Source organism: Netta rufina (assembly GCF_964035555.1).
Source record: "Netta rufina genome assembly, chromosome: 8".
In the NCBI taxonomy this organism is placed as follows: domain Eukaryota; kingdom Metazoa; phylum Chordata; class Aves; order Anseriformes; family Anatidae; genus Netta; species Netta rufina.
Window position 1 is genome coordinate 21,023,528 of NC_140131.1, and position 268,094 is coordinate 21,291,621.

General features: G+C 51.7%; 7 protein-coding genes across 7 annotated transcripts; 5 read left to right on the forward strand and 2 right to left on the reverse strand.

The window, feature by feature from the left end:
• Window positions 1-3,271: 3,271 nt before the first annotated feature.
• On the forward strand, window positions 3,272-11,210 carry QSOX1 (quiescin sulfhydryl oxidase 1; the record flags this gene model as incomplete). Its single annotated transcript, XM_084291408.1, has 12 exons — window positions 3,272-3,566; window positions 5,332-5,432; window positions 6,612-6,660; window positions 6,790-6,892; window positions 7,430-7,520; window positions 7,643-7,788; window positions 7,875-8,009; window positions 8,174-8,303; window positions 9,493-9,615; window positions 9,696-9,840; window positions 9,946-10,125; window positions 10,480-11,210. 12 exons carry the CDS (start codon window positions 3,272-3,274, stop codon window positions 11,208-11,210), a joined length of 2,229 nt encoding a protein of 742 aa, XP_084147534.1.
• Window positions 11,211-14,851: 3,641 nt separating this feature from the next.
• On the forward strand, window positions 14,852-23,869 carry LHX4 (LIM homeobox 4; the record flags this gene model as incomplete). The annotated part of the gene is made up of 6 exons (XM_084291419.1): window positions 14,852-15,091; window positions 19,974-20,145; window positions 22,427-22,629; window positions 22,778-22,932; window positions 23,210-23,381; window positions 23,472-23,869. Exons 1-6 carry the CDS (start codon window positions 15,016-15,018, stop codon window positions 23,867-23,869), a joined length of 1,176 nt encoding a protein of 391 aa, XP_084147545.1. The 5' UTR covers window positions 14,852-15,015.
• A 2,727-nt stretch (window positions 23,870-26,596) lies between these two features.
• On the reverse strand, window positions 26,597-100,571 carry ACBD6 (acyl-CoA binding domain containing 6). The gene is made up of 8 exons (XM_084291527.1): window positions 100,377-100,571; window positions 95,410-95,474; window positions 94,972-95,068; window positions 77,129-77,211; window positions 68,229-68,334; window positions 62,652-62,741; window positions 29,797-29,827; window positions 26,597-27,059 (listed from the first exon to the last, which is right to left on the reverse strand). The coding sequence occupies exons 1-8, from the start codon at window positions 100,560-100,562 to the stop codon at window positions 26,905-26,907; spliced, it is 813 nt and encodes a 270-aa protein (XP_084147653.1). The 5' UTR covers window positions 100,563-100,571; the 3' UTR covers window positions 26,597-26,904.
• Window positions 100,572-106,101: 5,530 nt separating this feature from the next.
• Window positions 106,102-202,150, forward strand: XPR1 (xenotropic and polytropic retrovirus receptor 1). Its single transcript, XM_084291530.1, has 15 exons — window positions 106,102-106,485; window positions 112,318-112,369; window positions 165,374-165,475; window positions 170,767-170,990; window positions 174,691-174,840; window positions 175,891-175,974; window positions 176,460-176,541; window positions 181,347-181,534; window positions 181,764-181,943; window positions 185,469-185,634; window positions 187,241-187,432; window positions 198,849-199,015; window positions 199,725-199,864; window positions 200,781-201,002; window positions 201,683-202,150. The coding sequence occupies exons 1-15, from the start codon at window positions 106,417-106,419 to the stop codon at window positions 201,741-201,743; spliced, it is 2,079 nt and encodes a 692-aa protein (XP_084147656.1). The 5' UTR covers window positions 106,102-106,416; the 3' UTR covers window positions 201,744-202,150.
• Window positions 202,151-206,706: 4,556 nt separating this feature from the next.
• Window positions 206,707-212,301, forward strand: KIAA1614. Its single transcript, XM_084291172.1, has 9 exons — window positions 206,707-207,280; window positions 207,725-207,788; window positions 208,808-208,954; window positions 209,370-210,475; window positions 210,552-210,636; window positions 210,782-210,971; window positions 211,273-211,388; window positions 211,474-211,658; window positions 211,759-212,301. The coding sequence occupies exons 1-9, from the start codon at window positions 206,764-206,766 to the stop codon at window positions 211,950-211,952; spliced, it is 2,604 nt and encodes an 867-aa protein (XP_084147298.1). The 5' UTR covers window positions 206,707-206,763; the 3' UTR covers window positions 211,953-212,301.
• A 637-nt stretch (window positions 212,302-212,938) lies between these two features.
• On the reverse strand, window positions 212,939-226,328 carry STX6 (syntaxin 6). Its single transcript, XM_084290797.1, has 8 exons — window positions 226,264-226,328; window positions 223,512-223,681; window positions 222,818-222,912; window positions 220,935-220,997; window positions 219,239-219,361; window positions 217,926-218,032; window positions 216,528-216,622; window positions 212,939-215,036 (listed from the first exon to the last, which is right to left on the reverse strand). Exons 1-8 carry the CDS (start codon window positions 226,296-226,298, stop codon window positions 214,960-214,962), a joined length of 765 nt encoding a protein of 254 aa, XP_084146923.1. The 5' UTR covers window positions 226,299-226,328; the 3' UTR covers window positions 212,939-214,959.
• Window positions 226,329-235,857: 9,529 nt separating this feature from the next.
• IER5 (immediate early response 5) lies at window positions 235,858-237,302 on the forward strand. The gene has a single exon (XM_084290819.1). The coding sequence runs from the start codon at window positions 235,953-235,955 to the stop codon at window positions 236,703-236,705; it is 753 nt and encodes a 250-aa protein (XP_084146945.1). The 5' UTR covers window positions 235,858-235,952; the 3' UTR covers window positions 236,706-237,302.
• The last annotated feature ends 30,792 nt before the right edge of the window (window positions 237,303-268,094 follow it).

Sequence of the window (268,094 nt, forward strand, 5' to 3'; positions counted from 1 at the left end):
GCAGTCCTGCTGCAGACACAACCTACGTGAACACATTCATCACATCCTGAGAATGCACCCCAGATTTTCTTGCGCGTCTGTTGTTATTACAGGCTGGCTGGGCTTGAAAGGTAGAAATCAACAACTGCTGGCTGCCGGTGGCAGCCCAGAGGGGCTCTGCTGGTCCTAGGGGCTCTGCTGAGCGAGCACCTCCGCAGCCCTGGCATCGGTCAGGGCTCGTGTCCACCCGTGTGTCATGGGGAATCGGGTGCCAGCTCCTCCGAGCGGCCTCCTGAATGCCAGGGCTGGGTGACGGCGCGGGCACCTGTCATGGTTGTGCCATGAGTCTCGCATCGGTCGCGTGTTTTTCTTGGAGTCAGTTCCTGGAATCCCAATTACGCAGGAACGTGTTCTTTAATTTTCAAGGAAGAAAGTCCGTTTTGGGATCTCCCCATCCCCGAAACTTCAAAACTAAAGGGAGGCGAGAAATTCCTGGGTTGTCTTACCCTGACGTTTTAAGCCATTGGTTTTCTGCAGCCAGATTCATGCAGACATTATAAATCTTTCCCCATTTTCCAAAACACCTTCAGTAATCCTTTTTTGGCAGTTCAAGACCTGAATACATAAAAACCCAAATAGTCTTTCTGTGTCTCCTCTAGCCCAGTACAAAGACGATCAGAGCAGCTCTTTGAGTCTGTGAAAACGATCCATTTTGGGTGCATGAAACGAGTTCTGCAGGGCTCCAATGATTTCATTGAGGTCTTAGTGGCCTTTGAGGATCGTAGCCCACATCTCATTGACTTCAAGGCAGTTCCTGTTGGCTGGGAAGGGAGATCTGAGAGCTGATGAGCTTAATGAACATGGCACCTGTGCAGCCTGGGAGCATCTGCAGGGATCCTTAGCCTCGTTACGTGGGAGTGGAGCACGTCTCTTCCCCAGGTTAAGGATGCTGAGCTGGGTGCTGAAGACATTTTGCCAAGCTCTACTAATGGAAATCAAGCACGTTCCCAACCACAGCACGAGAGCCTAAAGCTGGGCTCTGGGGCTGGTTGGGGGCTCCAAAGGGCAAGAGAAGTACCAGCAGCAGGTAGCACTTGGAGGGCATTCCCAAAGCCTCTCTGGCCTCCTACCAATTCTTCATTTTATTTTTAAAATTCATTTTACTTAATCTCAAATCCATCTTCAACAACAACAACAAAAAAAACCACCCCTGCTTTGCCTTCAGGGGCGATCTGCAAGGAAAATCCAGCTCTTCCCGGCTTGACGCAGAGATGAAAAGCCTGATCTGAAGAAAATAAATTAAAAAAAAAAAAAAAAAAAAAAAAGAGGCCATGGGGGCAAGCCCGTGCCTGGTGCCGCAGGGACGCGCCAGCCTGGCGGCAGGGGGTCGGCAGCGGCTCCCCGGAAGCAGGAGCATCCCCAGCCCGGGGCGGGTGAGCAAGGGCCTGGCTCACCCCAAAAGGAGCCGGAGCCCCAGGGTTCAGGCTCTCCCCTCGCTGCCTTGGGGCACGAGGGAGCTGCTTTTGCAGCTAAAAAAGGATTCGAGGAATTCGGGCTGCCTTGGGAGGGAGGGGCGAGCTGCATGGGGAGGATGCTGGCAATTAGGCTGGTGCCGAGCCTCTCCTTCGGCGTGATAACCCCATCATGGGGTTAGCCCTTAAATGATGAGCCCTTAAAACAAGGACTTTAGCCCAGGGTAAAATAACGGTGATGACATCCCTTCGCACTGAGGCTGTTGGGAACAGCTGCCCCGGACAGAAACCGGGCGGCTGCTGGCAGGATTTTTGTTTTTTAATCTCCTGCTGGCTGACAGCGAGCCGTGGCATCATTCCTGCGCCAGCCAGAGGCTGCTGCTCACATCAGCCGTGCAGGGGCCCCCTCCCTGTGCTGCGATAATCTCGTTGGGGTTTAATCACAGCTGCCTGGGCCGCGTTGTACCACCCTCTGCCCCCGTTCGCATCAGCTTGGACCCACACAGGGTGCGTGGGGGCACCCCTACTGCCCTCACATCCCGTGAGCTCTGTCCCCATCGCCTCCCCATTGCACCCTTGGGGACGTGCCCCACTCTGAGGCCCCTGTGCTCCCCTGCCAGGGCAAGGCTTGGCTCTCGCAGGCTTGTTTTTCTAGCATGGCAAGTCCTCCTAAAATACCTAGGTGGGGCCGGTCGCGGCTAATGGCCTTTCTGGGGCTGGAGCCAGCACCTGGCTCTGGGGAGCGATGGGCACCCCCCATCACGGGGCCCCTCGTCACGGCGGGGCGGGGAAGGCAGGAAGGTCTTCCTTTTGGAGACAGCACCTTTTAGGGTGGCTTTTGAGTGTTTTTTTTTTGGGGGGGGAGGCCGCGTCCAGCTCTGCCCCGGGGCGCTGTGCAACGGGCACCTTCCGGGTGCGTGCGTGAGCACCGGCACGGCCCCACCTGGGGCTGCAGGGCTGGGATTCCCTGCTTTTTTTGGGGCGGAGGAGCTGGATTTGGGGCCTTTGTGGTGTGTAACGTGGCCAGGCATCGCTCCCCGATGGCAGCCACCAGCCCTGTGCGCCCCTGGGTGTCCCCGCCACGTGTGGGGACAGCGCCGGGTGGGGGGGACACCCCTGCAGATGCCACCCAGCCGGCGTGGCCCTGGCTGACGTCAGGGTGTCCGAGCTGGGTGCTGCCGTCAGGCGGGCGGCTTCCCTCGAGGAATTTCCATAATGGCAGCGCCGCAGGTTTTGGGCCTGAATCAGCCGCATTTCGCCCCGTGTTGGTTTATCGGGATTTTACGCGGTGCGTCCGCGGGTGCTGCTGGCCTTTTGGGGAGGGTCTCCTGGGACACCCCCCTGCCTCCATAGGACAGTTTATGGGATGGGGGCTGCCTGGTGATGGGGTGGGGGTCCTGGGCAGGGGGACACACTGGGCACCTCTGCCACCCCCAGCAGGAGCTGCCTGTGGGGTAGCGGGGGGCTATTTAGGGGCGTGAGGTGCTGCAGGTCGGGACCCCCTCAGACTGCACAACCCCCAAAACACCGGGCTGCGGCTGAGCCCCAGGAGCTGGGATCTGTGCGTGTGGTGTGTGCGTGTGGCGTTTGGGTGGGGGGGTACCCAAACAGACCCCCCCCTCCCCAAAAAATACCTCCCCTCACGTGGGAGCAGCTCCCATCAGGGGGCGCTGCGACGGCAGCGGGGTGTGGAGGGGGGGGCTGAGCCCCGCCCCTCCGGTCCCGCCCGCCGGGGGCGGCCCCAAAAAGCCGGGCGGCCCCAAAAACCGGGCGGCCCTACAGTCGGGCGGCCCTACAGCCGGGCGGCGGCCGGGTGGGCGATGTGGCGGCGGCGGGCGCGGAGCGGTGGCGGTGGCCGCGGTGGTGGCGGTGGTGGCGGCCACCCGGGGGGCCGGTGGTGGCCCGCGGCGCTGGTGCTGGCCCTGGCGCTGCCCGCGGCTCGTCCCCGCGGGCTGTACTCGCCCAGCGACCCCCTGGAGCTGCTGGGGGCCACCACGGCCGAGGGCCGCATCCTGGGCTCCCCCAGCGCCTGGGCCGTCGAGTTCTTCGCCTCCTGGTGCGGCCACTGCGTCCACTTCGCCCCCACATGGCGGGCCCTGGCCGAGGACATCCGCGGTGAGTGCCCGCGGTCGCCCCCATAAATCCCCTAAATCCCCCCAACCCCCCTCGCCGGGACTTTTCGCCTCCCTCTGGGTCGGGGGGCGACGGGAGACCCCCCCGGGGGGAGCTGCGCCCCGGTTTTGTCACCCCAATTTGACCTCCGAGGGCAGGGAGCGAAGGGTGGGGGCAATAGGGTGAGCACCCCATCCCCTATGGGGGATCGCCGGGGATCCTGGTCCCTCTCTGCCACTGGGACCCCTGTCTTGCCCTGCTGCGGGATGCTGAGCGGACTGAAGCCCGGCTGGATTTTGGACACCGGGACGCTGCTGTGCCACGGATGCTCACCCCACGATGGGGTCTGACGGGGTCGGAAGCCGCCCCCGTGCGCTGCTGGCAGCGGGAAGGAGCCTGCGGGAAGGAGCCTGCACGCCGCCGTCCCCCCAGGTGGATTTTTGTAGGAACGGGCTCGACGGGCAGGACGCCGGCTGCGGGGCGCCGCGTGCCGATGAGTGCAGGAGCGTGCCTGGCCCCTGGCTGCCCCCGCGGCCCCGACGGCCCTTCCTGTCCCCACGTGGCACCGCCACCCTCGCGGCAGGGTGGCCTCAAGCTGGGCTGTTTATGAACCCAAAAGGAGCCATTTCGGAGGTTTTGGTCTCCATTTTGCTGGTTGAAACCTGTAGATCCTGCTGGTTGACGTGCCCATGGACCTTCCCTGGGGACACCGCTGGACAGAAGGGTCACGAACGTCATCTCCTTCCCCTGCCCATCTCTCACACTGGAGTATTGCCGGCATGTTTTTTGGGCCCGTTTCCCCTTGTTTTCCATCCATCCCATTGGTCTGGGGCAAGACAAGCCGGAGCCCAGCTCACCCGCCGTGCCCAGCCGTGGCTCAGCCGTCCCTCCCCAGTCCCGGCAGCATTTGGGGCCCCGCGCCCCATCCCGCTGAACCAGACGGGCGGGCGGCCGCGGGCAGAGCCGCCTGCACCCGGCCGGGGCAGGGTGTGCAGGGCTGGCGCCGCCTCGCCCGGCTCTGCCGTGGCTTTTGCCGCCCCAAAAAGTAGGGCACAAAACACCGGCCGGGTGAGCACACCCGGTGCTTAGGGCTCAAGGTGCTGTGGGGCCGTAACCAGCCCCCGAGACAAGTGTTTGGGGCCATGGGCAGCGTCCCTGCTTGGATGGGGACTGTCCCTGGGTGCTGCTGGCTGGGGATACTGAGGGATCCCAGCTGATCGGCTCCGAGTTCTGGTAGAAAAGGTGTGGGCAGGGCTCCAGCAGGACCGAAAATATGCATCGTGGGGTGGGTGTTTCTTTTTTTGAAGATTTTTCCAAGCAAGCATTGATTGGAATGAGTCCCCCGAGCTTTGGGAGGCAAGAAAAGAGGCCAAGGTGCTTAAGCTGTCCTCGCCGTGTGCCGGGGCTGTGGGAGGAGGTGGAGGTGGGAGATGGAGACGGGAGGGATGCGGGGGACGGGGCCAGGCGGCGTGGGGCGTCTGCAGCCCTGCTGCAGGCAGCGTTGGCGGCAGGAGGATTAGCTCTGCCTTGGCCCCGTGCCTGGCTCTGCGCAAGCTCTCCGTGGCCACCGTCACCACCAGGAGGGACAGGGAGAGGTTTTCCCATCGCTGAGGATTGGCACTAAGCAACAGAGCTGGCAGCTCGTGCTCCCCAAAAGCAGAACGTCCTCGAGGATGGCGACGCACGGGGATGTGCACGGGAGCTGCCCGAATTGTGGGGATGCTCCATGGGGCTTTGGCCGTGCTGACCCCATCCTCTGTTCCCGCAGAGTGGAGGCCGGCAGTGATCCTTGCGGCCATCGACTGCGCCGACGAGGCCAACCAGCAGGTGTGCGCCAGTTTTGGGATCACCGGCTTCCCCACGCTGAAGGTAAGGAGAGGGTGGGGAGAGGCCCCTTTACCAGTGCCCGCTTTTCACCCTGCTTTTCCCTGTGGCCCGCCTGCCCGCCCCTCTCTTGCTCAATGGGGCTGGCAGCACGACTGCACCAAAATATTCCCTTTGGGACTCTGCAGGCTGCTTCGCCCCGGGGCCGAGCAGCTGCCCCGGATGGGAACCTCTGCTGGCAGCAGCTGGCAGGGCACCATCCCTCCTCCTGGGCCCCTGCCCGGCCGCTGAGCTGTGTAAATACACTGGCTCTCGGCACTTCCCACTGTAAACAGAGCCCCGTCCAGCACCTGCAGGGCAGGCAGAGCTCCCCAGGCGCTCCCCGGCCAGCAGGATGCCCACCGGGCAAGCAGGGCGAGCTGCCATCTCCTTGAGAAGGAGAGGAGGGGAGAAGGGATGGGTTTTTAACTCCTTGTTGCGCTCGGAGCTGGGTGCCAGGGCGGCCCCGTCCTCCATCACTTAATTAAAGCAGGGTTAATTGCAGCTCGGTGAGCTGGAACCAGTCGAACGCCCTGTGTGTGCGTGCAGCCCGCGGGGCCGGCTGGGCTCCGGCAGGACGGTGCTGCAAAAATCAGACTTTTTGGAGCAGTGAAACCCCTCCCGGCTTCCCCCTTTGCTGGGAAAGTGAGCGGTGCTGGGGCTGTGGGGTCCAGCAGGCTGACGGACCTAGCGCAGGGTCAAGATTTGGGGTGCAGGAGCTGTGCCCAGCCCTGCCATGGGGTCTTACTGGGTGGAGGGCGTTGCTGCTGCGGCCCCGCACCCCCTCGTCCCCACCTCCCTGTCGGAGCCCAGCGCCTTCTGCAAACAGCTCCCAGCCCGGCCTGCAAAGCAAACACCTACGTGGCACAATCTGGTTCCACAGCTGCCTCGGGACGCGGGAGAGGGCACAACCCGGGCAGGGCAGGGGTCACAAACCCTTCTGGTCCCTTAGTGGAAGCTCGGGAGCAGCAGGCAGCGGTTTGTGGGGCCGGGGCAGTCCCGGCTGCACCCCTGGATCCCCTGGAGGTGTGCGCCGTGCCGCCTGGCAGTGCTCAGCATCCCTCCCCTCGGGGCGGGCGAGGCGCATCCGGAGCCGGGCAGCATCCGTCCCGGTGACGTCCCACGCGCGGGGATGCCCGGCGAGGCGGGGACACCTCGTGTTTATCTGTGCTGTGTTCCTTCCAGTTCTTCAGAGCTTTCACCAAGAAGGCAGAGGATGGGATAAGGATTGCTAGTGAGTATTCAGGGCCTTTTAGCCATGTTCTTTCTTTTTTTTTGGGGGGGTGCAGGGAATCAGGTCGCTGGTTGGCCCCTCAGGGAAGCCCCAGGGGACAGCTCAGCCCCGTGTCCTGTCCCCCCGCAGACCCCGCTGCCACCGTCACGGACCTGCGCCATGCCATCATCACCAACCTGGAGCAGAGCCTGGACACCTGGCCGCCCGCGTGCCCTCCGCTGGAGCCCGCGAGGTAGGGGCAGCAGGAAAAGGGGTTTTCCAGGGACGTCCTGAGCCAGAAGCGGTCAGCCAGCCCGCCTTATTTTATGTTATTTTACTTTTAATTCAGCCTGGCTGGAAAGAAAGCAAGGTGGTGCCTGTGGAGGGAGCATTTGGCTTTCTGCAAAGCGATGTTTGGGCCAAGGTCATGCTGCAGCTCTCCATGTCCTAGCCAAAAAAACAAAACACAACCCTTGTTCAAATTCATTGCTGTTCTGTTTTATTGTTTGTTTTTTTCCCCGTGGGTGAGCGCACAGCTCCCTCCTTCCCTGCCCACGCTTTGTTTTCTACCTCCTTAGTTGACCCTGCGGGCTTTCAGAGCCCGTGAACCGGAGCAGAAAACAGGGCTGGAAACCTCAGCAGGGAGGAACCGGGGCTGGAACCACATCAGCGTCCTGTCCCCGATCCCTGCGGACAGGGACCCGTTGACGTGGGAGGGCGAAGCCCCCTGCTGGTGCCGGTGGGGCCACCTGCAGGACCCCCCCAACACCACCACGCTCCTCTCTTGCAGCGCGGAGGAGGTTCACAGCTTCTTCCAGAGGAACGGCGAGCAGTACCTGGCGCTGATCTTCGAGAAGAGTGACTCCTTTGTGGGCAGAGAGGTGGGTGCAGCTGGCGTCGTCCCCGGTGCCTCCTCCTCCTCCTGGCACGCGTGTGGCCAGGGAGGGATGGGGATGCTCAGCACCTCCAAAAAAAAAAAATCCCTGCTGCCCTCCACTTGCAGGTGGCGCTGGACCTGCTGCAGTACGAGAACGTGGCGGTGAGGAGGGTGCTGAGCAGTGAGGAGGAGCTGGTGCAGAAGTTCGGCGTCACCACCTTCCCCTCCGCCTACCTGCTGCTCCGCAACGGCTCCTTCTCCCGCCTGCCCGTGTGAGTCGGGGGCTTCCCCAGCGCTCCCAGCAGCTGTTTTGGGGTGGGAGAGGGTGGGCTCACGGCTCCTCCCTCCCTCCCCGCAGGCACCTGGAGGCGCGCTCCTTCTACACCTACTACCTGCGGACGCTCTCCGGCGTCACGCGCGGCTCCTACCGGCTGAACGTCACCGCCAGCGCTCCCAACGAGACCCGCGCGGCGCAGCCGAGGCAGGCTGACCGGTCAGAGCCCTTCCTGGGCATTTTGGGGTGGCAGAGGGAGGGATGGGAAGAGCTGATGTGTCCGTGGGCGGACCGGGGGCTGGGACCGTGCCCTTTTGACCCCCCAAAATCGGACTGTGGGGGCGCAAAGCAGAGCGCCGACGGGCGTCGCGTTGTGCCCCCAGCTCCAAGGTGTACATGGCCGACCTGGAGTCCGCGCTGCACTACTCGCTGCGGGTGGAGGCCGGCCGGCCGGCCGCGCTGTCGGGAGCCCAGCTGGCTGCCTTCAAGTGCTACGTGGCCACGCTGGCCAAGGTGAGGAGCAGCCTGCATTCGGTTCGGGGTGAAAAGCAAACATGGGGGTGGTGGAGGGTTGGGACGCCAGCCCTGTGTCCCCATCCGTCGCTGCTCTGAAGCTGTGCCCTGTGGTTTGTGCCAGCCCCTGGTCGGTGAGAGCGGTGCTGGGGGTTTTATTTTCCTGCCCACACCTCTGTGTGTGGGTGCTCGTGTGGCTGGTGGTGCTGGATGGCTTCGGGTGCGAACGGAGGGGTGGGTGTCTGCGGGCTGAGCAGTCTGGGTGCCCGCAGAAGAGGCGCTGTCACCTGCAGCGGGTGGCAGCGGGTTTGCAGCTCCTGTTTGGGAGCTCAGCTCGGGGTCCTGCTCTCTGCTGGCTCCTTTGATAGCCTGGCAAAGGTGCTGCTGCTCTGCACAGTGCTGTGGAAGAGCCTGGCTTCAGGTCTCCTTGAAGAGGAGCTCCGAGCCAGCTGTTGCGGTGCCACCAAGCACTGCGTTTGGACCCGGATTTCTCCAGCAGATTTGAGCGAGCCCCTTCCCAGTCTGGGTTCTCTTAATCCCGTGGCACTGGGCAGATCCTGCTGTGCGTTTCCATCCCCGCCGTGTGCCAGGGCTTTCCCCAGGGACGCCGAGCCCGTGCTGTGCTGCCGTTCCCATGCTCATCCACGGGACGGAGCAGTGGCACCAGCATTGCTGCCAGCCCGGCTGAGCCTTAACTGTTGCATTCCCACGAGGAGCTGGAGGCAAGGAGCAGGGGGAACCGTGACGGGGAAGGAATGACAGCTGGGAAGCAAGGCATCAAGTGGTTAAAACCTCACGTGGAAGGAAGGAACAGCGCTTTGCAGCAGCAATGTTGGATGGTGGATGAATTCCTTGCAAATTTAGGGCTTGTGGTGTCGTTGGAGAGTCCAGGGAGAACAGTCTTGGCAAGGAAGGAGCAAAATGCTCCTTTTACTTCCAGCTGCTTCTCCTGTCTGCTGCTGTCTTTCTGGTGGCTGTGGCACGAGCCTGTCCCTCTGTCTGTCCATCCTCCTGCCACCAGCACTCACTCACGGGCTCCCCATCTCCCCGCCGTGCCCGCGGTTTGCGAGCGCTGCCGCTAATCGGCTTTGGCTGCCTCCCTGTCAGAGCAGCTTTCTGCCCTGCTCAGACGGCCGGGTGCTGGATCTCTGACTCTTTCCTCACCCGTTTTCCCCCCGTTTCATCGCAGTACTTCCCCGGGCGCCCCTGCGTGCAGAGCTACCTGCAGACCCTTGATGGCTGGCTGAGGAACTGGACGGAGCCCGAGCTGCCCCGCAGCGCCCTGAAGGAGGCGGTGAAGAACAACCAGGACGTAAGGCTCCCTCCTCCCCTTTCCCCGTCCTCCCCGTCTCGGTCTCCAGCCCCGTCAGGCCGTGTCCCTCTGTCCTGCAGGCCTCCCCCCCGGCCGTGCTCCCCACCAACGTCACCTGGGTGGGCTGCAGGGGCAGCGAGCCCCATTTCCGCGGCTACCCCTGCGGGCTCTGGACCGTCTTCCACCTGCTGACCGTCCAGGCTGCCCAGGGCGGCCCCGACAAAGGTAAGGGCGTCCCTCCACGGGCAGGGGAACGGGATGCTCTGTCCCAGGGGGAAACTGAGCGGTGGAGGCTCTGCGGGGTCCCCAATCGCTCTCTGTCCCCCCCAGAGCTGCCGCTGGAGGTGCTGGGCACCATGCGCTGCTACGTCAAGTACTTCTTCGGCTGCCAGGAGTGCGCCCAGCACTTCGAGGCCATGGCGGCCAAGTCCATGGACCAGGTGAAGGGCCGGGACGAGGCCGTCCTCTGGCTCTGGTCCCACCACAACGAGGTCAACGCACGCCTGGCGGGTAAGGGGGCTGAGGTGGGAAGAGGAGGGGTGGCAGGGTGGTACCCAGAGGTGTGGGGACTGAGCCGGGCTGGTTTCCCAAGGGGAAGGGATCCAGGACATAGGAGCATCCCTCTTCATGGTGGAGCTGGCCAACAGCTTCGCTAAGATGGGGTCCCATGGGGATGGGGACATCCTGTGTACCCCCCAGCTCAGAGGCTGGTAGCTGGTTGCATGGAGCCTCCCAAAACTGCCCCCAGAGCACCCATCCTCCCGAGATGTCCCTGTCCCCGTCCCCCTCTGCTCATTGCTCCGTGGTGTCGGTACCAGCACATGGGGGGCTGCAGAGGACCCCTCTCACCCGCTGCCCCTCCAGGTAGTGACACGGAGGACCCCCAGTTCCCCAAGCTGCAGTGGCCCCCGCCGGACATGTGTCCCCAGTGCCACAAGGAGGAGCGGGGCGTGCACGCCTGGGACGAGTTGGCCGTGCTGAGCTTCCTCAAAACCTTCTTCTCCCCGGGCAACATCGACCTGGACTACGCCGTCCCCGTCCCCCGGGCCGGGGAGGAGGCGGTGGTGGGCGCCAGGCTGGGCACGGCCAGCCCCCGGGAGAAGGAGGAGGAAGAGGAGAAGGAAAAGGAAGAGAAGGAGGCGGAGAAACCCGACGGGGAGGGCGAGACGGGGCGGCCGGGCTCCCCTGAGCTGCGTCGCCCCAGCATCGTGCGCAGGAACCCGCGGCTGCGGGAGGCGGGCGAGGACATCGTGGACCTGGACTCCTTCAGCGAGCAGCACTTCAAGAGCAAGGCGCTGCGGGCAGCCGGCCGGCGCCGGCGGCTCAGCAAGCGGGACACCATCCCTCTGCACCAGGACGCCGGCTGGGAGCGCCTGCGGGCTCCGGAGACCCGGGAGGAAGAGGAGGAGGAGGAAGGAGGAAGCTTGCGGAGGAGCCCCTGGCTGCGGGTGCTGGGCTTGGGCTTCTCCCGCTTGGACGTCAGCCTCTGCATCGCGCTCTACTTCCTCTCCTCCATGTGCCTCCTGGGCATGTACACGTTTTTTCGGCTCCGTACCCGTGCCCGCAAGGGTCGCCCCGGCTTCCCTGTGGCCTGAGAGCGAGCGGGGGGACGGGGCAGCCCCTGGGATTTGAGGGACCCCCCCCGCTGCCTCGCACCCAGGGAGAGGTTTTGCTGCCTCTCCCAGGGCGGCGGGTGGAGGGTGATTTTTGGGGGGCGGGGGGTGGGAATGGAGGTGTGGCAGCGTCCCTCCCCGTGCTGCGGGGATGCTGACGGTGGTTGGGGTCCCAGCCCCGTGCCAGGGGCAGCCCTGTGGGGTCACACCACTGCTGGGGCCGGGAGCGTTGGGATATGGGGCCACCCCCCACCCCCAGGCGCTGCGGGGCAGGGGGGGCACTTGTGGGTCTCACCCGCGTCTTGTGTCCACCCCACACCCCCTGCTGCTCGCTCTCTGCTTGTTTTAGTGGAATAAATTATTTTTTGCCGACGGCAGCCCCGCTGTCTCGGCTCATCCCTAAATTTTCCCCTGCTTTTTGCTGCTGTGTACCCCCCAGCTCCTGGTTTGTCCCCAAGGGGGGGACAGGCAAGCAGCCCGTGCAGCGGGGCACACGCGGGGAAACCAGCTGGGAATGAACCAGCCCCGGTGCCGAGCTGCGGCTTGGTGTGGGGCAGGGATGCGGGAGCATCCCCGGGGAGGGGGACCTGGCCCCGTTTCCCTCTGCCCTTTTATCCTTGTTAGGAATCATTAAGGAAAATGGTTGTTTTCTGGGGCCGGGGCCATCTGCTGCGCTGGCGCTGCCTAAATCCCCCCTGTAACAAATTCATTGGGATTACGCTGCCCTCCCTAATCCCGGCCCTGCCCCCCGCCTGGGGGATTTAAAAGGATTAGAGCCCAGCTGATAATAAACTTTATTAAGGGGTGGGGGACGTCAATCCGATTTGCAACCTTTTTCTTGCTGTCTTCACTTCGCCCAGGTGGGAGGAGAGGGCCGGCAGGACGGGGAGCCCTGGCTCCTGCAGCCCCAGCCTCCTGCCCTCGAAATAAATCGCCTGTCGCTGCTGCCTCCCTCTCCTTGATTTCCCTGGGGGGGCTCATCCCCAGCATCAATTCCCCCCACCCCATGCATCCCCGCCCCGGCCCAGCCTCGCCACCAGCTGCTCCCCTGCCCCCCCCCCCCCCCCGACCCCAAAACATGTGGTTGGCAAAATGGGATGGGGAGGGGGGGATACAGGGTGGTGATTTTTATTTTTTTGGGGGGTGGGGGTGTTTAGCTGCCCGGATTAGCATCCCCGGCAGGCGCTGCGGGGAGATTTGTGGGGCCGGGCAGCTGAAGCTGCCGTGCGTGCAGGAAAAAAAAAAAAAAAAGAAGAAAAAAAAGGAAAAAAAAAAAAAGAGAGTCCCGTAAATAGACTTTCTGTAATCCTGTTTGGTGCGGGCCCGAATCCCCTTTTTTGGGGGGGGGGCACGTGGAGGGGACCCCGTCCCGCAGCACTTTTGGGGCAGCGCCGCCTCGTGCCCCGCTCAGGGCTGGGCTGGGACATCCTGGGGACAAGGGGGGGTACCCCAAAGAGCCCCCCCCATGGGGCTCGCCCCTTCCCGAGCCCCCCCCCCCCAGCATTTCCCCGGCCCCACAGCTAATTACCTAAGTGGCCGCAGGCTGCGGGAGCCAGGCGCTATTCCCTAATAGAATTTGCCCTCAAGTGCAATTTAATTTTCCTCCAGGCCAGCCTGCCCCCCCCCCCCCCGGCTCGCCGCCCCCCAGCCGCTCCCTTTCTCCCCTCGGTCCTTTTTTTTTCCTTTTTCCTTTTCCCTTTCTCCCTCCTCGGCGTGGGCGAGAGCCTTGTGCCGGCACCCCCCCGCCGCCCCTGCTCGGGCCCTAAAATCACCGGGGAGGGGGGGGGGACACGGGACGCACACACACAGGGGGGGCGTTTAATGTCCGATAATTCCCAATTAAAATCACCGGCTCCCTGCCCGCCAGCCCCCGCTTTCTCCAGCCGCCGGTAAGTGCCCGAGCTCCGGGAGATGGGGATGGGATGATTTGGGGTGTGTGGGGGGGTGGCCAAGAATTGGGGGGGGGCCGTGCTGAGCCTGGTTTGGTCGCGCAGGGGGGCGCCGGGAGGCGGGCTGAGACCTGGCGAGCTCGGTGCAGGGGTGGCACAAATGGCACCGCCGGGGCAGGATGCGGCCCAGGGCGGGGGGGTGGCTTTGGGGGGGTTTTGGGGTCTTGGGGTGTCCCTGCTGCGGTTGGAAATGGGGAAACCCAGCTGAGCATCCCCCAAACTGCCCCGAAATGCAACCTGCTGGAATTCGGGATGGTCGCCCCCCGGCGGGCACCGCGCCAAAACTTCGCCCCGATTTAGCTTGGGGGAGAAAATAAACCCTGGGAGGGGGTGGGAGGGGGGGAATTCCCCCCCCAAAAAATCCTCGCTCATGGTTTGGGATGGGAAATACCTGGGCGATTCTCCCTGCGCCACCCTCTCCCCCCGAAGGCAAAACAAACCCCGCAGCCACCAAACCCCGCAAGGCGAGGAGCAGAGGGGCAGCAAGGGGCTGGGGGGGCAAAGACAAGGCGACACGGCACGGGGGGGCACAGGGACGGGGTGGGGGGCACAGGGAAGCCGCGGGCAGCCCGAGAGGAGGATGCTCGGGGTTTTTTTTAGGGGAAACTCGGCGCTGCGCTGCTCCCCGCGGCCGCTCGCCGTCGCGATGAGTGATATGGAGCGGGGCAGCGGGGTCTGCATCAATCCGGCACGGCAGAAAAATGAATGAAAATTGAATTCCCCGAGGAGAAGGGGGTTGGGGGGGAAGGGGGGGGGGAGCCGCGCTCCAGACAGAAAGATAAATCAGAGCCTGGAGGAGAGGAGGAGAGCGCGATGCCTGCCGACAGCCCTGGGGTAATTGGGGGACCGCTTCGGGAGGAGGAGGAGGAGGAGGAGGAGCAGGAGAGGTGCTGTCCATGCACGGCCACGCGTCCTGCCGGGGGACTTCTCCCCCAGACCCGCTGGGGACAGCAGCCGCGTCCCCGGGGTCGGCCCCGGCCGCAGGTGGTGGGGGCTGCAGGGGCCTGGGATGCGCTCAGCGCAGCGCAGAGCCGGGTTTTGGGGCCGGGAAGTTTGGGGTCAGGGCCGACACCCCCACGGCACGGCGGGGTTTGGGGTGGGGGCCGGGGGGGCCACGGCTGCGGTGAGCAAGGAGCCGGGGTCCGGCGGTGCCACCGGGCGCGGGGTGAACACCCAGCAGCGGCTGATGATTTTTCCCGAGGAAGCACCAGAATTGCTGCATTCCTCCCCTCCATCCTCCCGTGTTTTATTTTCGCCCCTTTTCCCTTTTTTTTCCCCCAATTCTTGGTGTCCCGCGGGCACCCGCAGCGCGGGTCCCTGCCCGCGTCCCGTTTGGCTGTGGGATCCCTCGTGGGAGCTCGTGAAGCAGAGCTCCCTGTCCCCTCTATCGCGATTCCCTTATATCGCGATCCCCTATATCGCGATCCCCTATATCGCGATCCCCTCTGTCGCGACACCCGCGCCACGCTCCGCAGCCGCCGGACCCCCGCACGCGGGGCGGGGCGCGCCCCGCAAGCCCCGCCCCTTCCCCGCAGGCCCCTCCCCCGAAGCCCACAAACCCCGCCCCTTCTCCGAGCTGGCCCCGCCCCCTAGGGCGCGGGGCGGGCGGGGATTGGCCCGCCCCGCCCCCGCCCCCCTGCGGGCGGTGACGTCAGGCGCGCTCCCCGCAGGGGAATGAATGGGAGGCGGGCGGCGCGGGCGGGCACAGCTGCGGCGCCGCGCCCGGGCCGCCACCGGCACCGGCACCGGCACGGGCACGGCTGGGCTCCGAGCGCCGGCCCCGGGGCTCCGCCGGCCCTGCCCTGCCCTCCCGTCCCCCCAACCCCCGGGCCAATAAAATGATGCAGAGCTCCGCGCTCGCTGCCGAAGGGGCTGTCAAGGGGCTGCCGGAGATCCTCGGCGTGCCGGTGCAACGTAAGGACGCGTTTCTCTTCTCCCCCGCTTCGCTCCCTGCCGCAGGGCACGGGGGGAGCCGGGAGGGCCCGGCCCCGACGGGGAGGTCGGCGCGGCGCGGTGGGGGGGTGCGGGGATGCTCGCGGTGCCCCCTTCCCGGCCCCTAGCGCACGACACCCCGCTTATGTCGTTTATCGCGACAGGCAAGCCGCGGCGGAGGGGAGAGCCCTGCAGCCGGGACGGGGAGGGCGGCGGTGATCCCGCTGCGGCTGCGGGTTCCCCCACACCAGGCGTATATTTTATATATTTATATATTTATATCTATATGTGTGTGTGTGCACATGGCCATACGTGCCGCACAGCCACAGGTAGCGCACCCAGCCGCACCCCCCCCGCCGCCGGGCTGCGGGCACAGCACCGCACGGGGACGGCCCGGCCCCGACGTGCTGCGGGAGAGCCCCGATTTTGGCCCCCCCCCCCCTTTCCACGGGGCCGGCCGGACCCTGCCCTGCCGGGGTGGTGGTGGAGAGCCGGCGGTGGGGGCGGTTTTGTTGCTGTTGTTGTTGATTTGATTATTTTTGTTATTATTATTATTTTTTTTTTCCGTCGTTTGCAAACGGTTCCGGAGAACCGGAGCGTCCCGGCGAGCCCAGGGAGGGGGAGCCCGTCGGGGGGAGCCGGGCGATGCTCTGCGGCCCCGGGGCCCCGGGAAAGTTGTGGGTTTTTTTGGGGGGGAGAGGGGGATTAAAGGGGACAACGGTGCGGGGACGAACGGGACCCGAGCCCCGGGGCCGTGCTGAGCGGGCGGCTCTGCCTGGGGGGCGGCTGCATTTTGGGGGGGTACAGCCGGCTGTGCCCCGTCTGTCTGTCTGTCTGTCCCTCTCTGCCGCCGGCCTTCGCCCTCATCTGCTCGCTGCTGCGCCCCCAAACCCTCTTTTCACCCCCCTCCACCCCCAAATCTCCTTCCCGTGCCCGCTGCACCCCCCCGAGTCCCCCCGGTCCCGGCCCGGCCGCCGTCACCCACCCGCAGCCGCTGTCCGTGCGCCACCGGTGCTGGTCCCGACGGCTCGGCTCACCCCCCCCCGCACCAGGTTTTGGGGCTGTTTCCCCGCTTTTGCCCCTTTTCGTTCCCATGGCCGGGCCCGGAGGCAATTACACGCCCCGTGTAACGGGTGGGGGGGTGGGACTCCCCCCGGGGCCGCGGGGCTCTGTCCCACGGCCGCATCCTGACCTCCCCCCGCAGCCAAATGACAGCTCCGGGGCAGAGCCGCGGAATCGGCGTTTATGGCCCCCAAATCTCGCTGCAGCAAGGGATAAACGAGGTGCCCGAAGGGAGATTCAGCCCCCAGCACGGCCCCTGTCCCCCTCCGGCCCCTCGGGGTGCCACCAGCCTTCCCCCCCCCCCACCACTGCCGCGGTAACCGTGAAGCGGGAATTAGCAGGGAAAAAATCAAACGAGATTTTGTTATTCGGATTTATTTAAGCACAGGAATTGGTGGCAGATAGATATCTATTTGCTATATAGCCGTGTCCATATATATATACACACACACACACACATATACGTGCCACCGGGTTCTCCCCGCCGCCTGGGGGGCCCAAGCCGTGCAATTAATTAATTAATTAATTGCCTGGTGCTGAGCCCTGCGAGCAGCCAGCGGGCCCCGTGGCACCGCGGTGTCGGGGCCCAATGCTGCCCAGGGATGTCTTCCCGGGGGCTAAGGGGCTGCCCCCGGGCGGGGAAATCCAGGAGAACACCCCCCACACACCCCCCGGCAGCCCCTGGGTGCTTCGTGCTAATTGCCGGCCGTGATTAACAGCGCTATTTATTAACGTCCTGCTGCAAGGCAGAGGCCGCGGGGTTGCGGGGAGCTCTTCCCGAAATGATAAAATAATATATATATATATTTTTTAAATCGCTTGCTATGGTTGCACCAGGTCTGTCCCCCCCCCATCGCTGTCACCGCCACCGTGGGCGGCTGGGGGGTGCTCGCGGGGCTGTGCCACGCGTGGGGCCGCTCCGTGTGCGCCCATCCCGGGGCGGGGGGATCCGGGGGGGGGTCCGCAGCGCCGTGTGGCTCCGGGCAGCCCGCGGGCAAGAGCCGCTCCTCGGCTCGGTTTTTGCTTGGCTTGGCTTTGTTTTGCTTTGCTTCGGCTTATTTTGTTTCGTTGCGTTTGATTTGTTTTTATTTTCTTTTGTTTAGTTGCGTTTTGTTTAGTTTGATGTCATTTTTTTTTTTTAATTTTTTTTTTTTTTTAGTTTTGCTTCATCTTATATTTTATTTTCGAATGTATATTTATTTATTTCCCCCCCCCTGGCAATTTGGGGGCAGGCATTGTGATACCGTTCGCGACTGTTTGCGTGTTGACGTGAAGCCGTGCCGCTGCCCTCGACAGCGAGAAACCTGTGAGCTCCCGAGCACCTCCACCTCCCCGCTCGGACAAATAAACACGCACATAAATCCCATTTCATAAAGCAGCACGTATGTTTATGAAATAAGTGAGATAATTCACTTTTCGGTGCCACCGACCCGGCCGCTCCGGGGCTGGGCATTGCAGTGTCGGGGTCTCTCTGGAGCAGGGTCCGGGTGGAATTGGGACCCCAAAATCTGGTGTTGGGCTGTGGCAGGGGTGAGCAAGGTGCAAAGGAGGGCAAGAAGTTGGGTGCAGTCCCAAAACAAGCGGGGAGAGGGACTGCGCAACCTGCGTGTGCGGGGTTTTATTCATCCTCGTGCTGTTAATGTGACACGGGCTTAAATGCCAGCAATAAATACGGCCCGAAGGCCACTGGGATTGTAACTTATCTGCCCTCGAGAATTATAAAATAAGCTGGCTTCACTTGACAGACTTGTCAGTAACCCCAAAGTAATTTTAAGTAATGTTGGTTTGGTTTAGGCTGTAATGATATAATTTCCTACTGTGCCCTTTTCCTTTCTTTTTCCCCATTTTTTTTTTTTTAACTTTTATTTTCTTTCTTTCTTTTCCACTTTGCTTTTACTCGCCTTTTCCCCTTTCTTCCCAATTTTCTTTTCCTTTATTTCTCCTTTTCATTTTTTTTCCTCTTTTCATTTCCTCCCCCCCTTTCCTTTTCCTGTATTTCCATTTCCTTTTCGTACCTTTTTCCCTTTTCTTTTCCTGTCTCTTTCCCTTTTCTTTTCCTTTATTTTTCATTTTATTTTCCTCTCTTTTCACCTTTTCACCTTTTCTTTTTCACCTTTTCCCTTTTTATTTTTCCCTTTTCTTTTCCTTTCCTTTTCTCTTTTATTTTCCTTTCTTTTTTCCCTTTTCTTTTCCTTTCTTTTTTATTTATTTTTTTATTTTCCTTTCTTTTTTTCCTTTTATATTCATTTCATTTTCCGTTTCTTTTCTTGTCTGCCCTTTTCTTTTTCTGTCTTTTCTACCTTTTTATTTTCATTTATTTTCATCTTTTTTCTTTTCTTTTCTTTTCTTTTCTGTTCTGTTCTGTTCTGTTCTGTTCTGTTCTTTTTCCATTTTGCTTTCCTTTCCTTTCTTTTCACCTTCTCATTTCCTTTCCTTTCTTCCTTTCTTTTCACTTTTTTTTCATTTTTTTCTTTTTTTTTTCTTTTAATTTTTCCTTTTTTTCCCTCTCTTTTGCCTTTTAATTCCTCTCATTTTGTCATTTCTGATCCTTTCCTTTCTTTTCCTTTTCCCTTCCCCTTTTTCCTTTTTTCTTTTTTCCTTCATTTTTCCTTTTTTTTCCTCATTTTTCTTTTTTCTTCTTCCTTTCCTTTCCTTTCCTTTCCTTTCCTTTCCTTTCCTTTCCTTTCCTTTCCTTTCCTTTCCTTTCCTTTCCTTTCCTTTCCTTTCCTTTCCTTTCCTTTCCTTTCCTTTCCTTTCCTTTCCTTTCCTTTCCTTTCCTTTCCTTTCCTTTCCTTTCCTTTCCTTTCCTTTCCTTTCCTTTTCCTTTCCTTTCCTTTCTTTCCTTTCCTTTCCTTTCCTTTCCTTTCCTTTCCTTTCCTTTCCTTTCCTTTCCTTTCCTTTTCCTTTCCTTTCCTTTCCTTTCCTTTCCTTTCCTTTCCTTTTCCTTTCCCTCTCCCCTTCCCCATCCCTCTCTGGGGTGCGCGGGGCGAAGGCGCTCGCCCGGCCGCTGCTCCGGGGGCAGCCGAGCGGCTCCTAATCCCACCCGGGATTTGTGGTGGCCAGAACAAAAATCCCCCCAGCAGCCCAGATATTTCCCGTGAGCTGCTCTGCTGGCACTGGCGGGAGGGAGGCAGAGCTGATGCCGGAGCATCTCCAGCTATGAGCGTGAGGGTTTTTTTTCCCCAAAAAATCAATCTTCTTTCATGCGTGCGTCTCAGCGTTCTGTGCATGGCTTTTACCGGGGCAATCTCCCGCAGACTTTTACAGCCCCCCTGTTTATTCCGAACTAGGGTCGGGTAGGAAGAGAGAGAAACACCCCGGCTCTCCAGATCTACGGGGAGCAGCCGGGGCTGCGGGCAGATGCTGTGTGTGAGGCACCGCACACGCATCCTCCTGCAGCAGGGGGGCTGCAGAGGAGGCCAGGGACGCGTTGGCCACCCGCAGGGTTACCCCAAGCCCTGCTGGAGCCCCCCCCCCCCCCTTGCTTCAGCCCCTTTCCAGCACCGGGGATCCGCAACATGCGGCTGGGAGCCGGCGGGCGAGCCTGCAGCCCCTGCAGGGGGGAAACCGGGCACGCACGGTCCTCGGGGTGAAGTGGGAGCAAGCAGGGGAGGAAGAGGCGTTTTTCCATGTGGGAACAAATTTTGGAAATCTATTCCTCGATGCCAAATGGGGAGGAGGCTTCAGTCCCTGCTCCCGGCGCGGCAAACAGGTGGCAGAGCGCAGGAAAGCGAGGGGGTGCACGCACGGAGCAGCCGGGGGGGGGCTGACGCTGCTTTTCTCTCCATCTCCCCCTCCCCAGAAATCCCCCAGTGCGCCGGCTGCAACCAGCACATCCTGGACAAGTTCATCCTGAAGGTGCTGGACCGGCACTGGCACAGCTCCTGCCTCAAGTGCGCCGACTGCCAGATGCAGCTGGCCGACCGCTGCTTCGCCCGCGCCGGCAGCGTCTACTGCAAGGAAGACTTCTTCAAGTGAGTACAGCGCCCCAAAAACCCCGCCAGCAAAGCAGGCAAGCACACACATATTAAAGCATCACGTCTCCAATTTTTTATTTATTTTTTGTATCCTTTTTTTTTTTTTTTTTTTAAAGCCCAAGTGCTTAGAAAAAGGAAATTTTGCCGCTTCCCGGCTGGCCCAGGCTGGGTGCTGTTTGTCAGGATTTAACCCTACAGACCCAGCTCCCCCTCACACTCCCTGCCCAGCTCCCTTTTTATATTTTGCAGCCCGAATTGATCTCGGCGGCCCCGTGGTGCTGGGAGCTAGAGGGCAGGAGCCACCCGTGCAAGGCGCAGCGCTGCCTGCTCCGGGGCTCTGCTGGTGCCGCTTCTCTCCCTTTGCTTTTATTTTTTTTTTCACATTTCCCCCCCATTTTTCTCCTCTTTTTTTTTTTTTTCCCTTGCCTTTTTTTTTTTTTTAAATTTTATTTAATTTTATTGCTTTTATTTTGCTCCTGGTGTGCAAAAACCTCATTTCATTTGTTGCTGCTTTGCAATTGGCCCCTGAGCCGCGTGATGCACCCTCCTTGGTGTTTTCCCCAGCTCCTGCAGGGAAGAAAAACCCATTTCCAGGGAAAAAGAAATGGACTCTTCAGCAAAGACCTCTTTATTCCATGATTGCTGGCAAAATCTGGGAGTTTTCCCCAGGGCTGGCAGCGGGTGTTGCACCAGGGCCGGGCACAGCAGGTACATTGGCGTTGGCTGCTGTGACGTGAGGCGGAGGGGAGGAGGGACGGATCCTGCTTCAGGTGGTGGAGCCGGGCCAACAAGGAGCTGCCACACCTCAGGGACAGGGGCTGCATCCCTGTCCCTGTCCCCTGCAAGCCCCAGGGGGGCCGTGCCGCGTGCCCCATCCTTCATCCCCGGCTAAACCGTGAAATAGTGATTACACGGCCATAATCCCCAGGCAGGACTTTCCCCAGTTTAGTGGCACAGAGGGCTTGGTGCGGGGCTTCCGTGCCCCTTGGGAAGCCAAAACCAGCATGGATAAACCCTGGTGCTGTGCAGATTCCCCTTCTCCTTGCTGCTGTGGCAGCCAAAAGTCACTGCGCAAAATGCCGCTGGGATTGCTCGGTGGGCAGGCGGCCGCCCCAGCCCTGGTGGTAGCGTTTCCCCCGCGACGCTCTCCAGACTATTAATCTCAAAGTCATTTAAATAGCTGCCCGAAAGGTGTGGGTAATCGATGTTAATTAGAGCCGGGAGCTCAGCGATGTTCTCAGATTAGGTCCTGCCTGGATTATTTCGCGCCGATCGATAGCTCCACGGCGGCCGCTCGCTTCACCTTTATTTCACCTGCCCCTGGACCCCGGCTCCGTGACCTGTGGGGCACGTGGGGATTTCAGACCAGCTTCTTTGGGGCTGCCAAAAAAGCCAGATTTTATTTTTTTTTTTAATTAATTTATTTTTTTCCCCCTATCACTGTTCCTTGCTGATGCAATGAGCGCGCCCTTCTGCAGGCTTGCTCTTGGGCACGGGGAAATGGGGTCTGTCTGTCCTGTCCGTCCCTCCCTCTGCCCCATCCTGCTGTCCTGCGGGTGCACATGGAGCGATGGCACCCTTTGCTGTGTGCCTGTGGCCCAGGGGGGCGAGATGCACGCTTGTTGCACACTCCTTGCACGCTCCATGCAAGCTCTGTCCCAGCTCTTTGCTCCTTGCACCGTTCTTGCATGCTCCTTGTGCACCTCTTGTGTGTTCCTTGCAACTCCACGCACCGTTCTTGCAGGCTCCTTGCACACGCCTTGCACGCTCCATGCACCATTCTTGCAGGCTGCTTGCACACCTCTTGCACACTCCTTGCACGCTCCGTGCACCATTCTTGCAGGCTCCTTGGAGACGTGCTGGGCCCCGCGCCCACCCCACGCTGGCGCGGCCGGTGCACCCAGCGTGCTGTCATTATGGTGTAAGAGCCCCATCATTCTGAATTAATCTGGGATTCATCATGCTAGCGGGGCGGTGTAATTAATTTATTTGGTATTAATGTGGATGAAATATGTACTGTCCTTGCAGGGGAAATCAGGCAGCCTATAAGCATTAGTTAAAAGAACCATTAAAATCAAACCTTCCTCGGATCCATTAGGCCGGTCTCTCATGCTGAAGAAGATAAAACCCCGGCGTGTGAAGTGTCATGCATAATTAGCTTGATTGCTGGTTTAAACTTTGCCCCCTCTCCCAGCATCCCCCCCCCAGCCCCTATTGCACCGGAGCCCACCCGTGCCCGTCCCTGGCCGGGGCTCAGGGCCACCGCTTGTCCTTGCAGGCGTTTCGGGACCAAATGCACGGCGTGCCAGCAGGGCATCCCCCCCACGCAGGTGGTGCGGAAAGCCCAGGACTTCGTCTACCACCTGCACTGCTTCGCCTGCATCATCTGCAGCCGGCAGCTGGCCACGGGCGACGAGTTCTACCTGATGGAGGACGGGAGGCTGGTGTGCAAGGAGGACTACGAGACCGCCAAGCAGAACGGTAAGCGCGGCCCTCACGGCACCTGGTGCCCGCCTCCAGCCTCAGCTTTGAGGATTTTCTGGTCCCGGAGCGGGTGGGCTTCGCTTTAGGCAGGGGCTGCTCCTCCAGGCACATTTCGGGGATGCTCACGCTGCTCGTTTGCTCCCAGATGACTCCGAGGCAGGGGCGAAGCGGCCCCGGACCACCATCACGGCCAAGCAGCTGGAGACGCTGAAGAACGCCTACAAAAACTCCCCCAAGCCCGCCCGGCACGTGCGGGAGCAGCTCTCCTCCGAGACGGGGCTGGACATGAGGGTGGTGCAGGTGAGCCCCGGGGCGACCCCCTGCCCCCAGGACGGGCTGGTCCCAGCAAGGGGGGTGCTGGGCTGCGGGGTGCTGGGTTGCATGGGTGCTGGGGTGCTGGGTGTCACGGATGTGCCATGCTGGGGTGTCAGACTGCGGGGTGCTCGGCCGCACGGGTGCCTGGAAGCTGTGGTGCAGAGCTGTGGGGTCCCGGTGTGCGGGGTTGGGCTGTTTGGGCGGTGCTGTGCTGGGTCAGGGGGTGCCGCGGTGCCACCCACGTCCCCGTTGCCTGCCCCAGGTGTGGTTCCAGAACCGGCGGGCCAAGGAGAAGCGGCTGAAGAAGGACGCGGGGCGGCACCGCTGGGGGCAGTTCTACAAGAGCGTCAAGCGGAGCCGCGGGGGCGGCAAGCTGGAGAAGGAGAGCTCGGCCGAGGACTGCGGCGTCAGCGACAGCGAGCTCAGCTTCCGCGGTGAGCGGGGCCAGGGGCGAGGGGCTGGGGGGGTCTGTGGGGTTTTCCATGCACTGACACCCCCTCTGCTCTCCCCCTTCTCCCCAGCAGAAGACCAGATCCTCTCCGAGCTCGGCCACACCAACAGGGTTTACGGCACGGTCGGGGACGTGGCAGGCGGACAGTTGATGAACGGGAACTTCTCCATGGACGGGACGGGACAATCGTACCAGGACTTGCGGGACGGCAGCCCCTACGGGCTCCCCCAGTCGCCGTCATCCATCTCGTCCCTGCCGTCCCACCCGCCCTTGCTCAACGGGCTGGACTACGCCATGGACAGTGGCCTGGGGCTGGTGGCACACGGGGCGCAGGGGGTGAGTCAGACGCTGCGCGCCATGGCCGGGGGGGGACCCACCTCCGACATCTCCACGGGGAGCAGCGTCGGGTACCCAGACTTTCCCACCAGCCCGGCCTCCTGGCTGGACGACATGGATCACCCCCCCTTCTAAACGCCGCTCGCCCCCCGCCCCGGCCCCCCTCGCAAACCCGCTCCCACCCCCTCCGCCAGCAGCCCGCAAACGCAGCACCGCCGGAGGCGCCCGCCGGGACGTGAGATGTTTCCAGGATCTCCCGTGGGAATCGGACACGGAGGGCTTTTTGGGGACACGGGGAGGGGGAACGGGGGCGTCCCCAGGGCATCGGTGATGTCCGGGGCTCGGCGGGGACGGGGTCGGATGCTTTTGGGTGTAAGCACAAGGGAGGTGAGGGTGGCACGGTGGGAAAGGGGGGCACTGGCCCTGCTCCAGCCTCGTCCCTCCCCGTGTTGGCGGAGAGCCACGTGCTCGGGCGGGATGGAGGCGGGAGGGGAGGACAATCAGGGAAGGCAAAGTCTATATTGCAGAAGGGTTTATTTTTGACCCCTCCCCGGGGGGTGATGCCGCTGGCTCCTGGCTCGGGTGGTGGCGGCGGGGTGGGAGCGGAGCTGTCGCCCTGCGGCTGCGGGGCCGTGATTTATCCCCGGGTGTGCAGGAGCGCTCGCAGTGCATCGCTGCGGGCTGTGCCTCGCGAGCACGGCACGGAGGAATTGCAACGGGGAAAAAAAAAATCTCGAGCCCGAGAGGCCCAAAATATCGGTCGTGGCCGGGATGCCCGGGGCTGGCACGGGGAGAGGAGATGCGGCCAAAGGCGGTGGGGAGCAGCGGGGTGAGGCGAGCCTGTTTGCTCCTGGGTATGGCAACAACTTCCCCAAAAAACAGAGGGGAAAAGGGCATTTTGCCAGCTGCATGGTGAGGAGCGAAGGGCACACGGGGGTGAGCCCCGGCCACACACCTCCTCCAGGTAGCAGGACCGAGTGTGGGTGCAGCCAGCGTGGGGGGGGGCCTTGGGGTGGTTTTGGCACCCTTGGGTGCACGCACACAGCGGGCTGAAGGCACTCGGTCCGATGGCTGAAACCCAGCTCAGCGCCTCGCAGCCCCGCTGCCGGGGCCTTTGGTGCCCCTGGGGTGTGCGGGCTGCTGCCAGAGCCCAGAAAGCAAAAGGGAGAAAAAAAATAAATAAATGAGTAAGAATTAAACATTCAGCCGAAGAAAGCACATCGCCAGGACGTGCCCTTGCCCCCCTGCTGGGTGTGTCAGTGCTGCACCCATGTGTCCCCCCCACCGTGCCCCCCTTTGGTGCTGCTCTGTGCCAAGCTCCCGGCCACTGGTGGGAGCCCTGGGATGGTGGGAGGGGGGACATCGGGGGGCAGACCCCTGCAGGGGGGTCCCCACTGGCAGTGCTTGTTTGCTGTCCACTCCCCCACACCATGACAAGGCCAAACGTCCCCCCCTCCCCTCGCTGTGTAAATTTTGTACAGTTCCAGAAAGTGAGAGTCTTGTTTCCTGGGGAAAAAAAAAAAAAAAAAAAAAAAGAGAAAATAAAAAAATAAAAATGAAATCAAAGAATAAAACCTTATTTATTGCCATGTCTTTGGGGAGACACAACATCCCCTCTCCTGCCCCCTGCCCCAAATTTTGGGCCCGGGGCGTTGCTTTGTACCCTGCCTCCTGCGCGATGGCATGAGCTGTGTACGGTCAGCCCGCCGCACCGAGGGCGCGCCGTGTAAAATAAACTCGGGACGCTCTTTAGCAGCCGCTGTCTCTGGGCTTTTCTTCCCCGCCCGGGGGGGGCAGTGGCTCAGCAGCCACCTGAAACCCTCCCCGGGATATTGGGTGGGCAATAATTCGGGTGAGGTTGAGCCTGGGGTCCCCAGGACTGGGATGGAGATGGGGTGGCTCTGGCTTGTCCCATGGAGGAGCCTTACCGACTTGGTGGCCACGTCCCGGCAGCTGGGATGGGTGATGCCAGTTTTGGCAGCTCGGCGCGGATCCGGCACACCTCACGCCAGCCGTGCTGCTTCGTGCAGGGTGAGAGGGCTCAGGGTGGGCACCTCCATCCCTGCCACTGCCCCCCAGGCACCCCAAAAACGCCCAAGGCGGGTGCAGGTGAGAGGCGCTGGGGGCGCTGAGCCCCGCCACGGGCACCGGTGTGTTGGCTTTATATATTTTAATCATTTTAACATTTAATGCTTCTCAATTAAAGTGATTTCCTGGAGTAGATGCCAAGCTTAGCCCGAATGCACATTAACCACTTTCTGTATCGGTAGTTAAAGGCACTGGGGGATTTAAGCAGCAATCCGCAAGGCTGTTGGGGAAAAGGTTTGGCTGAATAAAGCAGATTATAAACAATAATATATGTCTTTCTCTTCCCCCCCCACCGCCCCCTGCTTTTTTTTGGAAAGGCTCCAACCTCACAAACAGACCTAAAGTGCTATAAACATCTCCAGGGCTGCGCGCTGAGCCCCCAGATGTGCTCCCTGAAAGCCGGGGCCTCGTCGCTACCGCTTTCCACCCTGGGTTTAAGAGAGATTTTTTTATTGCCTGGTGCATCCGTCAAGCCCAGGGTCCCTCCGTGGTGTCGGTGGGCAGAAGGGCTGAGCTTCCCCGGTGAGGGCAGGGGGCTTGGAGCCCCCCGGCCAGAGGAGCAGCCCTGTGCCGTGCCAAGGCCGAGCCAGCACAGCAAACGCCATCAGTGTCAGCCAAAAAAAAACCCCAATCTGTGGGTTTTTTCCTGCTAGGTTGAAACCAGCAAAGAGGACGCATGAAGTGGCTCGAGTCCCCCGCTGTATTTCAGCCCTCTTTTCCCCGGGATGGGGGCACCCATCCCCACGGCGTCCCAACGAGGCGAACACGCGGAGGCACTGTCCCGACGCTGTGCTTGTTTTTATTTATAACACGTTGCTTGGACCCAGGAGAAAAAAAAATAAGAAAAATAAAAACAAACCGGGCCTCGCCCCAAAGGGAAGAGGCGAGCGGCCCAGCCAGGAGCGGCCTCGAAGACAGTAAAACAACAGCAGGGCCTTATCCGGGCCTCTCTACCCCAAAAACAGCGATAAATGCCCGAGCATGCACAGCCCTGCGCCCGTCCTGCCCGCGGGGGGCCAGCCTTCGAGCCCGAAAGCCCAGACCCCGTGCTCTGAAGCCTCGATGTCCTGGATGGGGCCGTGTTAGGGCCCGCCGGCGGCGTGCTGCCGCAGGGCCGAGCTGATGGCCTTACAGTCCGTCACCTCCTCCGGCAGGCAGCCCTCCTGGTCCCGCAGCCTGGGGTCGGCTCCCGACTTCAGCAGCAGCTCCACGATGTCCAAAAACTCGCAGGCGGCGGCTGCAGGGAGAAAGGGAAGGGTTAGGGGCTGGGTGGTGGTGACAGGCCCCGTTCGGCTCGGCGCGGTGGCTGGTGGCTTCCCCTGGGTGTCCCAGGGACATCGTGTTGAAAAAAGGGTATTGAAAAAAGCAGGAAACCTCAGCGCTGAAGAGCCCAGCCTGGCTAACACCAGCAAAAGTCCCAATTGCTCTATCTCCCCTTCCCACATGGGTCCTAGGGAAGCCAGCACCATCCCGGCCCCATCTGCCCTACACGACTGCGAAGGCGGCTTCCTGTCGGATTGGTGTCTCTTGGTTTTAATTATCTTTCATATAATTAATTTCATATATATATATATATATTAAATTTAATTATATAACTTTTACAACATAACCGACTAACTCTTTTTTTTTTTTTTTGCCATTAAATGTAGTAATTAAGAGTGTCTTTTGCATTACTCCGCAGTTTTTCTGTCCTGACCCAAAGGGACAAGCAGCAACGTTTAATTAAAATAAATTCAACCGGCGATTGGAGCTTGGATGGAAAAAGATAAAAAAAGGGGAAAGGGACGGGACTGATGATGAAGCAGGTGGCAGCGGGGACATGGGGGAGCCCGGACGGAGGGGCTGGGGAGGGAGCACCCGGGGGTGGCTGTGGAAAAGGGGCAGCCCAGGGATGCCAAGGCAGCGGCATCCGCGGTGCCCGTCCTCGTGCCCCGGGGGGGTGGATTTATGGCCCCCTGGGAACCCCTATTTGTCACGGGGCCGGAGCGGCAGCCCTGACACCAGCAAGGGTGAAGATGAATTTTCATTCAGCGCAGTTCGCCTTCCGACTCCATTAATCCTCAGGGTTCAGATGATGAATTTCTTTCTCTCTCTCTCCCCCCCCCTTTTTTTTTTTTTTTATTTATTTTCCCTCCAGCGTCCCCTCCCACTGCCCTGCCACGGCACAGACAGAGCCGAACAGATGGTGCTTTACAGGGAAGACAGAGCGCCCGTGAGGATAGAGAGCCTGCCCACCCCGCGGCCACGTGGCCGCGAGCGCTCGGAGAAGCCTTGATTTCCTCTGGGAGCGGCAGCGGCAATGATTTTTGTATTCCCTGTGGGCGGGTGGATGGATGGATGGAAGGAGGGAGGGATGGATGGATGGATGGATGGATGGATGGATGGATGGATGGATGGATGGATGGATGGATGGATTCGTGGGTGGGTGGGTGGCGAAGACCAGGAGGCCATTCAGTGGGAGGCCACACTCGTGCCCGGCTGGTCCCACAGGCCAGAGGAGCTTTTGGGAGGCAGCTGAGCACTGGCCCCCGCTTAACCTGCACTTAAACCCAGGGTCAGCGCCCTGATGGGTGGAAGGAGGCAGAATTTATAGCCTGGTGCATCCTGAGGTCCAACGCCAGCTGTAATCAGGAGAGCTGTCGCCACAAGGCCAGCTGTCAGGCCGCGCTCGCTCATAAAAAGGGATGGCTACACCCTAAAAGCAGCCGCTCCTGGGGCTTAACCCTTCCCAGAAAAGGCTCGAATAAAAGGGGAGGCCGCGTTCTGCTCTGGTGCCTGTGCTGCAATGAATGCCTCGGTTACGGAGCCCTTACTGAGCTGGCATCAGCTCTTTGTCGAGCCCCAGTTTCAGGCTGGTAGCACTTGAATCAGAGCAATTGTCTCATTTAATAGGGGTTCAAGATTTGGGTGATTTGTGGCCAGATCTGATACATGAGGGAACTAGGAAGGAAATCTCCTGCAGACCAGACCCATGGGCTTGAGACCCAGAGGCTTCCCTGCAGGTGACTCACAGGGATAACACTTGAGGGAAGATTGTCCTTTAACACTCACAACATTTCAAAAAAAAAAAAAGGAAAACCCATTATTTAGACACCAGAGCTGGCCAGGTGGATCAGAGAAACTACTTCTGAAATAACGTTAGTTAAAATAGTTAAGTTTTCATTAAACACCCAGCCCCAAATTTGGAACGAGCTGGGCAGAGAGCAAGGCACCGAAGTGCTGCTCTCCAGACACCGCAGCACCACGCAGCAGATTTTCTGCTTCAGTCAGAGGGATACAAATTTGAAAAATGAAGCCTCCTGCAGGAGAGATCACAGGGGGAACACTCCTGCATTACTGTAATTGCAGTCTTGGTTCAAGGGCCCGGGAATCTGGTAGTCTAGCTCCAGGTCCAAGTGCTGTGTCTCGGACCGATGGGCTACAAAGCAATTTTGCCATCCTGCTAATGTCCTTGTGGAGAGCTCAGCAAGAGAGAAGGAGGCACAAACACTTCAGAATGACAAGTAGGCTCTTAATTACACACTGACAGCCACTGAGAGGGAGTAAAAAATAATAACTGGGTATGTCTTAATTTTGGAAAAAATTATGATAGAGATTAAATCGATTTTTTTTTCTCTCCCCTGTACGTCAGCACTGCATGTGTCACTTTAGTCTCTCTACTTTTCTCATTTAGGGATAGAACAATCTTTCAATGAAAAGAACTGCTATAAAATCTTGTATCTAACCAGCACACAGTTGTAGGAGTGATGCAAGCTGGTTTGGCAGCAAAGAATCTGTTGTGCTCTCAGCTGGTACCAAACCAGCCTGTAACCAGGCCACTCGGAGGTTAGACCACATTCCTCATGGACATGGTCACCGGTTAAACAACCCCATCTTCCCTACTGATGTTCCTGCTGAAATTTGCTTTCTGTACGTAGCTCCAGCTGCAAATCCATCCTGTTAAAAGGGAACCACCAAGGCGAGGGGCAGCTTACCATAATGGAGCGCAGTCTGGCCTTCGCCGTCCTGGAAGAGAGACAGAGACTTGATTTGAGAGGTGTAGGCAATGCCGTGTGGCTAGAAGTAAATGCCAGCTTTCAATAAACGAGGTGAATCACAGCAGTACATTAATTGACCAGAGCAACAGTCCTGGACACCCAGCTACGTAGCGGCCAGGCTCTTACCCACCATCGGTCCATATTGATGGGCAACCAGCACCTAGCCGGGCATAACAACATGAGTATAATTCAGTTCATAAAAATGAAGGATTTCATTCCTGCAACCTTATGTTGGGACCCTCACTAATGCTGAAGCTTTGGTGGCAGCTACCTCTGTAGGTGCCCACTGAGAGTAAGGAAACAGGTAATGCACCTGGGTGCCTGTACGGCTCAAGATAGTGGACATAATGAAAAAAACAAACCAAACCAAACCAAAACAAAAAAAATCAACTCGGATTGAAGATACCAGCCCTTGGTGTGTCCTGCCCTGCTCTTCCTGCGTGTCCCGTCCCCAGACCCAGCAGCACAAAGCTGGCACTGCCCCGTGCCGCAGCCTCGTCCTGCCACGGGAGCAGGTGAAATGCCAGAAGGGAGGAATTACTGTCCCCTTTGCTTTCACTGCCCCACCGGGATTAGCCTCTAAGTCAGCTCCTTGCCTCCTTAATGTATTTGCATCTGTTTATGGAGACTTAAGTTTTTAATTACCATCATCTTTGGGATTAAGGTGCAAATTCGACAGCCCACCATGGATGCTGGAGCCGGCAAAAGGAGAAAAAAGGAGAGGAGAACAGGTAGAAACCACACAGAAAACTGCTGCTTGGAGATGTCTGGTTTCCAGGCTGGTTATTATCAATGACTTTAGCCATATCCAGCTGAGAAACTAGGGCCAACCCATGGTGTAGGGTGAGAGCTGCCGTGCCTTGCCCTGCGACTCTGCACCAAGGTGGCACAGGAGCAGCAGAGACAGCAGACACAGCAGGCATTTGCTGCCCAAGCATCTCTTTCACATCCTTTTGGGACAAAAGGTGGCGGGTGAGATTTTTCCTTCCCCCTGCCACCATGCCACTAACGATGCTCGGTGGCACCGTGGCGCAGGGACCCTATTTCTGCAGCTCTTACCCCGGCCCCCGTTGAGATGCCAAACTTTGGGAAGGGGCTATGCAAAGGGGGGGTCCACAGACCCCATCAATGGATGGCAGCTGCTAATTCCTCTGTGTTAATGAGGAATTGGCCCTGGTGCAGAGCCACAGAGCGGTTCGGAGCAGCGCTGGGGACGGCACGGACCGGAGCTGGGCTGGAGGAGGAGGAGAGGCGGCAGCAGCACGGGTGAATTATCGGAGAGGCAGGCTTTAAAATATGCAGGGTGTGCGCGGGCTGGGGGATGGGAGGTGAGCTCTGCTCTGCATCACCGCTCTCAAAATTTCAGCCAGCAACAGCGACAAAAAAATACCCGCAGGTGGATCGAATCGGAGAGGCACAACGGGACCCGGGCCCCCTGGCAGAAATCCCTGCCTGGAGGAAAGCTGTGCCTCCAACCTCCTTGCAAAATGCCGAGGGCTGGTCCAGAAATGCTCCAGACATTTGTTCCTCTTCCAGAGGCCTGCGCTGAACGCTGCTGCTTCAGCACTGCCACCATCGGGCTGCCTGACCGGCCTTTTTGCAGGTCCCAGCACACAAAATGCGTCTCTTCAATCCCGACACTGCTTTTAAAAAGAGCTATTAATCCCATGTTATGCAAACGCTGTTTACACTTTATTTACACCGTGTTTTTTTTTTCCCTTCTGAGCCTGACCGCTGGCCAAATGCCATTTGTTCCACTTCTCCGACGCGATGCTGTTCGCTTCTGTTTCCTCCGTGACAATTTTTAATCCAGGGAAATGGAAAAAGCTCCGGCGTGGTCCCTCGCTAAGGGCCTTGAAATGCCCTCCAGAGGCTGCTGACGGCAGCCCCTCGATGATTTGGGTTTCTGGAGCCCCCCGTGTGCTGCAGCTGGGCACCAGGCACGGCCGCGCTCATCCTTCAGGGTGCTGTGCCCACACCTGGGGACTAATCGGATGGGCCGTGAAAGTAAGTGTTAGGGCTATGGCTGGGGAAATTTCAGGAGATGAATGCCACCTCCCAGGCTCTGGAAATGTTTGTGTCAAATCGCGGTGCGCAGATGTGGTCTCAAGGTGAACTCCAGCTGGTCTTGGTGCAAAGGACACCACCCGAAGTGCAGCTGGAGCTGTTGATTTTTCTCCTTTGAAACCGACGGGGATATTTGTTGCTTTGGTTCATATAAAGCACCGAGTCAAAGGGGGTGTTTGTTGTGACTGTTTACTTCTTCTCGCTCCACTTTAGCTTTGGGGTTGGGGAAATGTAAATCACACGGCGCTGCGACTAGAGCAGAACCCAGAGCCCACTGATACCCACTGAAACCAACGGTGTTATAGCTCTGTAACATAAAAACCTGAATGTTTCCCTCGGTTATTTCCAAAGTGCAAGCATGGGAAGTTTGGTAATCGCAGTGCTGGCGTCCTTCTTTTCTGTATTAGGGCACAGGAAAGTTGGAAATGAGCTTTTATTCTAGCCCTGCGCTACATGGCAGGGCTGCGTGCCCCCAGCAAAACTCAGCTGTAGCCACAAAAAAAGCACGTGGCTGCTCCAGCAAAGCCTCACAACAGCACAGCACACTTCTGGCTAGCTTTAAAATATTAAAATTAGCTGCATCGCTGATGGTTACACGCGGGGATTCCCGTGCCAGGAGTAAGCGCTGCAGCTGGTGGCAGACCCGCAGCCACCACCGGTCTCGGGGAGGCAGAACGCCTCCGGGCACTGATCACCCACCAGGACAGACAGACAGAAAGGTGTCTGAGGCCGCTGCCGAGGCTGCTAAGAGGCCCAAGAGGCGTGAGGAGGCTGGTAAATACCCGGGCACTGAACGTGCTCTGGAGCACGAAGGACGGGCTCCTGCAGAGAACATCTCGAGCCAGGTTTGAGCCTGCAATGCCGCTGGTCTGCGCGTGTGGCCCCGTGACAGTGCACTCACTTGTAAGCGTTTGAGCCAACAACTTCTCCTTCTGATATGAAGACAGAGTATGCAAATAAAAGAATATTGCTTGTCTTGCAACAATTTCCTCTTTGGGAGCCGCTGCGTTATGCCCCGTAACAGCGGCTGGCGAGCCAAGAACTTCAAAAATAACAAACGTCCGTGTTTACCCAACCCATCGACACAAAGATGCTGTAAAACTACCGCTGCCTCCTACGTGCAAGGTCTGCGACAGATGTCACTCCGTGGAAATCCCGCTGGCAGTGGGTAACTTATAGGATAAGGGGATTGCGCGGCGCTCCTGAGAAATTTGGGCGAGAGAAACGAGAGAAGACGGAGCGAGCGCAGATGGACCGACTGTCTTATCCCTTAAGTGGTACTATGGCCACTGCACGCCAGTTTGGTCTTATAAGGGAGAGGATTACACCGGGGCTTCCATCCCCAGCTCGCTCCTTGGGGATTTCTGTTCCCTGGTGTACCTGACACAGGGTTTTGGAAGTACTGATGGGGAGGCAGCGGCACGGCACCATCTGCGCCGAGCCCTGCAGCTGTGTACATCACCTAACACAGTTCCCGCTGCCACGTGGAGATGTGCCACTGGCTGACTGCACTGTTTTCATACATACAGACATTTTTTAAATAGTGTTATATATACAGGGATCTTCCACACCCACCAAATCCTCACCCAGCTGCCTACAGAAACCCCTGTCCATGCAAGGGAGGCATGGACACCTCCTGGGGGACACCCCCTACACCTGCACCTTTCATGTAGGAGGGAAAACAAAGCCAGGCATGGCTCCACGTTGGGTTTTTCTTCTGCACAGAAGAGCAACAAATCCACACCAGTGTGCAGCCAGGGCAGCTGGTCCCTTCTCTTGCGGGTGAGCACTTTGGTTAGGAGATGCTCACCACGTGCCTCTGCTTACCCAAGGGCTTTGGTCCACGGTGATGAACCCAGGGCTGGGCAGACATCAGCAGAAAACACAAATAGTAACCTTTCCCTTCTGAAGGATGGCACGTGAAGGTATTCTTTTCCTCCGTTACCATTTTTTTTCTGTTCATCTGTGGGATGTTAACAGGTGCGTGCTCGTGCTCGTTCCTGTTCACGGGCTCCAAAGGTTGGCAGGGATCGCAGCAGATAAGAGCGATGAGGTGATAAGAGAGTTTAACAGCGTGGGGCCTGGGCAGCGTGGATGGGCCAGCGAAGATAAATATTTACACTACGTCTTTAGAAGGTGAGTGAATAAAAAGGGCTGGGATAATACAGACTCTGAACTACTGCTTAGGAGCTGTGAATATAAATCTCCGCAGCCGCACGACACAGACTCACTCAAGCCAGGGAGATGAAAAATCGCAAGAAAATACTTCCCTCTACTTTTAAAAACGGTTTTATTTCTCATTTATTTCCACTTTAGACTTCAACTTCCCAACAATTTACTTTAACCTCATCATCTTCTTTTTCTCTCCGAGATTTTATCCCCAGGATGACTGCGGGTGAGACTGCAGCCAAAAGCGCACCAGGATTCGTATGCTAATGCCCACCAGCACACGAAACCGAGCGACCTGGGCTGCTACAAGCAGCCTGAACTCCACCAGGCAACTCAGTGGATGGCCCAGCACAGCCTTTATTTTCATTTTTGTGCTTATTTTGCACACAGCAGCCTGGGTTTGGGCATGTACCATTAACACCTGCAAAGGCTCCAAGGACCAAGGACACAGGGCAACTTCCAGCAGAAGCAAAACCCAAATCCAGGCACCAGCCATGCACAGCTGTTATTTGGGGTCTGCAACAACCCAAGCTAACCCATGCGGGGCTTGGATATCCCGTAATGAGCTCCCCAATTAAATCTAGCAGGCAGGCAGGGTTGGCAGGTGCCCCTTGCTCCTGGTGCTGAGCTGCCCTTCTCCAGGAGCTCTCTCTCCTGCCCCTTTATACCCTTTCAAGGCAGATACCCGCCAGGCTGGAAGGTGCTAGACAGATCTTTATCATCACCTCTTGAGCCCTTCTCCAGAGCCTATCACCAGGCTATCACTGGGGCTATCTCCTAAGTGCCTCCTGGATAAATTAGATCTGCATAGAGAAGCAATTATTACATTTCCAATGGCACGGACCCTTACAGCACAGTCTGCTACTGAAAGGCAAAGGAAATTGCATTAGCTTTTGTTTGATTCACCATTATGATCGAGGGAAGAGGGATGCAGCAGCCCTTTAAAGCCGAGCAGCTGGGGATCCTTCTGTCTGGGAACCTCCCTACCCGTACCTGTGCCTTGAGGATACGCTCCTGGTTCATTCAGGTGCTCTGATTTGAAGGCAATCAAACCTACTGCTAAAGGCAGATCCCAGAAAGCTCAGAGAGCACCTGATGCCCAGGAACTCGCTCCCCATAGCAGCCTGCATCCGCTACTGCCCCCAAACCCAGCTGGCCCAGGAGTTCAGAGGGCCAGGGTCACGCTAATCCCTCACCGCCCCAGTTCCCGACGAGTGCTGCACCTCAATTTCCACGTGCAGTTTCAGTGGGCTTTATCACATCCCCTGCTGTCAGCACCCCGTGCTCGCACCTCGCTATCCCCCCGCAGCGTGGCTGTTTCACTGCAGAACAAATGCATTTCTGCACCTTGTGCACTGCTGCGACTCCTGGGCTGCCGGCCCGGGGCGCCTTCCTGCCCCGATTTGTGCACCTGAGCACCGCCGGGGGGGCTGTGTTTGTAGTGCCCCAAGGGATATTTGGTGCTCTTGGTTACTTCCAGCATCAGGCACCTTCCCGGTCATCGCAGAGGTGTGTTAGTGTAAGAAAAAACCTGGAAAATTTGGGCTTTGTCGTCCCACTGCAAGGATGGGGATTCAAACCTTGGAGGGAGCCGTGCCTTGAGTTGCAACAGGCAGCACAGTGCTGCAGCTGAGCCAGCCGTACAAAAGTACCTATATATGATCACAGGCTGCTAACAGGACAGCCAAAAGCTGCTCCCCCTCTCTCCTTTGTAGCCCTGTATTACGTGATGCTCAAATATCCCTTCTCCTGGCACTTCCCTGCCCCCCCGCGTAAAAGTTCGTCGCTCCCCATTCTGCTCGTGTGCTGCTTTATCACTTTAGCAGATACCTGGTTATTTAAGGGGCAGGATAAATGGGCTGAGACAGCTTTCCCATCCCCAACTCACTAGGGAACGCTTGGAAATTCCACCTGACACCGGGACCGCGCTCTGCTCTTAAACAATCTCCCGTCTGATCCGATTGTTCCCCAGTGGGGAGGCAGGCTGCGGCTCGCTCAAGAGTCATTGATTGGATTAACAGCCTAATTCCCAACAGATGAATAGAATACTGATGTCTTGTCAGCCCACATCATAGAAGGAAAACACAATCTGCTTCTACAGCCCCGAAATTTAACCCTTTGCTTCCTCCCCCCCCACCGCAGGGCACGGGGCTGAGCGCAAGGGTCTGGTGCTTCCAGCTGAAGACCTTGCCCGTGCAAATCCCCAAATCCCCAAATATGTATTAATTTTGGGGCAGCTTGAAGGAAAACTGAAGGTTTCCTGAGCCTGCCACTCGGCAGGCAGTGGGGCAGCGCAGGGAGCCAGGCGCATCTCCCCTCCTAATGGGGCCGCTGATGTGTTCTTAGCTCATGGAAAGGCCGTGATGAGAAATTAATTGATATTGGTCAAATGTTCACCACTGGAGAAGTAGGACCATGTGCATGTTAAAGAGTTCAGAAAAATTATGGGCTCCTTGGCTCTATCGGCATTTATTTCCTTGCTCGAGGTGCAAGGATAAATAAAATCATCTGATTTTAGGAAATGTCCTCAGAGTGACCTATTTTTTTCTCAGATCATCGGGGTCTGTAATGCTGTGGGGTCTGCTTCTTTCTAACAGCCACCTTTTATGTCTGTATTTACGAAACAAGCAGCCACATTTAAATACCATCACATCTCAGCAGCAATCCCAGCACACACACAGAAATAGGGCTATTGGCCTCAAGCCGGGACTGGGACCTGTATTAAGGGTTCTGCAGCATCTCTGACCCAATGTCGCTCACCACCACCGCTGGGTGTCCTGCCCCTCCTGCAGGGACTGGTGTGTGGAAATATTTGGATTTTCCAGCTCACGTGCAGAGTGCAAACCTTCCCTCCATCTCTCCCTAACTCTAACAAACCCAATAAGCCCAGCACTAACAGGGCAAATAGGAGAGAGCATCAAAGGATGGAGGCGCATCAAAGGATGGAGGCGCACGCCCTTTGGTTTTCTCCTCTGAGCGCTACCTGGGCGACTTTCCAGGCTTTGTCATTTGACAACACCAACATAAAAGACCGAAGGGACAAAGCAGGACTCCCTCTCCTTCCCTCTCCTGCTTGCCAGTGCCACGACCCTACCTCCCTACCTCCCCAGGCAGCAGCGTGCACTAAGGGCAGGGCTGCCCGAAGCGCAACAATTAGCGAGGGCTCACAAACAGCTCAATTAATGCAGTGTTATTTTAACGTCACCCTCATTATTAGCTCCTTTTACAGTCGGAAAGCTGAATGTTTCAGCTTCGTCGATTGTTCCAGCAGGGCAGTAAATAAATAACTAAGCAGCATGCCCCCAGCCCAGCCCTGTAATAGGGCCGCGCTGTGCGTTCCTGAATCCAGGTTATGGATGGGGACTGGGCCAGTTGTGCCCTGGAACCAGCAGACTGCGGGTTTTATAAATACATACAGAAATAATTAAAATCTAAGGGGTTTAGAAGGGTTAATCTCCTTTAAATAATCTCCGCCACAAAGCCTGTAAAGTCACCGCTGGCGCCGTGCCCGCGTGGGACCGGCTGTCGGCTATCGGGGCAGCACGTGTGGCCGGGAGCGGGGAGCTTAGCGGGCAGCAGGCACCGTCCTGAGCATGGCTCCCCCGTCCTGCAGCAGGGCTGGCGATGCCATGAGCAGGGTGAGATCCAGCACCCAGCACCAGCTCTGCCCCGCGAGAGAGAAGGATGCTCCATGGGGCTGCCGAAATTAGCGGGGTGGGCGCGAGCTGAGGGTGTTGCTGCTGCTGCTCTGTTTACCTGAGTCCTTTCCGACTTCGAGGCTTGTGTTTAAAAGAGTTCAGAAGGGCTCGGGACTTTGTAAATCACCGTTTTTCCTAGGAAGGACTGAACCCACAGCCGGGGGTGGCCAGGGAGGTGTTGCACCTTTAACCGGCAACTTTAATGGCACGGGAGCTGCCACCCTGCAGCTCTCCATGTCCTCTATGCTTAATGTGTCATTTTCAAAGCCAAGAGCTGGGTGGCTTTTAAGAGATAAAGAAATCCAAGAGAAAGCACAGAAATCATCCCTGCGTGGGCCAGAGCAGCACCAAACACAGGAGTTTGTTCAGCACAGGTGCCTGTGCAGATCCATCGAGTCTGCCCAGCTCAGGCAAAGCAGGGTGAGAAAGGCAGGGTGAGGCTGAGACACTGCAGGCGTGCAGGAGTGCAAGAGCAGCTGTGGGGCTGGAAACAAGGTTTCAGCCTCCTGAAGCCAGTTTCCACGACTGCAGGCACGGCTGCAATCCCACTGCACAGGAGGAGCTGCAAAACGCATTCCTGTACCCCTGCGTTGCAGCCAGGAGCAGTGCTGGGCACGGACCAGGCGTGGGGAGATGTGGACCAGGAGGACCAGAGGCACTGCTCGTGGTCTAAGGGATGTCTCAGTTCCTTTTTTTTTTTTTTTTTTTTTTGCTTTTAGACTGGTGAGGATAAAGAATCTGGAGACTCCGTTTTGGTCTCATAAACCTTCTCCAGCTTGCTGTGCAAAATCAAAACTTACCGCGTTCAGATGGTCTGAACCATGGGTTTGGCGTTATAAAACCCCACTAAATGAGCCCTGGATTTTACTAAATTATGCCCTGGGGAAGGCTGGGGTAAGTGGGCAGATGAATTACAGTGGCCCCCAGCCCAACAGGCATTTTTTTTCCACTCCTTTAGAGCAAACGTGGTACCAGGGAGCTGGCCCAGCCACCCCGAAGCACCTCAGGACAGCGCCGTGCCCCGCAGCCTCCAGACAAGCCCTTCCTCCCGAGCACGCCTGCTCCTTAAGCCCGACGGCTGCTCTCTGTGGCTAATCTGGAATTAGAGAGGGCGTTCGCGCACTCGCAGCCGTCTGCCAGAGGGGGAAGGCATCAGAGCCTGGATCCTGCCCCAAGTGGAGCACTGCCAGGGAGACGCTGCGGCCGGAGGCGACGTAAGAGGCTCCTGCCTCTTGACCTCCAAGGGCTGTGACATCTAAAGGCCTTTTCACAGCCTCTGTGAGCTGTGTCAGTAGCTAATTTATCATTTTTTTTATTTTATTTTATAAGGCCCTTTGTGCACGAAGCTGCTCTTTCGTTTTATCATCCAGCACAGCTCCGCGCTGCACTCCGAAAACTCCCCTCCCGGTTTACGATCTTTGGGACCAATTCCTGCTGGAAGAGCCGAGAAATAGGGAGGATAAAGGTTTATTAGTGCTGCTCACCCGCAGACAGTCGGCTTTCCAACCGGCTTTTAATCGAGTGCCAATACGGAAGGCAAAAAAAAAAAAAAGATAGGAAAAACATCTGGGGAAAAGTGCCTCGGGTCATCACACTGTCAGTAACCGGGATTTCTCGGAGGAACCACAGCGCCATTAAGATATAGCCAGACTAAATCTGGGCAGTTTGGTTTGTCATCACTTATTTAGCGAGATGCAGAACTGCTCTTCGCTTTAAAGGGCTCTTTCAGAGCGCGACAGCGGCGATCCTAATGCAATTCAGCAGGACCAGGAGGCGCACAGGGGAAACCGCGGCCGGCTTTCCGACAGCCAGATTTATGGCCGGGGATGCCCCGCTTTTTGAAGGCGATACCCCAGCCGTGGCAGGGATAACAGGCTGGCTGCTCACGGGGCGTGTGAGCACGGCAGGAGGTCAAGGTCCCCCTGAGCCACCCGGCCCGAGCCGAAGGCTGGGGCCGAAGTCACGGCGAGGGCTGAGCTTGGCGGCCTGGAAAATGCCGCTGGGAGCCTGCTGGGACCCCGACATCTGCCCCAGTGTGCAGAGCTGGGACCAGCCCAGTGCACGGGGTGGGCTGCTGCGGAGCAGATGGCACCCACCCGTGGTGGCCACCGAGCCGGGGCAGAGCTGAAGCGGTGACCCCGAGGCGAACAGCTCCGTACCTCCCGTTATCCACCCCCAGAGCCCCCCCAAATCTAAGTATTGACACATTAATCATCCCGAGCTGCAAATACAGCTTTCCACGGGGGGGGACCTGTATTTATTTTGAGCCAAAACACCGCTTAAAAAAAAACCGCAAAGATTTCATTCCTTCATCAGAAACGTTACCAGTTAACATCATTTTTATTTTTTTTTCCCCTCCCGAGAGCCAAAGCACCAAATTGAAGGAGCACGGCCCCTGCAGAGCAGCGTGGATGGCTGCGGTGAATCACAAAGTGGTGGCCGTGCCCCCTCCTGCACAGCTTGCCCCTAAGCAGGTTAAGGGCAGAGGAACGGATTGAGGAGTGCTGCCCGTGGGCTCTGAGCACTCTCACGGGGTGGGACGGGCACCTCCGCATCAGGACACTTCTCAAAGCCATCAGGCAGAGGGGTCAGCCTGTCGTGTGTGTGTTTTTTTTCAAAACTGCACGAGCTAATGCTTTAAGAGTGTCTTGATGGAATCAGGGAAATTGGATTGTCCCCCCATTTGCTGGCCTAAAACAAGCCTTTTTTTATTTATCCCATTAGAGGAACACAAGAGAAACCTTTTAAATGTCACTAAAATTTCCCCTGCATTGCAAAACCCAGTCGAAAGGGTTTTAATTTTCCCCGAGACCTCTTAAGTAATGCAGTGTGTCAAGGTTTAATACATCGTGTGCGGGGGATTGTCTGCTTCCCCAGGGCAAGTCTGTGGGGTCGGTCCTGTTTGCCGGACCCAGCCCCTGTTTGGGCTGAGCTCCTCAACCCACATCGGTTTAGGTCGGTTCTGGCCATGAAGGTGTGACAAAGAGCCCCGTTGGACCTTCCCCCGGGTCAGTGTGGGGTTCCCAAAAATGCAGCAGTGCCGGTCTCTCCCCGGTAATTTCCATCTGGGAGTTTGGGCGCTCTCGGTTTTGTGAGCGCCTGTAATTTATGGGCTTCACTTATTTATTTATGAGGACTAAAGAGACTTGGCAAGAGGCACTTAGGCACGCTGACACAAGGCTCCCAATTCCCCTGGAGTATTTAATATGACAGGCATCAGCTTAATACGAGGGATGGAGCCCAGAACTGACAACCCGAGGCACACAAAGCGCTCGCCTCCACGGTGTAAGAGAAACACCAAGGAGGATCTGGCAGCCCTGGGGCCTGGCACTGGTGCCACTGGTGCTGCTCCCAAGGGACCACAGCCACCTCTGCCCAGAAAAACTGGGGGTACTGCTGCTGAAATGTGATGTGGTTTGTGTGGCTTTGGGACCAGGCTGCATCTGTGGGATGAAGGAACCCACGTCGGAGCATTGGAGCTGAGACTTCAAGCAGCCTCCGGGCTACAGGGGACCGAGGGACCAGCAGCTGGTCCTGCCTACAAAATTTCTTCTTGCCTCCAGTTTTGGAGGTAGAGAAGGAACTGGAGGGCGATGGGCGTCCTGCTGGGGTCACGTCAGCCTCACCCTCTGCTCCCCAAACTCACACAGGCACACCGGGAGCGGGCAGAGCCGGGGGGAGTGATGAAGAGGAGGCAGCCCCTTGATGAGTAACGATAACACACCCCTGAGACTTAGACACTGCTGCCTGCTCTTCCCTTTAGGGCTGCATCATCTGCCGCATGTCAAAATTCTGCACGAAAATCAGAAAAAGGACGGTGGTGGTGGTGGTGGAGGGGGGTGAGATCCGAAGGGCTGCTCACCGGAGCAAGGGCTGCGCTAAAAGGATCAGGAGGTGCTGGGCCGAGGGGGTGGGGGAAATGGGATAAAGCAGTGGGTCTAATCAAATCAGCTGAAAAAGCTGCAGCCTCCCCGGGTTAACCTTGCCAATCAGTGCAGGAGAGGGAGCATGTCTGCGCACATTAACGCGGGAGCGCGTCCTTGAACCCACTGCCGGCTCCGTCCTCCCCCAGCAGGGCTGGTGCCCGGCACCCGGAGCCCAGCCCGGGCTCAGGACCCTCTTCCCCATGGTTAGAGGTGAGCTGGAGGGGTTAAACCAGCAAGAGTTGGTTTAAAAACCCCGCAAGGAGACAAAAGGAGAGAGCCTCCCGCTGTCAGCCACTGCCCGGCAGCTGGGAGATGCATTACCAAGCTCTGCTAATGAGGGAGGGCACAGAAGTCACTTTAAAATAAATATTCACTAGGAATTACACGGGTGAGCTAAAGGGATTATCCCGCTGCCTTAACAGGTCCATAAACCAAACGTGAAGTGGTCTGAAAGGAGCGTTTGCCTTCGTTTTGACCCAAATCGACCCTCCCGCTAACAGCCGCAGAAAGGCAGAGTTTGGAAACCGTGTGCCTGCTTTGAGGTGGCATTTTTGTGAATTCCCCCAGATTCTTGGTTTTCTGATAGAAAAACAGGACTGAGCTGCCGGGAGCCATGAGCCTGTGGGTGTTTCCAGCTGCCAGGCGTGGGGAAAAGCGTGCTCTGCGATCCCACAGCACATTTGTCCTGGCATTTCCAGGGCTGTACATTGCCAGCAGGCCTCCAAACGTGCCACGTGCCTTCCAGCTGGGGCGCACATCCCCGTGTGCCTGGAGCTACAGGAGGGGAATTAGCGAGGGGCACGGCTGTGTGTCTGCCCACAGCAAGGACTGGAGTGGGTCAGGAGGGCAGGACTGGAGGCATGCTCCTGAAACACCTGCATGGTCTGGGGGCGGCGATGGGTACAGTAAAACCTGCAGCCACACACGCCTGAATTATACCTAACTGCAAAGCATTGTTTCAGAACCAAAAAGAGGAATGATCAGAAGTGCACAGGTGAGGGTAACGGGATGCTCTGGGCTCCGCTGGCACAACACAAAAGGTGCATCTCCAGCCTGGATGGGATGTGCTGGATGCGTGCCCACCCCGCAGACATCTGCACGATTTTATTCTGGAGCCCTTAGCCTGTATACCTGAATCAGCCAGTGTGCACGTTTCTAAAGACAGCTATTTCTCTAAAACACTCTGAATTAATCTTTTAAGAACACCACAGGACTATGGGAATGGAAGGAACACAAACTCCTTTTAAATCCCACTGCTCCTGCACAGCCACGAGCAGGAAGGTAGGGCCCTCCCGGAGCAAGTTAGGAAGGTGAGAGATGCTCAGGCTGTTAAAGTACAAGAAACCTCCTACAGCAAGGGTCCTGAGCAAACCCCCGGAGCCCTCTGGGGGCTCCTGCATAACTTGGGGAACAGGAGAACCAAGCACAGTGGGAAGCTGGCAGAGAAAACAAAGTCCAGAAAAAAAAATCACTATTTAAAAAACTTGCTTTTATTGGTGGGAAGAAAAAAAAAAAAAAAAGGTTTGTAGCCTTTATGTTGTTTAAAGACTTCTTCCAGATGCTCAGAAGATTTTTGGTTAATTTTTGGATTAGAAATAGCCATGAAAGCCTAACTCAGCAAAGCCTAATTTCACAGGAGAAATCATTATTCCAATTCCTGGGAAGCCTGGGCAATAGGAGTGGAAGTGCTGCCTGCCACCCACTGAAGGCAGCGAGGGCAGAGTGCTTTAACAAGCTCATTTTAGACTCAAATACCAGGCAAATATTAACAGCAAATAAAGGCACAGCTTTATATACACACTCAGATGAAAAATCATTCCCCTAAATCAGATTTCTCCCCTCTGAAATACACTTTTATACACTTCCAAAGCTACATTAGGAAAAAAAATTAACAGATAAAACTCGGGACTTCCGTTTTTAAAGAAAATAAATCTTCCCCTCTCTTTTCCAATGATCAGTTTTCAAGTATTCATTGGATATTGTAAAAGAAAGATAAGGAATGTAAATTCTCACTGACTTTCACCCACAAACAGTGGCCTGAATCAATCCCATGCAGCATAACCACCTGGCACAAGCCTAGGAACATCACTCAGCCTGCTCTAACCCCAAGCCCTTGGGGCTGTACAACAGACACAGCTGCTATTTTCACTCCCTACCCCAGCCAGCAAGGTGTGATGTTGGCCACATTCAGGGAAACTCACCCTGTGGACACCAACTCCAAAGCACGGGCTGGCAACAGAAGCAGTTTCTCAATAGATAATTCAGAGCAGCAAACATGCTTACCCCCACCAACAGCATCTGAGGCCTCACAGAAGGATGAACCACCTTCAGTGCAGGATTTAAATAGGCAGCAATCACTTTCCCCGTGTATATTAACAGGGAACACCTGTGGGGGCTTGCTCTTGTTGGTTGCTTTGTGTGGCACTAAGGATGTGCATGTGAAAAGGGAGGCTGCTGGGCACAGCCAGGGCTGCTGAGCCCTGTTTCTCAGAGCCTGCAGGCTGTATTCAGCAGGGGTATCCAAATATCCAAAATATCCTTTACCTTCCAGAAAAGCTTCTCCAGAAACCTGTCAACCCACCCAGGGTAACTCACCCTGCTGTGCCTCCCAGTTACGCCACGCAGCCTCCCAGCACCTGGAGCAGGATGGAAATGGCAACTGGGGAGCTTCAGGTTGGACCAAACGAGCAGCCCTGCTTGGTGAGAGCACACGAAGCTGGTGTACAAGGCACCTCTGTACCCGTGCCAGTGTCTGAAGGCTGAATTTGGATGTGCAAATGTGCTGATTGCTGATTTCTTCGGGCTGATGTGGGCAGCAAGGTAAGGAATTGCCATGCCTCACCTGGGGGCAAGGGGATTTTGCTCAGGATGCGCAGATGTGGAAAAGAGTTGCTATGGAGAATGGGTTGCTGCGGACTTGGATCATCCATCTCCTTCAGGAAATCTTTCCTGTTGTTGATAGGACTTAAAAGTTTGAAACCCTCCTTTTATTACCCTGCAAACTGTGCCCCATGTCACCGTGACCCTGGGAAGGGAGAAGTCCCCAGGTCCCTGTGATCTCATGCAGCGGTAGCTGTCAGCAGAGCAACTGTGCAGCAGCATAAAATTCCAAGATAGACAGCTTCACTTGGTGGCTTTTCCCACCTTGAGTGCTCAGGAGACAATACCCTTCTCGGAGAAGAGGCACCGTGCTCCAGAGCGATGGTACATATTAATTTCTAAAAGAGGATTTTAATCATGCAACGTCCTCTGCAGTCGCACAGAATTTAATCTCATTGCTGACAGTGGGTGATGGGGGAGCATGTTAAGTGGAAAAGTTGTATTCAAGACCTCCTGGCAGATCTGTGCTACAGGCAGTCCCCTGGGAGGACGAGCACAGCCCAAAGTGGTCTCTCCCAGCCGACCACCCCTGGCCAAGAGCCCCTGATGCACTTCAGGCACTCGCACGGCAGCAATGCAGGCGTGTTCCCAAACTTCTGTGCAAGGTTCGAGCACACGTATTAATACAGTTAGCATTTATCGAGGCTTACTTTACAAATATTGATTTATTAATCTAGGCAAGACCCAGGGATATATGCACACAATGCTCCCATGTTACAGTTACAGAAACCGAGACACACGCAGAAGAAAAAACCTGACTGTCTGATTTACTCAAGGTCAAACACGGAGCACAGCCCACAGCCAGGATTAGTTTCAGGATGCTGAGCTCCCCACGCTCTGACTAGCAGGACGTGCTGTCCTTTTCCACGCTAGGTCTTCCCTCTCCTAATAAGATCTGCCCACACGTAAGCCTCCATTAGTGAGAATCTTGCCTTCCTTCGGTAATCTGGGGAGACAAAATAAGCAAGAGCCCAAACCTGAAAAGCACAAGGTGGGAACTGGAACTGTCCCAGCTGCCAGCTGGACACCCCACAAGTGGGTTAGCATCCTTGTGCACACCTCCTGTGTTATCTTCAGTCTTGTCCCACTTTTACCGAGCAGCTTTACAGGTCTTGTCCAATTAAACAAGTAAGCCTTAACGACGAGAAGGAATTGAAATAATGTGTTCTACCAGTTTTAATGGGGCTTTAGAGCTTGTAAGAAAAGTTGTACTTGGAATCGTGAAAAAAATCTTTTTTTTAGAACCTCCTACCAAATAAAACTATTGCTGTTTAGTGCTTGAAAGGCATACAATTATTTTTTTTCTGCTAAAATAAAAATACTTCAATAATATATTTGAAATCAGGTTGTCCAAAGTGATGGCTCAAGCAGAATACAACCCCATAAAATCACTGCAGTTAATGGAAAAGAACGTATGTTTTCAAGCAGCATACATCTGATGCCTGCTATCTGAAGAAAATCACCAGGTAAGTCACACGATAAACTCCTGTAACAACTCTTTTGAGGTATTAGAATAGCTTTGAACTATTTCTGGATAAAAATGAAGTAGGAGGCAATGGACCTACTAGGTCTTAAGAATGGTTAAGAGCAGAGGTGAAACCTAAGCTAATCTTCAGTCACTCCTTCATTTTGCTCCTAAAATCCCTGATTTTGTTAACAAAACTTGGGCAGGAAGGGTTTCTGACACATTCTGGTAGTAAACATCTCCTTTCCTAAATGTGCAATTCACAAACACAAACACAATTCTGTTTATTTTCCCCCTTCCAAAACCAAGCCCTGTCGCCATACTTCTGGTTAGATTTCAATTTATTTTTAAGGAGAATTTGAAAAGTGAAAAGGCTTTTCAATGAAATTCTAATTTCAATTCATATGCACCTAAAAATTAAGAGTGTGAATGAAGTAGGTTAAACTACTCTAAGTTAAATTAAATAAACACGCACAGGTATTGTGTATCTGGTTAGCAAGAGAACTGAATTTACCATGAAGGCTGTATCTAGTTGCAAATGAACATGTTTTAATGGTTGTTAACAAATGGGAATCAACCCTTCCTTGGAAAAATAACTGAGAACTGGATTTAAATTGATTATTAAATTAATGAAATCAATCGAACCTATCGGCATCTCCCATTAGAGTCCCTTTTAGACGCACAGCCGGTGCTGGCATGGTTTGTCCACGCAAGCAAAAACCAAAATTGCTGCGGCATCCAAGTGGCAGCACAGCACCTCCCGAATCCATCCCTCCTGAATCCATCCCTCCCAAACCACGCCAGACGCCGTGAGCCCTAATGCATGCACAGACCTCTCCCAGCCCGAGAGCATCCATTAGGACGCGGAGCCCACTAATGCGTCCTATTTTCCTGTATTAACCGAGCAAACGTCAAAAAGTGGGTCCCCGTAACAGCCTGACCCACTTCGAGAGTCCACTGAAGCCAAACTGACTTTTAGTTCTCCAGAAAAAAAATACAAATTGTGCTTAAATAGAAAGCAACCAGTTGCAGCACCGCAGGATTAGGTGGATGAACCCCTCAGCGGGCGCAATCAGCTTAGCGGCACCAAAGATCACAGCACGGTGAGCGCAGCTGTGACACTGAAGGGAAAGGTTTGCACCAGGCTGGAGTTTTTTCCTTTTATTTCCAGCCTTTTTCCCTCTTTTTCTCCCTCTCTCTGCAGTCACATCCCCACCGGCTCCGTTAGCGTGAGGGAATGAAGGAGGGAAATGGGGAGGGAGGAGCAGTTTACATCTGGGGGTCAGCACGCTTACACGGCGTCGTTAATTCAATTAAATGTCCAAATAAAGCGGGGCTAGGGGGTTTCCTGACTGACGTTAATTTTGACTTAATTCCCATTCTGCCTGCCGGTGCCTGACACACAGCGAGGTGACCTGCTGCGGGAGGGAGTGCTTCAATGTCCTCCTGCCCTCCCGGCAGCCTCCTCTTGCACCAAAACTAAGGGAGACAGAGAGGAAGGACTCGATTCTCCTGCTTGTACTGGCAAATTCATTGAATTATATTCATCCCTTTATCTATCCACCATTAACTATTCTGTTTCTGGGATTTGGGGCGTTGCTTCCCCCAGGAAACCTCCCTTAAAGTCCAGGTGAGTGCAGGAATGTCTCAAAGCAGGCGAGGATCAATGCAGGAGTTGTGGGAATCCCTTACCCGGAGGAAACTGCTGGATGGACATGGCAGAAGTAGGAGCTTCTTGGACAAACCATTCTTGCACAGCTGGCTAAGGAAGCTCATCTGATGTCCAGGCTGGAAAAACCCAAGCCTGTGCAGCTGCACTTTTGCACAAGAATTCCAGCAGAGAATTAATTTCTTCTCTTTTTACACAATAAAGACCTTTTTTAGTACTGCAAAGTCTTGAAGTCTTTAAACTAACCAATGCTCGAAGACCCAGGGTGCTTCCTAGAGCTACCACGTGCTCCTCTTCCTCAGCCAAGCCTTCCTTTGCTCTCTCCAAGATGCCAGCTCAACACCCCACTGCCGCTCATTCTCCCCAGCAGAATATCTGCGTTCAGCACTTCTGCGTGTACACAATTTGCAAAGTGCTAGGCAAAGAAGCACGCCCCGAAACGGCAAACCCACCAGGAACGTCAGGAGGACAGATTTGCACATGTCAAGTCCATCATCTCGGGATGCTTTCAAAGTTTTGCTTTTTTTTGTGGCTCTACAAAACACATCTCCGGGGCCATTATATGAATTAGTTGGAAAGGGGTGGGGGAGAAGGAGGAGCGCTTAAGAACAGCAATACACCCCTGTGAGGACATTGAGAAGCATCTGGCTCTGAGATATTAAGAAAAGGGAAAAAAAATTAATCATGCTGCCTGGGAAAAAAACCTGGCATCAGCACAGGCACCTTGTCATAAGGCAGATATTAATAATGCGAACCCCCAGGGAACGCGCCGCCAGCTGAAAGATCCGCTCCTTGGCGATCACAGCGCGGGCAGGTTTAACTGATGCCTTTTTGAGGCCGTTTGAATCTTGCTCTAAAACACTGCTTAGGATTTTTTTTTTTTTTTTTTTTTTTTCAACAAAACGAACCCTCAGTGCTCATGATTAAAGAATTACTGCCTTACTCTTTTCCAGGTACTGATGTGCATGAGGGAGGGCAACGCCGCACCTTGCTGCTCCCCAGCGCTATAACCAGGGCAGCAGCAATAACCAGAACTTTATTTTTTTTTTAGCAGCAATAACCAGAATTTTGCACAAAATTTGTTTAATGACCAAAACATAGCAAATTTCTCCTTTTTTTTTTTTTTTTTTTTTTTTATCTACCTTGTTGTTTCTCCAGAGCTGCAGAAATCGTTCTCGCCTAGTGCCTTGAAAGCAACCACAATAAAGAAACCACTGATCTGCTGGAAGAGTGTTGCTAAAAGCACACTGGACACCCAGGACACAACCTTACAGGTATTTGCTCACCTCCTGGACCATCCATGGCTATCTTACAGGTACTTGCTCACCTCCTGGACCATCCTTGACTAGCTACAGCTCCAGATTCACAGGATACACACACAATCAACTCATGGAAACACAGCAGCAGCTACAAAATAAAGGTCTCAAGGACGAAATGATTGAAAAGCACCGATTTGAATGCTTCTATGCTATTTGATGATGTAGGGGCTAACAAGCAGCCACATCAAGTAAGACAGGTTGCAGTTGACAGATCTAGATGGCAATTCCCCGGCTGGGGAATATCGCTGCGGCATCCGCAGGCTGGAAGCAGCCCACTCCAGCGTGTGAGTGGAAGATGACACCCCCGAGATAGCACCAGGTGCTGTCAGCAGCAGGGCATCGTCCCTCCAGGAACGCGGTGCCACCGTCAGTGCCACGATCTGCTCAGATCAGACTTAATTCTGCAGCCGGCTGGCTGGTTTCAAACCACCCTGTCCCGAGAGGGACCGTTTCCTGCATGGGGTACAGCTGTGATACATTCCTATGCAAATTAATCAATTTTCTCTTTCCCTCTATGAAAAGTCTCCCATTTCTTCCCCGTCACTGAATTTATCTCCCAATGGACGTGACAGAAAGCCACACTTGTAGGTTTATTTTTTTTTTAACCGATCTGGTTGCAGAAAGGGACGCGTTCAGCCCCGAGATGCACGCAGATAAAAGCCCCATTGATTTCAGCAGGGGATTCACGTGTTTGTCCTTCATCAGAAGTCCTTGGGAATGACACCTTGCCATCTTCTAAACCCCCAGAGGCAGAGTACCTCTGCCGTGCCCCTCTATGTCACTGCCTGGGGAAATGCTGAGCCACAATTCCTATTCCTGTGCTGATCTCTGGTTTGTTCTCCCTTATTTCCATTCCCTCAGCCTTTCCATTTGCACTACCTGTCGCTCTGCATCTGATGCCAAGAAGAACTTTTGGGGAAAGGGGCAGCCTTTGCTTCTTGCCTGATGCCTCAAGTGGCATTCATGCCAGCTTCAGCCATAAAAATCAGCTAGAAGAGCTCAGGGCAACACTGAGCCCGTTGCTCTCCATGTGCTGCTCTACCAGTGTGCCCTGCTCACATACAGACGTAGAGCAACTCAGCACAGCAGTGAAAACTTGCCTTTTTTGTAAATATTTTAAAAGCAAGATAAGTTTTTCTTTTTGATTCAAGTTGCGCTTTCCTTTTTCTGCCTGACAAAATCTAAGAGTTTCTGACCATGTAGTTGTTCCTAGGTAAATTCAGAGAGCTGTTTCGTGTCGTAATTTACCCGTGCACAAGAGGAACACCTGGCAAAAAGGAAAAAAAAAAAAAAGATAATCTAAAACAGGTCAAAATGAATGCTTCCCGTGGTACACTCCAGTTTGCATCTTCTTCAGTTTGAGACTTCTTCCCAAGCCACTGGGCTCCTGTGGCTTAGCAAGTTGCTTCCTACCAGCTGATGAGTGCAAGCTGACCACCTCCACGCTTCACTTTTCCATCCGAGAAGAAAAATTGATGAGCAGAAGTCACCAGAGCTCTGAGTTTTTCTGCTGCTGTGAAATATCCAGATCGAAACCGCCTTCACGGTCCGCATTAACCTCGTTACTTTGCAATTAGGACCGGAGGTGAGGGTGCCCGTGATCACCTCCTGTCGTACAAAACCCGAGCGCTCGGTTATCAAGCTATGAAAAATCGATCACCTGCAATTGCTGAGCCATAACTTTACAAACCTCTTCTGGGTTTGACCAGTGGAATTTAGACTGCAATGCTCAATTTCACACCACTTCGGAAGCCAAATTGCCGTGTAATCTGTGAGCATCGCTCGGAAATACCCTGACAATAGCATCGGGAATAGGGCATCGCGGAGAAGGCAACCGGGCAGCTTCTGCAGATCTGGCTTCAGACTCAGATGTCATTTGCACGGTGTGACTGTGATTAAAACTTGAAGTTAAAAAGAAAAAAAGGAAGTTAAAAAGGAAAAAAAAGAGTAAAATGAAATTTCCTACAGACAGGTGTCCCTGCCCCTGGCTGCCCAAGCACCTACCAGCCTTTTTCCGTAGCACGCTGCAGCCCAGTGCTTTCTGAAACGCTTCTCATCTTCCCTCCTTGCTGCAGAAAGTCAGCCACTTGCAGCTCCTTCCCTACTCTTTCCCGTTTTGTTCATTAATCACTATCTCGTTTTGAGGGCCCTGCTGAAAGGGTGACATTTCTCATCTGCTCACCGAGCCGGGGAAGGAAAATGGCTCCAGAGCTGGGGCTTTCCTCCTCTCCATCATCTCCTGCACACACCAAGCTCGTACAGGAACGTGCCCAGCCTCTCCCAGCAGCAGGGACGTGCAGTGATCTCTGGTGTGTAGCTGCATGGCAGGAGGAGAATCTGCTGGGGATAAGGCCACCTCCAACCACCTGGTCCATCGCCCTGCCACTGCTCACCTGGAGCTGGCTGGGATGCATACATGCTGTGAATCAGACCTCTGAAACCAGCCTGGATAAAAATAAAAATATATAAAATACATATAAAAATATATGTATAACTAAGGAAGGAAATATCGTAGGGGAAAAAAAATCAATTAAAAGAAATTTGCAAACCATCGTGTTAGAGCATCTCATTTAGAGCAGCCACTTTTTATTCGTAGGGCAAGTAATTGCAGTACTATCACAGCAGTTACACCCTGCACTGCAGAAGGTGACAACATTTTTAGGGGTATTTATTGTGAGCACACTAAATTCAGGACTGTACCCCGCAAATTAATTTTCAAGGGTGGCAAAAGTCAGCTGGCTGGAGCTGTTATTGCTAATAGCTAGAAAAGACCCACTTAATCACTTTGCATTTTTATTTGTGGAAGATAAAGAAACATTTCTTTCCCTAATAGTTCCATGCTTGTTTCATCTCATTTTGCCTGGGCTGCAAGATCTGTTTAATTTCATTTGATCGGTTTTCTCAGGGTCTTAGAACTACCATATTTTTATAATCTTGTTATATCCATGAGATAAAAAACAATTATTTGCCCCAGCATTTCCCAAATGGGAAACCAAGACAGAAAGAAATCAAGTGACTTGTTCAAGGTCACGCAGGATTTTGTAGCAAAACTGGAGAATTAGAAACCTGAACTCAATTCTTAATAAACCACGAGGGGAACTTCCTCGCTGAATCACCAGGGGTGCTGCAGGCTGGGACATCCAGCGCTACTTTTTTTTAATAACATGAACAACTGCTAATGACAAGCAGCAAACTATCTCCCCCTTCACTATAACAGGGAAAATGGCAGCTGCCAATGCAGTTTTGTTACTGATTTCTGCCATTTATAAAGTTTTTAATAGCCTCAGGAGTTTTGTTTTGCTCTGGTCCATGCTGGAACCAGGCAGCATCACCAGGGCAGCAGCAGTCTGGAGAGGGACAGCACCGACCTAGAGAGGAGGCTGTGGTGCTGCCTTGCAGTGAGGAAACCTCAACAGCAGTTATACACATGCACTGAACAGCTGCCTTGTTTGCTGTGCTCTGTCCATTTGTGCATTTGAAGCTAATGTCCTGCAGTGGAAAACAAGAAATGATTTCTGGAGGCAGCTTCAGAAAGGTGTGAGGGTGCACCTTCCACTTACGAACACTGAAATACCATCAAGGTAAGCCTGCAAGCTGACCAGCCAAGACATCTCACCTAGAGCGGAGGTGTAGAGACCTTTTGAACATTTTTGGCAAGTGGGACGCTAAGAGATGCTTTAGGCTGATGCAGTGCTCATGGGGAGGAGGGGGAACGTCAAAGAGCCACTGGCTGCATCCGAGCTGCGGTTTCCATCTCACTTCCAAGCGGTGTTGAAGTACATTGGCAGAACAACATCCATCAGAGATGGATCAAATGCTGACCACAGCAGGATTTGTCCTCTACAGAGGATACGAGCGGAACAGTTGAATCTGCATAAATACTGCATTAATAACAACCAGCCCGGGTGAAGATAGCATCTCGATATTGAGCACCAGGCAAACACCTACCTGCTAAGAGCTCAGAGAAGCTCCTGAGGTTGCTACTGCTGCTGAATACTCCAGAACCAGCAGGTAGGGCTGCGTGGACAGTACGGTGCCCAGGGCTCAGGCTAGGACCTGCTGGCTTCTTCCCCTGGGCCCAGGGCTGCAGTTGACTCTCAAAGTCACACCGTAGAGCCGTGGATAAGGACTGGGGGTCCCAGCCATCGCTGGCAGATACAAACCCATGTAGAGGGAACATTTTGGAGGTCAGAGCAGAGAGTGTCTGCATTTCTGAAGACCAGGTGAACCCACACCTGCCTCTGCTGGTTTCTCCACCACGACAGAGCTACCTTAGTGGTTATTTACGCTGCCCTCTTCCAACTTTCCTCTCTCATCTAATGTAAACGTGCTATAAATACAGGCTTGGCGTAAAGCCCATCAATCCACCGCTCAGCTCCCCCGGTCCTAAAGGCCTTTCTCTGGACACGCTGTGATTTAGCTCCAAGTTCCTGTAAGTCCGAGCAACTTCTTCCAACCTCCGTCAGCACTAATGTGACACGTGCCCTTGTGCTACTTCCGAGACACCCGTACCTTGAGAAGCCGAATCCAAATTTCGGCACGACTCACGTGGACATCGTTATGGGCGTCCTTCTTCTGCGGCTCCCACGAGCCCTGGAGGAGTTCCTCGGGGTTTTGGAGGGAGCACTGATGAAAGTCACCCTACCCTGGGCATGCCACAGGACTTTGCCCTCAACAAGACCAAGACCTCTGCCCAGTGTCAGATAATCCGTCACTATAAGCTACTTGTAACCAAGCCAGATATTTATTGCTATTGATCTGCCTGGTCCCAGCGAAAGACTTTTGTTCTCCCAACCCGGGACTTTGACCTCAATTAAGTTATGAATTTCAATCCGATAGACTGCTCCACTTACCCTGCTGCTCTCCCTGACTGGATTAATTAGAATTAGCTAGGCTGGGAGTCACCCCGAGCGCCTCATGGATCATGTTATTTTAATAATAAATAAAGAGACGGCAGCAGCATACAAGGAAGGATTCTGAAAGATTGTTCATCCAAAAGCATCATTCAGAACCTGCCAATACTAATTTCTCCGAGTTTGATTACCTCATTTACTTCTTTTTATTTCTATTCATTAATTGAGTTTTATCCCCCATTACTTCAGCTCCCCAAATGTGCCCTTCCTATAAAGGAACCAGACGCGCGCGTTGCCGTTCCAAAGTTTTATCGCTGCAGCTCATCAAAAGTAGAGTTAGCAGGAATGGAATAGTCATTAAGCATTTAATAATCTAATAGTGCTGAGAAAATATAGATATAATGGGTGGGGGGAGAGGAGAGGGACGAGGCAACCCTGTCTGGTGCCACGGCGCGTGCACGAAGGCCTCCTCACGGATGGTTACTTGGCTGGTGGACAAAACCGAGCGCCTTCAAGGAGGTAACATCCCACACTGGAGATAACGCATATATATCAATTAGGGTATTTTCTGACAGCACAATAATGCCTCTGCAATGAGACCAAACCGGGCTGAATACCGAAGAAATTTGATTGGCAAGGGGAAGTTTTTGAACTCGGGAGTCGAGGCCTGATGGCTACATTATCCTTATTACTTCTCCTTCTGTATAAAAGCAATTACATACTTGAAGATGTCGGCTTGCCCAGGACGGTACCGAAATGGATTGTCTCAGCCAGTCATGTCACAGACACACTACGGAGTTATTGACCCATAAATGAACACTTATTTGTCATGCTCATTTTAATGTTTAATTGGCTGGAACAGGAGGAACAGATTCAGACGATGGAAGTTTACCAATTTTTCAAAGGCTGGAACACAGCTTGCAGAAAGCCAGGTCCCGACCTGAGAAAACACAGCAGAAAGCCTCAGTGCACCTTCCACCCTCATCTAAGTTCAGGCCTTCATTTTATAAGAAACCTTTCTTAGGACAGGCTGATTTATTTCAGCCAAGCTGAGCCTTGTAGCAGGAGACAGAAGGCTCATTTAAACGCAGGATGTCTAAGCTGGGACAGCCAACCTGTCTGTTAAGTAAACCAGAAAGTTCCTGCAGTGTGGGATTTGCTGTTTTCCAGCAATGAAGCACTCACCTTGCGAGATGCAGAGGGAGAAAAGCCCCAGCCTTTGCTTCCCTGTGCAGGTGAGCACCGCTGAGCCCTCTGCTGCATCTCACCCCAAGGGCTCCCTGTCCACACAAATTTCCAAAAGCCTTCCAAATGCATCCTCTCAGAGGCTATTTAAATGCTCCTGCTGGAGAACAAGAGGGAAGGTCCTTGCACTGACTGGTAGCTGATTACAAAGGTAACGATTGAATAGGGATAAGGGATGAACTTGCACAATTGCTGGTGATCACTCCAAGGGCTCAGTGCGAGGGCTTGGGTTGTAAAGCAAACACGTAAGCAAACCGGGGGAGCAGGCTGAGAGTGAAGCATCCTCTGTTACATCTTCCAAAGCAGCATAAGCAAAGCTGACTGTAAAATGCTATGAAGAGATCTCAGAGTGACAGGACACTTAATAAACAGTTAATAAACAAAAAGGAGGCATTAGAAAAAAAGAGAAGAAGTAAAAAAACATCATTATGTTGCTTCATTAAGATTCACATTGCACTTACAGCAGGGGCATGGAGAAGAGCTACTCCCATGTCTGGAAGAAACCATGGAGGAACTAGAAATGATTCAAGGAGGTGCAAAGTTACTGAGCGGCTTCCAAACAGGGCAAATTAAACAGATTAATTTAGAATTAAACTTCTCAGTCTGACAAAGAAGTGATCAAGAAGGCTCAAGGAGGCTGATAAAGCCAAAAGCAGGACAGAAAAGGTAACCAGGGGAACAATTCCTGTTCCTCATTGCACCAGAACGATGGGCTACCACATGAAATCACTGTGGCACGTGCAAAGCAAATGCAGTTCAACCACAGAGCTCCCACCGGCATAAAAGGCTGGGACCCACATAGGGACGAGAGAAAATTATCAAAGGAAAATCCAGGAGCACAAAGATAACAGCAGGGGTTTAGGAAGCCTCTAAGCCACACGCTTTGGGTAAATATATAAAACTATCTCTATGCTTACCCTGTTCTGTTCCCTACGCATTTACTCCTCCTGCTGTGAGGGATGTGATACTGAGACTGAAAGAGTCCTGCATTGACAACTACAGTCACAGATGCAGAAATGAGATATAGAGGTTGAGAGGTGGAAACCTAAATTAGCTTTGCCATTTTAAGTGGCAGTTTGCCACTTATGACCCACGGAGTCAAGCAGCAGCTGTAAATTAGTAAAAATCTTATTTAAAATCTTTTAAAAAGAAAGCACAAAGCATTACTGTCCCAACATCCAAAGTTTGGGATAAAGTCAATCTTAATTAGGAAAACTAGGAAAAGTTCTTCACATCAAAGCCTGCAAATTCGACGTGCCCCAGTGATGTGCTCAGAATTTATTTATTTTTAACTTTAAACAAACTGGGAGAGATAACCAACAACAGCTGAATACAAAATGCCATTTGGGAAGTAAACCCAGACTCTCCCATGTTGAAAACTCCTCAGGGAGAAGACCAGTGGCAGGATTTAGTTCCTCCAAAGCAGGGAAAACTTCTTCAAGTTTTCTCTAGGAACCGTCTCCCCTGAGCAGAGTAGCTGGCTGCTTGGCAAAGGCTTTTCCCCTGGCACAGACGGTGATGCCTGGGATGTAGGAAATGAAGCAAGGCTGCAGACCATTCCTGTGGTGATGTGTTCACCTGCAAAACCAGCTCGGCTGCCACTGGTATCCTGTTTGTGCAGCTCACCAAATACCTTAATGAGGGGCTAAAGCATTTCCAACAATGACTTCAGAAATGGCAGGTGCTTATTTCGAAGACGACCCTGGGACAATGGGGCTTGGGACCATCCCAAGTCCTTGCAGGGAGGCAATTCAAGGTAAGGACATTTCCTGCATCTGCAAAGACATGTACAGACAGTAAGGAATAAAATACACGTTTCTCCTCTGCACCAGGACATGACAGGCAACGGAGTGCCACCTGCACCCATCTAAGAGCTACCTGCTGCTGGCCTGGCTCCTGGGAGCACGCAGACTGCAGCCACCAGGCTGCACAAAGCTGTGCTAATCAGGCACGGAAACAGGCACAAGGTGTCCTGATGCAGAGGGTGGTCACGCTTCCTGAGCCTGCCCGAGATAAAACTACGTGCCTGGTGGCAAACTGCATTCCTCCTGCACCAGCACTGGCCACGCAGAGTGCCTCCCTCTGCACAGCAGAGCCCTCAGGACAAGGTGATGCCCACAAACCACGCAATCCCACAGCAATTCCCTAAAATGTGCTGCTGTCCCTGGTCCCTCGATTTAATCCCTGCATTTTGATTACCCTGAAAGCAGCTTTGAGGGTAAAACAATGCAGACTGCCGCTAGTTTTTCAGGACAGGCTCTTGGATTTCACTTCTTCAAACGCTGCTTTTGCACGGAGAGGTTGAAAGGACTGCGTGGGTCCTGAAATCACTGCTGGAACCACACCGAAGCAGGCTGGTGAGCCTGCTTTGCAGGCAGTGCTGCACGCGCGCTGCCGGAGCAAGGGTGCCAACTGCTTTGCTGCACCAGCAACGAAGCAATGATTCATATGTCTACAGGGAGCAGAAGAAACAAAGGCTGTACATGTCAAGCTGGAAGATGGGAAGAGACAATGCAGAAAAAAAAAAGAAAAAAATCAGCATGCACAGGCAGAAGGAAACATCTCCGTGTCCTTACGATCTGGAGTTCGTGTTGATGAGACCTGAGGTGTCTTCAGAAGCACGAACCAGGGACGAGTCTTCGCATCCCCCAGCATATATTAAGAGCTGCAAACATTTTGCAAATGCTTCTGCTGAAAGGGACTTTTCTCCCAGTAGGTAAAATCAGCATCTGCTGAGTGGTGACCATTTAACATTCAACCTGCTGCCAATCTCCATTCCACAGAGAGACCCACAGGAGAGACATGGAGCGGTGCCACTTCTAATAACTGTGTGACTGGCACCATGTCAATGCTTTAATGTAGAAAGCTACCCTCTGTCACTAAGCAGATCTCTCCTTTCTTTTGGCTAATGGATTTCACACCCATTGGCAACAACGTCAGGACTGAAGGGGTGTAAGCCTGCAGTCTTCTGAGATCTGCTTGGCAAAGCCGACTACAGAAATATTGAGATAGGGACTGGGGGGGGGGGTTATAAAGAAGGAAGAAAACTATTGTGGTTAATAATTCTGCTCTCATTACTCGTTGCCTTGCCTTTCATCTTTGTTTAGTTTCTTCATCCATTTGCCATCGTGCTTCCTACTGCAGCGATGGTCACTTCAGCAGCACCTGCAGTGGCATTTGCTTGCGGCGAGTGTAACGCCGCCAAACCTCTGCAGCACTCGTCAGATCCAGGAGAGGGTCCTCATGGCTTTACGAGCCAAGCTTTTAGTATATTCAGGGGAAAATTTATACCAGGGCCATTAACAAAAAGGGCACAAGGCTCAGGTATTTTCCTTTTTAAATCTGATGAGGTTTAGAGAATGGCCCTAACAGCAGAGTACTCTGATGGCTGGCACCTTACCTACAGCGGTGTTTGCTCTGATAGGTGGTGGGGGGCTGCATGGACACAGGCACAGAGTCAACAGGGAGGGGAAAGCTGTGCAGGCACAGCCTGGGACCTCTGGTTCTTCGTCAAGAACCATCAAGATGCCCACACCAATTTCCTCAACGTCTCCCTACAGAAAAACACAGGCACGAAGGCAGGGGAGGATGTGTGCTGGCTGATACTGGCTTCACTTCCAAATGTTGCCTCCAACACAAGACCCACACAGACACCGAAGCAGTTCATTTCCTTGCTGTGAAATCAGAATGAACATAGTTGAAAGGAAAAATAAAAAACACAGGCAGTGACTTGCAGGCAAGGAGGTCTGACTTTTTCTTGCTTCTTTTTACCCTATGCGCACAAAATCCTTCAAGAGTCAGGCAGGAAAACGGAAAAACTAAACAAACAAAACCAAACCAACAGACAACCAATCTTGGCAATATTTGACATACCCATAATTTCTACTTCACTTTTAGCTAATGCTGGAAATTAGTCTTTGCGCAGTTGATAAAAATCAACCTGTCTCTGCTGGGTTAGCCCCATGATCTGTGGCCCAGCAACTACCTCTAGTACAATTGATTTTCCTTTTTGGCAACCAATAGGCCAGTCAATAATAATGTTGTTTGAGAAGGATTGAGTCATGAGGGAGATGAACCCTCCCTGCCATTTATTATGTTTGTATTGTCTCCATTTGAAAAGGTTTTTTTTTTCCAATGAAGACGTGACCGAAGGTATTACGAGGGGACAGCCACTCCACGTCCCAGTCTCCAGAAGCTCTCTGACTCACCAGGGTGTTAGCATGCAAATGGAGACGATGGTAGCTGCTGTCTGCTAGACGTTTGTGGCAGGGGACTGGGAAAAAAGACAAGCCAAGGAGGCAATCATGCTCCTCTTGCTACTCTTGGAGGAAAAAATAGAAAAAGTAAACCCAGCTAGCTCCAAATCAGAAGCTAACAAGCACGGCTTCAGAGAGCTGTGCTGCCTTGGGAGTTAGTACAAGATGCGGATGCAACATCAGCATTGGCACCAAGGAGCAATCAACTCTCACTGCAGGCAGCCACAGGCACACGATGCCTTTCACTGAAATGACAAGTGTTCACGAATAGTAAAACAAAATCCACACACACCAGCAACAGACTTCCTAACCTGGCAGATTCCAGCTTTGGTTCTCAAGTTTCCTCCCCAAACCCTTGAGGGTCCGTGGGTGACCCATGGAAAGCTTACTGACAGCAGCTCCGAAGTCTCTGTACAGTGATGTGCCTTTACTGAGGACGCGAAGGGTCAGCAAATAAAACAAAAACTGTTGTTATAACTTTTTTCAACTCTGAAGTACTATAATTAGACTGCAGTTTTACATGTACAAATGATTTCCATAACATCGATAAGCTGATTAATAGAACTGCACGATGATGTGGTTTAAGTCATAAAACAGAGGAATATTTGGGCACAATTTTAACTCAGCAGCAACCCAAGTATTGTTTTAGACGTAGTCCTTAATTACCCTGTACGCCAAGTGACACGGACCCACCAGCAACTAACAGCGTTTAAGACTCATTCACGTGGCCAGGTCGAGTTGAAGAGTTTTCTCAGAGTAAGCAGAGTAACCATTCCAGGACAGGTACCCACGCTTACCCAAAGGCATACCTTGAATGCATGGATTATTCCAGAAAACAAAATTACACACAAATGCAAAAGAAGTGCCTCTACAGCAAGACCAGGATGAGTCTCAAGTCTCCTGTTTTGATGTTGTAGATATGAGATAGTATTCATCATTTTCCCTCCCACTGCACAATTATTAGAGCATGATGCCCTTCATCTTTCTTAAGACAGCACTCATATTTTGTAGACTTGAAAGCTGCAATGCTCCCTGCACAGGACAACCACTTACACGGTGCTTTTGTGCCAGAGCAGCAGGAGGAGACCAGAGTCAGAGGCATCCAACCCTGCCCCAGGAGCACTTTTCCACAGCACGCATTGCAAGGAAAAACTGTCACAACTGAAGCTTCAACGGGGGAAAAAAGGTTTCCCTTTGTTGCTTGACCTTCTGCAAGGAAAACTTATTCATGTCTTGATATATTTTAAAGCTAGAAATTGATATTGCAGTCATGTTGCCGAGCTGCTTTGTAACTGCTGGGTTACAGATACGCTCCCCTTCCTTCCACGTCATCGCTCAGTTAAAAACACACACTTCAAGCAAGCAGAGCTCCGGTGGCAGGAGCGTGTTTTCAGACTGATCCCCGAGCTCTGGGTACTTCCAGCAGAGCCCCAAAATACCCAACCACCACCCACTTCGAAATGGCCTCTGGCTCTGAAGATTTAGGTAATTCACTCACACAAACACCCCTTTGAAACTGCAGCACCACCATTTAAACCAAAAAACACAATGCAGGATCGTGGCAGTCCAGAAGCACAGCATGTGGTGATTCCAAGACCCGAAGCTGTTTTGAACATGCCACAAGAATGAGTGGTACTGAGGTGGTAATGGAAGGGTGTAAATCTGTCAGGCTGCTGGACTGATTTTTAGAAGCATGCTAAAACACAGGTAATTTGAAAAATAAACATCAGTCTGTAAGATCACTCTCCTTCACTATCTCACCCTCACAATCCCCAAATTTATTCTCTCTCTTACATTGCCTGCATTTAGGTGCTGAGATGGGAAAGCACCCAAAAACTCGAGCGGGTGGCAATTGCAGAGGCTGTTGGCACATTGGGCAGGGGCAGCCTGAGAAGAGAAGCTCTGCTGAGAGCACGTTGGGCTGAAATAATTGCGCCACTGATTCAAGGCACCAGAGATTTCCTTCACACCCTTCTTTATAGCCCTGACATTAACTGATAGAGCTTTTGGTAACGGGTAAGAGCAGACACCGCAGCGTTTATGGCCTGTTAGGAAGCCAGAGTTTTTCCCTCTCCCTTTTTTCTTTAGGTTGCTCCTCACAGAGTTCTTTCTGCTCCTTCTCTGGATATGAATTCTCACAGGGGAAAGGTCAAAATGAAAAAGAAATAAACATTGGTTCACAAAGACTTGAGATGTTATTGCAATTCATAAATGGTTGAGAATAAAAATGTGTCTGCCTTCTCGGGGAACACACCTACGTGCAAAACCAGAACCTTTATAAAAATTCTCCTTTATTACCTTGGTGGAAAAAAAATCAAAGATTGATTTTCTTTTTATGGCTATTATTAACCTTTTGTTACTGGCCAAAAATAATCTGGTTGGAAAATGTGCAATACATCAAAAAAAAGGAGAATTTAACAGAAAATTAATGCTCAGGGAAAAATAAGATGATTCTTCATTCAGCCTTTTCTTCTAAGAGTCAGCCCTTACCCCCAAGAAATGAGAAAAACATCAAAAAAGTGAATTTTCAGACTGCTGCCATGGTACAGCACTCCAAACCGAACCCACTCCTGGGCTGTTGGGTTGTTGGCTCCTCTGGAGCCATGCTTCCTAATATGCATCCCATCTGCAATTCTGCTCAGACAAGGGCCAGAAAGACTTTTTTTTTTAAACAAAGATTTTGTGTGTAAGTACTAACACAGCTGCTTTTAACCTATGAACATTACAGGTCTGCTGAGAAGCCTGCAGGCTGCAAGTGTGGTTACGGCTGTACAAGTTCCCGAGGTGCCTATCGCAAGGCTGTTTAAGCCACTGTTGGTAAGAGCTAGCAAATTTGTCAAGAGGTGCACGGGCAGGAGAACAAAGGCTACAAAAGCCAGGCTGGTAAAGAGCAGTCAATCACAATTTGACAGAGATACGTTGAGCAATTATTTCCGAATACAATCCCACTTAGACAGGTCAGCCCTTCGTTACAGCAAGCTGACAAAACTAGGAGCAGCTTCGAGCTGGCTGGCCAGAAGGCACCAAGCCCTTGCTAAGCTGTTGCTGAAGCAGTGCAGTTCCCAGCCTGGCGTATTAAGGGATGCCAAAATTGCTGCCAGTTTACCTCTGACGCTTTTGGATGCTCTTCTCTGTGATTAATGGTGTGAAAGAACTTGCTGTGGAGTCTTGGAAGAATTCAGTGTGTGAAATGTTTGGTCAGGAGGCTACGTAACATTGCTCAGGTTCAGCCTTTCGTTCCTTACCTGGCTGTTAACGTCGGCAGCGTGCTGTAACAGTACTGAAACGAGCTCCTTGTGTCCTCTGTCGCATGCCCAGTGGAGCAGAGCCCTGCCCTGCAACATCCAAGAGAAAATTATCAGAGCTAGCCAAAAACAGCCCAAAAAAACCTAGTCATGCTATGAAGTACTGAGTACCAGGAACAAACACAAACAAAATAAAATGTACGTAACACACTGGTGCTCCTGATCTGGACTTGAAACCCATGTTTCATTGGGAAAAACTTGACCCCTGTTTTTCCCAATCCTACACAAATCAGCCCCAGACCTTCGGAGGCGAAAGCAGTTAGATCAGCCACCGCCTGGCCAGAAATCTCTCGACACAGCGGCGGTGAGCAAGGTGAGCAGCTCATTCATCTGCTAACGGGAAGCACGAGCCAAGCTTCCCAAGCCGAGTGCCAAAATCTGCAGGTGGGGCAGGAGACACCTGGGGCTGGAGCTCGCCCTCCTCCTGCCGGGCATTCTCCGGGAGCAGCGGAGGCAGACCATTATTTTGAGGGAGGAAACGTGAACTCAGGCACGAGGCATTAAGCTTTTTAACACACTTTTTGACCCAGCAAGTAATTAATTTTTTGTAATGCATAATTTTAATGTTACACTAATTAACCCTGAATCAGAATGAATTCTCTGACAATGACTTTCCGCGGAAGCACTGGTGACATCCATGGGGCCATTTACTGACGGATGCTCTTGTACTCAACACCACAATCAAAGCCTAAGAGGGGAAAAGAGTAAATTAAAATAAAAAAAGTAAACATGGAAAGATCTTCCATTTATCTTTAGCATCCCTAAGTCCTACACGGGCTGGTAATTACTTAAAAATAAGGATTTCAGTTGGGCAAATAACAGCAACTTCTTTATGCTAGACATTTATTTCAGAAGCAAGAAGCACTACCTGCAATATGCACACTAACACTCAGTACTTCCAACTGGTTGCTCCACTTTCTTTATACGTGCATACAGGAACAACATCAAAATTACACAATTGCAATTTTTGTGCAGTTGTGGGGCAAAATAAAGCCATTTCTATCCTTTTGATGAAACTCAGGTTATAGTTTTGTGGCTCTAATCTGTTGTTTCGCATTTGGCTCCAGCCAAACAGAATCTTATTTCATTTTATTGGTGCCGAATTTGTCTGAGACCGATGAAGGAAGACCAGCAGCTCAGGAGGAATTGGGCTGCCGATTCTGTGAACTCAGCGATGCTGCAGCAGGGTGCAACTGGTCCCTTCCTACCATGCCGGACATCTGGTTCTGCTGCAAACGTTGCCTTGTGAACACGACGAGAAACCGAGGCCCGATCACCCACAGTCATTAAAAATCTCCTTGTGCTATTTGCAGGAGTATGGATTTCAAGTCTTGGGCCAATTCCACTTTGGATAATTACACTCTGCTTACCTATATATTTTCTCTGCAATTCTAAATGGGTACAATATTTTCCAATTAGTGCCTTAAATGGCTCTGCATTGTAATCGTGCGCTATTAAGCAGCTGACACGTTCCAGCCCAGCAGTGGCTGCACCCTTGCAGCGTGTTATCTCCTAAACACCGGGTGCTGGGGATTTCGGAGACCTCCTCTGCACGAGCACACCGTTTGATATGGAAGTAAAAATACCTGCAGAAGAGTCTCCACTTCCTTACGATAGAACAAAAATTGCTGCCAAGAAACTTATGTTTAAAACAAGAAGATACTCACTGCTGTTTGCATAGAATGGAGCAAATTAAAATCCTCAGGAGTTCTAGCTACAGGTAGTTAAGACAGCTGTACAGCTACAAAGCTGACTTGTTTCCCAGGTCCTCCTAACAAGAAAAAAGCCTCGGAGATGAGCCAGACTTCAGCTGGATGTAGGATCTCAGCTCGCTGTGCAGCACGGCTATCAGCTACCCACAGCGCAAAATCCTTTAGCCTTGCCCAGCTGTTGCTTGCTATCAACATGTGTCTGCGTGGTTAAACGACAGGACAGAAACGCAGAGAGCCACAGACTGAGCTTTCCCAAAGCACTTCCCATACAACTATTTCATTAGGTAGTAAAAAAACTCAGACTGACAGCAATAATTTTGCAGGGGAAAGCACTGCAGGGGCGAGGTCTTGCCCAAACGCAGTCAAACATCGAGGTGCTCGCTCCCTGCAGCTCAAACACACACCAATTGTTGCAGAAGTTATGTGGAAGGATGCATTTTCCCCTGCCTCTGAAATATTTAATAAAATAAAATAAAATAAAAGCATAAAAATAGCCCCAGTGCACTAACCCTGCCTCTTAAATCTTCTGTGCTTTGCCTGGACAGCCACTGCCAGCTTGGCCAGCTCCCGCAGCAGTTTCTCCAGCCAGCAGCATATCAATTTTGCTCAGCTCCAAGTCACAGGGTGTTCACAAACAAAGCACAGGACAGGGATTTGTCTCGGATACACCGAGCCTCGGCAGACGAGCGGATGGGAATGATTTTCACATCAATTAGCCTGTGCAGAGAAAGAGGAGAACAAAGCCAAGCCCAGCGGATACACCACGATATCAGGGTGTCCTTCTAGGTACCACGTTTGCAGCTGTAATGGTCGTACACCACTGGCAGCTGATCCAACCTGGAGCAAGTATTTTATTTCTGGTAATTACGGAGAGAGACACGTAAAGGCTGCGTCCCCTTCCTGACACCGGGGAGGTGGTGAACGGGAAGGCAGCGGTTGCAAAAATCCAGGTGAAATTCAGCTTTGATTTGGAAGTCAGTCACTTCCAGAGCTGGGAAACGTTCAGGGAAATTCTTCCTTAGCAGCCCAGAAAGGCGATGCTGCTTCGAACCCATTTCCACCTGCCCTCGCCTTGGCAAGCTGGCAGCAGCTTGGCACTCGCTGTCTCAACGGCATGGGAACCGGGGCCCAAACGAGCACCATCCAGACGCCTTTTATCATTAAGCTCTGGCAAGGGCTTAAATGCTGCACACAGGTAACATGTTTGTTTATTGGGATTTCTCCAACAATTATAAAAAAAAAACACCTCTCTCCACAGCCTCCACGGCCCTTGGCACAAATTACAAAAGCAGCTCATCTATGCTTCTGGACAACTTCTGGTTAGTTAGTAGTCGAAGAAATATTTTTCCCATAAAGGCAGCAAACAATCCATGCTCCCGGAAGGTGCCCGAAGCCCTGTGGTAACCCCACAGCCACAGTCCATTTCTTCTTCCATTAATCCTGCTGACACACGCATGAGGAACTGGTTGTTTTAGTCTGTGCGACTTCTCCTAAGTGAGTGCAAGCTATCCTGCTGAACCCTGGGCAATTTAGATAGAGTAAATGGAGGCTTGTACATGATTACTGTCATTAGATTCTTTGTCTAATTCTAAATTGAAGCTTATTATATCCAAACTGTTCGCAGGTATGCAGGCTTCAGTGCTCTACATGAAGGTTTTTATTCATTTTTTTTTTTAATCTAGGGAAGTAGACAGTTTATGCATCCAAAGTTGCCAAGCCCATCTCTGTCTAAAGCCTCCAAGACTTCTCTTGCCCCTTCTGAAATCCTTCTGCTTCTAAGCAGGCTTGTCCCCATTTCACATTTTCCTTCTCATTTTCTCCTTTTGCTAACTTCTTTCAGGCTCACACCAAATTAGAGAGGATGCGATTAGATACAGGACGAATGCATCACTTGGAGATAAAACCTAAGCACCTTGCAACCTCAGCCGAGTCGTTACCCACGAGGAAAGGCTGTGCAGTTAGCAGGAGAGTGGTTGATGCTTTGGAAGGTTTTGCTCCACAAGTTAACTCTTCGTACGTATCCCTGCTGCCATTTTAAATTTATACGTGCTTAAATCAAAAGCCTGACAGCGTGAGTTATGTTCTGAGGGCTAGGGGAAGCATCTTCTGGGTACGGCAGGATATATTTATGCAGTAACACTAAAACAGTTAATGAAAATGACAAGATTATGCTTGCATACACTTCACTCTACTAAAGGCTCGCTCTGGGTTATCTCCATCCTAAAATGGGTTCTAAAACTTCAATCAACCTGCACGATATTGGAAAATCAGCTGCACTCCAGATTTCGAAAAATACATTTGGATACCAAACAACACTGGTAATGGTTTCAGCTCCCTAAAACAACTGAAGTATTTCTTTCAGATCTTCCTTTTTGGTACCCTAACTTATTTATTTATTTTACCAGTTAGAAACGAGCCTCAGGAAGCCAGCACTTGCCAAAAAAGAAAAAGAAAAAGGAAAAAAAATAAGGCTCCTACTTCCCTGTGTCAAGCATTTGCTGGGGTAAGCAAAAATAAGCGATGTTGTGAGAATTTCACCTGTGGGGAGATTTTGCACCAGTGAGAACCATCCCATCAACCTTTCACAGGGTGCAGAGGTGTCACAGGTTTGCTGAAGCAGCTCCCTGCTCTGCAAGAGTCACGGGCTGTGAGCTCCTGAAACAGGCCCCCTCATACATCGGACTCGGTAACTCTCAATGAGGATGTCACCTGACAGTTTTCAGATCTGGCTCTGAATGTTTACACTGAGAGCCCAGAAATACTTCAGCCATCTTTCACAATTTCAAAAAAAGCAAAACAATTTCTTTGCCTGAAAACAAGCACGTTTGCTGTTTGAATGCAAAGGAAGGTAACAGCTTCTGAACCTGCCTAACTAGGAACGAGCATCTCAGCAATGGAAATGAAACGTGATGCTATTATGTACTTATTGCAAGTGCGTGATCTCCAAAGTGAGCTTTTATCACTTAAAGGACTCCAGCCATGTTCTGAGCTTCTGCCCTGGGTGCTCAGTGCTGTAGCCTGTGGTCAGCAGGAGCTCAGTATCGGCGCTGTTGCAGTGACCGTGTGGCACACGACAGCTTCAGCTCATTGAATTTACGATGTGAAATTCCAAGCCTGATGGTGAGCACCCTCCCTCTCCGCTGAAAATTAATTCACACGAATTCCTGATTAATAATAAAAGGCCCTGCCATCAGCATTCAGAGCCCCAGCCGGGGCTGTCATGGCTCAGAGGGCAGAAATCTGCTTAGAGCTACAGGAGAACCCAACTGAATTTGTGGCGTCTCAGTCTATGAATGTGTAAGCACTTCATCTGTTCACCGAGACACAATGTGCTGGAGAGCAGCGGGCAAAAGTAGCTGCAGATCCTATTGACCGAGAGCAGGGCTAGGTGGCAGTATGCAAGCACTGAACCCAGCGCGGTGAAGCTGGTTCTGCTGCACTTCCTGAGGGCTGAGCTGTCTGCTTCAGGTGTTCACTGTCACCAAAAAAAAAAAAGGATCAACACAATTCACATTTTAGACACTCGTCCTCTCCTTGAGGTTTCTGGCAATAGCTGCATTAGTTCCCTGTGGGGAAATGGAGTTTTGATTCTGATAAGAAAAAAAAAAGACTGGACGATGCCTCCAGAAAGGGGGGTTTGCAAGGGGTCTTACTCTGCAAGTTGCTGCTGGTGTTGCTGGAAATAACATAGGAAGTTTCTGATATGCAACAGCATCACAGGGCATCCACTACCAGAAAGCCAGTGGAAAGCTGCCATTTTCAAAACAGCTCCAAGATTTTTTTTTTAAATCTTTTTTATCCATACCTCTTCATCTGCAACATTCACATCCACTTTTTTCGATTGAATGGCTTTGGTTACATAGTCAATGTTGTTTTCTTTGCAGTAGTCAAAAATGTTCTTGTCCTCTTCCCTATTCAGGAAACAAAAGCAAGAGAAGCACCGTGTTACTGCACAGCACAAAGCCACGTGCACATCATACTCCCTAACTTTGCCACGGACATTTCAACAGCATCACTGGAGTGGAACAGACTCCTGGTACGGGGCATGCAGAACAATGTTTTTTTTCCAGGTAAGAGACCTGGAAATCCTGCTTCCTAGAAAACAAAGGTTCTTTTAAACAATGCCGTGCCAGGGCAGAAGACTTGCTCCCGTGAGCTGGCACAAGTCTATAAAGTCTGTCAACACAAACCACATTCAGCCCTGGTATAAAGCTCTGCAATCCCACAGAAGATAAAAGGCTAAACCTTTATTCTCCTTGCTACACAAACAAGCCTGTAACAACAGCTGCTTTGGGTCAGACCATGTTTTAGGCACCTTCTCTCCTACCAACCCATCCTGTTGTCTCTTTGGACAGAGACTCCACGCTGCCTCTGATAGCCCCTTTCATCTTCTTCTTCAGTCTCCCTCCTTCTGCTACATCCTTTTTGAGACAGGTTGATCCAACCTGTGTGCCCTATTAGATAAGCAAGTGCAGATCAGTACAGATTTGTACAGGGTAAAAAGGTTCCTGCGCTTGCTTTTTTAATTGCCATGGAGCGCTGTAGCTCCAGTGACTCACACAAAGCTCCTGCATGTTTCAAGAATCCGTATGAGGTCTTAACTTCATGAGAAATTGCTTGGTTAGCTGGTAAGAGAAGTTTTAGTAAATCTGAGGCCACACTGACGCCTGTGACATCCCAACTTGTTGCTCTTGCTGCCAGCAGCAGGCGTCGGGGAGCGGGTGCTGGCCCCTTGCATGCAGCCTGCTGCTCTCGGACACGGGCACGGCCAAGCTCTGTCTTAACACCACCACTGCAAAAAGGATCACAGTGGGGTCATTTGCAGGATGGTCAATAAATGAAAATAACCACAGCCTCAGAGGAAAAGCCTTGCAAAAGGGGAGCTTGCTAGGGCAGCCCAGACCCAGCAGGGAGGTCGCTGTGCTCCGAGCCTGGCAGGCAGCAGAGAAAATGCCTGCAGTGCACCGGGGCAGCTCGAGGGAAACAGCTCTCCTGGTGCTAAAAGGTAACGACACTCCTCACGTTTATCTGCTCTCAAACCTTGCAGGTGGATGTGAGTCAGAGCAGAAGTAAAATCAGGACTTTATTGCATTACTGAGTAATTGCTAACAAAGAAAAAGCGATGCTCTTCCATTTGCAACCCCAGCAAAAATAAAAAAAAAAACACGCTGCTGCCAACCAGGCCACGTCCCTCCTCACATCAGGACAGGCAGGGCTCCGTGGGGGAACTCTGACTTTCTGTCTTGTACTGCAAGGCAGCCAGAGTGACACTCTGTTCACCTTAAAAACACCTTAAGCATTTTTCCTCAGTGCCAGTAAAAGTTTGGAAATAAAATAAAATAAAAATAAAAATAAAATAAAATAAAATAAAAAATAAAAAAATAAAATAAAATAAAAAATAAATAAAATAAAATAAAATAAAAAATAAATAAAATAAAATAAAATAAAATAAAATAAAATAAAATAAAATAAAATAAAATAAAATAAAATAAAATAAAATAAAATAGTGCTCATCTTCAGCTCCAGCAGTAGAAATCCCAGTACTTCCCCTTAGGAAGCCGCTTGCCCCGATCTCTCCCACCTTTCTCCTCCAGGAGCCCTGCACATCACCCCTGCTTTGCACACAGCAGTCCTCCTGAGCTGTGCCCTTCCAGCAAGGAGCTGGGGGCTGGACGAGGTCTCACAGAGGCATTACAGACGGCTTCCAGTTTCTTAACTGGTCTCTGAAGAGCTCCTTCGGCGGGGGCCCTGGCTGTACCCTGCACCATTGCTTTGAGTCTTTGAGATTGCTTTGAGTCCTGGGGAAAAAGGAATCTCACGGTGGGACTAGGAAAGGCAAAGGCTCATGCTGCTCAAGATGGGGTCTGACAGATTCGTGATGGAGGTTACGAGGCACGCCTGCCCCTACTAACAAGGGCTGATGTGACGTGCCGGGAGGTCTCTCTGGTCCTACCTTGTTAGTCCAGCCTCTCAAACGTGCCCTCGGCTGCTGAAAGCAGCCTTTTGGTGAGGCTGCCATTCAGACAAGATGGAACAATGTGGCTCAAACAGCTCTTCCTCCTTTGTGCACACACTATTTATGACAGATGACTCTCTCCACTGCACCATCAAAGCATAATCCAGTCTCTCCTTCCATCACAACCATCCTCGGCTACTCCTGGATGAATTTGTGTCACAACCCCGAGCTCAGGCTGCACCCTCCGTCCCTGGCAATGACACCAGCCCTGCCGAATCTGATGTGGCAGAGCCAAAGGTACCAGTGGAGAAGGCAAAAAGCAGCAATGAAGCAACTGCTTGCAGCCCCTGCTGGAGCCAAACTGAGCAATCGTCCTACCACCACCTCCAGACAAACTTCTGTGGTCTTCTCCCGAGGATACCGGTACTGTCTGGGGGGAGAATAAATGGGCACAGCTATCTGGGTATGATTTAGCTGTTCTGGAATAACCGCCCCTGTGAATGCTCTGTATCTTCTCCTTCCAAAAAGCCACTTTTCTTTCAGAGCAGGCTCCACAATGGAATTATTCCAGGATAGCAATTTCCCCACATGAAGATAACGGTTGAGGAAATTTCATCTTTCTACAGCGCATTTATTTGTCATGCTTTAAACCACTCTCCTGCTGCCCCCCACTTAAATATATATTTATATATATGTATCATACGGACTCTGAATCCATTCTACAAACCAAAGAAGTGAGCCTTTGCACAAACAGATTGGAGGGACGTCCATGCAGCCCTAACAAAAACATTTTACCTGCCAACAAACTGGTCCCATGAAGCTGTGCTTCAGGCATTCAAACCGATTTGGTCTTGCCAAAACCAGGAAGGTAAATGGACAAAAAAACTCACTAAAGGAATTTAAACCAGATTCCTCCACCCCACACACTTTTTTTTTTTTTTTTTTTTTTTTTTTTGACGTGAACTGGACAAATAAGAGACATTGTTTAAAAATACTTGCAGCTGAGTTTTTTCCTTTTGTTTCATGTCTGTGTGTACGAATATGCACCAAAAACCCCTCCAGCAGAGCAGTTACAAGAAAGCAAAGTGATGCACTGCTTTCAGACCGGGACCTAGCGGGTATTGGCACTCTACCTATAAAACTGGTGAGAGCCAGCAGCAAGGCCCAGAAACCAAACCACCTGATGCCCTGTGTTGGTTTTTTTTGATGATGGTTTTTTAACAGCTCGTAGAAGAGATCTGCTGTTGCTTTGCCAGGCTTCGCTTCCTCCTTACCTTTAGTGCTGTAAACAGAGTCGCTTTCAAAACAGAGAGCATCCCGAGGCCAGCCCCATTCCCTTCCACCCCTCATGGGCTGCTCTGGGCCTCCTCTCCTCCTTTGCGGGGTCGGTCAGCACTGAACCCCATGGGACCCTCTGTGGGGCCGGCACCTTGCCCGGGACGGTGCCACAAACAGGTGGCATCGGCCGTGGGTTTGACACAGGGCTGCCGAGCTGGTGGGAGCTCGCCGGAGCGGAGCAGGCAGCGCACAGGGAGCTGAGAGGCACTCGCAACGCTGGCTGTTTGTGTCGAGGCCCTGGGCCCCCAAGGGACCCATTTTCACATAATCTATAATTATCTCTTCGCTTTAATCGCCTCGTCACTTCTGAGGCTCTCCTGGGCACAGGAAGAGGAAAAGCTCATTAACTGAACCTTTTCTCCTCTCTCCAGCCACCCATAGCTTTTAATTGCTTGGTGTTGTTATTATCTATCAGTGCAACTGGGATCATTTTCATAAGAAAGGGTGGTGGGAGGGGGGGAGGCAGGAGCGGGTCCCTGAGGTATGCACCGCAGACAAACCTTTGCTTTCTCAATTATTTATGCCAGCTGAGGTTTTACAAGCTGAATAAATCCATAACTCAAGTTTATTTTGAGCCGGCGGGCTGTCCCCGGGGAAGCGTTGCCCACTTGCCTGCACACTTGTGCGCCGTCCCCCGAGGGGGGCCGGGACACACAAGACGTGTGCCATCCCACTCCCCAGCCCTCACGGGAGGCTGAGCAGCGTCACCAGTGGTGGGGAGGCCACAAAAAGCCCCCACGGGAGCTGTCAAGGAAGGATGAAGCCTCCCAACGGGAGCGAGGCCTGAATGAGGCCGCCCCGCTGCCTGACAGAGCTAAGCACCCAAGGGTGATGCCATAAACTCTGGGCCAGCTTGGCAAGCGTCTTGGAGGGTCCATTTCTAAATAACGCCAACCTCAGAGCACCGGCATGCCTTCTGGCTGCATCTGCAGGTGTTTTATTCCTGAGAAACGCCTCTCCATTGCGATGATGGGTTGCTCAGGCAGGGCTCTTCTGCAGGGATTTCGTGGACCAGCATCAGTGCGAGGCATGGTGCCGACCCTCTTTTTTTCCCCACCAGCCAGCGATGCCAGCCCCGTCCCGACACAAACGCTGCCATCGTGTTCTCGATCCCGATGCCAGCGTTCCCGGAGGAAAGGAACAAAACCCCCCGACCGCACTCCGGGCTCTTCCCAAAAGCCGTCACGCCGCGGCGAAGCAGCATCTTTACAAACGGATGCTGGAAGCGGCTCTTTAAAATTCAGCAGCCTTTGTGCCTGACCACACGCAGCGACCTCTGGTATTTTCTGCCAAAACAGTTCATTTGTCTCGCAGAACAACTAATCAATTCCAGAGCCCATCAATCACGGGGGGGGCTCGCGCGAGCCGGCCGGCAGCGGGGCCAGATGGCGGCTGCGTTAGCGGGATTAATACAATTCTGATAGATTACACGGCATCAGCCGGGCTCCCAGACCCAGGGGGACGGGCGAGCCCTGGGATGGGGAGGACAGAGGGGTGCTCGCCACCCAGTTGCCAAAACGCAAGCACTCACTCACCTGCGGCTCCTAAACGCGCCTCCTGGCCGACACGGGGTGCTCTTTGCTCCCGAGCACTGCAGGAAAGCGTTCAGGTTTTTTAATTTTTAGTAGCAAAAGGGCTTCCTTCATCCCTGGGGATGGTAAAAGAGTGAAACTCAGCTCAGCTCGGCCTCGGTGCTTCCATGCTGGGGTGCTGGGGCTGAGCGCCGGAGGGCTCCCACATGGAGCCGTTTGGCAGCAGGGTTTTGTGTTTGCACCTTGCCAACTGAATGCTTTCGGGTGCTGGAAACATTTGTAAACTGCCTTTTTTTTTTTTTTGTCTTTAAAAAAAAATATTTAAAAATAACTTTAAAGTTGAATTTCCAATTCTGCGGTATTTCTGGCATCTCGCTCAGCCCCTGTCTCAGATTTACAGCGGTGACACGCCAGTCAGCCTCACCTCACTATTTCCCAGGTTTGTGAAACGCTAATTACAGTTATTTGATCACCGAAGAGCTCAACTACTGCTGCTTTTGTTCTGGTGTTACAAGCAGACATAAAGCTGGATGCAACAGCAAAAACCAAACCAACCCTCACCGTCCCCAGCCCCGCTGGGCTGAGCGGTCTGGAGTCCCTGATAATTTCGCAGTCCTTCCTTTCAGGGATCCTCCACGTTCCCCCACCAGCACGCTTTGTTTTTCTGGAATGCCCAAAGCCAGATAAGTGATTTACAGAGGAACACAAAGGCAGAGCACTATGCTAATACGCTGTGCAACTGCTCCCCATTAGTCACTGGGGGTACTTCAGCTCTTTATTGCCAGGGTTTATTAATGACTCCTAATTGATGACCAGTGCCCAGCACCCCAAAGTAAATAACTGCTATGCCTCATTAGCTCAAGAGACCTTCTCCTGATTTGAGGATTGATCTATGAACACACAAATTGCACCGATTTAACTGAATCTCTGTCTGAATTGATTTAATTAGATCGGTATAACCTGTTTCTACGGATGCTCCTGAATTTATTTGGAACCTTCGCAGTGTAGTTACATGAGCCAGGCTGACCATTTTGCTGTCCTGTTCTCAGAGTAGTAATATTTGAGATAATTAGTGATTCGGCAAAATTAGCACTTGTACCACCCCGGTTCCTCCAATTTCTGATCCACCTGACTTTATGGCAGGGTATGGCAGCTCCGCCTTGTCCAGCATTTACAGATTCGCACCCTAAAAGCCAAGCACTTCATCCCACAAAATAAATGCGAGCATTATTTAATTTCAGACACTCAGTTTAAAAGCAGTAGCATTGCTGCTTTGTTTGGTAAATGACTGCTGACAGTAAATTCGTGGTTTACACTACATTTAAAACAAGATCTCTCATCTCCCTATTAACCTACTCCGAGCTGCTGCTATGTAATCATTTGTTAAACTGCTCAAAAGCTTCTGGTAAGAATAAATAACGCGGATCTGCTTAGGTGAGCCTTTAAAACTCTGCACTTGCATTCTTATTCTTGTCTATCTGCTGGTGCACGGCGAGGTGGTGAAGATGCTGGGCTCCAGATGAATTAGACAGCCTTTCTCTGCCTTTGCATCAGCTGAATCCTAAAGGGCACACGGCAGGCTGTACTTGGCTCGGTGCTGCCTGCTAAGAGATTCATTGCTTTCAGCAGTCTGTCAGAACCCAAGGCTGGTGAGGACTCGAGTTTTAGTTTTTAATACACAAAATAAGATTTTCCCTCGTTCTGGGCTTTCTTAAAGTGACCCCGTAACTTGGAAATATTTATCCCATCAACAGCTCAGGGAAACAGAGACTAAAGTGGATTGATTTATATTCCAATTTTTGCAGGCTTGTTGTAAAGGCTCGGTAAGGCTCACCATTGACAACTGAGTCCACAAACAGGTTTCTTTTCTCAGATCTTAGGCTATGAACTACCACCTACTTACTGCTAATTACCAACACGCAGATTTTTGCTGGCTCAGGGCATTAAGTTTTCTTTCTCCTTCTGCTTCCCCCACCCCCGAGGTGGTATTAACAAACCAAATCACTTCTATGCTCTAAATACATTCGGATACAAAATCAAATGTCCAAAGCCATCCTTCTTAGCTTCATTTGCTTTCAGATTTTGTACCAGTGTAATTCTGTGGGTGAGACTCACTCCCCATCTTATAGGTGAGGATGCTGATGCGTACTAGCCAAGCACTGCTAATGGACCACCCGAGTTTCTGTTCTGCAAGCAGCGTGAAGAGACTTCCTGTAACTCCCTTTTGGCAGAATCTCACTCTACCAGCTGTGTCAGTGGATACATCCATCCACAGCTGAAGTTTGTGAGGATTACAGCTATGCTGTACGAGACCACAGCTATCAGGGCACTGATACCCACACAGTGCACTGCTTTCCACGTGGCATGTTTGAAAAAAAGTATTTGGAGCTGCGGTCACCTTCAAGTCCTCCATGAGCCATGTTCTCAGAGGAATGAAAACAAAAATACAAAGAGAAGATTGAGACAATTAAGCTAACCAGGACAAAACCTGGTTTCCTGTATATTGGGCTGTATTTCGTGATCAAGAAGGGCCACAGGCAATACCTGGGATAGCCACAACTCTGAAAGAACTGTAGGAATAAACATTTCATTTCATTTCAACGCTGTGCAGCACTGATATGTTCAACTCCTGAAGGAACAGCTCAGACAGAATCCAAACTACAAGGTCAAACTACGCCATCAAGGACGTGAGCCGAGACCCCTACTGACAGAGCAGGGAAGAAAAAGGAGCTTGTGGCTAGCAGAAGTGCTATTCCTCAAGCAGTTTGTTAAACCAACGTCATACTTGCCCAGCTCTGTTCAAGGTCCAGGGACAAGTTAAGGACGTGTTGGCTCCCCGAGCCAGGTTGGAAAGGCTGCTCCTGGCCAACTGTTCCCTCTTGCCGTGCAGCACACTGCAATGCCCACTGCTGCCGCCGTGTTTGCTTACTCAGGACATCTACCCGAGCTCCTTGCAAAAGGTTTGAAGCCACCAGCTCAAGATTTATTTTTTATGAGTTTGCGACAAGTCAAAGAAATGCTGCGTTAGAGTTTTAACACTTTGGGAAAATTCCCAGCCAGCCTGGGAGGGGGTGTGTAGAGAAAACAGTGTTTATCTTCTAATTTCCTGGGACTGAAATGATGCAAGGCATACAATAAAACAAATGGGATCACAAACACATAAATGGGTAACTGCAACGTGACAGCAAACACTGCTCAAACATTTAGTCTTCTCTGACTGTTCATTTTAACTAAAAATGTTGCCACATTCTCAAAGATTCTCCAGGCAATCATTTATGTATTGGAGTTAATATTACTCCCGTGATTAGAAGTTTAGTAGTTTGAAACAGGAAAAAAACCACCAACAGCTGTCCTTATTCAGTAGCTAATGTCACTTACTACTTGCACCTTGACAGTTTTTAAATAGCAGCCATTCTACTTCAGTGAATGCATTTCTGCTACGCTAGCTGCAGAAGCTGGAAAAAAATTAATTTGATATAGGGTGCAAACTCTCCCCAAAGGCAAACACTGTCCAATATTAAAACCTGCACTGAACAATCCTTAATGAATATATTGGTAAAGAAATAAATATTTGAGAAAGGTGGTGTCTGAATAGCTTTCTATTAAAAAAGCCAATATTAGGCTTTTTCAGCCATATAACTGAAAAATGGGAAGCCTTGCCCTTCCCCCACATCTCGCACTAGGGAAAGGTTAGTACCTGGCAATGATACAGAGAGTTATTGATTTAAATGATTATGGACCTGAAAAGTTCTTTCCTGTCATTTATTATCCTGTTGTAGTTGCCACCACACTTGTGTGATATTAAAAAAAAAAAAAAAAGCTGTACAAGACGACATCAGAAAACACCGTTTTTAACTCAAGTGCGGCAGAGATAATCACCTGATTGTTTCTTCTTGATACAACGAGCTGACAACTGGGCCTCCAAATGCAGTTTTGCTTTCTTTTCCCCTCTTCTCTGTTGTCTGAAAGAAAAAGAAAGATTGGTCCAGCATCTACCTGCAATCCCTCCATCTCCCAGCCCTGGGGATGAGAGCCCCCTGGATGCCTCATCTGCATGGCAGACCGCATCCCGTGACCCCATGCCGTCCAGAAAAGCTGGGTGCATCTCTGGGCAAACTGGGATCGATGCTTCCCCGACTGTGGCCAGCTTGGTCACCCAGAGGTGTGCGCAGTGGCCTCGCTGCCCCGCTGTTGTTGCCTCCACACCGCAGCGTTTTCAGCCGCGGCCCCCAAGGACCCGAAAGCCGAGGCTCTGTGCGGCGGCATAATGTTACGTTACTAGACTGCAAAGCTTGCCTTTGTAAATCTATTTAATATAGATTTAAAATTAAATTTCTATAATGGGCAGCATTTCCAAATGATTGACTCCCAGGAACTCTAGGATTCTGAATGATCCCCACCGTAATAGAAGCGAACAATTAGAGCTGATTGATCGATGCGCAGCCTCAGGCCTCCCTCTGCAAAAACCTCCCGCAGTCTGGGCTCTCCGGCTGCCTGCCTCTAACCTGATGCCAGATTTTCAGCAGGGCTGTCTGAGAGCCCGACCCTCTCAGCAGGACACCAGAAGCCCTGATTTTTTCCAGGGAGTCCAGTATCTCAGTCCTTAGGTGAGTGGGTGAAACTGGTTTGCAATTCACGGCAGTAATTCCTTACAAGAGCAGCCCATTAAGTGCAAGATGCTGCTGGCAGAGGACAGTTCCCCTGCCTTCCGTGACAAGGGATTATCATACCCAAGCTGAATAAAAGCAGAGAAGCGAAGGAAAGCTGGCCCAACCTCGAGCCCTCTCTTGGTAGACACAATACATTGCTGACTACACCAAAAATGTTGCTGCCTCATCATAAATCTACCCAGAAAGATGTTGATTTTTTAAAGTAAAACATGCTTAAATTCGCCTTGCTTCCTGCTCCCTAAGTTGCTTTAGTTTTAAACAATTTTGCTTTTTCCCCATAATAAATTTCCCCTCTGCCTGGCTCGAACCCACCAACTCCACATTTCAGCTCTCCAGTGTTAGCCCAAAGCCATAATATTTGGGTTCGCAGATATCTCAGACAAGCTTTTCTAAAAGAAAAAACAGAAGGGAAATTGGCTTTGAAGGCTCTTCCATGGCAAGTTGGCTTTCTCTAATTTAGAGTAAAAGGTGACACGAAGTTCCTCCTTCCTGAAGCGAAAGGGCTTTGGAGTCTCCACAGTGCAGTGCCCCTCTTAAAAAATTATTCAGCAGAGAACCTTCCTGTCCACCAATTATTTCCACACCACTTATAAAGAAAATTAATTTCAGATCATCTGCTATTGCACGGGAGAGCTATTTCTATAAAATGAAGCTACGTTCACAACCAGCTGATCTCCTTGGATGCTGGGGACACCAGTTCCAGAAGCTACAGGAAAATTTTTAATCTATATTCTTCCCTTTCTTCCCACTACCACTTCTCGGTGGTTGCTTTTTTCAAAGTCAGAGGCAACACTCGAGCGAATACATTTCATCCTTCTCGAGGCACAAATCGTAAGAAAAGGTTTCTTGGATTAAGTTCCCCCTCTTTGCGCAACCAATGCATTTCCACCAAAGATTAATCTTCTTGATCGAGTACACCTAAGGTCAGCGGGAAACTCAGCGATAAAGGCTTTCCCAAAAACGCTCGCACAAAAACTTCCCTAGCTCTCAATCCGTGCACAGGTTGCTTTGTCCAAGTCGCTTTTATCTCCTCTCTTTCAGCCAGGAGCGGGGAACTCAATATCCCATTTGTGAATGCTGAACCCAGTTTCTTCCATCACGGCCCTCGATATGGAGAACAAGTTTATGAAAAATGCCCAGCAAACGTCTCGGCTCGCCTCTCAGGATTCAGCACGTGCCTCCCCTCTGCAAAGCCATTAAAAACAGCCCCGTGGTCCAACATCCATCATCGCCCCGGACTTCCCCAGGGGAATCTGGCCAGGCCAGGAGCCACAATTCTTCCCCAGAGCGCCGGTAAGGCAGCCTTGATGCAGATAGGAACCGGGTGCCTTCCAGCCACCCTTGACGCCTTGCCTATGCCGTGAGCTCAGCCAGTACCTGTGCCACAGCATCCAAACGCGATGTGGCAAGCCAGGCTGGTAATATAAGAGGTGGGACAGGAGCAGCTGCTCGCTCTGAGCCACCCCGGTGGTGTTATTTGCTGCTCATACCGGCCGAAGTGTCCCTGTTGCAGATCCCTTTCTTAATCTCCTGGCATTTCTACGCTGATCGAGGGCTCTTCGGGCTGCAAAGATAAAGCAGACGTCACACGCAGACGGATGGCAGGCAGTGAGTTACCGTGCGAGCCACAATGAAATTAAAAACTGACGCTGCAAATTCCCTCTCCTCCGTTAAAAAAGGCCCCAATAATTAACTATGTAGCTCTCAATTAAGCCAGCTCCATTTCTTTCACCGCTGGCAGCGCAGGCCGAAGCACTGCAGCTACACGTGTAACTAATGAGAGCTAAGAAATAACACGATCCCAGGCTCCCAGAATTTGCAATCCGAATCCGAGACAGATGCCAGCTGTATTATCTGCAGTCAGGACCACGTAGGAGATGCTGGAGAAAAGGCAAAATTACAACGTGCCCCATGGGCGTGAAGGAACTGCTCTCAAGGTGCTGGTAAAGGAACTGGGGATATAGGGGAACTTGAAGCAGCACGGCAAGAAGTCCTGGAGGATTGCACTCACGTGCTGAAGAACAAGCAGTGTCACAGAAGAGATCCAGGAAGAGGTGGTAAAGGAATGAAGAAATGCCTTAAGAGGCACTGGAATTTCCCACGTTTTCCCCTAATTATTGCTGATTGATTCTTTGCTGCTTGCGTACCCTTACGGCTGACAGCGAAGTCACTTTTACTCTTGACAGTTAACTTCAGCAGGTGGATCTGGTTGACCGAAGCCAGCATAAATCATGGGCAAACGTGTGCTTCTGCATGCAGCAAACGTACTCATGAGAGGCATTTTTAAGCCCCCTGACTGGCAATGCCTTCGCGGGGCAGCACGGGGAACTCTGCTGCAGGAGAAAAGCCACACTTGTGCTGAAAGGGACAGCAGAGCATCCTCATCCCTGCCTCCAGGCACTGTGTTTGTCAATAAAAGACCGTCTCGATTCAAGCTCCGCTCGCCTCCTGACTGCCTGTCACGGACAATGCTGCTCCAGGCAGCCTCAAAGCCTGACAACCACTTTCAGAACAAAATGGAAATACGGGGACTAATATTTGCTAACATCATTAATTCATTTTTTGCCCCACTCCCCCTTCTTCCTTTATCCACGATGTCAAGATGTATACCTTTAAATTGTTGTCAGCCATAAACCAGACATCGTGTCCCAGTTCAGAGGTTAACATATAATGACAGACACATTAAAAAACCCTGTCCAATGTCTCACTGACAATTTCAGCTCCATCTTTTCTTCAGGAAGACAGTAGCTCAAACTCACTTATAAGCTTTAACAACATTAAAGTCTAATTGTGATTGAAAAAGAAAGGAGAAAGAAGATAGTTTTATCCTACTAAGCATTATGGAAACGAAAAGCAATTACAGAGGCAAACATTTTCTTTGCAGGGGTTTTGTGTTCACCTTCGGTTTTGGTCTTAAAAGTCTCCCGTGATTACAGCATGATCCATTTTTCCTCCTGCCTTTTTGGGCAGCAGGAGGAAAAGCATAAGAGAGAGGTAATTTCCTGTCAAGTGGGTGGTTTGACAGGTTAACCTCTCGCTGGATCCCTGAAGGTAGGGCAGGGATTTATTGCTTCTTGTCTCAGAGCCCAGGATTTGTTTGGATGTACACAAAGCAGGCTGCCACAGATCTCACAACGTGCCACTTCCAAGGGCCCTTCTGGTGACTCACTGCCCTCCTGTGCCAGCACTCGCTGCAGGGATGCGAGGGAGCTTACTGGGGGATTACTGGGACTGCACTGGGCCCCGTCCCACACAACTGTTTTATGGGTGACTGAAGGAAAGGCACACAAGTCCTACAAAGACACAGCAGAGCAGCAAGAATAGCACGAGTTTTTTTTTGTTTGTTTGTTAAGCTGTAATATAACAGAAAAGCTAGATTGTAGGCAAGAGTTAAAAACAGGACATCCTAACTTTATTCAGAATAAAATCAGACCTCTGACAAGTTTTGTGCAGAGGAGCAGCACTACCTGGCACATGGGAAGGAGACAAGAAACACCCCCAGTAAAGTCAGTACAGTAAAAACTTTCCTGAAGTGTTCGCGCAGTGGTGAATACACAGCCCAGAGGCTTCCATCAACGCTTGCTCTGCACCAATCTTCCTACGTCCCTTCCTACGTGCAGCTAAGGGTCCTGAGCCTGGAGGAGCTGTGAGCTCTGGGTGTCCATGGAGGTTTGCTTGGTGGCAGCAAGAGAAAACTCATCCTGAGTCCAACCTGCCCAAAGTACACCCAGGAGATGATCAGTTGTTCCAGTCTCAGCTGCCACGACGGGCCAGGCATCGTCCTCTAACCCCTTCAGGCTCGCACGAAGTCAGCAGCAAACCCTTGAAGCGTGCTGATTGAATTGTAATTAAGCTGGCATTGTCTCGGGCGACAAATTTGACAGAAGACGCCTCAGAGCTAACCCAGGGGTAGGCCTCAAGGAGTGCTGTGCTGGTTACCACGTCCCCTAAATGCACCGGATTAACATTTCTGCACACCATTTGAGGGGTGAGGATTATTAGGGAGGCAACAAGAAAATGTAAACTCTCCTAAAGTTTCAGCCACCCCCTCCCTCCTCTCCCCCTGTGTCATGGCCCGGCTGTCCCCCTGGGAAGGGAACTTGGGCAGACACTAATTGTATTTGACAGCAGCAATTACACGCAAGGCTGGAGATTAGAAGCTCGTTAATTGTGTGTGCCATAATTGCTGCCGTCTTTCCCTTTACTAGCCGAGGCCAGTGCCAGGAGAGAGATGAGGAGGAGGCTGAGCTGCACCCCAAACGCAGGTGGTCCGGGGATGGGAGGAGATGTCCCCTCTCCCCCAAGCGTGTGGCAGCTCCTGACCCCATAACAATGCGGGACGGGGCAGCTAATGAGGCATGAAATGAGGACAAGCGATGTGCTCCTCTGAAGGTATTTTCCACCTGTATCTTCTCGGCCTGGCTGAACTTCACACTCGGTAAATATTAACCCTTCAGGGGCGAGGCTGCCAAAGGAAAACGAAAATGACTGTCTGCAAGATTAGGCACTAAATTAAATGCTTCAGTAGCATTCATAAAAATCCTCCCTTCCCTGCTAAAAAGTATGAGCTCAGCATTCCTCACCACTCTATGGAGCGGTGGCGGCCAGCTAGATGCAAACAAGAGAAAAATACACTGCTAGGCTCTTCTGTAAAGCTGCCTCTCGTGAACCAGCCCTACTAATGCCCGTCAGAAACTGCAGGTTTTAATATTCCTCTCCCAACTACCCTCCTTGGCTCCGAGCGGCAGCTCGGCCGGCGAATGCACATGACTCAGCTCCTGGAGCATCTTCAAGAGACCACTGAGGAGCTGCACAATTTGAGCACGCTGTCCTAGGAAAAAAAAAAAAAAAAAACAGCAGTACGTTCCCCGGGATAATGGGTTTTGGTTGTTTTTTGGTTTTTTAATATTGCAGGGACAGTTTAGTTAAGATTCCATTAACGGCTACATTAAAAAAAAAAATAAAGTTTTCTAGTTCTTTTAAATCCCATCGCGGAATTTCCTCCTATAAACACAATCCAAGACGAAGGAAATATTTTCCTGATTATATTCGGAAGATAAAAACAAACACACTATAATTAATGTCGTTGTGTTGCATAGTTTAACAGACCCGCAATCTTAGGCAAAGCCTCGAAGATTACTCATTTAATGAGTTAATTAAAAACTGTACCATCAACACAGTTGGAAATTAGTAGTAAAGACAGTCAGGGGAGGGGAAATAAACGTAAAATGCTTAGCATTAACTCTGAGCAAGTTTTACTGTTGCTAGCAGCTCTGATTTCATGACTCACTGTCTACATTTTAACATTTGCATGACATGAAATAATATGCTCAGCCAAGAAACCTCATGCAGCGGTTCACAACATTTTTTTGGTGCGTGGAGCTTTTTTTTTTTAATGGAAAAGGAGGTCCACAGGTGACAACAGCAGGAGTGATGGCAGACTTGCCTTTCCTCAGCTCCTTTTTGTGGCTGCTGCAGTCTCCTGCAGACTCCCCAGGTCCACAGCCCAGCGGGTGAAGCACGGGGCCAGCCTGCAGCCCGCCGACAGGAGGCAGAAACCAGGAGCACAGTGCCCTGCATCCTCAGCCCTGGAAGCAATCGATCACTTCTGTCACGCTGACCATATAAAAAAATAATCCCCAAGTGCCCGGGCACAGCAGCCCAAGGCATACAGACAAACAGCCTTTACTGTAATTGCCATTTCTCTGGTCAATTTAATCCAAGGCATTCATCTGTACAGATTAACAGAGACGTTTGTTTGGGCAAGAAGTATATCCCGAGCCAAACTGGGAAGGCTGAAAGGCTGCGTGGGATGCAGCTCGTGCTCCGAAGCCACCCTAAATTTGAGCAACACGGCAGTGCCAGGACACCTGCCCCTGTGCCCAGCCTGCCTGTCGTGGGATTCATCCCCTGCTTGCCAGGGACCGCAGCTCCAGGACCGCCCGACCACCACGACGGAAATCTTGCCTCCAGCAGATCCAGGTCGTAAAGGCAGAGGCTGGATTTACGAGCTCTGCAGACAAAGAAGTGACAGAACGGAGAGATATTTGGCAGTCCCTGTCCCCGCTGAGCCGGGCAGGGGAAGGATCAGAGGGTGGCAGCAGGAGGCTGCTGAAGGTACCAGGATAAGGCTCAGCCTCAGCAGGATCTGGATGCAGCGGCGCTGCTCAGCCTTCAGAGATGTGTACGGACACTGAGCCCGAGACTGCCCGCCTTGGAGCTGGATAACTCAGCTCAAAATACTTACGGGGTGCTCTACAGACATGTAAGGAGTGCCAGCTTTCCTATTTAAGCCCAAGCATCTAAGTCCCAGATAATACACGGTCTTTTAAAGGACAATTTTTTCCAGTGTTAAGAAACAAACAGCATTTACCAAACATTTACCCATGTGTTAGCTAACATCTAAACAGAAACTTCATCTCCAGTAATTACACCCAATGCCTCCCTGATACTTCATGTAAAGAGCAAACTAAACATAACCACTGAGCCTCTTTCTAACCCAGAAAGCTGCACTTTCACAAAAGCAACAGCTTAATTATTCTATAGGTTGGGTTATACACCAAGCAATGACAGTTATTTTCTCCTAAAATAATCTTTATTATTATCATTAACATATTCCCTCTTTTAAACCTAGCCACTCGAAGCAGGAGGGTACAGGGACCCTCCCCTGTCTGAACACCACCAGGTAAATGTCTACAGCTCTGCACCCAAAAATCAAGGCGTTTTGTGCTCCACAGTGAAATAAACCTACAGCTTCCATCCAAGTCCCTGATTTTTTAACAGCCTCTGACGCAGCGAGTTTAAAGTTCCGCAACAGCTTCAATTAGTTTGAAAAATAGGATTTTTTAATTAGAGGTTGCACCCTTCCCCATTTAAAACAGTCGAGCTACGAGCAGAGCCTGGCGGCTTGCTGGCCAAAACCGGAGCAGCACTTTGATGAGAGCTGCCACAAGCGCCTGAGGAAGCCACGGCGCGACCCAAACCCATCTCCCAAACGCCCGCCTCGTGGTGCAAGCAGAGGAGGCTGGCCCTGCTCCTCCCAACCTCCGTCACCTCCTTGCCTCCCAACCCAAGGCAACAGGGTTTGGTGGCTCTAAGCCAGGCTCTTCTCATTTCTGGGCACCCCATGAAGACTTTGGGGTGTGTGGATGTCTGTTCCCTGCTGCTCGGGAAGCCTGCAGGAACTCAGATTGAGCAGAGAAAGCACCTCTTACCCCCTGGACCACCTCCCCTGCCAACGTTTGCAGGTTTCTGTCTGGTTTTCCTCCCCTCCCAAGCACCCCGTTACACTCAGGCCCCTGTTTTGCCTGTCCTGCTTTTTCTTCCTTCCTGCTACCCCCTGTGGCAGCACCATGCTGGCTCTGTGCCACTCATGCACTAACAGCAAGGCTGCAGCCCCCCCAGGCCCCCAAATCCTACCACTACCCATGACTGCTGAAATCTTCATTTACCAGCTCGCTTAAATGAAGTCCAGAGTCTCCAAATGAAGGCCAGCAGAGTCCTTGCCTGAGGTTTGACTGCAGGTGGAGTTGCTTCTCAAGCCACACCGACGCTGCTCATTCCTGCTCTCAGGCTCACGCAGCCACTCCATAAGAACAAGCTTTCCAGCACTTGCACTATCCCCGTTTTTGTTGGTGGGGAGAAGCAGCACTGCCGTTTGTCTGCAATGAATGAAAACAACTGCACGTGGCAATCAAAGCCCTTCCTTGCCAGAAATCATCACCTCTCCAGGCAGAAATGGCAGAGGGCAATACCTGCTTGTCCGTGCCACTTCAGCTTGCAGTCTGACATCTTCTATTCACTCTTGTCTTCTCAATTTAAGCCAAGATCTTGGGCTCACCTGGAAGTATGAGAAGCCATCCACCTCCTATCAACTCAGCTGAAGCAGCAGCAGCCTTCAGCAGAGGACTGGCAGCAACATAAACCCAATCCCGTGGTCCTTCTCAAGTACTGAGATGCTCTCTCAGCCAGGAAGCACTCATTCAAGTGAGTTTTAAGACCCCAGAGCTCAGCTGTGTCCCACAGAAGAAATTCTGCCTGCAGTCCCACAGCTGTGGGATCACAGAAGAACCCCGCGCTGCTCCCTGTGCACTGCAGCCATACAGCAACATGGGTTACTTCTGGGCATCTATTAAGGAGGAAAGAAAAAAGCAACCAGGTCCCTGCTGTGCAGAGTTCCACAATCAATTACCTTGCCTCGTTCTGCTACATCCTGTCATCACTGGATGCCAGTAGTTTGAATTTATTTACTTTCCTTTTTTTTTTTTTTTTCCCTCTCCAGTTGCCTGTGGTGTATCTGGCTAGGATGCAATGTTTTAATCCACCAGCAAGCCAGGAACCACGAGGTCAGGACGCCACACACATCACTATGCTGCAGCAGCACTCAGCAGCAGCAAGCAGAGCCACATCCCTAATTATTATTTTTCCTCAGTAAGTTTCAAAATAGCACAAGATTTCTTTTTATATAAATTAAAGCGAGGTGATAGAAATTAATTCACTGACATATTCAAAAGGAAAACTATTTCCTCTTTGCTTAAGCGTTTAACCAAAGCCTCTGCACTGGCAGCTAAAAATGATAAGCCCTCTAATTTCTTGCTTGTAGTCCCAGAAGACAACTACTACTACATTCCTGAGCTCCTGAGCAAGAGGCTATATGATGCTGCACACACTACGCTAACAGCACAGCACATTGCCACTGCTAATGTGAGCTGGAAAAATATGGATATTATATGCAGAAGTTAGCAGAGCTAGTAAGATTGTGTATCTGATAAGCAGCATGTTTTCAGCAACGCCAGGTGGCTTAACTAGTAGCAGAGCAAAAAGGTATAAATCCTTGTCCTTGGTAATTCTTTACTTTAAAGGAGTTTGGAATACAGCAGCCCAGACAGCCTCTGTACAGGATTCCAGTGCAGCTTTCTATACACGACTTTGTATTGCTGCTTTGCTTTCTAAACTTCAATCTTTCTAAAATAGAGGCTCGCGGCTTGGCACTGCTGTATTTCAATCAACTGCTTGACCAAGGACTGCAACGTCATAAATAAAAGGTGCTAGGACCATAAATTTCCACGGAGATGTAAAATCAAAGAGAACAATCCAACAGGCTCCCAGGGGGTGGGAGACCGACACACGTTCCAGCTGCTCTGTTTCCACTAGGCAACACTTGCTCTTTTCAACTTCTTCACTTACGCACAGCCTGTCAGAAGCAGGAGTCCAAAGACCTGAAAATCTCACTCTGGATCTGGCGTTTTGTTTTGTGCTACAGCGAAATACAGATGCAGAGGAGAGAGACCTCACCTACCAAGCATGTCCCCGGGCAGAGCCTGGTGCTGGCAGCCCCACAAGCTGTGTGAGCGACTTGCCAGAACCAAGCACCTGGGGGACATCTGATGGCTCCATCCTCATCCTCATGTGTGTTCATGGCAAACAGCTGCCAGCATCCACCTCTGCTGCTGTTGTTCTGAGCAGAAATTGCACGAGCTGCCTATCAATCCCCTCCCTCACCTCAACGAACACAGCCCGATGGCTGGCAGTGCTGTCTGCACGGCCCCGAGCAGGGACTCTGACTGCCCGTCAGCCTGCGCTGCTTTTAACAGCAGTAAATATAAAGAGGAAGCTGAGTTTCCAGCTGCTGCTCAGAGCACAGCAGTCATAACAAAGCAGGTAAACAACACGCTGCCTCCTACTTGGTATGCCGGAGTTGGGCTTTCTTGCATGAATACAGCTGCTAAAGGCACTTACATCTGCAAAGAGACAGCAAGGTAGCAAACGACCCACAGACACTTCAGTTTATGAGAAGGACCTCTGTCAAATACTTCAAAACTAAAATAATGAAGCATTGACATGAGAAGATAAATAAGCAGTAAGGGGTACAGCATTATCCACCTTAATTTCAAAAGAACTGGGAAATTTATTTGGTGTTTGTAGTGTGATATTGTACTGCATTGTGCATGAGGAACAAGAAAACAGTGAAAAAAGAAACTGCGCCAAAAGCAAAGCATTTAAGGCTTCATTTGTGCAGCTAAAGAACCGCTATTTCCCCAAGTCTGATTAAATAAAACAGGTTGCTCTGCCTGCTGGCTTGCGTGTTAGAGTAAGGGGCACATGAATGGCACGGCACAGGCTGCACCACCCACTGCCTCCCTGTGCCCGGAGGCTGCCCCTGCCCCTCGCACAGCTGCAAAAGGCAGCAGGGCAGAAGAACCATCCTGGGTGTCAAGATCTAACCCTCTCGGGACATACAACAAACACACATACCTGAGCTGGGCTGAAAAAAAAAGAAAAACAAGCAACTCTGCAGTTTGTAAGGCTGCCCAAACCCACAGGGCACCGCAGTCCCTTACACACCCCAGTCTGGGCTGGATCACAGGGATTTGTTTTTGTTTTAACAATTTCCTAGTGCTTTCTTCTTTGTTAAAGACAATTAAAAATACATATAGGCTTGCTGTTGTGCCCTTGATTTACTTATTTGCTTTTTACAAGGAGAAAGTCTGATTAGTTTATGAATTATCTCAGTGATTTGCATCTTGCAGAGTGGCCATCCATTGAGGTGGGAGCTTTCAAAACAGCTAGCAAGCAGCGCTGCCTGTTTTCAGCATTTTGTTACCGTTTTTATCGTTCAGAACAATTACTGACATTTGGGTGAAACAAAATCAAACAGAGTCAAACAAAAGACTCACCGGGCACGAACTGGCACACAAAGACCTGCACAAACCCAGAAAGAAATGGGGACGGAGAGGAGCAGGGACGCCGGCAGCACTGCTGTGCAGCACACAGGAGGCTCCTCTCCCCGGCGTGCTGCATTAGCACGGCGCAGGGAGGCAAGCTTTAAGGAGCACAGCCATAATTCCACGTAGTCCCCACGCCACCTGATGCAATTACATTAGTTTTATACTACAAAAGAGATAAATTGAGACCTTAACCCAAACTAAGCACACAGCAGGTGCCTGAACACACTGCTGCTTGCAACAGGCAAGAGACCCAAACAGGTCTTCTCCTTCCTGCTCTCCCCATCCCCCTTGTAATCCTGCCTACGCCACCCTGCTCCTCTTTCCCAACCCCAAAGAGTGGCTGCTTGGACAGATTATCGAGGGTGACATCTGTTTGACTGATAGACAAAACAGGAAAACACGATGGGCGGGCTCGTTTTGTTTACAGACCAGTTTTTCCAATGCATTTCTGAATTTCCAGAAGAAATTGTCAGCCTGCAGGAAATCTGCATATTTCGATCTGAAACTACATAATATGATTTACCATTTGCTAATGTAGTTCTCAGAAGCTGACCAAATATAAAACCTATAGACTGAAAAAGAGCAAAGCTTCATGCTCTGGACAGACATGAAGAAGGCAAATTTGAGCACTGAGCCCAGGTTTATATTTTAAAAAAAAAAAATCAGGTCTGGATTTCAAAATGCCTGTTAACATACTTGGATACAGTTTGCATTTGAGACACTGCACAAAACCTAAACTGCCTTGGAGGTGCTACTTAAATACAAGAGGGTCATCAATTTAAATCAATTGTTAAAACACTTTGGTAACACCTGGTGCAACCTCCTATGATGTACACACGCAGCTCTGCTGCAAGCCTAGAAGTTGTTTCACCTTCCACTGTCTCCTGGAGTTACAAATCCCCCTTTGCCATGTTTTAGTTTCCCTCAACTTGCCTGTTGCATTTAAAATGTGGCAGGGAAAGGTTATTTCTACAGCAATGGAGAAGGAGGAGGGAACAGGGCAACTGGCCACCCACCCGAGCAAATATTGCCCCCTGCAGTACTCCCTGCAAAAACACCCACTGGCCACTGAGCACATCCATCTGCGTTTCACCTGCAGGCTTTCCAGCTTTCGGGACTGCTCTGAGCCTGCAAGCAACGGTGCTTTTGCTTTTTTCTTCGCTCTGCAGTTTGTTTTCTTTTTTATGAGACGGGCTGCCTAATCCCAGGGGTCCTCTCCTGGCTGCTCCGACTGCCACGACTCGGTACTCCCACACGCCAGCAGCGACAGAGGTATTTTACTCCTGCTGACTACTTGGTCCAGAGTGCAGAGAAATCAATCTTCCTCTTCCCAAACAAAGCACGGGACAATAGGTAAAAAACAGCTTTCCTCCCCGTAAACGCCAGCACTGGAATTTCAAACCTCTGAGAGCTTCGAAAACATTCAGCAAACATTTATTTTCTTAGAGCTCAGGCTCTATTTCTGCTCTCCTTAGAGATGCATCTCTGCTGTTGGGATTCCTAAGATGCAACTTCCCTTGTTACACAGTGGAAATCTTTGTGCAGTATGGATGAGGTTGAATTACAGTTAGTTAACTAAGTTAAAATGCCCATTTTTTTCCTGATACACATATAGAAAATCACAAACACCTCCTGCAAACTTCAGCTGTCAAAGCAAACAGACAGAAGGCCTCTGCAACGGTTCAGGGAAGGGTGCCCCGCTGAAGTTAGTCGCATGACAGGTTGTTGAGATTGAACTGGTAAATGTGCAATATAAGAAATAGCAGAAGAAAATATTTAGAATCGAGAGATGCCAAAACTGCAATCAGCAAATGGAAGGCTAAAACTGATGAGCAGCTCTGGATGCTTTCTTTATTATTTCTTTTTATTGTCCAAGCCGTGCCATAGAACCATCTTGTTACAAGAAACGATCAATAACAGCTCCCAACTGCCTCGCCGCACGTGCTGTGCACACCTCCAGCCCGTCCCTTGCAAAAGGGACTCGCTTGGGGTGCTGAGTGCTATCCTGCTCCTGCCTCGGCGTGGTCCATGCCTGTGGACAGACCCAACTCCCGTGTTGATGTGAGGTCTGAAACATCCAGAGGTGTAAATCCACTGGGGATTTCCATGACACCAAATACATGCCGGGGAGATTAGAGTGTGGAAAAGCAAATATCGCTGCTAAGAACGCCTCAAAAATGTTGAGTGCCATCAGTGCCCAAGCATACAGCAGAGACAGCGACGTACAGGAGAACAGTTATTGCATGGAGATGCAAGGCACTCAGTTTGAGATCTCCCCAGATCACCCAAACCACTGCTGACGCCCAGACAGTAGGTACTGCAGAGCCCCAGCATGATGCAGGGAGGGATGGGGGTAGGCAATAACGGGCAGGTGGCTGGCCGGGAGAGCACCTGGACCCTCACACATAGCAGCAAAAGCCACAGAAAGCAACGTGGCATTTGCTGCCAGCGAGGCAGGAATACGACAGGTGAAAGTATGAGAAGCGAAGCAGCCGGGACACATACACCTCTCTGAAGCAGTCAGATGTGTTGACGGCATAAAACATTTCTGTTTAAGAATAGAGAACACAAAAGAATTGCTTCATAAATTATTCTGTGTTCTGGAGAAAGAGTGAATAGACTTTAAGGACAGGTGATGTCTCTGAAATATGCAAATGGAGCTGAGCTGGTCCAAGCAATTACCTTTTCACTGCCTGGAACTCCAGACTAAAAGGAATGACTCAGAAGAAAGAACAAGAAACAAAGGATGTGCTAAAAGGTAGAAGATGACGAAGGTAGATGGCACCAAGAGGAGAATCAAGGCAGGAGTTGAATCCTGACCTCCTAACAGCTGCTCTTGGGAAAAGGAGCAAAACCACCTACAACACAAAAATTCAGAAGACCACGCCAACAGGGAGATCCAACTGCAAAAACATCCAGAAAGGCAATTGTGATCAGGGGTTATAGACTTCTGGGTTCAAGATAAATACAGCAGCTTTGTGGACGTAAAGATAACTTATCTCAATATACTTTATTGTATCTGCTGTTTTTAACATCTCCTTCCTTGCTAGGTTTTAGACAAAAGTTCTTATAGAAGAGATGAGGCATGACTACCAGACGGCCTGCTGGTGGCAAGGATGAAGAAAAAGCTAAAACACGGGAAATGGCCATGGAGATGACCCAACAGCTGCACCACTATTGTCAAAAGCAGCATTCTAGCTTCACACAGCAGGAAATAGCTGTGGGCACTGCCTCTCCACATTCAATTGTCTCCTGTAACTGCAGGTGCTCCAGCCTCCAGGTAGGAACAGGAAGAAGGTGGTCGGATTTTGGCTGTTAGTGGTGTTCTCGGTGCTTCTGAACCCGAATTCAGGATGCTCCTGCTGCATCAGTACACGTTCACTTTGGTTTTGTCCCCATTGAAAACAAAGAAAAATTACTACATCAGAGCAGTCTGATGCTGAAAACGTACTAAAGTTCAATGCACTAAGAAACTGCAAGGTCAACGTGAAGGAATGAATCAAGGAATAATCAAGAAAAGTGAAAGAAATGGATATGTTGAGACAGCACGAAAACCACTGCATTTATTTCCATTTTATTTATTAGGAACGGACAACCCAAAGGCCACAGAGCAGTAACAAATCTGTTGGGGAAGCTATCTGTCTATCTATCTATATAGTGCTCCCAAGTTTTACATTTTGCATACTTTGTACTAAAGGATCAAGACAAGGATCAATGCCCTTTGCGAATACATGAAACCGGAGAGGAGGAGGATTGAAGATAACACAAGAAAGACTTTAAGGGACAAAGTGAGCAGTTGAAGAGAAAATATGCAGGTAATATTGGGACAGCTTCCAACAGCAAAATTCATGAAGCTACACAATGAGAAATGTGACAGCTTCGTACTCTAATTGCTGCCTGCCATCTGTAATGATCCAAAAGCTGAACTTTTCCAATTTGTACCAAGCTTTATATCGCATTTACCAAACACTAGGAGTATTTCATTCATAATCTATAGAACACAAGAGCAATTCAGAAATTGAGCAGGTGAACATGGAAAGGAGACAGTGACAGTGATGAAGAACCTCGTAATGTTCCTACAGATCTCTTCTATAAATCCAATTTGAAATTTGAAGACTCCAATAGCTATTATTCCATCACTGCCCCCCGATGCACGTACCTCCGTCATTTTAAAGAACAGAGCTCCCTCTCGTGGCTCCACAAGGTGGATGTGGTAGGAAAAAAATTGCAGCATGAGATAGATCAAAGAACAAGAAGAATCCTGGCAGGATTTTGGTTGTAGACGAGTGGAATTAAAATGAAAATATTGTAGGAAGGACAGATGGAATCTTTTAAAGAATCCAAAGCCACGTGTGCTCTAATGCTAACTTTTAAATTGCATCCTCTGCTCTTTTAACTTCCTGTTAGGCCTTTCTGCAGTTCAGCAGATTCCTTCAGTGTAAAGCTCTCACAGCTCTTTTAACAGATTTCTAGCTAGGAATAGGCAAGAAATAGGGGAAAAGGGAATAAGGACAAGAAGCACGGTACCTGTGCAGTGGTGAAGGAACAGTAAACCAGACAATGCCATGCACTGAGACCACACAGAGAACATCATTGGTTTCAAAAGGTCAAGAAATACATGGTTATATGAGTGAGAGAAACTTATCTGTTGAAAAGCTGCAACAAAAAGCATTCAAAGAAAGAAAATCACACGTCTTTAAACCACTCAGATGCCCTCAGCCCTGCTATTGACACAGAAGCTTCTGCTCAAGCTCTAGTGTTGCTCTTTAAAGCTGCAAACCCACACTTCTTGCATCAACCATCCATGAACAAGGGAGGACGGCACAACACATGAAAGAGCAAACATGCTGGTGCAATAGCATCACCCCACAGGGTCCAGTTTCTGCTGAGTCCTGGGGACAGGGGTATGCAAAACAAAAAACATGCTCACACATTCATTCCTCACCTTAGGGGAAGAGAGAAGGAGCAGCGCTACAAACCATTCCTCGTGGTTTCTTAAAAAAAGATCTGAAAACTACTAGATTATTCCACTTCCCAAGCTGACAGCTTTGTAACCTGAAGGTGATACCTGTGAAAAAGGTATTTCTCTGAAGCAATGAAGTGAGAAGAGTACCCCAAGCTGAACTTGTCATCATGCACGAGAAATCATGCATGATGACAAAACAGACACAAGCTCTACACACAAAAGGTTCAAGAATTATTCATTTTTTTGGTCAATGTTTAACGAATATTCAGGATGTTTCACTTTATGCTGCTGGGTATCCTCCTCATAATTTTTAAAAATTTAGGTAGAATCCTGAATATTCCTGTATGACCATTTTAGATCGGACAAGAACTCACACAGCATGTGGCTGACTTTTGCTAACCGCACTGTACAGCGCATAAAACTTTTTCCCCAAGATATTAAAAAGGGTTCTCTCTAAACAACACCTGCTGCAAAAACAGGATCAAACCCACAGAACATGAGCTAGTAAAGAAGACAATTACTCTTTAGACTGAAGAGCAGTACCAGAAGACAACTGAGAATCAAATTCTTGATTCATAGGCTGGTGCTCAAACTAGTATTTGCTTCCAAAGTGCAGGACAAAAAAAGAATCAATTTCCTACTGTGCGAAGAAATTACTATGCGTTCAGCATTTTGCTGTTAGTAAAATATCTCCATTCTAACTCCAGTTAAAAGCAGTAGTTTTCCAAAATCCAATCCTCTTAAAAATTATATAAAAATCAGTCTATAAACAGAGAGAGATCCTTAAATACTCAATCAAGTAATAAACCTGGCAGATGAAAGGCAGATTAATTAAGATGACAGTACAATCTCCCTATAACAAACACATACAGGGCTTAAAAATACACTTGTTATGTTGGAGCACCTAACCATAATCAGATTTGGTAATTTGCTCTATCGAAACAAAAAGGAAACATTTTCAGAATTGATCATTCAGTTCACATCACTTTTATGGAGATTACTTTGTATTGATCAACATTTAAAGAGTAGTTGAAAAGACAAAGATGAGAAAAGGATAAAAAGTATCCTTACATGCTAAATACAGCATGAACCCATAAAAGCAAAATAAATTAGATCACTACAGCCAAATCAACCCTGCGCATGTGCTTACTGTAATGAAGATAATTACGAATGAAAAAGATGGTTCTTCAAGTTTCAGTCTTAACAAAAGGGGAGTTTTAAAATGGATTTAGAGTTTGACCTGCTCAGAATGAAGTTTCCTACGCAGCAATTGAAGTCTGTGTGAAGCTGAACCGTTGCTGGCTTTGAAAAGACACGGATGTGGGTTTGTTTTCCAAACAGTGTTTTCACATTTCCTACCTGTGGGTTCCAACTGGGGTCCAGTTTTTTCACTGTAGCCACATACTCCTCCATAGCTTGATGAGGACTGGTGTCTCCCAGGGCTTTCCAGGCTTCCCTAGGACAGAGAGCAAGATATCAGTGAGCCACTCGGAGACAGCACAATGTCTTTTTACTGTGTCAGCGGTGGAACACGGCAATCAGAGTCACATACATGATTTTAGGGGCTGTAAAGCTATCTTCCATTCATGTGGAAGCAGACAACATTTCAGTGAAGCCATGACTGCTGCCAGTGCAGCACTCCAATACAAAAGTGTCTTTTAAACAAAAGCCATCCCATGGCAGACACTCTAAATTTTACCTCCTCTAAGTCAGAGCTGTAATCTGTTGACAGAGGAGACAAGATGCAACGCAAACTAGAGCCTGAAATATGCAGGGTTTACAAGCGTTTCCTCTTACCATTTCTGTTTCCCCTCAAAATCGAAGAAGCCTGGCTTTGGAGTGTTACAGGCTCCGAATTTCACCTAAAGAAAAGAAATTTCCTTCTGTTAGAACAAACCAAAGGGAAGGGAACTTGCTTAAGAAAATACCAGGTTCGGATGGCTCGGGGTCCTTTTATTCTTATGCCAGATGAAAAGTTTTTGAGGGAAAGTACTGACACCCAACTCAGCTGTGTTTTACCCTTGTTTTAGCACTCTCAATTACTACACAGTTACCTCTGCATCGCTGTGCTTGCTTTGTGTGATGCAAGGGAAGCAATTTTGTTAGGCAGCTCATTTCTTTTGCATGCATTACCCAACAGGGATCACCAGCAAGTGATTTCTCACTTAATGTTATGTTTATTACTCAGCCAAATGCCTCATTCTCCACCAGTATCAAGAAAAAAATCTGTTGATTAGGGTTTCTAGAGAGATGATTATTCATTAAGGATGAAATTCACCTGCTTCCGCACCAAGTTTGAGTAAACAGACTTTGCTTAATTATTTTCAAGGTCCTCGGGAAGGCAAGGGGACAAAGTCAGGGGGAAGGAACGCCAAGCAGCTTCTGAATCAGCTCCGAGGCATCTGGCTGCACAGGAAGCACTCCGTGAGCGGAACAAGTCGAGGCCTGAGCACAACCGCCCGAGACGAAGCGGGCTGGCACGAGGAGGCACGAGTGAAAAGGGGGAAAGGGAAGTAACAGGAATAGCACCACACCAGATTTAGGGGATGGGTGCAGAATCAGGCGTGCACTTCTCTGGCTCCACTCTAGCTCAGAAACGCCAGAACTGACGAGGTTCCCAAGCGGATCCCGTCATAAAAGTGTGAAATGGACTTAGCACCAGGGGGCCTCAGCTGGGTTTTCATATAAAGGCGTGCTGATGTGACACACAAAGCTGTTTCTTTCATTTCAGTGGGGTCTAGCAGCCCTATCTCTGTTACGAGCTCACCCACAGAAGGGAACGGAGAGGACGGACAAAGGCTTCCCCTGCCCGCAGCTCCAACAGCACACGCACACTGCTGAGAGGCTTCTGGTGATAAGATCGTCTCAGGAAGAGCAGTGAGAAGACTGAGACACAGTAACGTTTTCCTGAAAGTCAGCTCAGGAGAATTTAGACGTGAACGTGCCTCTGTGCCTGCTGGTGAACGAGGTGAGGACTCACCAGACCCAGCTGCCATCAGCGCCCCTTCCTCTTACAGAATAAAGCCCTCGGCACACAGCTGCCTCAGCAAAACGGATCCAACTGAAATGAAAATATCACCGTGGAAGGGAACGGACTTACACAAAGCATGGATTCGTCTTAGTTTTTTTACATTCAGCTTAAGGAAAGCGGTGCATGTCCTGCAGGGATAACAAAAGGCCAAGAAACCCTTGGTCTACCATGCAGGCACGGCCTGGAGGTGGGCAAAGGCTGCTGGCCAAACATGTTGTTAGCCGAGCAACACCGAATTGCATCCCCCTGTTATTTTCTATTTGTAAATGAAATATGCTCCAGTGTTCAGGCAGGTGAAGCGCTTAAATCAACCAACAATTCTTCACCTTAGCAGGGTGGGGATTTTCTGCTGAGGATGGGAATCATTAATCAGGCCTTAGAGCGAGCGTGCCCACGCCGAGAGATATTTATTAGTTACACCATGTTTTCATTTCGAGTGCTAGAGGAGATGAGGGACTAACTGAAATTAATGCTCTGCACATCTGACCATCTCCTGGCGAGCAGTCCGTTCACATCAGGGCATCTCAGCCGGCCTTTAAAACAACACATTGCATTTCGTGGGGGAATGGGGGAGAGGACGAGCAACAGTTAAGCCCCGTAAATCAGTCACGGCTCATTTGTGTTGTAAACGTCTCCTCCTGTGCTCAGATATGGACTGGACCACTTGTTCCATAAAACAAAAGAAACACGGAAATAAAATGCGAATTCATTATCTGGGTGGAAAATGCCTGCCTGGCAATTCTTCAGTTAGATCTGGCCAAGCCAGATCAAAGAAATATCATCTTTTTTAATATTAATTGTTCGCTGCCGTCATCAAAACAAGACAGCAGTTCCTTTTCTCCAGATTTGGCATTCGGAGGCTGTTCCAGCACTGAAAAGACTGTTAGTAACATCAATAGTAATACAAATCAAGGAACGGTAGTTAAATTTCATCCATCAAGAGTGGGGGGAAAAAAAAACCATGCGTGTGCCCTGTTTGCTATTTTGAGATATATTAAAAAGGCTTGCAGTGCTTTTGCTGGAGAGAAGAAGAAAAAAAATTCTTGGCTTCCTTCTTTCTGCTGCAGGACTCCATAATGCAGCAGGAGCCAACCAGGAACCTAATGGTAGGGGAGACTGGATCCCAGTAGCTGAGGAAGGGGATTTTTAGCTAAATAGACTCCTGAACCATGCAAAAAGCTGAACCAGGCAGCTCTGCACGGGCTGTGTCTGCATTTGTGGCCAAAAGGGAAATTTAGAAGCCCTGGCTGATGCCTTCACCTGACGGCTGGAGGTCACAATGTTCAGAAAAGCTCCTGGACAGACTGAGAGATGTGGCAGTGTTGCGTACCACCAGATAAAATCTCAGCTGTTGGGCCGTCCCGTGAAAAAAAACAAGGTTCTCCTTGCTCATCACACCACAACTGTTTTATTTTTTTCTTCCCGGTGGTGGGGAACAAACTGCTGCGTGCTAAGTTTTCAAGTAACACGTTTATGCAGCGGGGAGTCCCAGCTGCTCAGAAATCCTTAAGTTTACCCTCCCCAGGGGCAGCACAAGCCCCTGCCAGCAGCACTGGGTTTGCAGCCCGGAGCATCCTGCTGGTGGGCAGCTTTCCCAGCCTTGGGTCACTCCCAGGGAGGTTCTGGACCCGCTCCCTGCTCTGAACAACAAGTGCTGTGCTGGTCTCCATCACCACAGCTCCCGAGCCCCCCTCTTTGGCATTCCCACAAGCTCTACCACCTTCACCTTACCGCTGCAGGCTCAAGGCAGGCAGGACGAGAGATCTGCCCAAAAGCAGGGGGAGAAACAAAACGGGTCCCAGGCGAGAGCCCTGCCAAGCAGTCTGTTCTTCCCCTGAGTCGTAAAGCCAGCAACATCTTCTAAAAAGCTCACTGGAGGTGACAACTAAGCAATTCCCTTATTTTCAAGTCTCTGACACATAAACAAAATCAGAGAGAAAAGTAATAAAACCCTGAAATGGCCTCCAATAAAAGGTAATAAAATCCCAGGAAAACGGTTATATACCCAAACAGTTGGAAATAAATAATATACAGTATTTTAACAGAGAGCTCAGCTGTTACTGCCACCCCTTTTATGACGGCGCTGCGTCCTAAATCAAAGCCCTGAGCGACATAAAACACCGCGCGGAGGAAAGACAAGGGTGCCAAATCAAGGGCAGTGGACAGATCTGAGTCAGCACCTTTTGTGTGCGAGCAATACCACTGCCCACCGGCGTAATATATTAGCAGCCCATTACGCATGCTGCTACGGCTGCTGTAATTAAATAGAGAAAACTCGCATTAAGCGCCATCACGTTGATTTAAAGCCCCAAACGCTGCAAAAGTCCAAGTTAGCAGAGCCTAATCCTGCAGCAGCTGTGCGAGCTGGCACCGGAGGCACAGAAACCAGGGAGCTGACACAGCCCCGAAGCAAGGAGCATGCCGGTTCTTCCCGTGCATCCTCTTGGCCGGGGACAAGAGGGACAGAGGTGGAGGGGATGGAAGCGCCCCTCGGCTGGAGGGGACTGGACATCGGTGCTGACAGTGCTAACTGCTGCTGTTTCTGCCTGGTATCAAACCTTGTGAAAGAGTTTCCCATTTTAATCATTTTTAACTGAAAAATTAAATACTCTATTGCTCTTACAGAGACACCAGTAAATCCTCTGAAGCTGACATTCATAGAGAAGTACATCAGCAACACTTCCCCTTTTCCAACTGGGACACTTACAAAGCATTTGCACCAAAGTCTTTTCTTTTCACCTCATTCTCATCATGGTCTCCGTTCTTACAAGTTTCCCTGGCACTTTTTTTCCCCTCCTTTTTCTTACGAGGAGGATGAAACCTGGAGACCTGTTTAAAAAAAACAGGCACCAGAAAAACCTCAAGACAGAGCCTCACAAGGCCAGTCTGTTCTTAACAGACCGCGTACAACTCATGGCCCAGAGACCACAGCCTGGGAGCCACCAGCTTGGTGGATAATTAAATATTACACCAAAAAAATATAAATGCTTTTAAGTGGCAGTAGCCAGACGAGGGTATTCAGCGTAGGAGGAAAATCACGGGGAAGATGTATGCGCCTAACTTCAACTATTAACCCAAACGGGTGGGATTCGGTTCTGGGCAATCTTTTGCCATACAGGTGACTCAGGTTCAAGCTTTTACCCTTTAATCTTCCACGTGCAACACAAGTTTTAACTCTTCTGTTTCTCCGGGTGAGCCAATTACAGCTCTCTCCACCTTAACTGGTGCTCTTGTTTGACATCAGTTCTCCCAGAGGAGCAGGAAAGTTGCCTTGCACTTTCCAACATGGCACATCCCTGAGTTGCTGATACTCAGGGGCTGAATGGGAGAGGTGTCAGTGAAGGGGAAAGGGTCCCTCACAGAAGGGCTGAGGTTGTGAGGGACCCGTGAAGAGCACCTAGTGCAGCCCCCTGCCATGCAGGACCACCGAGAGCACGCCACAATCGTGAATGGTCCAGGTTGGGCGGGATGCCTGAGGAGCATCTCCCAGCCTAGAACATTCCACAACCCTACAACCTAATGCCCTGGCGACCCCCTGAACCACCAACCCGCCTCAATGGGGCCCCACAAACAGCCCCATCCTTCACGGGGCCGCATCCAAACCCCACGGATTCAGCACGGGGAGCCCGGCAGGCGGGCGCCCAGCACAGAGCGGGGACCGAGCCCGTCCCTGCTGCCTCCCAGCCCCACCGAGGGGCTCTCCGTGAGGGAGAGGAGCCGGCCGGGGCCTCACCTGCTTGTAGCGGGCGTAGAGGTAGAGCAGCTGCTCCTTGCTGGCGGCGCCCAGCAGCCCGGGCAGCCGCTCGGCCGCCTGCTCGAACAGGGCGGGCAGGTGGCGGCCGCCGGCCGGCTCCGAGCCCCCCGAGTCCCCCGAGCTCCCCTCAGCGCCGCTGCCGGCCGCCCCCGAGGGCGACGCCATGGCGGCCGCTCCGCCCGCACAGCACCGCCCCGACCGGCCCCGGTACGGCGGCACCGCGGCCCGGGGAGAAAAACGAGCCGAGAAGGGACGTTCCGGGACCGCTCGGCACCCGCCACGCTCAGCTCCTCAGGCAAAGGGGCTGACGGCCCGCCCGGAGCTGAGGCTGAGCTCGGCAGCCGCATCCTGAGCTTGGCGCAGGAGCCCGGGCTGCGTGTTGTGGGTTAAGGCTGGAAAAGCCCTTCACAGTCATCTCCAACCACCCCCTGCCACCAGTGTCACCCACTAAACCGTGTCCCCCAGCACCACGTCCAACCTCTCCTCAAACACCCCCAGGGACGGTGACGCCACCACCTCCTTGGGCAACCCATCCCAGTGCCTGACTGCTCTTCTGAGGAGAAATTTCTTTAATTTCCAACCTGAACCTCCCCTGGCACAACTTGAGGCCGTTCTCTCTGGTCCTATCACAGGTAGCTGTGAGAAGAGGCCGACCCCCAGCTCCCCACCCCTTCCTTTCAGACAGTTGCAGAGAGCAATGAGGTCTCCCCTGTGCCTCCTCTTCCCCAACCCAAACACCCCCAGTTCCCTCAGCCGCCCCTCACAGGACTTGTGCTCCAGGCCCTTCACCAGCTTCGTAGCCCTTCTCTGGACACGCTCCAGGGCCTCGATGTGCTGCTCGTAGTGAGGGGCCCAAAGCTGAACACAGCACTCGAGGTGCGGCCTCACCAGAGCTGAGTACAGGGCAACGACCACCTCCCTGGCCCTGCTGGCTGCACTATTCCTGACATAAGACAGGACACCGGTGACCTTCCTGGCCACCTGGGCACACTGCTGGCTTATGTTCAGGCGAGCATCAACCAACGCCCTAAGATCCTCTTGGTCTGCACACCTTTCAAGTCACTCTGCCTCAACCCTGTAGCACTGCATGGGGTTGTTCTGGCCAAAGTGCAGGACCCAGCACTTAGCCATGTTCAACCTCATCCCCTCGGCCTCTGCCATTGATCCAACTTTTCCAGGTCCCTATGCAGAGCCTTCAAATGTAAAGTGTTGTGAAGTAGGAGTGGAGTTAGTCTGGAATTAGACCCCCAGGGACATGACTCACAGGGTCCTGGGCACTCACCAGCCACTGCCACCTCCCAGGGCCATGGGCACCACCAGGAAACCTCAGTGGGACACGGGCACCCTGCCAGGACGTGGTCTCTCCTGCTGGGGCCTGGGGGGCACCTCACAGCTCTTCTCTCCCAGCCCAGCTCCCTCATTCCTCTGCAGGTGTGTTCTCTAAAACCTGCACGCAGCAGCCCTCACTTGCCCCACTGCCTCCCGTGTGCCTGTGCCCCAAGCCCCTTGGTACCAAAGGACACAAGTTGCTGTATGGATGATCTTTATTCAGCTGGGAGAAGTGGTCTGCCACCAGCAGGGATTTCCAGGAGTCCCCCAGCCAGCTCACTGCACACGCATGCTCCTGCTGTCCTCTGTGGAGCAACGAAGCAGAGCCACGTCCTTTGGGATGCCAGCAGCCCCAGCAGTGCCTCTGGGAGGGTGCAAAAGGGGACTCTCCTCCGAGGCCCTCATGAGATGAATGTCGATTCCCCGCTGGTGTTGTGCTGGCTGGGTACGGGCAGCCCACCAGGGGACAGCCGGCAATGTCGGTGGCGCCCATGCAGGGCGGTGATCAGGGCGATGTTGGCATCCAGCTGTCAGGGGAGGTGCCTTCAGCACAGGAGCCTGTGGAGGGCTGAGGGGTGTCCTGCCTCACTGGCTCGCTGTCAGTCTGAAGAGAACTGACTGTCAGATGGGTGAAAAGGCTGTGCCAGAATTATTAGCCAGGCACTTCCTTCCCCCTGCGTCTTTTCCCGGTGTGATGCCTGCCCTCGCACGGGCCTTGGAGGTCCTAAGACCAAGGGCTACCCCTCCTTGTTGCCGGGGGTACTCCAGGGGGCTCTTCTTTTCTTGTCCTTGTTTTGTGCCTTCTTCCTCGGCTGTGGGAGCCCGAGCTCTTGCAGGCGGAGCTGGTGGAGGCGCTTGAGGCTCCTCACCACGATGGCAGCGTTGGCCTCCACCCGGCAGCGCAAGGCGTAATCATGCAGAGCGCCCTTTCCCCGGGGTCTGTCCCCACGGAAGCTGAGGCCCACCGGCCCGTTCCCTGGAAGCGACAGAAGAGGCACAGTGAAGGGCAGGGCTGAGGGCTCGCGGGGTGGAGAACTGCCCTGGGCTCGGCTTCCTCTGGAGCATCCAGCCTCGAAGCCTGCTGCTGCCGCTGCAGCCCGCACAGGGGTCTGTGGGGGGCCTGAGCCCCCCGTGGTTTGGGCCGTGCCCTGGGTGTCTCGGTGAGAAGGAGCCGTGGCCAGAGCCACGTCCAAGCTGGGCAGCTGTGGCACGGTTCTCCTCAAAACCCTCTTGGGGGCAGAGTGGAAGCCCCCATCGAGAGGAAAGCCCCAAGTTGGCTGTTGGTTGGATACGGTCATAGAACCAGTTAGATGTGAATGGAATCATGGAATCATAGAATCACTGAGGGTGGGAAAGAACATCTGCTCCAACCACCCCCTGCCACCAGTGTCACCCACTAAACTGTGTCCCCCAGCACCACGTCCAACCTCTCCTCAAACACCCCCAGGGACGGTGACGCCACCACCTCCCTGGGCAACCCATCCCAGTGCCTGACTGGTCTTCTGAGAAGAAATTTCTCTAATTTCCAACCTGAACCTCCCCTGGCACAACTTGAGGCCGTTCCCTCTGGTCCTATCACTAGTTACCTGTGAGAAGAGGCCGACCCCCAGCCCCCCACCCCTTCCTTTCAGGGAGTTGCAGAGAGCAATGAGGTCTCCCCTGAGCCTCCTCTTCCCCAGCCCAAACACCCCCAGTTCCCTCAGCCGCCCCTCACAGGACTTGTGCTCCAGATATATATGTGTTATATATACATTTATTTAAATATATACATACGTATATATACGTATGTATAAATATATATAGATCAATAGATAAATATGTTTACATAAGCTGGCACAAGCCCTGCTGCTTTGCAAATGCCTGTTAGGATTACAGAGGGAAAGCAGCCACCGCATTGACACCAGGGGCTCCCCTAACACTTCTCAAGCATTTTAGGACCTTTGTCAAATTTCCCCCTCTCCCAGCTCCCTGCTCTGTGTCCCGGTGCCACGCGTGGGGCCGGGCACCGCGGGTGTCGCCGCGGCCGGGTCCCGCTGCCGCTGGGGGGCACTGGCGGCCCGGCTGCGGCCCTCGGGGAGCGCAGCGGGGTTTTGGGGGGGCTGAAGCTGGGAGCAGAGGTTCTGCAGCACCCACACACCCACACCCATGGAAAGGGTCGCCAGCACCCGCTGTTCTTTGCCCCTTGCTGTGTTGCCCTCTCCATCGCCGTCCCCAGCAGAACGAGCACCTTAGGGGCTATCTCCATCCCCTTTCCCCCCCCCCCCTAGGATTTCTGCCCTGGGGTGAGAGAACAGCACGGGGACAAGGCCAGCGGGGAGGGGACCATACACTGGATGCTGATGCAAGATCCCTGGCAGCTGCCAGGCGGGGTGGCCCCGCGGCTGGCAGGTCCCCCTTGTCCCCGCCGTGGCCGCGGGGGTCCCGTCCCGAAGTATATTTAGCCTGGCAGCCACCGCGGGTGGAAAGTTTCCCTGGGCACAGCTGTCGAGTCCGTCTCCCTTCTCCACCCCCCGCAGCAGCAAATGGCAGCGCCGTGTCCCGTAAGGAGATCTTGGCCACCTTGGCAGCGCTGCGTGCCTGGGAGCCCGGCCTGAGCCTGCCCTGGCCCCCTCCGCCCATTTCACAGGTGGGCAAAGTGAAGCAGAGAGGGGGACAGCGCAGGTGGTTGGCACTGCATGCCTGGGGCTGGGGACAGAGAGATGTCCTGCGTGTGACTGGCTCTGTCTGCACAGCTACGGGCTTGACGAAGTATTTGAGGCAAATTATCTGAAGCATGCGGCCTTCGCTTGCTTTCCGTCTGGTCTCCATGGTGAGAGGCCACGACGCTCTCCCTGCTCTAGCACCTGCGGCTCGATTTGGCTCAGTTTTTCCTTGCCTTTCTTTCAGGAGCAACTGCACAGAGGGCTTGATCCTCCCACCTGACCTTCCGCAGGCATGGGAGAAGGTGCAAGGCACCACAGAGCCTTTAGGGTGGGACGGAGGCAGTGAGGACATGGCCTCCAGGCTCCAACATGCTCAGCTGCCTGTGTGGGATACGGCAACCACCTCCTGAGCTAAGCCCTCCTTACATTCCTTTTTTTTTTTTCCACAGCAGACAAAGAAAAGGGGTAATTAAGGCTGCCTCGTTATGCCATGGGAGACGCCTGTCGATGGTGGAGGGCTGGAGGCACGCGTGTGGTGCTCGCAGGTTCTACCTGCAGGCTGGCCTCTTGTTCGCATGCAGCAAAGGGGATCTGGGAGAAAAGCATGTAATTAGTGCAGCTGCCATATAGTTTTTGTAGATATCAATAAAACATTGATTCCCTCCTTCTGGAAGCTCCTGCGCCACGGTGCATACAAATGGCCCTGGTGGCTTCTCCCTGAAGCAGCCAACACCGTGGCAGCCCGGCTGGCCAGAGGTTGCAAATAACGGGAGAAATCTCATTTTTGTTTGACTGACAGTGTTTTTTTTTGGTGTGAAGTTAAAAAAAATAATCAAAAAGCTCCGTTTCCATCTTGCTTCACCCAGCCTCCTGCCCCGTCCATCTCCTTCCCCATCTCCTGACATGTCTGTGTGAAAAAACGTTTGTTTTGGGACGTGAACATGGCCGCTTTTCGTTTTGTGTAGCTCACATTTGTCTATCCCGTTTCCATAACTCCCTAAACCTCCATTTTGTGATCTTTTTTTTGGGGTTTTGGGGCAGTGGGAAGCCCAGGGCGATGCTGTGGGGCTGTGGGGCTTGTGCCCAACCAAGCCTTTGGGAGGCCGGCCGGTGTCCCGCCGGGTGGTTTGCCCTCTGAAGGACTCTTTTTCTCCGGCCTCTTTTGAAGACTCGTTCTCCCCAGCAATGCGGGATCTCTAAAAGTATGTATTTTGAGAAGAAAAACACGCTATTTATAAATGCTTCTATATGCTCTCCACAAAGCAAGTGCCAGACTGCGCTGGCGGAGAGCCCACTCCCGCCTCGTCGGTTTAAAAAAGAAAAAAAAAAAAAAAGAAAAAAAAAAAGCGAAAAAAAAACCAAAAACGATGAAAAGCGGAAAAAAAAAAGTGAAAAAATAGGGAATAACGCCGGTGTTTTTATCTTCTCCTGGCCGAAACAGCACGGAGAGAGTCGTGGTGCAAGCAGGAAGGGGCTGGAGCAGCGAGGTGCCACTACGGCCCCTGAGTGCCGTGCTCCGCGCTCCCACACAGCCCCACGGCCAGTTTTTGGGTCAAAAACCCCCCAAACCCCCACTCCCGCCCCGCGCCTGGGGGCGGTCCCAGCGCTGAGGCGAGCACCTCTAAGCCCCGCCCCCCTCCCGCTAAGCCCCGCCCCCTCGGCGGGCGGTTGCCGTGGCGACGCGGCCGTGCCGGCGGCGAGGCGGGGCGGGGCGGGGCGGGGCGGAGGGGCGCCAAGATGGCGGCGGCGGCTGTGGCGGCGGCAGCGGGGCAGGGAGCGGCGGCGGCGGCAGCAGCGGGGCGGCGCTGAGCCGAGCCCAGCGGGGCAGAGCCGAGCCCAGCTCAGCCCGGCCGAGCTGAGGAAGCCCCGCGGCGGCTCCTGAGGCCTGAGGAGCGGCGGGGAGGGCGGGCGGGGGCCCATGTGCGGCGGCGGCGGCCCCCCCCCGCCCCCCAGTAGCGGCGGCGGCGGCGGCCCGGTGGCGGCCAGGAGCCGCTGAGGAGGCTCGGAGCGACTGAGGAGGAGGAGGAGGAGGAGGAGGAGGCGGCAGGATGAAGTTCGCCGAGCACCTGGCGGCGCACATCACCCCCGAGTGGCGGAAGCAGTACATCCAGTATGAGGTGGGGGCTGCCCCTGCCCGCGCCCACCGGCGGAGGCACCGGGAGGGGGGTGCGGGCCTGGGTTTGGGGGGGGGGGGAGGCCCCGAGGGGTGAGGCCGTGAGGGATGAGGCCTCGGGGCTGGGCGCTACGGGTCCCGTTCTCCCCGCTCCCCTCTCGGCCTAACGGGAAGGTCAGCAGAGCATGGGGTGGAGCAGAAATAACCCTGAGGTGGCACCTTCCCGGGGTGCCCGCTGTACCGGAGGGTCCCCACAAACCTCCCCCAGCTCCTTCAGGGGGTGCTGGGCTCGGTTCCAGCCCCCCCCCAGCCCCCGCTGCCTGCTGTGGGAAGGTCGCGCTGACACCTCAGCAGCTCAGCCCGAGCTTCGTCCCGCTGAAGGCTGTGGGCTGGTGCTCAGGGAGGCTGTCAGCCCCGCTGAAACCGCTGCTTATTGCGCTGTCCGGGCTGAGGGACGCTCTCCCCAGCAGCACCGGTCATCCCCACGAGTAATAATTAAACCTGAAAGCTGATTCCAGGGGAGCTGTCGGCAGCGGGCTGCTTGACCTGCTGAGCCAGGCAAAAAAACGCTCAGTGCCTGTTGTCGTTCAAGGGCCGGGGTTTTCTCCCTGGGACCCTAATAGTGATTTATGTCTCGCATCCCCATGAAGCTGTCTGCTCTCGCAAGGAAACCGTGTTTATCTTAGCTTGCTGCGTGATTCTTGTCGGACTCTAAAAGTTTATATCTTCCCTTTTCACCACTCCTTTGTTTTCCATTACCTGAGTGCAAAGGAATAGATGCTTAAAAACTGCAGGCAGGTTTTATTTTAGAACAAATCCGTGATCTACCTGAGCTGTTTGCAGAACGAGCTGCCCGAGTAACGCATGGGTTTTTGCGAAGGAGGGACCCCATTGTCTCAGTACGGTGCCAGATTAGTTCTGCGTCGGGTCTCCGATGGGTTGTCTGTGCTAGAGCTCTCGGGGTTGTTTTCCGCTTTTGGGAGCAGAAAACTTGTGTGAGGTCCCAAGGGAAGGATCGGAGGTGGGGCTGGAAGGGAAGTCAAGGAGGGGAAAAAGATGTGCAGAAGGCTGCGCTCCTGGCTGACCAGATGGAAGCGGAGGGAGGGTGAAGGAGACCCAGCGAACTATGACACCTCGATTAATGCGCGAAGAAACTCTGCTGCGCGTTGGCCGCTGCTTTCATTACAGGAGGTTAATTTTCAGATGTTTTAACTAGGGCACTGATATTCTCTCCTTCTCCCTTCCCCCATCCCAGTTTAAAATCAAGGTAGATTTCAGTAAAATCTTCCTTTAATTGATGTTTCTCTTTCTAGACGTAGCGTTCTTGTTGGACGGATAGCTGAACGCTGAGGGCATTAAAATAAAAACCCCACCCTCCCTTTTAGTAGTAAGTTTCAAAACTCTTTGTTAGCCTTCTAGCTGGCTGGATGTGAGTCAGCCTGCTGCTCATGCATATTCCAGTAGTGCAATGGGCTGGCATTTATTATTCAGTGGCTGGTGGTCGTGTGGAGCGTGGCACTACCTTGGTTTACTTGTTGGTGAGCCTCGAGGCGAGAAGCACACAGCCCTCCTTTGTCAAGAGAAAGGCCGAGCTGTTGCTTGGCAGATGTTGCTTTCGTTATTTGGATGCAATACTTCTTACAGTTGCATCGTAGTAATTTAAAAAAAAAAAAGTGTATAATTCATTGAAATATCTTAATGCGTTTTTTTTTTTTTATTTGACAGTTTATATCTTCTCCTTAATTAAAGCAGCAATCAGATTCCATTTCAGAGTGAGAGATCCCATTGTGTTTAACTCGGAAAAGATCAGTCCCGTTTGCAGGGACTTACCATGACAGGTTAGGATGATAACGAAAGGACAGGAAGATGGAATAGCAGTTGTCTTCAAGGCATTCTGTTGATAAGGCTCACATGTAGTCATCTGATTTTTAAACTCTGATGTCTGTAGCTTTTTCCCTCAGAGAGCAGGTGGCTTTCATGCAGCCCCTAAGTCTTGTAAGACCCCGAGGTCCTCTCCAGGTGAGAAGGCTCTGGCTTGAAGACAAACAAGGCTACAAGGAGCTCTGCCGTGCACAAATGGCCAGTCAGACTAGAAGGAGGATGTAATCTCTTGCTGATGATGTCAAGAAGAAGGATGAGGATGTTTTGAAAATCTGAACGTGTAGTTTCACTTTCAGATGGTCCTCAGTGATTTACAGCCCTCTGAGTTCTTATCAGTAATGCGATCTTTCCCTCAATCACTGACCTGTTTAATTACTGTAACTGTGATTGTAGGAAGCGCCCAAGTTGCCCAGCCTTGGGGCGAGTACTTGGTCCGTGGAAGCGTTTAATGAAAATGAATGGGTTTTCCCCTCTCTAAACAAAGAAAAAGATCTACTTTGATACCTATAGCTTGGATTCTTATTTTTTATTTTTTTTTTTTTCAGCAAAAGCGCTGCAGTGCCATTGCTGTGTGCCTGCTTTTTAAGAAAGAGCAGTTGGCATGTGAAAAAGAAGAATGATGATGCATGCTGCTCCGGCTCATTCAGCTCTTCACAAAGACAGGGGCCGTGACTGAGTGAGCGTTAACACGGTGTTTACAGAAACCTCGGCTGACTTGATTTGACTTCTCATTCTAAAGATTGCTCAAATCTTTAGATTTGCAGCTGCTGCCCTCTCTGTGCTGAGGCCAGGTCTGGGTGTCTGGCACCCTGTTGTCTGCAGAGCTGGTGGCCTCCCCAGCGGGATGAAGGCTCGCTCCAGCACTGCTTCTTGCCTTAAAACCTTACATTTTGAACCCTTCCTTTACTCTTTGATTCCTTTGGTGTGAAAACATGAGACAAAACAAAAGCCCATCTTTGTGTCAGACAACAGAATTTGCTTGTTAACATAGAATTGAACAAGTTAGGGTGACTCACAGCTTAGTTTCAGCTGATGCTTTTTTCTAAACCCATTCTTTTCTGCCTTTAATGCGCATTTGTAGATGCAGTGGAATCGTTGGATATCCAGGCCTCTGTTTGTCCTTAATCACGATGCAAATTTCCTCGGCCTGTGCGTACCTCTCTGAAGTGCTTGCAGGAGAAGGAGGAGAGCATTGCTCAGTCTGCTCAGGCCTCCCGACACAAGTGTGTGCGTGCCTGTCAGTCTGCTGGGAGCTCGCTGGAGTTTTACAGTTGCCAGATGGCAGTTTCATGTCAGTTTATCTGGCCTGAATTTGTTTATCTGGGTGCAGAAGTCTCTTTAGTGAGCTCTTAAAAGTCTCTTCAGCACGTAGTCTATTCACACTTCTGTTTCCCCGCGTGTTTAACTCGTTGCTGCACGCTCTGCTGGAGCAGGGAAGGCTGAGAAGCATCCACCAATTTTGGGGAAAAGATCTTAGGATCATGGAATGGTTTGGGTTGGAAGGGACCTTAAAGATCATCTAATTCCAACCTCCCTGCCGTGGGGGGTTCTAGAGAAAAAAACAATTAGCTGATGTTTAAAAACAACAAGTGTTTAATGCCTCTGGGGAAGGAGGAGAATGGGAACAGTTGCTCCAGGCTTGAACTTGATGGGAGAGGTTGTAGGATGTAGGAGCAGGTGGCTTTTTCTCCCTTCTAACGGAGACTTTGGGTGTTAACCCCTTTCCCCGTCGGGTAGGGGAAGCAGGCTGTGAAGTTCTAAGAATCATTTCTCTGCGACAAAGCCTGCAGTGGGGGAAGTAGGCGTGGAAAACGAAAGCTGCCGCGCGGTGCGCGTAGCCTGCTCGTCCTCCTCAGCCTCTTCCAGGAGCAGTCTCTCGTTTCTTGGGACGTGGCCAGCTCTGCTCTTCAAACAGGGCTTCATGATAGGCAGTTCGCACCCAAGCTTGCCACCTCCTGACACAAATCTGTTGTGCTATTTCACTAGTTGTCCTTCTGGGTGCTAGCGGACGAGCTTAGGAGAGCATTAGCAGCCTGCAAGCCAGTCACTTAAACCAGCTGCTTTGTTCCAGCATTTGAAGGCTTTTGTCCTTGAATTTTGTTCACTGCCCTGGCTTGACAGTTGCATTTTGAAGCGTTTTCTTTCTGCTTTGTTGTCTGATATATGTTTAGGTGAGTTTCTACAAGGTGTATCAGAAGCACAACTAAAAAAAACAACAATAAAACCCAAACCACCCCACGTTTTTGGTTCATGTGAGGCCTGGAGGAGTAATTCTTAAACATGTGAAGCTGACAGCGATGGGTGGCTTTTTGGAACAGCTTTTGTGGTGTCGGGTCTGGTGCCCAAGGGATCTCTGCTCCTTCCTTGCTAAGGGGCAGTGAGAGCGGTGCTGGAAGCGCGCCGCCCCTACGGGGTGCGGGGTGGCTTCCCACCTGCTGTCTCTTTGGGGTTGTTTCTCCCGTCTCGTGCGGCACTGGTTTGTGGAAAAAGTTACAGATAGGCAAGGATGACGAGCAGGGTGGAAAAGGGGAAGGTGGCTCGTGGTTGGTTTGGGGTTGTTTTTTTTTTGTTTTTTTTTTTTGACCAGTTGATGCGTGGAAGCGGGTCACGCGCTGCGGGCGGTGAGTCACGGGAGGAAGGAGGAATGGAAACGGGACCGAGGGAAGGAGAGAGCCGTGTCACTGGAACGAGGATCATTCAGCCACGGCTTAGCTGGGAAAACAATTATGCAAGTGACCTTTGTTGAGACCTCTGTGGACTTGGGAACGAGACCTTTGAGAGATGGCTGAGCTGCCTGTTTCAGCGGCCACCTATGATAGCCCGTGATAAACAGCCCTGTCCTTTAGACCTTATATTTACTTAGCAGGCTCATAGCCCACATTACAACAGTGCTGAGCTTCTACTTGCTGAGCGTGGGGTTTTTTTCCCCTATGGGGGTGTTAGGGCAGCTGTTGGAGGCTGGGATGTTCTCCCTGGGGGAGGGTGGGGGGCACGAGAAGTGGAGGGATTGTGGAGCTCTGGGACCTGCTGGGTAACGGGAGGCAGGGGCAGGAAGCTTGACAGACCCGAATGGCTTTTGTGGGTTAGATTGCTGGAGGTTCAAAAGTCCAGGAATAAAACACAAGTCTTGCAGCAGGTGTTTGCAAAGCAGGCTTGCACTCTCTGTGTGAGTTAAGATGCCTCTCTGCTCCAAGTGATCTTGGCGTCTGTGTAAACCAATGTCCTGCAGTAGGAATGGACCTTTCCTAGTTGCCCCCAGTTCCAAAATTACATTTAGAGTTACTCCATCAGCCACAGGATCCAAGTTGCTTGATTCCTGCACGTGCTTGTGATGTGCAGCAGCGCACACCTTTAGCCCTTGGCTCTGGCTGTCCCCAGGAGCAGCATGCTGCCTCCTCCATGGGGCGAGGGCCTGGCTAGCAGCTCTGGCCTCTGCTGGCCGTGCCCTTTGGTGTCCTCCTCCTCCAGAGGCAGCCTCCCGTGGCTCCCTGCTCTGGTCCATCAGCTCCTCTTCAGCTCTCAGGATAGATGTGCGTTCCTGTACTACTGTACTCTGTACCAGTGCTAAATCCCCGCTGCTGCTGTTCCTCCGTTTGTCTTCACAAACTCCTTTCTATGTCACCTCACAGTTTGTTTTTTCATGAAACCTTTAACATCCTACCAACCGGGAAACATTTCTTCCAAAGGGAGATGTTTAGAAATACGGTTGGAATAAATGGTGTCGATTTAGCAAGGTAACAGGCCTTTGAAGCAGTCGGTAAACCTGAGCGCGTGTTTCTTTTGTTACCAGAGATGCGTGTAACAGCACTGACATCACGTTCCCTAGCTCTGGGTGTCAGTCTGCAGGGATAAAAGGACTTTAATTGCTTTTCTTTTCAAACAGGCGTATCAAAACAATGTAATTTTTTTTGTTGTTGATGCTGACAGCGTTCCTTGTTCTCTCTCTCCGCTCCAGGCTTTGAAGGAGATGCTGTATGCAGCTGTGGACGAGGCCCCTTCTATAGAAGGTAAGCGAGCTGCAACTGAGAGTCGTGTTTGTCTTGGCATTGGATGCTGGGCACACAGTAGTGTTACTTTTCTGTCCCCAGTCCTCCAAAATTGGTCAACTTAATGCACTGATGGGCAAGCGCTTGGTCCTTCACAGCCTGCAAGCTATTTTTGATTGTTAGGACTCTTTGTCCTCTGTCACCAGAACAATAAATGTCCCTGTAGAGCTTGGGACTCCAACAGCTGGATTCCTCTTGCTTATAAGGACATTCACTGGTGGAAGTACTTTCCTCGTCGCTTGAGAATAGACCTTTGTTTTCCTGGGCAGCTAGCGGCTTCGGGAGGTAATTGTGCTGGAGAGGCGCTGGCTCCTGGTGTGTCACCTGTGGCTGGAGCTGTGAGAGTCTCATCCTTTCGTCCCGGGTGCTCCCTGAAGGCTGTGCTACCTCTCGTACGTTGGCATGAGTATATTTCGTGTTTGAATGTGTTTATTGCTGCTGAATCCTCTAGATAAGTGACTTTAATGCAGCGTATGGTTTTAAGCTCTCTGCGTTTTGAATAGTTTAAGTGATAAGTGCAGTAGTTCTCCACAGAGTCCTTTACAGCCTTATTCTCTTCTTCCTTTTGTTGTCTTTGAAGTACTGAATAGTTTATGTTGCTTCGGTCCCTACTTATTTGCCCTTCCTGTGGATTTCAAACTGTTTTTAACCTCCGTGCTTTCATCAGTGGAATGTGGAATACTGTTTTTTGGGGTTTAACTCTACTTGCTCTTTCATGAGCTTTTTACAATTGTGTTGGTTAATAGAATGGGGCTGTGATGGGGCAATATTTAGTGATGCCTTTCAGAGGTGCAGTCTGAGCTGAACGCTTCCTTGAAGCAATGCTCAGACAGGTGTAACTCTTAGATTTAACCTGACACCTGGCTGCTTATTTGTCTCAGCCCTCTTATTTTGTTAAATCAGTCGTACCCTTTGCTCTTAACTTGTGGGTCCTGGAACTGAACTTCTACCAGCAGGTGGTTGTGGTGCTGGCATCATCTGAAATACATGAGTAAAGTGTGTGGGCTCTGGGAAACACAAATGCAGCTTGCAAACAATACACTGACAGAAGGGGGAAGTCCTGCTTGTATTTTTCTGAGTGACAAAGTTGCCTGAAAACCCCCAAACCTGGAGGATCTCTCCCCGAGGCAGCACAAAACGTTTTCTGTATTTTGTGTAGGCCAAACTGACCACCTTTATTAACTCCTAAAGACAGTTTACTGGTTTTGTTGAGGGGGGAAAAAAATAACACAGCATCAGTTTTATAGAAGACTGGAGCATTTACAGGGCTTCTTTCTTTAATGTCAGTGTGTTATCAACAGTGGGAGCAAATGCAACTTTGTGGTGTGATGTTTGAGGATGAAGTACTGGGTTCTGCTGGAATTTCAGGGCGGCTTGGCCTCTGAGCTCCTGGGATCGGTTGGGATGAGGGACAGGTGAGCCACCTCCTCGGGTCCTGCACGAGAGGTTGAGCATCTTCTGCAGGGCCTGCCCCATGGGCACTGGGGTTGCTGTGGGGTAACTCACGGCTTTTTTTTTTGCCTTGCTCGTTGTGATATGAAGATGTTCTGTACGTACTGTAATGTTTGTGTCTAAACATGCTTGGGAAGGGAAGAACAAAAAGGTTTAATATGCTTCATGTTGGTTTTTAAATGTTAAAATTTAAACCCGCTTCTGCCGCTTTGATGCTTTCAAAACATCAACAAATAGGAGAATAATGACTTAACATCGTGCTAGTTATGAGAAGCATCTTCTGCTCATTATTTCGAGATCAGATCTCTTCCTCTGTACTGTAGAGAACAAAGTGATCCAAACTGTTTTGAACTGCTCAGATTTGTCTCTGTCTTGCCTGAGCTGCTTTTATGTAGAGAGCAGCTATCCTAATTCCTGCACCTCTTGTTGGCTAAGTGCGTGCAGGGTGGCTTGGTTTTTGTTTCTAAGTCTGTTTGCAGTGTGCTAATTCCCTCCCTCTTTTCCTCTCTGCTTAAAATCTGGTTTGCATCTTATTTTCTGGCTCCCTCTCTAAAAATCGAGCGTGTCTTAGGTCAGGACCAGGCTGTTTGAACAGGTCTGGTTGAGCTGTTGGATCTGCAAGGGCAGCTGTACGTGAGGCAGCGGATCCTTCATCCACCCATTGCCGATGGGAGCGCCGAGGTAACAGGCTGGCAGATGTCTTGCCATCAGCTGCAGCTGCAGGGAAGGTTTGAGTGGTTCAGCAAAGCCTTATGCTGGGGTTACCGTGCGACTGCACGCAGGCTGTGCCCGAAACGCTTCCCTCATCCCTGCCAGAGCAGATGGAGCAGGTTCCTGGTACTTCAGAGGGTTGGAGCAGGTATTGCCAGGGGCTGCCTGTTGGCCTGCATGTTTCCAGTTTAATGTGGATTTTAAAGCTGATACTTTTCTGTTCTTTTGAGCTTAGCACAGAAACTACAGGAGGGTGCTACTAAAACCCACCTACCCCACGCGAGCCTAGTGTAAATCTCATTTTAGCCTGGTTTAACGAAAATTCATTTGATCTCGTTGATCCCAGATGCTGTGGACGTGCGCGGTTGGTTTCGATTTACCTTAGATGTATCGTAGGGCTAATCTTCAGCCAGTACATCGGGCCGTGAAGGGAGCTTCGTGTGCCAAAGCCGAGGCTGTCCCTGGGTTTTACGCTGCTCTGCTACGTGTGGAATTCAGGATTTGTGAATGAGTTCCTTTGATTTCTGCTGCAGGCTGCTTACTGTATCTCTTGGTAAAATTTCTATGCGTACTGGAATGCTTCCTATGCTTAGCAGTGTGTTGGGAGCACTTGGAAGCTGGTTAAAACATGCTGCCCACTGAAGGCATGGTGTAAGTAATGGGTGAGGCAAGCAATGGGTGAGCCACCCCCGTTAACAGCAGCCACTGGGTTCGTGTTTGGGAATCTCCTGCCTTTGGCTGGGACACGGGTAAACAAAGCAAACTTCAGAATGACTCACGGGCTGTGCAGCTGATGGGGCTGCTGCTATTTTAGTGGGAAAAGTGTTGCTGTGAAGAGGATCTTGGATTGAAATTGTGGCATTCCTCCTCTGCTGGTTACCTACTTCCATGGTGACCCCTCTCATTGTGCTAAGTTGACTCTATGTGTCTGTTCTTTCCCATCTTCAGGTTGCGAGCACAGACTGTAGTATTAAGTAGCAATGAAAAAACAGATGTGGAGAAGTAAAAAGCTATCAAAGCTGCTTGACAGGAGAAGGCTGTTCATAGCTGTACCCTGCCTTCTGCAGGAGCAGGCAGTCTGCAAGGTGCTTTGGCTCCCTGTCTTTCATCAGAGCCCTACCAGACTGTCTGCGTGTCTTTTTGTGGCAGTTGCTAGTTGCACACACAGGTTTCTTTAATCTGTTCAAAGATCGAAGATCTGACTTTTTTTTTCCTCCTCGTTTGTGTACCTTGTAATGACAATTTTCTCTATGCCGTTGCTACTCTTCTAGATTCCCCTCACCTCTTTATAAGGCTTTCCACTGAAGCTGCACCATCCTTCCACATCTGTACAGAATTAGGATGTATTCTGCTAATTCAATCTCATCCACATCACTGGAAAATGTGTCAAATGATGCTTGATTCCTAGTTGTACCATGGGACTTGCTTGAATTTCTGGAGAGTGCTTTGTTAGCTGTTTGTTCGTGCTAGTTCCTGCTAATGAACCGCTCCGAGCAGATCGGTGCTGCCAGGACGTCCTTCTCAGCTCCCAAGCCTCGTGGATGGGCAGCAGGGTCTGTGTGCGAGTGTGCTGGGTCGGTGCAGCAGGCAGCCATCCTCACCTACTCCTGGGAAGAAGCTGGGACAACTCCGAGGTGAAAATGTAGCGTGGTGCTTGTTTTCTGAGGCAGAACATGCCCTATCGCAAAAGCACAAAATACTGACCTCGCCACGAGCCTGTTGATTTCTGCATTCCTCGTTCCTCCTACAGCTGAGTCTTCCCCACGTAAAACAGGTTACTGGACCACCGGCAGCCTCCTGATTATTCCACTTGCTGGGCAGATGTGTCGGCATCTCCCCAAGCTCCTTAGGATTCAGCTCTTCCCAGCTGCAGCAGAGATGAAAGTGTGGCTGTAAATTATTCATTCTGATTATCTGCTTGAATGGACAGGGCCCATTCTAAATATTACTTCCTAGAATATTTGTCTTTCAGATATTGAAATTTAACCTGCCTTTAATACTTGTGTAAACAGATCCCGTTGTAATATCAGATGGCACAGAACCGTTCCGTTGCATCCTCTTATTACGGAGATTACTTATTCCACTTAACCTCAATCCCAAATTCCAGTGGTATGGCTTGAACGGGGATCTCTGCTCGTGTGTGAACCTGCAATGCCGTAACAGAGAGGAAGCAAGGAGTAGGAATGCTTGAAGGCTGAACTCCAAACCAAAATTAATAGGTGACTTTAAAGTTTGTTTGACAGGGAAGAAGCTTTCAGTGGCAAAGGAGATCCTCTGCTGGTGCTCGTGCTCTGCAAGTTCACCTCTTTGCTTGCTCTGGATGAGAGGTGCGAGTCTGGGATGTTCTCAGTGTGCCAGCACTGGCAGTGTGTCCCTGTTCCTGCTCTAATCCGTAATACACTAGCAGTGTTAGCTGACAGCTAAAGATCTTCGAGTTTGGATTTATTTCTGTTGCTAAATAAACAAAACAGCCTTCTTTGGGGTGATAAATACTCCCAGTGAGTAAGATAGGACATGGGAACTCTGTGTTTTTTTCCAAGGGAAGTTATGAGGCTGTGACAGGTCGTGTTCATTATGTGCAGCCTTGCCTTGTAGGGCTGAACAGAGACTTCGGGATTGTCTGTATCCATCCAGTTGTCTTCTTTTTATGTCAAAATAAACAGCTCTTCCCAATCGCACCAACTTATTTGTAGCGGGTTGAGGCTTTGACGTGGGAGAGTTTAAGTGAGTCTTCAGCAGAACTGCTTCACGTCAGCCACCACGAAGCAGCCACAAGCAGATTAATGCTTTGTCGTTATGGGTTGTTTCACACCCATCCATGACTGGAGCTCGGGGGCCTTTTGGAGGATGCGTGTGGCTGAAGGTCGGTGTGCTTGGAGCTGCTCCTGGATCCTGTGCAGTGCTGATCAGTCAGACGGGAGAAGCTGGCCGCGTACCAGCGCCTAGAGGAGGAGGTGATGTCTGGTGTCTCTTACCTAAGGCAATAAAATTTGAAAAGTAAACAGCACGTGTGGTTGGAGAGCAGTGTGAGGGAACAGCTGGATGGCCACCAAAACATCCAGCTCCGACACTGCACGGGCCGGCGAGCTCGTAGCGTTGCTGAGCACACCTTCATTTTATTTTCTCTTTTCTTTTCCTCCCTCAGAGATGTGTTTCTGGGGGACTTCTCTGTGGTTCAAAGCTCTCTCAGGCATTCACTCCGGGTGAAGGACTCGAGTCCCAGGTGCACCACGTAGCACAGGTTGGAGGCTGCTCCCGGGGCTGGAGAAGGGCAGTTAATTGCTTGCTAATTTTGTTCTGTATGCTTTGTTCTTTCTTTAAGCATCCTGTTAAAGCTGGGATATTGAAGAGCTGTACATACAGAAGGCAGCAGGGAAAGCTGGATCTAGCCCGTATGAAAGGGCTGCACCTACAGGCAGGTTTCTTCCGCAAACTGCTTATCAGTCTGGCTGCAGGAGGGCTGGAGATTATTCCTTAATGGTGTGGGGTAAATTCAACATCAGAAATGCTTTTTTTTTTTTTTTTTTTTTTCCCCCCTTCCTGCTTTTGCCTTCTGGTAGTTTAGAAAGGCCAGTGCGGTGCCTTTTTAGTGGTTAGAGAAATTAACGGTGTTTGTAATTGACCTGGTAGGTGCCAGGTTCTGTGTTAGTGGTCACAACTTGAGGGTTGGAAAGCAGAAAGAGAGTTCGCAGAGCTGGAAGGCTGACAGAAGCGTGCCTTCCACGAAGCGCTCCTGAGACAGCAGCAAGACATCAAAGAGCCTTCGGGCTGTAGCCGTGAAGCGGCGGTGCACATGCACGGACAGGAGGTCGGTATTTATTGCTGCCTTTCAGAAAAGGCTGCGATAGACATCGTAACAGCAGGATTTACGGCGCGTGTAGGAGGCAGCCTCTGGCTCTCTAGTCATCGCTTCGGAGCCGCGTTTGAAAGAGGTGGCTTGAATTATTAGACAATTAAGATTTGGGATGAGACTGTAGCTACTCGGTGAATAATGCAATGTGAGTTAAACTCAATGGGTTTCTCCTCTCGTTAAAAATGCATGCTGTGGGCAGGGAATGAGCAGGCTGTCCCTGGAAGGAAATCTTATTCTTCTGCACCAGAATTGCTTGTAAGATGCCTCAGAAAAATGGCCAGGCTGCCGATACCCGTGGAGTCCTGATAGCTCTGCGTGCTGCAGCGCAGGAGGAGCAAGGGCTGTCCCCAGGGACCCTCCTCCTTGAGCAGCCTCTCCGTTTTGTTACCCTCATCTGCTGTAAGGCCGTGCCGTGGCTACCCCGATCACGTTTCCAGAACAGGAGAAGGTCTGTCGCTTTAAGTCATTTTAAAATTAGTAAGGATGTGGTGACAAGTCAACCCACTCCTGGTCATGTTTCCTTCTCCTGGTTCCTAAAGTAAGAAGGTGGGTAGCCACTGAAGAGGTGGTCATTGAGGTGGCACGGGCTCGCTTTGCCTCTTTTATTCCCAGTGCGTCTGTAGCCCTGCAGCTTGACCCCTTTAGAGTAAAAGTGGATAATAGGCTCATTTAAAAATACAAATACGCTTTTTGTAAATACCCAATCTATAGTTATAGTCTAAAATTGCAAAATTACAGCATCTTGGCTTTACAAAGCCACAATAAAAAAAAAAAGATTAAAAATGATACATTTTATTCCCATTCTTCCATTATTATACAGCCATTTAGCTAATAAATATATTTCCACATGTCTTATGTTATTTTTATTGAATGTGGTCACCATTTTCCCCTGAATTTGTGCAACTGAAACATAAAAATCAAACCCAATGGTTGTGTTTGCAGGTGAGCCGCGAAGGGACAGAGCTTCAGGAAAGCAGCAGAGAAGTGTGCAGGCTCTTTTTCCCCCCCTGGGGTTTCTCAAGAACATCTAGAGGACCCTAGCAGTAAGGCAGCAGCACCGCCAGCCCAGGTTGTGTATACTGAGCTACAAACCACAGAGAAAGCTCCAGGAAAGTACACAAACCTCCTTGTGAGCATGGTTATTGCTGTGCACAGGGGGGTGAAGAGCAGCGCAGCGGGCACGGGGCACCTTGGGCACGGCCACTGTGCTCATGTGAAGCCCCCGGGTGAGCACAGCCTGGCCTGCAGCGCTGCCGCCGCAGAGGAGGAAGCCTTGTTTATCTCCTAGGAGATGGAAAAACCAATTTCTACTTCCTGATGAGAAGCTGACAGGCTATTTGACTTAACAAGGGAGGCAGTCAGGGTGATTGGGAAGAGGGAAATTGCATGCCATAACACACCAATATAAATGCAATTTATTTTGCATGTGCTGTATAGCTTCAGGCACGTGTTTTGGGGAGGGGTAGGTGGGGAGGATTCTTTGTGTGCTGAAATGCCCCTTCTGAATGCCAACAGGAGGTAAATTTGGCTTCCAGACGGTGTTTATAATCTTGGCTTTATTTTTCCTGTCGTTGATTAGCGTGCTTTTATAAATGCTCCCAGTGTGTGGGGGGGCTGAAGGGCAGAGAAGCTGAAAAGATGGGTGAGAGTCAAGACCAGCCTTGTCCCAGAGCTGCACACTGGTGCTGCTGCCCGTACCTGTCCCACACCGAGCTCCTCACCTCTACCGAAACCCAGCGCTTCAGTACCAAGCAGAAGGTCTTGCTGCCCATCCTGTTACATGCCAGCTGCAAGGAAGAATGGCTTTTGCTGCTCCAAACCTTTGCTTCATTTCCTATTCTAGCCGATCGATATTTCAGTGAGCTACCCTGAGTGTCTTTTAGTGCTGGGGCAGCAGCAGCAGTGGCTGTGGCTGCTGATCTGTGAAGCCAGGTATGCTTTCCAAAGGCAGCTCCCCGCGAGCACAGCTGTAGGAGTGAGTCACAGGCACTGCAGCAAAATGGGGTAATAACGAGCACGATTGGCTGATGTACCTATAAGGCAAAGCCTATAAATAGGCTGAAGGAGTTTGTTTAGTACCGTAGTGTTTTGGTATGGCTTTGTCTGCCGTAATCAGAAGTAGGACTGATCAGGTGTGGCAAGGAAATAAACAATCTGAGAGCCTGATCTGTTGCTCTGCCTTACTTCAGAGCCTTTTGCTCCTTCGTATGTGCCAGATGTTCCTTGAACTCCGCGACAATCCAAGACAAAGGTTCAATTTTCCCCCTGCCCAGTAACAGGATAATGCATTCCTTCATTAGAAGCTGGGTCAAGGCTTGGTTCTGCTCTGACCTTGGTGAACACAGGTGCAAGGAAACGTTTCTTGAAAGTTTCATGTCCTTTTAAAGCCTTTAAGAGGTTATAATTCACTGAGTTGCCTAGAGACAAGAAGGCTGCCCAGAGAGGAGAAAGGAAACCTTCCCAGGGAGGATAAAGAGCGCGTTTGGTTCTTCTGTGATGGAGCTGGCTTAGCATCAGTACTCTCAAATGATAGCTGTCTGTACAGAGGCTTCATTTCTGGGTTTCGGATGCTCTAGGAGGTGTTCTTAACACACAGTATTTGTTTATATTGTAGTTCTAGAAGGGAGCTGGTAAGACTCATTCATTAAAACTTCATGTTTCAGAGGGTAGGTTGGTAAAACATGGGTTCTGAATGAAATCTCCTTGTCTAGCAGCTGGAGGAAGAAAGGAGAGGCAGGACACCAAGCTTGCAGCATTTGCCACGCCTGGTCAGACGCATCTGCTGTAATAACCTTGGCTGCTGCTTCTGGTGAGCACATCAGACCCTGCAAAAATACCCCTCATCAGGTGCGAGTTTGAGCAATGGGGAGCCTGCCACAGCCTTAATATTGTTCTCCTCAGCAGATGTCTTCTTGGCGGTGAAGCCTGAAAGCGTGGAGGAGCAGGAGGAGTGACAAGGTGCCCGGGTCCCTCTGCCTGCAGCTGGGCTGTGCCTGAGCCATGCTGCTGGGCTCTGGCTTGTGGGCACGGACCCTGTTCTTCCCCAGCTGGTGCCTTTGGCCCTGGTGTTACCTTCACCCCCGTGGCAGGTTAGTTTGCTGCTGTCAGTGTTCAAAAAGGCTTTAACCTGGAGTCTCAAAGGCTCCAGGGGTACCGAGCGTCTCCAGCTTTAGAAATCCGCAGGCAGCTCGGTTAGAATTGATGCACGCCCGCTCGCCTTCTGGCTGAGCAGGAATTCAGCGTTGGAAGGTGCCTGATCTGGGCCTGGTCTTGCCTAAGCACAAATCCGAGTAATGAATTAGTCATCAGACGTGGAATTCATTTCCCTGGGGACACGGATCCCGGGGCGGGCGCAGCCCAGCTGTCAGGCAGGAACTGCTGATGCAGGAACTTGTCGCCAGCTGAGAAGTTCCCTACCCCGCTTAACGCAGCGCGGCCGCCTTGCCAAAGCCTTTGCTTGGCATTTCAGTAGTCGCACAAATGCTTTACAGTGTGTGCTTAAAGGCCAGGGCCTCTCTGCCTAAATGATACGAAAGTATTTGTTAATTGGCTATTTTGAAACCAAAGGCAGCAGACCGTAATTATGGCAGTTCTGCAGTCTCCTGTGCGCAAGGTAACTCTACTGAATCCTGCTTTCATGGTAAGCAGGGTATGCCAGGGGAGTTTGCCAGCCTACATTAATTTCAGGAGTCATTCTGTGGTTGTTGAGATGCATGGGTTATACCAGGATGGGTTTGGGAAGAGATGTTTCCACTCTTTTCCCTTCTTATCCTTGGCCACAGCTCTTGTTTTTGTTCTGTTTTCTTCCCCTTTTGCTGGTGTTCCACTGTGGCATGTGGCTTGCCTCAAGTATGATAATTATTTTGAGATGTTTGGAAGCTTTACCTATTAAATGTGAAATAGATGTTATGGTAGTGTGCTCTTCTGTACATAACTGGATCAATCTCTGATCCAGAGTGGATAAAAAAAGCTCGTGGCAATGCTCTCTTCCTGATTTATGCTTTTCCTCATCACGACTTCCACCTATGCTGATCCTTTGGAGAGTTTCTGTTATGGCTCCTAGCCAGGACGTCAATTTTTGTTGCCTTTGTTGGACAAACACCACGTGCAGCAGCAGATAAATGAGGGATTCTCTGCTGCAGCCAGGGGAAGCGGCACAAGAAACTCAAGATTCTGGCTGGTGGTGTGGGCTTTGAGCGACTGCATTTGAATACTGAATAAAGATGCCCAAACCCTTCAACTGCTTCCAGTCCCTTTACACCAATTACAGGGGATCCTGCTTGAAATACTTGAGAGAGAGAAGGGAAGAAGCTGAGCTGGTGCCAGATACCACAGCTGCCTTGAGCTCTCCAGGTATCCATCAGACCTCACAGTCTTTGTGTGGTTCTGCTGCTATGAGGTTTTTAAGCAGAGGTCATAAAAATCAACCCTCTCAGACTATTACCTGATGTCAAAACAGCTTTATTTTCGTGCTTTAGGAGTAGCCCGTAACTGTAACTGCAGTACTTCCATCTCTTTGGACTACGTTTTCCTCAGATGAAAATATTTGGCTGAAATGTTTGTTCAGAATACAAAGGAACGAAGAAAACTGCCACCATGAGTTATGTTCCCATTCTCATGTTCACTTTTTCCAGCCATTTGGCAAGGCGAAGCAAATGCTTTGGCCTTCTTGAGAGCTGGTATTTTGTTGCTCTCTCTTAATTGCAAGTTCATTTGCAGAAATTAGCAAAAATGAGGTAGTGCTTGAAGTAGTGCACTTGGGTGCTTGAGCCTTGTTGGATCCTGTTGCTTTATAAATAGCACGTTCAGGGTGGCACCTCTTCTGTGCAGAAGGTGTTGGAGTCGTATTTAGGGGTTTGGATTTGGTTGTGCTGTTCTGCTCTTAATCTTTCGAGACTCAGATTTTAATACCACGTCCTGCTTGCAAGTTGTAGCCTGAATCCAGTTGTGCTCCATCAGAAGTGAGTGCAGCTGCTGAGCACTCACAGCTTCTGAATTGCACAGTGCTCATCTGTTTTGGAGAACGTGGCACTGATCTTCCTTTGGAAGCTGACTTACCACAGCTTCAGTTTTCCTCCTTGGGGGGCAGCAAGAAGGTTTCAGCACTGAAAGCGAAGGCTCAGCTGGCTGGTGAAGCCTGAAGAAAGCGGGGAGAATGCTGTCTGCTGGCGAGTTTGCTGGGTTTTATCCTCCGCTGCCCTTAGCAGGACTGTTTGCTGGTGGAGAGGAAGGGTCAGAGTTCAGTTGCAAAGACCTTGGCTGTTTCTGAGAAGAGCTGGAAAAGAGGGCACTGCCGGGGTGCCTGGCACTGCTGCACGGGGCCTGCCTGCGGGCTTGGCATTAAGCAGGCACCGTCCCTTCCACCGTGTCAGAGAAAAACCTCTCTGTTTGGGGGCTAATAACCAGCAACCTGCATTTATGTACAGATATCCTGATCTTTAATTCAGGAAGCCAGCTCTGTTACTCGCTGTCTGGTGCCTGCTTTCAGGCCGGGGAGGCTCTGGGAAGAAGACTGATGGCACAATTTGGCTGTTCCCCATGTCTCCCCGTTAAAGACGAGCAGTTTTGCAGCTGATCAAAGAGGGAAGATTACGCTGCTGCCACAAACTGAACTGGCAAGCGGGGATAAGTGGCAGCTCTGAAGCAGGCCTACCTGAACAGGCAGGCTCTTTGTTGTCAGCATAATGTGAATAATTTGTTTTCGTGGTTTTTTGTTCTTAACAGAGATGTCGTTTGTTCTCTTGGAATATTTATTCTTGCATTTCAAAGCCCAAACAACTGGGTTAGTTTTAACAGAAAGCCATCTTTTGTGGAGTTACATATGCGGTAAAAAGTTCATCTTCAGGTAGCTGGAGGGAATATAGGACAGCCTCTGTGGTTCTCAGAGCGCTTTTCTTAAGGAGAAAAGAGGGATTTTGTTTGACACACCTGTATTAGCAGTCTGAATGTAAAACCTGCCCAGGAACAGTTATATCCCTTTTATTAAGGAGTGTATTTTTCTCAAATGGAGGAGTATGAAACCAGCAATACGTTACAGATCAGTTGCCTTTTGTGTTACGGGTAGGCACTCATGTTGTGTCTTTTTTCCCCATATCTTCCAGTTTCTGTAACTTAACTAGATATTGTCACCTAAATGGCCATATTTAGGTAGCTGTGTTGAAAGGCTGTCTTTTCGCTTTCTCTGTGATACTGCTTTTTATTCATCTGACATGCAAGCCCAATCTAGCCAGAATTAAAACCTGTCATTCTGCTCCCTCCTGTGTCTCCGCTCGTATTGCTGGGCCATCCTGTTTGTGTGGCTGTGTTTGGTGCTCTCCAGAAGCCTCGAGCATCTTTGCATCTACGTCCTTTTGGTGAGAAAAGGGACAAGTGGTCCAAAGGCATTTGTATAAGTTCATCTGCAGGCATAATTTTACAAGTTCGGTTACATCCCAGCACATTGTATCCACGATGCTCACAGGCAAGCGTTAAATGTATGAAGATATTTCAGGTGTTTAGCTGGCCCTTGTGCCTCTTCAGAAATACCAGGTATAACAAATGAATGTGCTCTGCACTGAATGGATCACCTGAAGAGGGACACCTTCTACCTGTATGCATAGTGAGCATTTGTTATCAACCTTCCTCACTTAAAATAAATAGTTTTTAGAGCAAATAGATATTTTTCACGGTATCTTCTGCCCTTAACCATTTCCATTTGTGGTTTGCATACAAGGAGTTTGAGTTAAATTTAAAACTATGTTCCAAACGATAATTTTTGTAGGTTCTCTGTGAATTGAAGCTCATGCAAGTCCTGAAAGTCTCTGTTAATAATAAAATAATTGAATAGCACAGACTTTGCTGTAGTGGTTTAAGAACTTAATCTGCTAAAATGCTCTGTCCTGGTCCAGAAACAGTGAGTTGAAGAAACTGGCTGCTACTGGCTGTGGCCTCTTCCTTGCATATGGCGAGGCTTGCTTCTCTTCTTTCATTGTTATTTTACTTCAAATTAGGAAACCAGTTGAAAGTTGAAGACTTGCCTGTTAAATCAAGAGTGGAAATACGTCAACATGTCAACTGCAATCTGTTTCCAGTTACTGCTCCTGTCAAATCTGTTACGTTCACAAAGTACAAGTACTATTTGTGATATCAGATCACTTTTAAAGGCAAATCTTGTTTAACAGCTTTCTCTTGTCATTTTACCTTTATTTTCGTTGAATTTCTCCTTACTGTGTGGCAAGGAATATTCATGACTGAAGCAGGAGTTGGTGTCTAATTCTGGGAGAAGCAGCTCTTGAGTCTGGCTGTGGCTTGCTTTGATGCACTACAGAGTTTCATTTTTCATTTTTTCGGAGAGCTAATTTAGTGCCCAGTAACAGAAGATGAACAGAATCCAGCAGAATTTAGATTATGTGCAACTGCTAGGGAGCAGAGGAGATTGTGGGTCAGTCTCTGGGTGAGGAGTGAGCTTCTGCAGAAGGCTCTTGACAAGGGGGAAAACCCACGCCTGATTGCATTGAACTGTTTTGCTCTGCATGTTCATTAAAAATAAGCAAATAGGATAAGAGCAAGCTCTTGTCTTACTACAGAGCATTACTGTTTTGTGGCACGTTGCCTATGAACAAAGCTGTTTTCCTTCAAGTTGTTAAAATGGGCTTGTTAGGTTACCTGAAAGGCATCCTGCCTTGTCTTGTATCTTGGAGTAAATTCTGTCCAGATCATTATTTGTATTTAGAAGTTGCAAGAACCAGCAGTCAAGGTATTTTGGGTTTCCTGATGCCGCTTTCCCTCTGGCCAGAGGAGTGGTGTTTTGGATGTTTGCTGGGGTTGGTGCCCTCACCTTGAAAGAGGTACGGCTTCTGCTTTCCAGGGAGAATGGGTGCATGGTATTTTTAGGGCTTGGCAAAGGTGAAAGCAAGCAAATAATCTTCAGGAGTGTCATTCTGTAAAAGACAGCTTTGGGATACACATACTGTGGATGCACGTACTGTTTTAGGAAGCACCTTGAGAATAGTATTTTAGGAATTTATTTTTTTCCTACATGTAATCTCTTTAAGATTCCTCTTTGTGTACTTGAAGCACTTCTTTTTGGGGGGGGTGTTGTTTGTTTGATTTCACTCTGCTGTTAGCTTCTACCAGCGCTGTGGAATTAAGCGTGTACTCAGGTAAAGTTCTTAGGGATGGAAGAAATCTTTCCGGCCTCCCTCTGTTCCTGCTGTTTGCGTGTGGAAGCGGTGGAGCTCTCCCTGCTGATGCTGGTACTTCATTTGAATATCTTGGAAGTGACTTTCCTATAATAAGGACACTTATCCCATGGAAGAAACGTTAATCATCTAGATTTTTTTCTCTATTTCCGCATACCTAGTTGGAAATTCATGAAATCCAGCAGAGGATCCAAGACCCTTAAGGACTTGTAATATTAAAGTGATTCATTAACTGATCTAATTACGTGACTGCTAGGATGTGTCTGAATGCTTTGGGGCAAATAGTACAAAGACAAATAGGTGGATACCTGCCCTAAATGAACGTTTATCCTTTAATACATCTGGGCAGCTGTTGTGTCAGTTCAGAATTCCAGTCAAAAACACAAACTGTGACGAGTGGTCAGATAACACGTGGCTACTGTACGTGGCTGGCTGCATTTGGCAGCTCCTTGCTTAAAGGGCTGAGAAACCTGCCACGGGATTTCCTCCCAGGGGTTAAGGTTGGAGGATTTGGTTTGCTGATGTTCTGAGTGCTCCTCACTCTTGTTAAAATTAATAGAAACAGGTTTTAAGAAACCTTTTTTTTCTTTTTCTTTTTTCTTCAGCTACAAAGGCAAAAATCTTCTCTCTGTGGCAGAAACAGAAGCAAGCAGATCTATATTTTCCCCTGATTGATGTGGGCGGCTCCAAGCTGCTTTTGCAATTCCAACTGCAGGCGGCTTCTGGAATCCATATCGCAGGTAGCTTCTCTGCGGTGGGCTCCCAGACCAGGGCTCTGCGTAGGCTTGCAAGGTTTTGTCAGACTGCTGAGCTGAGATGCCTTAATTCAATTAAATAAAGCAAATCGAAGTGATGGTTAAAGGAGGTGGTTATTTGTAAAGTGTATTTTAAAAAGCAGTAGACGTAAATCTTGACATCTTAAGTTCCCTTTCTGTTCAGGAAGGGTAGAATGTCACCAGCTGAAACCAAGAATAACAAGTTTAATTTTCTCCAAGTAGAAGAGAAGCTCTTAATCCTACAGAAGCCGTGCTGTCGGGAGTGGGCAGACAGCTTCATGGGAGAAGTGACGTCCCATGGATGAACACCACACCGGAGCTGGACTGGCTGTCCTCATTTCCAAACAATGGTGGGGTGAAACTGGTGTTCCTCTTTGGCTCTGGTGATGAATGCCTTGAGCTGTGCTTTGTCACTGAGCGCTGAAATAGTCCAAAGCACTGGCACACTTCTTAGGTTTGCCCAAATGGAGTGTTAAGGTCGTAGCATCAAGTGTGGCTTTTGAAAAATGCTTGTTAAGAAGTCTGCTGGGTGTCGCAGTGAGGAGGGAGCAGTTAACCTGCTGAAACGCCTGTCAGCTGCAAATGAACCTAAAATTGAACCTAAAATTAAATACCTGTTACTTGATCCAGAAGCAATTGTTTGAAGTCATGAATGGTACCTACAGAGAATAACAGAAATAACAAAACCGGTCCCTTATTCTCACATTGGAATTAGCACAAAATTAGAGCTCTAGATGCAAACAAGATCTAAGAAGTATATATTGCTTTCCTGCCCCCTGGTAATAGTGGTTTTTGGTGTGTTTCTGTAGCTCTGTCTCTACTCTGGAACAGAGAAGCCCTTGGTGACATTTGGCATGAGCATGCCGCTGATGGGGGCTGTAGGGCTCTGGTGCGAGTCATGTCGTGGTGGGTTGAGGTAACCACAGCTGAGCTATGCGGGACACGACGTGTGGTTTCCACTCATGGACAAGAACTGGTTTGCTTGCAGTTCCTTTACAGAAACAATCGGGCTCATTAAGATGATTAATTACTGCAGTTTTCTGCCGTTAGTCTTTGAGAACACCAATGTATATAGCACGCAGTAAAATCCATTAACACGCCATGACCCTGTGCTAATAGTTAAACTCTGCTCTTCTTTGAGCAGCACAGCGGTCTGTTAGGTGCACGTTGATGACAGTGGAGTAAAAATAGATCCCTTACAAAAGAAAATATTTGATTTGACAAATGAGATAGGCTTGTTCTCGTGCTCTTCGGCTGCTGGGTGACTTGAGTGGAGTGGAGCATGCCAGTGGTGCTGTTAAAAGTTCCTAAACGGGACTGAGGAAGATGTGATATGGGAAGGGAGAAAGTGAGTGCATCGTTATGTACAGCTCAGCCCTGTCTGCTTGATGATCCACAGCACTCATTTAAAGCTTGTTTGTTTAGACTACTTATCATATGGCTCACTGGCTTTGGAAAAGGGAGGTGAGGGGAGAAATGGACTCTTTGAGTTCGCAGACTTCTTATGCGTTGATTTACTGTGATGTACAAACCATCTCTGCAATTATAAAGGATGAGGAAAGGCAGCTGATTAACTAGGGGCTGCCCATAGGTGTCCCGAGTCAGGTTCAGACATCGCTGTAGTTCTTTTCTGAACTGATGCACAGACGTAGATGGTTGTGTACGCATGGTATAGGGGTTTAAAGGAGATGGCGTGTGTCTCTTGTCCGAGGACAAAGGATCCTATTTGATGTGGGAAGGATGAATTGTTTTCCAATCTTACAGGCGTCTAGTGGTGTTTACACAAGCAAAGGCAAGGTTTCAGATAAACCACAGGCTTCATGTGACAGTGATTTCAGCGACTCCAGTGCAGTGGAAATAGCGAGTCTCAATGAGTCCTTAACTTTAGGCTGTGTTTCAAACCTGGTCACAATGCTAGGGAGTGCCACATACAGAGAAATTTTACCCAACTTGCTTTACAATAGTAATGTGAATACCTACCTGAAGCAAAAAATATGGTGTACCTAAAAAGACAGACGGTACCTGAGCTTCAGGAAGAATAAGATGGAGTTTAAGATGACTGCAGTGGCTACAACACTGGCGGAAGGCTGTGCTCATCTTCAGCTCCACAGTGATGGGTAAAAATCCTGTGCAGCTGCATTTAGGGAAGTATGTGATTATCTTCATGTTCCCAGTTGTTTCAAAAGTGATCATTTACATCGCATAAATCGATGTTTCTGGCTGAAGTCTTCGGGGTATTCTCGATGCTGTTCTTCAGTTGATTGTAGAAACTAATTGGGGGAAAAAGATTAATGGCTACGGTTTACTCATAATCTCAGTGTGTTTTCATTTGAGTCAACTGAGACAAAGAGGTTGACCTCCTCTGTGTGAGCTCATAATTCAGGTCTTAAGAGGGAAAAAAAAAAAAGGAAAACAAGAGCTCATTGTTTAATACTTCTAGAAATGATGAGATGAATTGTGGATAAGTTTAAACTCCTGTGTTACAGGAAGACTTCCTGATTTTAGGCAGCTGGTATTTAGATTGTGCATTAGTGGTGAAATTTTCAGGGTGAGGGCAAAGCTCAGAGTTACTTCAAGACTCAGTAGGTCTCTTTCTGACCCGCTGCCAGTGCTACGTGTCCTGTACCTGCCCAGGCTGTGCTGTTGGACGTCCTTGAGGACAGCAAAATCTGTTCCTGCCATGGTGAGAATCCTGATTCTGTGATACAGTGCTCTGTTTGAGCCCGTCTGATGTTCCTTTGGATGCTTTCAGTGTCTCTAACTTCCAGAAAACTTTTTTTTGAGACTTCTTTAGGCAGCTCCAGCTTCAATGGATGTTGAATACCTTTTGTCCAATGCAAGCTACGTTATCTGTTTTGGCAGCCTTCACTTAGTGGTGTTCAAAGAGAAATGCTTCCCTCAGTGCTGCATGTATTTTTTTATTTATTTTCTTTACTTTAACGTCTTCAAACAAGTTAATTTTGTGGAGTTCACCCATTTACCCAAGTTTCTTATCTTTGCCATCCAGGCTCAAGGATTCGCATGCAGAGCGAGCGTTTGGGGATGCGGGAGGGAGAGGTTTGGAGGCAGGAAGCGGTGTTATCTCAGCTATTGGTTACTTCTGCACTTCTTCCATTTATCTTTGTCCATACAATAAAACAGCTCAAAACCAGGTTTGTTTCCAACTAGCTGGACTATGGAAGCTGACTTATGTCCTGTCACAAATGGTGGTGTTTGTATGCCACCTAAAAGCAGTTGGAGGAGCTGGTACACGTGGTGGTGACACAGGCTGCAAGCAGCTCTGCTCTTTAGACCCCTGCAGCTGTGTCTGGGCTCGTTCAGTCCCAGTTTCTTCCTCTGCTGCTCTTCCTTGACTCCCTGCACATGTGCACACTGCAATGATTGCTCCTGGGAGAGCTCCCGGAGCTGCTGCTTTGTGCCCCTGCTGCCCTTGTGGCTTTGCCTTGGTTCCCTGCATGGATGCAGCCGATATCGGCGGTGGTGAGAGTCTGAAGGTCTCAGGCTGGTGTTACCACACAAGGCATTGTTCCACCGTAGGTCCATTGTCTGTAGGTGCTGCCTGCAGAAGGGGATGACGTGCGTACACCAGGTCTGAGCTGCACCAAACCGCTTCCATCCCGTACACGGCCGTGCTGCTCGCTAAACCAGGGGGTGCATTCAGAGCTCTTAGGCTGTCTCGTGCCGTAAGTACAGAGGCATGGCTAATCCAAAGTTCCCCTTCCTCATCTTGCTGGGTTCTGTAATTGGCTTTTAGGCAATCTGATAAAAATTGGCACTGCTGTCCCCAGTGCTTTGCGTGCTTGGTGTTGGCGAGCACGGCCAGCAAGCAATGAGGAGCTCTTTGTCTCAGCCAAAGTGAGATACCTGAAACCAGTAAGAAATGTTACCATTGAGAAAAGGATGTCAGGTCTTTGACCTCACGGTATCTCCAGATCAGCAGCAAACACCAGAGGCTCCTGTAGGGCTGCGGGTAGGTTTTGGCAGAAGGACTCACGGGTACATGGGTGGTGCTAGGCTGCCACGGGGCCCATGCAAGCACCTGCCCCCTCTCACTGCATGGGGGAAAGCTGAGCAGGTGGCTCTCAGGCTTTGTGTGAAGTTTAGAAATAAATAAATACAATTTGTTTCTGTAAAAGTGCTGCTTAAGGAATGTGTAGACTCCTTTTTCAGGCTAAAAGTGGGATTTCTCTGCTCTGCACAAGCACGACCCAAAGGGCTTTGTTCGCGCTTTGAAGACATGAGCTGTGCTAACAGAGTGTAGGAATCCCCTGTTAGGGAAAACCCTCTGAAAGTTTTGATCGTGTGAGAATATTTAGTGAGAAAACACTAAAACTGTTCATTTTGTACTAGCAATTAGACCTTTTTTTTTTTTTTTTTTTTTTTTTTACTGGAAGAGGAGTTTAAAAATAAAAACCCTGAAATGAGCGCCACTTGCAGTGGGCTGCCTGCAATGTTAGTAACGGGCTCTGATTGCCAGGTTAATTTTTAAAATGTTGCAGGGGGAGGGAGAAAATCAGGAATAAATTGGAGAGTACTCCACATGCGTTTTGTGTCTTAATTCCAGCATTTCAATTTTGAAATGAGTTTAAAATAAGAATTCCTTTTGTTTTTAGACTCGGACCATATGTGCTACTGTCTCTATAAAACACAAGTGAAGCTCATTAACTCCAAATGAGACAGAGCTGCCCTGGGTAGGGTTATTGCCTGCTGTCTTGGTGTGAGGCTCATGACTGTCCTCTGCCTCTTGCTCAGCTTTTGAGCCTAGTGTGGTTCCTACAGAAGGCCCTGGTGTTACGAGTCCCTACCGGATTTTGCAAGGAGAGGTGATGAAGAGGATCAAATCGACGTGCTTGTTGCTGCTGGTAGGGCACGTGAGAAACCCGGGGTATCAAAGCCGGGTGTCCTGTGGCAGCTCTGCAGGGTGAATTTGATTTATCGCACCGTGATGCTGGAGGGAGGGAAGAGGTATCCAGGAGGACATCCTTGCTGGTATTTTTGCTACCAGCTTATTTGTTACTGAATAATTGTGTAAATATGGGGTCACAGTAGGTTCTGAAAACATCGCTGGAGTTTCCAGTTTCATTTCTGTATTTTTGATGGCTGCTCTCGTACCCAGTAAGCTGAGTGTCAGCAGGCTGATCCTACTGGGGCTGGATTACCTCTGTGAAATGCCATATAGCCCGAGGATAAATTTATAGCCGGAGGATAAACTTGTTCCTGAATTACCTGGGCTGTTTAGGGTTGCCAAGCATATTCTTGAAGAGGAATATTTAGTCCTAGGGCTGGTGCAGGTAGGCAGATCCACGGGCTGCTTGTGCCCAAGAGCCTGTTGGTGGTTATTTGGGGTAGTTTTGAGCATGAGAAACTTCAAGTCTTGCAATCTAAATTTGATCCCTACATAGAAATTAGAAGTCTTTAGAAGCTGGAATGTGTTCTTAAGACAACTTTCATCTTATTTTAGACGAACATCTCATTAGGTTGCTCCTCTTTCTGTTCTGAAGCTCGTACTGCCACAACATCATAATTAAATGGGATTCATTTTCTAACTTTAACATATTGTTTGATTTTATTTTTTCTGAGACATCATACTGGAATAGCTTAACTTAGAACGGCAGGAGGAAAACAGATTGCTCTTCACTGAAAAATAAAAGGAATTGAACCAATATTTATTCAATTTCTATAGCTGGTGACTTTTTTCGGGTTCATGTCTGTGGGCGATCAGCCGCATCTCTGTTTTCTAGTTAAGAAAAGCTTCTGACATGATCTCCAGTTAATCACTGTGATCATTTAAGACTTAACAGCTGCTGAAATAATGGGAATGTATCCTCTTCATTGCAGTGCTAGTAGCACTGGGTTTTTAACATGTATTGAATATTGCACAAAATACTAAAATCTAATAACTTTGGTAGCTAGTCCCTACGCACCCAAACAGGACTAGACAAGGATTTCTCCAAAACTCTTGGCATGCCTGGGGGTGTTTCATTCTCTCCCCTCCACCTATTGCGTTATTATGTTTGGGGAAACTCTGGTGGGTTCAGAGAGTTCGGGGTGAGGGAGGGAGCACTGGGGGCAGACCTGTGGGAACCAGGCTTGAGTCGTCATGCTTCCTGAAGACAACACTCCCAGATGTACCCCCAAATTATCTTGTCTCTAAATCTGCCAGCCAGCGTGTCACGGTGCACCTAACTTACTAATTGCTGCATTGATTGAGCCCTGGTGGCAGAAATTGCTGAAGCAGCCTGATTAGCAAGGAAATGGGCTGCTGGACTGCAGGCTTGCTGAAGCACTAAGCATTGATCTATCGTCACTATTGTCATCTACAGCTGCCTGCGTTTCTCTGAGAGGTGAATAACGATATAAGGTGTGTTAGGTGGTAGTGGTGATCGCCTGGTTAGGGTTGGCTTTGTCAAAAGGATATCTTGATTGGAGAAATCAGCACTGTTAGGATTTTTCTCTGAAAGAACCCGCTTTCCTGCATGTAGTATGATTCTGTAATGTGTTTTTACAGACATGTTTTTTCAGATGAAACACATGACTTTTTCTACAGTTCTCAACTTCATAAAATGGAGTTTGAACTACTCTGCAAAGTCACTTCCCCTGTAGCGGTTATGAAGAGGTTCCTGAACTGGAGAATGAAGGCCTTTTCTGGGAAGCCTGTTAGCATGATCTGAACTCTTCTGTTTTCCCAGCTCATTTCTTCTTCAGGGTTTCCTTTATTCTTAATTCTCTTGTTCCAACCTTACAAATGCTTTCACAGAATGAAAAGTGCCAGTGTTTTACACAGGGAATTCTTCAAATGGAGAGCTGACACAGATGAGTGAGCATCACCCAGATTTGTCTCCTGCTTTCATGTGCTTTCCTGACGGGTCACTGGAGCCCGACCTCGCTTATGCTGGCTGCTCGTGCTCTTCGGAGGCTGAATGGAGGAGTCGGAGGCAGCAGAGCACTCCCCAGGGAGCTGGTAGGGCTTGGAGGATGAAATCAGGTTTGGGAACAAAGTTGTGGCTTTCTTTTAAACGCCACATTAGGCATAAAATAGATCTAGTAGTCAGGATTTAAGAACAATTCACTTAAGAGACAAGTAAAGAACAACACCAAAAAGTGCTCCAGAGGCTTTAAGGGAATCAGTCAAGCAATTTGTAGGCTGTTAGTTCTGGCATAGCTCCTCTGTGCAGTAACCCCACTGTGCCAGGGCTGCACTTGGGGCTAGTCCTGAGTCTGCCTCGGGTCACAGGGAAGAAACATTCCCACTCACCCGGACTCAAATTTTCCAGGTAATGATCTTGACCTTGTGTTGGATACCGACACAATATAAAGCAACAGGGTACAAGGTTTGCTACGATGGAAATCAATGACGAAAATGGATTTTTTTTCCCTCGTTAAATCATGTTTTTGTGCAAAGTTTCCCCAGTTTCATAGAGGCTGGCTGGGCAGCGGGGCCAGAAAGCTGCTGATGGGAGCAGCCTGTCTTGGCGTAAGGAAGCTCCTACAGTCTGACTGATGCTGGGAAACTCTTGAGTTTTATTATTGCTACCCCTTGGAAAGTGGTGATCTTATGTACTTGTGTCAAGAATTCCAGGCAAAGCGAATGGGAGCGCTGCTGTGTATTTATCACGAAGCTGTTCCTCTGGGCTGGCGAGGCCTCTAACTTCTAAATATCTCTCGCCCTTTAATGTCATCTTCTCTGGTGCCAGTTTCAAAACTTCAGCTGCCCAGTTTGTCCACCTAAAGGCTCCCACCTAGTAATTTTGCTTCACTTAATTGGTAGAACAGAGTAACTTGTCTCTATATTTAGCTCCTGTTAATTTACTTTAATTATAGTAAATTTTGTCAGAAATAAAATCCCGCGGCGCTTCATGTTGCGAAGCTTATCGTAGTGAACTTCATGTTCTTCTGTGGCTGTAAATCGGGGCTCTGCATCAGCTGGAGGCAGAGTGGAGCCTCCTGAGCCCTTCGGTGCCCTTTGCAGGGGATGGGGATTGCTGCTGATTTAGTGAGCCTCGTGTGCATCGTTGCTCTGGGGCGTTTTTGTTGTCAGAGTGCTGGGTCTCCTTCAGAAGCACAGCGAGGCAGCTGCTGCTTCTCCAGAACACCATCAACCTGAGTTACCCTTCTGTGTAGTATCTCTGTGTGTAATATTCCCAAGTTTCACCCACGAAATACGAGCGGGTGGCGTGTATGTGCATGCCCTGTACGAGCTGCTGAACGTGAAGAGCTCCGAGCAGGCTGCTGGTCCTGCAGCCCTCCGCCTTGACGCTGCTGCTGCTGGCTTGGGGCTGGTGAGGCAGTTTTGTGATGGTGTTGGGGCTGGTTGGCTGACCTCCATAACCATAATGGAGGTAAATTGCAGCCTTCAGCACAGAAATGGATCAGAAGTTAACAACGCTTGTGTTTATAAAGCGCCTGGCGATTCATATTTGAGATGTCGTGGTAATGCCCTGTCTCATTGTTCTAGCTTGTTTGTGCTTATCCTGTGATCTAGGGACTCAGTAACACCGGTGCTTGGTGCTGCACTGGAAGAAAAGCAAGGCAGGAGACCTGTAAAATGGAAAGCATTTAATCAGTAAGTAATCAGTAAGTATAGGAGTGGAGGTGGATTGTGGCTGTGTTTATTTTTTTTTTTTTTCCACGGTAAGCCAGGAACAGCTGCATCCTTGTGGCACGCTTTGACTCCATCTGTGGAAAAGATGTCCCCGAAGCTTTGACATCAGTTCAGCAACAAGGAGCTACGACTGCAGGACAGGAATCCCTTAAGCTTGAGCTCATTGGATCTGTGAGGCTGGAGGGCAAGCGAGAGAGACAAAACCAAGTGCAGGGATTTGGCTCGGAGTCGGCGCTGGCAGCAGTGCCCAGGTTTCTTGCTGGCTGTCCTTCAGCCGCCCTGTGTGGGCAGATGCGAGGGGCACAGCTCCGAGCTGTGGATGGAAAAGCAGTGGCTCACTGGAACTATTTCCCCATGACCACTGAATCAAGTGCTGTGCAGCCTTGAGTCACCGAGCCTTATTCACTGTGGAATTTACTGAGACGAGTAGCCACGACGTGCTGCTGCTATTTATAAAGTTATCTCCCTGTCTGTGGGTTACGTGGAGCTGTGCTGTATGAGGGCTTGAAGGACACGGCTGCGGGGAGGCCTTTCACAGCATGCACCACTTCAAAACTTGGTGTTTTTCTCCAGCGTAGCCACAGGTGCAGTTCCCTCTCGGATTGCTGACTGATGGCTGGAGCTGATGGATGAGCAGCATAGAGGTGACTTTTGAGGATCTTTGAGTAATTTTGTCAAGGCTGAGATACTAAGATCTTGAGGTTAAGAGTGTTTTCCTGCACTCTAAGCCTGAAAATTGGGAAAGAAAGATCAGGGGTGTTCAGAAATGATGTTAGGCTGTGACCTTTGGAAGCAGACCTTCACCAGATGCTTTTTCATATTTACTTCTCAGTAAATTGTGGATGCTCTGAGGAACACAGCATCCGCCTGTGGTGCTGTTCAGGCATCAGTCTGGTTTAGGGCCCACCTTCCCGGAATGTCCAGCTGGTGATTTTCTTGGGAGTTTGCTCTTTTCAAACATCCTGAACTCTACATGAGGAGCCATTAGCTAAAACTTGTCAAGTCAGCTCTCCTTTTGACCCTGAAAAGTTCTCAGAAAAATGAGTTCATTGTGATTGGAAAGAAGCCCATGGCTAGAGTGTCCCATCGAGTGTTGATGCAGCCATGGCTGAAACCTTTTGTAAGAGCAGATGTGAAATCAGTACCTGCACGGTGCCTTCAACTCAGAAGAAAACCAAACTTATCTCTGGCTCTCCATCTTTTGAATCGGCTCCAAAGTGCCAGAAGGAGTTGGGAACGGGGAATTCCCAACTAACTTGCAGTAAGTTTTACTGGAAAATAACAATACCTGAAGAAAGCAGTCAGTCCTCTGCCAGCAAGCATGACTGTTACTTCAGCGTGATGCCGTTTTCCAAATACTGCTCCCCCAAAAAAGCCAGAATGTGAGAGGACTAATGGAAAACCAGCTTTGAGAACAGGGAAACGCCTTCAAAGAACTCTCCCATTGGAAAACAATGGAAGAATGTGTAGTTTTGTTTGGTCGTGTTCCTAGAAAAATGCAGGCTTTGCTTGTGAAGACAGCAGGGAGGGAGGACCTGAGCATTGGTTTTAAATATCCACTGCATTTTTTGGAAGAAAAAGGGTGTGTGAATGCATGTACCTACTGATGCACGTGTATGTGCACGGAACTATGTGTGTGTCAGCCCCTGCTGCTGTCAGAGGGCATGAGTGTGCTCCAAAAATAAACCTGAAGAAAGGAAAACAGAAAGGTCTCAGGCTTACATTGTTTCACCCACGAGGGTAAGTTCACTGGCTGAAATTTGCAGAGCAGCTCTAGTAGGAGGTGTTAGTTTAAAAAAAATAAAACCCAGTAATGTTTTTTTCTGTCACTACGTAATGTTTTTCAATTTCAAACATGTGCACTCCAAATGCCTCTTCTTGAATTTTTCTTCCAGACAGGTGGGACCAAGGCAGACAGCTTTGTAGCCCGAGGAGTCAGCGTGGTTTATATTTAGCAGTACCAACAAGCAGAACAATTAATGCTGGAAAGCGAAGAGATTTTTAGCTCTGATTTCAGATGTAAAATTTGCAGCCAATGATCTGAGGGAGTGGAAGAGAGAAATAATTCCCGTTTCATTGCATGTAGGTTAGGTAAGACGCGTAAGGGGTAAGAAGGGTGTAATATAAATGGAGAGAACAGTTTGTGGTGCTGTCAATAACTTCATGGGGGGTGGGCAGCCCTGCTGATTGCTGTCCTTGCAGCCAATTTGAGCTAAGCACCAAAAACAGGTATCTTTCAGGTCGCCTGCCCACCTGGATGCTTACACCACAGCGATCTGCTGGGACAGCGCTCTTGTTGCAGTTGCCATCAGAGCAAAATTCACTTTACACTTGAAAAGATTGCTAAGTGTTCAGATTTCTTTGTTCTGGCAGTAAAGAATCATGTTAATACCCTGGCTTTCTCACTTAATTTTGTTTTTTTGCCAGGAAAATGGGAAAGCATTCACTAAACTCTCCTTGTTATCAGTCCTTAAGTGAAGGCAGGTAGGGAATCTTGTAACAGCAGCTGGATCCGTGCGCTGCTGCCTTGTGAGAATGGAGCTTGCGTGGGTTGGAGTTGCAGCTTATTGGGATTTTTGATGTCTCTTTTGTTATAGAGCCCGCTGTCATCTCCCTGGAAACTGAAAATAGAACAGCAGTCGTAGAAGTAAGAGAGGAGTGAGTTTTAAGAAAAGGAGAAGCTTGGTGGGGGATGGAGGCGTTACCTGCCCATGTGGCTACTGCATGCCTGAAGGAAACAAGTTGGGCTTTTGAACTCATAGGCCTTTTTTAAATAGGAGCCAAACTTTTCCTAGCAAAACTTGTATTTTGTGCTGAATAAATGATTTTAAATCCAGCATTTGCTGCTGCATTTGTTTTACCATGATGATCTCAGAGCTGACAAGCTCATTACCTTGAGCTTTGCAGCTAGCTCACCGTGCCGTTCTGCCTTGCCTTCCTCCTGGCATGGGAGCTGGCCTCTGTTTGCCCTTCAGGCTCCTGTCTCCGGGCACTATAACATCTTAGGGACAGATTTAGGCTCGCTGCATTTGAGACAGAAAGATGCATATGTAATGGAGCCATCTAATGTTGCCCTTGTTGTGTATTGGTTAGCTGAACTGTGTATATTGTTAATAACTGAGTTGTTCTCGTACACCAGGCTAAACTGTTCCAGAAAAGACAAGAACTCCCCCTGGGCAGCATGTTCAAGGTGTGTGTGTGTGTATGCAGAGTCTGCAAATGATGAACAAAACCCCTGTGTTTGATTTTCTTTTGATTGACTGAATGTGAGGATTCGGAATGGGTTTGGCATTCCGTCTGCTTCCTTTCTGTTGATTTATTTCTTTGACAATTAATCCTACCAAGCTGAACTCTATGCGAGTTGTCTCTCGCATCCCCATGAAAGAACGAAATGTTGCTATAATAGCTACCCAACTGTGGAAATTAAGATCAAGAAACGGCAGCAACTTCCTTGCATGTTATTTTCACAGTTTTGGCTGATGTTCTATCAAGGACAGCACACTCAAATGATTGAACGAGACCCCCTAAAAGCTGGCAGTGCATGAGGAAGATGGATATAAAATAAGTTCCTCGTGGTTTATCTGCAGCCAGTCTTTTTTTTTGGCTGGCAGTGCCTTGTCTCGAGTTCCCATGCATTGCAGTTTGGGCATTGTCGCTCATAGGAAGCGAGGAACTGTGGATGTACCTGAGTGCACAGGGTGTGGACATACCTGAATTTGGGCCAGGGACTGGCTTTGATGCACAGCCCCTCGTTTTGTCCTGTTCATTCAGCCCTAGTGCTGCTCTGCCCAGCCAGCATTTCCTGCTCCAGAAGGCTGATAGCAGAGCAGTGCCACGTACAAAGGAGGGCAGTGAAGATGAATGAATGAATGACTGGCTGCTGCTGTGCGGCCAGTGATTGAGCTGATTAGAGCTATTCAGCCCTGAATCCGAGATCTGACACGAGTCTACCTGATTAAAAAGGTGAGCAGCTTGCTCCTTCTGCCAAAACAAGCGCCAGGGGACATCAAATGGAAGCAGCGTGTGCCAGGTTCAAAGCAAAAGGAGAAGTAACTAGCTTGGCACGGGTCTAGAGGTGCTGGGAGTTTGAGGGCTCAGAAAGGGGGGTTGGCAGATTCCATAGGAGATTAATATATTCAAGCTCTGGACACAAAGTCAGGAAGCCCCTTAACCACAAACAGCTACCTCTGGAGAGGCTATTTAGGGTAAGTTTCACTACACAGTTGTCTTTTCCTTGCGTTCTTCTGTGGCTAAGTATGTTTGGGTGATGCTGGGCAAGGGTTGCTGGGCTAACCTGCCTTATTGCCTCACTTGGTGTGGCTGTTCCTGTAGTACAGCTGGCAAAAGGGCCCTGACTACTCCGAGCAAAACTGCTTGGGCAGGGCTCTTCTTTTCTCAGGATGTTGTAGCAGATCTTCAAGCAGATTGATGCTGTGTTTCTCACTTAAATGCAGCGCTGAACAGAATTTGTAGTGGAAGAAGGGAATTTGGTTATCCTTTATCTCAGAAGCCAGCATTTTCCTGCTTGTCACAAGTCACAGCACAATCCTCACCAGAAATGTTTAATTACTGCCAAAGGACTTGTAGCAGTCATTGCTGAGCATTTAGGACGATGTTTTGGTGACTTTTAGTGTGCCTACCACTGTACGAGGGTTTGTGAGAACTGTAAAATTAGCGTGTTAATAGTGTCCTGGCAATGCAAGCCTCTAAAGGCATTTTACACCTCTTAACTTATGTGCTGCCTTCATCTCACACCTCAAAAGGGGCTTGAACTGCATCTCTTGGGTTAAAACAAAACAAAAAAGTAGAGTCTGATCTTTTGTACTATAACTAAAAGTTCTTCGTGAGAAGGGTGGGACCTTTATACCCCTGCTCTGCTTGCTTTAATTTAAAGAGATGGGGGACAGGTTTTGGTCCCTGTTCCTGTGAATAGTGCATTAATTTTACTCCATCTGTCCTCGTGAAAAGCAACCAAGTGGTATAAAGGCGTAGGATTTGTCTGCAGACATGGTGAAGTTTACTCTGGGTTGGCTTGCAGTGTGTGCTGCATGTTGTGTGCTTTCTGAAACCCTAAACTGGAGATGCCTTCTTCAGAAAAATTTCTTAAATGAGGTAGAAAATCATTGGTAAAGATCAATTGACAAGGTAAGCTCTTCTACTTTTAGGATGTAAAAAAATATACATATATTTAATCCTGAGTTGGAATTTCTTTGGTAAAGTTTTATTTTACCAAATAATACTTGTACTGGCAACTAACACTGACAAATGGGATGCCTGCACATTAACAGTAATCTGTTTTTCACCTCTGCAGATGTAGTTTAAATCCAGCTTTGAATTAACCAGGTGGGAATGACGGCAGTGCCAGGGGAATGTGGCGGTGGGGCAAGGATGGTGGCTGGTCCTGAGAGGCCGTGCTTGGATTGAACCAGGTTACGTCTGAAGAAAAGAGCAAGGGCGCTGTTATGAACCTTTAGCCACGCTTTACGGTGGTTATTTAAGAGGATTATGTATCCCCGTGTCATCTGTACTGAAAACAACATCACGTGTGTGTCCCAGGGTTTGGTTGTTTCCCATCTTTGTAAATACTGTTTAGAAATCAAATGCACTGCTTCACTAAAATAAATCCTAATATTTCTGGAGTTAAAGTGCCACTGGGAGTTTTTTCTTCTGAAGAACAAAGTGTTACCTTACCACAACCTCTGGTGAGATACTGCCCAGGGCTTGAGGCAGCCCGGCTGGCTGAGCATCACCCCACAGCAGGATGCGGGGCAGTGATGGGTGCTGCTCATCGTTGCCCACCTGATTACACACATCTGATAATGCACACACTCTTCATGCGTGGGGCAGGAGGTAGGTGAGGCAACATGTCTGGCTTTAAACATCCGAAATCCATCCTGGTGTGTCCCCAGCAGCTGCTACGGCTCTGTTTGTGTGATCAGCCTCTTGTTAAAACGCTGCCTGCAAGCAGGGTGGCAGCGGCTGTGTCCCAGCGCTGTCCTGCGTGGCTCTGCTAGTTCCCCTTCCAGGGGCTCGCACGCAGATTAATGCATGCTCATGGCTTTGGCCAAGCCTTTCTCAGCCGTTTGCTGGGTGGGAGGGAAGCTGTGGCCCCTCAGGATGGTCTCCAGGGGTGCACAGCACCTGCTCGCAGAGCGGGATGCTGCCGTGGCTGTTTAAAAGCTCATTAAAGTTGCATCTCCCGTTCTGTGGCTCTTCCCTTACCCCCTCTAGCTAGAGCTGTCCGGGCTTTTGTGAACAAACCAGAATTGATCATAGCAATTAGCTAAGCCCAGGGGAGATTTTGAAATGTTAATGTATATAGCTTTTTTTTTTTTTTTCCTTTGCTATTAGGTAGCTCTTGTGCTACAGCTGCTAATAATTGGTGCTTCCTCACTTTGCTGCATTTGCTCTTCCCTTTCTCTAACAGTTCTCAGACTGTTTAGGTAAGATGATGGACTTGTTTAGCTTTGCATTTCTAAATCAAAATCAAACTGGTGATATTTCCAGCTACTGCAAAGATTCTGATTGCCTTTTTTTTTTTTTTTTCTTCCCCTGAGCTGTATGCGTTTACACAAAAGATGAATTAAATGTCACTTGCTAGGTTTTAAAAATTGAGCGGTTGTGTGCTCAGGAAAAGAAAAATGTCATTCAACCAAGTAAAATATTGCAAATATTGGAAGAAGTCTGCTGGTTTGTGGCTGGATGAACTGCAAAGGGAAAGCAAATGTCCATAAACTGAGATAAATGGTCTGAAAACTCCAACCTGGTACCGGCTTTTAAAGCAGTCATGTTGTTTGAGCTGTTTCCTGGTTATAATTTCATTTAACTTCCCTACCTTGAAACAAATCTAATAACAAAATATGCAAAGATTTGCTCAAGAGGCAGCGGGAAACTGTTCTGAGCCTTAAAATTATGAGTAAACACAATGCATGCTGCAGCAAGGAGCTTTCTTCTTGATTTTTTTTTTTCCTAGAGAAGAAACATTTGATATCCTTTTTGTGCTTGTATTGTGACTGTTTCTTGACCAGAGCTCAGTTCATAACCCTGATTCTAAAGAAACGGAAGCCCAAGGAAGGTTGTGGCTTGACAACTGAAAATCTAAACTGATGTGGTGGCTTCAGAGTATTGACCTGGTGTGGCAGCTCTGCTCAAAATAAACACACCTCACCCTGCAAACGTGATGCTTGCTGTGGAAAAGAGATGGAAAAAATGAAGACTGGTGTTTAAGTCTTGAAGATGCGATTGCACAGCACCTAAACAGTGCTGTTTTGTTTTGTTTTGTTTTTTTCCCCTTGAGTATCGCAAATAAGCCCATCTTACCTTAGGCTGCTCAAAGCTTCTCCTCTAAGGTTGCTACATATTAAAGCTTTTACCCATTTGTCATGTTGGTAAAAGTCCTCCCGTTCTATGTACCTAAGATGTGATGTAGAGATACCTTGTGCCAGTTTTTCTGTTTCAGAAGAATATTAACCAGCTTGGTATATTCCCTGTTCCCACCTCTACCATCACGGCCCTCTGAGAGCGAGTTTGCTGGACTGGTTAACATGTTTGTCATGCAAAACTATCCAGAGTTTAATCCTGTCTATCTCGGTAGCCAGACTCCTTTCTATGTTTTTATGGTAAAATGGGAAAGAAGATATTTCTGCTCTGTTTCTGTATAAAACTATTTCTGGAATAAGCTCAGTGCCAAGTTCTTTGGTGCTCTTTTCTGGGCTGGTGTCACTTCCTTGTCAGAGCAGATACTCTAACCGGTCAGCTCTGTTTTTATCACCCCTCTAGTCATGTATTCTTCCCTTCATCATCCTGTGCAGGTGCTTTGTAGGGCGCAGCTGGCAGCCTGGCCTGGAGCTGCCCAGGATTTGTTCCAGAGCTGCTGAATTCCGGAGGAAAGGTCTCGCCGTGCGTGCATGCTCGTGCCTCCTGCTCCCTTCTCGGTATTAAGCAGACTTCCTGCGTGCCAGCCCTTCTTTGGAGGTTAAAAGAAGAGCAATGCTTAATAAAACGATCACAAGCTTGAGTGAACGTGCTGCAGGCCAAACCACCGGCAGGGGAGGAGGTGGTGGTGACCTCCGAGTTCTTAGGGGCACCTAGTCCTTGCCTTGCCCCTTGTGTCTAGGCATTTTCTTCACATTTTGTGCTTCCCTCTCTCGTTTTGGCAATTAACCTGGGCAATCCTACTGCTCAGATACACTTGCAAATACCTCGCTCGGTGTTTGCGGGAGGGGTGCTGTCTTTGATGGGAATGTCACTGCCTGTGTTGCCACAACACCAAGACTATAAAAAGTACCACGAAAGCATCAGAAACATCCTCTCTAGTATATTTAATTAAATCCATGGTTTCCAGTTCACCTCCAACACGTGTATGGTTCCAACTCATGACATTGTGATAATAAGATGACAGATTTAAAGCAGAGTGCTTTATAAGCCTTCTTCTTCCCATCTTTTGTCATTTTGGGGGCTCTTGCTGCCACAGCCTTCACATGGCAGATGGGTTCTTGGCAGTTGGCTGTGCTCACGGTCCAGACCTTCGCTGCTGCTCCTGTCATGCATTAAAAAGCCGGGAGTTTATATTCATTTTCTGTACCCTTGTTGTCCCCTGGTACCACAACTGGGGTAAATAGTTCTTGCTTTACGAATTCACAAGACTCTAACATAAATCTTGCTTTAATCCTGCTTGGTCCCGCAGCTTTTGTCCTTCAGCAGTCGTTGGAGATGCCTGCCCATAGCTGAGGCCCTCAACACTTGCTTCCTTCTCACCTTCATACGAATGGAATGCTGTTTTTTTTTTTTTTTTTTTTTTTTTTTTCCTGAGATTTTCTCTAATTCAGTCCTGGATTTATGTGTGTCCACGGACTCAGCTGTGTTAAATGGGCACCTGTGAACTGCACGATGCAGGGACCGGGCTGTAACTTTGGGCTTTGAGAGATGGTGTGAGCCAGGAGTGCCATAGGTGCTGTTTTAAGCTTGGGTGCTATAAGTTTAAGCTTAGAATAATAGTCTACTTTGTGATCATTCATCTAAATAATTACTATAAAATCTTTTGGGATGGGCTATTTATTTCTGTGAGTTAACGCAATTAAATTGCGACCTTCTGCACAGCTTTACAAATATGTTGGTGAAGCTGGTCCAGTTCCACACACACTTACTGAAACACCAGGAGCGTTATTTTGGCACTGCAGAGGAGCTTTCCTGTCCAGGGATGCACGTGCTGAGAGATCCTGGCCTCTCAGGAGCCTGGTGGGTGCCCTGCTTTCGGCTCCAGGTAAGGTGTAGTGACCTTGCCCTTAGGAGAAGCTGTACTTCCATGTGAGGGATTTTTATTTGTTTCAAGCATCGTGCTGGCTTTTTTCTCCACGAAGTGGATAAACATCTTTAATCGTTACAGTGGCTCTGATTTAAAACCTATGGCGTAGATTTCTGAGCTACAAATTTTGATCGTAAATGAAGCAATTTTTCCTCCCCTGCGGTATTCCCATGTTTGGATAAGATGCTTTGAAGTCAAGCAAATGCAGTTTAGCTTTGAAAACAACAGCAATGTACTGTTTGTAACTACAGTGCTCCTCCAAATTATTTTTTGTTAAACAGAATGGCATTTTTAAAGGTGATTTACCACTCTTCTTTTTGCAGGTACTATGGTATATAAAAAAGCTGCCTTGGAAGGTAGGTTGGTTGAAAAAAGTAAATTTTTCATTTCTGTTATCAGTATCTTTGAGACCTTCCAAATAATACCTTTTTTTTTTGCTCCTGTTTCATCACATTGAGAGAAGTCATAGAGCCTGCAGATATCCCTTTTTTTCAAACCTTGACCTGAAGACATTGCTCAGCAGAATAAAACCAGTGTCAAGCCTGCATTAACAGCCCAGTGCACCAACTGGCTTTCTTTGACATCCATCCAGCCTCTAGGAATGACTTCTATTTGTTTTATTTTGAGACCTCACACGTCATTTCCAGTGATGAAAGATGCTTCTTGCAGCCTTATGGAACAGTGTAGCTGAGTGAAGAGCCCTCTGAAGGCTTTGGTCCAAGGCCGTGCTCAAAGCAGGTCCAACAAGATCAGGCTGGCCAGGACCTTGTCCAGTAGAGCTTTGAGCATCTCCAAGGAGGAGCGTGCTGACCACCAGTCTGGACTCACATCCAGCATTTGACCATCCTTGCGGGGAAAATCTTCCCTCTAGTTGGGGTTTCCCGTGTTGCAACTGCCCGTTGCCTCTTGTCCTTCTGCCGTGCACCTCCAAGAAGAGCCTGGCTCGGTCTTCTCTGTACCCTCCCACTGTGTGGTTGCAGGCAGCTCTAAGATCTGGCCATTCATCTTCTTCAGACTGAACAAACCCAGTCGTCTTCACTTCTCTCAGCTTGCTTATCTTTGGCGTTCTTGCAAGAGATGCCGGTGCTGTAGAGGACTGCTGGCTTTTCAGCTGCTTCTTGCTTTTCAAGGTGAAAGGGAGCAAATATCTGCTGGAATGGTACCAGTTGGCAAAAGGCTGCTGAGGCTTGCTTGCTTGTTGCAGATGACAAGTCTCAACAGCTTTTGTTTGCAGACACTGTATTCCTTGTGTCAGGCTTGATTTGTTTGTAAACAAGTCCAGCTCAAGGGGAACTCCCTGCCTTGCCAGACTTGTGTCCAGAAGGGCTGCGTATTGCTGCTCGGTTCAGCCTGCGCAGCCGGCAGGAGGCTGCTGCCCTGAGCAAAGGGGCTCCTTGCGAGTTCCGACAGGTCTCCGAGAATTTTTTAGGCACATATGGTTCTGGCTGTATCCTAACGTGACTTTCAGAAGTAAAGAAGGGATACTGAGCAGCCCAAAGTCTTCCCTGCTAATCTTCTCTTAATAGATTAAGCATGTTTATTAATTCGAGAAGCGCGCAGCTGCTGAAGGTGGCTCCTGCTGACCGTGTGGGTCACGGGGCAGTGACCTGGCTCCGAGTTTATCTCCCCCAGAGCAGGGGAAGAAGGAAAGGAGGAGTGCGAGGGTGGTAAATGCTTGCTTGCTTGGGGTTGGGTCAGCTCCTGACTCGATGCCCAGCCCCATGAGTTGTTTTCTTGGGGCTGCACGGGGGGCAAGCAGGGCAAAGCCCTGGGTGCAGAGGCAGGAAGGTCACGCAAGTGGTTTTCCCAGCATCTTTGTAATGTTGTGTTCTCAGAATTAACCAGTTCAGGCATATGCCTACCCTCAGCTGCTCACCAGTCGTGTTGGTAATTACATTTGCTTGAAGTTTATAACGCAAGCTTATTTGCAAACAAGGTGTGGGAGTTCTAGTATTTGCTCATGGTGTGTTTTCCAGCTCAGTGTTTCTCAACCAGCTCCGTGCACTCTTTTAGTCTACATCTTGCTTATTTTTTAAGAACCAATTATTTTTAAGAAATACTGCTTAAAAAAAAAAAAAGGCAAATCTTGTTAAATTTCATAATTTAATCAATTGGATTCTGGCTCTTCGTAACTTTTAACACTGAGGTATAATTCTGCCATGGAAAAGACCAGCTCTGGCATGAATTATTTCTGAGATGAGCATTTCTGGCCGTGTCTCCATCTTCCTCCATTGCTTAATGTTCAAGCAGCCAGCATGGCTTCCTGAGAGATCCTGGTTTTGCTTCAAACTGTCTTGCAGCATGCTTCAGTCTTACTGTTGCAAAACCACGGTAATTGGCCAATTATCCCATTTTACTCCCGTAATGTCCTGTTTTTCTTCTGTTCAGTGTACTCACTATTGTTAGCTTAAGCTTTGAACCTATTAAAATAGTGTTAGTTTTATTAAATCTCTTTTCCCTACACAATAATGTTAGTGTATGTGCAGTATCTACAACAGTTTCTCATAGTCATGGTTTTTATCATCTATTTCATTCCTTTGAAGTTTGGTCTATACTATTCTTGGAGTTTTTAGCTGGGGTAAAAAATAGCTGTGTTACATGTGTACCTATCTATCTGTAGGAATTATTTCTAAGTGGTCTTTTATTTCTCATATATTTTCTTAGTTGGGGTACTGAAAGGACATTGAAGGCTATTAAAAAGGCTTGGCTTGTTTGGAAATAAAAACTATTTCATTGAAGAAATGCCTTTGTTTCCCATGGCACACACTCTTATGTCTGTAATTTTAAGAGTGCAGGTGACAAAGATAGAGGTGACCGGCTGAAGTACTTATCTTGAAACACAGATAACAAGACCATGGTTGTTTTTTTTTCCTCGGCTGTCTGGCGTTAAAAAAAAAAAAAAAATCTGCATGTAATTATTGTAGATAAAGTTGTCATTTTAGTCATATCTATAGATTTGGTTAGTCAATTTGGATGGCTGAACTAAATGGCAGTATCACTGCTCTGCTTCCTTCCCAGGTCTGAGAATGCACCAGATAAATGTTCGTGATAGCAGTGGCGGCTGTCGCTTCCATTTTTGAGATGCTGTCTGCTATCCTGTGATATGCAGCAAAACATGATTAGGATGTCTCGAGGGATTTTCACCTTTCCAGCCCTTTCCTGATCCCCATTTTTTCTCTGTCGGTGCTACGTTTCCAGCTCGCAGTCAAGTGAACGGCTTCTCTTTCAGTTTTCTGCCGGTTGTTTGAAATGTGGAATTCAAAATGAAATGAGGTCTCTATAGTTACTACACAACGTTGTTTTTTTTTTTTTCCTGATCCCTGCAGGTTTAAATTCCTGCCATTAAGTATTTTACAGAAGAAGTAAATGTTACTGGCCTCATCTGATATCTTTGGCTTTGTAAAAGCTTTGTAAAAATGGCTCTTTGAAGCGAGAACAATTCCTCAATTAGTAGGATTTTGCTCAGTGTTAGAGGTTGAAAGTCTTGCTGGCGAGGAAACTGGATCTGTGCCAGAACATGCTTTTAAATATCCATATTCTGATCCTGCTTCCAAAGGCAACGCGAAGAAAGGCCGACCCCTGCACTTGGCTGCTGGGAAGGAAGCGCGCTGGAAGGAGTCCATCTTATCAGCCCACGCCGCTTCTCTTTGAAGAGCAGCTCTTTGTGCCTCGCCTCCTGCCTCTCTTTTATTAGAGATTTCTCTCGCCCGTCTCATCCCCCCTGTGAGCTGCCTTGTTAGTGCACAGCCAAGGCAGCTTTTATTCAGGGGCAAGCCTCCATCAGTGACTCCCTCCTCCTCACACATGAGAGCGATGCCGGCCCCATCCCGCCCGTGGTCCTCCTCTGCTCAGCCTCCAGATCCTCCACCTGGCCCCCAGGGAGCCCTCTCCCCTTCATCCCACACCCAGCACCTTACAAACTTTGTTTCCCCTTTTCCCCTTTGCCAGCCCTGTCTCCCACAAAAGGGCTGTAGGCGTGATAACCCAAATTCATGGCCTCTCCTGTCAGTGCGTGTGGTGGCCGTCTCCACTGGCGGTTCGGAGCAGGGAAGCCCGCCCAGCCATTGAGAACTGAGAAGCAGACAGACATCAAACGGCGTCGTGGGACTAGAATTTTATTAGCTACCCTTGTTGTTATTGTGCTTTGGACACGGCATTTAATTTGAGCTAATGAGGAGGTGCTAGGGGAGCCTGCTCGGCGGCGGCGCTGCCGCTGGCTCCTCACGATGGCTGCGCCTCAGCCCCTGGCCGGGCCCGCAGGCCTTAGCGCTCCGTTAGCCTGGCCGCCTCTCCTGAGGTGACACAGCTGCCAGCCTGCTCCATCTACTTCCCTTTCAGGCTTTGAGGAGCATGAACCTGCAAGCCACAATGCCAGTAATAACCCTTGTCCTCCTCTTGGTTGCTTTTTCCTGGTGAGCAGCCAGGTTTTTCTGCGGGCTTGGAGGACGGGGACAGTTAGCTGGGCTGCTTGCGCTAGCAGCAGCTATTTTTTTTTTCTTCTTCTGGAGGACAAACGCAAGAATGTGTAGTCTGCGCGTGTTTATTTTCAGACATAGAGTAGCAATCCTTGCCATGTTTTAAAAGCTGGGCTTGAGTGGCTGCGTATTACAATATTGATGCCTTTCAAAGAAAGCTGCCAACTTGATCAAAATAGAGCAAAGAGGAAACATGAGCGTGGGCCATCTGAGCGAGGAGTTTGCTGACCTCATTACCTTTTTCCAACAATTAAAATGAAGCCATTTAGACTACGAGCTTCCATCTTACTGACATCAGAGCTGCTGTTGGTAGCACACCGGATCCGTAGTGCCTGCCACCTTTGTCCCTCCCTGCATAAATCATGGTGGCGTCTTCACCGGCTGGCCATCTTCCTGGGAGCTGGTGACATGGAGCTTTTCTTAGCCACCCTTCGTGTTGAGCCATGCGTTGCCAGCTGCCATACACGCTTATGACCTGCAGCATTTACTGAGACAAAAGCCCAAGGGTCTGATTCCTCACATGCAGTCGTAGGAGGGACAGTCTCGGTCACTGGAGAGCAATTGCTGTAGTAGTGATGTCCTCTTTGTCTTACCTAGCCCTTGCTTGCCAGGCCATCTCTAAATGAGTTGTTTTTCAGAGAGGTTTACTCACTCTGACCAAAGAACCTTACTTCTGTGCCAGTTCACCGTTTCCAATGGATTTCTGTGCAGGGAGTGAACAGATCAGCTCGTGTCCTCTCGTGTCTCTTTGTCGTATGATTTTTTCCTGGTTACCAAGGCAACCCCTCCCACCCAACCCAGCACACGAGGTCTCCATACAATGTAAGTTATTGTCTGGAACGATTATTAGGCTATTATTAAAGTACCACTGAAGTATGTCAGGATCCCGCAGGAATTTCAAACAAGTGGGAGCAGAGACAATAGAGAGCATTAGAGGGCTGCGGGTGCTTTGTGCTGCTGGGGGAAAGCGCCTGCAGCCTTCAAACAGCGTTTTGGAAAAAGTACGAGGGGTCTTCCCAACGCGGCAGGAGTCGGGGCTGGCCATGTGGAAAGGTGCAGGGGGGGAAACAGCGATGTTGGCGCTGGTTGGTGCTGCTGCTCCTCGCCTGGCTGCCAGACACGTGCGATGTAGCACCGAGGCTGTTGTTTGGGTAGAAAGGGTGGTGAAATATTCCTGTCCCACGTGGCAGGGAGAGAGTTCCTTGCTGGCAAGCCTTGTGCATTCGCAAGCTGCGTATGTGTGTGTCTGGCTTCCAAAATGAATTGGCTGCCAGCAGAGAAAGGATGCGCTACCCTGCGCAGTGAGCAGGTACGAGCTGAAAGCGAACCTCACAATGATCTGTTTGTTTGCTTTACAAACGGTGGTGCAGTTTTTCTTTTCTAAAATAAAGCTCTTGGACCATCTCCCAGCTGTTGGGAGTTCAGGAGATCGGGAGAAGGGCTGCCTTGCTGTCTGCTCATGCAGTATGCATCCCGCAGGTGCTGACCTATTCCTGAAGCCACCGTCCCTCACGCAGCAGTAAGAGCCCAGCCTTTTCCCTACCTTCCCACATCCTGGGACCGAATTCTGGGCTGCTTTGTCTTGCTGACGCAGCCCTTTAGAGGAGCAATAGCAAAGCTGACAGGGTTTTATGGCACCTTATCGATTTCATCCAGGAATTTCCTTCCAAGAACCTGCAGTGCCGTCGTGGGTCAAAGATGTCACCAGACTGATTTGACATTTCATTTCTGAAAGCTGCCAAAGAGGACTGCAGCTCACCGATACCATCTTCCTTTCAGGCGGCACAAATGTGAAGAGCAGCAGTGAGAGTGCAGATGGCAAATTCGTTAATGATTTTGCATATGCAAAAAAGAAAGGGAGGGGGGTGGACAGGAAGGTTTGCAAGAAGTATAGTCCTTTCTGTTGGAAAGTGAGACTGTTCTGGTTCTTTAGCAACCTTTTCAGAGGAATTAGTTTCTATAGATTTGTGGGCTTATTTGTTTTTTTTTGTTTCTCTTAGATGGGTACAACAGCACAAGTCTGATGTACCACATATTCCTCAGCTCTCATCCCTGGCTTTTCTGCCCTTGTCACGTAGATTCTTCAGCCGTGGGCAGCAGCAGTGAGAGCATCCCAGCTAGCAGAAACCCAAGCACACCTGAATGCATCTGCTGGCAGCTGGAACCAGGGGCTGGGTTCAGGTTCATGGGTCCTGAGCAGTTCCAGTGCTCGCCTCTGCTCTGGCTGCTGTTTCCTGACCTCTGGTGCGGTAACTGATGCGAGTTGTGTGAACTTCGTGGTTAGCATCAGTCTGTGGAGAGCAGTGGTGAAAGCAGGCAAGAAAACTAACCGCTGCTCAGAGCTATTCTGCGTGCCTGTGGCAGCAGAGGCAGCTTGCTGCTCTGAGCTGGCCTCTCCTGAGTGAATATTTGAATATTTGTGAATATTTGAACCCACGTTGTCTGTGGGTACTCAATGAACAGTTCACAGATCATTTCCTTAGCATTAAGAAACATGCTAGTAAAAGAGAGGCATGTGAAGTCACACGATAATAAATACTTAGATTTGCTCCTGAGAGGAAGGCACCCGGGATGTCCGACCACCTGGGTTCTTGTTCCTCACCTTTCATCCAGAAAACAAAAGCCAGGTTCTCAGTCATGGCTTTCAGGCATACCAAAGGGATGGCAAAGATCATGGGGAGCTCCAGAGAGCTGTGGGGCAGTCACATCAGGTTGGTGGTTTAAAACCCTTCCAAGCCTTGCGGGCTGAATGGATCTTTACCTTTTAGAAAAGCCTTCTGGCACGGACGTGCCGATGAACCTGTCATGGATAGGTCTTAGTCCATGGGCTTTACCCAAGGGCTTCTAATTTCATGATGTCTGGAGATAGGAAATTGAAATGATAGAATTAATTCTTTAGCTGCAAAAATGCATATACGTGACATATAACATCATTTGCTATAAATTTCCCAGATTTGCCCATGTACAGCAAACGCAAAAGCAAATATATCCATTGGTTCTGCAGTGGCCAGCTGGGTTGGTCTTTCCAAGCTTGTTCTTAAAAAAGCAAGGCTGATGTAATGACCAGTGACTTTCTGTGCCCAGGCTGCCTTTGTGTAGCTGTATTTTGTGCCTTGGGGGCGTTTTCCTGCCCCTCAGAACAACCCACAGTAATTCATGCTGTCGGCTCAGCCACCGCCAGCACGGGGGCTGCTCGGGCTCTGCCAAGAGAGGCCTCGGCTCGTGGCTCAGGGCTGCTTTGACTTGACCCTAGTGCAGGTACCTGCACAGCCCTTCAGGTTCTTTCTTTACTCCCCAAAAGTGAAAGCCATTTTCTTTTCAATAAGTTAATACAATTTCCTTTGAACGCTTTTACGCTTTATTGTAGACCTTTTGTCTTCGCTGCCTTTGATACCTTACATCCTTCTGTAGTCATGCGATACAAAACCTGTAGGTCTTGTGTATATCTTTCCTTTATCATTGCTTAGAATATCTAGCACCAAACAGATGTTCCAGATGGCACGGTGATTGCAGCAAATGCTCTGCTCAGTCCTGGCCATGGATTTGAAATGTTGCTTGGCCCCCTCGTCTGGTTGAAGACTTGAATTCTCTCCTAAAGGGATTTCCCAGAGGCTTGCTCCTGCCGTGCCCAGTGTTGGGTGCATGATAACCTGTAAATGTTTGTCCGGTTGGTTCCAAATTTGGACATTTCCCCAAAATTAACCAAATTGGTGCTGTCTGCATCTATCCATTACAGCACACTTGCTATCTTTGCATTCAGTGCAAGCTGCTTCCTTTGTGTCAGCAGCTCGTCTTGTGATACCCTCCTAATTTCTGGTGACTTCTTGCATCTGAGGGGTTCAGACAGGCACACCAGCAGTTCCTTGCTAAGTGTGCATCCAAGACCCAGGACACTTCTTTGGGTTTAATTGCAATTCCCGTTTATTCAGCTGAATTCAAGATTACAAAGGTAGCAATGCTTGTGGAGGTCATCATCTCCAGAGAGCAAAGATATGCCAAAGCTTTGTTGCAGCAGATACCGTTAGTGGTTTTTTTTTGATGCAGACTTGTTGGCATCCTTTTGACAACCCCATCTTGTATTTCTGCTGAATTTTGACTGTTTTGTCATCTGCATGCTACCTGCCATGTGGCATATTTCATATACTTGTTTGGCAAACGGAAGGAAAATACTTCCATGCTCTGCTTTAAAAATAGTGCAGCCGTCTGTAAGACCAATTATGTTGTGCTGTGGGATTACCCTGATAGCACTGTCTCTGAAGGCAGATTGATAGCGACCAAATTGCAATTTCAGGGTGTGTGTGACTCAAGTGATAAAACAAGAAAGAAACCTAAAATTAGTCCATATGTTACATGCGAGTTTGCAGGGGGCTTGAATCTTTTGGATTAATTTTGGTTAAAAATTCCTGTTATTTCGGGCACGAAGCAAGAAGCTTCCTGAAAAGTTGAGGTTGCCCCAGTGGGTCAAAAGAGGTGGCTGAGAGCCTGGCAGCCCTCGGGCTTGGTTAGCAGGGCCAGGGGCTGTGTTGCTAATTTGGGGTGCTGTAAACTGACCCAGAAGCAAACAGCTCTCATCACTGGTAGGGACAAGTGCAACATCAGCAGCTTCCCTTTGTGCTGCCTCAGAGCGGGCGTGCAGGCGGTATTACCATCATATGCACATTTTCCCATGTATTCAACAATATGGTGGCTCAGCGTTGGCAGAATTTAAGGTTTTTTAGTCTGAAAAATTTCTTTCAAGTTGGTTGTGTACCTCTCGCCTTCAGGAAGCTCTGTGCGCACGGATAGGGGTGTGTGGGCTCGTGTCTCTGGCTCACAATTTCACTTCATTCATTCCATCCCCTCCCTCCTAACCCATCCCTTTTTTCTTTCGGGACTGTAATGAATTAATGATTTTATGTAAATTGGGTGTTTGATGGACTTAGGAGGTGTGCCCTGGGACTTGTTTAAGCTATCACATAGGAAATGCATCATCTGTTTCATATTTTCTGCAATTGCCATCATTTTTATTTTTCCTTTATTTCTTCTCCATATTTCCTAACGTATGTGTGTATATATATATATACATATATATATATATATATATATAATTTTTTCTTAGACACATTCTTTAAGCACATTCAGACCATTTGCCTGGGTTTAAGGATTTAATTGTTTTCCAGTCCTGTCTCGCTGCCCTACCCCCCTATTTTCCACCTTAAATAGGAAGAAAAAAGCAACCATCTCTGGATTACATAGCTGATTGCTATTCAGTTCCCAGGAGGGAGGCACTGAGAGCTAAAAAGCAGGGGCTGGAGGTCTAGGCTCTCTGGTTAGATTCACTGAATGCCACTAATTAGGGTAGAGTAGCTGCTTACATATTTATTCATGTTTCAGAGCAGTTGGTGAATCAATTGAGTGAATGAACTGGGGCGGCCTCGGCGTTTTGTGTGGGTGAATATAGTTCAAAGAAGCCCCAGAACCTATTGAAGCTGATTCTTGCTGATACACACTGGTGTGGCTGTGGCAAAACAGTTCCTCTGTCCCGTGTGGCTTTGGGGTGACATTTTAGGCTCTCCTCCTGTCCCCCCTTTGCTTCCCTGTCCCTCTGTGCGCTTCCTGCTCTTGAGTTGATCCCATCCCCCGAAACACTTGCCAGAAAAAAACTGCTTAACTTTTGATGAGGAGAAAATCACGCCGTTTTTAAGGCCATCCTGACTCTGTTTGTGATTAAAGTAATGGATGAATTTGCCTAAAGCTTAAATTAAAATCCTTGCAGGAAAGAAAACCGGGACAACAACAACTTGGCGCGGGTGCTTTGCTGACAGATTTAAGCAGTGCAGAGCAACCTTGCCGTACATGGTTTCCTTTTCTTGAAGGAGCAGATTGATTTCCCCGTAAACACCTTGAAGTGTTGTCTTTCACCAAAATCCTTTCTGAATTTAGCTCCTAATTGATAACAGCTCGCGGAGGATTGCGGAGCGGGACGGTGACAGCCTCCTGTCCCCCGGCAGCGAGGTTCGCACTCCATCTGCTCGGCTGCTGCGAGCGGCGTGCCGGCTACACGAGCAGAGCTCGTGTCTGCTGCCGTGAGGCTTTCCTACGAGGACGTTGTCGTGAGGCTGAAGCACAATGAAGCACAGCAAGAATAATGGTTTGGGGCTCTGCTTTCGTGAGAAGTGGGGTGCCTCGTGGGCGGCTTGAGATTTCCTGGAGCACGCGCAGCAAAAGCTTGCAAATGCCAGGTCAAAGGAGCTCTGAGCTCCTCCCGGCTTTTTCCCGCTGCTCTTTTGAGTGTTTGACTCTTTGGTTGTGTCATCCGTGCTTTAAATAAGGAACAATCTTTAATTTAATCACTTGTGCAAGCTGTAAAGTTTCTGGTGAGCCGTAGCTGCGGAGTGGGCATTACCTTGTTGGCTGCTGCTTGGCAAAGGCGCCACATGCAGCAGGATCAGGCATGGGGCTGGTTTTTTTTTACAGCAAAGTACTCTTTGTTTCATTTACCCTTAACAGAGTAAGTGCCTGTGTGTAAGGTAAGAGCATATAAAGGCTGAGAAATGTAAAGGTAGGATGCAGAAAGGAACTGGGTCCCTAAAGGAACTGGGTCTCTGCCTTGGCTCACCGGTGAGCGTGGTGTTTTCCCCCTCAGCACCCTGGCTTCTAGCTCGTGTTTGGATGCAGAATGCACCTTTTGTGTTGGCAGCCACTGTGCGGTTTGTGTACCCCCTTCCTACCAGGTTTTGTTCTGCGAGCAATAGGAATTGCTGAAGGGTTCCTTTTGCCGCTTTATTTGTGGAGTGCCAGCAGTGCCGCACATGGAGCCAGGGGGGGAAATCACGTGCCTCTAAATCTTTCTTCTCATTCCGGGTGTAAAAATCCTTTTTTAAAGGATTCCTGTCCCGGCCTGGCAGGGATGCTGCAGGAGGAGATGCCCGGCGCTGCACAAAGAGGGAGACTGACATACAAGACAGGCAGAGAAATGAGCACGGTCCTGGTCCCTGCTGCATTTTAATCTTAAACCAGAATTACCCTTTGAACACAGAAGCCCTGTTGAGCAGTTGCAATGGGCATAAACTCTCAAATCAACCCCATTTTTTAAAGGCCATCTTCCCTCACCTTGGGGGAAGGGCATTTGAACCCCAGCTTCTTCCTTCCACGTGCTTAAATCGTAGCAAAACTTCTTATTGCAGAGACGCATCTGAGGAGGGCTTCTTTGGCTTGAATCGGATTAAAACGAGCCCTTTGGGCACGGGATGGAGAATAAGGGGAGGCAAGGGATGCTGCTTGAAAGTGTGTTTAAAACTCCAGACTTGTGGGGGCACCTGCACTGGAGGCATTGTGCTTATCTCGACGTGAGCGCGGTGTCTCCGGGCTGCAGCGAGCAGCAGGGTGGGCTCAGCTGGGTGCTGCGCCCGGGCGGGAGGGAAGGGCTGAGCCTTTGTGATGGCTGAGGATCTGACAGCATCTGTCGCTGTGATATTGCAAGAACCGAAACAGAAGAATTGCCAGCTTGAGGAGATAAGCCGCTACCCTTAACGCTCCTTTGCTGCTGTTTGAACTCTCTAAGTAATGAACATTTCAAAAGAAAAACGCTGGTTTAAATCGTGCAAAATGTTTATGGAGACATTAGTGCAAACATTGATGAGAATTAAAAAGCTTTTTTATTTAATTTTGCCTGGGACGTTGGAAGAAGCTGCATGCTGGCTGTAAAGGTCCCCGGGTAAAATCTTGCACAGAGCCCTTCTCAAGTCCCGTGGCATTTCTCCGAGATAACCTCAGAACCGTGTTTTTCTTCATCCGATAATTGCTTGCTTATTACCTTCTTGCCAACTGTTTGCTCTTAATAGCCGGTAACATAAAACGAAATAAAAAAGGGAAAAATGAATTTGAATCGTGTTTGTTCCCCGGGGGGAAATTAAGCCATCAATAGCGTGTTTAAGGGAGGTTTGTCTTTGTGCTGCGTCTCTGCTTTCCTCCGTACGGGGAGCCTGTAGCTGGCTCTGCATCATTTGTTTTGTCTTTCTGCCTGCTCTTAATATTAATTGAAGTCTTTCCCAAGACACAGTTTTGTTAATCTTCCCTTTCTCATTACTCTCCCCCCTGCTCTGACATCCCCAGCTCTCACGTGTCTGAAGAGTTTTCAGAGCAGTGCTGGTTTTGTTTTTCTGGGTAGTGGTGGTGGTTTGTTCACCTGGTCCTTTCTGCCAATTATGAATGGTTTTATTTCTTTGCTCTACTTACAAATTGTGTTTGTTCTGTTACTGTCACAAGGATGCAAATGGCTTCCTGGGGTGATGGGTGTGGGTCTCCTATCAGCTCCAATTATGCAAAATGATTTTCAACCATTAGCCGTGACTCCTGTCTGCCTGTCCCCAGCGAGGTCTCCAGGACGCGGGGTGCTGGCAGGAGCAGGGCTTCCCTTCTCCTTCCCTTTCCCCTTCCCCTTTCTCTTCCCTTTCCCTTTTCCCTTCCCCATCCTGTCCTGCCTCGATGCCGGCAGCATCATGAGGCACTCTGCTCCTCCCCGGATTTCTAAAAAACTATAATGCTGCTCTTAATTGCACCGTTTCCCTACAGATTTTCAGCATCACTGCTGGCAGCGTGCAGGAGGAGGCTGTAGCTCATCTCCAGCTCCTGCAGGCACTTGCACCATGCCGGTACCTGGGGAAGGCAGCAAGTGCTTGGCAGGACAAAGCATCTCCGTTTTGGAAACTTTCTGCAGTCCTTCCCTCCCTGCTAGTCCAAATGGATCTTCTCCTTGCTGGGTAGGAAAACAGCCCCTTCTGAACTAGTTTCAACAACATGAAATATGTTGGCTTTCTTCTTTTCCTGCTGGTAGTTGCTAGCTTGAATGTCATCAACCCGTTTGGTTTTGGGTGCATTTACTGTGACCGGTCTCTGCTGTGCCAAAGCGTGGCTCCAGCTCAACCTTCCCATGGTTTGGTCACAGCGATGGCAACAAGTCATTGTTGGGGGTTTCAGGGCTTTTTCTGGAGCATAATCCCTTGCTGTGCCAAGTCAGAATGGGTGCTGAAGTGCTTTGTCCAGTGCTGATAACTACCAAAACCGGGGTGCTTGGTTAGGTGGGCTGAGGGCTACATCTGAAATCGTCGTTTCTGGTGCTGTACAAGGTGGTGAACAGATGCCAGTAACCGAACAAAGCCTTCTTGGAAGTTTTGAGGTAGGGGAGCTGCTGAAAAAGCTGGAAGCACATCTTTTGATTTTACAGACAGTTGTACCGGGACTGCGGGGTGCGAGGAGAAAGCCTGGCTCTCAGAGGAGTCCCAAGGGAGCTTCTGCACGACTACTGATGCCTCTACTCCCATGCTGTCCTTTTAAGCCAGAAAAGCTGCGAGTTGTTTCTGAGTCTCTTACTTCAGCATGGGTTAGCACCCTTCTTGGAGGGCTTGCTCGTCCACACTCCCCTTTTTCCAGCTGCTCTTAACCGGGGAAGGCAGGTGCTGGGAGTCCTGTCGCTGGGCGCTGTCTCCTGGCAGTCAGGTCTGTCACACAGCATTAACAACGCCTTCACGGCAGTTCGTGGAATATCGTTAGGTATTTGTGTTACTTCTCTTCATTTATTTTTTTTTCTGTCACAAGTTTCTGTCTCCCTGTCCTTCAATGGGAGGCACCACACAGGCTGGGCTTTGTGGTTCTGCTGGTAGTGCCATTACCTCCCGCAGCACAGAGGGCGAGGGGCTGTGAAAGCAGTGGCACATCGTGGTCCTGTGTGAGCAGAGGACAACGGGGGGAAGCTGAGCCCCCGGCAGTGGGCAGAATTTGGCCAACCCAATGGTGCCCAGTTCTAACAGCAGCACTGGGGACATTCGGCCTGGAAGCTGGGATGCGAGCTTACGCAGCCCTGAGCTCTTCCTTCCCCTTTTCAAGCTATATGGAAAGAAAAGAAGTCTTTTAGATCCTCTTCTAGCTGGATAGGGTTGATCTAGACATGTGTTTTACGTGTCTGCTGAAGGCTTAGAGCCTTTCCCCTCTGAAATTAGAGAATTTGGAGGTCAGCTTCAAAGCGTGCCTGCCCAGATGGCTTTGTGGAGCTGTCACAGCAGCAGAGCGTGTGTCGATGGATCCCAGTCCCAGCATAACCATGCTCCTGTTGTGGTGACTCCTGCCTAGCACCTAACAAGGGCTACTGCCTTGTTTGCTGTTTGCAGAATGACTTACAGCTCCCCTGCCACAGAGCAGTGCTTGCAGACTACAAAACCCAGCCAGCACCCTTCGAGCTGCTGGGCAGCATCTTCTGAGCCCATCCTGCTCGTGCATTGCCAGTCTCTTCTACACCTGATTTCTTACCAGGATGGTGTCATTGCTTCAGGGTCTGTGCTTATGGAGTCACAAATACAAATAACTTATAGTAGACGCTTGGTTATACATCTTGCTTGTAGGCGTGTTGCGGAGGTTGCTTTTTCTTCCCAGATAAATAAGCCATCTACCAGAAGCCAGGTGGTTTGCTTGAAAGATTCCAGTGATACAACCTAAAAATAAAAAAGCAGAATTTTTACTCACCTGAAAATCATACTTTCTAAAGGTATTTTAAAAGAGATTCCTTTCATTCTGGGTAAATTGATTAAAAACAAAATGGTGAACCAAAACCTGAGACAACTCTTGCTGTTGACCTGCAGCAGCTCTTCCCTCCTCCTTCCCCTGCCCGCACATAAACATTGCCTGTGCGGACAGCACCAACCTCATTTGCTACCTGACTGGTCATTTCTTATTACTAGATTTAGGGAAATAATTGAATAACCAAATCTAATTTGGGTTAGAGCAGTCATTAAGTGACGAGCTGACCAGCTCATCCGTGACAGTTTCGAAAAGCAGGTATAGTCTCTATACTTCTTATTTTATTATTTATTTTTTTAATGTTAGCTAATGCATGAAGCCTCTTCCTTGCTGATTTCATAATATTTTATTTCAAGGTCCACTTTTTGTGGATGGAATAAATTCCAAGAGAGGTGCACATCATTACACGTGAGTGTGGAGGTTGCAACTCAGAAGTGAAGGTAAAACAGCATGAAAGCAAAGGTTCCTTCCATGTGGTACAGGGGGAGCAGAGTCTGCTCCCTCTCTTCCTATAGCAAGAGGAGATTTCTATATCTATGCACTTAAAAGCAATCTCATGCAGAAGTTTATGTGCCACAAGATTGGGCATGAAAATGTATGGTGAGTAATTCATTTATTAGAAGCTGTGAGTGAGTGATACCATTTGCAGCTGATGTGAGTGTAGCTTTCTGCACTGAGGAAGGAGTTGCCGTGTGGAAAAATCCGTCCCATTGAAAAATCCCCCAGTAAACACGAGGACGACACATTAAGGATGTATAGATGATCATCATTCTTGCATTTGAGCTACACAGTTGGATTTTTAGCTGTAAAACTTTTCACTCTACTATGTAAAAGGTTAGGAAACTACAGCCCTGGTGCAGTAGAATCATCAAGGATGTTAGGAAATGGTGATGGTTAAGTAGAGAGAAAGGGCTGATGGGGGGTTTGGAAGCAGATGTGTTTCTCCTTCAGTGACTTTTTTCTCTTAGAATTTTGAGTGGTGGGTAAAAGCTGTCTTTTTTTCTTTTTCTTCTCCCTTTCTTTTTTTCTTTTTCACTATCATGCCACAGAGCCTAGAAGTATAAGCAGTTAACTGTCCTCCTGGACCTAGGCACAAGAAAACTTCCTTTTAAATTGAAATCCTGCTAGCTTTGCTAATTTTTCAGAGCCACAGTCCCACTGTTGCTGTCCTAGTCCAGCCCAATGCACAGGGCTTTTTGTTAGCGAGCAGCCAAGAACAGGGTATGGAAAACATTAAAAGTTTAGCATAGTCAAACAAACAGTGGTGATATTAGACTTGTGGTCACCAGTCCAGTACGATTTAATGTGTTTCATGCTGACGTTTAGTCTGACTTTTTTATATGGAATAGACCGCAGAGTCCTCCTAAAGAAAAATAATTAAAATTGCCTCCTCTCCAGCTGAAGTGTTGAAATAAGCTTACTCAGATAAAACTGTTTTGTTGCAAACAGAAGGTGATTCAGAGAATTGCACCAGTGCTGCTCCCATAACACAGCTAATTAATCTTTTTAATTAGTTGCCCCTTAAAATTCCATATGATAAAGACAAGGATTTTTTGTTAATGATGCCCTTTCAGGGGGCACTGTTCTAACAAAGCAAACCTTTCCCGTCTGTTTTCTTGTGTAGAAGTGAGTAAGCGGAGCAGGATGCTGATCACTTGTTTATATCCCACAGCTGCAGAAAACAAGAAATTGGATGTACAGCTCACATGCGCTGAGAAATGAGTCCATGGGCCAGCTCGGGAATGCCACTTGCAAGTTAATTTTTCAATTCAGGTTCTATTTTAGGTGAGCCAGCATCTGGACTCTGCGCAAGCTAGGAGGTGTGGAGACAGGGGAATACGTCCAGACTGCTCTGGCTTACCACTTGGCTTTGCAAGGAAGAACAAGAGGCTTTCAGGCTCACTGTGCTGTCTTCTATTCACAGCAGGCAGTTGCATAGGAAGACGAGGTCAGGAAGCTGCAATATCGATCGGGCTATCTTCTTGGCAGCCTTGTTCATCGTGGATCCTTGGCAACATCGTGGATTTTAGGGTAAATGGACTAATAGGGCTATAGAAAAGGAACAAAAGGAAGGTTACCACTGGTCCTTATTGGCAGAGGTAGCTCGATGCCTTTTAGCAATAGCTTCTGTTGTCATGGAGCTTCTGAATCCAAGGCCAGTTTCTGGCACCATCATTTTCTCATGGCAGAAAATGTTGTCCTGTCCTAGCCTTGGGGGGGAAAAAAATAAATAAAGGCAATAGCCTTGGCAGCACTTGCTTATTATTGCAGCTAAATCACTGAACTGCAGTGGGAATGGAACCAAAGGGAAACCTTTTCACAGAAAACCCAGGGTTTTAAAACTGGCATCCACCGTGGCCTGCAAAATATCTTTTATAAGAAGGTGTTTGGATAAGGTTTTTGAATAGTTTATACAGAACCTTGCTTTCCTCTGAGTCAGCAATGTTTTGAGGTCTAAAGAGAGACCTGAATTCCTAATCTCAAGGTTTTTGGAAGGTCTTTCAAGAGTGGCTTGTTTATTTAAAGCCCTTTGTCCTTTTCTAAACTTCAGATGCAGTGAAACAATTCTACAGACTTACCGTTTCCTTAAGTAACGTAGCAAACAAGGTACTCATTTATTTGGCAATGTGTTAGTTTAACACCACGCTGCTTTGAACCATTTTGATACTCTAATTCCTGTCATCTGAAAAGCTTCAGGCAGCCACAGAGCCAAAACTCTGCATGTTACGTATGGCCCCATAATTTCTAGCAGCTGTTGGCTCAAGGGCTAGGGCTCTGCAGGCAAGTCCAGGTCGGCCTTGCTGGCAGGGCCCCGGGGTATGGTGTTGCAACCACTGTGGCTCTGCCCTTAGAAATTACCAGCCCCAAAGCAAACAGAGCTGTTTGGTGTCCTTCTGGTGCTCCAGGCTACCCGCAAAGAGGGATTTGTGTCTGGGCAGCGAGTGGGGCCTTGGGCCGAGATGGGCAATAACGCCTCGGGGCCATGGCGGCTTCTGCTCTGCAAAGAGGAAGCACAGCCCTCTCATTTTGGGGTCTGCCTGTGTGAGTGAGGGAATCCTGGGCCCCAGCAGGAGCTGCGGATCTGCAAGGATCAGTCCCCAGGAGCCAAAACCTGGAATTTGGAGCAGCCTCAGGGGTTCTTGCAGTTCTTTTCTGCAAGCGCTTGTTTGGATGGTGGAGTTGGAAACGCTGCTCGTCTGTGCAGGACGGTGTTTGCTCTGTGTTCCTTATTTCAGCCCCAAAAGAGCATCGTCAAAGTCTAGAACAAGAAAGACTTTATCTAGTGTTGCACCCACAGGCTTGTGTGGTGTTACTTGCTCTTGCTGTCCAAACCCTTTGAAGTGTTAATGTAGTATGTGTAGGTTTATGGTGTTTAATAATGCTGCCACAAGCATTAAAACAAACAAACAAACAAACAAAAACAACAGGAAATTTCAACTGTTAAAAGTTTATATTTAAATATTCTCTTAATTAATACTACTTTGAGGTTGTTTTACTTACAAATTAATGGTGAGAGAAAAAGATTTTTTGGTTGTGACAGTCCAGAATGTTTATCTGCCAGTGACTGATATTTTTTTTGTAGACACTCTTTTTATCTCATTTTAAAAACCTGTAGTTCAAAATCTATTTCTTGAGCTTTTCAAGACCATTTAAGTAACTTAATTTTTACTCTTTGTAATAACACTACCTTTTTTCAGTCTGTAAGACTGCATGAGAACTCAGCAAACTATGGCAGGTATGAAGGATCTGCTGTATTTCAGTATTAGTAACACTTGGGTATGTGAGTATGACAGTGCTAAAATGTGAAATTACAGTGTGGGTTCCTTAATTTTTACTCATTGTCTTTGACATTTTGGACTTCTGGAGATGTTTCACTGTATTCCTTATAATAACAAAGCAGCTGAATTGCAGCTTTAATTGCCAAATTTGACTTTGGCAAAAAAATCGGGCTCCAAGAGAAAGCGAAGTCCTGGCTTGGTTTGTGTGGAGTGCCAGAGCAATGTCCCTCTGGAAGTGAAGGTCTCCAGGGTTGATGTGAAAATAGGTTGCTGTGCAATGAAATAGCACCAAAAAGGGCTGAGACATTTGGCAAAATGTGAACCATTTGCTGAGGAGAGACTATTCAAAATTACATGTGAAAGAGGAGAAACAGTGGTAGCAAAGGGTAAAAAGGTTATAGTGACGAGAAGGTAGGAATGGTGGCTGAAGCCTGTGAGTCCACCAACAAGGTCAAATGAAGCCTTCGGTTAAGTTTGGCACTTTTCTTTTAAATAAAATTGTTTGCTAATCTGGCCTGAATAGTTTTCATGGCCAGCTTTGTTCTTAAAGAGCTAGATCTCTGTCTGTGGTGGGTAAGACCATTAAGACCCAACCTTTGTTAAAGAGGTTTGCTCTCAAGTGTATTGGTGAGCTTGCCAGTGCCCAAGACTGGAGAGCAGAACAATTTCTGGGTGGTTAAATGTGATGATTTAGCACTGATGTGAAGCAACGGTAACGTGTCAGGAGCAGCTATGCTGCTATTTAATCAGCTTTTGTTTTGCATGGAAGATCTCTCCCTGACCTGCCTCTCGGTGGGATGCTGGGGGGGAGGAAGGAGCAAGGGGACCACCCCACAACAGCTGCGTGCTGTGGGTGCACGTGGGGACGGGACATGGTCCCCCCTTTCCACCAGTGTGGGACCTTGTAATGGTAGCTGTGAAAGCAGCCTTTGTCCAGGGTGGCCCTACAAGTGCAGTCACACACAAGCTGGGTTAGGGGGTGGAAATGAAGTGTGCAGGATCTGCAGTAGCACTTGAAGGGTGTAAAAAGATGATGGGAACTTTGGTCAAGGTTCAGCTACTGCTTATGTGGGGCATTCCCTCTCTGTTTTGGGGCAATTCCTTTATCAGTCAAATTCACATTCCTTCAAAGCCTCTTGGACTTGATAATTCTTCTTTCTCCACATGACAAAGAAGGTGGATTTACTCTGAAGAAATATTTCCAATTGGCAAATGGCAGCCATTTAGAAAATTCTTCCTATATTCTTCTGTTTCAACATTTTTTTTCTCTTTTCTTTCATAGACACAGATGAAGACACAGTGAAAAGGTGTTTTGCCACGTTTGAAGAGAAGTTCTTCCAAACCTGCGAGAAAGAACTTGCCAAAATCAACATTTTCTATTCAGGTAAAGTGCTTATTTGTGTGTATTTGTGGAAAATACGGCAACACAAAAGGAGTCTGAAGCTCCCAGACTTTCAGAATAGCCACAGTGTTCGCGAAGGTCTACCATCAGGTAATTATAGGGCATGTTTATATGGGAGACTGCTCTGGTTTAATCACAGATGTGGAACTAAAACCATGGTTTTTGAATGGAGGAAGAATGAAGGGCAGGCAATTTCATTGCTTTGTAATAGCATCCTGCTGAACTTTGAAGATGCTCTTAAATTTAAGTGGCAGCTTACATATAGGGCACAGTTTCTCAGCCTACCCATGGTGGCAGTCTACTGTGCTTGTTTTAGGCATAAGTGCAAAGCTCCCTAGATGGTGTTCTCAGAGCTTTTGCTGGAGGAGCTATCCTGGACTTGCTTATGTATGGTCACTTGTCTGTCCTGATGCGTTCAAGAGGTTTTTAGGCACTTAACTTACATTTGCAACTTTTCAGACTGGATCAGCCAGTAGCAATTCGTCACTGGCTGTATATACAATCCTGTTTACTAAATTTGAGTAAAAATGTAAGGGTGGTTGGAGCAGGGGTTCCTCGGGTTCATATTTCAAAGTGCTGTTTGTTTTCCCACCCTGTGTTTTGAAAACAAACTTCAGAATGGAATAATCAGAAATTTGCCCTGTAATATTGCTACAAAAGGCTTTGTAATAGTGTGTCCTAGTTTCACCCACCATTACATTTGAGCTGGTTTATGGCCTCTTTTGGTAAGGTTTAAAAAGGGTTTTCAGCTGGAAAACAGTTTAAATATGGATACAGGGATGTACTGACTGCTGCCATGCTTCTCTTAATGTGTTCTTGATTTATTAACATCTTGCAATAAACAGGCTTTTGCAGCACTCCATAGTAGCCTTTTTCTATTTTTGATTTCAGTCTGGTAACAAAGACAAAGTCGAAGTGTGCAAAAATACTTTAATAACTATCAGGCGATGACTTTGTTGCTAGCAGAGTCTGGGTGGTGAAGATGAGAATAGCTGAAGGCACAATAGATGCAGTAAGGGTACGCTGCAACTTGCCTCTGTTCAGCTTCCATGTAGGGAAGCGAATCTCCCTGGGGCAGGCTATGCCAGCTCTCCCGGCTCTGTGGCAGTGCTGTTTTGCTCTAGCCATAGTGGGTGCAAAGAACAAGGCAAGGGGAGATTTGTAGGCAGAAGCAGTGTGTTTTGTTGGGCCTGCTCTACTCTTTAGCCCATATGCATTTTTCTGCATACAGTTCATCTATACCTAACCACACTCAGAACAGTTCTCAATTTTGTTTTACCTTGAGATCTTCTGCAACTCGGTGCATGAAGTTCTTCAATTCACCTGCACAATGCAGGTGATAATTTTCGCTAATGAAGAGCTGTTAGCACGTACACACCCACGTATCCACACCCCTTCCCATATTGTATAAAATGCCACTCAGAATACAAGGAAGGTTTTTTTTTCAATTTGCTGTCATTTCAAAAACATATAGGAGAGAACACATGCAATTTGAAAATCGCTTGTGATGAGAATTAAATGAGTCTTTTATTTGCAGAAGAGCGATGTGACCTTAACAGTATGGAAACCCTTTATTCGGCTTACTAACATTAAGCTACCCAGAGGAACCACCGAAGGAATATTTCTTGCCTTGCTCGTGTCTGAAATATGTCAAGTCAGACCCTGCTGTAACTCCAGGCAGGCGGTGGCTTGCATTATGGCCTGGTTCGTGCTATTTATTATAGGCTTATTATATGGTTTATTATACATTTGTCTTTACAACAATAAATATTGTCCACTTGCATGAAAGCTAATCCTTCTGCTGATCTCTGTTTTATTTCCTCGTCTCCTTTTCCTGTCCTGAGGGCTCCTCAATGAGCCCTGCCTGCTGCAGGATGCCTGTGCCTTTTGCTCTGTGCTCAAACATTGTCGGCTCGCATCAAACGCAGCCTGAATTCCCCAGGCCATTATTCTGGCTTTGTAGGAAGGAAAACTGCCATTAAATAAATCTGATTTGATAAACAGTTTGTGATTATTTGGACTGCTCTCAAGTAAACTTACACACACTTGAAAGAGGAGAAAAAAAAAACACACTAGTAGTAACATTTTCAGATAGTTCCAGCAGAGGAGTGCCTGTTCAAGAGCTAAGATTTCTTTTGTGGCCAGTTTTGGTTTGTTTGGGATCCTCTAGAGAGGAAGTTTGTTATCATTTAAGTTGGTATAATCAGATTCTGCTTGTGCTGCTGTTCAGTTAGTAACATTTTTATGTTAACTCGGGAGCTCCTTTTGTCATTGGTAGGAAGCTGTGGCTTTAACTTGGTAAATAAAATATTGAATGTGATACATACAAGTAGAGAAAAGGAGGAGGTGCCTAAAATGCACAGAGGAGCTGTGGGCAGATATGGGCTATTAGATTGCCCGTTGAAACAGTTTTTGAGCACTGCCGTGACCATGCAGATGACCATTTTTCCAAACTGGAACTTGGGGAGCAGCTTGATCAGGATCCATCTTTGATCAGGATCTAGGAGTACCTTTGGGGGGAAAGCTGCATCTTTACTGCAAGTCTTTTTGAAGTCTGCCGCTGTTGATTTTGGGTTTTTCCTTAGTCTTTGCCTTGAGATTACACTTGAGCTGTGCACTCTGTGGTCATCAGGTCATGCAGAGTGCTGCAAAACAAGAGTGGTTCCAGTTTCTAAGTGTTTGCTGCTTTTTTTTCTAACTCTTTTGATGGCATCCTTTCTTTTTTTAAAAAAAAATAGTCACTTTTCAGAGTGGTCAATTAGTGATAGCAGTGAATGTCCTTTCAAATAGTTTGGAATACATTGCAAATTGAGAAATTCAGTCCTACTCTGCGTTGTGGTTTCCCTAGGCAACTCCCCGGGAGGTTTTAAGAATACCAGCACACATTGTTTCTTATTTTTGCATCTGCAGTGACTCGGTAATAAAATCATTCCGTAACGAGATGAACTGATTTGCGGGCTGGGTAACTGGAGTCAATGCAGGAGATGGGGCAGGGCTGCCATCCTCCAGGAGCGGCAGGTCATTACCAGGCTGCTTCAGTTGTCTTTAAAAACCCATCCGCAGGGAACCGTGGGCTGCCTGTACCGACGGAGAGAGCCGTCTGGAAGGCAGGACGTGACTCTGCTCAGCAGCAACCTGATTTAGCTCGAATATTGGGCCAGCTTTGAGTAGGAGGTTGAATTAAAAGACTTGCAATGGTTCTTCCAAGCCACATTTTTGGATGATTAAGAGTGTTGATATTGGAGATGATGCTATTTAATGGATGCTGGTTTGCAAACAGATAGGAAAATTGCAGTAGTTTTCTCACTATTTCAAAAACATTATCTTTTTTTTTTTTTTTTTTAATACCATGTTATTAGACTCTTGGATTTTAAGATTTTTCTGGACACAGGGACAATGGAACATGTGCTTTCAGTTGAAAGATGTAAGTTTGAACCCCTGCATATTTAATAATTTGATCCAAAGGAAATCTCAGTGTGTCACAGATGGTTTAATGTAACATTTTGAATATACAGAGAGTGAACTTGTGAGTGTTATTTATATGAAGGCTTTTGATTCTAACAGATCCTCCAGCAGACATCACTTACTTCTTCCAAAGAGAGCTCCTGAAGGGGGGAGGGAGTGTTTTTTGGCAACCTGACCTCAAGTGTGTTAAATATTGTGTGGCTGTGGACAGACACGTCACACTGTGGGCTACGTCGTCTCCATTCAGTGGAGCCCTTGCAGCTGTGGAAGTTATCAGAAAGGAGTTTTCATTCCCTGTGCTTTTAAAACCTCTTACTCAGTTTACGATCAATAAAGTTACGGAGACTTTCAGGTTCTTCCATCCCTGATTTTCCTATATTGATCTCCCTTTTCTGTTCCAAAGGGTTTTTTTGCTTCTGCGGGATGGATATTACCCTGTATGGGGAGGAGGAATTGAGAATTGCTATGAAGTCGTTCTATGAGCTGTTCTCTAACGAAGGGAATTAAATTGGCAAGCAGGAGCCTGCCAGGCAGAGCTTTGGGCTTTGGATGGGTCGGTGCAGCTGGCTCCAGCTTCCTGCTCTCTGCTCCTGCCCTGCAAAGCTGCTCGGCGTCTTCGTGGCCAGCGCCAGCTTTGGTGTGGTGCTCATCAGCACACACCACGGCTGGTGCTGAGGCTGCAGCAGGAATAAAGCCTGGAAGGAGCCAGATGTACAGAACACAAAGAAAGGAGCACTCAGACCCAGGCTGGATGGGGCTTTGGGCGGGTGGGAGGTGTCCCTGCCCATGGCAGGGGGCTGGAGCTGGGTGGGCTTCAAGGTCCCTTCCAGCCCAACCCATTCTGTGATTCATTATGAATAATGTCAGCTGTGCTGCTTGTAACATACAAAGATTGTTGGGCACAGACAATTATTTTCTGAAGGTAGGTAAAGCAGCATGTTAAAGGAATCCCTTTTTCATACTTGAGATGAGGAAGAGGACTTCCCCTTCACGAAAGCACATTCAGAGGGTCGTTAAACTCAGCTTAGCTGGCCCTTTAATCACTAACTAATGAGACGGGGCTTCTAACCAGTGTGATCCGAAATTGAGGGAAAGAGGGATAAATGGTTACTGCAGATTGTGGACAGATGCTGGCGGTGTTGTAGCTGCTGATCAAAGCAGAAGCGGTGCTCGTCACTGGGAGCTTGCCAGAAGGCTTGCATTGCTCTCCAAAATCCAGCCATACACGTGAAGTGTGTTTCTTCTTCAATTCCTTTGCTGTCATATAAAATGATAGCAACCACATGGTTGGTAGTGAGCAAGCAGATTCTAAAACATCCTTTGTGGGGCCGAGAAGCGCTGCTTTATGGCCTCTGCTTTATGGGGTGGCTGCACAGATCCTGTGTGCAGCAGCTGCCCGGGTTGGGTATCAGTAAGGGGTGTCCAGATAGCCCAGGAGTGAGCATCACACAGCGATGAAGGGATTGGAGTTCATGGCCGTTGCTGCTTCAGCCTGTACTGCAGGGACAGCCCCTTGATTTTGACTAAATTAATCAAGACCTGTCTGACGTGGAGGCTTCTTTATTTTTCCAGAGAGTGTATGGTATACATAAAAGTGCACTAAAATCTTTAATGAGAAGGAACTTCATAAAAAAGAAATAAGGAGAGCTGCTGAATTTAATGCTCAGCGGGTAAGGACATGCAATAGGTTATTGTATGCAGTGATTTTTACCGACAGGCATATTATGTGAGGAGAAGGTATAGTGCTGTTCACAGGCTTGATAAGAAGGTGCCACCACTCACCTGACTCTTCCTCCCTGTGCTAACAGAAAAGCTTGCAGAAGCTCAGCGCAGGTTCACGACCCTTCGGACGGAGCTGCAGTCAACTTTGGATGCACAGAAAGAAGCCAGCGGGGCTTCCACGCAGCAGCGGCGCAAAAAGCCGGTCTTCCACCTGTCCCACGAGGAGCGTGTCCAGCATAGGAATATCAAAGACCTGAAATTGGCCTTCAGCGAGCTCTACCTCAGCCTCATCTTACTGCAGAACTATCAGGTACCCACCAGGGGAGGTGCTTTGACAGAGCCCTGTGTGTGTGTGTGTGTCTCTGTGCTTGCATTGCCTTCACTTGCCTCATTCAAGTCAGTTTTTGGTTTCATTTTGGCTCTGGGGTCGCTAGACAATGTCAAAGAAAGGGCAAATCCCTAGCAGCCAACAACATAGTCCTTGTGTTTTGCTGAGCTGGAAATGCTCAGCTCACCTGCAGAAGGACCTTCGATTCTCATCCTTTTCTGGGCTGCCCAAGCCCAGCACCCTTGGCACGAGCCTGGTGACAATGTGAAGTCACTGCAGTCACACCGGGGCCACCTCCTTCTGCAGTGCGTTGTTCTGTGCGGGGCCAGGGCTGGGAAGTTGGGGAAGAAGCTCTTTTATCTCCATATTTGTAATGGAACTTGAAATGCTAGCGTACTGTTTCCTCTTGGAGTTACCATGGTAGTAACTCTGACCTTTTAGATCAGAATTTCTTGTTAAAACATCCATTTAAAATAATAAATGTTTTTAGTTCTGAAGAATACAGGCTCATTTGCCTGGAAAGAAGTATGAGGAAACAAATCTTTAGTTGTACTTGGATTTCTAGCAGGGAAGGGCATGATAAATATTGCAGACAAAGATTTTGTTCCAAAAATTTGAAACCTTTGATCGATTTTTGCTAGACTCACTCTGCTCATAAATATCTGATTGTGTTTATTTGTTTTGGCTTGTTAATTAAAAATGTTTCAACTTTAATTCTTTAACTTAAATTTGCTAGAGCTATATTTGGGTCTTTACCAGCATCGGCAATTGCACTGGGAAATTTTACTAAACTAAATTCGCTGTAAGAAATACTTGAATACCACTCTGTAGTATGGACAAAGCTTGATTCTTCCAAAATTCCCAGTGTTAACCTCTCCTAAAAATGATGCTGTGTCACTTACTCACTCCAGATACCTCAACTGGAATTTCCTAGGTTTAATATCGGGTTTCCAGCTTGGAACATCTTTGTCCAGCTTGCACTAGAACAAGCCTTAAAGGAGAGCTCTCAGGGAAGTGCTGGGACCATCTCTTACAGACATTATGACTGCTTGTTGTCATGGGGTGAGCAGACATCCCTCCACGACTCCTGGGCACGGATTTACAGTTGCTGAAGCTCTCTGTGGGTCTCTTAATAAAGCCCTGGAACAGTTAAAGACAGCTTCTAGTTCAAGATCAAAGGCAGAGTACCCTTAGCTTTCCAGGAATGGAAGAAAGCAACACTGACTACTGTGATTTCTTCCATTTCTTTAAAAAAGCTCTTACTTCTGGTTACAAAAAATCACTTCTGAGGCTTGATGAATTTAAATAGAGGATGACATAGGTCATTCCTCTGGAAAATCTTCTCCTACGCTACATTGACAAAAAAGGCATCCTTCCCACTCATGTTTTTACCTTTTCCCACCGTGGGTCCAGGAGCACTGTATATATGCTAAAAATTGATGTGAAAACCATCTGGATTTGATCATTCTCAGTTTCCAAAGGGACAGAGCTTCTCTCTACAGCATATCTTCAAAGAGAGAATAAGAAAATTAGTTCAGATTGGTATTGAAGTTGAGGACAAGGAGTACATGTACTAAAACAAGCATAAAGCCAAATCCCAAAATACTCATTTTAATCACATTTGAGCTTAGAATATAAGAGTTAGAAATATTCGAGGCCTTGCAGTTTCGGAGAGGGAAAACAATAACCTGGAGGGAAGATGACATGGCTGAGGCCTTTAAGTAGGGGATCAAGTGAGGTCACCAGGGGTGTTATAGATACCCAGCCGTGGCTTTGACAAAATGCTGAAGGCTGGCATTGGGTTACCGAGGAAAGAAAACCCACGTGGAGCAAATTCCTCAGTCTGTTCGCACTGAAGCAAGAGGAGAAGTTGCACACATTGATTTGTAAGGTGCACAAAGCAAACGTGAAGTGAAACTATAACTTTGGGCCAGCTGGTACTTTGTAAAACTACCTATGATTAAATTTCCATTAAAAGTAATTTATTAGCAGTAATTTAGAACCTTAGAGTATGTTCACCTATTAAAATGAAATACTGTGTTTCAGAACAAACAAATCTTGAGAAATTAATTCATGGGGCAAATAATGGGGGCTGATTCACTCTTACCATGCCATGTGTTTGCCTTGCTGGTGCATTTAATCAATGCACTTGTATACGAGCAAAGATTTTGAGTCTGCTGTTTCATCCTACTTGATGTTGCATAACATTATTTGCACTGTTTTTTTTTTCACCTTTAATGGCAAAGCATGTCACTAGTCAATTCGCTTCCACAGATTCAATTAGCCACCTTCAGAAATGGAAGTCAGGCCTGGAGAAGGCCCCTTGCCAAATAGAAGTGTACTAAATAGCAAGAAGTGCAAAACCCGTGGCTGCATAGATGGCACTTGGCTGTTCTCGTTCGGTGTCATCGCTGCAGTGCCATCGTAGCCCACGGTGTTTTTGTCAGGCCATGGGGGTGGCAGGATTTGTGGGCTCTGCTAATGTCATCACAAAGCCATATCAGTTCAGGCTGTGGAGCAGTCTCGGACCCAAACCAGCATTTTGTTGCATCTTACCCATTTCCAATTTATGAAATAGTGATCTGCTCTCCCTGGGGTGGGATGCTGGCTTTTCCGATAGAAAGTAATTAAAGTCTCTTGTCTGCAGTAATGCAGATCACTAATGCATTGGCTTCCTGCTCCCATCTCCCTAGCCTCATTTCCCCACCTATATGGCAGGGGTCTGGTATTAAATCACTCTGAGCATAATTAGATTGAAAATAATTTCAGCGAGTAGTTGGCGCCTCTCCCCGGGGTATTGGATTCTGCGATTTTCTGTTTTTCTTTCCAAGCTACTTTCTAAGCTTTTTTTGAAGTGACTCTTGCCACGGTCTGTCCGTGTTCCTGCTGGTGCCTGAAGGAAACACAGAGCCTTTCAAGAGGTGTTTTCTGTGCAATGAAACACAGCATTTCAAACACATCTCATCACAGCAATCGCCTGCTTTTAATGCAGCGTGGTGAGCTCTGCCTATCTTTGTTACTGCCCGTTACAAGAGCCTAAGGTCAGGGCTCGTACGTAACTTGGAAATCAACCATCATTTTTTCCCTTTAATGTGGCATCTTGTTCTTATCTCCTGTGTCTGCAAGCCTCGGCCAGTTTTGCAGGCATCATGCAATGTGCTTTGTGAGAGCGTGCTGTCAGGGGATGCACTTCTCAGGGCTTCACTTGCAGCGTTTAAACTTTTCACAAGTTTTCTGTTGTACCAGGATTTCTCTTTTATAATGTGCTTATTCTGCAAACTTTATTTGAAACCAAGAAGACTGAAAAAACTAGAAATCCATAGCCTAGTCTTTTCAGAAGGGGAAAAACCCTTGGAAGAATTAATATGTGCCTTGCTTTGGGGTAGATGCAACACACGTACTCTTTCTGCAGCTTTCTGTTTTTAAGAGCTCATTACTGCTCATGCAGAGACCAGGTGTAGTGCATGTGGGATATACGCAGTCTGGTACCCATGCAGAGAGAGCATTATCCTTTACAAAGGATACATAACTTTCTAATAAAGTGATAACACAAAAATCTTCCTGACCATAGATGCAGGAATTTTGATTCTTCTTATTCCTTGCTAGCGCTGGCATGTAGCCACATAACTTTCTTCTGATCTGACTGAGGCTAATGGCCAGTAACTGTTCCCCTTCCCTGCAGAACCTGAACTTCACAGGCTTCCGCAAGATCTTGAAGAAACATGACAAGAACCTGGAGACGACACGAGGGGCGGAGTGGCGGGTGGCCGAGGTGGAGGTGGCACCCTTCTACACCTGCAAGAAAATCAACCAGCTGATCTCCGAAACAGAGGTAAAGATGCTGCTCTGTGCACTGCTGCTTTAGTAACTAGAAAACAACGTGTTCTTCTTCACTATTGCTCCCCACAAGGTCTGCCTGTAGCCTGTATTCACCACCAAGGCAACTGTTGGTTGATTTTAAAGTGCCACTGATTTCTGGCATTGCTTACATGAATTTGTGTATGTTGTCTTGTCGTGGTTCCACTCGAGTGGGCAGCTCCTTCTCGATCACTCTCGTCCCCTGTGCTGTGAGGTCCCACTCACGGGATGCAGTCCTTGATGAACTGATCCGGCGTGGGCTTCCCACAGGCAGCAGCTCTTCCAGAGCTGCTCCAGATATGGGTCCGTACCACGGGGTCCATCCCTCAGGAGAAAACTGCTCCAACCTGGCTCCCCCACGGGCAGCAGCTCCTGCCAGGTCACCTGCTCCACCGTGGTCTCCTCCACGGGCTGCAGCATGGAACCCTGCTCCACCGTGGTACTCCATGGGCTGCAGGGGGACATCCTGCTTCACCATGGTCCTCACCACAGGCCACAGGGGACTTCTGCTCCGGCGCCTGGAGCGCCTCTCCCCCTCCTTCTGCACTGACCTTGGCGCCTGCAAGGCTGTTCCTCACTCCTCTCACTCTCCCAGCTGCTGTGTGGCGCAGCGTTTTTTTCCCTGTCTTAAATCTGCTCTCACAGAGGCGCAAAACAACATCACTTATTGGCTCAGATCTGGAAAACAGTGGGGCCCTTACCAAACATGGGGCAGCTTCTAGATCCTTCTCACAGAAACCACCCCTATGGCCCCCTGCTACCAAAACCTTGCCATGTAAACCCACTACATGTCTTCAGCTGGTAAATTTTCACTCTGAAAAGCTAAGACAGTGTTAGCTTATATCATATAATAACACCTAGATGCGTTATGGTAAACTTTTCATATCTTTGTTACAGTACATTGGAATAACATGGGGTGAGGGCTCAAATGTAACTTGAAAATTGACTTATTTTTTGTTTTAATGCAGTATCAGGTGTTTAGCATTAGCATGACCTTCTGCGATGTGTGTCTTTATCTCCTTAGGAAGTGGTGACCAACGAGTTAGAAGATGGGGACAGACAGAAGGCTATGAAACGTCTGCGTGTTCCACCTTTGGGAGCAGCTCAGGTGAGCAAGTTACATAGCTAAGCTGCTTCTGCAACTTGTCGAGGTGCCAAATTAGATTCGCATTGGAACAAAGTGGTGAAAACACATGGGTATGAGCATGCTCCACACATTGCAAGGAGGAGCATGGTCACGTGATCTGCTTTAGTTCTGGAAAATACAGAAATAATTTTTCCTAATGCATGCAGGCAAGGTAATGAAGGGATGAGATGAATAATAAAGGGAAATTTGTGCTACTAATAACGTATGCTTAGTGTTTTTGTGGTCTGGAACATTTTTTGAGAACCATTGAGCTCTGTTTCAACACGGCATGGCATCAAGATAGGCAAAAATATTACACAGCCTTTTCAGTGCTGCACTTCACAGAGAAAGAGTGCAGTCAGAGATGATTATTGTATCCCTGATTTTAAATTTACTCTGCAAATGAATCTAATTTTGCTGATAAACCTGTTCAATCCCCTTTAACTCCACCATTGCTTTGTTCACAGCCTGTACCAGCCTGGACTACATTCAGGGTTGGATTGTTCTGTGGATTGTTCATTGCACTGAACGTGACTGTCATACTTTCAGGTGGGTATCCTCAGCAGGAACCCTTTGGCTCCAAAGCTCCAGTGTGGATACGTTCTTGTCACTTAGTGGAGACCTAGATCTGAGCTGGGTGGTCAGCATGTTCTGGGTAAAATCACTTGGAGTCAGAGCACACTGCTGTGAATTGTTAGGGCTGCATAGGTTATGTCTTTCTCACGTTACTTACCTGGATTTTGGACTTGGAATGTATTGTGATCTGTTTTCCTTGTTTCCTCCTTACTCGTGGAGGGATATTCTGGAAGTGCAAAATCCATGTCTAAAGACTTGGGTTACTGTTCTGTAAGCACACAGTCCTCTTCCACCTTGAGAGGTGTTTGTAGAACTTAACTTTTGCATAGCACTGGTTCCTTACAGAGAATGAGAACAGACATATAGCAATGTGAACACCTTGCCACTTGGCACATTTTCATCATGACACGTGGCAATGGCACAAAGCTGTGCCAGGGAAGACTCAGACTGGACATTAGGAAAAAATGTCTTTACCATGAGGGTGGGCAAACACTGGAACAGGCTTCCTAGCAATGCCCCAAGCCTGTCAGTGTTCAGGACACATTTGGTTAATGCTTTAACTTTTGGTTAGCCCTGAAGTGGTCAGGCAGGTGGACTTGATCTTTTTAGGTCCCTTGCAGCTGAGCTATTTTATTTTATTCTATTCTGTGTAGAAAGTTGTGGGATTTCAATGACTGTTGCTTATTAATGGAATTAATTGAATCTTTCTTGTTGGCAGATTTTGGCAAGGTTGTTTAAAAGCTAGAATAAATTATCACGTATCTCAGACTTTGGTTTTATTCTGTTTTGCTCCGTCTGAGTTTGAACTTTCATTAAGAGTAAAAACTATGTTGGTACTCCAGATACACTGCTTCATCAAAAGCAGCTTTACTAATTGTGTGTGTGATTTCAGTAGCCTTGTACCTTGCTTAAGCAGTGCAAAGGAAAATCAACATATAAACTCTTGTATTAGGGAAGCCCATGTCTGTGCTTTGTTTTAAAAGAATAATTAAATATTTATAAAAAATATAATCAGATATTTCTGTAATTGGATCCAGCCTCCTGGGATAAAATTTATCTGTTTTTAGCTGTTTGCAAATACTTCCCTTTTAGTCTTTCTGTGGTAGAGGCAGAAAGTTGACCCGTCTGTGAAGGGTCCACTGAATGTGTAGAAGCTGTTCTTTATTCATCATATCTTTTGTTTGTGTAACTTGCATGTTTGATCTCTGTGAGGTGCAAATAGGACTGACGCCTGATATGTTCATTTTATCGCAGTAGTAAGAATGAAAAAGTGATACAGTTGTGAGAATGAATTCATAAAAATGATTAAACCTCTAAAGCAGATCTTACTAAACTAGTGGAATAATTGGTATGTTTGTATCAGCAGACATGATCTGATATCTATAAGTTACTGCAGATATTGGGCAAAAACTGTATTCTAACTACAAATTTTGTTTTTAATTGGATATTACTTGCTAACCTCTATGCTACTTTTGCCAATTTGTTTTTATGATTTGATTGATTAAAATAGGGTTTTAGAGTTGTATGTGTAGAATCTGTAAAACAGCATTAGAACATGACCATGAGTAGTAAACCATATCAACAATGCCTGAGCTTTAGGCTGGACATTAGGAAGAATTTCTTCATACAGAGGGTGGCCAAGCACTGGAGCGTGGTGGAATCCCCATCCCTGGAGGTACTGAAGAGACGTGAGGACGTGGCACTGAGGGACGGGGGTCGCTGGTGGGACTCAGTAGGTTGATGGTTGGACTTGATGATCTTGAAGGTCATTCCCAACCTAGATGGTTTTATGATTCTATGATTTTAAAAGTAGAACAGCATCATTTTATAGAGATAATTTGACAGTCACCTGGGATCCATTGAAGGCTGCAGCTGCTACAGGTGGATCCCAGGGAAGTGTCTCCTTCAAGCATAAGTTTCACCGTTTCTGTATCAGCCTCACTGTTCTGTTGCTGTATCAGCCTCTGTTTCTGCCTCACTGTTTCTTTATCAGCTTTACTAGCTGCCAATTTAATGTGTAATTGGGGTTGAAAGGCCGCGGAAATAAGTGTATGTTTTATTAATCAGAAACCTACAAGACTGCACACAAAATCTGAAGACAAGTTACTGCTCGTGCTGCAGCAGTGCTCTGTCTCTGGTTTGGGAAGGAGCACGGTGGCAGGGCAAGCTCTGAGCTGGAAGAACGTGGCTGTGCAGTGGCATTTGCGTGACTGAGTGTAAAATCTCTCCGTGACAGTAATGACTGCATCAGGGAAGTGGTGTGGGTCTTTGTCATCGGGCACTCACGGTCTTAGGGTACTCACATGGATGACACTTAGCCTTAGTTAGGTGAGTAATTTTGTTTGCAAGTTATAAAAGGAATGCGCAGAGATATATTAAAACACATTTGAGGCAAGACGAGAGCCTGCATGGTTCGGTTGTGGTGGTGTTGGGGTTGTCACCAGGGAGATCTTCCTCTGAACACCTCGTGAGGAGCCCGCATCTGCCGTTTGGTGTCAGTTACTGAAGGGGCGAGTTAATCCAGTGTCACGTACCTGCTGACGTGGGGAAGTGACTTGATGTGTGGTGTTGGATTTAAGTGGAAACGAGAGATAAATGGAAAATCTCTCTGCCTTGGGGTTGGGTACAGACCTCAGGGCTGCGCAATGGGTTATGTTGGAGCTGTGGTCTTAATCTGCTCCTGTATCAGCACAGCTTCTCCCGAGGGAAAGCGTGCTGATGAGAGGCCGGGAATGCAGAGTTAAAGCCTCAAGGGGCTGGGGTGGGCGGTAGCTGCAAAGCAGGACAGTTTCCCCCAGTTCTTCTGCTTCCCTCAGGCCAGATCCCTTCCTTTATTTGCCTAAGCAGAAATGTCTGTAAACTCAAATACAAAATAAAAAAAGGAAAAAGTCTGAATTTTCAGACGTGGTTGAAAAATGTTTCATAACTGCACCTTAGCTCTGTTCTCCACTGATGTGCCTGTTACCAGACGTTGTGTTTTTCCACCCTCAGTCTGACTAGCTCAAGCTACACAGAAGGTGATGCAGGAGGAGGAGGTGTGATTCTTCACCCTGAGATGCTGGGGAATGCTTTCGGTTCTCATGGCACTCGAGATGGTTCCTCCCACCCAGACTGGCCCCTTGTGGTTACTTCTTTTGGCTGATAGCTGGCGTAAACGTGTCCGTGCTGCACCAGTTTGAGGCCTTGTAAGGCTTTGCTGGACAAAGCCCACAAAAGCCTTGCAAGCTGGTCCTTGAGCTTCTTCTGCCAGACCGTGTAGCTGTGGTGAAGAACATGGTTAAATTAGGAGATGTGAGAAAGGAATCACATCTAGACCTTACACTGGGGAAGCTGTGCTAGGTAGGGCCTTGGTTTCGGAGAAGGGCGTACACAAAAATACAGCATCTGTATTTCCACAGCTCAGCTCAACGCATCGTTCCATATCTGCTTTTTCTCCAGAATCAGCTGCTGTTCAAGTGCTACAGTTAGGATCCTCTGCCACCCTGGGAGTGAAGAAACAAGATTAGTGGTGTTGGCTGTGGAGAGCACATGCTATATTGTTGTGTTGAAGTGTGCTCACCACAGGATAAACCTTTGTCTTGCTGTTCTGTCTCAGATAGCACAGCGTATCTGTTCTGGTCTCTCTGGGAGCTTTTGCATTTCTTATTCGGTATTTTAGGGCTACTGTGTCCTGTTTGTAAGCAACTGGAGGCATTTCAGATGTGCTTTTGTAATTCTGTACTTAAGCCTCATTTCTTTCAGCTTCTGCATGTTTGTCATTTCTGTCCAAACTTGGACTTTTCTGCCTGAATCCAATACTCGCTTTAGGTTATAAGTTTAAAGCAACTGTTTGTCAGTCATTGTTCCTTGCACGATTTTCCTCCATAATTTGATGTGATAGAAAGTACAAGTGAAGTGTCTTACAGATACGCTTTCTGTGAAGAAAAGTTTGAAAAACTTGGGGCTGTAATTCAGGCAGGAGGGTTGTGAAAATAAATTCTCAGCATCAATTCTGTAAAAGTGCCTGTTCTTTTCTGCTTTTAAAAGGCATATGGATGAGGAATGCTCAGTGAAAGCAAAATAGAGGGTTTGAACACTTGTATTTCAGCTGTGTTTTTCTCATAAAACTCAGATCAGGCAATGGAGGGACCGTATTTTGCAAAGGGGCTTGTGCTAGAAAAGCTGCTGGTTTAGAGTGCAGCTGCTCATTGTTTGAAATTAAGCAAATCTGTTTTCAGAACCCTGTAGACCGAACAAAGGAAGAAACAGACTTCCCATATTGTTGCCTTGCGTTGGATATTCTGTTTGGGTGCGGCTGGAAATTATATTGCTGGCTATGAATATGTATTACATTACAGTTGTATGGACTTGGGTGATCAGGCACAGTTTAGCATTGTTTTAAATGCTGTAAATTGTACTTCTTGGTTTTGTGGGGAGCTGAAATATTTGTATCTCGGTCTGTTGAGATTTCTTCTCCATTAAATCAGAACTTTTAAGTGAATATAGAGATGATTTATGCTAGCGCTGTCCCTTGTGCCTGTAGTGTGAGACAGGGGACTTGAGATGCTGTTAATGACCTGACTGCAGAAGCTGGAGAGCAATTTTTCCCCAGAATAGTCATAAATCCTCTGACAGATGAGGCAAAAAGTCCTCCAGCTGCTATATGAGTTACAAGTGTACCCTGTTTCCATGGGCTGGAGCTGAGTGTCTGAGAACCAGCAGGAGGAAGTGGAGCACAGGTTTGATTTGTGGCATGCCTTGTGCTATCATTATGGCTGTTTCATCTTTTCCTTTGTCAGGTGTGGCTTTTATAGAAGGACCAAATGTGTGGCCACTGGTGAGAATCTATCGAGGTGGCTTTCTCCTGATAGAATTCCTCTTTCTCCTGGGTATCAACACGTACGGCTGGAGACAGGCTGGAGTGAATCATGTCCTCATCTTTGAACTCAATCCCCGCAGCAACTTGTCCCATCAACATCTCTTTGAGGTAAACAGAGCAGGTTGTTAGGAGTGGCTGAGCTGTGCGTATCAGGAGGATAAATCCTGCACCATTTCCTGGCAAGGAATTGTAACACAATTAGAAGAGGAAGTTGCTGAAGTCTGATTAGATTACAGGATTGAGCACTGCTCTCCCTTTTCTTATAATGAGAGCTCATTGTAGGATTTGGAGTTATTTTTTTCACAAGGTATCTGCATTTTTTTCTGTCTTTCTGTAGATTGCTGGATTCCTGGGGGTTTTGTGGTGCCTGAGCCTGCTGGCATGTATATATGGTAAATTCACCTACATCCCTATGCAGGTGAATCCACTCATCTTGTACGGCTTCATGTTGCTTTTTCTCATCAACCCTACCAAAACCTTATATTACAAGTCCCGTTTTTGGCTGCTCAAACTATTGGTAAGTCTGAAATCTGATTTTAAAATAAATAAATAAGAGATAAAAAGCTGTAGCTGAGCTGTAGCAGTTGAAATATATACAAATATCACTAATCTTCAGGAAAGAGGAGTGGTATGCCTTTGTACGTGTGTATTTATAGAGCAGACCTGATAAGGTATTGACTGCAAGGATGGGGTTACTGAAACAACTTCTGCTTGTCCCTACAAGTGTATTATTATCTTATGTTGCAGGTAGTTGCTCGTAATCTTCACATATGCAGCTGCATATAGCTTTGTCCCTTAATGCAGCAGAATGGTTTGGTTAGGGTTGTAGGGCCCTAAGGCACAGCTGCACAGGTGCTTCTCAGCCCCAAATGGGAGAGTGCCAACAAAGAGAGGTTCACTGGTGGAGAGGAAACCTTTGCAAAGGTTGCTGCTTCTCAAATTATGTTCACAGGTTGTTTTTTTCAGCAAATCTGTTGTGGTCTTACACAAAATTACTCATTTAAGACCCAGCTTCTGTTTTCCTGGAAAATTAAATGTAAATACGCGTGCTGTATCTGTGTTCCAGTTGTAGGTGGGAATCCAAAAGAACAGCTTTCAAACTTGTTGGATGGCTCTTCAGTTTCTTCAAAAACAGTTGTTTCATGTGTTCGTCCCAACCCTGAATGTCCTTTTAAATTAACTTCCGTCAGTTTAGTTCCCTTGATACCTTATTCTTGCTAGAACTGCTCTGAGAGCATTCAGCAGAAGAGAGTTGGGCTGGCTGACGTTATCCGTAGAATCATTTTAATGCCAATTAAGACGATTAACTTTATCTGGAACATGACAGAGATGAAATGTAGAGTCACGTTTCAAGCGTGTGCTTGCATTTCTACACACACCTAGTTAACCTCCGTGCGCTTACCTCTGCTATTTGATTTCCTAGGTTTCTACTGTGTCAGTTTCTCCCTTTTTGCCTTCCAGCGTTCAGCCACCTCTCACAGACGTACCTTTTAGTCCCAAGCCTCATTAGTCTTACTGCTGTCCCTTGGTGTTAGGGGAAGTACCGGCAGCGGTCTGTGTGAGCAATATCTGTGCTAATTTACCTTAATATCTTAACAGGGTGAGATTCTCAGTCTTCACAGAGCTTCACAGCACCTTCCCAGTACCTGCTCTCTCCAGACTATGCAGCAGTGTGCAGCACAGACGTGTCTTTAATGTGCAGAGGCCAATTCATCCCGAGGTTTCCTGGGGAGAAAAGCTTCATCAAAATGCAAGATCACCTTAATGGTGGAAAATGACACAGTACTTCTGTGTGTCAGGGGGAAGGGGAAAAAAGGCCAGACAGAGCACATAGCTGTTAGGCTTTTCTAATTCTTATCATATGAAATCGGCTGGCTGGGTGTATTTTATTTCTTCTTTTGCCAGCAGCTATCTGGGTGCAAGGAGGTGTAAATAGTGCAATTCCTAGAAATGTACTGTTTGCCCAAATTTTGATTTGATGGGTGTTTGTCTTCACATTTCATGTGCTTCATTTCTGGCCAAAATGGTGTACTTGGCGTAGCAGAGCATTATTGGTACCTCCAGTTGTTCTAGGACCAAATCAGGGGGATATTTCAGAGCTAGGAGGCTTTCTGCATCCACCTGTGCTCATCACCTGCTTGTTGCAATTTGTGAGTGGGATTTGATTTGATAATCCATGAGGAAATGCAGTTTACTCCTTCATTGATCTTCCTCTGGATGAAAAAGTTATTTAGCTCGTAGTGAGTTGAATTCCTGTGCCAGACCCTTCTCTCTTCCTTACGTGGCATCCTGATCATGTGAGCGTTCTTTGCTTCTGCTGCCAGGCGAGGAGCCTGCTGAATGCACTTGTGTAGGCTGAGGGGAGCAGCTCGCCAAGAGGAATCAGATCAGAGCGCAGAGAATGGCATAGCATCCCCATACCGTCCTCCCTGCAGGGTGCTGGAATGGGGAAACAACTGCAGGGAGCATAGCTGTGCGAGGTGAAAGTCTAGGAAGTGTTCAGCTCTAGCTCAACATCTCCTGTCTCAGCGCTTAGCGAAACTGCAGTATCAGCACCAGAAAGTCTGCGCTTGGGTTGTGGAGCTGTGCAAATATAATCGCAATCGATCGCTTGAAGTTTAAGTTTGTCCCTGGCTCCTGGTGTTTCATGCCTTTATTCTCGGAGCCCATCTTCACCAGAGGGTGTTGCAGGCACTGCTGAGCTGGGAAGGTTGTTTGTGCAACGGGGATTTGCCAGCAGGCAGTGCTGGCACCCTCTGACTGTTGGGTTGTGCCTGGGGCAGCGTGCAGCAGCCCTGGTCAGAAACCACAGTGGGGTTAGGAGCGTTCAGACAGCAGCTCCCATCCTTGGGGAGCGTTGGGTGGAGATAGCAGGGCCTTGCTGGGTTAGGGAGGATGGACTTCTTGAGGACGGGTGCTCTGCCTTCTCTCATCTCTGCAGAGGCTGCTCCACAACAGGACTGCATTCAAAGCAGAGCTCCCTAACATTTGAGCTGTTGCACTAGGCGCTGTCCTACCAAACACAGTGCTTTCTGGGTCAAGGTCCCTATCTGCAGTTCAATGCCACGAAGTCCTGATCCCTTATTTGGCTTTGAAATTTAGGACCAGAGCCTTGAATTGGCATTCTGGGCTGGATGGGAACGTGTCAGTCCTTTCCTGGGTTCCTGAAACTGCGTGCCTTTAGGTTAATAAGGAGAGCAATGTAAAGACCAGTGTTAGCCTGTGCTTTCATTAATGTAAAGGTTCATAAATCTCTGAACTACAGGATGATGCTGGTGCTGTCTCTTGGAGAAATTGGCTGTTAGTAGCTATAACTAACTGGGCAGGGAGAGCTGTAATCAAAGGTAATGGACCATGAAAACCGTCTGGTTTGAAAGTGGCAAAACTGCTGCTGCGGCTTAGAGGGAAAGTGGACTGGGATGGAGATGGAGTCTAACTGACACTTAATAGGATTTCCTCTGCTCTTTATTTAACTCTTCCTGTGCTAGAGGGCTTGGGAGATCCAGCTGAGTAACAATATCCACTGGTACAGCTTCTAACACCAAAGAACAGCTCGAGTTAAGTAAATTGGGCCACGATCAGATTAATGGCCAAGCTGTGGGTCTGTAAGCTAACTGATACTAAGTGTGAGGCAGAAGATAAACGTGGAAGACGTCAGTAGATACGACATAAATGCCTGAAAGGAAGTGCTGGTCAGCATGAGGATCAGTTGGAGGAGCAGAGCTCCTACACAGAGACCCCAAGTTTCTGGGAAAGAGCTTGGTTGGAGGAGGCTGGGCTCTTCCAGTTGCGGAAAAAATATTAAAAAAAAAAAATCAGGGAGTGAATAGGAGAAAAATCAGATGTCTGAAAGGAGGAATTTTATTTGTACTTCAAGCAGAGAGACAGTTATCTTTCTTTTTTCAGCAGGAGCAAAAGGTCAGCAATAAATCTTGAAGCGTTTCTGTTACTTCCATATTTGTTCAATGCTGCAATGTCCTGCTGCTGCGGTGAGGTGTCTTTGCCACTGTGTCATATGAATTATTCCTTTTTCTCTTGACAGTTTCGAGTGTTCACGGCTCCCTTCCACAAAGTAGGCTTCGCAGATTTCTGGTTGGCTGATCAGCTCAACAGCCTGGTCGTGATACTCATGGATCTGGAGTACATGATCTGCTTCTACAGCTTCGAGGTTCAGTGGGAGAACAATGCTGGACTTCTGGCAGATACAGGTAGAGAAATGTGGACGCCCCTGCGGATGCTGTCAGAATGACCTGAAAAGCACCAAGCAAAGCCACTTCTTGGGCATCTGTGTTGAAGAGGCCTACCAGTGACATAGGAAACTAAAATAATTGACGTTCCTTGTAAACATGCCATTAGAGATTCTACCGTTTCTTGCTTCCATCCAGAGAAATGGCATTTCACATCCATGTTTGTTCCCTAAGCCAGTTGTTTGGCCTGACTTGCGTATTCGTCTGACTGTAGGCAGAGCACTTCTTGACTGGAAGGACAAAACCCTTTTCCTGGCATTGTTTTATTCAAGTCGTTTAACCATGTATTTGCTTTTAGCCTGTTGCTTAGCATGAAAATGGGTTGTGTAAGGCCGTGAACCACAATGTTTTGTGCTGTAGCCTGGTTCTTACAGGCACCATCACCATATCCTAAAGCAAGAGAGGATGGAGAAACTTCCTTAGTTGGTGCTGCCCCTTATTCAGTTAGGGTTGGTGCTGCGACACCAGGGTTGTTGATGCTGTGCCTCTCTCCTTTCTAGTCAGAAGAGCCCCGGAGTTGGCAGACTTTGGCCTTCCAGTCACAAAATAGTCCCTGGCTCCTACTGGATCAGGCTGTTTTCTTTCCACTTTAAGCAGTGACTGCTGGCAAATTGTGTTGTCTGATGGTGTTGACACTTGCTATGAGAGATTGTGGTATGCTTCGATAAGCATCAGTATTTGCTTTGTTTTTCCAATCTGATCTTTCTCTTCCCTTTAAGACAGTGTTGGAATTAACTATTTATTTATTAAAAAAAAAAAAAAAGTTATAAAACAACTGAGTGGATAATGGTTTGTCCTCCAAACACTGCAATAACAACATAGTGCTTTGGAATAATTATCAGCTAATGAACCTGTCTCCATTAGTGTGAGTAGAAACAAACATTTGCTAATCAGTGGGGTGTTTATTTTAGAGGTAGTTTCCTCTCACCCCAGTTGCTCAAGCTGTGGTCAGGCTATGCCCTGTCTTTGTTTAAAATACTAAAATAAATAATAATAAAGAAAGTCAACAAAAATAAGAAAAAAAAATACTGAAAGCTGTTTTTTCCTATTATAATATGCAAGAAAAGTTAAAAATGGGTCAAGGACATCTTAGACAAAGTAGTCTTTTTGAGTTGTCCTGCTGGGTTTAGGAATGCTCTCCCATTTATGCACAAAAATTCAGTCGAGAAGGCCGTGTGTAATTCCATCTTTAATTTGGTTATTCGCAGCAGTGCCAAAAGCACAAAGTAAATTTAAAAATAGATTATTTCTAATCTTCTTGCATGTTAATTACACTGGCAGCAGTGAAAGAGTTAGAAGATTATCTGTCTGGATGTGTTATTGATGTCACGTCACCTGAATAGCTGCAAGATAGCGTAAAGGGCATCGGAATACTCTCTGAGTCTCTTGCTGTTCTGAATGTGTGTGCATGTACGTGTGCAAGTTGCAAACGTGTGCATGCACAAGTACAAGATGTGGATGGGGCATTGCACTCTCAGGTACACTGGTACTGCTCTGACAGAAAGGAAGACAACAGGAGTTGTTAAACTTACTGACTCTGTATCCCTGATGCTTTTTTTTCTTGCAGAAGATCAGATTTGCTACAGCTACTCCTACGGAGTGAGAGCAGTTGTCCAGTGCATCCCTGCTTGGTTGCGATTCATCCAGTGCCTGCGCCGTTACCGCGATAATAAACGGGCCTTTCATCTGGTTAATGCTGGAAAATATTCCACCACCTTCTTCGTGGTGACATTTGCAGCCCTCTACAGCACTCACAAAGGTATGGGTTACTTTGGAAAGTCATTTACCTATCAGTCCCTGCTCCTTTTGCTTTTCAGGACACACACTGGAAGGAATCCTGGTGGACAACTCAGTCACTTTTTTACCAAGTTAGGCAGAGTGATAGCAGTATGAAAACACAGCATTGGTTCTTTGCATTTAAATCATTGTATTTTGGGGTTCTGAGTTGGTTTTCCATTGGTGGCTCTGTGCTGTGAGGAGTGGTTGTGGTGTGTACTTGTTTAAATCTCCCACATGCAGCTTCGGTGCAGCCAATATGTCTTACCAGGCTTTTCTGTTTAGTAGAACATCTTGGGCTAAGTCATGGGATTTTCCTCTTACGTGGGAGAGGAAATTCATGCTTTGAAGCATGAATTTGTCTTTTGGCACCTGTGAAATATCTCAGTGGAAAGTCAAAGGGCTGCCTAGCTTGCAAAGAGTATTTTAAGATCTTCCTTTGGGTATTTTTTGCATACGCAGTGTACTTATAGCTGTGATTCAGGAGTGTCAGAAAGAATGTTCAGGTTTCTCTCTCAAAAGGAGGAAACTGAAATAAATACCTGTCAGTTCTTGCTGTGACGGGAGGCTGGATGGGGGATGGATAAGGAAAAGGAGGATGTAGGAAATTCTTCTCCCTTGGCTTTCCTGAACAGCTAAAGTCAGTCTATCATTCCTGGACACAGGGGGATGTTCACAGTGCTGGGAAAATGTCCTCTCTGGATTTTTCTGCATGTTTTTATCCATGTTTTTTCTGCAGCTGGCAGGGAGTTGTTTCCAATCCATTTAACTGCAGATTGAGCTCTGATCCCTAAGTTCCCCATCTCCCTGGAAACGACAATTACTTGATTCTGCTCTTGTTCTGAAGGAAAAAGCTTTTAGTTTCTGCACTTCAGGCAGTCGCCCTGCCTTTCATTGTTCTGACGCCCTAAAAGCTGTATTCTTTCATTTGAAAATATACGCCTCCTATATCTCCAGGAATTAGCAGCTACACACACTGGTGAGCAACTACTTATCCTGAAATACGGTTGGGGCAGGGCAGGGAGAGGTGTTCAAGGTGTGCTTCTACTTAACCTGCTGGTTTTGGGGAGGGGGAGCAGGGTTATTAGAAACCTTCCTGTGGCCAAGAAATGGCTGTTTTCAAGTCACACATGTAATGTTTGCCAAGCCTGGTGTCCTAGTGGCACAGAAACGCCCTGGGGCGAGCTGAAGGTTGGAAGTCGGGCGCTCTGCATCCAGGTGCACGCACGAACCCGCCGAGGGAGCATCCCTGGCAGATGGTGTTGCAGCTCATCGCCTGGCTCCTCGTGCATCTCCTTCCTGCTGCCACAGCCGCAGAGCTTGCTCCCATTTGAAGTTGCTTGCTCGGTGCCATCCTGCAGCTCCTTGCTCCCAGCCCTGCAGCCCCGTTAGTCACAGCTGCTAAGCCGCGAGATGAGACAAATACAGATTGCCTGGCTGCAGTCGGTGCTTCTACGTTTTATATACAGTGCCTGCTTTTAGGAGCCTGATGAATGCTTCTCCCTCGTGTGGGGGCACCCTGGAAGAGCCTCCCATGGGCAGGCTGGGGTAGGTTTGTTTGGAACAGGAGGAAAACCAGCATCTGTCAAAACGTCCTGTTTAAGAACTTGACCTCATCTTATCCCCTTGAGGTTTGTGTCTGTGCCAGTGCTGCTGACCCTTGTTCTTGTCGCTGCCATACACAACTGCTGTCTGCTCCTGGGATCTGGCAGGGAGTGGGCTGTAATGAGGTGTTTATGAGCCTTGCATGGGCTTGTTCCAGCTGCCGAGAGACCTTGGTGACTCCCAGCTTTGGTCTGTCCCGTTCTGTTAGTGGCAGTCGATAGCACATAGCTGCTGGTATCATGCAAAAAAAATTTGGAAGCTTCCCCGTGTTTGGAAATTGAACGTTCGCACAGCTTTTGCAAATGTCACCGTGCCTGGACTGGCAGTGATTTTCAGAGTGCTCCCTGAAGACCTTGCTATGCCTTGTCAGCCCTGCTGGCTTATTCCCATGCTGCCACAAATGCGCTTCCTAGTGTGCTGGATCTGTTATAACTTCTTTCTTTGGTTAAAATCTGTTAACATGTTATCTGAGCACTTTGCTTGGATTTCCAGTTCTTTCTCAACTTGGAGTCAGATGGGCTGTTACCGAGTGTTTACGATGTTCCTGTTGGAAGCAGAAGCACTGCTCCCCCACGCTTTCTGTCTGCCTAAGTATAGCAGAGACAAACACTCATCTCTTATTTACAAAACAACTGTTGGGGCTAGGGATGTTTGCTGCTAGGAACAAGCACTGCCCAAAGCAAGTGTCAAATTGGTAAAGATCCTTGCTACTTGGACCTGTTCTAAATTTCAGTGAGTAATGAACCTGTTAATTGCTGTTTTAACGAGAGTTTTATTTAAACAGACTTTCATGCCTCTGTTTGCAAGTCTATGACTTATAAGTCTGGAATGACAGCTTTCAGCTGCCAGGAGAAGAGGGTAATTTGTGGCCTTTTCTTGGGAGGTCAGGTAACGTACACCAGCCTGTTCTCCTTGGGAGTCCTGGGGAACATCACAGCCCTCTGGGGAGGGTTGTCTTCCTCCCGGAGTCAGAACAGTGAATAATTTGTAGCTGCTCTGCAATTTTTCAGTTTTGTGGCTGCCAGCTGCGTGAAGATGGACGGTGTGGTTGGGAGGGTTTGTCAGCGTTGAAAGCCAGCTAATTCGTACGGAGCGCGTTCGTGGCGTTGTTGTGCTCTGTTTTCACAGACTGCTTGGAAAACAACTTGAGCTAAACAAATGTCGAAATGCCACCTTGTTACGTGTGGCTGGTGTATGCAGCATATGCGGGACTGCCTTTTCCCAACCTGCTGTAGGTTTGTAAGGTTCCTCCCTGTCCTGGTGGTACTGTAGGCTTTGGACTGGCATTTCAGTTTCCCCAAAGGATCACTGTTCAAGACCTCATATTGCTTGGCTGGTGCGTTCTTTCTTCCCGTAGAGAAGCCTTTACTTTTCTTCCTTCTGATTTGGATGCAAAATGCAACTTTCTCTGCTCTTTGCAGTTGTAATGAGAGACCCAGTAGATACCCAAGTCAATCCTGTTGCGTCTCGTCTCCCAGACTGGCACTCTCGCAGTGCTGGAATCCAGCTTGTTTACAGAGCTCCCTCCGAGCCAGCATCTCCTGAGTTAGTGACTCTTAAGCGAGAGCCCCGTACCGGGGGACTCGAGCAGGCAGCGGCTGCGTGCACGAGCGCTAACTCGAGCCATCCGCTTTGCCGCCAGCTCAGGAACACGACCGCGTTTCGGGGAAGACAGCGGGAACCAAAGGGCAACTGTTGCTAAGCTCCCAAAGGAAGAATTCTCAGTATTTTTATATCGCTCAAAGGAATGGGAAGCAAAGGCCGTGTTCTGTAAATATAGTCCTCCGGGATATGTTTGCCCAGGCAAATGAGGCAGATCTGTAACTCTAAGCGACCCAGCAACTGCAGCCTGTGCCTCCCTGCGCAGCCGCGGCGCGGCGGAGCAGCCACCTCTGTCCCCGGCTCTTCCTCCCCTTCCTCTGCCTTTTAGCACTGGCAGTGCCAAGTGGTTCACCCAGAGCTGGCCTGCTGAACGTTGCAGTGCTTCAGGTAACCCATACAGAAACCTGGGTGCCTCCGGGGAAACAAGCCATTAAATCCCAATGCTTCAGATCCAGCGGTTGTATTTAGGAGTTTGGCTCCTACTGTAACACATCAAGAAGCAGTGCAACTGGAGTTGTGTTGTGCTAGGAGAGTGCTGAGCATCGTGCCTGACACATGCACTCACTTTGTTCTTTGTAAAATGTAACGCCTCCTGCTTTTTCCTGCTGCCTCTCATTTTTCTCGTCTTGGTGCTTTTTGCTCCCGTGGTGTCATCTGAAATACCTGGCTCGTGTAGAATACAGATTTGGCTTCCGTGCTTGAATAACTAAGCGTCTTCAAGTGCTTCCATCATTTTCTTGTTTCGTGTGATTCGCAGTTGGTGTGAGCGTTTGTGTGCTTACCTTGACTTTTCAGGAACATGGCAGTGAGCTCAAGTACAACTGCTGGCTTAAAATTGACTATATGGGATTTTATCTTGTAACTGAGGGAAGGATGTAGTGGTTTATGTGAAGCTTCCATCGTCAGTGTGATTCACACCCCTTATTCCATGAAATCATTGTGGCGTGGGTGGTACCCAGCTGTTTAATGACCTCTGATTTAATCCAAAGCTAAGCCATGTGTCCTGGGAATTTGTGCAAGTGTCTCTCCTTCCGTACCACTCCCACACCCTTAATAGATACCCCAGATAAGACTGCTGGACGTGAGCTGCCATCAGCTTGGAAAAGCAGTGGAGAACTCCCGGGTCTAAGACAATTTAATTGCCACACAATTTCTCATTAAACAGTGCAGGACACTGACAGTAACTGCACGGGGCTGCTTCTGTAGCTCAGTGCTTCCACTTGCGTTCTCAGCATTGCTTCAGAAGCAGCCATCCTGCCGCAGTGATGTGTAACTCCTTGTGTCTTTGCTTTTGTGCTTTTTTTTTTTTTTTTTTTTTAAGCTAGCATAAATGAAAACTCTGAAAGTCGTTGCCTTACCTAGGAATAGAGATGTGACCTGACAAGGCAGGAGCCATCATCCCTAGATTAATGGGCTTTTGCAGGAAGGTGTTGGACCGTCTCTTACTCATGGGGAGGTTCAAGCAGGCCGGAACAGATGAAGATGAATGGGAAACGTGCTGCTGTTTGGAAACCTAGCGGAAGGCTCCAGGGCTGGTTCAGGTCTCACAGCGGCCCCCCACTCCTCATTAATCACGGTGGTTGAAGCAGTTCCCAGCAGTCGTACCGGGTGCTGGAGCTGGAATGGATCGCTGCTTCTCCCATGGTCGCTCCCACCACAGCCCAACTGTGCCATCCATCACCTGGATGGATGGATGGATGGATGGATGGATGGATGGATGGATGGATGGATGGAGGGGGGAGAGGATGGTGGCAATACTGAGCATCACTGGCAGCTGCTGGAGGATACCTGACTGCATCTCAGCCCTGCTGAGAATTGGCAAGGCAAAATAAAAGGGCATTTGGAGTTCAAGTGCAAATTTTTAGTGGGAAAAAAGACTTTTTCGTGGAAGGGTGAAAAGAAAGACTTTTTTCAGAAGGGTGAAACCAACAAACAGCATTTGTGGGATCCTCTTCCCCGGTTATTCCTTGTGTGTCGGTACAAGAGCGCTCCTTCCCCTTGTAAGAACAGCTGTTAGCACTGTGGCAAGCCAGATCGTTGGATTTAGGTGTCACAAGAGCCTTACAGGGTGCTTAGGTTGTCCTCTTGAAGTAAAACAAACTTTGTACTGGGATTAACTGTCTTCTTTCTTAGCAGTGGCTGCTTTTGTGCAGCGTGCCTTAGCACGGCACACTGGCAGCTCCATCAGGGTGATTATTTGGAGCCGAAGTGCACAATGTCTTGTCACTTTGCTGTGAGCTAGGATGCATTTTTGTCTGAAACCCTGTCATCCCATGCCCAGGAGGCCTTCGGTAACGAGTTGTGTTCATTAGCCAGTCTTTCAGATCCTTTCCGTCAGAGCGGTGGCAGTGTCATTAGCGGAGAATTTGAGGCGTTGCCGTGGGCAAACATTTCCATCCTGGCCTCCGACCCCATCCCAGCTCTGCTGATGATCTCTGCGGCACCGTGAGCAAGCCTGACCCCCAACGCCGCCTTGTCAGCTCCTCTAATTGCTCGGCCAGGGCTCCAGGTACCTGGGGATGGAGCAGGGACACGCGAGGAGCACCCCCGAGCGGGCTGGGTGCGATGCCTGCGCTCAGCACGGGCTCAGTTTTTAGGCAGGGCGCTTTCGGGAGCTGCCACGGCCCCCTGAATGTCAGCACAAATGAGGCGTGAAATCCCACAGGGAAATTTTCCAATGCTTTGTAGGCCTCTAAATGTCAAGTGGGATGCTTCCCTCTGCCAGCAGCCGAGCTGTGGGGGAGAGGCACCTCGGCACCCTACCAGGAGAGTGATTCATTCATGTGGTTCCGAAACCTGCAGCTGCGAGGTGCATGGCCACGGCCGGGGCTTTGCGAGGGGACTGACGGTGCCGTTTATATCACTTAATGCAGCTTTGAATTAATGGTGATTGGAGAAGCGAAAACGCTAATGAATAAGTAGAAAGGATGGCCTACCCATACCTCATTTCATGGGCACTTAAGAGGGGGAAGCCTGGCTTTTTTTTTTTTTACTTAATGGAACATATTAGAAGAAGCAACTGACTGCATCACAAGCAATTTACCTTCCAAATGAATGCAGACCTGGAGTTCTCTGGTGCTGCAGAAATCTAGGAGGTGCAATAATCCATCTTTCTTTTTCTTTTATCACTTTTGCATTTGGAAGGAATCTCTTTGGGGATCTCAAAGTACTATAGAGGTACCAGATGACATTGTGTCCCAACCCCCATGTTGTCCAGTGACAATATAGGCCCTGATTATCACACAAATTATTTTTGATTGTGAATGCAGACATTCTTATTAGCGAGACCACTGGCTAATGGTTAGATTGGAAACCCCATCCTCAAGGTAGCTGTTAAAACACCCCCCCAGTATCACTTCTCAAACGTGAGAGAAGATGCTGGAGGAAGAATCTGATCAAATCTGTCAGCAGGGAATGATAATGCATCCTCCAGTTTGCAATTAAATCACGTTTCTTTTGCTTGTGAGATACAAGCAATGAAATTACTCTGTCTTTAAATCAGACACGGTTGCATTTTCTACAATGCAAACTAGCAGAGCTTTTTTTTTTTAGTGAAAACAGGATTTAGGGATTTCCCTGTTTTACAAACGCAGAATCTAAAATAGAAGAAGAAACGAGAGGTTGCCTCCTGACAGCTCTTCACCGTGCTATCTTTTGCTACTTTGCTTTAAATTGTGCCTCGAGGCTGTGGGAGAGGTTTGCAGAGTCTAAGAAGGTTGTTCATACGAAGGGGTTGGTGTTTGACAACGCCTGTCAGTGCACGATGGCGCGTCCTTGTGCTCCTTGCAGTTATTTGCCTTTTCCCTGCATTAAGTCCACGGCCGTGTCATATCTCTGCCATTGATCCGCATGAAATAGAGGTGCAAGCAGGCTGGGGGGAAAGGGAGCACTACTGCTATCCCTTCATTAATAGTTATAATTACCGAGGGATCAGTCAGGCTGCGTTTCAAGCCATAAGGTTGTGAGATAAGTGCTTTGGGATGCCGTTCTGGTGGCAGTTCTCGGGGAGGTAAGTCACTTTCAGCCTTCGTGCTCCTCCCTTTGTATGCTGGGATGGAGATAAGAGGCACGCATCACCCACAGCCTCGCTGGTAACAGAAAGTACATGCTCAATTTTTATAGTATCTCTCATCTAGCACGCTGTAAATCTTTTATTATTTTTTTTCGTTGTTGTTTAGGTTCTGCTTAAATCTGCAATCGAAAGGCTAGCCATCAAACGAGACTGGCTTTGGTGTGCCTTGATCAAGAGGTTTTTAATTCATGCTGGAGGCGGAGCTGCTCCGGCACGCTCAGCGTTGTATGGTGTAGCAGGGCTTACCTGCTATGTTTCCTGATAACCTCAGACTTCTTACAGCTTTTATCACAGCTTTCACCATCAGCAAAAACCACAGCCGGCTGCAGCGGCTGACACACCAGGAGTGCTTATCAAGGGCCATTGTGCTCTTATCCAGGTCTTCAATAATACATGGCATTGATTTTTGCTGTGTTGAATACTATATAGTGTTTACATTCCCCGGAATAATTCAGCAGGGTAAACAGATAGTATTCTTTGGAAGTAAAGTCAATATTAACTGCATTCAGGATAGTATTTGCTGTCTATCTTTGATGGAAAGCGACCTTTCTCTTGCCTGTGTTTGGAAGGGGCTATAATTTCTGCACAGTATTGTTCTCTCAAAATGCTAGTCAGATACTGTGTCCCCTGTGGCTGGTTTTGGTATCGAAGATATTTGTCTATCAGCAATTTTTGCAGGCAGTAAATTCTGCTGCTGCACGTGCCTTTGGCTGTTTTCCTGGTCTGTGGCCATTCACAGCTCCAGTTCAAAGGTTGAAGCCTTCCATTATTCATCCAGTTGACCTTCTGGGGCAATTTGTGGGTGTATTTGTGCAGAGTATCTGCCGGAATCGCCTTTTACAGGGTAAGCTGAGGATGCTCATGGCAATTCTGCCTGTGTTGAAGGTTGTAAGTGGTCCCTGCAGCGTGCTGCTTCCCATCATCTGCAGCAAGTGGGGATGGCATGGGTGTCACAGCAGGACAGGGGACTGGAATAGCCCCGACACAGCTGAACACCTCCAAAATGCAGACATGCTCATCTGAACATGCATTAAAAGGATGGGCTAAACCTGCACCTGCAGCGCTGCGTGCTGTGTTTTTGTGCTGATGGTGTGTTGTCCTGCCAGGGCTGTTCTGAATAACTGTGTGCCTGGGGATGTTGCTGCATGGTGGAGCCTCTGGTACAAAGGTCCTTGGGTCCTTGTGCTCCTCCAGCTCGGTGGGCTGGCAGTTGTCCTGCAAAACGCTTTCTGCAGGCCATGGCATTTTACAAAGCTGGGTCTTTTTCACTTCTTGGAAGTGCTGAGACCTACCAGGTGTCCAGCACGCTCCTGTCGTCCGTGATGCTCCCCAGTGGTGTTTTTGGTGGATTTTGGCACGTCATTAAACAAATTAAAAAACGGGATGAAACAGTTCCTGTTTAAATAGACCCTGACATCATCACACGTGTACACAGCAACATATTGCTCCTCCAGAACAGGCAGGCAGTAGATGGAGCCTCTGGGCAGAATATGAATGCCTTGATTTCCTAACCCCCTGAGCAGGGCTGAAGAGGGCCACTAGGAACAGCCAGTGGAGATTGAGATATAATTGCTTGCCTAGAGCAGTAACATATTTCTGTACACCAGCAGAATACCAATGAGGACAGAAGGAAGGAAGGTATCAAGCAGAACTGCAGGCAGGAGGAAAAAGAAGATAAGTGATTAAAGGAAGGGACTCAAAGGCCAAGGATGAAGACAATAGGCTTGTTCTGATGAGAGCGTTTTACCAGGGAGTGATCTGGTTTTGTAAGGGAGTTTTTTAGGGAGCTGAATGCAGTGCAGAGCTGGTGGGGGAGAAAATAGGCAGGAGCAAGGGGCATGGGGCTGAGAAAGGGAGCAGGAGCCAGGATAGCCTAACGGGAAGCAACCACGTCCTTTTGAGTTTGGTGAGGTTGGTGCCACAAGATTTCTACTGGGCCTTTTACTTTCTGGCACTCTTCTTTCTGGGAATTGCACATGCTCACCTGTCAGGCAGTTTAAGCTTAAGCTGCATGAATGTTTTTAATTACCTTCCTAATTGGCAATTTAGTGTACGGTTTTGTTAGCTCTGTTTGCATACATGTTAGCCCTTACATACTTTGAGACAATGTTCTGGGGCCAGACCATCCATCCCCTCCATGAACAGAGAGCAGAAAAACACCAAAGGAGCATCCCAGCGATGCTTGGCTGTCCTTCAGCACTGCAGGGCATGGCTGTGGATGGCACTGCCAGCACTGCCTCCCACGTCTCTCTGAAGGTGTGCAGTTTCAGTTTATTTTCATTCTGTCCTTAAAAACAAACAAACAAAACCCACAAACCAGCAGGAGCCAAGCTTCAAGCCTAAGCTGCCTGTAGGAAGTATGCAGCCTCCGGGGTAGTTTGGAGCATTTTAGGTGTTTTAAAGCACTTAACCCCTTAACTGCCTCTCTGAATTATTGTTTGGGATCTGGTAGGGGAGCTGAACATGGAGATCTAATGAGCTAAAAATAACAGAGGAAAGCACAGCCTTAGTGTCTGAGTCACAGAACATCAGCATCTGCCTTTTCTTCCGTATGAAATGACGTAGGGGAGGCTTTGGAGGAGCTGCTGGGGGAGGATGAAATCTTGCAGTAGAGCCCTAACTGCTAAGCCTCAGCCTGAGCCCTGTTTTGTAGGCAACTGCTCTTTGAGAAGGACCAGGAGAGGAGGTTTTAGCAGCAGCATTAATGTAGCTGGGCAGCAGGGTCGGACGGAGCTGCAGGGAGAGGAGGGCTGCAGTGCAAACACTTCTGGCCTTACACAGAAGCAGGAAGGCTGGCCAAAGCTGTAGAGCTGAAGCAAATCTCTCGTCCTTTTCCTCTGCTGATTTGAAGCTTGGCTGCAGATAGGCTTTGCTGCATAAGTGGTTTTAATAGGTTTGCTGTAGGGGATGTGTTTTGAAAAGGGAATGTGTGTGTGTATTTGACCTATATCCTGCACGTCGTGTCCAGGGAGCCTGAAAGGCGTAATGGGAAGAATGTGCTCTTACACGATGCCTCTCATTTTCACCTCCATTAGTTTTATCGGGCTGCTGCAGCACGTTTATATCACGGCTGTTAAAAAACAGAAAGGGAAGGAGAGAGCAAATTGCCCTGTTGCTCCATGTGAGATCAGCTTCAGGGATTCTCTTGGTTTAAAGCCATGTATATGGAAAACAACACTGTCAGTATGGCATCGGTTTTGCACTGGAGGCATTATTGGCTTTTTTTTTTTGTATTGGAAGTGCTGCTGGCTTTGTTAGAAGGAATCAGAGGACGGGCAATCTCAGCCGCTGCGCAGAAAAGACTGCTAACAGCAGAGAGATGCAGTGTCTCCGCCTGGTGAAGCATCCTAATCTTCTGTTTGCATGAACTTTATGACCCAGATTTGCTAACTGAAGGCAAACAAAGTGATCAGCTCTGTTTGTTTTTTGCCCAGCTGACTGATGTAAGGAAATGCAGAGGGATTGAGAGGGCAGCGCAGCCTTTTCAGGCGGCAGCAGGGAGCAGCTTAGTTACAAAAACATATCCACAGGTGAACAAACCTTGGTCCCCCCGTCCTGTGTCACTCTGTAAGGGTAATCAGAACTCTTTGTGGTTTATACGTACACGTATTGCCTTCTTTTTGCTTATTTTCCCTGTCACCACAACCTCTGCTAGCGGAATTCCTGTCCTGTCCATCTGCTTTCAGGCTGTTAGAGCATTAATTTACTGTTCCCATTTGTGCAAACTCAAATACACTCTAACAAAATCCCCCTAACTGAGCATTGCCTCCTTGCGTTATCCTTTGTACAGGCCCGTGTTCTTTGTGAAACACGGCCCTCAGCTTCCACCTGCTGTTCGGAGTTAGAATGACAGGTCTGCTACGAGTAGGAAATAAAAATGTTAACGCATGTTTCAATTCCAGGTGCAAAACGTTGAATGAATTTAAAGTGCAATTTAAATTACAGTATAAAGCCTGTCCTGGTAAGGCTTTCGGTTGGTTTCAGGTGAGCTAGCCTGGTTTTCTACAAAGGTGAATAAAAGGGGTGTTACTTTCCCTGGTGGAGTCAGCCAATTTATCACTGTTTTAAGAAGCAGTCTGCTGTAAGATGTACAGAAGTGTGCTGTTCTTCTCTTTTGCAGCTAAAAACCACAGCGACACCCAAGTGTTCTTCTACCTGTGGATTATCTTCTATTTCATCAGCTCTTGCTATACGCTCATTTGGGACCTGAAGATGGACTGGGGTCTCTTTGACAAAAACGCTGGTGAAAACACCTTTCTCCGAGAAGGAATTGTCTACCCACAGAAAGTGCGTATACGGCCTGCTCTCGTGCTAGGGAAAGCCTTTAACTTTTTAACAAGACCTGAGCACAGAGCATGTTGCAGTTGGCTTCCTGAAAGCTGTGCACCCTGGTTTTCTAGCAGCAGAGGTCATTAATTCAAAGAGATCGTTTCACACCGTTCACGTTTCTGGTGGCTAAGACACAAGTTCTCTGTCTTTATGCTGCCTCTGTAACAAGACGGTTGTATCTGCAAGTAGAAGCTATGCAAATGTAAACCAACCTTCAAGCAGCTCTTACCACAGCTGTACAAAGCTTTTGCATAGACCACTGGCTGGTTTTGTTGCTGAACTGCAGGTGCTGTTCAGTGGTGCTTTCCAAGGCCACCAGAAATGGCCCGTGAAACTCACTTTTACCAGTATTCTGTCACATTTCTTCCAAGTTTAATACAGGCACATGAATATGGGGGATATGCGGAGGGTTTGCAGCAAAACTGAACTTTACTGGAGTCTTTTGTCCAGGAATGAAAAGTGTAGGAAGTGCAGTAAGTGATATAGTATCGTTCCTGTAGGTATTCAGCAAGCAGTGTAGGATGTAATTCCTGTCTACGTGAAAGCTACCAAGTTGATTTAGAAGTTCAAGCACGCAGGCCTGCCTCTTTCTGAGGGCCTGAATAGATCTGTGTTTTGTGCGGACCATCCCAGATGACCTGTCCTGTTTGTCTGTCCTGTTCTTCAGGCTTACTACTACTGTGCCATTGTAGAGGACGTGATCCTGCGTTTTGCGTGGACCATCCAGATCTCCCTCACCTCCATGCAAATCTTCCCGTATGCTGGGGACATCATTTCTACTGTTTTTGCCCCACTTGAGGTTTTCAGGTAAGGCTGCTTGACCCAACAGTTCATTTCTGGTTTTTATTACTTGTATAACGTCAGCACAGTGGGAAGCATTGTGCTCATGGACATGTAAGATACAAGTCCTTAAAACTGAAGACAAAGTCTTACAGGAACATTTAATCTGATCAGATGCTGAGGTAAGGAAGTTATACAGGGCTCTGTAGCGATGTGTGGCTTTAATTTTTTTTTTACTGTGCTGAAAATTATTTTCCCCCGGGTTTTTAAAACATTAACTTGTATTTTTTATTATTATTTTTTTTTAATTTTAAATCAATAAGTAATCTAGGACTAGCATTTGTCATTTCCTCTGAACCTAGACATAATCTAGAGGGTTTTGCTATTAATAAATTTATCCTTAAATTTATGTTATTGGCAGATGCATTTGAAATTTCACTTGATTTTATGTTTACATTTATTCTCAAATTCCTGCTTCTTTTCCAAACACTCATGTGGATCATTGGTTTGGACCCTGCAAGGTTTCGTGGCTCTTTACACACTCTTACTCTAGCTGGAGACCCCCACAGCTTCTTGAGATGAATTAAAAAAAAAAAAAATTGAAGCTGAACCTCACTCATGTACGTGGCAGGGGTTGCCATATAGTTTTCCTTTCGCTTGTAATGCCTGCTGCCTCCGTGCTCCCTGGACCAGGGCTGTCATCGTTAGGACAATGAATGAGCCTGCCGGATCTGTTCTCCAGGGAGCTGGGAAGATGTTGGAGCAGGTGCTGCTGTTGGTCATTTGCTGTTGCTCGGTTCTCCAGGCACGTTCCCAGAGGCACTTTGTGATCAGCGAGAGCAGCCAGTGCTGCGGATCAGTGCTGCGGATCAGTGCTTCGACAAACGGGTGCTGCCCGTACGAGTGGGACCGCAGCGATAAATTTCGCTTTTTCTCCCTGCAGGCGGTTTGTGTGGAACTTCTTCCGTCTGGAGAACGAGCACCTGAACAACTGCGGGGAGTTCCGTGCCGTGAGGGACATCTCCGTGGCCCCGCTCAACGCCGATGACCTGACGCTCTTGGATCAGATGATGGACCAGGAAGATGGTGTACGAAATCGCCGTAAAAACAAACAGTGGAAGCGCAGCCAGAGCATATCCTTGCGCAGACCTCGTCTTGCTTCACAGTACGTTTTGCCTTTCCTCCAGCTCAACAAGCCGAGCCGCATGTTGGAGCTGTTGCTTTGTGTACAGTGCCTGCTTGCGGACCGGGTAATCATGCTAGGAGCTCAGATGAAGCAGTCAGGGTGGACAGGTCTGATTTGTAAGTGAATACGCTCCTGCTGGAGGGTTGATCTATCTTTTACGCTGTCTTTGGGTTCTGTTAAACCACTGGAAAAGGCGATTCTGTTTACAGAACTCCCCTCCTGCAAAAATAACCTGTAAGAGTTGCCAGAGGCGATAAATCCAGACCTGGGAGACAGGTTCTCTTCAGTCAGCCATTTCCAGGCTGCAGACCACCCCAAGCGATGCCTGGATGCTCCCAGGCATCGCTTCTTCCCCTGCAGCACGGCTCCAGAGCCCTGCCCCATGGCCGAGAGGCAAGCTAGGGCTCCCCAGGGGTGAGGGAGCACAGCGTGCAAGGAGCACAGTGCAGTCACTGCAGAGGGACAGTTGGGGTGTATTTACAAGGCTCTGCTCTTCCCAGAGAGAAAGGCAGTGTGTGAGGCAGTTCCAGTAGCCTGCTTACCCCCTGTCTGCGTAAGAGATTTGGAGGTGCACTGTTCTTCTGTTGTCTGCGTGTAGAAATGGGAATTCCTTCTTCCCAGCAAGTATTTTCTCTCTCTTTTTTTTTTTTTTCTTCTAGGTCCAAGGCTTCTGACATTAAGGTATTGATAGAGGAACTAGCGAAAGAAGTGAACACATGAAACGGCCACGGTCTTTTATTCCGCATCCTTTGTTTTCTCATTCTGCTCCCCTCTTCCCCAAGTAACCCAATCTCTGGTACAGTTCCAGCTGAAAACAGGAGAAAACACTGAACACGTTTTCCGAGCTCTTCCAGACCAGATCCTATGGACTCCAACAAGCTCACTGTGTTTCATTTCTTTTCTTCTGGGTTAATTTTGATGTTCTATTTTAAAAATAAAATATTTTACTTTCTTTTGCCAATAAAGAGGACAGTTCAGGAAAGAAGGATTGTTTACAGTCTCAACAAGGACATACAAACCTATCTGGATAAAGAAGCATCATAGGGACTCCCTCATGGGACAGTGCCGAGAACACCCTCGGTTTCTGCTTGGCCCGGTTTTGACTGGTTGAAACCGGACTTAAGTTTTTAAATCGGATTTTTTCTTTTTGTTTTGTGTTTTTTTTTTTTTTTCTTCATATCCAGCGCTGAGGCACTGGCTGCACTTGCAGGGAAAGTGCACTTAGAGCAGTATCTTCATTCATGAAGCTACTTTTTAATTTGATGTAACTTTTCTTATAATTTTTTGGAAATATGATGTACCTGTTGCGTATAGTTTTCACATTATTTATGAAACCTAACAACCATATGAGAGTGATTCTGAGTCCTGTGCAATGAAGGTTGTAACAGTAAAACGAAGCCGGGAATGTCGATCTAGATCTCTAGGGTTGTGGGGTTATGCTCTGCACGTACCCCTCTCGCGAGACGACTTGCACCTGTTTACCTTTTATCTCTTTCTTTCTTTCTTTCTTTCTTTTCAATTTTATTTTAAGCCAAAGTTTCTCTTTCTGACTTTTAGTTGCTGCTACTGCTTCTGGGCACGTCTCTTGTGCCAGTTCAATGCCGACTTCCCCTGCAGCTGTGTGAGAGCAGTGCAAGTGATCCCGACACCCTTTCGAAGGGAGAGTCGGGTCCCACCGATCGTGCGAACAGCCGGGCAGACAAAGGCTTCAGAACAACATTGTCCGGATCAAAACCTGTATTTCAAAGCCTTAATAATCGTTAGCTAAGTGAGGGCACGATCCACCTCGTGCCAAGCAGGGGGCTTTCCTGCTGTTCTCGAGCTGGCTGTGCTCGGGGAGCTCAGCACTCGGTGTCCTCCCGTAGAGAAGGAAGCAGGCGGGTGGCTGGCTCCCGGACAGCTGTGTCCAGCTGTGTGCTGCTGCGAAGGCGAGGTGGGCCTCCTGGTGTAGGATCCTTGCACTGCTGTCTGTCTGTTTTTGGCGATGGAATTGCAGGAACGCCGGCCTGGCTGCCCCGCTGTTTGCGTTGGCGAGCTGTTCGCGCGGTTCCCCACCTGCCCGCCGGTGCGTTGCGTTTTCTCACTTTTTGCCTGCTGTGCCTCTCTCGCCCAGAGGAACCGAAGAAGGAAACGTAGTTCATTTCATTTGAAATAGCTTAAAATTTAAGTGGTAGTGAACCCGTGACAGAACGAGGCCAACACTGCAGGTCGGTGGCTGCCCGAGACGTGCGCTGAGCTCGCCGGGGACCCCGGTGTGGTGCGGCGGCCGCCTCCGTCTGCTCGGTGCCCACGAGCTGCTGCCCCTGCCAGCTCCCCTAGATCCACCACTCCCTGCTCATAGGCAAGCAGAGCCTGAGGTCTAAAGCTCCTTCAAATAGTTGTGCTAATTGGCAGTGGTTGCTGCTGGAGCCCTGCGGAGCTGGGGGCAGCTCACCGGGAGGGCAGCGGCACCGAGGGGAGCAGTCTGGAGCAAGCGAGTGTGGTTACTCCGGTGGTGGTTTTTGTAAAGAAAGCTCGGGGATGCATCGCAGCCTGGCTCCGAGAGGGGATTTAAGGTGCTGCCGGGAGCTCCCTGCCTTCCTCAGCGGGGCTGGGGAGAGCCGGGCATGTCGGGGGCCCCTGGTGCTATCCCGACGGGGAGCAGCAAGTTGCAAGCAGTTGTGTTTTTACTCTGTGGTTTATCAAAGCAAGAATCCATCTGTCCGTCTGCTGCTCGGGCCTGTCTCCTTCCCGGCTCTCTCCTTTTTTTTTTTTTTTTTCTTTTTTTTTTTTTTTTTTTTTCCTCTGTCTTTGCTGCCAGGAGAAATAAGCAAAGGGGGAGGCGGCGTGCCGCAGCTGGCAAACGTTATCTCCTGAAACACAACGCCGCCGTCCCTTTTGGCAGGGAGGCTGCTCTGCGGGGACAGCAGCCTGACTTCCTGGCAGTGTGGCTTTTAAAGGACCCCGTCTCCCCGGCGCGTGGTCCCGACCCCCCGGAGACTTCTGAGAAATGCGGATTCCCCCCGAGGGTCGGTGCTAAAAGCCGGGCGGCCCCGTGGCTCTGCGAGCATCTGGCCACCAGAGCCGGGCAGAGGTGGAGAGAAATGGTGCCGGGCTCCTGCAGCGAGGGGAGCGGGCGGCCGAGTTTTGTGAGTGGAACCGAAAAGGGGGCTTGGAAACGCTGCCGGGGGGAGAAAAGCAGGGGAGCAAGCTGGGAACGCCGGGGGAGCAGAATGAGGAGCTGGTGCTTTAGGTGCTGGGATGTGCCCGAAGGCTGCTCTCGAGCTGTGGCGGGCAGCTCGGTGGTCTTGAGGTCTTCCCCTTGCCTTCACGGCCTGAAACTCACCCCAAGCCTGGCTGTGGGGATGGCAGGGAAACCTCCTCCAGCTGCTGGAGCCCTTGGGGATGGTCCCACTGAAGGGGAGGCGATGCTGCAGTGTGGGCCGTGGTTTTTGGGGATTCCCTGTGCGCTCCTTTCTCTTTGCTCCCTGCTGCTTTCCATCCTGCCCGCCCTTCCAGGGATCCGCGGCTTGCAGGGGGTGAGGATTTCGGGGTGGCAGGTTGGGATTTGCAGCCTCGGGGGTTTCTCAGCTACCTGGAGCTCCCCGCTGCCCCCTTTGGCTCTGCCCCGGCCCCACCTCACCTCCACCTCCCCGTGGGCACCCGTGGCCGGGGCGAGCTCCGCCTCGAGCATTTCCTTGGTTTGTTTTATTCCAAAGGCCGTGGGATCGTTTTCGCTGTGTTGGTCTGAACGGTTACTCTCTGAAGCCCTGACCTGTAGATGTCCAAAGTAATTATGGAGTGTGATTAGTCCTCTGTGGGTGCTTTCTTTCTTTCTTTCCTCCTTTCTCTTTCGCTATCCCCTTCTCCACTCTTCTTTTTGGCTAAGTGGAAAAGGTGAGGACAAAGAAATTGCCGCTTGCTTGGACTCATGATGTATCTGTGACTGCGCTGTTAGCTGTCTCCTCTTTCCTTCCCAAATGGATATCATTTTTTGGAGTGTGGAATACCCTTCTTGATAAGTAGGTTTAAAAAAAAAAAAAAAAATAATGCACAATGTGATACTGTTTCATAGTTCCTAGGTGGTTGTATCAAAGCGAAGTTACTGTGATTGTGTTTTTAAAAGGAAAAAGTGATTGGTTTCGAAATCTGTCCTTTTTTTTTTCCATGATTACAAGCTCTTTGTTTTCCAACGGTCTGACGCCTCGTGTCTCACCACTCTCTGCGCCCTCCGCTCGCGCCCGCCCTGGCGCGGGGACGCGGAGCCCTGGGGCTCGCTTTTGGCCCCCAGGAGCTTGGCAGGGCAGGGATGCGGAGCCCCGGGGGTCGTTTTTGGCCCCGAGGAGATTTGCAGGGCAGGGCCGCCGGCGGAAATTGAAATGCCCCGGGTGGGTGGCGGGGAGGTTTTAAGAAGATAACCGCGATTTCTCGCCGCTCGTGCTGGCGGGAGCCGGGGGGATTAAAACAATTTCATAATCCCGGCCATTTCCTTTTGATCGGGATTATGAAACCAATCAGGAATATCAAAAGCTGAGGCTTAAAGAGGCAGCCCAGGAGCAGGGCCGGGACGCCCATGGCCCCCGCAGCTCCCCTTGGTCCCCGTGGGGCCGGCGGCGCCGCTGCCTCCAGGTAAGCGGTGCCCCTGGGGCTGGCTCCTGCCCCACCTGGGGTGGGTTTTGGGGGGGTCTCTGGGATGGGGATGGGGTTTTGGTGCTCCAGCAAGGAGGGTGAGCCCTCTTGGGGTGCTAATACGGGGCCAGAGCGGGGTTCGGCCTCGGAGCACATCCACAGAGGAGCGATGCTCACAGGGGATGCTCCAGCACCGCGGGGTTTGGTGGCCTTCAGCCCGCTGGCAGAGGAAGCACCCCGGGGATGGGGGTGTGGAGCATCCCAGCCCTGCTCTCCATTCCCAGGCTGGACAAACAAAGGACGAGGTTCCCGGGCCTCAGCACGGGGTGTGGGTGCAGGGTTTCTCCTCCCCGTGGGGCCACCATGTCCCCGAGGGCTGCGGGTGGCCCCGTGACTGCTCCGGGCTTGGCGTCACCCTTCAGGACCATCGGTTATCCGGGGACGGGCTCCGGCAGCTGGGGCTGCGTGGGGCTTGGCCGGGAGCCCTGACGAGAAGGAGGAGGAGGAGGAGGAGGAGGAGGCAGGGCCGGCCAAGCAGCGGAGCTGGGGCTGGGCTGAAGGGGCTGGGATTTGCTGCTTTGCCTTTTTTTTTTTTTTTTTTTTTTTGCCTTTTTTTTTAATTTCCTCCCCTTCTTCCTTCCCCTCTTCCGCCTTCTCCTCCCTCTATCCCGGCCCTCTCCTGATGCTCGGGGGTAAGCCCGGCCCTCGCCTCCCGCTGCCTCTGCTCTGCGGGGACCCCGCTCGCCCCGTCCCGATGCTCCCCGTGCCCGGGGGGTGGCAGCGGGGTCCGGCTCACCCAGGGGACACGGGGAGCCCTGGGGGGGTCCCGTGGCCACGCTGGGGGCTTGGCCTGGGGGGTGCAGGGGATGGCAGCGTCTGGGGACCGCTGGGATCCCAAGGCCAAGAGGTGCGAGCCCGGGGGGCTGCGGGGGCACGGCGAGCTGCTGGCAAGGTGCCTCGAGTGGGATTTGTGCTGCGGGGGCTTTGGGGCTCCCACGGGGCTGGCATCGCGTTCGGGTGATGGTGTTCCCCCCGCACAGCTCCCTGGGGGCTGTACCCTCCTTTCTGTGCCCTTTTGGATGCAGGGCTGTGCCCCGGCCGCCCTCTCAGGCGCTTTCTCCCCGCAGGGCACATGGAGGGGGGCCGGCGCCTTGAGCCGGGGCGAGCCCCCCGACCCCCGGCATCACCGGAGCGCCCCGAGCCCCCCCGGGGGGGCCCCCACACCATCCTGGAGAGCAAGGTGAAGGCGCTGAAGGAGAAGCGAGGCGCCAGCCGCCTGGGGACCCCCCCCACCACCACCACCACCAGCGCTCCCCCCGAGCGCCCCTCGCCCAAAAAGCCCCGACCCCGCAGGGGGAAGCCCGGGGTGGATGCGACGGTGGCGGAGCCGCGGGCTCAGCTCCGCACCTACCTGACCGACGGGCTGCTGGACGCCGGGGAGCCCCCGGAGCCCCCCCAGGGGACCCGGAGGGTGTCAGGGAGCAGCCAGCAGCACCCCAAGGAGGGGTCCCGGGGCTGTGCCTCCCCGGCAGTGGATGGCGGCGAGGCGGCGGCGGGCTGGGAGCCGCTCTCCTTGGCTGAGAGGGTGGAGAGGAACCGGCGGCTGCTGCAGGAGGTGCTGGGGCTGGCGGCGGCCGGCTCGGCGCAGGGTGCGTGCCGGGGGTCCGGGAGGGAGCAAATCCTCCTTGACGCCTCTCTGGAGGCAGGGGGAGGCCGTGGGGGGAGGCTGTGGGGCTGGCTTCGAGCGGGCTGGGGCGCGTGCTCCTGGCCCTAACGCAGGCATCAGGGTCAGTGGGAGGGAAATCACTCCAATAAAGCAGGGCTGAGGGACCCCTGCCCTAATCCCTGAGGTTTTTGAGGCTTGCAGGGTTTTTCCCTGTGCCAGACAGTGCTAGAAAAGGGAATTAATTTCTCTTTCCAAAGCACACACCCTAATGGTCCATATCCCTGCCGGTGCGCCCTGCACTGGGCTGCCTGAAATGGTTCCCTGGGCTCTTGGGAGCTGAAATTTGGGGAACTGGCCCCAGAACGGGGTGCTGACCTCAGTGGGGTGGGGGCTCTGACTGACACCTTTCCCTCTCCTCCCAACCCAGAGGTGCTGGCGAGCGATGGGGACTGGGACTCGGGGGTCTCGCTGCAGGACGCCGAGGGCTGCAGGTGGGTCGGCCCCAAAGGCTTCCTCCGGGGGGCTTGGTGAAACGTGGGGCTTGGTTTGGGTTTTGGGGGGGCCCGTGGGGAGCCAGCAGCTGGATTTTTGATCCTCGTGGGTCCCTGGCAGCCCGGGGGGTTTGGGCGTTGTGCTGGGTGCTCGGGGTCCTGCAGGGGGCGGAGAGGGGAGGGGAGCGGGGCAGAAATTTGCTGCAGGTGCTTAAGGGCTTAGGGGAGGCAGGAGCACGTAATCTCGTTGGCCTAATGATAAACCCCGGCGGCGAGGGCTAAAAATACGAGGAGGGACGGGCAGGTGAGCTGGGCTGCGGGGGCAGAGCTGGGGCAGGGGGAGAGGCTGGAAGGGGGAAGAAATTTGGGGTGAAAACACACCTATATGGCAATTATCAAATTTCTAGTGCTCTGGCAGCTGAGGCTTGGTGGGTGCAAGGCTGAGAGCCGGGGATGCCCAGCGGGGGCAGCCAAAATGGGGGGTGAAGGGGCTCAGACCCCCCCGGCTTGGCATGAGGGGGGATTCCCAAGGGCCACGGTGCTCCTGCCTCGAACAGGTTAACGCCGGGTTCCCCGAAGTGACAGCCCGAGCTGATTATTTTAATCGGGGGGATTAGGGCCACGGCCAACGGGGGAGGCAGTGCGGGAGTGGGGCCGTGCCCTCGGGCAGCCGCGGGTCCCCCCCAGGGCGGGGAAGCCCCCGGCGCACAGCGGGAGGGGAGCAGGGCCGGGGGCATCACCCCAAACCTGCGGGGCTGGGGCTGCCTCAGGTTCCCCAAAAAACCTCTGGGGTGCCCCCGCTGCAGCTCCAGCACCCCGGGGATGGTGCTGAGCCCCCCCGATGGCTGCTGTGAAGCCGCAGCAGCTCTGGGGGTGCCCACAGGGGTGTCCCCTGCACCAGGAGCCCGGGCCCTGGATCCTCCCCGCGGAGCTGCGCCGTCAGGGCTAAACCACTCCTAATCCCTGTTATTTTTCGCTAATTCCCCCCGCTGCCCCCCTCCCACCCCCCTGCCCCGCAGGGCCTTTGTTCCCGGGCAGGAGCTGGAGCTGAGCCCTCGCCACGAGCAGGCCAAGCAGCTGCTGCAGCGCGCCCGCATGAAGGCTCGCACAAACCCGCTGCGCGCCAGCCACGACCTCCTGCTCCTCCCCGCCGCCCCGCGCCCCAGGTGAGTCCCAAATCCGCGGTACCGGGGCACTGCACGAGGATTTAGCACGGAAAACCCACGGGCGTGCTTGGCAAAGGGGGCATGTGCAAGGCCAGGGTCCCACCGGCTGCACCTCGTGCCCTCCCTGCCCCAGGAGCGCTCCCCCTGCTTGGGCGCACGTTGAGGCTTTGCTGCAGGATATTTTTGGGGTGATTCAAGGTGTTTTGAGGCACTGTTTGTGCAGGAGAGTTGAGTTTCCCAGCTGGCACGCGCTGCCTCCCCGGTTGGAGGGCGGTGAGGGGGCTGTGTGTGGGGTCACCGCCTTCGGTGCCGGCTGACCCCGCAGGAGAGCTGAACGAGGCGGAGGAGTTGCTCCGGGTAGCCCCAGCAGCTCATCCATCCATCCGTCTGTCCATCTGTCCGTCTGTCCCTGCAGCAGGGAGCCCAGCGGGACGCCGAGGCCCAGCTTCACCCCACGGGAGGGCGAGGGGCCGGCGGGCGGCAGCCTGAGCGACTCATCCAGCGGGGAGTCCGGCTGCGCGCCCCGGCGCCCGCGGGGCCCTTCCCCGTCCCGCGTGCGCTTCGAGGACGAGTCCGCCCGCGACGCCGAGGTGCGCTACCTGGAGCGCCTGCGGCACCGCCGCCCGCTGGGCTCGGCGCTGGAGCGCGCCAGCAGCGAAGCCCACGCACAGCTGGGGGACGGAGCCCACCCTGTAAAATCCCAGGGTGGTGACGTCCCCGCTGGGGGCAAGTGCCGAGCTTGTGGCTCCCTCCTCGGGGCTGCTGAGCCGGCCGAAAGCAGCCCCGTGGCTCGTGGCCGGGAGCGTGGAGGGCCTGGAGCTGCTCAGCCAGAGCCCAAAACCCGGCCCCTGGGTCCCGGGGGGTCCCCGCTTTGGATCCTGCCCTCCCGGCAGCGCATCCACACCGAGAAGATCAAGGAGACCTACATCGGGGATGCCCGCCGTGCCGACGAGGCGGACTCGGCGCTGGAGAGCACCGACACCTCCGACAGCTGCCGCACGGACAGCGAGGAGGTGGGACCCCGCAGCCCCCACCCACGGGCTCACCGGGACCCCCGGGCTCGTGGCCACCGCACCCCCCGGTCCCCGGCACAGAAGGAGGCGCGGGCCAGCAAGGGGGCGAGCGTGGCCAGCAGCCCCCGGGCTGGGGGCTCGGGGGCACCTCGCCCCCTGCCCTCTGGCAGCCGGGACGGGGGGGACCCCGCTGAGGCACCGGGCAGCAGCGAGCCCCCAGCCCCTTCCTCACAGCCAGCGGGGGGTCCCCATGTCCCTGCGCCCCCCGTTTCCAGCACCACCACCACCAAAAAAGCCTGCTCCCAGGTGCCTTGCAGGAAAAACCTCGCCAGCAGCCGCCGGTGCCCGGAGCCCGATGCTGGGGGCGCTTCCCCCAAACCCGAGGGCGCGGGGCAGCGGCGGGGGCCCTGCGGCCCCATCTGGCTCCCGGGGAGCCCCCTCCGTGCCTTGTCCACCAACAACTGCAACAACACCCGCGGGCAGGACGGCCGGGGGGCAGGAGGAGGAGGTAAGAGAGCCACGGGCAGGGGGTGCTGGGGTGTCCCCGGTGGGTTTGGGGACCCGACATCGCGCTGTGGTTGCAGGGGCACCGCCACATCTTGGGGCTGAGCCCTCTGGGGATGCTGCCGGGACGCCCAGGGCGCAGCAGGATGGGAGCACGGCACCTGGGTGAGCGGTGAGCGTGCCTGGCACCGGGTGCGAGGCACTGGGTGCCGTTTGGCACCTCCCCAAAATCATATTGTGGGCAGTGTGGGACTCTTTTGGGGACAAGCTCCTGCTAAACACCGTTGGGGCATCGTCCCCATCCCTGCAGGGAGCCGGCGCGGGCGGTGAGCCGCAAGGGCAGCGGCGCCTCGGCGTCCTCGGGGCTGAAGAAGCTGCTGAGCAGCCTGAGCCAGAGCACCAAGCAGCGCCTGGGCCGCTTCCGCTGCTACAGCATGGAGCAGCTCCCGGCCCCCGGCGGCAGCCCCGGCGTGGAGAGGTCGCCCTCGCTGCAGTCCCTGGTGAGCCCAAAACACTGCGGGGGGGCACGGCGAAGGAGGAGCTGGGGCGTTGTTGCCTTTGGGAGGAGAGCGCAGGGGGGTGAAATGCCGAGAGCCAAATGGGAAATGGTGAAATGGGGGGGAAAGGGGACGGAGAGGCAGGTTTGGGAGGGGAGATGGGGTAATTCAGCTGGGGGATGGCTCGTGTTTCCCACCTCACGCTGGTGGTGTCCTGGTGTGGTGAAGGGGGGTCAAACCGCGGTGATTTGGGAGGGTTGGGGCATGCCGGCACCGCACGCCTCAGCCGGGCACAATTCCCTAGGTGTCACCCTTCTGCCAGCCCCGAAAAGCCGCCTCCGCCCAGAGCCTGCAGGCCCTGCTGGGCAAGGCGCCCCGCGCCAGCGCCTACCTCCTGCCCCAGCCGGGGCCCGGGGACAGGTAGGACGGGGACGGGGCCGTCACCGTGCTCGGCTCTTGCCTGGCCACGGTGCCCCGGGGTCTCCGCTCACCCCTGTCCCCGCAGGACGGGGGCCTCGGGGCCGCGGCGCTCGCTCAGCGTGGAGGACATCGGCGCGCCCGGCCTGCCGCGCACGGTGGGGCGCGTGGTGGAGGTGTTCCCCGACGGCACCAGCCAGCTGGAGCTGCAGCGGCCCCCGCACGGCTCCTTCGGCTTCCTCCTCACCTCCGGGCACGGCCGGCCTGACACAGGTACCGTGGGGCTGTGCAAAAAAAGAAAAAAAAATCACCGTTTTTGGGGGGGTTAAATCGCGGTGAGCTGAGCCGAGCCGTGCCGTGCCTCCGTCCGCAGGCGTCTACGTGCAGGAGATGTCGGACGCCGGCACGGCCAAGCTGTACGCGGGGCTGCTGGGCGTGGGCGACGAGATCCTGCAGGTCAACGGGGCCGCCGTGTCGGGCCTGGGGCTGGCCCGAATCCGCGAGCTGCTGCTCCGCGCCGACAGCCTCTCCCTGCGCGTGCTGCGGCAGCGCCCGGCACGCCGGTAGCAGCGGCTCCCAGGAGGAAGAGGAGGAAGAGGAGGAAGAGGACGGTGACCTAGAGGCATCCACGGATATCTCCAAAGCCCTGGGTCTCGCCGTGGAGCTGACAAAGGGACCGTGAGCGGCCCTACTAGGTGCGATGCGGGGTCCCCGGGGACACTGCAGGACCGAGGGCCTGCCCCAGGGCACCGCCAGCGTCCCCGGGGCTGGCGTGGGGACAGACAGCCCGTCCCCACCCCATGGGCTTCCCTGCCACAGCTGGAAACCTCCCCCCGGGGGCTGGTGGGTTTCTTTTTAAGTTATTTCAAACTGAAAAAAAAATATATAATGCATATAAATATATCTATATATTATATACATGGATAAATGTTATTTTTTTTTCCCTTTGCTGGCAGGTGGTGTGGTTGGGCTGGGGGTGATGTGGGCTGAGAGGCCCGGAGGGGATGGGTGGTGGGGGACATGTCCCAGGCATGTGGGGATGTGGATGCCTTCACGTAGGGCTGAGCCCCCCAGGTGTGTGACCGCGGTGTCCTGGTGTTGGTGTGGCAGTGGGGTGGCACAGGAGGTCTCTGGTTGGGCTCGGGGTCTTTGCTGCCTGTTTTCTGTGGGCTGGTCACTCCAAATCCCCTCCAGCTGTGTGGCAGTGGTGACAGCGCTGGGGTTTGGCTGCCCCCAGAGCTTTCCTTCACCCCCTGGGAGCACAACGAGCCCCTTCCTCGTAGATTGAGAGCTCCCTCCTGGTGCGTGGAGCTGTGGGGTGCGGGTGGATTTGTCGGGGTGAGGATGTTGGGGTGAGGATGGGGGCTGTGTTTTGGTCTTGCACTGAAGGTGCTGGCAGCTTTCCCCCCCCCCCCATGGTGCATACCGCCAGCCACCCGTGGGATCAAGCTGCTGCAGTCTGGCTCCAGGCAGCTGGAGACCCCCCTCTTGTCCCCAAAAGCAAGGATTTCTGGAAGAACAACCAATGATTTCCCCTGCTGCAACACGCCGGGCAGCAGCAACGCATTTATTTAGCAGTAAAGGAGAGGGGAGCACCACCACCAACAGGAAAAGCAAACGTACAGGGGGAACGGACTGCAGGGACACGTGGACAGACACGCGAGCGCCGCGGCTGGGCTGCCCTCCGGCAGCACGACGGGCTGAGGAGAGCGTGGTCCTGCCTGGAGCATCAGGAGCTGCCCCTGGAGGACACAGGACTGTGCTGAAAATAACGTGGGGAGCAGAGGAGGCAGCGTTCTCCTTCCCCAGCACGTTTTGGAGCCGGCTTCTGGCGCTGTGCAGGAGGCAGTCCCACGGGCACGGCTCCGTTGTCAGTCCCACGCAGTGAGGGTGAGCAGCTCCGGGTGCTCGGATGCAAATCCTCTCCGTAACAACAAGGCTGGCGGGGACAGCAGCAGGACCGCGTGGTGCCCGCGCCCGGAGGATGACCACGGACCTTCGGGGTCTCAGACTCAGGGAGGGATTGAGCCCAAGTGCAGCCACTGCAAGAGGCAGCCTCGGGAAGGAGCCAGCAGCGTAACCAAAAGCAGCAAGATGCTCTGCAGGGACAGAGGAACCGCCGCGGTCGGCCGTGCAGGCTGGCGTGAAGGGCACGTGTGCGTTGGATGCAGGAGAAGCCGCCCTGGCACGGCAGGGAAAGGCACGGAGCCGCCGTCTGCCTGCAAGGAGGGACCACGCAGATGCCTCAACAGAGCCCAAAACCCCGCTGGGGGAGCAGGGTCCAGCCCGGGCTGAGTTTCCCTTATGGGGAGTACGACTCCGGGGGCCTGGCCTGCAGTTTCAGCAGGAATCTTAGTGTCAGCACCAGCTAACTTCCTCCCCCAGCCCCATCTGAGAGCCAGATGGAAGGTGGAAGTCAGCCTGGCGTGTGGCATCTTTCCCTCCTGAAAAAAAAACCACCCTTAAATACGGGAGCAGGCTTTAGCAAGTTTCTTCTTTGCAGAGGAGCCGTCCCATATCTCTGTAGTCAATGTTCGCAGCACAGGACCTGTATTTCTCCCCAGTAATACTGCCAGGGTGAGCTTTGTTTCATTTTGGTATCGGCTACCTGGCTACATCCTAATCCACCAGGGCCGAGCCCATCGGGGTGACAAACCCCAAGGTAACAAAAGGACTGGGGAGTCATACAGAAGCGTGGCCTAGCTTCGAGTTTCCTGGCTTTTGGTTGCTTACGATGGAAGTGCCCCAAAAAAATATCAGTTGGGAAAAAAATTAAGACATCCTATTTACAAGTTCATACGCACTTAAAATACATAGTTAAGCTCCATTCCTCTGAGAGGGCGTCCTGCATCTGCAGAAAGAATGGGGCTCAAATGGTCATCAAAAAATCTTTAAAGTTTTTTTTTTTTTTCCTTAAAAAAAATAAGTTATTTCAGACCTGACAAATCACTTGCCAAAGGGAAGCAGCTGTTAAACAGAAGCAGTTACTCAGTCATACAAGGGCAAAGAAAGCATCAGTCAATGAGCTTTAGAGGCTTGTATAACAAAGGAGGCGATTTTAAAAGCTTTAAGAAATCCAGCCTCGGGCACACGGCCGGCTGCCAGCTCTCAGCGACCCAAGATTAAAGCTGTGGGGTTTCCAATCGCACCCCTTGTGCCGGTGGCAGGGACACTACACCCACAGCTCACCGACCTGCAGCGTGTCAGCTCCTGCCGAGGGGTCTGGGAGCTGAATCCCGGTTCGGTGCCATCGGGGCGGTGCTGAGCCAGGCCGTGGGTTCACGTGGGGTGTCACGGCCCCGCTCTGCTCCTCCTGGGAATGCTTTCTTGGCTGGCGAGCACCCCCCGGGTTTGTGGGGGAGCCACAAACTGCTCCTGCCCTCCTTCTGCCCTCCTCGGGGCCAGGTGAGACGTGGGCAGAGCCAAGCCTTGGTCCTCGGAGGAGGAAGGTGAGAGCCAGATGCAGGTTTTCTTGACGGGGAGCTCCGGGCGGACGGAAACGGCGAGAGTTTCGTTTCCCCATGCTACAAGGGGAGGGGGGGCGGAGAAGAGGTGTCCGAGGAAGTTCAGTCCATCACAGGACGAAGAACAGGATGAGCACCACCAGCAAGATGACAAAGAGGACGATAATTGCGCACCACTGCCGTCGGTCTGGAAGAAAAAGGAAGAGTCAGTCCCCCTGCGTTAACACCGAAGGAAAACCGGGGGAGAGCTTTTTTTCACCGTACTGCTCGGACCCCAAATTAAGCTAAAGAAGCCATCAGTGCTGAAGGAGCAGCTCCTTGAACAGCAGGACAAGCAGCATGTCCCCTGCAGGCTCCTAAAGGAGTGACAGCGCTTGTTCCCCAGGATGCTGCTGGTTTTTGGGACAGTCGTGCCATTTTGAGGTTCCCAATCAAGTTCAAGCAGGCTTGATAAGCTGCTCCAAAAGTGATCGGGAAGAACAAGCAGGGGGCCGCTGTGTGTTGCTGCTGGTTTGTGGAGTAACCTGCTTGCTAGAGGAAAAAGAAGGGGGCAGTGAAAGCTTCCTAAAAAAGCCCTGCTGGGAAGAGCTCGCTGCAGCTCCCCGTAGAAGATTGCCAGGAATGAGTCTCCCCAGGATATTTTCTACAAATTGCCAGCCCCCGTGCGTGCTCTGCAGATGCTCCACACCGCACCGCCTCCAGGGTGCTCAGCACACCACCAGAAGGGAAACTTTGGCTTTCCTCTGGAAATACATCCTCGTGCCTTTTCCAGCATTAAACCACCACCCTGCGCTGCTGCTCTACGCCGTCTGACACCGTTCTGCTCCCGCAGTGAAAGTTTCCCCCATCTGGATTCGTGCTCGGCGCCGACTTCCCGGCACCAGCCACGGTCACGCCGCGAGCTGGGGCCGCCCCGCAGAAGCCACATCACTCGTGGTGCCTGGCTCTCCCCGGCTGAGCTCCGACCCTGGGGGTGGGACGCGAGGCTGCGCAGCTGCTGTCGGGCCCTGGCTACGTCTGGGAGGGCAGAAGCCCTCGCTGCTGCCTCCAGCAGCTACACGAGCCCCCAGAGGGGTGAGGGAGGAGGGCGGCGGGGACTTCCCGGCAGGCAGCAGCTTCCTGTTTGCTCTGCCCGCGGCGCCCGGCCAGCCGCCAGCCCACCGGGTTCGGGTGCAGCCTTTTAAGGGCTTTTCTCACGAGCTCGGCCTCCCTCGCCTCTTTCCTCCACCAGCTGAGAGCCCAGAAAGTCCCCGGACAGTCCCCGCGTCTGCAGGGCTGGCGCCAGCAGCCCCGGGGCCGGCGAGGTTTGGAGCAGGGGGGTGGTGGCGATGTTTTGTGCCACCTCCAGAGCTTGTGCTCAGCAGGTGGCCTTGGAAACGTGCAAGCGGCGCAGGAGGCTGCAGAGCCTTCCCTCCTATCGCCTGGGAAGGGGATTTTCCCACTGCAGCAGTAAGAACATAAATAGAAAGGCATCTGTAAATAAAACAAAGGCCGAGGACAGGCTGCAGAGCAGCGTCTGGGCACGAGCAGCTGCAAGCTTTGGAAATCTTCCCTGTCTCCAATCTTCTGTGCACCCAGAGCTGCTCCCTCCTCTCTGCTCGGCTCTGGGTGGGTGGGAGCAGGCAGCGCCCCAGCCATAAAACCCAAGCACTTGTCTCTCCCACCTCCCAGGACCTACCGCTCGTCATGTGAGACACTTTGGCCAGCTTCTTCATGACGTTGTCGAGCCGCGAGTGAGTGCTGTCCAGCTCGTGAGAGAAGTCGTCCAGCATCCTGGGGACAGAAGCATGGTACTGATCAACAAGCAAAGCCACACGTGCCTCCAGAGCTGCTCGGTGTGCCCAAACATGCTGATCAAAACGCCAAGATGATCAGTGCAGAGAAAAGCTTAGCAGTTTGGTTTCCTGAAAGCACCCAAAGCGGGAACGACAACTGGAGCAGCAGCTCTGCTGTGGTGGAAGAGCACTTTTAGGGTGCTCTTAAGCTCTGTATGGACGTTACCCCTCCAGTTCCTCCACACAGCAGCTGCAACGATCTGGAAGCCTTTCTGAAGCCTTTCTGAAGCTGTTTTGTTAGTGCCAAGAACCCACTTGAAGACAGACGAGCACATCCAGCATCACGGCTATCCCAGCCATCTCCAGTGAGTGGGACTTGAAAGCTTAACGTGTTTAAAAGGACGGCTTCCCTCAGTTGGAGTTCTAGGGCACTTGTTAAACCTTCTCTTGGTGGAGAACAAGGAGCTGTAAAACTTGTATTGCCTTAATTATCTGTCTAGCAAGCCCTGATCACTTATGTGGTGATCTAGAAAGGGCCCCACCACACTGACCTGCTTCGCAGGAATCCTGCAGGAGGTGGTTTAAAGTTCCTGCTGTCCACCAGAGACATCATGTCAGGTGGGGCATCGCCCTCCGGCCTCCCATCAGCCAAACCAACCCTCCCCGTGTCTCAAAACTGGAAACTTTACGCTCTTGTTTGCAAAGGCCATGCACAGGGAAAAGAAATCTAATTTGTACGTAAATGGGTGGATACAAATGGCTTTGTGAGCTCGCCTTTAACCCTTGTGTGGGTGAGGGTTATTTTTAGCTTTAGCTATGAAGGCAGCTCTGTGCTGCATGTTGTAGGGCTGGCAAGGCAGAGCTCTGAGCAGCTCCGTGCAGTTTTCCATGGGTAGCACAAAGCCCTGCGGAGGGGAAAGCACCCAGTGTTCCTGTTAGGGCAGTGCCTGCCCTCAGCTGCTCGGTGCTGCTGCCTGCCTGGAGTCAAGGAGCATTACTGCGTGCCTTAGGGGTGGTGTTTAAAAGAGTAAGAGAGAAGGCAAGGTAAACTGGCAGCTAAACCTGCCCCAGGTGCAGGCTTTCAAGGCAACGAGACTGCGGTTGGATCCTTGCAGGCTGCAGTGAGAAATGCTTTCTGCTGCCTGAAATCAAAGGCAGTCTAGGGTGCTGGAGGGGATGAGCTAGGAGAGACGGCGCCGGGGGACTGGGAAATTCTGGGACTGAACGGGGGCAGAGGTGTGGCAGCGAGGACCCCAGGTGTGCAGCCAGCCCCGGGGTTTTTGGTGCTGTCTCCCACTTACACTGCCTGCTCCTCCAGCTCCCCGCCGATGCGCTGCGACATGTTCTTCAGCACCCCGATGCTGCCAGAGACCAGCTCCAACTGCTCGTCTTGCTGCTCCACGATCAGCTGGGGGCAAGGAGAAAGGGAACGGGCGGTTACAGGTCTGCTGCATCAGGGCCTGCTGCTTGGACAGATGGCCAAGCACCACTGCGGTGCCTGGAACACACCAAGGTCTCCAGGATTGTGTTTCTAAGAAATGCCTGAGAAGTGGCAGCAGCAGCAGAGCCTCCCCAGCTGGCTGCAGCCTCCCCTACCCTGCCTGCAAACTCAGCCTCAGCTCAGCCGTGCTCCCTCCCTGCTGCACTCACCGCCAAGCTGGTTTTGTGAAGGACCTGGCCAGCAAAACCTCCTCCAGCCCTGCTGTGCCTGCAGCAGGAGCCGTGCTGGTGCCTGACCCAGAGCACGCTGCAGTTACCAGGGGGTTAATGCAAGTCCGAGGCTGCCACAGCTTCTGCAGCTAAAAATAACAAGTCTGGTTCTCCGCCTGCCCCAGGAATAGGCCTGCTGATGTTTTAAGTCACTTTCAGGGCGCAATCACGCCGAGGATTTGGTTTACCCTAGTTACCTACTTCGGAGCCTGTTTATCTTCCTCCAGTCACTAGGTAAGGCTCGCCTGAAAGCCGGGGTGGTGGTGAGCGTCAGGAGCTTCAGCACTTTGCTGCAAGTGGCCTATTTAAGGGCTCGTGCCTGGGTGGGCTGCTGCAGGGCGGTCTGTGCTGCTCGGGCTCTGCTCCAGGCAAACTCCCCCGGCTCCAGGGAAGCACCTTGCCAGGGCTTCTCGCCCAGCCTTTCTCACGAACCTCATGTTGACAAAGGCAGGAAAAGGCAGCCGCCACGTGCTCCTGCTCCCTCGCTGCCCTGAGGAAGATGGGCGCAAACAGCAGCGCACGCCAGCTCGTTTTTTAGCAAGGGAAAGTTGTGTGAGCAATGTGCGCCCTCCCGGCTGAGAGCTTTCTGCCTCCCCAAGGATTTCAGCAGTCCTTGCACTATTAAAGCTTCGCACGCTACGGCTTCCAGATTGCCTCCTGTACGCAGCAGAAGACTGAAGCCTCAGCGGTTAAAAACTGCGCCAAGACACATCCGAAGCTGCACCGTACGTGGAACACACGCGTGGAGATATGCTGCAAGCTCAGACGACGACTGTCAGGCTCCTGGATCCAGACCAGCCAGGGACTGGAATTCTTTTTTTGGCTCCCACAGCCTGTGCCCCATCCCCGTGCCGCCCATTTGGCATGCAGAGCCGTTCAGGCTGCAGGGTGCCAGCTGCCTTACCTGTTGTTGAGCTTGCTGCTCCTCAATGAAGTGTGAATTTGCTAATTGCAGCTCCCGGTCCAGACGGCTGTATTTGTCAGGTCCCGAGCTCCAGCTCTGACTGCTGCTGTCTCCCAGGAGTGCCTAAAGAGAGGCAGAGACCCCTCAGCAACACCCCTGTGCCTGCTCGCAGTCCATCCGCAGGGCGCAGCGGACACGGCAGCGCTCCCGTCCGCTCACACAGCATCCTTTTCCTCCTGCTCTCTGGCTATTCAGAGTGCTGGCACAAACTAAAACAATGCAGTGCCAGCGTGGGAAACCTCCGCAGCCTGATACTGCACAAACACTGCTCCAGCAAGGGGAGAGCTGCAGCACGGCCGACAGAGTGAGCAGGAGGTTCACGCATCGTGTTCTTCGATTCAGGTTACCCGTTCCTCTGGCGCCCTGCTGAGTTGCCAGCACACCAGACCACGCTTGCTACCTGCTCTGCAACCTCAGAGAGGTTTGTGCAAAGCCAGCAGAGATGTGGCTTCCCAGCTGGGCCCCGGAAGGAAGTTTTGCTGCAGCTTGCACAGAAAGGCCTCTGTTTGGCAGCCCCAGCCCACCAGGGTCAGGTCACCAGCAGCCGAAAGCCAGCCTCCTGGAAAAGCTGCTGCAGCCCAGCACAGCTTGGGCTTTGTGGTCTGGAGGGGCTGGGGAAGGGAGAGGAAGGCGGCAAGGGGAAATCAGTTTTCCTGACCAGATGTCGCCGCGTGAGCTGGGCCATATGGTCTCCTGCAGCTAGCAGGAGCTTAAAGAAAAGGAAAGCAGCAAAACTCAGCTACAGACTTGGAGGTAAGGGGCTCTGCTTCTCTGCTTTTCGCCAAGCGCCTCAATCAAGCCTCTAAGAGGCTCAGGAATCAGCTCTGTGCCTCAGCAGCTTGCTGCATTTTGTCCTTTTTGCCACTAGCGGTAAGACTGATGCAGTCAGGTAAGTTTGTTGTATGAACAACATGCCAACTTTTACAGAGGCAGCCCTGGGAGTCAGTGCAGAGATCTCCTTACAGTTTCCCCATCAGCTGAGAAGCACAAGCTGCATCTGTTCCTGTTCCTTAGATTACAAGCGCAGACAACCTGAGACTCCTTGAACTAATTCCATCTTCCCACACTGTTGTGCCCAGTAGCTATTTGTGAGGGTATGTGCTGTCCTGGCTCCTAAATATGGAGGATTACATTTACAGGCATGGATTCTGACTCTGTTCCTCCTGTAGCTGAGGGAGATTCCCCTTTCCACAGGGTGATGCAACGCTGACGGTTGTACACAACCATTTCTGGAGACAGAGACAGATGGTGAGTGGTGACTTACTGCTCGCAGCCAGGCCTGAAGGAGGGGGGCAGCAACGTGCCTGCGAGAACCAACGCTCTCAGGTCAACAAGACAGGCATGGTTCACACACACAGCTTTGTTGCAGCACACAAGCCCCTTCCCAGAATAAAGGGTTTTAAGGGGATGAGCTGCAAAACGGGATAAATATTGTAATTACAGCTTTTAGGGAGTTTTGATCAATGCTATGCACTCTACCTTATGATGTGGGACCCCAGACTATATGGAAATAAGTTTCCCCTAACACCTATCTTAAAAACAACAGGTGCTAGAGGTGATAAATCCTCCTCACTCTTTAAAGTACCAAATAACATAACCATTGCAGTCACTTAACTTGCCCGTTTCTGATTCTCACCTGTCTGTTTTTTCTTTCAGCCAGTGCTTGCATGGAGGAGTTTGACATCTGATCCTTCATCTCCTGTTTGGTCAAAGAAAGAAGTAGCACGTGAGCATTAGATTTGAGACAGGCAGCTTCAGTTTGATTACCAGGCTGTCTATAACCAGCAAGCTTTCTTTGGGGGAGTGGAGGAAGAAAGATTTTCTTTGAAAACATTCAGTTTTGATGAGTCTGGAAAAATGTTGTTAAAAGCTCCATTGCAGTTCATTGTTTTACTAACATCAGGATCAATGACAATAGGGTATTTTGAGAATATTCCTTATTTACTACTCGTTCTGTTCTGCTACAGCCAGAAAGGCTGTGGTTTGTGTAACACTAACGTTCCCACTCACAGGCTGTAAGGAAGAGTTATGTCCTTGAACGTCTTGGAAGCCTACAGCCTGCACTATTCCCAGCTGCATCGGGTTTATTATCGCATAGGACAAGACAGATGTCCTGCCCTGTGGCCACCTCTCTGACTGTGCCTGCGTTTTGTCTCTTATGAATTCAGTTTTGCTCGAGTTCCTGTAGAAGATGGCTAGCCACAGAAAGCCACCAATTACAATGTGAAGTTTTTATGGTTTTTATACGATCCAGCATACGCTGATCATGATGCTGATCCAGTGCTGATGTCACCAGGTATGTTTTACTGTTCAGAGATGTGTGCTACATCACCGGAGCAGCAGATCCCACTCAGTTACTTCTCAGCGGCTAACGCACAGCCTGCTTTGCAGCATGAATCCCCCCCCGTGGAAAATGGAAGTCAACTGCGCAACGCCAGTGAAGGATTTCATTTAACAGCAAGAGACGCTGCTCCAAAAACCATGAGCCAGCAGTTTTCAGTCAGGAAAAGAGGACCCGAAAAGCAGGCTTGCCTCATCCTGTTTGTCTGGGGAGCTGACTGCACCAAGGGCAAGGCAGCGAGCACATGCCCGCTGCTGGGCCCGGTGTGTTTTCAGAATCAGATCCCAGGCAGCTCACCATAAGAGCTGCATCCAGCCCACAGGGCTGCAGGTAGGATAACAAGCTTGCTGCCAGCCACAGCAGTGCAGCTCGTGGAGGAGGAACATCCAAATCATGAGGGAAAGCAGAAAGTAAGCTACGCTCAGCGTAGCTATTAATAGGGAGAGCACTTCCTAACTAGCAGCGTGTTACCAGGCAGGGAGAAGATGTTTGGGAAGATGTTTCCTTCTCTATTTATTACCACCAGGTTGTAAAAATCCCCCTCTTGCTTCTGAATCCTCCCTAACCACTACGTGAATCAACGCCTCTGCTCCTGCAGGTGCTGCTGAGCTTCTCTTCAGTGCTGCCTCCAGCACGGAGCTGTGTGAAACCGCTGCCCAGCGGGCAGAGCTTTGCCAGCCCTGCCTCCCTCTGAAGGACTGGTATTCGAGAGTGAGCTTAAACTAAAAAAAAAAAAAAAACATCTTCCCCGAGTTAAAAATAGAGCTAATGGTTGTTTTGACTGTTTTGCGGCAGTAGGAAGCTGAAGTCACCACGTAAGTAACACCAGGCTTTAAACAGCTGTCCGTGTTCAAAGTGGACTCTCTGGTTTTGAAAACCAGCGACAGGAGCTCAGGACAGTCACCACTTCCTTTACCTCCGAAGGGAGGCTGCAGTCCCCCCTGCAAGGCAGAGGGGTTTTGAGGCTTCCTTTCCAATTTCTACAGGCTGCCAGGTCCATCGGTACAACAGCAGCGTGCTCAGGCAGCCCCTGGAGGGGAGCACTGGGGAAGAGGAAGGCTGAGAGCAGGCAGGTAGCAGGCTCATTCTCCTCCCCTATTCAGCACTGACACCAGTTTCCCTTCTTTTTAACCACCTTATCACCCCCCTGCTCTCATCCCGGGTGCTCGGGTCCTTACCCTGACCACCTGCCGCGTGCTCGTGATGAAGGCTTTCCTCACACCCAGCTCCGTGGCATCGAGGTTGAATTTCCGAGGGTTTGCCTCGACGATGCGTAGGGAGCGAGTCAAGGAGTCCCCGTCAGCGGTGTTCAGAACACACACACACACCGACTGCCCTGGAGGGAGTCTACGAAGCAGCACGTTCCCAGTGTGCTGCGCCTTTTCCCCAAATTTCATTAGCAAACTACCAGCCACTGGAGGAAAAAAGGCACGGCAGCAACGTTCAGCGTGGTACATGCACCAGCATGAGGTTTCTCTCTTGCTTTTTTTTGGTTCTCCAGTGCTCTGCAGCGCTTTCGGGAGTGTTCAGCTGAACACAAGGGAAAAGGAATAATTCTGGAAGCCAGCCTAGAGGATGACTGACTACACAGAAACCCAAATTCATACCGCACAACAGGCTCTTTAGAACAAAGCACCTTATAATACACCTTGTCAAAAGGAAAACAAAAAGGCAGAGGGAAATCCTTTTACTGAACGCATTTGCCTTCATTTCTCATTTGCCGTTTGAGAAAAGCTGAGCAATGTGCAAAATTCAGTCCCAAACAGTCCTGATTCCTGCAAAAAGTAATGACTAGAAAGCACTGGTGCTCAGCTGTTCATTACAACCCAGGAATTACATGCCCCAACCTCCAAAGGACCACGGAAAGGATATTAATTGTTTCATCCAAGTCTTCCAGGTCCCACTCAATGCTCCGCAGATTGTTCCTGAGCTCATTAGTGGTCCAGTCGATTTCTTCTCGCGTGGCGATGGAGGGATCTTGCAAGAGCTCTGTCCACCTCTGGAAGAGCCCCTGGGCGGTGTTCACAGCTTTCTGCACCTCCCTGCAGTCGTGGTGATAAAAGAGAAGTGACGGGATTACAATCAGCAGGCACGCTGGGGCAGCTCCACGTCCAAAAGAGTTTGGAAGCGCAGCCTCCTCCCGGACATCTTTCCTTCAACCATCTCTAGTTGATTTTGTAAGATAAGGATTTACCCACAGGACAACCTGCCCTCCTGCTGAAGCAGGGAGTGATGAGCGCTAACAACTTCCAGCTCAGCTCCCACAATTAACGAAAGGACCAATTTCTTTAGGGGCAGTTTCTGCTGAGTGTGGTGAAGGCGAGACAGGGCAGTGTGAGCTCTGAACGAGGCAGCTCCTTGGCAATTAGTATTCTGCATTCCTCTCAACAGCTTTCCTCTAAAGACTGTTGACTACCTGAGCAGGATACCCCAAGGGCAAACAAAATTACAGGAACCCGTCCCCACAATAGTCGGGCAGGCTGTTGAGTGCAGCACTGTTTATTTTAATTTAGCATTAAAAAAATACACAGCTCTAGTAGGCTGGCTTGGGGAACAGAAGTCTTTTCTGCTGCTCTAAGCTTTTTGGAGACGAGCGCGTTCACGGCATGGGAACGCCGGCTCTGCTGCCAGCCCTGAACATTCGTGGTGTGGGGCGAGCAGCAGGTAACCATCGGTACGTGCCATTATCTGTACCCAACGCTGCAGTTTATAGGTACAGGGGGAGCCCGGACGAGGGATGCAGGTAAATTTGCTGCTGTGATAGCCCATGGAGAGGTGGCCACCAGCCCAAGAGCTTGCACGCAGCATCCAGGTAAGATGCAGGTATTTATCCCCAGCAAAGGAGTTTATCCATGGGGGGAAGCCCAGAATGGATGAACCATGCCTGCACCCTGCAGCCCGTGCAGGGGTATGAGGACTGTGGCTCTCTCTACCTTGCACCATGGCCTGAAGCACTCAGTTTTGTTGCCTAAGCTGAGTCTCTCTGCACCCCGACGTGTTCCTCCTCTTCTCGCACATCTGTGGCTCCACGTCTGCCACATCCAGTGCCCTGAAGTCAGCAGCTGGCATCAAGGACCTGGCACGCTTTGTTCCCTCTGCTACTTGCTAGCAAAAGTTGTTTTTTTTTCACCTGAGCGTACTTGGGGAAGTACCTACGAGCAGGAATTCAACGCAAAGCTGGATGTCCTGATGGGAGGAGTCACGAACGCCAGGAAAGCAAACTAAACACACTGTGGCTGGGCCCAGCCACCACCAACCCCTTCCACCCCAATCTGCTGGCTAATAATTAACGCCGGGAGCAGCAGAAGGTCCCCTCTCCCCTCCCAGCCCTTCCCCTTGCGACGCGGGAATCTCTCTGGAAAGTTTGACAGCCCGTTTGTTCCCCACCCATGGTGATTCCTATTTTTTTCCCCCCAGCACCAGCTCGACCTGGTAGTGATTTGTTTTTGCTGGCTGCACCAGCAGCCCTTCCCACACCTCTCACGCTTGTATGGCTGCTCCCACTGCTCCCCTTCTGCCCTGAGCACTGTGCCAGCCTGATGCCGGCACGGCATGAGCTGAAGGTGGCTCCATGCTGAATTTTAGACGCTGGCTAAGGTGCTTTCGCCCTGTTATTTACGGTTTTCCTTTCCTCCGGCCTCCATCCACCGCCTTTTGTTTTGTGCCTGCCTTTGTTCAGCCTTCCCCCTGCTTGGTTTCTCTCCGTGCCACTGTCCTCGCTGCGCTTTCTCTCCCTCCCCACCCACAGCGGGCTCTGGCGTTTTTGGGGACACCCCTAGAGCTGGGGTGACCTGGAAGCGAGCTGCTCACCACTGGGTGACATTTCTCAAGCCCTTGCCACCTGGCTGGGAGCTGGGCCACCACGCCAGCGTGCCAGGAGCTGCACCTGCAGCACGCACACCTCCAGCCCTCCTCTGCCTTGCGTCTCGCCTCGGGCTGTGCCTGCGGAGCTGGAGCTGCTGTCGGGGGCTCCTGCTGCTCGGACAGCCCCCGGGCAGGCAGGGGAGCCCCAAATGTCCCCCTGGTGGCACTGGGGGGGCTCTGAGATTGTGTGGGGGGCATCCCTGGGGGGCTGGGATAAGCTTTGGGGTGACGGCTGGGGGGGCGTGGGGCTGGATGCCCTTCCTCCCCTTCACATCCCGTCCTCATCCTCGCCAAGCCCCCAGCCCTAACCCTCGCTCTCCTCCTCCCAGACCCCCTCCCAAGCCTCTTCTCCCCCTCAATTTTCCCCTCGCAGCCCCCCAGTCAGGGGTTTTGGCCGGGACATATTTATTTTAGTGCCAAAACCCTGACACCCCCCCAACCCTCACCGCCCCCCCACAGCCCTTCCTCCCCCTCATTTCCCCCCAAACCCCAACCCTCGCCCCATTCAGCCCTCACAGCCACCCTCACCCCCTTCCTCCTCCTCGCAGGCCCCCCAAAACCCCAACCCCTCTCCCCAAAACCCCAAACCCCTCACTCCCCCACCCCAACCCCTTTCCCCCCCACCCCTCGCCTTACACCTCGCAGCCCCCCAAGACCCCAACCCTCGCTCCTTCCCTCACCCCCCCCGGCCCCGATCTCGTCCCCCAAGCCCCAGACGGGTGCCCCAAGACCCCCTCAGCCCCCCCTGCCCCCCGCTCACCCCTTCACCACGAAGAAGGGGTCCTCCATCGACATGATGGCGCCGCCGCCGAGCGCCCCGGCCGCCCTCCCCGCACCGCATGCGCGCCCGCCCCGGCCCCGCTCCGCCCCGTCATGGCGGTAGCCCGGCCCCCGGGGCCCTGAGGGGTTTTGGGGTCCCCTTCTCCTTCAGTTCTGATGTGGGTTTGGGAAGGGAGGGTGCTGGGGGAAGAGGGTCGTGGCAGCCCCTCAGCCCCGGGATGATGGGGAGGTGGGGGGGTGCCCCGCGGAGCTGCTGTGTTATGGGGTTGGGGGAGCACTGGGGGCAGCTCCTGGGGTTCCTCCATCCCCAGCCCCTCGCTGTTCCTTCAGCCCTACTCTCTCCACCGTGGGGCTCCCCGCTATGGTTACCGGTAGCCCTGGGCTTGGAAAAGCTGGCAGAGGAGGAACGTCAGCCCCATGGGATAGGCAGCAGCAGCCCCCCGGATCTTGGTCCCGATAGTGGCTCTTGAAGCAGCAGCAATCCCCCAAATCTTGGCCGCAATGGTGGTTCCTGAGGCAGAATCATTCCCCCAAATCTTGGCTCTTGAAGCAGCAGCAGTCCCTCAAATCATGGACCTAATGGTAGCTCTTGAAGAGGCAGCAGCAGTCCCCCAAATCTTGGCCCCAGTGGTGGGTCTTGAGGAGGCAGCAATCCCCCAGATCTTGGCCCTCATGGTGGCTTTAGAGGCAGCACCAATCCCCTAAATCTTGGCTGTAATGGTGGTTCCTGAGGCAGCAGCAATCTCCCAAATCTTGGCCCCTCTGGGGCTCTTGAGGAGGCAGCAGCAGTCCCCCAAATCTCGGCCACAATGGTGGGTCTTGAGGAGGCAGCAATCCCCCAGGTCTTGGCCCTCATGGTGCCTCTTGAAGCAGCAGCAATCCCCCAAATCTTGGCCCCGTTGACCAAAGGGCATGCCCCTACCTGCTCCTTCCTAACGTGGCCGCGGTCCAGCCCCCCTAGCAAAGGCAGCGCTGCTTTGCTTACGGGGCAGGCTCCGAACCCATTTGCAGAGATGCCTCCTCAGCATGGGAACCGGGGAGGTCGCTTTTGCAACCGCAGCACGCTTACTCATGACTGTGGGGTGGGGAGGCCGCGACGCATGTAAAACTGGTTTCTGCAGCTTGTGGAGCAAGGGAAGAAAGCTGCCTCCTGCCCTGGCCAGCCCAACGCCTGGGAAAAGGCAGCTTGTCAGGTGTGGTGCAACGCGGGGTGGCTTTAGGGCCTGCCTTGGTCCTCGCTGCGCCTTGCACGGCTTCTTTCCCACGCCGGCAAACGTGCCGTGACAAATGAGCAAATGAGTCCTGCGCTGAGCAGGGGCTTCCCCAAGGAGATGCTGAGCCAGTTAGGTCTGTCCCTGTCCCACAAAGACCTCATGCTCCTCAGGGCCCCATGATCAGCCTGTGATTTCCACCTGTGCTTCATGCTCCTCCAAGCTCCTGCCTTCCCTCTGCCCAGCTGCCAAAGCTTCTCTTTTTTCAGGACTCGTTTCTGCCTTCCCTCACTGTAGTCATCGTACTGCCACTAAAAAAAAAAAACATTGCTATAATTCCCCATGCTGTGCTGCAGCCCTTACCTCCTGCTCCAGTCATTTGGGCCTTTTTGCCTGGGCACAGGAGGAAAAACAGCAAAGAGAGGGGAGCGTGGGTCAGCCTGGGGCTGCTCGGCAATTCTGGGTTCCTCCTGTGGAAGATGTCCCAGCAGAGGCCGTGTTTCTCATCATGTTGTGTGCTAACCACTTCTGGAGGCGCAGGATGCCATGGCAGAGACATCCCCCTCGTGCCTGAACGTGTGCCCTCAGCAGCGAAACTCCTCGGAGGCAGCCGGAGCATGTCGGAGCCTCCCAGGGAGTCGCTTTTCACTCTCGGGTTTGGTTGTGGTGGTTACGTAGGTGGTCTGCTCGTGTGCTTCAAGGCGTGGTGTGTGCTGAGCAGGGCACCGAGGGTTATCAGGGTTAGATTTGCTCAAACACTTGTGAAAGGCTAGCGGGGGCAATTCGCAGCGCTTTTGCTTCGGTGCACACTGGCTGTGCACTTCAACTCGCTCTCATCCCGTGAAATCTTCTCCAGGCTGTGAATGAAACAGGGAAAAACCTGGAAGATTACTAGCAAAGAGTTTCAGAAGTCCTTTCATAGATTTTAGGAACCCTTTACACACTCACTTCGTAGATAATGGTTCTTACTGGTCTGTGAAAATGTGTAAAGCTTTGCAGAGCTGCCAAAGGCTGAAAATATGGAGGCACTACTGAAACATAGGGAAGCTGCAGACTTTACAGGAAGAAAAAAAGCAGCCTTTGACACTGGAAATTCATTTACATGATTTAGCAAATTATTTAGGTCTTTCACATGAAAGCCACTCCAACTGCACTGCTGTCTTTTTTCAAAATGGGCACATTTTTGCTGTTGCTCATGAGAAGCTCCGATTTCTGTCTGGGAAGCATTGGGGAGCTTTTTGGTAGCTTTCCTCGTGCTCGGCTGATTCCTTGCTGGAGAGGAGCACACAGCGAGTGGCACACAGCTGCAGAACTGGTCAGGAAAGATCTGATTAAACGCTTCTGCGGCGAGAAGTGCCAGCTCGTCAAAATCCAAACTGTCTGCAGAGAAGAACTGGGTTCACCGAAAGTTTTATCGGGAAAATTCTTGTGGCGTGTCTGTACACGCACAGGGCTGTGCGTGTGATCCCATGCTAGCTGGTAGCCTGGCGTTAAGAACATGCATTTGACGTGGAAGAGATTTTTTTTTATTATTCTGGGGGAAAAGCTGCCTTGGTTTGAATCTGAATTTGCAAAAGTATAGGTGCTTGGTGGTTTTTTTTTTTTTTTTTCCCCCACAGACAAGGTTTTACAGCTAGAGGAAGAAGCAATAAAGCACAAATGGGTTTCAGATGCTTCTGTGTTTTCTTTTTTTTTTTTTTTTTATCTCCTCATTTGCATTTTTAGTCAAAGTTGTTGAAGATTTTCAATGGTGGTTGTGAGAAGAGGATTAAGCCTGTGGTAACTTGACGTGAAACACTAGTCTGTGGCTAAGCATTAGGTGTCGTGTTGTTTTTAGAAACCTGTGGTGACTGAACTGTGAAGTGAAAAGGAGGCAGACGACACAAGGCCCGAAAGGTGCGGTCGTGTGTCATCGGCGACTGAGGTATTAAAAGAAAAAATGTCCCAGGAGGTGACAGCTCCTTGCTGAGAAGAAGCCTCGGGTGCTGGAGGCTCCCAGGCGCACAGGCAGGGCCAGCGAGAGGCAGAAGCTGGAAGGCACTGGGCTGCGCATGGGTTAAGGAGACAGCAGGGAGATGTCAGTAAATCAGAGGGGTTTCTGCCTTCTTAGGGCACAAGACATGGTCCTCGTGCAGCACTGAAGGTCTCAGGGGCATCAAGAAATGCGTCTGCAAGGGGTGAGGTGAGGCAGAGCTGATGGAGTGGGTTCCCATGGGCTTGCAGCTGGATTTTCTGCTGTTTGGGAAGGAGTGGAGCCTGACCGCAGCTCTCCCTGTGGTCACAACCTTCCTCCTGTTGCTGTCCCTCGTGTGCCCTCTGTTCAGCAAAAGCTGGTTTTGTGCCATAGCCTCACCCTCGCATGGGTTCGTAACAGTGAAAGGTCTGTCTGTGCAGAGACTGATTGGGCAACCGGACAAAAATGTCCACAATGCCATTAGGTATGGAGTAAATGAGCAGCAGCAAGGTGGTAATTCACGGAGGATTCAGGATGACTCTTTGGAAGAAGTATTGTTTGGCAGAAGATTAATTTTCCTCTTCACAGTGCCTGAATAAACGGTTATTTAATGAAGAGGAAAATGAGAAATGCAATTGAGCAAAGGTGGCATTACTTTTTTTGCAGGGCAAACCTCTGGAACTCCCTGCCGTAGGATGCCAGTGGTGCTGAGGGCTTGTCTCAAGCTAAAAAGTGATTAAGTTACTTGAGTAACGAGGTTGCCAGAGCCCTCGTTACCTTGTAGATTGGTGACAGGAGGCCGGGCTGACTCCAGTTAGGGATGGGAGCTGTGCTGCTGTGGTGGGTGATGTGAAATGGGAGGTCTGGGGCACCCATGTGCACACCCAGTGAACCCATCCTGGGAGGAAACGAGAAGGAATTTTCCTCTGGCAGCCTCACCCTGAACCATTCCGGGTTATCCCCATGTCCGTGGAGGATGATTTTTGTCCTGAGGCTGCTCTCCCTGACCTCAGGCCCCGCCAGAGTCAGCCCCACAACACAGATAAAGGGCACGGTGGCCCAAGGAAGGTCCCTGCAGGAGGAGAGGGGCACAGATCAAACGGAGCAGGGGGAGTCAGCACAGGCACAGACATCACATTTTGCCGTTTCCCTTCATTGCAGGAAGAAGGGTTGGACACAGAGAGGATCTGCTCTGCCCGTGCTGCTCTTCTCGGCGGTTGCAGCTCTGAGGGCATGGAAGTCCCTGTGCCTTTGGACTCTAAATAAGCCTGGCGTGTTCTGCCAGCCAGTCCCGCCGACACCAGACCCCCCTTTTGTTAGCCGGGAGCTGGAGCAGGCGCAGGAGAACAGCTGCGAGGCATTGTGCAGCCTTCCCCATCGCGCCTCAACGGGAAGCAGGGGAAGAGAGGCCACATCTGCGCTCTGGGATGTGCACGGGGCTGCAGCCGGCACTTGCCCGCCAGCTAAAAGGAAGGTGACATTGAGGCGCAGGGAGAGGAAAGAAATAATTAGGCTGCGACTCCTTCGGGCAGGCAGTCTGCCCCGCAGTGTGCTCAGCTGTGACTTCGCTCGCCTCTGTGTGGAGTTTGCACAATTAATATGTGATTTTTTTTAACCCTGTGCCGGGTGAACACTGCCGAGGCTGCTTTGTGCTTGGCAAGGAGGGAGCGCATCCCTTGAGGTGAGACAGCAGAGCAAATTGCTCCGGCGATGCTTTCGGCGAGCTGGAAGCGGGGGAAGCCGAAGGGCTGTCTGTAACCCGCATCCCAGCGTGGCCCTGGTTATTCCCTGGAAAATCCCTCCATCTGCCTCGCTGGGTTAGCGAGAGCCACGGGCCACGGTCCTCTGCACTTCTTTGGAAATGGCACGGGGCCCACTGTGGCCATATCAGAGAGGAAAAAAAGTACAGGAAGGTGGACTACAATAGAAGGGTTGTCTGATAGGAAACCCCGGACAAATAAATGCGTTCTTTCCCCAGGAAACCAAAGCCAATTTCATAAAACAGTGGAAGATGTGGGGCCACGTTTTTCCAAGGGAAATGGCTGCCTGAAGAAGCTGATAGCTGGGTGTGGGGCTCTTTTATTTTTATTGCTTTTCCCCTTTTTGTGTTTGGAGAGGTTGCCCTAGGAGAAGCAGCAGGATTTCTGATGGTCAAGGGGTCCGGGTCACGGGTCTTGAGGAGAGGAGAGGAAAGGGAAAATGTTAAATCATTTGTGCAGGGGGGAAAGGGGGAAATCCCAGGTCACTGTGAGAAAAAGATGTGTAGGAGGGAGTGCTGCCCGTCTGGGGTATCGGCGCTCTCATCTCTGCTGATGGGAAGGGGGTTTTTAACCCCGGAAAAACCCTTTGCTTTCTAGCACCCTGCTGCGCTGCACGAACACGCTCTGCTGTGGTTTGCAGGGCAGGTACATCGGCGCTCTCAGAAGCTGGGGGAGCCGCTTCCTCCCCTTCAGCCTCACGTTTGTATTGATTTCGTCGTTTCGCTTCTGTGTTGTGTTTGGTTTTCACCCGGCGCTGCGTAGCGGTTAGTGCTCTTCGCTGTGTTTTGGGGTGTTTCCGAGGTCTTCCGACCTTATCTTCAAACAGGGATAAACCGGGACGGTTGGGAACCCTGGGGGATCAGCTGCTGACATCCGACCGCGGGAGGCTGAGGCTGCATCCGCGTGAATCATCGATTTTTTGGGGGTGGAAAACAACCCCAAACAAGCCTCTTCCTCCCCCTGCACGGGTCTGACACAAATGGTTTCATATATCTAGAAGTGAACTTGGGCTGGGGCTGTGCATGAATCCATTTGGAAATGTTCCTCCGTGTCCTTGTAGGTTTCTGTCAGCCTGGGTCTGCTGAGGGGTTTAGTTGCCCTGAGGGTCTGTTTTCACTCGAGGAAGCTCTCTGCCTGAAGGCTTTTATCCCAGCCCCACTGCTGGTGAGAGAGCATCCCATTCCTATCTTCACCCCAGCAAGAGCCTATCCCACGAACCCCATCCTGAACCAAAGAGAAGGGGGACGATGCGATGAAATAATGCTGGGACCATCCAGAGAAGCGATGAGCAGCCTCACCCCGTGCCTCCAGGAGCAGACCCGGCTCCCACCGGTGGTCTCGCCGTGAGGTTTTTCCATCTCCTGGCTGCAGCTCGCTCCCCGGGGCCCGGCGCACATTTGGTGACAAGCCGCGGGGCTGGCTGCCGGAGGGCCGGCGCCGCTGTGGAAACAGGATCTCGGCAACCACATCCGCAGCCCTGCCGGTCGGCGAGGCCACGCTGCGCACCAGATGGCCGGGGCGACCCGAGGCTGGCCTCCCACCGCCAGGCAGGCGTTCAGCACCCTCGCCCACCCCATTTCCGAGGGGTTTCTGCCTTCTCAGACAGCAAAAACCACCCAGCCCACGCTGCCGGGGCTTCAGGAGGCCTCCCAGCTGCGAGGCAGCAGCGCTCCCGTCCCCCGGCGCTGATGTTGAAGGCAGATTTCAACGCCTATAAAAAAAAATAATAAAAAATAAACCGGCGGCGCGCGCGGCCCGCTGCAATTATTATTTGTACCACAAGCTGTTTCCTGTCCCGAGCTTCTTTTATCTGGCATTGTTTGCCTTTCCAGGTGGGGCCGTGGGCTCCCCGCTGCTCGGCCCCCCGGGTTTCCTCCACCCGCCGCAGCTCGCGGCCGGGGGCCACCTTTGTCTGGCAGCCCTTGCCGCCTCCCCCGGCCCTGGCTATTTCAGGAACGGGGCAGCTGAGCCGGAGGAGATTGTTAATTGTTTGCCAAAGCCCCTTCCAGATCCCAGGCGGAGATTAGAGCGCCTCTGGCTCGTCACACCCTTTCCTCCGCCTCCTTTTCCTATCCCCCGGTGACCTGGGGGGAGGCATGGGGGGCGGACGGATGGACGGACGGACGGACGGATGGATGGATGGACGGATGGGTGGACGGGTGGACGGACGTGATGCCTGCTCTCATGGGAACCCAGCACCTCCGGGAGACCCCCGTGGGTGCCCTGCTGGGGGCTGCCGGCCGGACAGACGGCCCGAACGGCCGGACAGCCGGACAACAAAGCCAGCCCCGGGCGCGAGAGCTGACCTCAGAGGCTGCCATGTGACGCTGCCTCCAATTTCCTAACGCGTGACATCAGCCTGGGAGGGAAAAGCAGGGAAAAGCCGGCACCAAAATACCGCCTGCGTTAAAAGGGCTGGCTGAGAGCTCCTCTCCCACGTTTTTCTTTTTCCCCCAAAAAAGCGGCCACCCCCCCGGCCCCGCTTCTTTTTGCAAAGGGCATGAAACGCAGCCAGGGTCGGGCAGGGCTTTTCTCCCCCTGGGAGCCTTTTGCAGGCTGGGAGGCTGCGGCCACGGGTGAGAAATGTCGCCTCGTGTCATGGGGATGAGGCAGCGAGCAGTAGGACGGGTTGCTCAGCTCTTACTCAGCACGGATCCCCATGCCGGGTCCTGCCTGCCCTTATTCAGCTTCATTTCGGGCCCTGGAGAGGCCGGGAGCCGCTGCTCTTGAGTCAGGCTGGTGGCATCAGAAGGACCCTCACCAATGATGCATGACACGTGGCTTTATTCTTGCTTTTATTCACGTCTGCCGAGGACAAGGGGGTCCTGCAAGCAGCCGAGGGGTCCCAGAGCATCCCGTTCGGTGCCACACAAACCCTCGGCCTCGCTTCCCAGGGCCGCGACGTGGCGCGGACGGGCACCGGCGGGCAGGCAGCCACGCCGGCCGTGGGCGAGGAGCGGTGACTGCCACCCCAAATATCCCAGCCCAGACCTGCCCCGGCTGGTTAGGCTGACCCGAGGGCTCAGGCCAAGGGTGTTGCTGGCCCTGGGAGGCGCGGGAGCAGGTTCGGCAGGTCCGAAAAGCCGAGGACAGCGACGGCGGCGCTCGGTTCCCACCGCCGCGGCCCGCGTTCCTCCGGCCTCCCACGCCGGGTGTGGGAGGGAAAGCCCTGCTCCGCTGCCCTGCTTTGCTCCACAGCCTCTCAAGGAAGGGCAAGGCGGCTGCTGTGCTCTGTCCAGAGCAGCGTCTGGGGCTTTCCGACAGGAGGAGAACACGCGTTTGGGGTTTTGGGGGCAGGAAGGCTCCCGCTGTGCCAACCGTGTCTTGATGTTTCTGCGGCCGAGTCTTTGCCTGGTTTTTGTTACCGCTCTCACCAGCCACCCCCTTGTCCCTCCTGGAGGCCAGGAGGTGGTGGCAGCCCCTATCAACAAAGCATGGAGGCAGGAGTCGGTCGGGGAGGCTCAAACCCTGCCCGCCGGGATGCCATGACCAGGCTATGAGCTGCGTGCACCGGGGAGCTGGCATGGAGCGTGCTGGGGCGGCAGAGAAATTCCTGCAGAGTGGAAAAGTCCTTCCTTTTTTATTTATTTATTTTTATTTTTATTTTTTCCCTAGCAAAATTACAGCATCCCTTTTTCGCCCTGCAGCAGCTCCCCTCATCCTCTGCATCGCCCCCATCAGCTGATGCCGTGGCTGCCTCATTTTGGGGTCTCTAGGGCCGAGTCCCCGTGAAAAACAAGAGGTGGCAGCAAGCTGTCACGTGTCGGCCGGGAACTCTGCAGATAGAAACCGATACTCCAGGGCGGCACATTTAACTTCCTTAATTTTGGGCCCGTCCTTTCACTTCTTGCCTCTCCGTGCCGCCTCCATCGCGGGCGGTGGTGGCTCACTGGGGAGGGAGGCCCCTGCTCCGGCCCCAAACCTCATCCATAGGGGAAACGGAGCAGCTGGCTGCGGGCAGAGGAGCTATGAGGGGCTCTCAGCCATCTCTGGAAGGGCTCTGCTGGATTCCTGGCCAAAATTTGGGCACATTTTCCTTGAAGCACCCAAAGGCGCGCTTCCCCCTCCCCAGCCAGCGCTGGTTCCTTCTCCAGCACCACAAGACATTCGAGGCCGGTAACGAAACTTTGGTTCTGCACAGAACAAGGCTTGTTCTTTCCTTTTTTTATTTTTTTTAATTTTTTTCCAAGAAACGTTTCGCTCGTTCTGGCCCAAATTCCCACCTGTGGATCTCAGTGCCCCTGCAGAACCGCTGCAGGCTCGGGTGCACTGTGGGTGGCAGCAAGGGCTGGTGGGGGAGGAATGCTTTGCAAAGGGCAGGTTGTCCCCATTTGACATTGGACTCAGCTGCTGCTGCTTCTTTTTTTTTCTTTTTTTTCTTTTTCTTTTTCTTCTTCTTCTTCTTCCTCCTCCTAGGTTTATGGCCAGTGTGGGCCCACCAATAAGTCTCCCCCCGGCGTTGCCGCTTTAAGGGCCCTCTCCGCGGGGCGAGCTTTCGAACCCGCTCCCCCGCCTCGCCATTGGCCGGCGCGGGCGCGCGGGGGCCGGCCGCCGATTGGTCGGAGCGGCCGGCGGGGCGCCCTGATTGGCCGCGGCGGGGGCGGTATAAAAGGCGGCCGCGCGCGTGGGGCTCGCCTCAGTCGGCGGCGAGAGCGGGCGGAGCACGGACACGCGGCGCGGAGCGGAGGGCCCGGAACCAGGCGGCCCCGGAACGAGGAGGCCCCGGCCCACCCCGCTGCCCCCCATGGAGTTCAAGCTGGAGGCGCACCGCATCGTCAGCATCTCGCTGGGCAAGATCTACAGCGCGCGGGGCCAGCGCGGCGGCCTGAAGCTGCACAAGAACCTCCTGGTGTCGCTGGTGCTGCGCAGCGCCCGCCAGGTTTACCTCAGCGAGCCGGGCTGCCCGCCCGAGCCGCCCCCCAACGCCGCCTGCGGGCCCCCCGAGGAGCCGCCGCCGCCGTCACCGCCGCCCCCGCAGGACGAGGCCGGCCCCAGGCTGCCCGGCGCGGCCTGCCCGGGCCCCCGGCCGCGGCGCTGTTGCTGCGGCTGCTGCTGCTGCTGCGCCTCGGCGGCCGGCGAGGGCAACCGCGAGGCCTCCCGGCAGGACTGTGCCAGCGCCACCGCCAGCACCAGCGCCCCGCCGCCTCCGCACTGCCCGCGGAAGAGGAGCGCCGCGGAGAGGGGCCAGGCGGGCTCGCCGGTGAAGAAGCCCCGGAGGGAGGCGGAGGAGCCGCCCCCGCCGCCCCCACCGCCGCCGCAGGGCGAGCAGGAGGACATGGAGACGGGCAACGTGGCCAGCCTCATCAGCATCTTCGGCTCCAGCTTCTCGGGACTGCTCAGCAAGGAGCCCAAAGGCCGCCGGCGGCCGCCCCTTGACGGCGGCGAGACGGCAGCGGCCACCGCCGCCGAGGCGGCGAGCGAGCCGGGGCAGATCTGCTGCGACGAGCCGGTGCTGCGGACCCTCAACCCCTGGAGCACGGCCATCGTGGCCTTCTGACGCGCCGGCCGCACAGACTCGCCCCTCCGCGGGGAAAAAAAAGGACAGACGGGCCCGGGGGTGACCCCCCTTCTCCCTCCCGGCCGCACGGGAAGGCCCGCGGGGCCGCAGCACTTCCCCTTCGCCGGGAGCCGGCCGTCGGCAGCCGCCCTGGGAGCGCCCCCGGCCCTGCCCTCCCGGAATTCCCCTTCCCGGCCGGGCCTCCGCCCTCGCTGGCGCCCCGGGGGGAGCGTCCCTGGCCGGCGCCGACGCTGGGGGCGCTCCCGCCGGTTTAATATTTTTTTTTTTTTTTTTAAAGCTTGGAAAGTATTAAGTTTATTGAATAAAGTCTCTATTTTGGAAAGGCTTAGGTCAGAACTATCATCACATGGTGCTTTTTAAAAGTGTTTATGGAGAGAAACAAAAAAAAAAAGTTTACAGATGCTCTGGTGGAAAGTCCTCGAGCCTGTTTGTTAGGCTCGGGAACTCCCGGTCTTTGTTGTATAAAGGCTGGGGGATCCCGTAGGGGTTTTGTACAGTATTCCTCGGTGATGTATCTCGTTTTGTATAAAAATGTAATTCTACGTGTACGACACGTATTAAATATTTTCGACTGTATGAGCCTTTAGTCCCTGTTTGTGCCCCCGCCTGGCTCCGGGGGGAGGGCCGCGGGCAGGCAGCAGCAGGGTGTGGTTGCTGCATGTCTGTGGCTGGATCCACCCTGCCTCGCCAGAGGCTTGGGGAGGGCTGGAGTCCAGCTCCTCTGGGAGCGGGGGAGAAAGGGAACTTCTTTTGGGGCTGCGGGGGCCCTTCCAGGTGTTCTGGGCAGGGAAAGGGGGCTCGGTGGGAGTGTGGAGTGCTCCTGATGCAGGCTCGTTAATCCCAGGGCATGCAGCTGTGGTAGCGCTTGAGGTTTTGCTCAGAAATCCCTAATTTTGGCTTGGCTTGGGTGGGAAGTGGTTGCCCCGAAACGAGGCTGGGCGCAGTCCCAGCGTGGCCGGGTCAAGGTCCGGGGGCGTGTGAGCTGGTGCTTCCCGGACATAGGCTGCGCTCCTGGCCACTTACTGCTCTGCCAAAAATACTCCGTGCCTCCTGTTTGCTGCTACTTGCAGGAGGTTGGAGATGTTGGGCTTTATTTTTTTATTTATTTCCCTCGCTATCGGCGAAGCTGGAACTGGGTTGAAGTTCCTGCTCTGGAGGGTGGGGAGAAAAGTTTGGCCTGGGCTTCACAGCGCCGGGAGCGCCCCAGGGCGCTGTAATTAGACTGAATTGTGGGGGATTTTTTTTTTTTTCCTGCTTCTCGCTGGGAGATTCACTAGAGGCCTCTCTGCTCCTAATTACTGAACTCTTCCACTGCAGATTACGTCTCCCGAAGTCAGGGAAGACTCGAGTGTGCCCTCCGAGCCGCGCTGTGCGATGCAGCCTGGGATATCTCCCAGACATCGGGGTCTGTCTGGGGTGGGAGAGCTGGGCAGCGGGCTGGGAGGTGAGCCATGATGATCACAACCCCTCAGCTCTTCATTTTATCTTTTTGTGGATGAAATGGGAGCGGTTCTGTGCCCTCACAATTTTTATGCCTCGTTTCTGTGGCAGCTGCAAATGCTACGAAACAGAGGGTGGGGGAGAAGCTGTCTGGGTTGGGATGTCGTGGAGGGACAAGCTAGCGGTTCCCACGGGGGAAAGCCCAAGTTCTCCCATCTTCACTTGAGTATTTTTGAAATTTGTCATTTGTAATTTGAGTTTTTTCTTGAAATGAGTGGGTCCTCGCTTATCGCCGATGTGTGGTGTCCCCAAAGGAGCCAGGCATTTGGGGCTGCTCCTCGCCGTGTTCCCCAGTGTGTTTTAAACCACGTGTGTTTTCAAAGGAAGTCATGCCCCGCTGGAAGCAGCAGAACCCCGGAATTGTACCTTAAATCCAGTGCCCGAGAACAAAGCCTCCCCGTGGCCCGAGTGCCCGGGAGCAGGCGGCCGTTCCCAGGGCTGCAGCGGCCCCGCTGGCCCCAGGCGAGGGTGGGAGCAGCTCTGTGGCCGCCCCAATTGTTCCCAGCTGGGGATTTTCTGCCTGAGCTGCAGCTCGCCTCCCCGGCCTCTGCTTCCTGGGGGCTGCGCTCGTCAGACAAACCTCGCGCCGCTCCCAAAAGGCTGCGGGACTCTGTTGCTGCTCTCAATTCACCCATCCCGTCGTGCTGCTGTGATCCCAGCCCGCTGTGACCCCTCCTGGGCCACCCTGCCCGGGGCGGGCGGTGTGGGCTGGGTGCTGCAGCATCCTGCCGGGGCTGTGTCAGCGCTCAGGAATCCGGAGAGCTGCGGGGAGGGAAGGAGGGAAGGAGGGAAGGAGGCCAGCGCCTCGGGGCTGCGCGCCTGCTGGGGCCTCTCCCGGCTGCACGGGGGGCACCCGAGCGAGGGCCGGGGGGAGAAAAAGAGAAAATCCAGGCCAAGGAGGGTCCTGGAGGCAGGGTGAGGGCCGGGCGAGCGCTGGGATATGGGGATGAAGGCGACCAAATCCCTTCTGGTTGTAATTTCTGCTCGATGCGTGCACCCTGCGGGGCCCCCCCCGGCTGGCTGGCCGCCCCGCGGGGAACGGTAATGAAACGCAGAGCTGCCTGCAACAGCAGGGGGAAAAAAAAAAAAAAAAAGGCTCCGGCTGAGGTTTTGTGCCTCTGGTTTCCTCCAGCAGAGCGATTTATTGGGGAGGGGAGGGCTCGGAGCGGCGGCCAGGCAGGTACGGGGCTGCTCCACGTGCCCGATGCTCTGGCATCTCGCCCTGTGGCACGTCGCCCCACATCCTTTCACCCTGCTCTTCCTCCTCCTCCTCGCCTCTGAGACCTCAGCTGTCATCTCCCGTAGCTCAGGGGCTTAATCCGAGCCCCGGACAGGTCGAGGCACCTCCAGCAGACGCAGGAAGGAGCACAAACAACCCCCCGGGGACAACATTCCCCTGCTGGCACCGAGCGGTACCCGGTGGCTGTAAAAATATCACGGGAGGCCCAAGCCCCAAATCTGCCCCCTCCTTGGGGACCTCAGCCAGGGGAAGCTCGGTGTTGCCGGCACCGCGTGCTGCCCGCCGCTGGACTCTGCCCTCGGCCGCTCTCCTCCTGTTTGCTTTGGCAAGCCCAGAGCGGGAGGGCACCGACGGGGCGGGGAGGGCTCCACCAGGACCTCATCCCAAACCCGGCTGGGGTTTCGCTAGCAGGCAGCAGGAGGAAGTGGCTCTGAGCAGCAGGGGACAGAAATCCCCGCCGGCCTCGGCACCCCGGGGAAGTTGCCTCTGCTGCTGCTCGGGGAGCGGGGCGAATTCCTTCAGCCGGCGAGCTTGGAGAGCCACCGAGGGCACCCAGCACCCCTGGGTGCTGCTCGGCACCCTGCGGGCTCCGCTTGGGCCCTGGCTGCTGCAGGAGGAGGCTCGCGGTGCCACCACCGCTGTGCCAACGTCCCCATCTCCTCCTCCTCCTCCTCCTCCTCCTCCTCTTCCTCCTCCTCCCTTTCCTTGTGCAGCAAAGCCCTCTCGTGGAGGCCCGCAGTAGCTTGCCAGCGAGCGGCTGCCTGCTGCGCCGCCAGCCAGCACCCCGGGGCGAGCTCCTGGGAGCCCCTGCTGCCCATCCCGGTGATTTTTGGGGGAGCTGGGGCGCTTCTTGTGCTGCTGGCAGCACGGGTGGGGAAATCAGCTGCCCGAGAAGAGGCTCTGGGGTGAAGACAAGCAATAAATGCCAGCAAAATGGGCTCCTCGCTGGGGCAGGCAGCAGGATACGTCCCTGCCTTCCCCCCACAGAGATCAATGCCCACACCTGGAGCTCCCCCAGCCTCCTGTGGGGTCAGGGGGTATTTAAGCTCGGCCCAGGGCTCCTCCTCCCTCTTTTGGCTGGGCTGTGTGAGGAGAGGCTGCCCTGCTCTGCCCCGGGATGTCCGACCTGCAGCAGCACCTCCTGCCCTGCTTTGGGCTGGGACGAGGAGATCAGGCAAGCTTCAGCTCCCCAAAATGTGGGGTGCCCTGCTCCTGGGGCACGGGGGGCTCCTCCAGCCCAGGGGTGTGCCAAAACCCCGTGCTGGGGACGTGTGGCTGTGTGGGCTGGGCTCTGGGGGCCTCTATTTTTGGGGGAGTTGGGGTGTTTGCTGCCATAATCCCAAACTCTGCTCAGCTGCAAGCAGCCCAAATCCCCTTGGGGTAAATCAGGGAGCAAATTCTGTCCTCCCGTCCCGTGTCAGTGTGTCCGTGCTGCTCCTCGCCCCATCTCAGGCTCACCTGTTGTGCCCGCCTCGCTGTGCTTTGCTCTTTTTTTTCTCCTCGGGCTGGGTTTTGGGCTGGTTGGATGCACCCGTGGGGCTGCCCGTGGTGTCAGTAGGAGCACGGGGTTGTGGCCCCGAGCTCCAGGCACCTTCCCGTGCGCCGTGCTGGTTGCGGTGGCCGTGGCGCTGGCTGCAGAGCGGCGTCCTCCACGCGGCTCTTGTAGCATGTAAGCGTCTGGCACAGCGAGCCAGCATCTCCGGAGGGATTATTTGCGCTTTCTTTCCAGGCCCCACTTAATGGCCACCTTGCAGCCACCGCTCCATTGTCAGCCCCCGAGCCCTGGCCCGTTTCCAGGCGGAGAAATTACGCCCTGCCTCCAGCAGCCTCCTGCCCCTCCTCGCTCTCCTGGGGTCCCCCCACCCCGATGCCGCTTCTCTTAGGGCAGCAGCAAGGGGTCCCCACGTGCCGTGGGGCCGTGGATGCCTCCAGAAGAGCAAACCCCAGCTCTCAGGCTGCTTCCCAGGCGCTCCGTCCCCCCGCTTTTTGTCCCGAATGGGTTTAATTCCCAGCCTCGGGTCTGTGGTTAAGCAATTTCCCTGCACTTCTCGCTACGCAAAAAAATTGTTGTGCTGCTTGTGCTGAAATTGCACGGTTGCCACCTCCTCGCCCGGGGGCTGATGGCAGGCTGTGTAAATATTTAGTGGTTCTGCTCGCTCGGCACCAGCCCTTTGGTTTTCTCCAGCCTGCCTCTTCCCATGGCACGCAGAGCCCTGCGGCGGGGTGCCTGCGGGGTCTGGGGGCTGGGAAAAATAGTTTTGGGTAAAGACTGGGTGGTTTTGGGGCTGACAGTGAGGCTGCATGAGTGCCTGAGAGCCTTCCTCTGCTGTTTTGGGGATGGAGAGGGGGAACTGGTGTCCCCTGCCCTCTGGGGCGGGTTGGGTGGCTCTGTTTCTCCAGCCTCCTGCTGCTCTCCTGCACGGGGACGTCCCACCTCCAGCAGCTCCCCAGCTTCTTATTCTTATTGCTTATTCCTCCCCAGGCATAAACCTGCCCCACGGCTGCTCCGGGCACAGGTCCCGGCCCTTTTTGGTGCAGGATCCTGCTTGCTGTGGGTCTCCCTGCCACCTTCCCCCCCCTCGCCAGCCGGCTCCGTGAGCGCGGAGCCGTGGCGTTCATTTGGCTTCTCCAGCAGCACCTCCTGCTTCGATCAATAAATTACCCTCTGCCATCTCCAGAGTAATAAAACAAAAACCTCATGGGCGTAGAGTGATTTGATGGGAATTAATGACTCTCTCATCCTCTTTACTGGAGCTGCAGAGCTGCCTGTCGCTGCCGGCTCCTGGCTGCTCCTGTCCTGCCCTGCAGACCCCGGGGGAGCCGCGGCTCCGAGGGACGCGGTGTCTCGAGGAGCAGCCGGCGGCACCCAGCTCAGGGAGGGTTCCTGGGCTGTCTGGGGGGAGCTGCTGAGCCCCCTGGGCCTCCTGGAGGACTTGGTGGCACGGGGAGGATGCAGGTGGATCGCTTGCTTGCGGACCCCAAAGTGAGGTCTGTGGGGCTGCAGCAGGATCCAGGTGCACACAGTGGGGTGGTGGCAGGCGGTGGGGCTCCTTGCTGGGGGTGCTTCAAAAATAATCAGTCCTCGTTTGCTGCTGCCACAGCTCGTGATTAGGAGCCGTAGAGGAGTTGTTTGGGATGGCACACGGTGCCTTGCATGGCGAATTCCACCCCAAAAGGAGCGTTTGCACGCTGGCAGCCCTCAGGAGGGGTGAGCTGTGGGATGCTCGTGGAGCTCCTCAGCAAGGCAGCTCTGGGCCGTGCCTGCAGCCCCACTGCTTGCCCTCCGGGATGTCCAGCACCACGCTGCGTGGCCAGGCAGAACCAGCAGCACCACCTTTCCCCCAGGAAAAACCCCACCTCCAAAAATAAAGGGCTGCATTTTGCAATTTTCTTCCCTCCCTCTGTGCTCCCCAGCCGTAAGTGAGCAGCAGGCTGCTGGAGCAGGGACTAAATTGCTCCAAAAGGGCAATTTTAGCTACTTTGGTTTCCCGATGTTGCTTTTTTGGCATACGCAGGTATCTGGGGATCCTGCTGGAGCATCCCTCCGACGCTGGGGAGAGCTGCCCATCCCTGGCAGTTTTGGGATGCAGACCTCTGGCTTGCACCACAGGGGAGATGGAAACGGCCTCAAAATGACTGCTGGTAAAACAAAAGGCTCTGCTCCGCTGCCAGAGCCAGTGGAAATAGGGCAAGGCTTGGCCTCCCCTTGCCCCAGAGCAGTGGGCGTGCTGCAAGGGGCACCGTGATCCTCTCCAAGGCCTGTCCCCTCGTGCCATCTGCTCGCAGCTCTGCTCGGGGTGACTCACGGCGCCAGGTGCAGCTGTTGGAGCTCTCGAGAGGTGCTGAATCTCCTTTGTTTTCCCCCGTTTCGGTGAAGCAGCATGCAGCCCGTGCCCTTGGTGGGGGTGCTGAGCCCCGGGCAGGCTCAGCTGGATGCCCACGAGGGGGGATGCGTCCCCCCCTGCTCGGCCAGCTCAGGTGCTTCACCACGCACAAACGCTGCTCTGTTTGCAGCTCCAACGAGTCCTTGCTCTCAATTAGCCTTGTGGGGATGAGTCCCGCGGGTTAATTACCCGCTGCACCTGAAAAAATAGGCGCGGGAGCAGATCTATTGTTCTAAACCCATTGTGCTCGGGCAGGCGTTCAGGGCTGTTGTTTGTTTGCTGCCGCAGTGGAGATGGCAGCCCCGTGCTGAGCTCTGGGTCTCGTGCTCTGGCCGTGTGCCTCCTCTTCCCAGCCTCTCCTGGCCGTGCCAAAATCGGGTGCCAGAGGCTTTCACGCCTCTCTCAGCAGTTCCTGCTGTCCCTCACCATGCCCCAGGTGCTCCCGGGGTCCCCAGGGAGGGATTTGGGGTGCGCCCAATGTCCGTCGCTCCTTCCTCGTCTGTGCTGCATCTCCTCGTTGGTTCCTGATGAATCAGCCCCCTCCGTGGCTCACGAGGCTGCTGATTTATCCCTCACCTCCTGCCGAGGGAGTTCTGGGCCAGGGCACTAGAAAAAAAAAAAGTCAAACAAACATAAATCCCATCCCGTTTCTGGAATTCCTGCTGTAAACTACCTGCAGCTCGGAGGAACACTTCCAGCACTGAAAGCCTTCTGCTACGTGTCTGCCACAGCTTCCCCTAAGCACTTCCAAAATCCTACTTTGGAAGATTAAATTGACTTTGGTCCCTGCAATGAGACTCTTTTGAGGTTACTTGGACGTTTTGTAAAGCTGGGGGCGATGCCAGCTCTGATGTGGAGTGAGCCACATCCTCTGGTGCCGTGGCGAGGACCTCCTCTGCCACTGAGAATCTGTTTTTTTTTTGGCTGTGGCTGTCTCTGGAGCAGGGAAAAAATAGTTTTGGCTGGCACCTGAGCCCCACGAAGCCTGCGGGCTGCCTCCCGATGAGGAGCTGGGTGGGAGGCCACGTGCTTAAGGGAGGCGGGCGGAGATTTGGGTTGCATCAATTTAGTCTTCCATGAGCTGACAAAACAGATTTCCCGTTAGGAAATTGCAGCATTTCAGCACTCGGCTGTCTCAGGCTGCAAATAAAAGGTGATTGTTCAGTATGGAGACGGAGCTGCGTTTCGGAGTGCTGCCAGAGCTGAAATCCCCAGGCTCCCAGCTTCCTTGGGGTGACCCGAGGTGTGGGATTTGGGGTGCTGTGTGCACCCCAGGCACCGATCTGCTTGGTGCTGCTGGCTTTGCGAGCTGCCTGGGGCTTCCAGAGGGATTTTGGCTGGCGATGAGGCTGCGAGCATCCTTTGGGACCTGAGAGCAGGCGGGGGATGTGGGGCTGGGAGGCGTGGGGCAGCAGGGTAGGGTCTGCCCCGTGCTGTGCTGGGGGCTCTACCCCTGCTAAAGCCACCAAGGGGGTTCCCCATCCATGTGATGGAGCACCCCAAGCATCCAAATCACAAAATTAAAAATGCTTTTGGCTCTGAAGCTGTTCTGAAGGGTTTTGTTGAGTGCCCAAGGGCGTCGGCACAGCTTTTCTGCTGGAGGCTGGGGATGAGGAGCTCAAGTGCCCCCTCGGTGCTCGTTGCAGGGCAGAGGGAAAGGAAATGGATGTGCTCCTTGGGCTTTTGTTGTGGGGATGAGAGAAGCTGGGGAGGAAGTGATTCATGCCTTCAGTTCTCCCTCCAGTTCGGAGGGACGTGGAGATGAGCTGCGCTGTGATTTGGGGGCAGAAATCACGGGAATGGGGCCGAGACCCTGGGGCCGGTCTCACCAAGGTGATGGAGCGGTGACCTGAGGATGGACGGACAGACGGATGGATGGATGGATGGATGGATGCTCAGGTGCTGCCAGCCCCCTGCTTTTTGGTGCCTCGTTGAGCCAGGCTTTGTTAACAGTTTCCCAGCAACAGCTTCCCCAGCTCCTTGCTGCCTTCCTGAAGCTGCCCGAACGTGCGCTGCAGGGGGAGAACCGGGGGGGGACCGGGTGGCAGAGCAGGCTGGCACCCCAGGGCTCAAAGCTGAGGCTTCTCCCTGCCTTCCCCAACGCCCAGCTTTCAGTTCTGTGTCCGATGGATGTGTTCGGCTCATTTTCTGGCTGCCAGCACACCCCCCATGGGTGTTGGGGTTTGTGAGACCTGCGGTGGGAGCCCCAGGGGATGCGCAGGAGCTCCACAAGGTCCTGTCCTGGCCACAGCTTCATGCCCCAGCCATGCCTGTGTTTCCCCTGCTCTCCTAAAACCCTAATTTCTCACCTAGGCTAGGACCACAGAGGCCTCCCTGCTGTGCAAGATGCTCCCTATCTGTACCTTATCAGGATTTCCACCTCCCAGTCCCTCACCTCTGTCCACGGGAGCCTGGGAGGCCGTGGGCTGTCCCCATAGCACCTCCCAGCAAATGGGGCACATCTGGGACCTGTCAGCGAAGGCACCGGTCACTCTGGTAGGAAAAGCACCACGTTTCTGTGTGCTGTTACAGCTGCAGGGCGATGCTTCTGCTCTGGATTTGCCTGCATGGTCTGGTTACGAAGTTCCTCAAAGCCCCCTTGCTCTGAGGGTTAACCTGGGCGCACGGGGGCTAGACCCATGCATGGGAAGCAGCCACCAGGGCTCTGCCCGTCCCTCCAGTAGAGTAATGGGGGAGAAAAAAAGAACATTTTGGTGTAGGGGAGAGGCTGCTCGGTGCCTGGAATCGAGGCGAGCTGCCTCAGGAGGAGAGGGATGCCAAAAAAGCTGCTCAGCACCGCGTCTCCCCGCTGCTCACACGCGTCTCCGGGTGCTCCCCTGCGGCGAGACGCCCTCCCCGCCTGCTGGCAGGAGGCTCCTGTTTGGATCCGTTTCGGTGTTATTTTGCTAATATTGCTGTTTGTTGCCTCTTGGAGCCGTGCCTCAAAGCCTGAGCAGCCTCGGGGGCTGCCAGCCCCGACGCCTGGCGGGGTGCCGTGGTGCTCCCTGTAGGACCAGCACCCATGGGTGCGTTGCTCACCCAGTCCTGGCTCTGCTGGGGGGGGGGACTCGAGCTTTGCTGGTGTTTTGGGTGAAGCTGGGGCTGCTTAAGGACCTGGGCACGGTGGGTTTGTGGCTGCTGCTGCCCTGTGGGGAGCTCCAGGGCAATCCCTGGGGCACAGGATGGGTGAAATCCAGCCCATTTTTGGGTGTCGGGGTGGGAGGGAGGGATGCTGTGTGGGAACGGCTCCCAGCAAAGCAGGGGATGCTTGGCTGGGAGAGGTTTGGGGCATTGGGTGGAGGTATTTGGGGTGTTGTGAGGATCAGACTGGGGTCAGGGTCAGACTGAGCCCAGCTGCTGCCTCTGCCCATGGTTAGGAGAAATGGGGGAAACCAGGGCAGGTTGTGCAGGACGCTGTGTCCTCCCCCTGCTCTGCTCCTGCAAAGAGCTCCTCTCGTGATGGGCTGGCTGCTACTTTGGGTACCCCAAAAAAGGCCCCAAAAGACCATGTTCATCCTCTGCTGGCCTGCAAGCCTAGTTCAGAGGCAGAAACGTGAACTGTTGGCTTGGTTGTTGAGATAAAGCCGGGTTTAATTCATTGCAGGTTTAGGCATCCTTTGACCTGAGTAGGGCTAACATCAATAGACCTGGAGGAGGGTAGGAAGTTACCGGATCCGTGCGGCGCTCCTGTGAGTGGAGGAGCATCACAGGGTGGGTTTGGGGAGGCGTTTCAGACTGCCTCGAGTTAATATTTTGGGTAAGGAGACAGCAGCAGTGTTAGCAGCATGGGATGAAGGGGGCAGGAGGTGGAGGTGCTGGGGCAGTGTTTGGGGTGGTTTTGGGGGAGCCAGCGGGCGCAGGGCTGTTGCGAGGAGCTAATTTCCTCTCCATCCACCTGATCCTCGGGCAAACGATTGAAATGCAGCCCCAGGCTTCGCAGTGAACAGCGAGCAGTTGGTTTCGTGTGGCTCCCTTTCAAAAATCCCAAACTGGGAAAGGAGGAAAACAAACAATCAGATCCGAAGGAACTGGGTTTTTGGCACCGGCTCCCTCCGTGTTGACTGGGCTGTGAGACAGACCCTGAGAAACGGCTCAGATTTGAGTCAAGCAGCTCAGATGCAAGCAGGGGGGGAGAAAACACCAGTGGGTAAATGTCTGTGCGCCTAGCTCCGGGGCTGCGTGCAGGTGGAGAGGGGCAAGGCGAGGGTACGGGGCTCTGCGTGGTTTCCAGGTGGCAGATGCGCTTAAAACACACGAGGGGTAATCACACCTTGGGCACCAGAGAGGGATGAGCAGCAGGAAAAGGCACGCAGGGGGGAGCTCAGCCATGGAGAGCAGTGCTGGTGCTGGTCCTGGGCACGGGGTGGTGCTGGCACCAGGTGGCACCGGGCAGGGCTCGTCCCCTCACAAACCCCACCGACAAAAAATGGCCAGAGCATCCCGGAGGTGTTTGATATCACTGTCTGCAATATCCAAAGGATAATTTTGTATATTTATACACAGGTTTATACGTATATATTTATAGAAGACAATTTTAGTGTTCAGGGATCATCTCCTTTGGGGTGCAGCTTGCTTATGGCTCGGCTGGGCGGCAGCATGGTCCCCAAGGGACAGGGCTGGGCCCTGAGCTGCCTCCAGCTCCGCAGCATCGCTCACCCTGGAGGTGCACAGTGCTGCCCGGGCTGGAAATAGCTCTGCTTTCCCTCCTGAAAACAGTCTCAGAAGTTTCTGTTGCTGGAGAGCTTTCTGGGTGAGGATTGTCTGGATTTGGAGAACATGAGCATGTATTTTGGGGTTTGCAGACATTTGGGAACAGACCTTAATGAGCATCAATCCTTATCAGTCCTTAAGGGCGTATCAATCCTTAGCTGCTGCTTTCTCCAGGAGAGCAGCACTCGTTTTCCTCAGCATCCTATGTTTTTTGGGGCAGGCTCTGCAGCTCTCAGCGCTGCCACGAGGGCTGGAGCACGCTTTGCTCTCATCCCTTCCCTGTAGCAGAATGGGAGCTGCTTTAGCCAGACCATAGCTCATCAGGGCTTGTCTGCCTGCTATCAAAGCCCAGCGGCTCCCCAGCCATCTATCCCAAAGCTTAAGCAATCTTGCTGCTAAGTATCTCTTTTTTTTTTTTTTTTTTTTTTTTTTTTTTCCCCCTCCAAGTGTCTAATTTACAATTTACAGCCCATTACTTCTTGTCCTGTTCCCAGTGGGGATGGAGCACAATTTATTCCCGCACCCTTTGTAGCAACCTTTTGCATAATTGAAGACTGCATCACGTCTCTTCTGCCTTCTGATTTCCAGACCAGACAAATCCAGCTCTTGGGGGCATTTTTTTTTTCAACAGGTTGTTTTGCTGCCCTCTGTGTGCTCTTTGCTGCCCTCCGAACTCTCTCCAATTAGTCCACATCTGAGGAGTCTGTGGCTGTGCACGCAGGGAGGAGGCGAGGAAAAGCTGCCTGGGCTTCGGTGCTGGTGCAGAAAGAAGGCAGGATTCAAAAGCTGGAGGTCCTTGAGGTTACTCCAGAGTGCTGCTCTAGGGGGCTCGGGGTCAGCAAGTGAGCAGCGAGGATGTGCAAAGCCTGGGCAGCGCCTGCAGAGTGAAGCGTTGCTGGGTTTGGGCAACGGGTTTGGGCGTCTCGATGGCTGCTCCCACAAGCTTAGGGTCAGGCAAAGTCAGATACTAATAATAAAACCTCTCATTTTTGTTTCGCTGGGCTGCCGTGCTTTGCAGCTCTGCATTATGATTATTATTATTATTATTATTTTTGGCACAGCGCTTCCAGCCAGCGCCTTGGGCTGGTGGCCCCGGGCACGCTGCGGCCAAGGGATGCTCCTGCGAGGAAGCAGGCGTGGGGCCAGCCACGTGTGGGTGGGTGCTGCTGCTCCTGGCTCCCCGGGGCCGCCAGCAGCTCCGCATCCTGCCCGCCCCTCTCCGTGCTTCGCTCCCGTCTCACCGCCGGAGCCGTGCGGGGCGGTGGGAGGAGACGCTCGGCTTCGTCTCTGCGCGGCTCGGGATTGCGTTTGCTTTCGGGATGCCGCTCTGGTTTTGTGCCTAATCATCCGCGGGGCTGGCGGCACCACGCACCTACTGAGTCCTCGGGGTGAGCCTCGCTGCTCCTGCCCGGCTGGCGGTGGCACCCAGGGGGGCAAAGTGGGGCTGGGCTGAGTGGGGAGAGGGCGATGCGCGCCCGACGGTGAACCCCGCGAGCTCGATTACCCCCAGCTCCACCGTGAGCAGGTAACCATGGAGACACCCGAATCCGAGGCATCGCCAGGCCCCGAGTCGCAGCACATCCGTGTGTGAAAATGCAGACCCCAGGCCTGTGGCGGGGAGAGCTGGCTCCGTGCTCGGGGTGGCCGCAGCGCTGGGGCTGCCCGAGCCGTGGGGCAGGATTTTGGGGGGAGTGGCGGGTGCAGGGCTGTGCCCAAACTGTGCCACTGTGGGGCCAGAGGGATGCAGTGCTACGAGGTGCAGCTGCATCCATCCCTGTGCAATCCCATACTAATAAAATGGGAGAAGCTGGTGGGGCTGCTGATGTGCACGAGTTATCGGGGGCAGAAGCCCAAGAGGTGTTTTTTCCTCCTGGACGTGCCAGCATGGCCTTGCTTGGGCTGGATTTGGGATATCGATGCCACAGGCAGTGGGTTGAGGGATTTTTGTGCATCAGGGATGGGTAGCCATGCACATCCTCCCCAAGGTGCTGGTGGAGGAAGCGTGCCGGGGCGGGAGCACTCTTGGTGAGCATGTGAATGAACCCAACCACCGGAGGAGACGCGCTTGAAGTGAAGCTCTCATCTCTGGGATTTTCTCCCCTTAGCTCCATTCACATTTCCAGATGAAGGCTTTAAAGAGACAGCACCCGGGCTGGGTGGCACAAGCGTGCAGCCCTGCAGGGGGGTGCTGGGTGCGTGGCCCCACAGGTGCTGCAGAGCCACACAGGGCCCTGGCAAAGCAGGACAAATGTGACCCGTCCCCAAATCTCCAGCACCCCCAGCCTGTGGTGTCACCCTGCCCTGCCGGGGGGGACACCTGTGGCCGTGGTGGCACCTCGTGCCCTGCGTGGTGAGGTGCTGGGGCAGGGCTGAGCACCACGCAGCACCATGTCCTGGCTCCCTAGGAGGCTGGGGACAGCTTGGGGACAGAGCTGTGCGCAGCGGGGCTGGACACGGGGACACCGCGGGGTCCCCACCTTGTCCCGGGCTGGATTTGGCCAAAGGAGCCCAGGAGCAGCCGGGGTGGGGGCAGCTGGGGGTGGGCACCGGGGGCGGGTGTGCACACGGGGGGGGTGTGTGTGTGCAGGGGGTGTGCCCGGACACTTCTCGCCCTGTTTTGGCGGAGCTCGGCTCCTTCCCTCCTTTGTTATCCCCCGTCTGCCCCCTCCGGTGTGTGTGTGTGTGCGTGCGCGAGTTCTTTCTCCGATTGTCAGAGATTTCTTTTCCACTGTGTGGGCAGGAGACAGATTTTAACTGTCTCTATTTTCTTTCTATTTTTTTTTTTTTTTTTTTAATAATTTCTCCTTCTCTCCCCCTTCCCCCTTCCCTCTCGCCTTCCTCCCTTCCCCGCTCCTCTCCCTCCTCCCTCCCCTCCCCGCGGCTCCCCCCCTGCCATCTCCGCGATGCCTCCGGAATAGCTCGGGCAGCCGGAGCCATGCCTCCCGCCCCAGGTAAGCCCCCCCCCGGGCCCCCCTCACCCCTCTCCGTGTCCCCGGGGATGTCGCCGAGCCCAGCTGCTACCTGTTGGGGACCCGCCGGGGACAGCCGCCGGCTGCTCGCTGCCCACCCGGCAGCCGCCTTCCTCCTCCTCCTCCTCCTCCCGGTGGACATTTCCTCGCCTCCCATCTCCCGAGGCTTTTGTCTCGCCCTGGCAGCCGAGGATGCTCGGATCTCGGTGTTTTATTTATTTATTTTTTTCCTTTCCACGCCGCAGGGGGGAAGGAGAGAGCCGGGGGCGAGGCGCGGTGGCACCCATGGGTGCGCCCGGCCCGGCCCCGCCGCGCGCGGGGTGCGCCTGGGGAGGTGCGCGGGGGGATGGGGGGGGGGCACCCAAGTTTTCGGAGCCGTCCCCCGTTTTGTGGATTTCCGAGGGATTCTCTGCCTGGCCGAGCGCTGGAGAGGAGCCCCGCTCCGACAAAGTTTTTATTAAGGTAGCCTGCGAGCGCGGGGGGGCCGCTGGGTGTGCTTAAGGTGGCTCGTGGGGGGCCCTGCTCCTGTCCCCCCCCTGCTTCAGCTGCTTCTTGGCAAACGGGGGACCCCCTGGACCCCCACCCGTGGGTCTGCACCGGGGGGCTGAGCTGGGGCAGGGGGGCCAGGCCCGTTCACTGAGACCCCCCAGCACTGCACAGGGTGGCAGGGGGCTGGCTGCGTGCTCAGCTCATCCAGCCCTGAGGCCTCCTGTACACCCCCAGGTCTCTCCAAATCTCATGTCCCCCGCCCCGTGGTTCCACTGAGGGTCCCGGCCCTGCTACAAGTTTATTTTCAACCCCCCCAGGACGTGCTGATGGCAGCGAGGAGCCCCCCAAACCAGGGCGCTGCGTTGCCACGCTCCTGCAGCTCTCGCGGCGCAGAGCGCATGGCTTGGTGCTCGTGGCTCCCTCTGCTTGGGTGGGGGGGCTGGGGGTGACCCCCTGCTGCCATCCCCAGCAGACACGTCTCGTTTCAAGCCCCGGACCCCCCTGCTTGCGTCCCCTCGGGTGGGTGAGCTCATCCTGCTCTGGGTGCCGACGTGAGGCCGCGCTGCGGATGGGGAGGTCTCAGCGGCGCGGCTCAGGATGCTGTGGGATGCGGTGACGCTCTCGCCTGGTCCGGATCCACCGCCGGGGCTGCTTGGCAGACGAGGCGCGGCGCTGCGGAAGGCGCTGTCGGCGCGGTGAGACACGAGCCTGCAGCCTTGGCTGCTGGTGGCATCCTTGGCAGGACCCGGGCGTCGCTGTCACCCGCTGAGCAGTTGGGGACCGAGCATCGTCCAAATGGGGACGCGTTTTGGAGGGGATCCCTTCCGTTCCTGCTCCCCAAGGTGCCTGCGTGGTGCTGCTGGCATGCAGTAGGGTGCCGGAGGCCAAGATTTGGGTCCCTCGAGGTGTCTTTTTGTGTCCCTGCTCCGTGGCTCTCCAGGTGGCACGGGGCAGGTCTTGGTGCTGGTGTGGCAGAGGGCTGGGAATCCTTGGCTGAGTTTGGCAGGTGGAGAGATGGTGGTGGCTGCAGGCTGTCCCGTGGCTCTGAGCTCTGCCTGCCTGACTTTTTCCTTGCTCCTCAGAGGTCCTGGAGAACCCGGAAAGTTTGTTCAGAGCAGCTTGGGACGCGTTCATCCTGGGGGTCTCCTCTGCGCCGTGGCACAGGGTGGCACAAACCCCTCCCCGTTGCACCCTAGCACCTATTTCAGGCGCCGTGCAGACGTCTCCGCCGCCCCTGCTGCTGGGGACGCCGTGCTCTGAGCTCGTGGGGGGAGCTCCCGGCCGGCGCTGCCCCTGACCCCCGCCGGCAGGACCCTCCCTGGGCTCCCTGCGCCCCCTCCCCTGGCGCGGCTGAGTCAATGCGCCCACCCACTGCACCCAGGACTGAGTCACCGGCTTTTCATGCACTGGTGTGAATCACTCACACACAGCCACACTGATGGCTTCGGTGACAGCTGAAGAGAGAAAACAATCCCCCTCCTCTCCCCCTGGCACCACTACTGTTGGCATCGGGCTCCTTGCCCACGGTGACCCCGGGGGACTTCTGTGAGTGGCGCCCTGGTGGCAGCGGCTGGGCTTCTGCTGGTTTCCTGCGTGCCGTGGTCAGGCTGGGGATGCTGGTGGCCCGAGGGGGATGGCAGGACACTGGGGTGATGTTTTAGTGCTCGAGGATTCTCCTCTTGTTCGGCTGGGGTAGGCCTGTGTGTGTGCTGTGAGACCGGGGCACGTTTTGGGGCAGCTTTGCAGGGCTGCTCCGCTCTGACTGCGAAACCTCCGTGGAGATCTGGAGCCGCATCCCGGTGCTCTTCCCTCTCCCCGTCCCACCGGGGTGCAGCGGGGCCAGCGGAGCAAGAGAAGCAAGAGCTGTCAGGAGGCAAAAAGGAGAAGGAAAAAAAAAAAAAAAGGCAAGCCATGCCCCCGGGGTTCGGCTGCTCCTCTCCGCGGTGCGGCTGGTGGCAGATGGCTGCAGCCCGGCTGGTGGCTGGGATGCTCTTTGCTGCCCTGCCAAGGGCTGGGGCCGTGTCTCTGCTGTGCCCCCCCGGCACCGGAGGCGGCTGTGCGAACACGAGGAGGGTGCTTTTTAATGAACCTCCCCGCATGGGCTTCCCGGTGCCGCTTCCCGCATCCCTCCCGTGCTGCTTTTCTTCTCGGCGCCTGTTGCTCCTGCAAAACCCCTTCCTGCCCCTCGCTGCCACTGCCGGCCCCCCGCTGCCGTGTTCCCTCCTTCCTTCCTGCTCCCCGCGGCTGCAAGGAAGCGCTGGAGTGTCTGGGGGATGTCAAAACAGGCCATTAGTCACGGCTGCGGGGCCTCGTGCCTGGGGAGAGGCTGACGAGTGCTCTGTCAGGCTGGGAAACCGGCCCAGCAGTCGGGGGGATGAGATTTGGGGTGTTTTGGAGGGGTTCTCCCTCTCTGCTGTGTCTGGCATCGGCCTGGCCCTGCTTGGATGGGCTGGGTCAGAGGTCCCCGGCATGAACTGTGCTGTGTTTCCCCTCCAAAATAAGCCGTGGCACCTGCGGGGTGAGGGGCTGCCTTGCTGGGGAACGATCCCAAAAAACGACACGGCAAGGCCAAGGGGACCCTCTTGCAGCCCTGTCTGGCTCCGGCGTTAGCTGTCGGCTCAGAAGGGATGCTCCCCTCCTCGCCAGCACGGAGAGCTGCTGTCAGCATGCCCGTACACTGCCGTGGAGACCCCCCCTTGCAGGTGAAATCAACGCCTGGATTTGCCCGAACGGGGCAGCCCCGCGGCTGTGAGCTCCGTCTCCCGCAACCCTCGGAGGGCTGGTGCCTATAAATAAACCCCAAACCAGCCCGGAGGCGTGGGCAGGGCTGGGCAGCGCCGAGCAGCAGCAGCAGCAGCATCCCCCTGCCAGCAGCTCGTAGGGGCCGCCGACAACATTATTTTTGTGAAGCTCTCCGCTTCGGCCAGACGTCTGCGTCTCGGCGCGGGCACGGCTCCAGAGAGAAACCCCAGCTCCATTTTGCGCTGGGGGCACGGAGCCAAGCCCCGAAGCGAGCCTCTCCCCTTCGAGCCACGCGGCATCTGCTCCGTGCCACCGCCGCCGAGGCTTTTTCCGAGCGGGGTTGGGAGAGGAGCCCCGCTTGGAGCTAATTAATCCGCGTCTCCGGAGGGAACGCGCACCTCGTCCGCGTGCGTCCCCGATGAGCCCCGCGGGCGGGCCGGGGGGGCCGCTTCCAACTTGGCCGGGCGGTGAGTTTTTAATTGCGGTCGCGTGCGCGGAGGAAATCGGGCTGTAACTAATGGGAGCCGCTCAAGCCGGCGGCTAATTACCGTCATTAACTGAGCAACAGTTTGGGTGACTCTTCCCTTGCTCCGCGCTCTGCCGGTCATCCCGGCCCCCGTGCATCGCGCCCTGCTGGGGGGCTTGGGGAGGGGGCACCTGGTGCCAGCGGGGTTTACACGGCCACTGTTGCTCCTCCACCTCCTCTAAGTGCCATTTTTGGGGCTGTAGGTATGATATTTGGGGCTATAAGCCCCGTTTTTGGGGCTGGGGCATGGGGAAATGGTGGGAATCGGGACCAGCCACTGAGGCTTTCCTCTCACCCGGTTCAACGCAGGAATTTTTCGTCTCGCCAGGTTCCCCCCCACTACATTTCTGCCACATCAGAGGAATGCTTCTGCTGGTTGATCAGCGCCTTACTAAGCAACCTTAAAAAAAAATAAATAATAAAAAAAAAAAATCTGTTTACAAAACACATCTCCGCTGATGCTAAGCGAGTCTGGTTCTGTGGGCTGCCGCTCGCCGGCTCTGCTCGAAATGTGTCACTTGCACCGCCGGCTATTTTTAGAGCCCAGGTTTGCAAGACGCAGACGCTGGGCAGGTTTTCCCAGGGTGCCAGGTCCCTGGGGGCCGGGGCTGGCGTCTCGCCGTGCGCTGCTACGTGGCGGCCGCCAGCATCCTCTGCTGAGCCCCCGCTCGCCTGGCTTTCCCCCTCCGTGCGTGGATTTACAGATCCCTTTGTGCCTCTCGCCCTTCCCCTTCTCCTTGCTGGATGTTCAGCTGTTGCATCCTAGACCCGAGCAATGCGGTGGGGACCAGGGATGCTCTCCGAGTGCCTGGGCACCGAGCTGAGCGAGGAGAGGGGGAAATATTCCCCTGGGGGTGCAGCTCTGTGGTGCACGGAGCCCACGGGCATCCGACGTGCCGCCACGGCGAGGCTTGGTGGCACAGCACGGTGAGTTCCCCAGCCCCAAAGCAACTGGTTTGGTTGATACCGAAATGTTTCTATGGAGCAACGCTGGTCTGCACCAGGCAAATTCAAGAGGAAGAGGGAGGAGAGGGCAGAAGCTTGGAGAGCACTGAAATTTTATGCTGCCTGCTGGAGCAGGGAGGCAAACGCTTCCAGGATTTGGGGCTTGGAAGCTGCTTTTTCAAACCCGGTGGTGCGTGTCTTTTTTTTTTTTTTTTTTTTTTTTTTTTCTTCTGGTGGATGTGACATAAAAAGCAAAACCGAAACGAAGTGTGTCTGCTGGGTTGGAGCAGACACTTTCCACCTGCTCCAAATGCCTTCTTCCCTTCTCTTGGAGGTTTTTTTTTTTTTCCTTTCCCCAGCGACTTCTGGCGCTGGTGCTTTTCTCTCCGCTCAGCAGGGCTCCTCTGCCCTGTGCCTGGCTCTGCTCCTCGCAGCCCCGGCAGGCAACACGTGCGTGCTTATTAACGGCCTGGCCGGGCGGATTTTCTCCCTCTGCTGTGGGATTTTTGCCCTTACCCTGATGGCAACCTGCAAACCTGAGCCTTGTGTAGGGTCTCTGAGGAGATGCTGCTCTCCCATCAGGCTGGTGCTGGGCACGGAGCGGGGATGCTCAGCGAACCACCCTCGCTCGGCTTGCCTGCGCCTGTCGTGACTTTGTTGTAGTCACTTTGTTTTGCTCGTGCAGGGAGCTGCCAGCGCTGCTGGGAGGGTTTATTAACCTCGGAGCTGTCACCTGCTTCCTGCTTGTTATTCCAGCTAGCTGGCTTTCTCCCCGCTCCCGGGGAGCTTGAGCTTGTCACCGCTGTCCCCTCTAATGGAAGGCACCTGGGGCTCGGCTCAGCCCCTGCCACCCCCTTGCTGTGCTGCTGGGGACCCTTGGGTGCAGCCCCCGGGTGCGCGAGGCGAGGTGCTGGCAGGCCGATGCTCGCGGCCCGCTGCTCTCCATCCTGCAGGCTCCTGGGCGACTCGCTCCGAGCAGGCGCCGAGATCTGAATTAATGCTTTAATTATCCAGGCTCCTTCCCCAAAGGCCCTTCTCTCTGTTTTTTAATTTTGGAAGTCTCCTGCATGCGATATCTCTTTCCTCCTGCTCCCATCAGCTGCGATGCTCGGACGGTGCCGGGAGGTGAGCGGGGGGCAGAGGCGGCTTCCCTGGCACCAGCCCTGCACCACCTCTTGTCCTCGAGGTATTTCACCAGGAGAACTGGGGCAAAATGATAGAAAAAAGGCTGAAAACGCCCCATCAGAGCAAATATCCATTTTATTAATAAAGGCTCATCCTGCGGCTGGCCCCCCTGCAGCAGCGGGGTGGTGTCAGAGCGAGGGGTTGGGAGCTAAACAAAATCGTGGTGGGCAGACGTGAGAGCAGCTTCTAGTGTCATCATCTTGATGTGCTATTCCTCAGCTCCCTCAATAATTCAGGGCCTTTTTAGTGTTAGAGGAGAGCAGATTGGGCAAATAAGGGCAGCGTGGCTCCTGGAGCTACAGGGTAAGCGCTGGGGTTCAGTGGTTCTGCTCCAGGTGGTGCTGAATTCCTCGTAGAAAATGTGAACATCCTTTGACAGGGACCATGAGCACCCTGCCTTGTGCTCTCTATCTCCTGGAGATATCATTTCAAAAGAGAAACATCATTTTCTAAGCATGCCACCTTTCTCCTAGCCAAGGCGATGTAAGTGTCCCATTGGCTTACAGAAATGTTAAAAAAAAATAAATCACAACTTGTGATTTATTTATTTTTTTAAAGAGCTGCAAAATATTATTGCTCCTTATATTCCCATTTTCAGCTCTGTCTCTGCTTTCTGAAACTTTGGGACCCGGCAACGAGAGGAAGGTGGGCAGGAAGGGACCTGTTGCAGTGGGGGCTGAGTCTCCCCAAATTCCACCCCCCTCCAGACCCTGGGCTCTGCCAAAATACCCCAAGCGTTGGCTTTGTGGGGTGAGGGCATCCCTGCGGGGCTGGGCTGGCTCGGATGCCGAGGAAATCTCCCTCCAGCTGCGATGCCACTGCTCGGTGCCACTGGCACTGTTGCAGGTAGAGCCTATTTTTATCGAGCGCTGCTCCGGGGGTGTGGGTGCCAGCTCAGGACCGGGTGCTGCAGCCAAGGGGGCACCCATGGGTGCAGGTGTTCCTCCCCAGCTCCTAAACAACAAGCTGCCAGAGCGAGGGCTACACAGGAAAGCAGCAGCGAGGGAATGTGGATAGTGTTGTTCTTTTGAGAGGAAACACAATCGCAATCTGTTATGGAGAGGGTTTATTTTTTTCCCCCTTCTTCCTCTTGACTTAATAATTTGGCATTTGCAGCGCGGGGAGTTTCTGGGAGACGGCACGCGGCTCTCTGTACCACGGGCTTTTTCCTCGCTATGGTAGCCGTAGAGATCTATCGCTGCTGCTCTGCTTTTGGACTTGATTTTTTCGCTGGCATATGGAAGGAGCAAGCCTGGAGTGAAGGCGCCGCGTTAGCCGCTTCCAGCAGGCTGCGGTCCTCGGCACGGGGGGGGTCAGGGCTGCTCTGCGTCCCCCTCGGCTTCTTCCCATGGCAAAGCTCCCCGGGGGCTGGGGTGTGCGATATCCTCCTATAAACCCTCATCGGGGATCAGGCTGTGCTTTGGGGTCCTGGCCCATCACGCCGTCATGCCCCGCTCCCCATGCTCCAGATGCGCCGGTGCACGTCTTGCTCTTGGGCACGGGTGTTTTACGCTTCAGGTGGAGGCTGGAGGTGGCTGGGAAGAGCCTGGCAGTTTTGGGGGGGTGTTCCTGCCTCCCAAAAGCTTCTCTTGGAGTGGCAACTTCAGCGCCGAGGCTGTGCTGCCTCCTGTCTGGAAACCCCTCGGTGGCTGGGTGCGATCCGCGGCGCTGCGCCCCCGCACAGCGAAGATGCTGACTGCTTGGAAATTTCTTTGCAGTAGGGCTGACAATTTTTTTCCTTTTTTTTTTTTTTTTCTTTTTTTTTGGATTTGCTTATGTTCACAAGCTCCGGTGCTAAATTTCTGGGGATTTTATTTTTTTTATTTTTTATTTTTGGGTGCAAAACGTGGTGGAAATCATCTGCGAGCGTGGGCGCGGAGGGGCGGCTCGGCACGGGTGCCCCTGCTGCCTGGCGGTGGGGTCGGTGCTGGGTGCCCTGGGGTGGCTCAGGGCTCGTGTTCCCAGTTGGGGATCCTACACTAGCACAATGGGTGCTTGATACCACCCCAGACAGACTGACAGATGTCAGAGGAGAGCTTGCAAGGAAAAGCAGGAGCCCTCATGAGAGGTTTTGTTGGTGGTATGTAGCCAGAGAACAACCTGATTTAAACCCAAAACGTAAAGGGACTGCATTGGATCCAGCTGTGGAAGGGATGATGTGTCACTGCCCTCCTGGAGGGATGAATTTCGGGGTCTGCCCCCCCCAGGGGAGAGCAGGGAAGGAGGTGGAAGGCTGGCTAGGAAGCGTAAAGTCTTGGATCCCTCCCGTTTTGCAGAAACCTGCAAAAATCTGACACAAGATCACTGCCTCTCGACATCTCATAGCCAAGGTGTAGGTTGGGCAAAACCATCACCATCCCGTGGGTCTGGGAGCTCTGTGGCTTGGGGCCGAGGAGCCAAGGCACCACGGGAAGAAGTTGCCCAATTACTGGCCCTGGGGGGGCCCTGGCTGTGCACAGGCAGCGCTCCCGAGGCCGCAGTGCTGCCGAAGCCTGCTGGGAGCCAGCGCCTGAGTGGCATGGGGAAAATCAATCCTCATAAACTATTTAGGAAGGAGCGGGAGGGCAAGAGGAAAGGGGGGAATTGAGGTTGTTGGAAACAGCATCTCCTGCTGCCGAGGTGCCAAAAGTGAGCAAGCAATGCCGGTGGGTACCACGGCACGGGTTGGGACGGGCACCAGGGTGGTGGAAGAAAAAGTCTCATCTCAGGGCAGGGCAGAACTGCTCCTGGCAGAGCACAGAGAAAATGATTAAATTACTAAACCATCAAGAAATGATGCAAAAAAAACAAGAGGTGCATCGCTTTCCCCTGCTACATCCTCCCAGGTGGTGGCTGCTGGCGATGTGGAGGTTGGAGGCTGCGCCCAGGCGCTGTTCCTGGCTGTGCCTGTGCCCCCCGAACCCGTCTCAGCCCTATTTTGGGGCTCATTTGCACCACGCAGGTGTCGGTGTCCTACAAATTGCTCCCCCTCAAGGCGCTTACACAGGTGTAAATTATTCCAAGTGCCGGGCTTCAGAGGGATGAAAAAGCAGCTAGAAAATAACACCGCAAATAAAGAGCAGAAGAAAAGAGGCAAGAGAGGTATTAGCAGCTCCTTGCCAGCGACTGTAGGGAACTGATAAAAGAAGGGGAAAAGCAGAGCTCACGGGCTGGCGGGGCTGGGTGAGCTTTCAGGGAAAAAATAAATATTTTGGGGAGAAGGGAGCGTGATGAAAATGCCATTTTGGGGTCAAATCCCTGCTCGTTGGGGTTGCTGATGAAGGGGAACCCCATGCGGTGTGATGTCCCCTGCTCTGCTCTGCCTGGTCCTGGGGCTCGTGGCGGGTGAGGACCTCGTGGTGTATAGGGTGTGTGTATGTGTTTATGTCCATATAAGTCTGCATATATGTATATAGGTTTTCTTCTGCAAGCCTTTGGCATGGCAGGGCAGACTAATTCCCCATCCCCTTTGCTTCTCCGCCGTGCGATCCGTGCAAGAGCCTTCTTTATTTTTATTTTTGCACAAACAACAAGACCTTTCCAGTGAGCATCTGCGCACGAGAAGGCGGAAAGTCAGAGAACAAAGCCTCCCGTGGCTCACCTCCGCAGCATCCCATTGTTTTAACCTCTCAGGGGTGCTGTGACTCCCGGTGCCACGGGCGTGCTGTTTGCTCGGCGCTGTCACCGCCTTGGCGGGTCTATTACGCGGTGACACACGCTGGGGGCTGTGAGTCACCGTGGCGAAGGCGCCGCAGGGAGCGAGAGCTGCTTCTCCCCGGCTTCGCCAGGTGAAACAGCCCGCTGTTATTTTCCTGGTGAAGTTTGGTGGTGGTGGGGGGACACCAGGCCCTTCTGGAGCAGCCATAGCACGAAGGCTCCTCCTGGCTCCGTGCTTTCCCCTCGGTTTGCTTTCAGCCCTCCCTGTGGCTCGCGGGGACCCGTGTCCCTCATCAGCCACGCTGGTGCCACCACTGCCGGTCCAGGTGCTCTGGGAGAGAGCAGCTCCCTGCCAGTGGCGTTTCTGGGAGACCGCTCTATTTATTTTCCAGTGCATTTCCTCTCCCTGTTGCACAGCAACTTCCAACGCGCCCGGGCGCGCGCTGGCAGCTCCTGCTCCTCTCCACCTCGGCGGTTTCATCGGTTGCCTTCGGGATGAGAGCAGCACGGAGCTGGGTACCGTTTGGGGTCATTTGTTGTCTCTGAAATGAGCTGCCCTGCATCACCAGGCCGGGCAGCACCACGTCCCCTGTCCCTGTAGGGCAGGATCGGCCCCAGCAGCTTGGAGACGCTCGCCTGGAGCCTCCCGCGGGGTGAGCGTTGGGGGGATTTGGGGTATGCTGGGGTGATGCCTGCTGGTCACAGCAGCTGTGCCCTTAACCCCACGCCGTCCTCGGGGGCAGCAGGGGGTGGTGTGGAGGTGCTGCTCGGGGCTGGTTTGCACGCCCAGCACCGCAGCATCACCCACCTGCCCCGTGCTGTGCGTAGCAGGCGGCGCAGCAGTGACCTCGCATCTTTTTTTTTTTTTTTTTTTGAGCTAAACCTCCTTGCAAGGAGGGCGGCGTGCCCCGTGGGGCAGGGCTGTGTTCCTGGAGGCTGGCCCGGCGCTTGCAGCTGGAAATGATCCTGAGGAGCCCTGGCTGTGCCCTTCTTTGGGAAGGGAGCTCCTCGGGGCGCGATCCCTGGCTGGGTGCGCGCACCGCCCCGGGCGCCGCCGGCTTCAGGCGCTGCTCACAAATCACCACACGCCTCCTCAGCTTCCCCCTCCCGTGCTCTGACACCTCGCTGTCCCCGTGTCCCCTGGCAGTCACCATCTCTCCCAGCCTTGTCCTCGAGGTGTTATTGTATTGATAACAGTGGGGTTGCTGAAGAGTCACTTGGCTGGCTCTCCGGGCTGTCCTGGGGAGGCCGGGCGATGCTCAGCCCGGGGATGTGGGGGCATGGCAGGTTGCAGGGAACAAAGGCTGTTTCCCAGACAAAAGGCTGTCTGGAAAAGGCCTCTCTCTCGCTCCGAGGTCTTGGGCTGCTCTGTTTTGTGTCCTTGTGTGCGCTCTCCCCTGTACAGGGCAGCTCGGGGTAAGCCCAGGGTGCTCTTGGAGCAGCTCCTGGATGCTCCTGCCTGCTTCTCCCCCCCTCTATCCCCCTATTTATTCAGCAGGCAGGATGGACACCCACAGGGGGACGTGTTGCCATCGAACCAGAGCTGCCTCCTGCTCTCAGCACCTCCCAAACCCCTGGGGAAGGATGCTGGGCTGCTGGACAACAGCCAGGCTCTGGCAGCTTTTGTCCTTCCCAGCAGGACACCGCCGGGGGCTGCGCCTGTCACAGGCTGAGGGCTGTCACTGGAAGGGGTCTCCGCATCCCCCACGGTTTGTTGGAGTGCTGGCGGGCAGGTTTGTGGCCTCAGGGTGCTGTGTCCCCCCAGAAATGACAGCCTGGGGGGCAGCTCAGCCCCGTGGGGCAGCACGGCACTGAGCGTTTGCTGTTTAAATTCGGGGAGGATTGCTCAGATAAGAGTTGCAAAGAGATTTTGGAGCTCCTTGTGAGCCGAGCGGGGTTATTCTGGTAACAGGGAGTTACTTGGCTGGAGGCTCGGTTGCTGCCACCGCAATGTAAACAGGCAGGCAGAGAAACCCCAAAAAGGAACGTGCTCGTGCAGCTCGGCTGGGAGCTGGCCGCGGCTCTGTGGTCTTTAATCAGCCGCCGAGGGGAGAAGAAGCGTGTCGGGAGAGCTGCCCTGCTGCTCCCGCGGCCTGGGTGAGCATTTTGGGGCCAAACCTCCAATAAACGGGTCGAGTGAGCTGGCAGCACATGGTCATCTCCTGAGGATGGGGCACCCCGTTGGCATCACAGCTCGGGCTCACCGGCTCAGTGCGTGTCCCTCAAAGGCTTCCCTATTTCAGGGGCAAGGAGCAAACCCCCCATCTCACTGCTTTTTTCTGCCAAATTCTGCTCTGATCTTGGTTTTCTGCTAACTGGTACACGCCGTGAGACGCACGGCCCTGTGCCAGCCGCCACGAGTGCTCCTTGTTCACCGAGCACAAAAGCACCCGGGCGGCCGATCCCTGGGCGAGCCAGCTCCTTTCTGGTTCTCCTCCCTCCCCAAATCTCCCAGGGAACTGATTATCGGAGCCCGACACGCGGCTCCCCCGAGCAGTGCTAATAATCTCCCTACCCACGCCGCTGCCTTTCGCTTTTTTAATTATCAGCTGTCATTAACTAATTTTCCCCTGGGCCTGTCTCGGTGGTGGGACCGCGGCCGGTTCACCCCTGCTGCAGGACACCTTCACGGGGCTTTTTTGGGGGATGCTGGGGGCAATGAGAGTTTCTTTGGGTTGTTTTGTCCAATTTTAACCCATTTCTGGCTGGATCCCGGTGGGCATCTGTGTTTTTGGAGCTGGCTGCGTGTTGGCTTGCACTGGTTTTGAATTTGTGTGAGGCCGGGCTCAGGATGAAACAGCAGAAGCTGGGTGAAGAAATGCATTTTTTTTTCCCACTAACTCGGGTTTTGGGTAAAAATAAAGCCGGTTTGGTTCAGGGGTAAGCAGGAGGACCGAGGGCTGGAGCAGGGGCTGCCGTGCTGCAGATGCTCGGCGTCCTCGTTAGCGCGCAGCCTCATCAGCTCCTCGCCTTAACAAAATGTTCTGGCATCCTCCCTCCGCTGCTTGTCACCGCTCCGGAGGGAACGTGCCTTGTTCTCCTGGCAGCGTGAGCCCTGTTTGCAAGGCGAAGGCAGAGCTAATTATTTCTATTTATTTCCTCAAACTTCCTCGGCGTTTCAGTTTGATGGCTCTGCTTGATCTTTTCGCTTGCCTCCGAGCCTTGGGAGCAGCCAAGTCCCAAAACGTGGCCCTGGAGCTTCTTGTGTGCATGGATTAGGGGAGCACCACAGCCTGCGCCCCTGTCCTGTCTTTTTTGGGGACAGATCCTGGCCCCTGGGCTCTGCTGCAGCCCTGCTCAATGCAAACAGCCCCTGCCCTTGCTTCCTCCCCTACCCAAATAGATGCTCTGGAAAGAAATGGGGCTGCAGGGTGGTTGTGATAAACCAGAGCGGCCGGACTAGGAGTGAGAGTGAGCAAAGCGTGGTCAGGAGAAGGGCTGTGAGCTGGGAAAACGCCGAATTGCGAGGGTACCCAGGACTGGATTTAAAAGAAATTAATGAATGCACTTAAAAAGTAAAAATAAATAAAGTCACATGGGCAAACAAAGTAGTGGAGTGAAGGATCTCTGTTTATAGGGATCTCTGGCTATGGTTTTCACTGGGAGCAGCCAGCCTCTCCTCATTGTAAGCCAAAACATTTCCATTGTACGGAAAGTGGTGGTGAAGGGGGTCTGAGCCCAGCCTGGGGGTCCCTGCCGTGCTCTCCCCCAGGAGAAACGGGACTTGTAGGGCTGCTCTGGGAGGGAATAAAGAGTCAAAGAGTCAAAACCCTCTCTTGTGCCCCCCCAGAGTGATGAGCTGCACCGGCCCCGAGGATGCTCGGACTCGGCGCGTGCTCCGTCAGCGCCCCGGGCAGGGGGGCTGAGCTGGCCGCCCCCCCCCGCTACGTCCTGGCCCTGCCCGAGGAGGAGACGTGGCGCAAGCACCGGCTCGGCCTGATGCAGAGCACCCAGTCCTGCAACCTGCTGGAGCCCCAGAGCCTGGCCGAGGCGCTGGTGTCGCGCGCCGCCAGCTTCGACGCCCTCTACCAGCCCCGCGATGCCGACGGCGACGGTGGCAGCGCCCTGGACTTGGGGCAGTACGTCCCCATCAGCCCGGATGTCATCAAGCGCCGTCGGGGCGGGCTGATCGAGCAGAGGGACATCATCAAGGCGCACGAGGCGCACAAGATGCAGAGCACGCCGCAGGCACGGAGGAAGGAGTGGGAGTAAGTAGGGGCTGGGGTCAAAAGGGTGGGCAGGGGGCGGTGGGCGCAGCGGTGTCAGCGCCGTGGGGTGGTCAGCATCATGGTGCTCGACCTGCAGCATGTCCAGGATGGGTTTTGGGGGAGTTTGTGGGGTGTGTGGGAGAGATGGGGAGGGATAACGTGGTGCTCCTTGTGGTGGTTGTTGGCTGGGGGTGTCTCTTGGTGGGTGCATCTGATGGGAACGGTGCCAGGGAGCCTCGGCAGGTGAGGGGCTCCCTAGGTGGAGAGCCTGGGGAAGGTTGTCTTGGATGTCCTATATCTCTGAAATATGATGCAGTTCAACCAAACGGGACCTGGGCGGCTGCTGAGGTCCCTGCTGTGAGCTTTGGGCTGGGACATCTCCATCCCCACCTCCCCCTGGTGCAGCAGTGGCTCTGCCACCCAGCAGGCAGCCAGGCCAGGTCCCCTGTGCGCGCCGGGTCCTGGTGGGATGGAGCTCCCCTCGGAATGTGTTTGGGGTCATCGCCTTCTGCTTTTGCTGTGGCTTCAGCCCCGCTGCAAGAGGGCTTGCACTTCATCCTGAGAGGTGGCCGAGTGCCCCTGACTCAGAGCCAGCTGGGGATGTTAACGAGCCTGGGAGACAAGGATCAAAGTGCTGGGCAGAGCTAGCGCCTGCTGCAGCTTTTTTACTCATTACTTTCCTTTAATTAACTCCCTCCCGTGGTTTGCCTTGGAGCTGGGTGTTTCTCACAGCACCGAGCCTGGGGTCACGCTCCCTTGCCCAGCATCTGCTGCACGAGCTGGGCTGCAGCCACGTGCTGCGACCCCGCATTTAATTGCAAGGGTGTTCCCCGTCTGTGTCTGCTCAGCAAAAAAAACAGCCAAGGATGAGCTGCTGCCCAATATCCTGCTCTGCCACTGCCAGCTTTTGTGATAAAATCAAGGCTGCTCCCAGCCAGCTGTGCCTTCTCTTGTGGCCAACACTTTTTTTGGCTGGGCACCGGTGTGTCCGAGCCTGGGGACAGCCCAGGAAGGTGACACATGGGCTCGTTATCCTCCACACCCCACCGGGGCTGCCGGATGAATAAATCATGGGCAGGCAGGAAGGAGAGGGCTGGCCTCGTTAAGGAGCGAGCTGCTGCAAGGGCTGCTTGCTAATTAGCTGCCTGCGTGCCTGCAGCCCCGTGGGGTGGCGGGGAGGTGACCCGGAGCCCTTGGGCACGGGGTGCGCCCTCGCCGGCCCCTCCGTCGAGCAGTGGCTCTGACACGAGGTCTGGTGTTGGTTTCTTTGTTTAATGCCATGGGGACATGCGGGGGGCTGCCAACCCAACCTGTCCCTCTTTAATCGGGTGGTTCCCCAGGCTGGGAAGGTCCCTTAGGTTTTGGAGAAGCCCTGCAGCTGGTGGGATCCCCGACCCACCCGTGGGTATGTGCCCAGGGCCCTCTCAGACTAGGTGGGTAGCACGTGGGGGAGAAAAGCGTCAAATGATTTTCCTTACCTCTCATTTTGTTTGGAATGATGAATTTTGGCTGAGATGTAGTGTTTGGAAAGCTCTGCTGGGCCCAAGCTTCAGGTTCAGCACCTGGAAAATAGCTTGGGGAGGGGGTGTCCCTACCAAAGCCTTGCCACTGTTGCCTTTTGGCAGTGGAAAAGTAGCGCAGTGTGCTTTCCCCTTCATAAGAAAGAACAACAGGAGGGGCACAACGCTCTTGTCCCTATATTTTCATGGGGAAACAGAGGCAGAGAGCAGAATGCACGGCACACCACGTGCTGCTCGAGTGTGCATGGGGTCGTGGCTCTGTGGGAGGCTAACCTTTATGGTTTCCCCAAAGAAAGCCTCGAGCTCAGTCAGCAGAGGTCAGGAGCCACCGTGCACGGCGTAAATCCGCGGGACACGTTTATTTATGGAGTATGGCTTGTGTGGCTGGGGAGGGACACAAACTGTGCCCTGCTTTTGGGAACAGTTCCCCGACCCCAGTGCTGCAGCTGAGGGCTCTGCAGGTCCCCCGGGGCGCGTCTGGGAGCTGCGGCGTGGAGCAGCAGGGCAGGAGGCGCCGGCTGCTCGCTGCCATCCGTGCAGGGAGCGTGGCCAGGAGCAGCTCCGCGTTCGTGCATTGCTCCTGGGGGAAGCAGGAGCGTGGCAGAAGCTGTGAAAACGCGCGCGGAGCTGCTAGCAGATCTCAGCATCTCTTTACAACTCGGCAATCTGGCTGGTTACGTGCGCGCGCTGCATCCCAGACTACAAATGAAGCCGACTGTTTTTTTTTTTTCCTTTTTTTTTTTTTTTTTTTTTCTTTCCCTCGGTGCTGCACTACACAAAAGGCCCCCTTGCTGTGCGCTGCTGCTGCTGCTCCCCAGCGCGTGGCACCATCTGGGTTTAACTGGCGGAGGTGATGGAGAGGGTGCGGGTGCGCATGGGGCATCCCTGCTGCCGGCTCCGTGGGGACAGCGGGGCTGCCCAGGAAATGTCCCCGGGCTGGGGACCAGCACCCTCTTCATCCGTCCATAAATTATTCACCGGTGATGCTCCTGCTTTAGGATGCCCTTAGGATGCTTTAGGTTGGCTCTCCCTGCTTGTTTTACCCCGCAAGAGCAGCGATGCAGGGAAAAGCCATGGCTGTGCTGTTTCATTGCCTGGGAGCAACGCCGCCTGGATTCGTTGTGGGATTTTGGCCTCGGGCAGTGGCTGAGTGACACATCTCTCCCAGAGGTGCCCATCCCTCGCCCCCTGCCCCTTCTCCTCTCCCTCTTACTCCTCTGGGCACAGACTGAGGCTGGTTTCTGACCCCGAATGAACCCCGCTTCCAGCCCGTGTCCTGGCAACGGCAGCATCCTTCCTCCCGAGCCGCCTCCAAGCCTGGGTTTCTGGCACACCCTGGAGGAATTCCCTGTCGGAGCTGATGCAGGCAGCCCTGCAGAGCCTCGCCTGTTTTTCCCGTGGAAATTGCGCTTCCACCTGACCACCACCGATGGGGGAATTTCTGGCTCGTGTCCGTCTTCAGCTCCCTCTGAAGGGCTGCAGCCCGTTATTCCTCACTCGCCAGCCCGTCCTTTCTACTTCTAGAGGTGCTGCGGACGTGAGCGACAAGCACAAATCCCTGCCTTTGGGGGCCTGCTCTGCGTGCTATAGCCCAAAAAATTGATGCACGAAGTTTGGGAGGTCCTGGGGGCCGCACTGGAGCAGCTCCCAGCTTGCTCCTTGATTTCCCCAGGTGGCCTTTGAGACGTGGAGGGATCTCTTGGAGAGGAGGAGAGATGAGACACGTTTCTTGTCCCCACTTACCTTTTTGTACACCCAGATGGCTGCTTTGCTCCCATCCTTCAGCGTGGGGTTACGCAGGTCTCCAAAAGCCC

What these genes read in the sequence shown, in the direction of transcription:
- KIAA1614 (XM_084291172.1), top strand. Translation starts at nt 206,764, where the DNA reads ATGGAGGGGGGCCGGCGCCTTGAGCCGGGGCGAGCCCCCCGACCCCCG. An exon ending in CAGCCGGGGCCCGGGGACAG is followed by an intron (nt 211,389 to 211,473) that starts GTAGGACGGGGA and finishes CTGTCCCCGCAG; the next exon opens with GACGGGGGCCTCGGGGCCGC. An exon ending in GCACGGCCGGCCTGACACAG is followed by an intron (nt 211,659 to 211,758) that starts GTACCGTGGGGC and finishes CTCCGTCCGCAG; the next exon opens with GCGTCTACGTGCAGGAGATG.
- IER5 (XM_084290819.1), top strand. Translation starts at nt 235,953, where the DNA reads ATGGAGTTCAAGCTGGAGGCGCACCGCATCGTCAGCATCTCGCTGGGC.
- STX6 (XM_084290797.1), bottom strand. Translation starts at nt 226,298, where the DNA reads ATGTCGATGGAGGACCCCTTCTTCGTGGTGAAGGG. An exon ending in AGACTTGGATGAAACAATTA is followed by an intron (nt 222,913 to 223,511) that starts ATATCCTTTCCG and finishes CTCGCTCCCTAC; the next exon opens with GCATCGTCGAGGCAAACCCT. An exon ending in GAGCTGGAGGAGCAGGCAGT is followed by an intron (nt 216,623 to 217,925) that starts GTAAGTGGGAGA and finishes TTCTGTCCCCAG; the next exon opens with GATGCTGGACGACTTCTCTC.
- ACBD6 (XM_084291527.1), bottom strand. Translation starts at nt 100,562, where the DNA reads ATGGCGTCGCCCTCGGGGGCGGCCGGCAGCGGCGCTGAGGGGAGCTCG. An exon ending in CTGCCGACGTTAACAGCCAG is followed by an intron (nt 29,828 to 62,651) that starts GTAAGGAACGAA and finishes TCTCTCTTCCAG; the next exon opens with GACGGCGAAGGCCAGACTGC. An exon ending in CCAGACTGCGCTCCATTATG is followed by an intron (nt 27,060 to 29,796) that starts GTAAGCTGCCCC and finishes TTCTCCCTGCAG; the next exon opens with CCGCCGCCTGCGAGTTTTTG.
- XPR1 (XM_084291530.1), top strand. Translation starts at nt 106,417, where the DNA reads ATGAAGTTCGCCGAGCACCTGGCGGCGCACATCACCCCCGAGTGGCGG. An exon ending in TTTGGCTGCTCAAACTATTG is followed by an intron (nt 181,944 to 185,468) that starts GTAAGTCTGAAA and finishes TTCTCTTGACAG; the next exon opens with TTTCGAGTGTTCACGGCTCC. An exon ending in GAATTGTCTACCCACAGAAA is followed by an intron (nt 199,016 to 199,724) that starts GTGCGTATACGG and finishes CCTGTTCTTCAG; the next exon opens with GCTTACTACTACTGTGCCAT.